The 258,149-nt window shown below is 40.5% G+C and overlaps 5 protein-coding genes across 7 annotated transcripts; 1 reads left to right on the top strand and 4 right to left on the bottom strand.

Annotated features, from left to right (window-relative positions):
* Nucleotides 1-12,614: 12,614 nt before the first annotated feature.
* Nucleotides 12,615-18,881, bottom strand: LOC135480619 (zinc finger protein 34-like). Of its 2 annotated transcripts, XM_064760505.1 has the most exons (3): nt 18,836-18,881; nt 14,563-15,588; nt 12,615-14,328 (listed from the first exon to the last, which is right to left on the bottom strand). In XM_064760505.1, the coding sequence occupies exons 2-3, from the start codon at nt 15,499-15,501 to the stop codon at nt 13,225-13,227; spliced, it is 2,043 nt and encodes a 680-aa protein (XP_064616575.1). In that variant the 5' UTR covers nt 15,502-15,588; nt 18,836-18,881; the 3' UTR covers nt 12,615-13,224. The 2 variants fall into 2 exon arrangements, with proteins under 2 accessions (XP_064616575.1, XP_064616576.1); XM_064760506.1 differs by lacking the exon at nt 18,836-18,881 and having other exon boundaries at nt 14,563-15,653.
* A 24,975-nt stretch (nt 18,882-43,856) lies between these two features.
* Nucleotides 43,857-82,318, top strand: LOC135480442 (orphan steroid hormone receptor 2-like). The gene is made up of 6 exons (XM_064760275.1): nt 43,857-44,019; nt 57,239-58,440; nt 59,953-60,101; nt 75,691-75,752; nt 76,207-77,056; nt 81,299-82,318. The coding sequence occupies exons 2-6, from the start codon at nt 57,278-57,280 to the stop codon at nt 81,496-81,498; spliced, it is 2,424 nt and encodes an 807-aa protein (XP_064616345.1). The 5' UTR covers nt 43,857-44,019; nt 57,239-57,277; the 3' UTR covers nt 81,499-82,318.
* A 16,359-nt stretch (nt 82,319-98,677) lies between these two features.
* Nucleotides 98,678-120,925, bottom strand: LOC135480315 (nonsense-mediated mRNA decay factor SMG7-like). The gene is made up of 23 exons (XM_064760129.1): nt 120,830-120,925; nt 118,898-118,929; nt 117,745-117,862; nt 117,089-117,149; nt 116,736-116,807; nt 116,333-116,411; nt 115,488-115,580; nt 113,423-113,494; nt 112,538-112,691; nt 112,184-112,266; nt 111,491-111,721; nt 110,718-110,865; nt 109,920-110,011; nt 109,042-109,108; nt 108,322-108,518; nt 107,210-107,271; nt 106,399-106,470; nt 104,670-105,995; nt 102,700-102,765; nt 102,299-102,342; nt 101,936-102,066; nt 101,187-101,392; nt 98,678-100,679 (listed from the first exon to the last, which is right to left on the bottom strand). The coding sequence occupies exons 1-23, from the start codon at nt 120,853-120,855 to the stop codon at nt 100,596-100,598; spliced, it is 3,516 nt and encodes a 1,171-aa protein (XP_064616199.1). The 5' UTR covers nt 120,856-120,925; the 3' UTR covers nt 98,678-100,595.
* Nucleotides 120,926-140,489: 19,564 nt separating this feature from the next.
* LOC135480441 (uncharacterized) lies at nt 140,490-148,838 on the bottom strand. Its single transcript, XM_064760274.1, has 3 exons — nt 148,792-148,838; nt 145,187-146,505; nt 140,490-145,078 (listed from the first exon to the last, which is right to left on the bottom strand). Exons 1-3 carry the CDS (start codon nt 148,836-148,838, stop codon nt 140,589-140,591), a joined length of 5,856 nt encoding a protein of 1,951 aa, XP_064616344.1. The 3' UTR covers nt 140,490-140,588.
* An 81,587-nt stretch (nt 148,839-230,425) lies between these two features.
* Nucleotides 230,426-247,436, bottom strand: LOC135480111 (retinoic acid receptor RXR-like). Of its 2 annotated transcripts, none has more exons than XM_064759869.1 (7): nt 247,345-247,436; nt 240,264-240,666; nt 239,875-240,032; nt 237,100-237,260; nt 236,178-236,304; nt 235,361-235,585; nt 230,426-234,315 (listed from the first exon to the last, which is right to left on the bottom strand). In XM_064759869.1, the coding sequence occupies exons 1-7, from the start codon at nt 247,361-247,363 to the stop codon at nt 234,062-234,064; spliced, it is 1,347 nt and encodes a 448-aa protein (XP_064615939.1). In that variant the 5' UTR covers nt 247,364-247,436; the 3' UTR covers nt 230,426-234,061. The 2 variants fall into 2 exon arrangements, with proteins under 2 accessions (XP_064615939.1, XP_064615940.1); XM_064759870.1 differs by having other exon boundaries at nt 237,100-237,248.
* Nucleotides 247,437-258,149: the final 10,713 nt, after the last annotated feature.

Here is a 258,149-nt window from a genome sequence, read left to right as displayed (position 1 = left end):
GTTTATGGCTCGTTTCTGGTACACTACATCCATTTAACCACCGTACACCACGGTGCATGCATTGTTTTTCACCCGTGAGCCATGTCCAGATAAGTACACAGTTATGTTTATAGTGATATTAAAACTCAGGAAGGGCGATGATTGGATTGAAGTTTATTCAATACTGTTTAGCATGTGCCCTGGGTAAACCATCGAACCTTTGGCAAGTAACTAACTAACTTTTCTCACATGCGACGTACATATTTAACACCGAAATCACGCTAAATGCATATACCATGATGGAGAGTCAAATGATCTTAAACGAGCCTTATGTAAGACTACCGAAGCAGCTGAACAGGCTCTGAATACTGATTTCACTCAGTCGCCAAGAACATACCTTGCGGCTTTCCAGCATCACTGAAAAACTGTTGACTGATTCTTTTTGAATGATTCCGTCCTATTCGTACTTTATATACTTCCTTAGTTCTGTGTTAAACGTTGTTATGGGAATTGACCTCGCTGATGGCTGGTATACGCAATGTTCACCGATTATTTCCAACAAGGCATCAATAAAAGTGCTCAGAACAGAATCTTGAAAATTTCTCTGCAGAGGCTGGTACTGAACCAATATCTTGTGGTTCTAAGGATTCAAAGACATACATTATAACCTTACGGACTAACATGGTCCACATGGCACTTCAAAGAATATATAACGGGGGATCAATTCAATATGGCTTCTTGGTACATTTCACACTGGCTAGGGTTTTATTCCTACGACTGATATCAAAGCTTCAGTTGCAGCTTGTTATTTTTCCTTTCCTCATTCCGTTGACCCGATTTCATCATTGATCCGATATAACGGGGCATCTCCACTCGCTAGTTAACCCACACGTCGATCAAACTGAAAAATATCCACACCAATGTCCTAGCGAAATAACCAGGCTTAATTAATACAGACCGCCTCAGTGTCCATTTTAACGGCGCGTGGACACAAGGACAGCTTGGGATAAGTCAGAAGAAGTCGTGTCCAAAGATAAGAACTGCTAATGATTTTCCAGAAACCTCGAAAGATATTTACTTCGATGCTTAGAAGCAGATAACAAATATGGCTGCCCAGTTGACACGTACTAATACATGGATACAAACGCAAAGTGGTTGATGCTAAGATGAGAAATCCAAGCATACGTACACATGCCTGTACTCCCCCGATGCTGCAGGAATAGAGGCAGTGATCGATTAACTCGCTAACACATCTGCCAGAAGAGCAAGTACTTAGAATGTAAGCACATATATACTTACGTATCTTCACATGACCACTCTACAGCTAGTCTTCGCTTAGATTAATGCCAAGAACCGTTTACATACGTGGTACATCCAATGGTTTATCTATGCCACACTGCGCTGTGCTCCTTGCTTACATCACAGCGTTTTTAAAAAGCGTATTATGTTGAATGCAAAAATACTCGGTCATGGTTTCCAAACAGACTTCAGAAAAAGCCGTGTTCAGTAAATTCAAACATATGTAGGTTTACTCACGCATTCTTATTGGACGGTTGTAGAACGAGCCTTCATCCCACAGAATCATGTCATGAAACATTTATATTCTCAGCATTTCCCAGCCGCTATCTACGCCATTCTGCCGGCTTAAGCCTCACTGGTTGCTGCTGGTCGATGAGCTCGAAACAAAGATTATACTGTCGAGGTTTCCGTCAGTGGCCCGATGTACTGCTCGTAACCCCCAGGTACCCTCCTTAGCTGCCTCTAACTGTCAGTATCCCCGACCCACGCACTGGCCTATAATACTCCGTAGCCCCGGCGGATGGGAATTCTCTGCAAAGCTTCGGTTGTAAGCAACGCTGTCGTAGGCTCAGTTCGCCCAACCACAAACACGATCCGCGCTATTTTCACAGGGAGAAAAAAATCAATACTCCCTCTCAGTGTATGTAGATATCACTGGGAAATGTGAAACAAAAACATATTCACTGGCTAGATCCTAAGCGAACACATCACTATAGCAAGTGAAGACGAAGGAGTTTGATTGGCATTGACTGGAATCTGTGAAAACACCCGTTGATTATACATCAGATCCTCATGGAAGCCAGAAACAGCAGCTACTACCAATACATCGAAGAAGCACCAAGAGCCATCCAGCTAGTTAACGCAGACTGGACTCAGATATCATGCGGTGCCATCTTGCATGTTTTGTGAACAGCGTGTCGTCGAATACTTTCGACGCAAAAGGGGAATTCCCTACCGGTGGGATATTTTTACGTGGTTTGGTTTTTTTAGGTCTGTTACAGTGACATGATCTTACTTAATATAGAATTCCGTAAATATCGACAAAACGAAAACGAAATGAGAAGGTTTTTGAGACCTTAGACATTGCAGTGTGCATCAAATATGTCGTTTTTTTGTGATTTATAAAACTTCTTTTCATCGTCTCCTCGGTTTTCTTCATCTTGGTGTTAATACAGAACATGGACACCCACGCCAAACCTTTAGAATCGACCCTTCAGCCATCTGAATGCCAAATGTGTGCAGATTTACTGAATGTAAAAATTGATTTTAAAGGCATATTTATACAAGTGATCCAGCCCAAAATGAACAAGATAAGTTTTTGTAAAAGATATTCGTCATACCCCCTATGCAATATGGCGTCCGTTGGTGACAGAGTCGCTCTTTTACAGCTTTAGCTTAATCATTCGGTTCGTGACACTCGGTTATGTGGTACTGGCTTTTGATGGCGCCGATCCCAGCAGCTGCCGAAGAGCTCTTCCATGCGGTAATCCGTTTACACTAGACAGCCTGGGACATTGGTATGGAGTTTTTTGGTGGCAACGTGTTGATTCCGTGCTGGCATCGCATCGCCTCGGATCTCCTTTCGAGAATATCGACTTTGCAGCTAACCATCGCTTAAAAAGCTACCAATAATGGCGAGGATAACCAGGGCTATAAAATTTGCTCTGAGAAGCCTTGTAACAAATTGCCGTCTGTAAATGGCTGCTGCAAACGCAATGTTGAAGCCTAGCTTTGAGATCTGCATGGAATCGCATATATGTCATAAAGACATCGCCTTAGGAGATCAGTTCGTGACCAAGGAGGTTGCAGGTACAAAATCCAGCTCAAGCTATAGTTTCGCTGCGGCTGAAGTCTAAAGTTTTGTATAACCGTGGTCTTGGAAGTGAAAGATTCCACAGTACTGCATTAAAAAGACTATACCGCATAGTTCTGGCACAGAATTTAACAGCGCAAAGCTCAGTAGAACTTTTGCTATTATTAAAAAAACCCCACATAATTACCTTTCACAAAATATCTGGACCGCGTGTCCACGTATTACCGTTTAAAAAGACCCTAAATTTTATAAATTGGGGTTGCATTACAACTATTCAAACTTTAGAATTATTTTAGCAACGTAAATAGTATAGGCAAGCGTTTAAGGATATGTACGACACCCTGGTAGCCTTTTGCGCAGCGTGATGTTCGCTGAACACCGCTTGTCCTGTACAATTATATATGGTAATTTTCCCATAGGTCGAGGGCTTTTTCTAGCCACAAGAACTCAGATATCTCTCTACCCATAAAACTTACCGTATAGGTAAAAAAATCTGAAGTATGGTGTAAAGCAAACAATCTACTAAATAAATAGACAGTGTATACTCTAGCACTCTAGACCACCTGGCCAGAGTCGCAATACTTATAACCGTTCATCACAAAAACAGACACATAGCGTATTTTAGGTCAATGAAATTAAGTGAAATGATGATTTTTTTGTGTTTTATGCACTCTATATATATAATGGCAATAAAAGACCATTAAAATGCAGGGCCAATCGGTTCCAGCTTAGTTTCTAATTGCGGACAAATTGAAGTCATACCTCTTGTATACATCACTGGTATAGATAAAGCTGCTACTTCATCATGCTGGATTTATTGTCTCGTTTTTCTTACCGTGGCGCGTTTCCAAACCGGACAAATTGGACAATAGCAGGAGGAGATTTGTTCATTGCGGGCCACCGTAATACCTTTCACCCTAATACTAGTGTACCATTTACAGGGCCATCAATTCAGGCTTGCTTTAGACAGTGATGGGTTATAAACCAAATCTGAGTTAGCCTTTACCCCTGGAGAGTTCTCTCAAGGGACAGAACCCTTCCCAGACAAGCAGATCCAGGTGCCAAGGCGATCACTCCTATCAGCGGTAACCTGTATAGCTACAGTAGCTACTAGGGAACTTTTATTGATGTCTGTCAGTTAATGGACTTCACAGCGAGTGAGACCGTCGGTATGTCCACAGAATAATCATTTGAGAAACCATGTAGTATTCCAGGAAACCATAGAAGTGGAAAAGATGATATCTGGATTTATTTACATAAAAAATGGAATGTTTCACATATTCTCCATAAGAGCTTCTGAAGGCAAAAATTTGGCTAGATGCGACAATGGCAGCCATGGTCGACTGGCGACGAGAACGACATATGATCAGGACGTCATTTATGCAAGAATAGCTGCGCCTGAAAGTCTTGTATTACATGGTAAGTGACTTTAAAATGAGGTCACGTTTTGCTGTTAGGTTGCAAAAAGTTATCATGGGGTACCATGTCCGACATTGCCAAGGAATCGTTAAGAAATGCTACTGTGGTTACAACCGAAGATAAGGTTAGCTTAAGAAGAGCCGTGTTGGAGGGTGGTCCTGGGGAACACTGTGTTAATGGATCGTTGAGGGAAATGGTCCACTGATTTCTCTCGGGAACAGGGCAGTTGTAGAGGTCTAGGATATTTGGAGAGAGAGAGTGAAAGAGAGGCGTCATTGGCTAATACGGTCGGAGAATATATCTGGAAAAATAGGGACGATATATCTAACAACTATGGAGGACAATACACCTGACAAATATGGAGGGACAATATACCTGGCAAATATGGAGGGTTAATAAACCTGACAAATACGGAAGGACAATATATCCCGGCAAACAGGGACAATACATCTGACAAATATGGAAGTACCATATGTCTGGCAATTTGGAGGGACCATATACCCGGGAAAATATGGAAGGACAATATACCTGGTAAATATGGTAGGACAATATACCTGATAAATATGGGATGGACAATATACCTGGCAAAAATGGAGACAATATATTTGACAAATACGTTAATGGCCCTGTTAAAAACTAGGTGTTAAACTTCACCATTGCTATTACAATGTTTTACATACATCTTGAATCAACTACATAGGTAAATCACCTCTTCTTCAGGTCGCAATGGACCCTAATGGACACAGTTTCAAATGTTTTCTCACCGAGTTCATCCCCTTCTCATTTATTATTACAAATTGGTTTGATTGGTTTTCTATCCAGCATAAGGACACAAGCAGCCGTGTGTGGGGGGGGGGGGGGGGGAGAGAGAGGATGGAGGGGTGCACCTGAAAACCCATCAACTTTTAAACAGGAACACATTCAAACACGCGTTTCCATTCATGATGGGTTACCTCGTCACATATGTTGGATGGCCAATTTTAAAAAATGTCTGATAACGACAGCACGTCCATGTGTCCATCTTCTGGTAGGAGAAAGAAGAAGTTCGAGAATGGGAATCGAGAGTGATCACCTTTCAGCGACATCCAGAGCGAAGTGGATTTTCTTTCCTTCTTCATTTCACCGACAGCACCCAATATTTCTCTGACAGTAATGAGTTGCATAACGACACGCCATCTTCCACTGACTTCCTATAGCAGAGGGTAGCCAAGGGCAATACTCCGTGGAGAATATAGGCTGGTCGTTGGCCTTGTGATTATTGAACCAGAAATGGCCCATTATGGTTGGCGATTGGTAAACGAAGGTCTTTTTCGACGCCTGGATGTCAAAGCGTAGAATGTATTGGTAAAAAAAATGAGAAAAAAAAGGCTCAAAAGTCCATCACCATGTTCTTGGCCTCGGTAGATTGATTGGGCGTGTATTGACTATACAGTACAGGATCTTGGTCGGGATGAAAGCCGAGTCCTTTAGGGTAAGGCGATGAGGACACAGATCGTGGAGAATGTGAGGTGAGAAGAGCCTGTGGCACGGACCACGTGCTGGATGCCTGCCCAGGGCCTCAGATTCAATTAGGGCCGACTGATTACTAGGTTGATTGGTCGCCTCTCAGAGCCCTGTGGACAATGCCAGGGTTCTCCCGACGGTGTACAACGATAAACAGTTAACTGAGAAGGAAATATCTTCTCTTAGCCCTCAACTGTAAATGACTTTTACGGCCGCTCACTCAAAGCAATAGTCTCCTCTCATAAATTTATTTGTTTATTTGATTGAAGTTTCACGTCGTATTCAAGGATATTTCACTTATATGAGTGCGATGAGCATTATGGGTGAGTATTAGTGCAGTGGAAATCCACGACCATCCACAGGTTAATGCCAGACCTTCCCAGGTACGATCCACTCATAAAACTAGCCTCCATCGCACAACCTGAAAACAAGTGTGCATCAAAGGTACCTAAAACTACAACACAGTCGAAATGATGTATCAACCGCACCCAAGGCCTCATCATATAATTTACATCGTATTTAAGTCACATAAACAAAGTCTGGAGTCCTCCGGGTAAATTTTCCTGCGCAATAGCGACACTAGTCCAAGTTGCATTGGCCATTGTTTTCTTGTAATACAGGAGTAAAACGTTTTCCGGTTTAGCAGCTAATCTTGTAAGCATAGACAAGGATAGACACGATTTATACTTCAGACTAGAAAGGTTGCCCACTGAGATATATTGGCATCCATTTATATCTGAAATACTGATCGTTCAATGTCCAATTAGGATCCTTTGCTCGCATCCAGGCCTCGTTGGTTTTGTATTAAATATAAGCCAAGTTTAAATTTTATCACCAGTATCATCCGAATACAAAGTAAATGTCACTTTAGCCTGGACTAAATATAGTCCCGGCCTTAAGTCCTAATACACCTTTGAACAAGGGGGCCTATGTTTGTCACATAGCTGATGACAGCATCCACAATCATTACAAGGAATACAAAATATAGATTGAAGACCGGACACCCAACCATTTAGCAAAAAGACCTGTATGATAGTATGGTGACATTATGCTCGACCGTCCTTGCGCATAATGTAGTCATGCGCAGTAGTGACTGTGACAAAGTGGTTAAGGCATATGTCTTTCATTCGCTAGGTGGATCCACTACCATTCTTGGACAGGAAATTTTCACGACTCCCCAGCTTCCGTTGTTCTCATGCAGGTTCTTGGTGGACAACCCTGTGTTCAAAGAGTAAACCACCCGCTCTGGAAACTGTGTGGAAAATTTTTTCACGTGCATACGACCAGTGTCTGGATGGCCATTAGTGAGAGTTCCAGTCAGAAACATAACTTTCTTCGGACTTATAGTCGGCCCGGACTATCTTAGCCGTATATCAGTGGTCAAGTCGGTAGTGTACAGTAGATCTAGTATATTCCTTTGAATTGGGCTAACTGGCTCTACACAGAGGGAGGTAAATTTGGTAAATGATGGAACAAAAGTGACCTCTATATACTTGATTTCAATATACAATTGTGATGAAGAGAGATGAAGAATAATCATTGCTGGTATTTCTGTTCGGTAGGTAGAGGCGCTGCTGTTCTGTCATTTACAAGGTAGATAGCCGATGCCTTGACATACACACGTGCAAGGACACACACATAACGGGGTTCAACATTTTAACGCCGATCTTGTTTTCATGGTAAAGGAAGACAAGACCCGCTGTCGGAACACCTTGTTAAGTACGAATTAATTACGGAACGTTCCCTTAATCATAAACAAAGATATTTTCAATTCTTATATGGTTTACGAATCTAGTGGAAAGTTGTCTTTGTAGTCTAGAGCTTTTGGCCGCAAGGCGTTAGAGGGTATAAAATGATGCTACTTAGTTTTACCTGGAAACTTAAGCATGGTCAAGAATTTGAGGGTAATTACCGTGCACCGAAACGCGCTTGCCAATCAAAGCTTTCATCCAATCAGACTATGTAAAAGCCTTATCGTGTACGTCAAGGAGGAAGGCGAGACGCTAAGTTAAAGCTGATCAGTCTACAACCATTTCAGCGGTGCAGCTGTGTGTTGGGCAGTATGCAACTAAACCTGAGGTCTGATCGAAAAGTACAAATCTTTTTTCAACTGTGGGAAATGCGCATTAACATTGTCCGATACAACACTTTGATTTCTACGTCCCGTGGGTGAAAAAATCAGTTTGTATGGGCAAGTTTCACGTAATAGGCAGCAAACTTACAGCTCCCTTGTGTGGACCTGGCAAACAGAATAGAACTGTAGAGAACACAAGCTTGACGTCAAAGGCGGCAAACTTAGAGCTCTCCCATGAGGATCCGGTCAATTGAGCTTCAGCCCTCTAGGCGACAAACCTAGAGCTCCCCTGTGTGTGCCTGGCCAACAGAACAGAACCGCATCCCTCAAGACAAGCTTGGCGTCAAAGGCGGCAAACCTAGAGCTCTCCCATATGGGCCCGGTGAATAGAGCCCCAGTAAACAGAATAGAGCCTCAGCCCTCAAGGCAAGCTTGGCGTTAAAGGCGACAAACCTAGATGCCTGTTGAACAGAACAGAACCGCAGCCCTCTAGGCAAGCTTGGCGTCAAACGCAACAAACCTTGAGATCTCCCATGCGGGCTTGTTGATCAGAATAGAACCTCGGCTCTCTAGACAAGCTTGGCGTCAAAGATGGGAACCCTAGAGCTCTCCCATGGGCGTGCGTTTAACTGAATAGAACCTCGGCCCTCTAGGCAAGCATCAAAAGGCGACAGACCTCGGGCTCTCCTCTGAGGGCCCGTACAACAGAATAGGACCTGTCCTCTAGGCAAGCCTGGCGTAATAGACTACCAACCTGGGGTGCCCAGTGAAGAGAATAGAGCATCAGCAAGCTTGATGTAATAGTAAAGAGATTTAGCGCTCTCCCATGAGGGTCCGGTGAACAGCATAGGACCTGGGCCCTCTAAGCAAGCTTAACGAAATAGGCGACAAACCTGGAGCTCTTCAATGTGGGCCCAGAATAGGACCGCAGCCCTCAGGCTAGATTAACTTAAAGGGTGACTAACCTTAATGTAGAGCTCTCCCATGTGGGAACAGTACAGAATAATTAAAACCCAAAGCATAATTTTGCCCTTCATGCATCCTTTCAATGCATGTGCTCCGACTGATTGTTGACTCTGTATTTCGATTTGAGTGAGTGAGTGAGTGCTTGGGGTTTAATGTCGTACTCAACACTTTTTCAGTCATATGACGACGAAGGAATCATTAGGGTGCATGTATGTGTAATGTGCCTCCTTGTTGCAGGACGGATTTCCACCGCTCTTTTATTTAGTGCTGCTTCACTGAGACGACTTACCGAAGGCAAGTAAGCCGCCCCGCCCGAGCCATTATACTGATACGGGTCAACCAGTCGTTGCACTATCCCCTTCATGCTGAACGCCAAGCGAGGAAGTTACAACTTCCTCTTTTAAAGTCTTAGGTGTGACTCGATCAAGGATTGATCCTGGATCTACCGGTCCCGATTTCGATTTGACAGTGTATAGCTGTATTCTTAATAGATATCTTCAAGATCTGTTCATTAGGAGTTGGTTTTAATATCCTAATATTTGTTGTGATTCTGGACGTTATCGTTTCTGTGTCGATCAAAATAGTCATTTCCTGCTTCTATTTATTTATTTATTTATTTATTTATTTGATTGCCGTTTTACGCCGTTCTCCAGAATATTTCATTTATAGGAGGGCTGCTAGCATTATGTTGGGAGGATTTCCAGGTTTGAACAAGTTGTCAGAGTGAAACCTTCATCATTTGATGTATTCATTCGATCCAATTTCCAGAAAGTCGCTTGTCTGGACAATTTCCAACCACTATCTACAATATAAGTTATCGTCATCAGACACACCATTTAACACGTAAATATACAATTTCTGTGGTGGGCTTTATTAACTATGGTGTCAATCGTATCTTCATAGTGCAAGGGAGGTAACTTTTAGAACTGGAGCCTCTGGAATTATTTATTTATTCATGTTTGACTGGTGTTCAACGCCGACTCAAGTTTCCGGTTTTTACTTGGCCACAGACCCCCATTAGTTTTCCATAAGCGACAATGTTAACGTTTAGCGCTGTAGCTCAGTCCCAAACATTCCGAGGCCAATAAGCTTTGGTGCATACCTGGCCCAGCCTGTGAGAAAGAAGCTGTAAAAATCTTGACATAGGTTGACCGTCAAAATCTGGACCTTTCCATGCCGGCAGCTGGGAGGGGTGCCTAGCAACGCCAAGGGGACGTCACTCGCAGCCTCATCACCACCTGTCTCCTTGTGTCCTCTCGCCCAGAATTTCAAACTTTCACCATTAAAACTCATACCTGCCCAAAGCTTAGACAATTTCCATCATTTTGATACCAAGCATGCACCTGTACACCAAAAACGGCAGGCTGGCAGCAAAAAAAGACTTTATACCCTGAAATACACAGAACTACAATCGTCCCTACCGAAAAACGGAAGTTGTAATGGGGGTCTGTGTCCACTTATATGGGCGACAGAAACCGGGAACATCCACAACAATCATTAGTGTATTATAAACCTGTGTACAACCTCGAGTATTATAAAAATGCTATTCCTGAATGACCGCCTTGTTCCATCTAACGAATGTACAATTGAAATTTAACAGAATATCAAACCCGATTAGAGTACATGTATTTATATTCCCGGAAGGGACATCCCGGAGATGTCCCTTTCATAAAGCGAAACTTGAACGTCTTCCACTATTTTTGCTCCTGTATACCTAGAATCTGTCTCGAAACGAATTCCCAGGTTTTTTTTATCCTAGCGAGACTGGAATTAGCTATCTATGACGTCACCTGTTGAGTGTACCTGGCGGCAGACTGAACATAGGCTAGGACAGGAACTCTCTTGGTTTTGATGGATTTAAAGTTATTATTACGTTTTTCAGAAGCCCTTTCGGTAATACAGTGCTTCAACAGGTTATAATCTGTATAACTAGGACCAACAGATAACCCTCAATACTAACCCTTTAAGATGCGATTGATTTCCAACACGTAACGGATTGAGGAATTCAACTTTAATTTATTTCATTGGTGTTTTACGCCGTACTCAAGAATATTTCACTTGTACGTCGGCGGCCAACCTTATTGTGGAAGGAAAATTGGGCAGAGCTCGGATTTCAATTCCAATGCTGTGTACTCAAGTATATTTCACCTACACATCGGTCGTCAATTTCAAAGGTGACGAGGAAGCCAGAACGAAGCAGGATAAACCACCGGATAAACTTTTGGGAGGAAGATAAACTTTTCCACATTCGACCGAGAGATTTCAACGAATAATCAAGTTCACAATGGATTTGTCAAGGAAGGGTTAAAATTTTTGGCGTCTCATTAGCCAGAAATTCGAACATTAAATTGTAATCTTAAACGTGCCTATGCTTATTAAATACAAAACATTGAATGATGTTAACAGTTATATATTGCCATCTATTGTTATCATTAACTAAACGATACAAAAACATCACTTATCTAAAATCTTTTACAGTATAAGTCAATACAGTATAAGCTTTTGTGAATGTATCAAGTTCAAGGATTATACATATTAGTCCTGATTGGCCCTTATTAAATGCCCATGAACAATTAAGTCTACAGACATATGTAAGTATTCATACAATCACTGTACCATAACAAACAACAAGCACCACATCTACATATTTAAATATTTCATTTTTCTATATTCAAGTACAGTACGTGCTGGCTTCCTCTCCGGCTGTACGTGGGAAGGTCAGACACCAACCTGCGGATGGGCATGGGTTTCCCCCGGGGTCTGCCCGGTTTCCTCCCACCATAATGCTGGCCGCCGTCGTATAAGTGAAATATTCTTGAGTAGGGTGTAAACCAACAATCAAATAATAAATAAAGTAAATATATGTATGTATACATCCTATTATTGAATTTGTTGAGTTTGAGCGCCACATATACATCTATATAATGCAATGAATAGGAAATCGTAATCGTGCGTTCCTTCCATACCTTGTTCGCCAAGGTATCTCGAGTCACGAACTGTCATCCACCAGAAACGACAGTTTACCCTCCATTTCAGAAGAGGTCAATCTTCCGGACCTGCGTATATACAAAATGTCTCGCGCTCTTCGCCAAGCTAAGGGCACGACCGAAATCCATCTTTTTATACTGTTCAAATATACAGACAGTGCTCAAAATACATTTGATAAGTATGAACACACGAAATGATGTTAGTCCAATGTACATGGTTCACAATTCCTCCATCTAGTAGAGATGGACGCCAAAGCAATTTGAACATTTAAATTAAATTTGAAAATTAAATTTGAAATTTAACCTAAACTTTTTTTGTTTAAACATTTTTTAAACAGAAAACAAATAAGAAATTAAGAATGTCTGAAACGAGCTAATTACGATTTTCTAGAGCATACAATAGTTAATATCTATCTATCTATATGAAGCATGCTATTTTCTAATCAGCATATGAAAAATGAGTTTTACAGGACATTTCAACATACATGTATGTGCATGTGTATATGAAAAGCACATATCGTGAGGCAAAAACTATTGCCACGAATATTGCAATAAATTATTATGAGAAAATCTATGTGCATAATAATTGTACACATACATCTCTATAAATGCTTCAGATCTCCTGAGAAATTGTCTCTAAGAATTTTTCCATGCAATCAATATTGTGTCAAAAGACAGAATTGGTCCAATGATATACCTTCAAGGTGAACTTCATAACACCTTTAGATGAAATAATACATTCGGGTCAGCAGAAATCAATTAACTTAATGAAGCATACCGAAGCCTGTCTTAAAGTACTTTTGACCCGCAATTACGCTTCATCAGAAATTACACAAACACATATACACTTCCTAAACATAAATTCTACACATCCTTTTCTAAGGTTATCCACATGGCTCGAATTATATATGTCGTTTAGAGAAGTCTAAATACGTAAAGGTCAAAACCAACAATCGTGTTTTCATACTCCGTTCTTACGGCTGAGCCTGTTTCACAACAAAGTGTTTTAAAAAGAGAAGTAAATATCCCTGCATTTGAAATCAATTACACATTCTTCGGTTTTCTCCCATAGTTCCACTGGGTTACACGTGCCATAGAAGGATCTTTTCGAGAAAATGTGCCATATGAAAGGTCTGACGTGGCACGTGGGTCCAAGGCCACACACATCCAAATCGTCCGCCTACTCAGCTTAAACTCTCGGACACATTTTCCAGCTTTTCTTCGGGCGTGTCGTTATGCCTCTGAAGATGTTTTTTGAGCGAGCTGCGGTAGTAGAGACCCTTGCCGCATACTGAGCACGTGAAAGGAGCTTCTCCCGAGTGGGTTCGCATGTGTCCCTTGAGGGAGAAGTTGTCGCAGAAGCTTCTCTCACATACGTTACAGAAGAACTGATTGCTGGGCCCGTGAGACTTCATGTGTTTGTGAAGCGAACTCGCGTAGGCGAAAACTTTTCCGCAGACTCTGCATGCGAATGGATCCTCTTCGAAATGCGTCCGTGTGTGATGCTGGAGAGTTTTCTTGTGCGAGAAGCACTTGTTGCAAACCCTACATACGTGAGGCTTTTCCCCACTGTGTGTAATCATGTGGGACTTGAGGTTGCTTTGAGCTGCAAAAGGTTTGAAGCACACCGGGCATTTGAAGGGTTTGTCTCCTGTGTGAATGCGAATGTGCGTGCTGAGATAGCGAAGCCTGGCAAAACTCTTGGGGCACCGTGGGCACTTGTGGGGCCTTTCACCCGTGTGAGAGCGAATGTGGATTTTCAGGCTGTTCTTCTGAGCGAATCGTTTACTGCAGTGTGGACACGGGTGCGGTTTGTACCCGCTATGAGTCCGCCGATGGCGCACCAAGGTCCCGCTCTCGGAAAACGTTCGGTGGCACTCGGGACATTCGTAAGGCTTTTCGCCTGTGTGGGTTCGCATGTGTTTTTGCAGTGAACTGTTTTGAGTGAAGCAATTGCCGCACTCGGTGCACATGAACGGCTTTATTCCTGCGTGCGTCTTCAGATGTTTCGTTAGACGACAGTTCAGGGGAAACGTCTTGGGGCAAAGAGAGCAACAAAACACGGTCTGTTTACCCCTATACCGCTTCTGCTTTGGTTTGATTTCCGGTGCGGCCTGTATGCCTAACCCGCCTCCTTCCATGACCAAACCTCGTGTGATGACATTTTTATACACAGCCGATCCTTCACCTGGTTTCCCACTTAACAGCTTCCGTTTCTTCTTTTTGCGCTGACCAAGATCTGCTTTGGAATCTCCGGAGGTAGACTTCGCAAGACTATTTTCTTCAGTCTAAAGTACAATGGAAATAAAAAATATAGTTACCAGTAGAAATAGTTGAAACTACCAGATTTCCCAAAATACTACTAGATAATGAGAAGCCCGAAAACACCATTAATAAATATTACGATCAATCCAATTAGATTTACAACATGCATGCAATACTTGAAAATAAGAAGGAAACATTAGATAGGGTATCCTGCACCGACAAACAACACCGTAATAAACAAGTTGGATTATGCTTACCATAGGAAGATTTCCATTTTCTGTATTGGTGTGTCCAGAATCCACATCCGCCATCTTGCTGGGACGTTCATGTCTCGTGGACACAGTGCCCTCTCTTCCTTCTGTCAACTCTACATGTACATCTTTCGTCTTTGAACACAGGTCAACCGGTAAATCGGCACAAACTACTTCACTAGCTTCTGCTTTAGCATGAAGCAAAGAAGATAAAACAGGATTCCTCCTTGTTCCAGGACTCTTGCTTTTCCCTACACTAGCTGACAATTGCTCTTCATTTAAATCCAATTTTAAACCTTGTGAAGGACCTTGGTTTGAGCTTCCTAACGAAAGAGCATTGTCTTTAGAACACTTTACCCCTTTTTTCCTAACTAAACCCTTGGCCTTGCGACTCCTTCTTTTTGGATTAACTTTACTACTTGTTTCTTTAAAAGAATGTTGACATCCCACTTCTGACACTGGATTAATAAGGCCATCAATACTTTGACTCTCTGAATGTGACAAGTCAAGTGTTTGGTATGAAAACTGATCTGAATCGGATTGTGAATTTGGGGTTTCCTCTTGCAATCCATGGTGTTCTACTAAACTTGTACTGGTCTTAAAGGAATGTGGAACTTTTGAATGCTTGGTTTCAGGGTCAGATGAAGCAGAGTCCTGGGATTCACACTCAAACAATGTTGATTTTAAATTCTGACTCTTTGATAATGCAAAGTTCACCACCACTGGCTCAGTTCTGGGCTTGTCGTTCATCTTCAAACTGGGTTGGACCATGTTGATTGGCTGTTCTTCTGGGAGGAATGTAGGCCGAAAACCATGTTCACGTGGAGGGGACCCACTGCCACTTATATAATCCGGCAGCTGACCATGGTAAGAAGTACCAGACATCAATTCTTCTTCTTCATTGGTCAACTTTCCAGCCATGGCATTTAGATATGGTTTCTCCATAGGTTAACCCCCTGATTCCTTGAAGAAACTGGTTAAGCAAAACATGTATTCTTGCTTCGCAGCATGATTCACTTCTGTTTCTAGCCCCTTACAAAGAAACAAAAAGTTGAGGGTCAGGCATCATCAATTTTGCTTTGTGTTTTACTAGCAATCAGATAGAAAACAATTCAAAAATGGAATAAAAATGAAAATGAACACTTTTCTTTTGTTCGATCTTAATATTAGGTTTCTAAAAATGTAAATATGTCTGTGGCAGAAAAAATTCCTTGAACAAAAATTAGAGGTTTTGATTTAATTTTTATACCCTGTAAAAACAACAATTTATATAGTTGTGGCCTGAAGTATTTAAAGTTCTCAAATACATGTACTCTGATTTTGTTCATGCACATTTTGCTATAAAATCACCAGAATTTGTAACAGCTCTTCAAATAGCAGATATGGCCAAATTAGTCAGTTCAAGACCAAACAAACATTTCTACTTCCTTGAAATTCAGGCTTACCCAAAGTTTGCTTGTATTTTCAATTCAAATCATGTCATGGCTTGGACAGAGTCATGCCTGCCAAGTCTATTAGAAGAGCCCATATACAGCCTAAAAAGCAGTCTGATGTCTCAGTCTATCACTTTAATGAAATGGTCTGACAAAAATGGGGCAAATAAAACTATCTGTCTTTTGATGCAAAACACAATAGAAACAAAATTCCCACAAGAAAACAAGCATGTGTTTTTAGTTGAATAGCTCCGGTTATCGGGTAATCAAGTTTCCGGCAGTAACACTTTTGAAATGACTGGAATTGATCAATAAAGGTATTTGTATATGCTCCCCCCCCCCCCAGTTTCCAAAAATGTCTTTTGTTGGTTATGGAGCTTGTTTCCTTACTGTGTTCAAATCTTTCACACTGTTGTTCTATGTTGAAGACTTATGCTGAAGCAATGCAGCACCTGCTTCACTGATCAACGAGTGTATTACTCTCTACTTTTGAATACTCCTTGCTCTGCCATATCTCAGTTTGATTTAAAGATCCAAAAAGGCCAAATACCAAGACTGTATAGGTATGAACTACATACAGAACTACACCATTAGTACACTAATATGTACCCCAAATTTTTCACGAAGTTGTTAATGCAGACGTGTACATACTTTCAAATGCAATGAATAAAAGCTTCAGACACGGCAAATTCCTTCAGAAGCTTGGTTAACATGCAATTATTCAATAAAAACAATATTATCTTGATTTGACTTGTAGTTAATATCCAGGATCTATATCTGTTCTGATATTATATATGTTAGTCGTGTCCGCAGGTAACAAACTTCATATAATGCATTTCACTTATATACACACTAGTCAGATTTGTCTCCCAACAACAGCTGTGTTATGGAGGGGAGATGTATGATCCCAAAACTGAAAAATACACTTTATAGTGTCAACATTATAACTCCAATAATGCTATCAGCATCATTCACATCTTTGATCAAGTGACTTCAAATCTGGTGACTTAAATTAATTACAGGTATTACAAGTACATCTTAAATAGTATTAAGATTAATTTTACAAGCACCCATTTAAAAAATAAACTCTCATTTTACAATACTCTCATTTTAACCAAGCATAAGAGTAACTGTCTAAGTTGTAAACAGCATGACTCTCATTCACTGGACAAGTCTAAAACATGGCGGGATTTTCAATGTGCCTCGATTCAGTGGATCTTGGAGAAAATGACGATTTTTAAAACCGTTTCCCAGTGGATCTTGGAGAAAATGACGATTTTTAAAACTGTTTCTCTCTCTTACAAAAACTTTAAAAAATATTTAAAAAAATAGAATTCCACACAGTTTGCATAGCTCTTTCATTTACAGTATAGTTTGTATAAATGTGTTCTTTTCTTTTAACTTCAGTTATTTAAATAACAATATCGATAATATACAGAATTTCTTCACAGCTCAGCAAAGTGATCATGAACTTAAAAACACTTCACAACGAAAGCTACAAATTACAATTTCTCAACAAATAAGTATCATGACATGTTTACTGGCTTTAAACACAGTGTTAACCTGCCTGCATGTGTGCTTGTAAACTTTAAACTGCCACCAAGTCTTTATCTCTTTCAGGTGTTTAGTACAAGGGGAATTCAATGGATATGTGCTTTTTTGCCCATGGCTATCTCCACTTAGTTGCAGAATGTAACTCTTAAATCAAGCAACATGAAATTTTGGAGAGTTGCTGAGAGAAACTGCTTCTAATGTGTCGGATCAAAGGTAAACAGCATTTACTGCATCTTCACACGTGCATTAAAACTTCCCTAGCATAAATCAAGGCCAACCGAGTGGTCCCCATGTTCAACTAACCTGTTGTGAGTCTTGCCGAACCAAAAATGATCGATGACGTGATTGATGTGAACGCAGAAAAAAATAAGGTAGTTCAAGGCAGATAATACCTATTGTAATCAGTATAGTAACACAAGGCAAGTCTAGCAGTTCACTGACCTGGTTCACTCAACCTTTTCTCAGATGGTGCTAATTGCTTCAGTTTCGTTTGGTCTCACATGTGATCAAAACGGTGACAGAGGGCTTACAGCCAAAGTGAAGTTATGTCTGAAAATGTATTTATTTTGTGAATTTGTGCAGTTGTCATGGATTGTTTTTGGTTAAGCGAGACTTAGATGAAAAAGTTAACTGATTATGGGGACCACTTGCTTGACATCCATTTATGCTAGGGAAGTTTTAATGTGAGTGTGAAGATGCAGTAAATGTTGTTTAGCATCAATCTGACACATCAAAAGCAGTTTCTCTCCGTAACTGTGTTGCTCGATTTAAGAGTCACATTCCGCAACTCATCTCTGCTCAGTTAATTTAACTACTTATGATTGCATGAAGTAGTTCAACCATTCACTGATTCAGTCAAGTCCTCCAAGCCCTTGGATTTATTTACAAGTGACAAGTGTAACTAAGCTTCATTAAGTGGATGTGACAATTTTGAGCATTGACAGATCACAGACACGGCCTTCATCATCACATACTGTGTAAATAACACTGCTTTAACTGACCAAATCAGAATACAGAAAATGACAGCAATAAATGTATGACTTTCACGACAGTTCATTAGAGATAACAGACAAATACAGCGGCAAGAAATGGATATTCCAACGGTCTGTCGGTCAATATTATGCTACCGGTACCAAGTTGTTGTTGTAATTCGGACTTCCGGGGAAAGGAATTCCACTCATTTCTTGACTAAAATATCCATAAACAGACATCGAAAAAGTGATACACCAATCCGTATATTGATAACCATTCCCATGCATCAAAAAGCAGAATAAACCACGAATTTTACTTACGTTATTCAAGAAAATAAATCAAACTGTGTTTGTCTCGCACCTTACTATCGCGCAGCGACAGCATTGAGTATACGGTTCCATTAAAACAGACGAGTTATAACAAATAAAACGGACACGGACTAGAGTCTTGGCGCGAATACACGGTACTTAATTTATTTAACACTTTCAGATTTCCTTGGAATGTATCTTAAAAAGCAAACAGGTTGTACAAAACGAAATGTCAATCGAGCATTACGTACAAAATCAGAAGGAAAAAAACGCCGGTTGTCAAAGTTACATACATTACGTTTATGTACAGAAGGTAATTTTGCCAATGGAAAAAATGTACCTCGGGTAGGCTGTTACAGACTGCCGATACCATTGTATGCCTTTCAGTCTTAAGTTATCACAATTTACATGAACATAGCAATAGCTATGAACGGTAAAATAGTTACAAAGTTACTGCTAGCAAGACTGCAGAAAACGGCTTTATTGCAAGGGAGATAACCGAACGTTTTTTCTCAACAAGCACGTTCTCTGAAGTTTTCGCGTTTTAAAAGTTATGTAATATCGTACTCCTTACAATGCATATGCCGCTCTCCACGCTGGCTTTACATCGTTGCCACCGATAGACAACCTTGACCTTTGGTGCCTGCGAGACTCACGTTGGCTTGTTTAAGCTTATAGCCTCACCACTTGTGTCCTCGCGCCGGACTATTTAATCAACATTGATCAATAAAATTGTCTCAGGTTAGGGTTATAATTATTTTGCCCATACTTTAGATAAAGCGAATGCATGTGAATAAAGTATTGTTAAAAACAAAGGTTTAGCGGAACTTCCTGTCTCATCACTGACCCCAGCGACCTCGGCGTTGCTCAAGATTTCTGCAGGTGCCTCTCACCAATGCGGTTCAACTCCAGCTCATGCTGGTTCCATCCCCGGCCGTATGCCTGTCATCAACCTGCGGATGGATGTGGGAATCAAATAAATAAATAAATAAATAGATTTATAAACACACCACCCAGTCACATTACACTGACACAGGGCCAGCTAGTCTTGTTTTCTTGCTCTAAGCTTTTCGCAGATAAATGACAAGCTTTCAGTGCTGAGCGCCAAATGAGGTAGCATGCAACAAGTGCCATTTTTAACGTCTTTGGTATGACCCAACTCGGCTTTAATCCCAGGTTTCCTGACTGCGAGGCGGACGCCGTAACCATTGGGCCACTGAAGCGGTTCTTACGGATGAAATTCTCATGAGTAATTACGATGTTGAAGTACCGACATTTTATACATAGTATACAAAGAGATCTGTACCTGTGGTTATTCTGTATTAAAACAATTTTATCATGGAACATGTATATGGTCTCAGCTATCGTAAACGTATACAAAGAGGCCTGTTACAGTGGTTATTATGCATCAAACCAAACAATTTTATCATGATAGGTGTATGGTTTCAACTGGTATAATAGAGAATAGCATCTAGTATTCAGTTAAGATGACCTACATTCTAGGGACTAAACCACAATATTACGGTAACAAAATATACTCATGTATTGAGAACATAATAATATCAGCTGTCAAATGAATGAATCAACATCAGTCAAACAGATAGCTGAAGTTGCTATTAATGCTTTATCGGAGCTAAGTACAGGTGACCTAACTTCCGAACGATTCTTGCCAGCTTGCACGGGATAGCACTGAAAATACACTATATGACAAGACCATAGCGAGAATAAATGTTGACTGCGGTTAATAGAAGCCATTTCTGAAATAAATAGCCTGGTGCTAAGTTTACAACTTAATAGGTATTTTGAAATGAAAATATACTAATTTGTTTAATGCATAAGGGACCAGCTGTTAAATTTAAATTTCAAAAATGGTCATGTTTATCTCAAAAGTGGAACTTATTCCAAAAATGTTTTTATTTCAGCAGTGGCAAAATTTTCAAATGTGGCCAATTTGTTTTTCAAAAGAGGCCAATTTATATTTCAGAACTGATATAATTACGTCCAAGTTCTGCCCTGAAGTTTGATCAAATAGCTTTATCAATTGGTTTGATCCCTGTTGAAGGCAGTATAAATAGACCTGATCAAGAATTTTTTATTGACGTAAACATAAGCATGCTTTACAGAAACCCGAGTGATAAGTTGTTAACCACAACACCAGGGTCGTCCTCCACTTATTGTAAGCATAGTCTCACGAACAGTGAGATCGCGGCGAAATCTACTAATTAACTGCTCAAGGCCGGAGTTGAATCCGCATCTGGTGTATTATTTGTACGCACAATAGGCGCTTGCATAGTACACCAGGAGAGACCAAGGACTGTATATTCATCGTACTGAATTAGGTCGCCTAATTGGACGTATTAACAGTTGCGATCAAAGCGCATCTGAAATACATATACATATTTGAATGCTGATTTCCCTCATTCACCTCGAGCGGCCCCCGATGGGAGACATCGTTGATGGAGTGTCCGCTTCGTGGGCGGGAGATCCAGGGTCAATCCTGGGTTGGCTTACACCCAGACTTCAAAAGAGCATTAAGGGAAAGTGCAACGACCTGTTGACCCATATGAGAATAATGGCTTGCCTTCGGCATTAGATAAAAGAGCGGTGTTCTACAACAAGGAGGCGCATTAAATGCATTCTAAGGAATCCTTCTTCGTCATATGACTGAAAAATTGTTAAGTACGACGTTACACCCCACGCACTCACTCATCCATTCCTTGTGTCTTTCCACTGAAAACTGTTAACCGCATGATTTCGTCCTGATTTAGTATTTTATATACTTTCTTAGATCTTTGGTGATTTGAGTTAAACGTCGATTTGAGAATTAGCCTTGAGATTATTGTCCTGGAACACCCATCTTGGTTAACGGCTGGTAACATAAGACTTAAGTTATAAATTTGGAGTGGTTAAAAAGCCAAACCCAGAAAACGAATGAACTCGAATTGTGGTCGGTGCAGTAAAGAACAAATGCAGTGTACAATTTTTGAACTTCCTATAGCTAAACAACTTTGTTGTGTTTGTGTTTGAATTCTGGCTTAAGCCTTAAGACATCTGATAAACTGTCCTCTGCCAATATGGCGCGTATGCCTGTGCATCACATGCGGTAAAGTTTGTTAATCACTTGCCCAAGGTCTGTGGTTTGTGCCGGGTATTCCGAATTCCTCCTCTCCGTCATTGTATATATGAAAACAATAATCAAATGAAAGTAAATAAATTCTTTAAAATACTTAAAAGACAACACACGACAACAGAAAAAAAATGACTGTGGCCGTTTAGACCTGTATCCACCATCCGAAATAACTCAAATCATATTTTTTTGTTGTCTTGAGTTGAGATTTAAGCTCTTATGTAGAGATGCAGCGTGCGTGGACATGCAGCCTGGTAAGTATAAAGCAAGACTTGCCTTAAAGGAGAAGAAAACAAGAAAATGATGTCAAAATGGTGGTCTCAAATACCCACGATACAGAAATTATTTTGAAGTGTCTTTTTCTCTTTAAAGAATGTTCGAAAAAAATATTGAAGACCACATGTACACCTAACATTTAGCACTCTGTCCTCTGAACTTTATGTAATTCTTGTATTTTCTCCACCTTTAAGATTTAAGCTGGTATGGCTATAACCATTCACAGTCAATTATTCAGCAGCGAGTCTCCCACCTCTCCACCTCCCCGTCCACCCAAGTGTTTTCATCAACTCTCTGGTTCCACATGGCCGAGAACAATCCACCCAACATTTTCCTGTCTCTAAGGTCATGACGTTGAATGTTTGACGTCATCGTCTTACATAGTTATTTCAATACTACAGCTGTTATATATACACACCACCGAGACACTGAAATACCTCACAGTCTTTGTTTTGTAAACACTGATGTTGACACAACAGTTTGAGCCAGACAACACATTTGCACCTGTCAAACTCTACTGTAAATAACACAGGAGCGTCAATCCACCCCATTAGGACCTGTCACTTACCACAGGGTGTGCTGCAAAATGCTTTATATGGGAGCGTCACACCATTACGATGTTTTGTGTTTTGAAAGAAGACACCATAAGCAGAACACGAATGCGAAGGAGAACTACATGCGGAAGCATCCAAAATAACACATTATATGTAACGACCATCCATTTTTTACAAGCCTAAAATTGTAAACCGCTCAGTAGTACTATACGTGGGCACTATACATGCAATCAATGCCATATATTTATATCCCATACTCCTTACTGCACTGGTGCCCCCCTCTACTGAACTTAATGATGCCAGAAATATAGTTGGTGGCAAACAGCTTCCCAATGCGAGATCGTACAAATTTATGAGGTGCATGCACGTGATTGCCTTTCAATCGCCACATCAAAAGCTAGGCCTACGTGGGATCAAACTCATTCTTGGGTGGTAAATTTCCAAGATTCCCCTGGCTTTTTTTTCTTTTCTTGCTCTCCGGGAAATACGTTGTCGGTGTTTTTTTTTACGTGGTCCGTTATGAAATTCGTCGCCGGAGACCACTTGCCTGCCGCTCACGTGGAAGAGTTTGTAAGTAACTCACCAAAGGTCGTTACTTTATTTCCTAGTTTCATCAACCAATAAAACTGAATGTCATTGAATAAATGAACAATTCTGGTATGTGGCATGATAAACAACAATGAACCAATCAATCCAAGCTCTAATGTCACTCTCCACGCACAGGGCCCCCATACAGGCTTTCAGGACGGGGGACGTGACGGGGCGCCATTGTATGTAGGCCTATGTTTGCTTGCTTTTTCACGTCTCGCTTAATTTTTCAGATATATGAGGAGTCATTCAGTGTGTGTCTTCTTGTGACAGGACGAGTCCATGCCAACTACTTGCTGCCGCCACTGATGTATCATGTCGAAGACACCATACACGACACCCCACCCGATCACATTATACAGACAAAGGGCCAACCAATTGTTTCCTTGCTCTAATCTCTGAATGTTGAGCACCAAGCGAAGCAGCAACAAGTACGAAGTCATTGGTACGACGAAACGGAACTGAGTTATATATACACACGAAAAGTTAAATGAGTCATCTGAAATATGTACACGAACACATGAGTTTAAGACTTTCTAGTCTTAAGGGTCTCCTGATGTCAGAAATATGTAAACTTGTTTTCAGCCATTTTTTAATAAAATTTAACAACTTTTGCACGTTCTAGCCCATGCCATTGTCTTACGAGATAATACCACACAATTAAAAAGTGATTTAATCAGCGCATAGTCTTAATATGGTATTAATTTGGTCCGTATATTCTATGTAATTTGAGAATTATTTTTGAGGCTGTTGTGCTGTGTAGAATACGAACAAAGATAGAGTCAAATGCAGATAGGCACATTTTCTGACAAATGCCACATCAGTAGATGCTTAACTAGGACAGTCGAACATATTTCTGGATGAGGTTACTTAAAATAACACACATACAGAGCCAGCGTACTGACGCATACATTCAGAGTGACATCGTGACTGGTACCGTAGGCTACTATATGCCGACTGGATTATATGTGTGACCTGAATAGACACCAGTCTCCGGCGTTATGTGTAAGGTGTATATGTGCTTTGGGCAAGCTGAATAATCACACACTGTACTTCGGTAAATCATGGCAGCAAACGAAACAGCTACGCCTTCCTAAAAGGTTCCGTGTGCTCAGAGAGAAGCACGGCAGGTGGGTTTATCTCAATGCATTCACAGTTACTGTGGTCTCTGTCATGCTGTCGTACTGCAAGTCTTGTCCATGGGCGGTCACTCGTATTATAGGCTGTTTTTAACAAGTCAGTACCTGTCCACTCTAGTTTATCACCGTGAATATCCGTCACAATAGTTCAAGTGAAAGTTTTTCTATCCACCGTTTGTAACGAATGCATGAAGTTACCTGAACGAAGGCCGATATCTGCGCTTTTGATAAAACGTCATAGGACAATAATCCAGGGTAGGACTTGTATGTCGGTACACTGACTGCATGGGTGCTTCAATGGGACCTGTTCGTTGACAGAAAATGACGTAACATTATTATGGAAAATGAAGACGGAGTTGAGACGTCGAGTAACCTTCGCCTTGTACCTAGCAGGCTTTGTAATGAACGTGGTCGGGTTCGTAGCACCCTTTTGGCTGAAGGCCAACTTTACCGGCTACGGCCACAGCCAAGGTTTATGGAGATGGTGCATTTTGTGGCCAGTGTTTTCTACCTGTTCGAAAATGTCAACTCAGCAAGGTAAGGTCAACAAACAATCGGGGCATTGTAAACACTAGGTTGATGTGAAGTGACAGGGTGACTCCAATTCAATGAAGCATCACGTCTTCACAATGTGTCGGCGACCAACAAATGCACCAACCTTCTGTTTACAACTCCCAAAAACCCCGAAAATACATGAAAGAGAAAGCTTGGGATATATACATGTATAAGAAGTTCATGTAATACGAAATCCTGCTTGTCATGCAGAGTAACATGTTAACAGGAGTCATGTTATTTCAGTATCCATCTTAAATATGCAAACCTTGACCTGTCTAAAGCGTGATTTCGCCTTACATGAATTGCAAGCGAAAAGTTTGCTATAGCGATTTTTAATTCTAAAAACAAAACAAAAAAAAACAAAAACCGGAAAGCTGAGGCTGGTGAACATTGTTTATCGTTGGCCCTTTATGCGCCATGTGGATAGCAAATTATTCAGTGAACTGATGCCATAGCCTCTGCCACGCACGCTGTGTATGTAACAAGTCCAGCTTTACAACTCAGCAAAAAGGTACTAATAGTGGAGTGGTCGCCTTGTGAACGAATCCCTGGAGCGAAACAGTTTTGTATACTGGCACAATGTAAATGCTGGCCTTTTTGAATTTCCGAATTTCCTCAGTGGTGAGGCAAGGTCTAAACAAGCCAATGTGATTCGGACGGGCTCCAAAGGTCATGCTTAATTTTCTGCAGGGGCCTCCGTGGCTCAGTTGGTTAGTGCGCTAGCGCAGCCCAATGACCCAGGAGTCTCTCACCAGTCGGGTCGCTGTGAGTTCAAGTCCATCTCATGCTGGCTTCCTCTTCGGCCGTACGTGGGAAGGTCTATCAATAACCTGCGGATGGTCGTGGGTGTCCCCCGGGCTCTGCCCAGTTTCCACCCACCATAATGCTGACCGCCGTCGTATAAGTAAAATATTCTTGAGTACGGCGTAAAACACCAATCAAATAAATAAATAAATAATTTTCTGTAGTGACATTGATGAAAAGAGAGGATAGAGAGCGGCTCAATCGCTGTAGAGAATGCCTAGATCAGTGGCCAGTTAGCCGCATAGGTGAATACCTCGTCAGTCAGAACAGGTAAGGTGATGGCAAATGGTATTTGCTCAGCCAACTGCTGCGGTTAGTGCGTACCTGACTAAGGATAACACAGATGACCCAGACCAACATTAGCCAGGTGCAAACATGTGCGTTACAGACATCTCACAGACAGTGCAGAGATTAGATATAGGACTGCATCTTTCCTTTTTCAAAAAGAAGAGTGACAGCTGCAGACATTGGGCGGATCCAATTCAGTCCAATCCAGTCCAATCCTAAACGAGGTTATATTTCAATTGGAGGGACATATATATTTCACACAGCGCATGTGCCGCTCTGCGCTTGATTTACAAGAAATTTAACTTAATTTAATTCTTACCTCATCACAGTGACCTCAGTGTTGTGTAAGATTTCTGTACAAAATTTGCCAACGGTAGTAGTGATGTAAAGCCAACGCAAAAGGAGTATATTGGCAGGATGGGAAGGTTCACCGCCTGGAGCAGAAATATCAGCAGTGTGTGGTGGCAGTGGTTATTTTAAAAAAGAAATTTCGTTAGCTTTCACTCTTTAGTTCTCCGTTATCAGAAAATAAAAAAGGATAGCTGCATTGAATGATACAGGCAAGTCCAGGTTATGTGTGTTTCCTAAGTTGAATTTATTATTCAAACGTGACGGAGGCTTCCAGATTCAACCCAGGAAAACCTATATCCACTGTCAGCCAATCAGCGTCGATTCTGCATCCCTGTATCTAGGCATAGATATAGACTAGTATACGGAACTCTCCATTTGTGAACCCTGTGAACAGCTTCAGATTTAATCCTACTCACATGCCCATTGATCAACTTTGCTCCAATATCTCAAAATGGCTACCGGAGCCCTTAAAGATATCAGAACAAAGCTGCATGTAGGTAAGAGGTGGTAAAGACTTTCAGATCAGGGGTTGGCAAGATTTTGCTGTTTTGGCAGCGTGTTTGCCAGCTTGGTGAGATTATGGTGATTGCCTTTTTCTTCTGTTTTCAGAATGGTTTAAATGGCTGCAAGCATTGGAGAGCCTGAGTTTCGCCCTGTCCCTAGTCTCGGCTGTGTTTCTTACGTGTTTCCGATGTTTCAGTCTCTGTAAGAGACGAAAAGTTCTCCTTCTGGCGGTGGTTTTCTGTTTTGCATCAGGTGAGAATTCAAAATCCATCCTTAACTCTGGCATCCATAGTTCTTCACTAGTTGATGGTTGTCTTCGTAATCGGTCTGCATTTTTATTTATTTATTTGATTGCATGTTGTTTAACGCCATACTAAAAATTTTTTAATTCATAAATCATAGGTTGTGCCCGTTGTAAACCTAAACAAGCGACCATTGGCAAGCTACTCACAATCCATACTCCTTACAGTGCATGCGTCATTGTCAACCTTTCGCTTTTCATCACTGCCACCACTGGACACAAGCTTGACTTTTGGAGCCTGTCAGCCGCACGTGTGTCTGTTTAGGCTTAGTTTCATCACGTGTGTTCTGCCGCCGAACTTTTGAATCAGCATTCACCAAAAAAATTGTTTTAGATTTTGGTTAGAATTCTGTTGCACAAACTCTACATAATAAGAATGCACGTGTATAGCCTAAAGTATTGTAAGAGGCAAGGGTTGGGACGGATTGTTTGTGTTTTCTGACCTCACTTCTTTGTCCCATTACCGTGACCCCAGTGACCTTGGTGTTGTTTTTTCGTACAAAGTTTACTAGTGATGGCAGGGATGTAAAGCGAAATGTGGAGAGCGACGCATGCGCTTTAAGGAGTATGCTGACAATCTTTCCCATGTATGACGCACAGATATGCACACCATGCATACTGATGGAAGACGCTCAAAGAATGTCAAACTGAGCAAACGGTTGTCGGTCCAACAAGCAGTGACAGTGGATGGAATCTACACATTTTCTGTCCATGCAAGGCCTGGTTTAAATCTGCAAACCATGCTTCCTACAACTAACGAAATCCAATTTCCTTGACCACTCGGCCACTCGGCCACGGCCTATATATAATTCGTCGGTTATTATCTTAAGTTTGTAAAATTTGCCATCGGCCTCATCAGAAATCCCCTCCATTCGGGCACTTTCCCCAAAATTGCCCAAGTCTATGATTTTTTCGTTACCATACTGAAAAAAAAACGCCTGAATTACGCCTTTACCTAGATAGCGTCATTTATAGGAAAATCAGTGATGCGAAATTTGATTGATGATGACTTGTGAAAGTGAATCAATATCTGTAAGCACGATATCATATGGTGAAAATGTACAGAAATGAATAAATAAATAAATGCCATTTTGTTTTATTTTTCAGTGTTGTGTGCGGCATGTGGCCTCATTGTGTTTACAGTCGCCATGTTTTTGGCAGACGACATTCTGTTCACCGTTGGTAGTATGTCGATTTCGTTTTTCACGCGAGATCACGTGGGGTGGGCTTTTTATCTAACCTGTTTGGGTTCGTCTTTTATGTTTGCATCAGGACTCTTGTTTTATGATTTAGTTAAACGTTGGAACTTTACTAATTGTTATGATGTGATGTAACAAGTCTTATACACTTGTCATTTATATAACACTGTAATTGATTTGGGAAGTCAACTGGGTAGACAATTAAGAAGAAAATACTTCCTTTAAAAATAATACATGTGACTGGGTTTGGCATAGACAAGCGATTATTTTTACTTACCATTTTTGTGTTATTTATTTGCATGGTTAAAATTTGAGAAAATATATATTTAGAAAATGCATTTTTTTTTTAAGTAAAAGTTACTGAGTACCTTACTTTCAAGAATCTCGGAGTGGTATAATTCAATTTCCAGCACAAACAACTAAGCTATATCCAGAAAAATGTATAATCCCTAATAACTATGTGTGTGTGTGTGTGTGTTTGTGTGTGTGTGTGTGTGTGTGTGTGTGTTTGTGTGTTTGTGTGTGTGTGTGTGTGTGTGTGTGTGTGTGTGTGTGTTTGTGTGTGTGTGTGTGTGTTTGTGTGTTTGTGTGTGTGTGTGTGTGTGTGTGTGCGTGCGCGTGCGCGTGCGCGCGCTTGTGTTTTTATGTAGTTCCCAACAATTTTTCCGCCACGAGGACGCATTCGGTATACCCCATAACGATAGTACTGTTACTCTTCATAAATGATCATTTATTAGTGGAAGTGATCGGGTTGAGAAAAAGGTCAACTTGTAAAAGACATTGAGGTGATAATGTGGTGATAATGTGAGATGACTTTCTCTATGCGCGTTGCATAATATGGGATGTGTTAATTAGTATGGCTAGAATTCAGATTAAATTATTGGGTAATTTTCATGATAAGACCAAGGGAAAACGTGAGTTAAGAAGCACAAAAAAATTCTTGCGTGTGGGTCGCATAAATAGCTTTAAAGTAGGGTGTTGCCTCAGGCCCCATGCAGCGGTCTGGAAATTAAGTACCATGCAGTTAACGGGGATGTCCATTAAACAGCTCTGTTGGTAAGAGTGTCCAAATTTGGGACGCTAACCTGGTGCAGCTAAGACACTAACTTCAACTGAGTTTGAGATCATTTCCTAAAATTTCCGTCCATTGACAGCACAAAATAGAGACGTAATTGTGAGACTTAAAATATGCCATAAAAATGAAAAACAAACAAAAATACAAAAATTCTTAGATGATTGAAAGTTGATTTAGGCATACTCAGTTTCTTTACGCATTTCGTTGTCACTTTATTTGTGACTTAAATCACGGTATAAAAACATTTCATGTGCTTTAATATCATCTATACGCCTGATATTATTCCCAGCTGTACGCCAAACAAGAAAACAAGGTATAGAAAGTTGCCCAAGCAAGGGGAAAGTAAAGGGGAGGTAATCAGACTTTCATTCAGGTAGTAACATGCCGCAGTAGCGTCCCTTATATCCAGAAGCGAACTGTCTATTAATTTGACTAACAATTTACCGGAAAACTGCAGTTGTTAAAGAGGGAGAAGCTGGGCTTAAACTCACCGATACTGCAAGATTTTGCCGTGGGTCTGATTCTTATCACATGACATGCATGTCGTGGAGAGCCGAACTGTATATTCCTTATTCAGTCATTTTCATACACTCCAAAAAATAATATGTTGAATTTAACAGAAATCCTGTTTTCAGACTGATGAATCTATTCTGCTGTAGCAGGGAATTACTCTGATAAATACAACACATATGTTCCATTTCAACGTAAAAAATGTATATTAAGCTAACAGAAAGTTCTGTTAAATCTTATAATAACAGAATACATCATAGCATCACTCAGGCAACAGACTTTCTGTTAAAATTAACTGATTAATTTTTTTAGCCATACAATCACACATTCGAGAAGCATCAATACGTCCTGGAATATCCTGATGATGAGAGGATCGCCCACGTATGACCTGGTGTGTCATCACTAAATGAGCATATGTTGTTTATCTTATTGTTACTGACATTCTGACTCACCCGTTGTACAACTTGGCTGAAAAAGACTGCGCATTAAGTTGATCAAAATGAGATTTAAAAAAAATTCAAGTACACACTTTTGGCACCCTATATTTACCTGTCCTTTCCGAACAAATAATAAAGGATAAATTGATTTACAGAATGATTGTTATTTAAAGCTTTATGCAACGGTTGGGGAATTTTTATGGAAGGAGGGGAAAAAAAGTAGAGGTCGGGATAAACCATCGACCTTTGGTACGTTAGTGACGAATTTGTCAGGCCTGGCAATTTCATTATGGGCCTTAAGCAGAGCTTCTGGTGCACTAAAATATCCTCGGTTGTTAATCTCATAAATCTGTATGCTGACTTAATGTAATAATTTGTCTGCTGTATCCAACAGAATAATCTCGAACAAGATCATAATAATCTGTTGTAATGACAGAATAGAGACAAGCGTCAAGATAGACTGTCTGTTCAATATGACAGATTATTTTTTGTCTGTGAAAGTAAAAATAAACCCGTTACCATGGTAGTGATTACTGATCGGTTTGATTTTTTTTCTTTCTTTCTTTTTTCTTTTTAGGGCATGGTTGGAGGGGGGGGGGGGGTTAGGGAGGTGTAATTTTCTTTTTCAGAAAACGACACTTGTGGTTATCGCTCTGTTCATAATCTCTCTCTCGCCTTACATCACTGTCATCATCAAGACGTAGCTGCCCTTTTGAACCAGGAATACGCCTGATGTTGTCTGCTAATCCTCACACGTTCCCGTAGTCCTCTACCGGTGTAATCGCTGATCATGGCCAAGAAAAGGCCTCGGTTGTATAATCACGCTGTGAATAATTTATATAACTCACATGTAACAAAACACACATGCGGCTTCATTAAGGCTGAGACCCAGGGTCAATCCTGGGTCAAGTCACACCTAAGACTTTAAAAGAGGAAGTTGCAGCTTCCTCGCTTGGCGTTCAGCATGAAGGGGATAGTGCAACGACTAGTTGACCCATATCAGAATAATGGCTCGGGTGGGGCTGTCCCCATGCCTTCGGCACTACATAAAAAGAGCGGTGTCCTGCAACAAGGAGGCGCATTACATGCAGTCTAAGGAGTCCTTAAATTGTTAAGTACGACGTTAAACCCCAAGCACTCACTCATTTAGGCTGTATTTATTTGGTATGGTTTGTCGGAATTGCAAAGCGTTATCAAGGCTATTTCACTTATATGACCGCGATAGGTGGTTACGACGCTGGTCTTTTTAATTACCAGTATTTACTTATTTGATTGGTGTTTTATGCTGTACTCAAGAACACTTCACTTATACGACGGGTGTGTGGAAACCGGGCAGGGCCCGGGGGAAATCCACAATTTCAGCATGATTTCAGAGGTAGCCAGCATGAGCTGGACTTGAACTCAGAGCTGCCACATAGATGAGAGGCTCCTGAATCATTGTGCTTCGCTGGTGTGGCCACCTGGCCACCTGGACCCCTTGCTATGGTACACACAAGGTGTGGTTTTATTGGTTCACTCCCAGTCTAGGATAGGTTATCCTCGAAAAGATCGGAGATACAAGACTATCAACGAAAAAGGATAAGAAGTCGCCGGGTGTGATTGAGGAAGTGTGATTCTGGGTCGATTTTCCTCCTGATTCTGTCCGCCGCAAACCCGTTTTGGAATTGTCTTTATTAACCTAAAGGTGGATGTGGCCGACAACTATCAGATCATCTAATATCGCCGCAATCTACGTTAAATTTAAATGAACTATCCACCAGTAACACGGGAACTGTGTCATTAAGCTATTTATTTATTTATTTATTTGCTGGCTTCCTCTCCGGCCGTACGTGAGAAGGATTGTCAACAAACTGCAAAATTTATTTATTTTATTGCTGTTTTACGTCGTACTGGAGAATATTTCTCTTATACAACGGCTGCCAGTGTTATGGTGGGAGGAAAATGGGCAGAACCCACGACCATCCGCAGGCTGCTGGAAGACTTTACCACGTCCGACCGGTGAGTGAAAACCAAGCAAAAGGTAAACGAAAGTTTTACCTTCATAGAGTCTTGACAACAGTGGGATCTTTTGTCAGGAGGAAATCAGGCTCAACCTTGAGAAATGCACCCCCTTCAAAGCCGACAAACCTTGGAGGTGCAACAGAACTGGCGGCTTCTGGATTTGAATACACAGCCTCATTCCGACTGGTCACTGGTCATATTAGTCTGACCAATACCACGCTTAAAGAAAGTGTTTTTATATTTTCATGGTCTTATTTCCACGGATCATTATTGCTGCAGTGAGATGTCACATGCAAATGGGAAGTTCCGTATGCTCTGAAATTAAACTAAATATTAGTTTTCTTTATATAATATTAATATTCTTTGGCGATGGAGGGAGGCGTACTCGAAAATTTTTCGCCGTATACGATGGCAGTCGTTTGTATGGGTGCATGAAGAAACTGGATTGCCTGACGTAAACCACCTATGTTCCTTTTGTAATTCAGTGACGAATAAATTTTCTCGCGGCTGGCGTATAAAGATGGACTTCAAACAAACGGAAGACTGTAAAAACGGCCAAAAATGAGCATCTTAGTACAGAGGTGGGAACGGGGGATGCACAAAACTGTACTCCACCGGAAGTTTCATGGAAAACGTTGTAACTGGCTGGTTAAAATATTGATTGATTGATTGATTGGTTGACTGGGGTTAAGCATCGTTTAACCTGAGTGATAGTGCGCCACAATCGTTTGTGTTTAACACCCTGCATGCACAAGAATGTTTAACACACACACACACACACACAAACACACACACACACACACACACACACACACACACACACACACACACACACACACTATCTAGATCTATCTATCTATCTAGATAGATAGATAGATAGAAAGTTTCCCAGTGCTTCAGTTCTGCGTGGTTGAAGGCAAGAAATCGCCTGGACCAACGAAGCTCATGCACTATAACTCCGCGAAAATTCACTGTCGGAAGCTGGGTTCGAACAAACACCTAAACGACTCAACTCTTCACCGCGCGGACAAGCACGGACCCCTTCTTACTACTGAATGGAGATCTATATCAGTTTAAAGCAAGTTGGTGATGTGTTGTTATAGTATATATTATAAGCCGAACAAGATGTCAGTCAGGGTCTTTGAAAGGTGGTACTATTTCACTGACATTCTAAAAGCAACGGCAAGATTCTATAAGCTGCTTTCGATTTATTGGAATTACTTATTTGGTTGATGTCTTACGCCATATTCAAGAATATTACACTCCTTATGGTGGAAGGAAACCGGCCCGAGTCCGGGTGAAACCCACGACCAATCGCAGGTTGCTGAAGACCTTCCCGGAGAAACCAGCATGGGGTTCCTGGCTCAATGCGCTGAGCTAGCACGCTAACAACGAGATCACGTGGCCCACAGCGCGGCCCACAGCTGCTTTTGACACTTTCATGATGGTGAGGGACTGATAATCAGTCAGTCACACCATTCACGTTTAAATTCACCTAAATTATTTTAACTTGACGATGGTTTGTAAGCATGTAACAAAAGCACTTACAGACCTCCACTTTTCAAATAGACATGTGCCGGAGTGTAGTTTCAAGCCTTAAAATCGCAGGCATGCAACTAACGTGCTAATGCGCATGCTTCATGTGTATATACCTTTATGTATAATGAACGGTGAAGAATAACATAATTTTCGATCAACATGGCATGATGAACATGGCATGATGAACATGTTTTCACTGAAATTTACCCTACAAGCCACCATAACACCAAGCATGCAAGAGAGGCGCAACAAAGCTCATGCATTACAACGCCGCGAAAATTCACTGTCGTAAGCTGGGTTCGAACAAACACCAAAACGACTCAACTCTTCACCGCGCGGACAAGCACGGACCCCTTCTTACTACTGAATGAAGATCTGTATCAGTTTAAAGCAAGTTGGTGACGTGTTGTTATAGTATATTTTATCAGCCGAAGAAGATGTCAGTCAGGTTCTTTAAACAAGACCTACATACAAAATAACGTTACTAAATGCTCTATTTTAGTTGCATTTCTAATGTGATTAAAATGATAGGCTTATTAAACATATTCAGGAATCGACGCCATAACACTTTCAATGTGCAAGCTGGAGTCAGTATGAGATATTCACACAATACCATAGAAATAACCCATAATGATTTGTTATTCGATGTTTTGTAAAAAAACTGCATATGTAGTACATAATTATAGGTATTTGGTTACGTCCCACCATAATGCTGGCCGCCGTCGTATAAGTGAAATGTTCTTGAGTATGGCGTAAAACACTAAATAAACAAATAAATAGTTGTAGGTTTTCACTACACTATCGTATACCGGCTAAAATTATGGTGACTTATATGTTGCCATGGTAATGATAATAAGCTGAACTTACGGTAGCCTTGCACAGCTGGAGACTGAATGGTTAAACTGTAATGGTACTTACACACGAGCGTTGCGCGTGATATATGCAGACACTGAAAGGCAGCGATGTTAATTTTTTAGTTAAATGTGAAAAAAAAAAAAAACTCGGAATGAGAGCATTTGACGAAACAGTCATGCAATTGATTAACTTGCATTTAAATGAAAACACTTCTGGCGTACATTCAAGTCATGACAATTATTCTAAGGATGAAGCAAAGGCAACCAGACGCGACAGGCGAGCTTGGCTGCTATGGCAGCCCCCCTCTGACAACTTAAGCTGATACATCATCGCGGACCAAAATATTTATTTATTTATTTATTTATTTATTTATTTATTTATTTATGTATGTATTTGTGGAAAAGAGTTTATGGTTGTAGGCCAAGCAATCTCCCTCCGTTTATTGGTAAACGAATAAAGTAATGGTAAACGATATCAATGTGTTATTAAGGAGCCGAGGTGGGTGTTCAATCCGAGGTGGTAGCTCAGGGCGGGGTAGTTGTTCAGGCCGTGGTAGTTGTTCAGGCCAAGGTGGTTGTGCAGGCCGAGGTGGTTGTTCCGGCCAAGATAGTTGCCTAGGCTAGATAGTTGTTGAGGTTGTTGTTCAGGTGTGTGTTGTTCAACAGGCCGACGTGGTTGTTCAGGCCGATGCGATTCAACAGGCCGAGGTGGTTGTTCAGGTTGAAATAATTATTCAGGCTGAGGTGGTTGTTCAGATGGAGGTGCATGGTTCAACAGGCCAAGACGCTTGCTCAGGCGGCGAGATAATTGTTCAGGCTGAGGTGGTTGTTCAGATGGAGGTGCATGGTTCAACAGGCCAAGACGCTTGCTCAGGCGGCGAGATAATTGTTCAGACTGAGGTGGTTGTTCAGATGGAGGTGCATGGTTCAACAGGCCAAGACGCTTGCTCAGGCGGCGAGATAATTGTTCAGACTGAGATGATACAACAGATCGATATGCGATTTTACATCACACTGCACCGTGAGGTGCGGCAAGTGTCATTATGACCTGATACGATGGTGGCCAGCATATTGTGAGTGAAAGAAACCGGGCTGTCCGGAGTAAGCCACCGACCACTAAAACCTGGCAGACGACACTTTCCGCGCGTGACATGTCATATTGGTGGAATGCAACCTTAATGTAATGTAATTTCTGCATATAGTCGTATTCATATGGAAACAGGTATGGGTCTGCCAAAAGAGGCGCACAATTGGTACCCATTGGAATACCTTTGCACTGTTGGTAAATGGTATCTCCGAATTTCACACAGATGTTATTAATGAGAAATTCAAGTAATTCAATAAATAATGTAACATCCCATGAGTGGTAACCTTTATAAAGAGTAGAACTAAAGAAAGCCTTATTGCTTCTGACGTTAATGTAACGGTGGCTTGTTTTAGTAAATACCGAGACAATTAACGAAGATATTCTGTCTGAGGATTCGTAGTATAGAGAGTAGAGAAATTCCATGTGGATACGTCTTTGTACGGTGTGTGCATATGAGCATCGTGTTCTTCTGTAAGACCTTTGGAGTTGTTAAGAATCCACATGCAGTTGACACCTGAATTTTTTGTTATGGCACAACAATACTTATTCCGAAATGACTTTACTTCTTGTAACGCTCTCGTAAGTAGGGTTTACAAGAGTTTGGTGGTACAGCTTCTTGAACCTGCAATAAATCGAGCCTTGTATGGGGATTTATGCATTTTAGGAATCCAGTAAAGTTGTGGTATTTCTGTGTGACGGGTAGGTATATTTATGCGCCTTTCTTTAAGAAAGGTTTTGTGTTTGTTAAATAGTTCCTCCAGAGTACATGTAGTAGCAGAATACGTGGATGTCGTTGTAGATGCACATAGCTCTTGAACAAGAATTTGATAATAATAATTCTTGCAAATAAAGATGACATTATTAGGAGCCTCGACTGTACATGCTATCCTTGATATTTAGAAATGAAGCGTACTGGAACGCCTATACTACTTGCTTGAGTCTATGTATGTTCAAATTCTCTATGCACTATTCGATGGACTAAATTTACCTAACGCCATTAAAAGGGGGATAGACAAGTCCTTGTGAATTTGAACTTTAATTATCGTTTAAATAAGTTTAGAGAATGATTCATTAGCAACTACGTTGAAAAGAGAAGGGGATTTTAATCATGGGAAGAGGTGCTGAGTCCACCCTAACAACGCAGTTACATGATTCGAAAAGAACGGTTTGCGATGATTGGGTGTTGTCAGATTGGATCATATACTGGATTATATTTCTCTCAGTTAATATTACGACGGTATGATCAATATTATTCCAGGATAATAACGCGGAATTACTTCAAGACGGCTTTTATGACGTAAGGCTTTTGTAGTTTGAAGCCATTACAGGTAACGTGACCAGGTTCCATGTGTGCGAATGTAACGTTACAGGTAATGTGGAAGCTAAGCTGGGAACGTGACCAAAGGATTTCAAAGCTATGATTTTACAAATGCATGCAGTGACCAACGCTCCGTTCTCGCGGATCAGCCGTTTGACCTTCTAACAGCCATACGCTGTGATGAAACATTTCCCCCTCCCAGGGCCACATACAGTGAGCAAAATGAGTTCAGCCGTTTGGCCCTCCTAAAGTCATATACTGTGAACAAATGTTCCGCTCTCAAAGTTCAGCCGTTTGGCCCTCCTAAAGTCATATACAATGAGTAAATTTTCCGCTCTCAGGATTCAGCCGTTTTGGCTCTCCTACAGTCATATACAGTGAGCAAATGTTCCGCTCTCAGGATTCAGCCGTTTTGGCTCTCCTACAGTCATATACAGTGAGCAAATGTTCCGCTCTCAGGATTCAGCCGTTTTGGCTCTCCTACAGTTATATATAGTGAACAAATGTTCCGCTCTCAGGATTCAGCCGTTTGGCCCTCCTATAGTCATATGCAGTGAACAAATGTTCCACTCTCAGGATTCAGCCGTTTGGCCCTCCTATAATCATATACAGCGAGCAGATGTTCCACTCTCAGGATTCAGCCGTTTGGCCCTCCTATAGTCATATACAGTGAGCAAATGTTCCACTCTCAGGATTCAGCCGTTTGGCCCTCCTATAGTCATATACAGTGAGAAGATGTTCCACTCTCAGGATTCAGCCGTTTGGCCCTCCTATAGTCATATACAGTGAGCAAATGTTCCACTCTCAGGATTCAGCCGTTTGGCCCTCCTATAGTCATATACAGTGAGAAGATGTTCCGCTCTCAGGATTCAGCCAATTGTCCCCCGTATGACCACCGTCGTATAAGTGAAATCAATTCACTGGAAAATAGTTAGCCAACATAAGCTAAGAAATTACGATGTGACAACTAATAAAAAAAGACGCACTGCGACATATGATTCAAGTTTTCAGTTATTTTTTAAACCTTTTTTCAAGAACTTTTGAAACCTGCAGTTATTACATGCAGATCGCCACTTTGTCAGGTGGAAATGATCTTATAAAGAAAATTATGTTGATAAACTGGTGTTTTCGTAACCCATATTTTTTCCCTATCTTTGGGAAACTAAAACCAAGCTTCTAGAGTAAAAATATTTCAGTATAGACCTCAGATTTCGTCTTCTGTTTACTAAGGTAGGTCATGCCTTCCCATGGCTAAATGATTAAGAGGTGATCGAGGTGTTACACGGGGTGTTTATTGGTGCATGGAAGTGGTAGGCCCGACTGACCTGTCCACTTCAAGTTCATACACATGTATCAGGTGTGGATATGTTTGTGCACAAAATAAAAATCTTTCTGTCTGACCCTCTGGACACTCCCCAACCCTCCTCCCCCCTCCTGAATGAATATGTATTTAAAGCTGATACATTAATCCTTCAACCGTACGTGGGAAGGTCTGTCAGCAGTGTGCGGATGGTCGTGGGTTTTTCCCGTGCTCTTTCTTCCCACCATAATGCTGGCCGCCGTTGCACAGTATAAGTGAAATATTCCTGAGTACGGAGTAAAAGACCAATGAAATAAATAAATAAATAAATAAGTAATTCTTCAACCTTTTCGCATTTGTGCAAGGTGTTTCTTCAAGCATAACCTGAAGACATTATTCTCTGTTGACTGGTCAAATTGAAGCCCGAGCACTGGCTAATCCAACAAATGTTGTTTTGTTTCCAAAATCAAATTAAAATATGTACAAATGGCACTGAAATTTGCTCCTTCATTTGCGAAAACAGGAGAGATTCCAAGGTCATTACGCTGCGCTAGCGCGCCAACCAACTGAGCCACGGAGGCCCCCTGTGTCACTAGTAAACATCCCGTTACAAATATAGATGGTCATATCTGTCACTTGTAAACATCCAGTTACAAATATAGATGGTCATATCTGTCACTAGTAAACATCCAGTTACAAATATAGATGGTCATATGTCTCACTTATTATAGCCAAGCAGATTCTCTATCAATCAGCTACCTTAATTCTTCTCATTTTGGGGACACCTGGTCTGCTCTTTTTAACCAATATACATGTAATTGTAGCAGGAATATTTACTTTCTTTTTTTCTAACATGGTTTATCCATCTAATGAACAACATATTCATATCATTACTTGTGAAAAAAAACTGGGAGAGAAATGTTATTGTTTGCTTTCAGCACTACCAATATCTGTCGTAAACATCAAAAGACTTCGAGTAGATCAGGTGCGGCTATCTTTATTTGACCAACTTTCCCTTCTGTTATGATCATTATTACTCTCTTCTAGAGAAATGCCAGTACCAAAATTATTATAATTTTGGTACTGGTTTTTCTTTTTAGCTTGTGGAACCGGGGTTTCGCTGACAAGATGGCAAAAGCGCTGACTCGCCGCGAATACGATGCTGGTCCTTGACCAATGAGGTCGCGTGTTCGAATCCGAAGTCAGCGGGTTTGGTAGCTACCTGGTTTGAATTGGTCGTTTATTCGGAGCACTCCGGGCTCCTTCACCTCTTGAATCTTATTGTCGTCGTGTAAGTGAACAATTCTTGAGCATGGCGTTAAACACCAATCAATAGAGCAGTTTCCAGCTGGAACTCTTTTGTCAGCAAAGTCAAAAATAGTCCTACTTTGTCATGTGACTCATAAAAAAATGTTAAGCAACCTTTGTTGACATTAATTTGCTGATCACCTGTCTTACCCTTTTCGAGAGGCACAAATGACACTTTTTTCCATGAGAAACTTCTCAAGTTCACAAACGTTCGGATTCTCATGACAAGGGTCAAATGATCTGGCCATATGACTCAGTTTTCCGGGTCGAATTAGCTCAGTTGTTGTCTCAAGCTTTGTCTCTGTGTGCATGTACGTAAGGTTATCAAATATGGCTCAGTTCACGCCTTATAACAATGGACAACACTAGACCACATATAACTATGCATCGATAAAGTACTCAACATAAAGACAAAAAAGCATACGGTCCTAACTTGGTATTTTCGTGATCGTGCATATAATCCAGATATCGAAGGTAAGTAAAATCCTGCTCATTGAGAAGATCGAATGAACCGCCAGGTTATACCAATCTGGCGAGAGCTATCTCTATAGCCCGAAAACGTAGCTGTTTCCGCTGACATCACACGAGCCCTGTTTTCCCTGTTCGCCATATTGGCGTGTGGTACAAGTGACGTGAAACCGTGTTTCTTGTTAACACGCTGCTATGGTTTTACTCTCTGTGCTATACGTCTTTAATAACATCGTAAGAATTTTATATTAGTAGTTGATTTGAAGAGTTAGCAAGCACTTCAGAAATATATGCTGGTGGTCGTATGTTTCCACTCAGCATCTATCCAACTAGAAAAGGTCAAAATTATTTGCCCCTTTCCTTTAGGAAAATAATTTCTGCGTCATTACATTATATGAATAAAGTTTCTTTCCACTGGCGAATAATTGTGCTTTATATTGATTTGTATGAGTATAATTTCTAGAGAGTCGTTAGTAATCTTCGCCAAGATGTCAATACTCTGCATGCCAATTTTAAGTGAATTAATGGCCGCATAACAACACGTGAAAACAAGGCATTTTGTTCCGGTTACAAATAACATAAAGGTCTAACAAATGAATCGCTATTGCCATCATAACCTTATAGACCCCAAATACAGTTTCTGTTGATATAATTCCATTTCCCAAAGGATGCCTATAATATCACGTTAATCAACAGCCAGCGACATTGCATGCTCGATCTTGTACTTTGCTCACTATTGTGGACATCAGCTTATTCGTCTATCGACCAATATACACAAAAGAACGTCTAGAGGCCCGTTCTACAAAGCGCTAGGGGCGTTTGCCATGGTGACGTATGTCTTCACTATGTTTGGACAAAGAAATTGCGCCATGCGCAGTCTGCGACTGCTTCGTTGAACAGGTATATTGATAATAATTCGCATAGAAAGAACAATAATTGCATCCTGTATAGATTGAACTACATATTTTTCTTCGATTCCCTTTTCAACTAATGGACGGGAGAAGAGTTATCAAGGCCTAAAGGAACTTTTCAAGCAGTTCCTGTAATGTTTTCAGCTGGACTTAAAAATACATAGTTCCAAAGGGCTACATTTATATATCTGAACGTCCTCAGAAGCCGACATTCTCGAATGCCTTGTGTATTTTCAGTCTAGTTTCGGTTTTCTGCGAGATGTGTTTGACCGATGTTTTCTTCATTGTTTCCAGTATGATATTATAGCGATAAAAATTATCATCTGGATCCAAAGACCGCTCAGCCAATGAAACTACGGATCTTCTACATGTTTTTCTGTCATTCTTAACTTCTATCACTTTCTCTCTCTTTACTGCATGCCTAGGCTTAAACAAACGGGAATTTTCCTGAAAACGATTATAGGACTTGGAAGGGTGGAAATGATAGCCACCAATTCAACACAATTATAGCCTTTCAATGCAATGGTATATACTATCCCGAAGCTTGACACAATGTGGTCGGCAACAGCGCGTTTCATAATAGTGTTAAAATACTTTGTTTTAATTATTTTGTATTATTTTATTATTTATTATTTATTTATTTATTACGGGACATCTTTCTTTTTTTTTTGGTATATATTTTGGTAAATGTATTTTTTTAAAATAATTTTCCTCTTTGAGTTTCGACGAATTTATCGCTGCGACTGCTAGTCCGTTGACGGACAAGGTTGACGGTCGCGTGTTCGAATCCAGCTCTCGCTGTTTCAAGTGCGGTTTTAAGTCAAGGAGATTTGTCAAGTATCTGGCGAACTTCGGCGGTTTACTCCGGGCACTCCGATTTCTTCCATCCATAATCCTGACCGCCGTGATGTCAGTGCAAAATTTTTACACACACTGCCTTGAACACCATTCAATCAAATAAATAAATAAATCAACATTTTGCTTGGGATAAAAAAAAATCCACGGTGGTTGAATAAGATCAACAAAGAATCCAGACATTCGCCTCCTTTTTTTCAGTCAAAACAAAATGAAAACAAACCAATAAAATGCCAGTAAAGGTACATGTAGGTTTGGATACATTACTTTGAATGGTCTTTCCATTTTAGCTTATGCCAATACTCCAGCCTCTAGGACAGAACCGTGTATGCCCACTCCCCGTGCAAGTAGGCCTATTAGATGTGTTGGGTCTGTATTTCGCGATTGTGGTGAACTGTGCTTTGTGCTTGAGGTGCGCTGTACGTGTCTTAGCCTCCATACACTTCATAACAGAGGTGCTGTGTCGGTTCTTGGAGACTGAGGTGCACTGTCTCCGCGGCGGAGGTTCAGTGAGGAGCCTTCGTGGCCGATCGAGGTGGTTAGCGTGCCAACGAGGACCAATGACCCAGACCCTATCACCAAAGCAGTTGCTGTAAGTTCAAGTCCAGGTCACAGCATGTGCTGGCTTCTTCTCCACATAGGCGCGGGAAGGTCTGTCAGCAACCTGCGAATAGTCCTGCGTTTCCTCTCACCATAACGCTGGCCGCGGTCGTGTAAGTGAAATATTCTTGAGTACGGCGTAAAACTCCAAATAAATGAATACTGAGGTGCAGTGTTGTAGGCCTATGTATGTACATCGCGAATGATGAAAGTACAAAGGTTTGATTCGCCAAAAATTTGCGAGTAGGCTATTTGAGGTGTAATATTAATCAAAAACTCAAACACGCTGTAAATACATACGTCAACACGGCATGAATGTATGCTTAGACCAGTACACGTACTTAATAAAACTGAACACGGTTTTATATCGGTAGGCACATGTTTGTCTAATCTGCCTGGTATAATGGTTCTAAAACACACTGTTTGATTTTATCACGGTCCTCTTGTGGAGCTTCGATTTCAACCCGCATCTTCCATCTGACATATGTAGGAGTCACACGTGGCCGAGGCGATATAGGCTTGTCTATATTTAGTTATTGTTCTGTGAACCCTGGTTGGTTAAGACGAACATGTAAATAACTGGTATGTATGTCCTACTTTCTCGCTCACCTGCTGTGTATTTCTCCGCTAGTCACGTTGTGTGGAGAGTCTGTGCACGTTTTTGACACAACATAGTTCTTCACTCAAAAATGGCACACTTTCTGCAAAATTTAACTGAAACTTGCCATCTTTTCGCCGACTTTCATGTCATATGGCACTTTTTTAAAGATTCTGTCGGATGATTAATTTGTGTTTCGCAGATAATTGTTTTACCTACCGCACAGTACCAATAGCCGGTCTGTCAAGGTCGCGGATGTGCAAGGTAGGTGGAGGCGTGAGCTGCCTGTTGACATTTCACTTGACGGTCGCGTGTAATTTCAAACTATTAATACCAAAGCAACAGTAAAAAAAAGTCCCAATCAGAGTTGCAGAAATCCTTAATAATCGTGGCGAGAGGAGAATCTGTCATAGAAGCTATGTCGATTGCTGCAGGCTGAGCTCTGAGAAGCCGGTGCCAAACGAAGGTGTCAGAACCTAGACTCAAATGTATTATAGTTGATTTCTTGTTTTGGAAAGCACGGACTGTCAATGACACAGGTGAAAGTCCATGCAGTTGTTAGCAATGGAATCGCTGAGCTGACCCTCTGATGAATCCAGAGAAGAAGACTGTCTTTCCCCAGTGAAATCGTGTTTTCCCGCACGGTACGGTAAGTGATTAAAATATTAGAGGGCCTAAAACTAAAAGAGGGCCTACCTAACGGCCTAATGAGTAATGACGGCCTGTCAGTTCAGAAAGTATAAGAACGGGGCAAATCGATATAAAACCACTTCCTGTATGCGTACATTGACTTAGCCTGTCTATACATACCTTATATGTTAAAATTGGACCATTATTTGCCGAGAAGTCGCCAAATGTCTAAAGACGGATTAAGCAGGAATAATGTGGCAATTCCATATCGGATTTCAGGTATAATGTTAAAAATTAAATAATAGGCATGTATAGCATTCAATACCCATCAAACAGTAAATTGTAAAACAATTTAAGAGCACTAGGCCATAGTCTGCAGTTTGCACATTTGATACACTGTATGCACATGTGTATTACATAGAAATTATTTCGATGCCATGCACTGACTCATGATAATTAACACCATGACAAGTGGGAAGGCATGTCAGCAACCTGCAGATGGTCGTGGGTTACCCCCAGGCACTGCCCGGTTTCCTCCCACCATAATGCTGGTCACCGTCGTATAAGTGAAATATACTGAGTACGGGCTAAAATATCAATCAAATAAATAAATAGATAAACAATGAGAAGTTGAAAGACCCTGCCGCTTTGAGAAGATACCCCTAAAGAAATTTAAGAATGTTTTTATTGTATTATCAGAAAAAACAAAATTAAAAGGTTGAATAAATAAGAGTGCAGCCTACTCTGTTTCTTTGACACATTCAGAATATTTTGAAGAGGAAATTCTATATTTTTGTGCTGCAGATATGATAGAACACTAATCGTTTTTTTTTTGGTAAAAAATATCTTTTTATTTTATCTTAAAGTCTGGATAGACAGACTAAACTGAAAATAATGTGAGGCGCAAAACAGATTGACTTGCATTTACAAATTATGTTTTTGTTTGAATAGTTAAACAGCATATCATGGAACTATTAGTGGCTCCATAAAAATCTCTGGGAAGTTTAGGCCTTTGTATTTAAGAATGAAGTCAAAGTCTGGTATACGATTAACATTTTTGTTTTGAACATTATTAAAATACATGTCTTCCCTATCACTCCTGCATTTATAGAGGTGCCTTCCACCATTTATTATAAGGGGCTCACTGAGGGTTAGCATGCCAGCACGGCGCATTGACCCAGGAGCATCACACCAATGCAGTCACTGTAAGTTCAAGCCGAGCTCATGCTGGTTCCTTCTCCCGTTGTACGTTGGAAGGTCTGCCAACAGCTCCCTTAAAACTGGATGACATTTTGTATATACGGAAAAATTCTTGAGTACTGCACAGAAACAGTCATCAACATGCACACATTTAGCTGACACTAAAAAATGCAAAATATAATGTTGAGTATCCACCCTTTTCTTATCCGATCTTGATGTTTTTCAAGGCTTTTCAGTTTTTCAAGGCTTTTCAGGGCTTTCTGATCATTTTTGTTCCCTCCTCCAACATTGAAACAAGGTTTATTCTGCCCATAAAACGATAGTTTAAATTTGTGTGGCCTGATGATACTGTATTATTCGAAGTATGCTATTTATCATGAAACCTGTACCAGGCTTCATCTGTGAAACAGAAAGCGAAACTCCATCAAACATGTGTTCAGGCATCACATGTCAGTTTTCGTGTTGAATATGTTAATCAGGTCATCATGCTTGTTCCCCACTTTTGTTTTGCTGATGAAAAAAAATGAAGTGTCACATGAAATGTCAGCCTTGTATTCAATATACAGTTTTGAAACTCTGGTTTAAATACTCCACCTATGCAAATGATGAAAGGTGTGACATGTATTTTACTCCGAAAGATGCTGTCACCTGTGGGCTAGACAGCCTAGCTGTTCTTCAAAATAGGAGCGAGCAAAGTCAGAGCGGTGACGGCAGTGAGATAGTTGGCAAATGGTGCACGTAATTGGTGAAATACTAGCTCGTGTCAATTTACATCTGGATTTTACTCCGCATTACTGCACTGTTCATGTAACAAGCTTACAAGCCCCATAGCAACATGGCTTAAGTAAAATTAGGTAAAAAAAAATGCAATGATGTAAAACGCACACCATTGTACAGCATGGGTAAAAACCATCCATGCAGTTAATATTTTTATATAAAAACAAAAAACTGAAATAAAAATAATTCCATTTACAGAGTGTGACCTGACCTAAATCATTATGTCTTAGAGTTATGGTTTACAATTAAGACTTTGAGTCTGCACTAAAACTGTAACTTAAATTAACTTAAGAATCTTTATTTCATTACTAAAACTTGTCTTAGATTTTTGTAACAAATTGAAAATTTATTTAAATTCAAAATTACATACATATATTTTGGTATGTGAAAATTTTTAGGAGCATTTGATGCCGATATTTTTTTCTGAATGGATCAAACTTTGATAATCTCTGAACTGGTCCTATTTATTGGATAAATCAGTAAAAATGACACAAAATTTTTCACTTTTAAAGGTGAAATGTGATATACAACAAGTTAAGAGAATGTCTAAAACAGCTTTGTGATCATGTCATGGGGCTAGATGAGTAAAACCAGGCGTGTTCTATTGATGGAATCAGAATGTTTGGTAAGCTGTCAGCAGAAAAAATTCAACAAATTTGATTTTATCTCATTGGCACAAGTGTTTAAAAGAAAGCAATCTATTTTATCACTGCTACAGACTGTGTGAAAGGAGGGAAAGCTGAGAGCTGGGTGGTTGAGACTCAGGCTTATGAAAGGCTTGTGAAAGCCTCAGTGGTTGAGACTCAGGCCTGTGAAAGCCTGGGTGGTTGAGACTCAGGCTTGTGGAAGCCTGGGTGGTTGAGACACAGGCTTGTAAAAGCCCGGGTGGTTGAGACTCGGGCTTGATGTTTTATGAGCACACATACATGTGAACCAATTTCTGTGACATAATAGAGGAAAGAACAAAAGAGTTCATAGTGTTGGACAGTTCTTTTACAGGCGAGAGGGAGTGTTACAAATTCCTGATTGCATCACTGTGGTCCTTTTGGGGGTTTGAACCACAGCCTGTAGGCTTATAGCCTGTGCTTCTTGATCTGCCTCTAATGGGAAATGGCCTTAGACAAGGCTGAATCTATTATGTCAGTGCTTTCTATCTTGCAGCATTATATAACTTTATTTTAGTGTTACTATTTATTAATGTTTTGTTTTTGCTGCATTATTATTATTTAGAGCAACCTCCAGCCTGCAATTGTGCTGTTATTACGGACCCTTTCTGGGTATCTAACAAACCTTAAGCAATACCTAATGAACCTCTCCAGGTGCCTAACAGTAAACCTCCCTAGGTGCCTAACAATAAACCTCTCCAGGTACCTGACCATTAAATGTTGCCATAGTAATATCATTCATCGATAATTGTCCAGACATTTTCCCAGTACAGCTGCACATGGGGAGTCTGTTACTGTTACCTGATTTCACTGGACTCCAAGGTTTTTGTGCCAGTGATTTAATGAACAGGTGTTTTCAGAATGAGAATATAGGGCCTATGTGTAATACACAGGTTAAACCAAAACAGCAGGTGTTCGAGTGTTTCATCATGATACATCAATAGAAATATGATATCTGTTGTCACACGTGACAGAAAAATGCTGTTAGAAAATGGGGTGAAATGGGAACTGGTTTTAGGGCTTGTTATTTGCAGTATGCGACTATATGTTTCCTCTACAATGCTCGGGATATTTGAGAGGATGTCAACACATTTTCTGTTGTATTGTGCTCATAATTATAATAAACATCACTGTGTTTTGTATAAAATGTACAGGCACACTAACAAAAAAGGATCCGGGTACATGCAAGTACACTAACCAAAGATGACCAGGGTACATATGGGTACACTAACCAAAGATGACCAGGGTACATACAGGTACACTAACCAAAAACGATCAGGGTACATACCAGTACACTAACCAAAGATGACCAGGGTTCATACAGGTACACTAACCGAAGATGACCAGGGTATATACAGGTACACTAACCAAAGATGACCAGGGTACATACAGGTACACTTACCAAAGATGACCAGGGTACATACAGGTACACTAACCAAAGATGATCAAGGTACATACAGGTACACTAAAAAAAACAATCAGGGTACAAGCAGGTACACTAACCAAAAAATGAAAAAAATGACTAGGGATGAATGGCAAAAAATTACAGGCTAGATTTAGAAACACTACCCAAAACACAAGCAGGTAAAGACCAAAAAAATGAGCAGGGTACGTAAAGGTTAGCAAATCAAATAAGACTGTAATAATAATACTGGCAGGCTCCTGACAGACACAGACAGGAACAATCAGGTTGGCTAATTCAAAAAAAGGGTACGAGAAGGGCACATACAGTTACCTTAACCAATCAAGGGCATTAATTTTCATCGCCACACATTAAAAAGTGCAGAGGTAAACATATTTTTCTGACATGTGCAGCACATTTGAGATAAGATGCATATCCTGGTTCAAAAAATAAACAGGAAAACCATGAAGACAGACAGACAAAAGTGTATGCAGTTCATGTTTCTGAACTAACATTTCTCAATCCATGAAACATCCAAACTGGAACAGTTTCATTACCATTTTCATTTTCATTACATATACCCTGTAATCCCATTAAAATTTGAAGTTTTTTTATTGTGAAAACCTGCATGTGCATACGGTTAGGTTTATGTCGTCAGAATACTTGCCACTGTCGTAAGTGGCTTCTGCTATTAATGAGCGTAAGTTAGCACGTGGTATGGTGATCTCTGCATCTGTATCACCAACCACACGTGACTGCCTTCGCATGCGTATAGCCTACAGGTATTTGTGGGCTTTTCCTTTTTTCTGTTTTTTTTTTCTTCTCCCATATCTTTTTTTTTTGTGTGTTCATGTTTCTCAGTAACCATGTCACATTTAATTCTTCAAGTGGCTGTACACAAATTGCTAGCTGAAATTAGCTGAGTCACTTTACATGTTGAACCAGGAAAAGTTTAGCTGAGAAAGAGATAGATTTATGTTGGGGGAGGGGAGTAGTAATCGTAACAACAGCAATGTAACTATAAGTCCGGTTGTACAGCTATTGGCCTGCTGATGAGGCACGTGATCATCAGGAGCGTGAGTGCCGGCTACAATGTACCTGGACATCCCCGCAGTGCTTAGCACTGCCTGGCATGTGTTTGACACACTGACCTCAATCCATATTAAATAGGATATTTTTTCGCTCTGCCGGACTACTTCTAGGATGATACTATTATAACGGCCGGGAAGGGTTTGGAGTTGTTTGTTAAAGGTTTGGCAAAATACTTCAATTTCTAATTTGCTTTTACCTTGCTTTGTCGCTTGACATCTGTCTTACATATTTATACATACATGTAGGTGCATATGAGTGTTGTAATCGCAGGGCTGTTATCGAAAACATATTATCTGTGACAATATAGGTTCATTAGTTTGTTTTTTTTAGGGGAGGTTTGTGTGTTGTTTTGGCTTTCTGTTTACGTATGTTGATTATGGAGATAAATTATGAAAATGAAGTGTAGAATTTCATACTCAAAACTTGAGGATGAGATCTGCAACTGAAACTTTTTATATAAACCTCATTTGGCATACAGTATCTTTATCCACAATCTTTCACCTGCCACCCATATAAATTGATCACGATTCAGAGCTCTAGAGATCAGGTGCTGGATTTGAACTCGCGATCCTGACCTCAACTCAGGTGTTGTCTGTGTCAGGTAGACCGCCTTAGACAGCTAGCTCATCCAATGAGCACTTTTCATTACAGTCTGCTAATGTACATGTATTTATTTATTTGATGATTGCAGTATGAATTGATTGATCTTTCCCACATGTGAGATATATAGAAATGATTCAGTGAGTGCCATGGAGTATTTATTTTCACCAGATAATGCCTAGGAACAGTGAGAGCACAGAAGGTGGATAGGTATTCTATCACTAAATGAGGTGTTAATTTTTCAGAGAATAAACACCGAGACAATTATAGTCTCGTTTCAGAATTTGCTTATGAAGAAAAATCTTTAATTAACTTTAATTATAACAAAGAATATTGTAACACCTTACAGGTAGCTCCAGAAATAACACTGTGAGTTAGTTCTTGTTTTAGTCTGAAACATATATGAAACAAATAATGGAAATATAAGCTTTTTAAGGACCAGATAAATACTTTCAGCTCTTTAATTATATAATCACCAAAAGTATATACGACGTTAAACCCCAAGCACTCACTCACCCAAAAGTATAAAACTGTGTGCAAATTTAAATGTTAGAGCATCATTCTCTCTACATTAATTTTTATACTTGATTGAACAGGTGAAACCACTGAGCTGCAGGACTCAGGTTTCTGTGTGATTCACATGGACGCCAGCTTGGTCGCTGCAGTTTCCATGGTAACGGAGTTACATGTTGAATAGTGTCTTGTTAGAAAATGTGTCAGGAGGCAAGTGTTGCTGAGCGACAATTAAATGTGTCCACGTGTCTTGTAGTTGACAGAAAATTTGTGCGACTTCACAATGAACCCATTAATCCATTAGTCCTTTTGTACTGAATGATAAGCTGCGTAGTGGTGAGGCACGTAGTACACCGGTACTTAACTGTTGATTGTGTTATAAAAGACAACAGATAATGTTGTAAATATATAGGACATTAGGTCAGTTAATAACAGCATTATAAAATCCTTCAGCCAGCCCCACTATAACACCCCACCCCACAGATGCCTTCTTCCTATCTTTCTCCCCCAACTCCCACCGACATCTGTTTTATATCGCTGACCAAAGAGCTACATGTATGTATCAATGACTGTGTAATATATACATGTAGTGAAATACTCTTAAAATATACATACGTTACAAACACCCATTTGAACTGAAATGTAAATTCAACGTCAGAAGAATATTCTGGCCAAAATACATCTTTATAGTAATAACAAATGTTTCATGCTTGTGTGAATGTTCTTATTTTTTGCATGATCTTTACATAAAAATTTTGAAAGTGCAACTTCTCGTGCAATTTTTGCATATTTTTTTAGAGACAAATCTACATTGGTTGGGTTGGCCAAATTCAGGGCTTCACAAAAAGTATAATTTTATCAATCCACACAAAATAATACCCTGAGAAATTTTACTTAAATAAACACCTTTCAAACACGCGGAAATGTGGAAGAATTTACAGTGTTTGTACATACAGATGAAAGAGCCAGATCTTCAAGATGGTTTAGTGCTGAATGAAATTCAGGGTTTGGAATAAGCTATCAGATTCTATGTATTTATTGATTTGATGATCATTGTGTAACATCAACACACTGACACGGCATTGGGCCCCAGCAGGGGTAATTACACCATAGATAAGTTTTTATTTTATAAATTTTCCCACCCGTCAGATTTCATGTATTACTATGTTCATGTTGTTGGATCAATCAAAGTTACATGTATATTTTTCGCACAAAAATACATCAATTTTTTAAATTTTATTTTATTATACTTTCATCTCATTTCAAATTAACTGATTTCATTCGTCAGCATTTTTCTTCTGTGTTCGTGTCCGCTATCTACACTCTAGCTGTACGCATGTAAGTGCATGCGCAGCAGTTTTCTGCCAAGTTGTCATGTCGCATATAATGCATGAAGCTATATTGTTGTGTAATTGTTTTGCATTTAAATATATATATATGTGTGTTTTTGTTCAGATTTAATGTTAGGGCTGTAGCCCCTGGCTTTTGAAATTTAGGTCAAAATTATGCACCCCACGTGCGTGTAACATTTGCCTGGAAATGTTTTGGTTACAACTTTGATCCATGCATTTCAAAATGTATAGCTATTAGTTTGTTTTTCCAGGAAAACAAAAGAATCAGAGCATTACTTTGGATTTGTGGTTTAAGTGCATTGTGGATTCAGAGACCTACCAGAGTAGCTGTTAAAGTAATACTATTTTCAGGTTTCCTATTAAAACTAAATAACATGGCACAAAAACATGACAATTGGCAGCCACCTAATACTGGCTGATCTCCCAGGAGTAAACTGACAATTGGCAGCCACCTAATACTGGTTGATCTCCCAGGAGTAAACTGACAATTGGCAGCCACCTAATACTGGCTGATCTCCCAGGAGTAAACTGACAATTGGCAGCCACCTAATACTGGCTGATCTCCCAGGAGTAAACTGACAATTGGCAGCCACCTAATACTGGCTGATCTCCCAGGTGTAAACTGACAATTGGCAGCCACCTAATACTGGTTGATCTCCCAGGTGTAAACTGACAATTGGCAGCCACCTAATACTGGCTGATCTCCCAGGTGTAAACTGACAATTGGCAGCCACCTAATACTGGCTGATCTCCCAGGTGTAAACTGACAATTGGCAGCCACCTAATACTGGTTGATCTCCCAGGAGTAAACTGACAATTGGCAGCCACCTAATACTGGCTGATCTCCCAGGAGTAAACTGACAATTGGCAGCCACCTAATACTGGTTGATCTCCCAGGAGTAAACTGACAATTGGCAGCCACCTAATACTGGTTGATCTCCCAGGAGTAAACTGACAATTGGCAGCCACCTAATACTGGTTGATCTCCCAGGAGTAAACTGACAATTGGCAGCCACCTAATACTGGCTGATCTTCCAGGAGTAAACTGACAATTGGCAGCCACCTAATACTGGCTGATCTCCCAGGAGTAAACTGACAATTGGCAGCCCCCTAATACTGGCTGATCTCCCAGGAGTAAACTGACAATTGGCAGCCACCTACTAAATACCCGCAGCATGTTAGAAATAGACAGCCATTGTATATAGTAGAGGCTTCAGTCCTTCAACTTCTACTATTACAACTCGGCCTCTGTGGTTATGTGCACTGTGGTAGTTCATAAAAGTGAATGTGCAGTGAAATGTCCTTAAAGTATGTTCCACATTAAGGTAAGGTGTAGCCACTATCAATCAGGAGCTGGAGTGATGGGGAAAATCCTCTTATATCATATGGACCTCTTGACAATTTTGCCGCAGTAATTATTTCAAGTCTCAAGTTATTCTGATCCGTCAGTTTTATGTTTATTTCATTAGTATGTTGAACTCAAGCCGTTGCAAACATTCAACAATTCAGTTTATAAGACAACACTAAATGATAGTATAAGCAAGCTGTTTGCTATGCTTGCCGCAAGATTAATACAAGAGGAAGTTGCAAGGCACATGCTGTGTCACCAAAACTTGATTCTAGGACTTGCCCTCATTGGTGAAATTTCCAGGATGTCAGGGATAGTGCCCATTCTGGATGGGGCACACAAGGTGGACACACCCAGTATTATAGGTTTGCAAACTTTCAATTTCACCCTCTTTGTTTGCTTTGTTGTTTTTGTGAACTTTTTTTTTTGATTCTCTCCTGAAGTTTATGCATTGTAAATATAAATGCTTCCGTTAAATGTACGATTAATTTATCAAGTTCTCAGAAGTATTCATTTGTGGATAAAATATTCTAAATGCTCTTTGAGATAAAAAAAAATTGCATGTTTAAACTGTATGTTTGCTGAAGTAAAAGATCATGCAGTTTTGAAATGAAAACATTGAAAATGTAATTGGACTTGTATATGATTATTACCTTTGTGAACTTGACTTCTTCTGTCTTCTTAGATTGCTTTACAGTCATCTTTGAGTGCATATAGCGATTTGTTTTTTTCAACGTCAGTAAAGGTTTGTGATTTCCTGATTCACCTTGGCAAGATGCCAGCTGCCTGCTTTGCATATCGAGCTCTCCACCTAACTTTATGTCTGCAGTCTATAGCTTATCATCCACGTATCACGAAAAATAAAATTCTGCTGCCGATTAAGAGCAAACTTCTCCTCTGGCCAGGAATTACTACTCGACTGCAGAAGATCATGCGCCCTGCATTTGAACTTTTGTCTTTGAATTCCTGTTTCGGAAGCAAAACAAAAGGGAACATTCTGAAGCTGAGATGCGAAATCCCAGCCCTTTGCCATAGGCTGTTACCCTTGAATGTAGGTCATCAGTTTGTGGCTACGACCACATTACCAGACCAGGGTGGACCCCGGTGTTGTTTTTCTGGGGTCGCTAATCAGAAATCCCCTGAATTTGCCCAATGTTTGCCCCCAAAACCCCCCCTCCCCTCTCTGACCCAGTTTGCTCTAGGAATAGCTGACCTGAAAACCCACTTTGTTTGTGTTTTCGCCGAGCTTTGTTAAATTGTTTGCGAGAGACCTTAAGCATACAAAGCTCTTGTTTCCTTTTTCCGCTGTCTGATAGCCGCTGAGGGGACGGGAGTTATGGAAAGGAGGGTGGGGGGAGAGAATTCGAAGGGGTATTGTTAATCTAAGATGTGGCGTGAGACCAATACACTGTGTTTCGACTGGTCAGATAGAGTCAGTCATCAGTCAAGGCTGGACTTAGTTTAAGGTCAGTTGTGTGGAAACCTCTAACTGTCATGGCCAACGATACCTAACTTAGCTGGAAGTTTTCAATCTGGGTTTGGATAATACTACTTGTTCACTCGATCATTACCGGGCTCTCTTCTCAGGATTTTGTGTATACTACCATTCAGGTAAAGTCTGTAGACATGTTTTGTTTTTGTGTAGATACAGTTGTATGATTTTTTTTTTAAATAGTGCCTCACCCGGGATGAGGGAACTTTCTGCTGCAAAAAATGATTACAGTAAAGATAGGCTCACTCATATTTTATTAATCTCTCTTATATGTTTGAATTTTAATCCTCTTTATTATTGATTAGCATACCATCAAATGTTCATTTTCATCCATGAGATAAGTTATAATATCTGATTCTAATTGTAGAAAGGTGTTTTGGTATTTGTTTAGAAGGTAATATGATATCTTAGTATGACCTTTATTGGCCTGTAAAATGCATTGGGATGAAATTTTAGATCAAACAAAGTATTTTAAATTTATTGATGTTATAAGGAACTCATTGTGATAAGGAATCTGGAGACAGTATCTCAGCAGTATCTCATTATTAATTCATTAATGTTTAAAGAGATAACTTGCAAGAAATATGTGAATGGTGTAGTTGTTATATGTCCAAAGAAAGGAGTTTCTGAGAAATTAAAAAGTCAAGAGCTCTAGTGAGTGCATTAAGTTGAAAAAAGCTGATGTGGCATCACTGGTCAGAAGAAAGTCAGAAAAGACCAGTTGAGAATTTAAAAATACAAAAATCAAAGACTTTCCTTTGACAGAGTTTAAAGGTACACATATATTTATGGATGTATGCTGACATGTTAATATTGGCTTGTTGTTGTTTGTCTGTAGTTACATATGTTTGTCACAAGGTACAAGTTCAATTCTGGCCTTGGTCAGGTCATTTTCGCACCACATCACACCATGCTCTCAGTGACGGTTGGACCTTGGTGTCAAAAAGTAGTTGATGTTCAATACCCATTTGTATAGTCTTACATTCATTAAACATCGGAAATCTTCCTTTCCACAATATCATGTGCATACCTGCACTTGACAGGCAGGAAAGCTGGCCACTAACTTATCAAAGGTCATTGGTTTACTCCAGGCTCTCCAGTTTTCTCCATCCATAAATCTGACAGTCATCATACAGTTCAATATGTTTGATATGTTCAGGTCTTTGGGGCTGGAACTGGGCTAATTAGTGCTGAACTCCTAGTAAATAAACTTCACAGGTAAATCAGGTTATTTAGGCTTTTGTTCTAAGATGCTCAATTTGGTGAAACAAGCAGACTCTAAGATGTCTGTATTAGGAGTATTTCAGTCAGAAGCACAACCCGATAAAATCAGAGGGGCCTCTGTGGCTCAGTTGGTTAGTGTGCTAGCACAGCGTATTGACCCAGGAGCCTCTCAGCAATGCGATCGCTGTGTGTTCAAGTCCAGCTCTTGAGTACGGCGTAAAACACCAATCAAATAAATAAAGAAATAATAAAGTTGGCAGTATTGTTTACCCTATTTTTTTCTTCTAAAATTTGGGACACTTGGTCTGCTCATTGTAGCCAATATATACGTAATTCTGGCAGGGTTTCTTTTTTTCTCTCACATGGTTAGACCATCTAATGAACAACACGCTCAGATCTTCTGCTGGTAAACAAATGGAATATTCTCCTTTCAACACTACTAATATTTGTCCCAGACTTTAGAAGAATTAGGATAATGTAATTGTAGTGTTTATGTTGATTGTTAAAATCGTTTTATACCAGCTGTGTAAAGCTGATCCCTGTACAAATGGATCATCATTAATTCTTCCCTAGAGGAAAAAAATAAGGTTCTTTGTATTAAAGTGGAGATGTGGAGAAAACTTGAGAAAAAATCAAGAAACTGTTAAATTAAAAATTTAATCAGGTCATAAGCATAGTGATATAAATTTTTGTATCAAATCGTATGAGCTTAGTTAGTTAACAAGTTTTTGAGAAAACCTGTTGGCATCCATGGCCAGATTGCTGACACAGTCATGGACAAGATAATTTGCCTTTCTGACAGTAAGAGGTCAGTGATGCTTGTGCAGACCTTAGCACAGTCTAACCTTCATTGAGTATCACTTATCTGCCACCAAGGTGGTGTTCATATCTGTACATCGTATCTGGGAAAGTTTGTTGGTAACTTGTCAATTGTAGGTGGTTTACCACAGGTTTCCTTTACCCTTAAAACCGACCACCATGAAAAGACAACAATCAAATACATATAGATAGAAACACGTACCTCTGCTCTTCATGTAGTATAAGACAAGAAAGCTTTTTTTTTAATATCGAAGTAAGGAGTATACTGCAGTGTGATGTGGCCAAACATACTAAAGAATAAAAAAGGCCCTCAACTTTCTTCTTTAGGCTATGGTTTTTCCTAGGCCCCAGCGATTATTCCAGAAATTAAGTTGTTATGGTGACGTCATTGGTGATAGCTGACAAAATTAACTTCGTTGAGGGAGAATCCAAATCATGCTCTTCTCGTAGTCCCAGTATGTTCATCAGTGAAGTCATTTTTTAATATTTCCAATCATTAATGGCAATTATGCATAAAATAGAGAGGTTAATAAAAATATATATGATACGCCTCAGCTTTTTCTTTAAAACCATACTCTTTATTTTTTATAGTAACTTTTCACGTATCCTTGAACGTGTAATGTACCACAGATGTAAATAAACCAATCCATTCACAGAAAACAAAAGACACCTGATTAGCAAGTTGAAAATAGGAATGGATTTCACTTTATAATTCTGATACCATACTTAAAATCTTAATTCTGCTTTTTTCCAGTTGTCCTATGTCCCAGTGTTGTAGTGTCCTGTAAGCAAGATGCGAGACTACGGAAATCTTGACCTGGGAAACTCTAGTCTCTTTTGGGATTTCAAATTGAAGCGCCGACGGGTGAAGGATCTCCTGTCGAGCGATGGCGAGTCGGTCACCAGCGGATACAGTCAGACCTCCTCCAAAGACCTCGATTCCGACATGGTCAAGCAGGACTTCGACAAAAATGGGGATTCGGACTATTACCATCGGTCAGTCAGCCCCGCCCCTTCCTGGCAAGACAACAACATGGAGACACAGAGCTCAGTATCTGCGGAAACGGCGTCTCCAAGCCCCAGGCTGCACAAGGACAATGGTGACGAAGAGAAGAGGAAGTTTGAGCAGTTCACGAGGAAAGTGAAAGGCGAAACGCCGCCGACAGAGTCACCACACCCCGGTCTTCTTGGTTACACGTGCTTGGGGTTGCCGTCCGGAATGGTCCTGGCCCAGACGGGCTATCTCACCCCACCCCAGTACCTGACTCAGAACAGAGGCATGGGGGGCATGCCCATGATTGCTGTCATGCCCAATATGGTCACCCAGGGGCAGACATGCTATGGAATTGACCCCAATGGCCTCCCTCATTTCAGCGGGAATACCGAGCCAGGACTGATCCCTCTGGGCATGCACGGACTTTCGTACGGCAATCATTGCCTGCAGCAGTTGGGGCATCCGGAGATGAAGCACAGCTCCGCGGACAGTGGGTATGGGAGCCCCAGGCCTAAGAAACATGGCCTGACACACTGCTTAGACCCCTTGGGGCGTCCAGTGGTCGTGGAGCGCAGGGCAATGAGCGAACGCTGCGTGTCCCCAGTCACGAGTACTTCCAGCATGGGGTCTCTGTACAGCTACCAGTCCGAGAAAAGTCTGGGGCAAGACGACAACAAATCTGCGGGCTCTTTCTCCTCCAAGAGCAAAGTGGAACGCGATGAAAAGTTCATAAATCACTACACGGATGGGACGTTCACGGTGCGCTCTGGCTTCGCTGCACCAACACTGGCGTCTGCATTGAGCCAGCTGAATCGCAGGAACGGCGAAAAGGACTCGTCTTCATCGGGAAAACTGAACTCGGCAATGTCGGAATCGGACTCTGAAACCGATGAGCCGATGATATGTGCTATATGCCTGGACAAAGCTACAGGGCTACACTATGGAATTATAACCTGTGAAGGGTAAGTATCTGGAGGGAACTTAACATTGTCCAGCTGAAAAATTGACCCAGGGCAAGTTAAGAATATGTTCATTAGGTGCAACCTGTCCGTCCCAGTAAGAAAGCACTGAAGTGAATAATTCTTGTGTGTGTGCCTTTAAAAGAGGTCATTCTTGGATACGGTGTTTAGCGACAGCAAAAACCAATTCCACTGTTGGATTAATAATAGCTGGTATATTACATGCAAATGGCAGTATTGATGATTAATGCATCGGGTTTATATCGTCATAATCGTTCAGGTATTGGTCAGTCAAAATTCCATTATATGCTAGAATGATAGCATTGTTACCAGATGACTTTGACTGCCTTTGCTGTTGGAACCAACAGTCTCTGGGTGTGTAGCATCATCAAACAATTCCTGTTAATTTGTATTCACAAAATGTCCATGTACATGTAGGTGATGAAGTAACGTTTAGCTTTCACCAAATTGATTATGTCTGGACATTTAACAAATAATTATGGTTTCACTCCACTATTGTTGATCTTGTAACCATATCATGGCCACTGCATTGATCTTGTAACCATATCATGGCCACTTTGATGATATTATAGCAATATCATAGCCACTGCGTCGATCTTGAGGCCATATTATGGCAACTTTGATGATATTATAGCAATATCATAGCCACTGCATCGATCTGGTGGTCGTATTATGGTTATTTGGTTGATGTTGTAACCAGATCATGACAACTGTATGAACATATAATAATTAATCTCCGTAATATTTCTGGTTGCAATTTTGTGGCAAGAACAGTGCTTGATCAGTATTTAGATGACAATAAAATACTAGTCGAGCCGGTATCACCGGTATCAGTATACATTGAAGTGATGGGGTGTCATGTCTGCTGTCAAGCCAGTGTCATGTCTGGTGTGATGCTTCACTGAAGAAGCGCTGTAAAGATGATATGAAACCAAGACAGTCAGTGCCATCGGCATATACAAGATAACTAAGGTAATGGTTGAATGTGATTTTGAGCAAGCCAATTTATTTGTATATTTGATTGGTATATATGCCTTTGACCGTCTTTGGGGTGGGGATAGGGGATAGCAGGGTTGGAATTTACCAAGCAGGGTACGAGTAAAATTGTCAGGTCCACGACAAATCTACCGACTTCTGACTGAAGCCAAACCAGTGAGGGCTGGATTTGAACCTTCAACTTCATCAGTCTTCAAACAGATGGGACCTAATATTTAGCTCGACTAGCAAAGGCTAGCTGTTTAATTCAACCTACATGTGATCATTTTTAAATAAGACTTTATGAGCCTTATAGGTTGTTGGGTGTTGCTAGAGCATCAGTAGAGCTCTTTTATTTAAGGTATAGGTTGTATAAATGTGTTCTTTACTTTTAAATATGAGACTCCTGTATGACTTAAAAATTCACTTACTGGTATGTCAAGTTTTAAGTTGGAAAAAAATTCAGGTAGTGTTTGGCCTTTCATGTTCTCTAATTGCTTTTTTTTCATGTTGTTTCAGGTGTAAGGGTTTTTTCAAACGGACAGTTCAGAACAAGCGCGTTTACACATGCGTGGGAAATGGTCAGTGTGAAATTAACAAGGCCCAGAGGAATCGCTGTCAGTACTGCAGATTTAAGAAGTGTCTTCAGATGGGAATGGTTCTGGCAGGTGAGCAGATGATATCTTAAGCCTTTGTTTGGGATGTGTAGTGTTTGACCACGTGGTTCAAATTGTGGTGGATTTGTCATGATGTAAACTCTGGTATATTAGTTATATCTCCTTTATCCCTTAAGACGAGTGTAGGTCGACCATGCAACTGGAAGCAACTAGGTCTTTGGTGACGGAAAGCAACTGGGTTTTTGGTGACGGGAAGCATCTGGGTTTTTGGTGACGGAAAAGGAACTGGGTTTTTGGTGACGGGAAGCAACTGAGGTTTTTGGTGACGGGAAGCAACTGACGTTTTGGTGACTGGAAGCAACTAGGTTTTTGGTGACTGGAAGCAGATCGGAGCACATGATTGCGTGCCGGTTTATGTAATATCTGCACGGGCTTGCAATCACTAAATTTGAACATGTTCTGCTTTTCTGAGATTCAAAGCATCCAGTTATATCCAGTTTCATCAATCTCACATTGTCCCACAATTGCAAGATTTCGTCAAACTTTTTGACATTAGTGTTATGCTCAGGTCAACTTTGTCATTGAGTCCAACATTGAGTTGGCCCCATTTGCTAAGGATGGCAACTCAATCTATGGCCAGCTTTAAACCTCACATATAACCGTTTTAGTAACATATCAAGTATTGACCTAAAACACAGGTTTTATGACCTCAGGTACATGTACATATACAAAAGATACATTGTGATTTCATGAAAATATTTTATGCGGTGTTTGAAATATATTGCATGAATGGATAAGGATACTATAAAAACTTTGTTTCCACTTTTAGTCCTTCTTTAACATTTGGCCAGAGATGATAGATTCCCCCGTCAGACATCTATACCATGTGTTAAAAATTAGAATGGCTTGTACAATGAATAATGTAAGGTTGCAGTGAATATTTTTGAATGAAAAATACAGATAAGGTAATTATTCATATCATTGTGCATACATGTGCAAGTAGGTGAGTATTCTTGTGCAAAGAAGTGAGATTCTTCAGTATATTCTAAACGACAATCAAAACCAGAAAAAAAGTTTAAATTAATTAAATTGTTTTTTTATAATGCCATCAAAGTTGGTTTGCTGGTATTTGCATGCAGATACAATAATCAACACACCCCCCCCCCCCCCTCAACCACACACACACATAAAATATTAAAATAAATTTCTTTCTTAATTCCAGCAAAGTTGATTTTATGTGATCTATATGCAAACAAGAACGCTTGGATCCTTCCATGGTGATGGGCTCAACATTTTGTTTGACTTCATCCCAAGGCATACACTGGGTATGGGCATTGCTAGGTGAAGGTCAGCTAATGGTCAGTGTCATCAGACCTGGACAGCGGTCATCTGTTAGCCACTGATGATCCATTAGACAGTGTTTGTCTTTGGGGGGGAAATCCTCTGTCTACTTCAAACACCCCTATTTGTCAAACATGCCAAACAAAGCTCATACATACAGCTGACAGGACATAACACAATCAGACTTCTAACACTGCAGCCCAGCACCACCATCACCCCTCCTCCCTTTCCTTAAAACTCTCTGACCACCTGGGGCTGTGTTTGTCCTGATGGGCTGGGAGCCACATGCTGTCTTAAGGTCGGCTCCAGGACAAGTTGCTGCTGCGCAGCTCACTTTATTGATCACAAACAATTGCCGGAAACCTCTCCATCAGTAAGGTCTTTCTATATCATCATCACCACCGTCATCACCATCATCACAATATTTCTCTGTTTATTACCACATTTTTCATTAAATCAGGAAGTATCATCAGGGGGCCTAGGGGAGGAGAGGTTTTTTTCTTTCAGCATTGATATGAAATATCAAAAACATACGTTGTGTTTAATTTTAAGGATCTTAAGAGAGTTTTTTTGTTGAGAATGACACAGCTTCTATTTACCGTAAATGAGAGTCTGTCAGTCCCAAAATTTGTCTCAAAATCATTTTATGCACTTTTTCCATCCCAGCTCATCATATCAAAATGGAACCTAATTGGTACATCTTTGAAATTGTAGCTAATGAAACACTTCATCATTAAATAACATACATGTCAAATAAATTACGAACTGACCAAATGAATATTAATTAGTACTGCATGTATGGCATGACAGCACTTGTGTTTATGTTCGTTTTCTTTTGAACTCATTTACATGTTTATGGGAGAGCAGAACAGTGTGTTATAATTATCAGGTCAGCTGTTTCCTGTTTTGAGTGTATGCGTAGGCCGAAACTCATTTTTATACATGATTCTCTCGGAGCTTTAGTGAGCCTATGAAGAATAACTCACAGCAGTTACGATGGTTTCTTTTATAACTTCCCAGGACACTTCTCCTAAGCTAATCTTTTCTCCTCTTGTAATGTCTGTGTATTTGGTATTCACCAGTTTTTATTGGAAGCAGTGTTTTGAAAATAATACCGAAAAAATGTTTCACTGTTTTGATTGATTGAAGTATTCTGAAAATAGGGGTTAATTATTGAATTAGCTAGATATTTGACTGTTACATAGCCTATAAATAATTAGTGCGTGTAATATTGTTCAGTTTGACTACAAAACAATTTAACAATTTTTACAGACAGTGAATAATATCTGTATGAAAAACGTGCTGATAATTCCATCCATGAACGCGAACAGTTACATTTGAACACTGAGCAGTTAGCAAAGGAGGCCTGATACCTACCCAGAAAGAAGTTTTTGGAGACTCGCCTACATCATGCGAATCGAAAATCATGGATTTTTAGCATGTTTCACTAGTCACCATATTTGTCATCAAGATAATTAGCTGTCACCGTGGCGATATGAGATCAAGCCTGCAATTAATCAGTTGTAATGAGCACCTTGTGTTAGGCATTTATGCTGTTTGTGTTTACCTGATACGTGGTGGTTGCCTTGAGAGAGTCTGTATACCTCAATCTAGCCCTACATATTCTCTCCCCCCCTGAAAGGAGGAGAAACACGTGTGGCAGAATCTCGTGTTTAACCTGGATAAAAACCTGCTTGTATCATGGCATCAGGAACGGGTCAATAATCGTACCTATATACGGGCGTACTAATGACCCTCTGCGCAGTTCAAATTATGATGTTTACTGCCATCAGCTTGATAGCCTGGCTAGCCTGATTTGATATCAAGAAAATATTTTCAACGTTAAGATGATGTATGGAATCGTGACTGATTACTGGAATGTATATGTTTTACATCCAGGATGCGTGTGGTGTATAGTTTGTTTTTTTCTTCCACTTTAAAGCACACTGATTGTTTCCTGGGTGTAAGGAAATATAATAAAAAAAAAAAGAACAGCCACACATATTTATTTTTTTTTAACATTCGAGAATTTGAAGTGCTAAAAGCCTGTGTACGTCACTATGCATGTTGAAAATACAGGATGGAAAACGGGAAGGTGGGGTGTAATACATTACAGGGTCTATTTCCTCTGAGAGTACATCAGTGTTTGAAGCTATGATTGATATTTAAGGTGCAGCCATTTTATTTTTTTGCATGATTACATTGGTTTTATATGAAATACATAGGAGTGTTGATGAGAAAGTAGCTAGAAATCCATGTACAGCATCCGGCCGTATTGTGATTACTGGTGCCCAAGATCATGCTGAGCCTAGATGAAGAAGTCTTACGACCCATTGTGGGTTGGAAAGGTCAGTTAGCCAACACGTGCTCTGTTGTCACATGCTCTCACTCCACACGTCTGACATTGATTCTGCCAATGCTGCTGGCAGCAGCTAGCTAGGGACTCTACCAGTCCGTGTAGAGTAGCCTGCATGATGGACGCTGTGTCTTAAACCCCGTCAATTAGAGAGAGGGCTCAGATGGTCGTTAACCCTGCCTGCCATGACTTATGCGTGTGACGTCTGACGCAGGTGGGCTTGCTGTGGATATGCAATGCCCTGACACTATAGCCCTGGAGATCTTGTCACTGAGAGCTGCGTCTACATATAGAGAAATGTGTACCCGAGATCAACCTCTCACCTACCACCCCCTCCCACCCGTACACATCACCCACTAAGTGGTAGATAACAGAGCCTAATTATGATTATTCAACCCTCAGGGTCTTTAATAATGCGATATACATGTAGATATTATTAACTCTTCTACCTTAGAATGACACCACCATTTCCAAATGTGGCACTTTTCTTGAGTTTCTTGGCACATTTTGGGCACTGAGACATGGTCAACTTATCAAAACATGCTCGTTTTCGTTGCTGAGATAAACAAGACATGAGTTCAATCCCAGTCTTAGATGATTCCCCTGCCCTGGGGACAAGACACAGAAAGCAATGTTTTCTGATGTGTGGTTTTACATGAAGTGCCTGTGCCATGGAGACTATGACAGCTTGCTTTTCACCAATATAGCAAATCATAGTCACATGTGGGAGAGTTGTCCAAGTCACTTGCCAAAGGTCAGTGGTTTATTCTGGATAAGCTTATATCCTCCACCCATAGAACTGGCTGTGGATTCATACAAAGTGAAACATTCCTGGTGCTAAACAACAAGGGAACAAATAAAATAAGTCATTTTTTTTTCTTTGATTGAAATTCAAAAGATCAGAAGTCATTGAAAGACCTCCTGCAGTAAGTCTTTCTCAAAATCGGGCTCCAGTGGTATTGTCACATATTTTGATTGTGGAAGAAATGGGCATTAAATTTATTGCTAAGGAAATGATTGCTTGAAAGAAAATATGATATAGCAAATGATGGTGGGATGCACTATGGTGGACAAACTGGAAACATGATGCTTTATGACTCATACTTCACACTCGTATGGCTAACAGTGAAAACAGGGTTTGGGTGACATTAGCAGAAACAGTTTCATTCTTGCCTACTATAATTAACATGGTAGCGCTATCTTGTTGGTGCACTGTCGCAAAGATAAAAGGTTATGCTTTTTGAACTTAATGCGGGGAACTGTATTGATTGATTTACATTGGTCTAGTGTTGTCTTTTGTTTTAAAATTCAGTCTGTACATCAGTAGTTGTCTGAAGTTTTCTGCCTCAGGTTTTGCTTCAGACATGCAGAAACCAGCCCTCATTGCATGAATATGTAATTTACGTGTGTGAAAATTATTCATAAAGAGATACAAAAACATACGCATAATCAGGTGCAAAAACATACACATAATCAGGTGCAGAAACACCTGGATAATAATGGATTTGTTGATGGGAAATTGCAGGAAAGGGAGGGGGAGGGGGGGTGTAATGACGAGGTCATTAGCAGATGGGAATTTTGCAAACACCTGTTTTTATTGCTACTTGACAGTGTGACAACCGTTATAAACAGAATAAGTTGAACCAGTGTTTTATAATAAAAGGTGTAGTTTTTGCCTAGATGTTAATTTCATGCACACTTTCTTAGTAATCTGTGATAGTAGTTTCCAGTTAGTTAATATTCTGTCTTCTTGTTTTTGACATTTAAACCACTTAGCATGCGGTGTGGGACATATAATGGCATATAAATCAGTCATTTAACAGCCAAAGCTCTGCCAAAGAAATGCAATACAGTTGACACCAACATAGCTGCTTGATTCTTTTGAGAAATTCCTTTTTCATTTGAAATACGTCTTACAATTTGTTTTTTTCATGACGAGAATTAGTATTTTGTGATAGTTGTCCTTCATTTGAAGCCCTTTATGGATGTATGTAATTTATCTATTGTCCTGATCACGGTGTGAAAGCTTTTGTCCGCCATGAACTATTATACCCTTTCAGCTCCATTCATTAAGCCATTCAATGTACCATCTTGAACTGCAGTGTAGTTGTGACGTAAGAGGAATGTAAATTGGCAGTTGACATTTAATGCTCAACGAATGAATTGCAATACAAATTGGCTTAATGTACCTTGTTCTTTTTGGAGAAACATCATATTCATTTGAAATGCTGTAACTTTCTTGTTTTCTTAACACAGTTAATGTGCAATCAAAAACATGTGAACAAAATCTTTCTCTTGCTAAATTATCATGGCAGTGTCATTATTACCTTCAGCTTCTTACATTAGCTCCCATGATTGAGCTGTACAGGAGCTTGTGGATGGAGAAAAAATGAGTTTGTCTAGAAACACGGAAAGAAGATACGAGAATGGAAGAGTATAAAAAGAGTCAGAGCTGACAGTGAGAATGTGTTATATTACTGCCTTTGGCTTGTATTTTTTCTGGAGCTGGCAAGGGATTGTTGTTTAGCATGTCAGAATTTCCCCCACATACAATCTGGGTCAGTAGTGTAACGCTAAAACGCTGTTGTTTTTGCGGGAGGTGAAATCCGAAAGCAAACATCAGGGCCGATTCTGCCGTATGTGGAAGAATGTGGCAAGTGCCTGCGTCGTGTTGTTGGTCGCTGCTAAACCATCAGAGTCTGGTCTTCCTGTTTGGGAACAGGGCTGTCCTGCGAAGGAAGTTGGCCGAGGAGCTTGGAGAGGCAATACCCTAGATCAACAAAGCCTCAATGGAAAGAGCTATAACCACAATGCAAACTGTTTGGTAAAAATGTCAATAGCATCGTGCAACAACACCAGAAAAATGTCCGCTACGCAGTAACAGCGGCTGCAAACTCCAAAGCTGAATACAAAGTGGATCACTTTTGTTTTATTTTTTTTTTTTATGTTCTCTTTTTTTTTTTACCTTTGACATTTTTAAACATCTGTCAAAGGTGAAAAAAAAAGTGTGCCGTTGGGGTTCAGAAAATCACTTCCTCATTGTCGTCATGAAAGCATGACTAATCGGTAGTTTATCGGGATGTTGTCTTCCAGTAAACTGAAGAAAACCTGTGGTTTTTCTCTCGATTCTTGCATTTAAACACTGCAACAACAATATTTTCACATCGATTTTGGATTTATTTTGAGATTTTATACAAACTTTGCAAGCTGTTTTGTGGTGTCAGATTGCATACATGTTTCTCATGGATGATACACGGTATCACAAGGATATTGATGTACAAGATGTTGATGTAATTTAACCTCTTGGGCTTCCTCCCTCCCATAATGCCGGCTTCCTTTACACTCGAGTAAAATATACTTGAGAACAGCGTAAAACACCAATCAAATAAATAAATCTTTTGTTATCTGTTGTTTACAAATGCATCAAATGTTCCAGAACACAAACATTATAGTGTCCTCACCATACAGTTAGCAAATAGAGCCTTGGTTTGGAACAGAGACCAAAGTTAATTTAAAACCATAAAAAAAAATGTAAACTCTTAATTACCCTAAGTCTTTGATAACAAATACATGCGATTTAGAAGGTTCATTTATCAGTTTAGTGTGCAGTCACAAAAACCACCCTGGACTTGTCACCTATAAACTGGGAAACCGTCATAGAAGTGGACAATTCTTGAGCCCAGCAATTAAAAAAAGGGTCAACAAATAAATCACAATCAATCATTTATTCACAATTTTTTTTTTCTTGTTCCCTATTTTATACTGGCTATTCAGTTTTATTCTGCAGACTTTTTACACTTGATTTTATTAGGAACATGTACCTTAGAGTATTATCTTTTTTAGGTAGGTGAATTGAGTATAAAGATAAAATAGAACATTTTGTCTGCTGCAGTCTAAAGTGAAACAAATGAGAGCTGTGTAAACCAGTAGCTAACCCTTAAGTAAATTTGGCTTGAGTTCAAATCCAGCTTTCATTTGACTCCGCTATAACATCATTTTTCAAGATTATTGTTTTTTGATATCAAAAATGGCTTTAAAAACTGGAAGAAATATTCAGTTGCTATCATTGGGAAGTCATCATTGGGAATAATAACGACTACATTTACTGTCCTACTCAAAGTGAAGAAAAAAAATAAATACACAAATACTGCTCATTTTGGTGGGGATGATCTCATGCTATGATCTTACTTTGCAAAGGGATTCAACATCAATCAAAGATAAAAAAAAATAAATAAATAAGAACTCTTACAAAACATGAGTCAAGCAGGCTGAATTGATAAAAACTGAGTTGTTTTGAAAATTGGACCATAACTTAAATATTGATGAATAGCAAGGTTTAATAAGGATAATACATGTAATCTAATTGGTTGTCATGGTAACACTGTTACGGAAATGTAATATAGGCAGATTTTTGTGCTTGGCTGAAAATAAAATTGAGAGTACTAAAGCTTGTGAGATATATGAGGAAAACAGTCAAGAGTGGAGCAAGTGACTCATGACTATTGAACATTTTATAGTCCATTGACCTTCTCAAGGACAAACAGGTTAATGTTGCAAAATTGCTAAATGTCTGCTAGCTTTTATTTTGACAGGTTAGTCATCTCTAAAAGTGTGTGAATAAAATCTGCTCTACATTTCATGTTATCCATTAAAACTGTGTGTCAGGAGTTCTAAGGAGGGTAGGTGACACCTATTTGCTGACAGAGTACTCGGCACAAATAGAAGCTGTGTAACCTTACATTGATGTAGATGAAATCTCAGCCATTTTGGGGCTCAGAGAGGTGGGATTAAATGTTTTTAAAGAGTTTAATTTGCTTGACAGAAAGTACGTGTAATTAAAGACTGCTGGAATTTGCAGCATTGTGAAAAGGTAGGGGAAGGGTGGCAACTAGACTCGATAGCACCAGCACATCAGCCTTTAACTTCTTAGAAACAAAGAATTCTTCAAGCACCAGTATTAATCATACCTTGCCCATTATCGCTTCTGAGAAGATCATTTTCAAAAAAATAACTCCTGGGTTTAATAACTATTGTTGTTGTTGTGTATTCACAGGGATTTGTACCCTATTCTATACGTGAGGACAATCAGTGTTAAATTAATTAAAGTTGACAGGCAGTTGATGCTACCCAACATTGTAGTGTCATGAAAGCAGCATTGTGCTCTCAGGATCAGGCATAAAGTGAATGTCACAATCTTAGGATCAGGCATGAAGTTAATGTCACAATCTTGGGATCAGGCATAAAGGTAATGTCACATTCTTGGGATTAAGCATAAAGCGAAAGTCACAATCTTGGGATTAGGCATAAAGTGAGTGTTACAATCTTGGAATTAGACATGAAGTGAATGTCACAATCTTGAGATCAGGCATGAAGTGGATGTCACAATCTTGAGATCAGGATTAAAGCGAATTTCACAATCTTGGGATTAGGATTAAAGTGAATGTTACACTCTTGGGACTAGGCATACAGTGAATGTTACAATCTTGGGATTAGGCATAAAGTGAATGTCACAATCTTGGGATTAGGCATAAAGTGAATGTCACAATCTTGGGATTAGGCATAAAGCGAATGTCACAATCTTGGGATTAGGCATAAAGGGAGTGTCACAGTCTTGGAATTACACATGCAGTGAATGTCACAATCTTGGGTTCAGTCATAAAGTGGATGTCACAATCTTGGGATCAGTCATAAAGTGAATGTCACAATCTTGGGATCAGGATTAAAGTGGATGTCACAATCTTGGGATCAGTCATAAAGTGAATGTCACAATCTTGGGATCAGGATTAAAGTGAATGTTACACTCTTGGGATTAGGCATAAAGTGAATGTCACAATCTTGGGATCAGGCATAAAGCGAATGTTACAGTAAAGAATGTCATAGTCTTGGGATCAGGCATAAATTGGATGTCAGAATCTTGGGATCAGGACTAAAGTGGATGTCAGAATCTTGGGATCAGGACTAAAGTGGATGTCAGAATCTTGGGATCAGGACTAAAGTGGATGTCAGAATCTTGGGATCAGGCAAAAGCGAATGTCACAATCTTGGGATCAGGTGTAAAATGAATGTCACAATCTTGGGATTAGGCATAAAGTGAATGTCACAATCTTGGGATTAGGCATAAAGTGAGTGTCACAATCTTGAGATCAAGCATGAAGTGGATGTCACAATCTTGGGATCAGGATTAAAGCGAATTTCACAATCTTGGGATTAGGCATAAAGTGAGTGTCACAATCTTGAGATCAGGCATGAAGTGGATGTCACAATCTTGGGATCAGGATTAAGCGAATTTCACAGTCTTGGGATTAGGCATAAAGTGAATGTCACAATCTTGGGATTAGGCATAAAGCGAATGTTACAGTAAAGAATGTCATAGTCTTGGAATCCGGATTAAAGTGAATGTTACGGTCTTGGATCAGGATTAAAAGTGAATGTCACAATCTTGGGATCAGGCATACAGTGAATGTTACAATCTTGGGATTAGGCATAAAGCGAGTGTCACAGTCTTGAATTAGACATGCAGTGAATGCCACATGCTTGGGATCAGTCATAAAGTGAATGTCACAATCTTGGATCAGGATTAAAGTGAATGTTACAATCTTGGGATCAGGGTTAAAGTGGATGTCACAATCTTGGGATCAGGATTAAAGTGAATGGCACAATCTTGGGATCAGGCATAAAGCGAATGTCACAATCTTGGGATTAGGCATGAAGTGAATGTCACAATCTTGGGATTAGGCATAAAGCGAATGTTACAATAAAGAATGTCACAATCTTGGATCAGGCATGAAGTGAATGTTACAATCTTGGGTTCAGGATTAAAGTGAACGTCACAATCTTGGGATCAGGATTAAAGTGAACGTCACAATTTTGGGATCAGGCATATAAGCGAATGTCACAATCTTGGGATTAGGCATGAAGTGAATGTCACAATCTTGGAATCCGGATTAAAGTGAATGTTACGGTCTTGGGATCAGGATTAAAGTGAATGTCACAATCTTGGGATCAGCATAAAGTGAATGTTACAATCTTGGGATTAGGCGTGAGGTGAATGTCACAATCTTGGAATCCGGATTAAAGTGAATGTCACAATGGATCAGGATTAAAGTGAATGTCACAATCTTGGATTAGGCATAAAGTGAATGTCACAATCATGGGATCAGACATAAAGTGAATGTCACAATCATGGGATCACACATAGAGTGAATGTCACAATCATGGGATCACACATAAAGGTAATGTCAGAATCTTGGGATTAGGCATAAAGTGAACGTAAGAATCTTGGGATTAGGCATAAAGTGAATGTCACAGTCTTGGCATAAGGCATAAAGCAAATGTTACAATAAAGAATGTCACAATCTTGGGATTAGGTATAAGGTGGATGTCAGAATCTTGGGAACAGGATTAAGGTGGATGTCAGAATCTTGGGAACAGGATTAAGGTGAATGTCACAATCTTGGGATCAGGCATAAAGTGAGTGTCATAATCTTGGGAACAGGATTAAGGTGGATGTCAGAATCTTGGGAACAGGATTAAGGTGAATGTCACAATCTTGGAATCAGGCATAAAGTGAGTGTCATAATCTTGGGATCAGGATTAAAGTGGATGTCAGACACTTGGGATCCAGGTATAAAGGTGGATGCCAGAATCTTAGGATCAGGCACAAAGTGAGTGTCACAGTCTTGGGATTAGGCATAAAGTGAATGTCACAATGTGGCAATAGAGACCTTTAGTTATAAGTTCAACGTGTAACTTCAAACTAGAATAGGTGATCTAATTCTGGTGTGAAGTTACCAGTCTCAATTCTTGCTTCCCTTTGATTGTTTATTTACAATGGTGCAGCGAAGAGTTATCTCCCCTGCCTGCCCCCAGCTTCCCCACTTAGTACAGTTCAACCCACTGTATTGCATAAGGTAAATGCAAGAAAATATTATGCAATTAGCCGCCCTATTCATTTAACTGAATTTATCGATAAATATTGAGTTGTCTTTCTTTTTCGGTAAAAATAAATGTCCGGTTCACTGAAATTGCCGTCTTCTTGATTGCCATTATGCCCACTTTTCTGATTTGGGTTTTCATTTTTTGAAATTGACACAAAAAGTCACGTTTGTATTTATATAATCTGAACACCTGTGACTCCGTAATACAAAAAAAATCATAGCTACTGCCGTCTGAGATTTTCCTTCTTCAATCTTGCCTTGGCCTTGATCTTTTCAGTGAGCGTGAGGTCCAAAGAGCTCTAACACAAGTAGCGTGGGACATTGTTGTATCGTGGTACTTGTTGCTTACCAACCCACAGAAACACGATCTAAAACGAAGTGATATTTTTGCTTCTCTACCTCGTTCGTCAACTACCAGTGTATTCATTCCAAACAGAAAGCTCGGTTAAAAAGTATTTTTTTGTTTGCTGAAGCGATCCAAAAGCCGGAAAGCGAGTGTGGCTAATCAAGGGAGTGAACTCCATGGTATAGCAGCAAAGTGAAATATCTGTATATAGGAGCCCTGAACAGCTGAAAATTGTATCAGTAAGAAGGAATTTGATCGAAAGAATTTAAAAGAGACTATTTACAACCTCATGTGCGTTTATAATAATCTTTATATTTTTTTTAACTTTCAAGACCCAAAAAAAAAAAAGAAAGAATGACAAAATGAGTCAAGAAAATTGATAAGCTTAGCCACAGTGTGGGCACAAGAAATCCCCATGTCTCCTGACAAATTTTATTTTGGAACAAAAAAAACAGGTTTGTCCAGTAGTTACATTTGTTGCATTGCACCCACTTTACAGTTACAAGATACGGACAGGACTTCAAGGCAGGTGGTGAGTACTTGCCACATATACAATAGTTCTCTGCTTTGCCACCAGATATCTCTGTCATTGTCACTCAATGACAATTGGGCTTTATTTTAATCAATTGAATAGTTGATAGATTAGTTTCATGGAGTAAATTTCCAGCAAGAAATGGAGGAACAGATTTTTTTGCCTGATCGCAAAAAGGGTACATACCAGATTTCCTAAAAGCTGAAACTAGATTTTCAGGGGACATTGCCTTCTGGTGTGGTTTGGCAGACAGTTTAGCAACCACTTGTTTAGTAATTTTGACCCCCCAGGAAAATTATATTATGTGTCTGTGCCGAGTCAGCCGGAGTTACAGAGATATGTGATTTATATCCATGAAATAAAATTAGAGTTTTAAGGGCCATAATAGCTTGTTTTGTGAATGATTTGTCAGATAATTATAAATATATTGGAATTGGACCAGCCATTGGCAGACATTTCATCAGAAGATCCAGGTGCGGTTCCGTCCAAATATTCTGTATTCACCCTCTTCCAAGGACAAAATAAGGGTGGGTGGGGGGGGGGTTCCAATTGTATTTCCTCCTCCAATAGTTGTGACAGTGGATGACCTGGGAGATGTTACAGCTTGTGGACGGCTGTTTCGTCATTTATACACCAGTTTCGTCCATGTTAAATATCCGTCCTGGCTTGTCCATAAGGTTATTTTCAGCGACAATGCTGTTCAACTCTTGGAAATATTTGTGCAAAGATTCCTGTGATGCCTGCTGTACCCTTAGCATTGACAACTTCTGAGGCTTTTTCAATGTTGAAGTTGGACCATTTTGCCATAAAATCATAATACCAGTTATCACTTAATGGTTTACTGCCAAAGCAGTCACTGTGAGTTCAAGTCCAGCTCATGCTGGCTTCCTCTCCGGCCATACGTGGGAAGGTCTTCCAGCAACCTGCAGATGGTCGTGGGTTTTGCCCGGGATCTGCCCAGTTTCCTTCTACCATAATGCTGGCCACTGTTGTATAAGTGAAATATTCTTGAGTATGGCGTAAAACACCAGTCAAATAAATAAAACAAAATAATGGTTTACTGGTGATTTTATTTTTGTAACTAACTGCAAACTCGGCCGCAAGATTTTCTACATTAGCTCTTTGAATACCCATAACCATTGCTTAGACTTCCTGGTTATTGATTTGCATAAGTAAACCGCCACCAGAGGGCGTATTCCGCAAGACACAAGGGAAATAGGGAATGCCAAGATACGATGAAAGCTGCGATACGAGGAGGTGCGAGTACAAATTATGAACTGATGTGTAATAGCTACTCTCTAATACTCAATCAACAACCTACCCACAAACAGAGGGTTTGATTCTTTTATTTTCTGCTTTTGTGACTTCATTTCTCTACGTAGGGTATTCATTTCAGGTTTGACAAGCCACAGGGTCTGCTCGACATCCCATTGGGTCTCGGATTTTAAATCTGTGGTTGTCACCTAACCCGTCTCCTAAGTGGTTGAATTGCATTATGGTTGTTATGACCAGATGCTCGGTTGGGGTTTTATCTACTGGTCCGAGTGTACCCCTTACTGTTGATTTCAAAAAGCAGGCGGGTGTCCAGCTTACCAGCTAATGTGTGTAGTTAAGCGGATTGTCCATTAAAGCGATTTGCAATTAGCCAGTCGTGAAAACAGTGTGTTGAAAATATGATTTGGTTTTGTGATACTGTTTGCTATGAAATAAAGGACATTCCTTAAAACTAATATGCAGGTAATACGCAGGTTTTCGAGATATGACGCTACGACAAACAGAGTAACGTCCCTTTGTGATATGACGTCGTCGCTTTACGGCACGGTAGGGCCAAATCTGGCTATTTTAACATGGGGTGGTACAATCTATATAGGAATATAGAGAACTGATTAAAAAGGATCAGACTGATCTTCTGAATTGTGTTTTTGGGGTGGATTTGCATTTTCAATATTGCACCAAAAATGATGTTCTATCAATGCTTTTGATCTAAACACCATCACTGCCATGTTAAAAGATAGGCAAGTAGCCCTAATGTGGCGACGTCATTTTTTCACCGAGACATCATTCTGCTGTCGTAATGGCGTAACTTGAAAACTACGTAATGGATATGACTGTAAACTTCATGCAACATGAATTAGCCTATAGCTAAGGGAAAAACTAACAAGGTTACATGGTTTGTGGATGGATGAGATCATTTTTTGTGACTTAAAATCCCGGTGAGGTTTTTTACATTGATGATTTGGACATTTTTTAAACATTTTGACCCCTGATTTCACTATTACAAGGACAGTGTATTTTATTACTGGTTGATAGAACAACCACAGAAGGATATGCCCCACATGTTCACAGACAACAAAATACATAGAAACTGCTTGTTTTTGGATCAGTTAAGGCTTTTGTTTGGAAGATGTGTTTTCATGGCAGTTGAAAAAATCTATGGTAATTTGCTACATTCTTGTCTTCTGTGAAAATGAATGGCCAGAACAAACTTTTTCTTAATTAGATATGGGACTGTTATTATCATTTGGTCTTTTCAGGACATACCCTGTTAGGCTATATTGACTTACATATAAACTGCTAGCAGTATTGGGCAAACTGAAGTCCAGATCACTTCATTGGCTTAGTATTTCAAACATCCGCTTCAATGTCGGGAGAAAATAAGATCAAACCAGCATCCGCTTCATTGTGAGGGAGAAATAGGGATCAAACCAGCATTGAACCATACCAAAGACAAATAGTACTTGTTTCTGCATCGCTTGGCCACTCAGGCCTGAGAGGTTAGAACAAGAAACAGGACTGGTTGGCCCAGTGTCAAGTATAATGGGAATGGGTAGGGGTGTCATGTCCGGTGTCTTTGGTGTGATTCTTCCAGTGGTGTCAGCACGTCGGCATGGAGTAAGGATGAACCTCACCCTTCAGAAAGAAGACACAATATCTGTGCACAAATACATAGAACAGCATACAAAGAAACTAAAAATATTTGGTCAGAAAAGTTCACATTTATTTCTGAAGATATTCTAGACATTATAAAGTGATGACAAACTAGCATGAAAAGTAAAACATTAATTTGTTAATTGTTAGTCAGCTAGCTTAGCGTCTAGTTAACTACAAAATCTTTTTTTTTTTTGTAGCTGTACGTGAAGATAGAATGCCAGGTGGAAGGAACTCTGGGGCAGTGTACAACCTTTACAAGGTGAGTAATTAATGATGTTAACAGACTATAATGTACTCGTGAATGTGGTTTAATTTCTTCACATCACACTTCAAATCTGATTTTGGGGGGGGGGGGGGGGGGTGGAGGGGGGGATCCGGATGAGTGGTAAGGCACCAATATGGTGTGGTTCACACATGGGGAAAATCAGTTGAACTTGCTAAAGGTCAGTGGTTTGATTTAGATAATCAGGGTTTCCTCCACCTAGAAAGTTGATTGACATTGCAAAAGTGTCAGAGCAGCTAAGGTAATAATAACATGTCAGAGAGAGAGGAGAATAGCTGGGTTTTGTTCACAGTTCTGTGGGCCATAGTAAAACTAATGTTTTATGGTGTTCTCTTATCATTCATACAGTTTGTTGCATGTATAAACGCAATCTATGAAGTAAATTGTGAAACTTTTGAGATAAACAGTCCTTTTGCCACTTCCAATTTAGGTGAAGTACAAGAAACACAAACGAAAGAATCAGGGTGCAAAGATTTACAAGCAGAAGGTTGCTCAGATTCGAATGGGCCACGGATTGAATGTTCAGACCAATGTAATCACAGACTCCCCCAAGGCTTACCTTAACATGTGTGCAGGCGAGGATCCACCCTTTTCTGGGGCGTTCTCAGTACCTAAAACACTCCCTGGTATGCAGCAGAACTTTTCTTGTCTGCAGTCAAAAGTTGGCGAGTGGTCACCCGTGCGACGCAGTTCTCCAAGCTCTTCAGGAAGCAGAACGTCTCCTGTTCCGTCAGAGGCTCCGCATGAAGTCGCACCGTCCCTGCCAAACTGGGAGAGGGACTATTTTGTGCGGACTCTGATGCAATGCGACTCGCTCTTAGACATCGCAGTGATTTACAACATTGATAGATTGACCAACAACAGTCAGGCATCTGTCTCGCAAATGCTGTATGAAATCGGCGACGATATTGTCAGTCGATTGGTGACTTGGACCCAACAGCTGCCATTTTACTCAGAAATTCCAGTGGAGGCGCATTCAAAGTTATTGACGAGTAAGTGGCATGAGTTGCTGTTGTTGATCATGACTGCGTATAAGCCAGTGTGTGCCGGCGAGGATTCGACGCAGCTGGACTCTCTCGATATCATGGTTCAGAAGAACATCATGAAACTTCAGCACTATCTCAAATCCGTGTTCAACAAGAACTACTCGTCTGAGCAGATGGACGAGGGGATGCTGAGCCTGATGGAAAGGGTGACTCGCATTACTGCAGACTTCACCCAGATGGCACTATCAAAGGAGGAGCTAGTCTGTCTACAAGTCATCTTACTCTTGGACAACAGTAAGTTCATAACAGACACTTCCTTTATAACATTAACCGTCGTTGTTCAGGTAATGCAGCTCATAATATAAAATTTAGTCCATAACATTAAATTTCTTTAATTTCATCCCCCAAAAAATAATAATGAAAAAGTAAATAATTTTGCATCAAGAAACTTAGAAGATACAAATTTAGTGCAGACTGTGTTAAAGGGAGATAACTTGTCTTAATAACTAGTGTTACTTTTGATAATACCTTATATTGGAACAATAAGTCTTTAGTCGGAAAAGGCTAAAATCTAAGGCAAATTTTCTTCTTGGGAAACTTCTTCAATTTATGATATTACTTGAACATGGAAAAGCAAACTTTAGCTCAGTCCTCATTAAGGGGAGATAATTCAGCGTATAGGTATGTTATTGGAGCAGTCGCACTGTGAAGGTATAATATATGTAGACAACAGAATGATTAAAACCCAACTTGATGTATAACAAAGAGTGCCAAGAGAGCACCATATCTCTTGATCTAACTTAAATAATAATACAAAGAGATAAAAAAGATTAAACTTTAACTTTAGAGGTTGAAACTGTAAAACAGTATGCTAGAAACATGTACTCTACAACAGCTGCTACACGTACTTGGTGAAGTTACAGGCCTGTGTATGATGGAATCATTCTGTTCTTTTTTGTACATGTGGCTTCGGTATTAATTATTTCATTTTCTTTCTGTCAAATTGATGCCTTTTTTATTACCTACCCCGGATTTGTGATATTGCTAAAGTACAAGGCAAATGTTATGTTTTATATTTATTCTCATTTGTTATCTTTTCTGTGACACAATCTTTCAACCATAAAATCTTTGCCAAGGCATTAAATTTTGTTAAAATAGACCTATTTGTTTAATTAATCAGAGGTCAAAAAAAAAATGTTAAAGCTACTGACACCAATAAACAAATAGATAAATAAATGAAGCTATGTGTTTGACACTAAGATTCTCTTCCCCATCATATTTATTGTCTTCTAATCCCATCATATTTATTGTCTTCTCTTCCCCATCATATTTATTGTCAAGCACGTGTGATCTTAAATAGAATTTGTTCTGTTATCGAAATTATAATTTTATGCTTATTACCTATTTTTGAATGTTTAGAAAAAAGGTGTTTGCCATTCCTTCAAAGGAATATGCAACCATGGCTTCCCTCAGGTTTCATTAGGTTTCCTCCATCCATTAACCAGTTTCCTCCATCCGTAATATACATGTACAGGAAACCATCCAATGATTGAGTACAAAAGTATGTAAGACATTAAATGTATTTTTAAAAAGTGATAAAAAATCAATTGTGTTTTTACTAGGAAAATGTTTTTTAGGAATAACTTACAGAATATTACCACCTAAACCACCAATCAAATTTGACTGAAACATTTACAAACATGCCCAGTGTGACAAAATGTATGAACAGATCATGTTGGATTGTTGTAAACTTGTAGAGTTGTTGCTCTGTTCAAAACTGAGGTTTGAAATCCATTTGGAGATGGGGCTGGGCTTGCTTTTAACTGAATATGTGTTGAAGTTCATACTCATGGTCAAATGCAGCCGTCAATGTTATAACGAATCAATAATCAAGGTTTTAATACAATATCATCATAATGACTCCACCCAAATAAGTAAAATAAATAAATAAATAAATTATATCTCACTACTATTGTTTCATCATATAAGCAGTTGCTTTTTTATTCATACAAAAACGATGAAGGTTTCAAATTAAAATGAATACCAGATTTTTGATTTTGATCGCACATATGGATGAAATTATCAAGGGTCATTTTCATGTTGATAGCTAGTTTTTAGTCAAGAACAGATGCTATATATGTGTGTGTTTTAATAACAGTGGAGGAATTTGTTGAAAGAGAACAGACCAAGTAGTGACCGATCTTTGTAACCTTAACTATAACGTTTCTGTCAGGATTGAGTGTGTTCAAGGAATCATATTCACAATTTGGAATAATTCCAAAACATTCGGGACATGCCAGTTAGAGAAATTTTCTGAGCGTATATGAAGTTAGCGAAGCTGAAAATTGACAGAGAATAATTGAAATAAGTCAAATTATTAAGAAATTATGTTTAAATCGTTAAGAAATTACGCTTAATTTCATAATCTGGGGTCACTTTCACTAAAGTTTGTAAATCAGTTTTTCGTTACTTTTGTAGGTGATGCCGCCTTATGGCACTATAACCTAGACAATGTCTTTTACAAAAAAAGGATATCAGAAATGTGAAGTTTTGTGAAAGTGGCTCCTGTTCTCCTGTTTTGTACTACTAGATTTTTATTCTATTCCTATTTGTAAAGTACACGTACGATTTCATTTGTATTAGCTGTTGTTATGGGCCAGGTATCAGCAATAGGTTTTGGCAATGCTTGCTGAAGTTTCATGGCATTTTAGTTTGTTCGAGTTTGCTGGATATATGCATGTATGGCTGTGAAGATAGAACTACGTTCTAAAGTGACAGGTAAATGTAGCTTATGCAGCCACATACTTACACGTAGGGCTATATCATGTAGCCACCTTTAGGCTAAAGCTTTCTTGTTTCGTAAACTTCTAAAATTTAAATCACAACAGATAATGTCCAGTGTGATGTAATTAATTATGTAAAACATAATGTAATGTAATAAATTTGAGTCGTGAGACAGCTATGCTGCAGGGTTAGTTCCCTTGGCTTGTACATGTATGAGCATTATGCAGAAGTGGTGTAGGATATGGATGTACAGTTGGGTGTACTAGCTTGCTTGTATTGGTTTGATGAAGCAGGTGTTTTTTGCACAGGTGATGGAAAACCTGGACAAATTTGGATGAAGGATATGTTGTAGAGATTTCTTCACATATTGTCCGTCTGTATGGTTTCATTTGAATATCAATTTTTTAATTAAATGTTATCTTTAAGGTAATATGAAGGGATTTCTATTAGAGCTATCCTTACAGATAATGAGGGTTGGAACTATGGTATTTAAATTTCTTTCCACTTTTCTATGCAATTGTATCTGGGCAGTTTTTGAACAATCTAATAGCATATGTACATGTACAGTTGGATACCCATGGCTAAGACACCTTTTGTAGTTTCATATCTCCCCTAATTTTTCGTAAATTGTTATCCCAACCAAGGCCTATTTTATAGTTCAGTACCCCCCCCCCCCCCCGGCCAAGGCATATTTTATAGGTCAATATCCCTGACCAAGGTCTACATGTATTTTATAGCTCAAATGTCCCCGACCAAGGTCTACGTGTATTTTATAGCTCAAATGTCCCCGATCAAGGTCTACATGTATTTTATAGCTCAAATGTCCCCGACCAAGGTCTACATGTATTTTATAGCTCAAATGTCCCCGACCAAGGTCTACATGTATTTTATAGCTCAAATGTCCCCGACCAAGGTCTACATGTATTTTATAGCTCAAATGTCCCCGACCAAGGTCTACGTGTATTTTATAGCTCAAATGTCCCCGACCAAGGTCTACGTGTATTTTATAGCTCAAATGTCCCCGACCAAGGTCTACATGTATTTTATAGCTCAAATGTCCCCGACCAAGGTCTACGTGTATTTTATAGCTCAAATGTCCCCGACCAAGGTCTACGTGTATTTTATAGCTCAAATGTCCCCGATCAAGGTCTACGTGTATTTTATAGCTTAAATGTCCCCGATCAAGGTCTACGTGTATTTTATAGCTTAAATGTCCCCGACCAAGGTCTACATGTATTTTATAGCTTAAATGTCCCCGATCAAGGTCTACATGTATTTTATAGCTCAAATGTCCCTGACCAAGGTCTACATGTATTTTATAGCTCAATTTACCTGTTTTATGGCTCACTTTCCCTGGCCAAGGCCTGTTTTATAGCTCAAATTCCCTGGCAAGGACTATTGTATAGCTCAGTGAGGGTACTTGTCTGAGTCCAGCTGTTTCATCAGCAGCTTTAAGGGAATTCAGAGAGTTGTACTGGTGGGGTGATTTACTCTGAGCACCAAGGCTTTGTTCACCAAGAAACCATACTGACCTTTATATGATTAAAAGATTTCTTTTAGGGCGGCTTGAAACACAAATCCAGTAATAAAATGAGTAAATGAATACAGAGTAGAAACACCAAATATATAACTGTATAAATTGCATAAAAAATGGTGAAGAAATTAGAAATAAATAACTTGTGCCCTATAGGTCACCAGACATTTACTTTTATACTTAAACTTTAACATTGTTGGTTTTTTCTTCAATTTCAGCTGACTTTTCCCTCGGAAAGAAGATCGAAGACGTCCAGGAGCGTTACACTTCCGCTCTTCACGGTCTAATCCAATCAAAATTCCCCAATCAACCGAACAGGTTCAAAGAGCTTCTGGAGAAAGTTCCAGAGATTCAGATGTCATCAAAATTATTGCTCAAAAGCAAAATGATCTTTATCCCTTTTCTACTTAATCCTTGAGATTAAGGGATTATAATCAGCTTGTTTGCTTCCATTTAAGAATTTGTAAGAATTTCCAGTAGCATTCAGCTTGTAATTTGTGAGCAGCTGATCGATTGATAGCTTTTTTTTTATTTTTATTTTTTTTTAAACTCTAGTGCTTTGAAACACAAAGTGCTATAGCTCGTCTGCCATTGACTGCATTCCACCTTGATCTCCCAGGGCAACAAAGTGACAAGAACAAAAAATGCCTTCATCTCATCTACTGAGAACACATTCCTGTGTCACCACTGTACTCGAGGGACATGATTGGAGAAAACTGCTCAAGTTCATCAATCAGTGAGAATACCCATTTGATGATCACCTTCAGTACAAGTGATTTGATTGGACTAAAACTCATGAAGCTCCAGCCAATGAGAGGACAGACTTTTATTGACTGAAAACAGCGGTTGTGATTTCCTAGTCGTGTACAGTTACATGTATTTTATATGTTGTTGATCTGTTGATTTTCTTGAAGAGAAAGAAAAAAGTATTTATTGAAAATTTAAGGAAGAGAGAATAGTGGTTGGTTATGATAGATGTCCAGTTGTAGATATTTTTTATTGAGCAAGACTTGATCTGTGCAGATCAGATTGTTCTTATAATATGCTGATATAGCCATTGTGTGATGTTTTTTAGACGCTCTTTGGCTTCATTTCAGTTTTTTGACGGATGTCAATATCATTTTAGTCAACAGAATCTCCAGTGGCAAGAAAAAAATGTAGGCTAATGCCGGGCATTTTTCTGCACTCTTCTTGTTGCAGGCTTTGGTACATCACCAATGGCAATCAAGGCTTGTGAAACTACGCTTTGTTACTGGTGTTGTTGCTGAACATTATCCCGTTGCTCTCTTCGTAAGAAGGGCTATTACTAGTTCTCATCCTCCATCCTGATGCATCAGTAATGGAGACACATGTTGGGCATTAAAACCAGTCTGGTATATGCTGCCTTCTGTCAGGCATTATTTACGGGATCTCCCAAGTATTTAGTGCTTGAATCATTCCCAGTAATCATGGTTTTGTCGAGTGATGATTTGTCCATATTGGACAGCCGTCCAGACGCTAACAAAATGTCTAACCCATGATTGTTTTTGTTAAGTATATTTTCAGTCCTGTTAAATATAATTCTGTTATTTGCATGGTATTGAGTAGAAAACTGTTTCCATGTTGTTTGGTGAAGATGGTTGCATTGTAATTAACAATGAAATTTTGTTGAAATATTTCTAGACACGTTTGGAATGTAAAAATGCAAGGTTAGGTGAATTCAATAACCAAAATGACAAGTGATGACACCTACAAAGGGGCATGACTCTACATGACTCTACATGACTCTACGATGCATGGTTAGGCAGATTATACCCTAGATCATTTCTCTTGTGCACAGTCAGCTTTCCTCATACATGCTATCCTCAGCCTAGTGTCAGATTCAGTAAGGAGTATTGCGGACGTGGCTTTAAACCGTAATCATTACCAATTTCAGACTGGTTCAGTGTAATTTTTGTGATGCCATCTGAAAGAAGAAGCTTCTCTCTCTAACTGGCTGGAGATTTCCAGAGGTTTGGCCGTATCCACAACAGTTTTTGATTGGTTGGAGGATCCACTTGCTTATTCCACAGCTAGAATGTTTATCAGCCGTAGCTTAGCTGACTGTATTTCACCAAAAGTTTGGCCTGTAAAAATTCACTTTTCAGTAGCGTACACAGGCCTTCAAGAGATACTTTTGATGCCAGAACTTTGGTTTTTCTTGTAGGAGGATGGGTATTGTTTCTGCAGATATATTCATAACACAAACAAAAATTGTAAAATTTGGTTTGCGTTGGGAGAAATAGTTATAGGGGTGTGAACTTTCTAGGGGAAGGTGAGATGCATGTGCCTTAGAATATCAAAGTTATGGACAAATGGAAATAGATACATGTATAAACATATGTGTATATCCCTTTGTTCTCATATATACAGTAATACTTGTTGTAAAATATATGAATATCTTTTTCGTGTCATTTGGCATACTCGATCACTTTCAAAAGTCACTCCTCCGTGCACATTTCTGTTAGCCCATGCTCTGGGCAGTTTCTGTCAAAGTGTATTGCTGTCTTCTACTTCAGTATTCAGATTGTAATACATTTATTTTAATAAAACAGAAACTTTAAAAATGTTTGTTGCCATTAACAAGATTGTCGCTGCTCTGTGCCCCTGGTCATTATCAGTGGATATACTTGGGCACCAGCTCCATTCATCACTTAGTATTAATTGCCACATTTCTCCACCTCTTTGTTGCCAGTCAGCCCAGCTAGTGTTGTCATTTTGCTATAGCTAGTGTAACAGTGCTGTTTTAATTCCATAGTCCTATGGCTAGTATTGCCATTCTACTCCATATCATGTTGCCTGCAGTCTACCAGAGGTAGTATGGCCACTCTGCTCCAGCTAGAAATGTCACTTGGTTCAAGCTAGTGTTGCTGCTGCTTACGTCAGTGTTACCTCTCAACTTCAGCTAGAGTTGCCACTCTGCTCCACCTATTGTTGCCACTCAACTCCAGCTAGTGTTGCCACTCAACTCCAGCTAGTGTTGCCATTCTGTTCAAGACAGTGTTACCACTCAGCTCCAGTTAGTGCTGCCACTCTGCTCCACCTAGTGTTGCAACTCTTCTCCACCTAGTGTTGCCACTCTGCTTCATCTAAGGTTGCCACTCTGCTCCAGACAGTTTTGGCACTCAGTTCCATTTAGTGCTGCAACTCCACCTAATCTTGCCATTCTGCTCCAGACTGTTGCCACTCTACTTCACCTAGTGTTGCCACTGTACTCAACCTAGTGTTGCCAATCTACTCCACCTAGTGTTGCAACTCTTCTCCACCTAGTGTTGCCACTCTGCTCCACCTAATGTTGCCATCTGCTCCAGACAGTTTTGCCACTCTGCTCCAGTTAGTGCTGCCACTCTGCTCCTCCTAATGTTGCCATTCTGCTCCAGACTGTTGCCACTCTACTCCAACTAATGTTGCCACCTGCTCCAGTTTTGCCACTCAACTCCAGTTAGTGTTGCCAGTCTGCTCCTCCTAATGTTGCCATTCCGCTCCAGTCAGTGTTGCCACTCAACTCCAGCTAGTGTTGCCACTCTGCTCCACCTAATGTTGCCACTCAACTCTAGCTAGTTTTGCCATTCTGCTTCAGACAGCGTTGCCACTCAACTCCACATAGTGTTGCCAATCTACTCCAGCCAGTGTTGCCATTATGCTCCAGACAGTGTTGCCTCTCAACTTCAGCCAGAGTTGCCACTCTGCTCCAGCTAGAGATGCCAATTAGTTCATGCTAGTGTTGCCATTCTGCTCAAGACACTTTTGCCACTCAGCTCCAGCTAGTGTCACCTCTCTGCTCCACCTAATATTGCCATTCTGCTCCAGACAGTGTTGCCACTCTGTTCCACCTAATGTTGCCATTCTGCCCCAGACAGTGTTGCCACTCAACTCCAGCTAGTGTTGCCACTCAGCTTCAGCTACTATTGCCAATCTGCTCCACATAATGTTGCCACTCTGCTCCACTTAATGTTGCCACTTTGCTCCAGCCAGTGCTGCCACTCTACTCCAGACAGTGTTGCCACTGTGCTCCACTTAATGTTGCCACTTTGCTCCAGCCGGTGTTGCCACTCAACTCCAGCGAGTGTTGCCACTCAGCTTCAGGTACTATTGCCACTCAGCTCCACTTAATGTTGCCACTTTGCTCCAGCCAGTACTGCCACTCTACTCCAGACAGTGTTGCCACTGTGCTCCACTTAATGTTGCCACTTTGTTCCAACCAGTGTTGCCACTCTACCCCAGGCAGTGTTGCCACTCAACTCCAGCTAGTGTTGCCACTCTGCTCCACATAATGTTGCCACTCTGCTCCACTTAATGTTGCCACTTTGCTCCAGCCAGTGTTGCGATTCTGCTCCAGACAGTGATGCCACTCAACTCTAGACAGTGTTTCCACTCAACTCTAGACAGTGTTGCCACTCTGCTCCACCTAATGTTTCCAATCCTATAGCCAAGTAAAACATGTGCATCAAGTATCCCTAACCTTTTCATCAGAATCAAGGCAATGTCTCATAAAAATACATTTTCTAGTACTGTTTATTTCTTGATATCTTACTTCAGCCTGTCTGTATTCAGAAGCATGTTTTGTCACTGCTGGAAATGGTATACAGTGCTGGAATCTATGGATTGCCTGATATATCATGCATTGTGCGCACTAACTATCCCATAGCAGTGTCTCTAGATCCATGAAATTTAGCTAAACATGGGTTGAAGGTGAAAGGTTCCGTTTGTACATCGTAGAATCATATAATTTAGTGGATGGCAGTTTAATGCCATGCATAAGAATTGTTCATTTATAACCTGGCAGTCATTTTCATCGCTTGAGAAAGCCTGGAGTGGCCGGTATAAACCAGCTCCCATTGGCAAGTCACTGACAAACTTACTCATGACTAATGTACAAATATGCATGCGATATTGCCCTCTTTGTAGCAGTTCAGAGTTGGTTCAATTTCTAACTTACACTAACCACTGACGCTTTCTCTGTTCGCATGTTACTGTTGTTGATGATAACACTCCTAAAATTTGTAATTTGTCAATTTAGAATCATTTTAACATTATAATAGAACTGGTACAAGTCCAATATTTACCCTAATATTTTTAAGTTTTGGGACAGATGTTAGTAGTGTTGAAAGTAGAATATTACATTTTTTTACCAGCCTTCTGGAAAAGTAAAAATATGAGTGTGTTGGTCATGAGATGGTCTAACCATGTGAGAAAGAAAGAAACTCAGTATTCCTCCTAGATTACATACGTATTGGCTGGAATGAGCAGACCAGGTGTCCCAAAAATCAGAAGAAATAGGGTACTGAAAAGCAATAGTTTTACAAAAAATTTTATTTGATTAGCGAATATGGATTTTTGCCAAAAAACTTCAGTAATATTGGGAAATTGTTCCCGCATTGCACAGTTGCCGCTCTTGCCACCCTGTTCACTCATGTTGCCCTGCCCACTTATGTTTGCTTTTGTGGTGTCATTATGCAGATCTGCAGTACAAGTCTTGTACACAGACTCTAGAGCACCTCATATCAGGAAACTTCTGCAGCCAAATGTCAAAGAACATAAAGAGTTATGTGGAATTTGAAAAAATTTCATTCACAGAGTTGTCTGTTAGTGGGCTTAATGCTTTACTTAGAAAAATGAAAAGTTTTGCATAAAAGCTTCCATTTTATATACGGTACGTACCTTAAATACTTGACGTAAACTGTAGATTTTTGCTAGGGGTTTGTCCATTAATACCACTTTGAAACGTCTGCAACATCTGCTTCATTTAAAGATCTCAAATAAGGTTTCGCATGGAGCGTTCTAGTTTACATACTGACTGCATGCAGTATTCTGTATTATACATATGACTTTATGCAGGACTTATAATTATAACTGACACATTTTGAACGAAAAATTGCTTTAAAGCAACTCCCCTTATGACTCACTTGTGGTTTCAGTCAGCTGCAAGATATTATATAGTTGTAAATATTTTATGATTTTTGTGGACCTATGTGAAACCTCAGAACATTTCATTGTATTGTTTTGAAAATCTGTTATTTGTTTGGAGGAGAAAAAAAAAACATTGGATAAAAAACAAAAAACATTGTGGAAATATATAGAAGGTATGAGCTTTGACCCAGTTGTTGCAGTTGACCTTTGACCTAATTGTTAATATACCTAACAAATAACCCAGTTGATGAATTTCTGATCGATCTCACCCACAAGTTATATTGTTAGGAAAGGGGCCTTTGTGACATAGTGCCTTACAGAGGTGCTACAAGTACACATGTCAGTTATTGTTTTATGTAACATATAGTTTTAAAAATGGTATCGTAGCAGGTACTCATTTGTCACAAATCTTAAGTGCAGCAACATGAATGAAGGCGTATCGTGTATAAAGAATATTGCATGGGAATTCCATTGTTTCACTCCGTGCACCATATTTTTTAAGAAATGTAACTAATTTGATTTGACATTGTATCCATGCAAATTATCATTATCTCAACATTTACATGAATACCTCAGTCATGCGCCAGCGACATCTGTGACCACACCCACCCACTCACTGTGACCACACCCACCCACTCACCCATACAGTGGTGTTGTCAATGTATTCGTTGACCACACCCATCCATACAAAAGGTTTAATTAATTGTCACGCCTACTTACATGAAGGCCTCATGGATGTACTCAGTGAACGTTCCCACATGTACAGATAGAAGGATTCTTCTTCTCATTCACCACACCCACTTGCATTAGGCTGGCTATTCATTAACCGAACCCACCTACTGAGGTGATTAAAATTTACTCCCATATGTACGCAGGTCACATCAGTCTACCCTTTGACCACAGCCACCCATACAAGGGTCCCATCAATATATGCACTGAGCCCATCAACCCACTCAGAAGTCCTATCATTCTACACACTGAGCATGCTCACCCATTTAGTTTCCATCAGTCTACTCACCCACACAGTTTTCTAACAGACCACACCCACACAGGCAGAGATGTCATCAATCTTCTCGCAGGTCACACCTACTCATACAGAGGTCTGATCAATCTAATCACTGATTACATCCATCCGTACAGAGGTCCCATCGATCTACTCACAGATCATGCCCACCCATACAGGGATCCCATCAGGCAACTCAGAGATCATACCCACCCATACAGGGATCCCATCAGTCTACACATAGATCATGCCCACACATACAGGGATCCCATCAGTCAACTCACAGATCATGCCCACCCATACAGGGACCCTGTCAGTCTACTCACAGATCATGCCCACTAATACAGGGATCCCATCAGTCAACTCACAGATCTTGCCCACCCATACAGGGATCCCATCAGTCAACTCACAGATCATGCCCACCCATACAGGGATCCCATCAGTCTACTCTCAGATCATGCCCACCCATGCAGGGATCCCATCAGTCTACTCACAGATCATACCCACCCATACAGGGATTCCATCAGTCTACACACTGACTACACCCACCCATAAAGAGGTCCCATCAATCTGCCCACTGAACACACCCACCCATGCTGAGGTTCAGTTTACTCACTGACATCACCCACACACAGTTCCCATCAATATATTCACTGAACCTACCCTCCCGCACAGAGGTCCCATCAATCTACTCACTGACCACACCCACCCATACCAAGCTCCCATCAATCTACTCACTAAACACACCCACACCATGCCAAGGTCCACTTTACTAACTGACCACACTCACCCATGCTGAGGTCCACCTTACTAACTGACCACACCCACCCATGCCGAGGTCTACTTTACTAATGACCACACCCACCCATACCGAGCTCCCATCAATCTATTTACTAAATACACCCACCCCATGCCGAGGTCCACTTTACTAACTGACCACACCCACCCCATGCCGAGGCCCACTTTACTAACTGACCACACCAACCCATGCCTAGGTCCACCTTACTAACTGACCACACCCAACCATGCCGAGGTCCACTTTACTAACTGACCGCTCCCACCCATACAGGGGTCCTATCAATATACTCACTGACCACTGTGATATCTAGTAAGATATGAAGCACTTGGCCAAAGCTGGCTCTGTCTGCTTCCTTCTACTTACTTCATCTGGAAAGAAGTGTCCACTTTCGATTTTTGTTCTATTATCATAAAATTTAAGAAAGTTAGTGTTTAAGGCTCATCCCGATTTAAAGAGCGTAAAGGAAAGAAAAAAAAATGGCTTGTGTGATACACAATAACTTTTAAAATTCTGTGACGTTATCATTTAGGTTGTCAGTACAAACTTCCCAACCTGACCTCTATCGTATAAGAGAGGAAAGCACTAATCAAAAATATATAAATCAGTCAAAATTTCTGGGTCAGTGCTATAGGTAGTTCTATGAAGTTATTCGTACAGATTTTTTGTTAATTATTTAAGGGATGTTCTTTACATGAATATAGTTTGTTTTAACAACAGATGTTGAAATGCATTTAATACGTTATGTAAGGTACTATAAAATTAACCATTTTTCTCTCAGGTGAAACTGTGGAGAACGTAGTGCGACATCAAAGATTCTTTATGCGTGATCATAAATGCATTAAGACATCAGAGTATTATGACGTGCTCAGTTACTGAGCACACACACTTTCCAGGAAACATTCTGTATATTCGTACATAGATGTAATTATTTTTATCGGCACATGTTGTTTCTCCGTTTACAAAATGTCTATTTTTAAAAAAGATTGTTATCCAACCGTGCTGATGTTTGTAAAATGCTACTATTGTAAATGTTAATGTGCATTTGAAGACCCTATTTTCCTGATTTTTACCTGATAATTTTTTTGTGCCGAAAGCAGTTTAAAAAAAAAGAATGGATGAATTTAGCCCAGTAGATTTTGGAAGGTATATTTCCAAACATAAGTGACTTTTTTTTTCTTTCTGTTGTTTAATTTTTTTTTTCGCAATTGATGGAATTTATTGTACAAGTAAATGTTTTGGATTAATTGTATTTTTTTTCCCAGTTTACACGGTACTGACTGAAGATTTATCTTTGGTCTTTTTGTTTATGTTCTATCTTTTTTGGTGAATTCCTTTTGTTTAAATTACAGAATTAAGGTCATTATGTAAATAGTTAATACCTGTTAACTTAAGAAAAGAGAAATCAGTATGAATAGAGTCTTTTAATTGCCTGCTAAGTGTAAATAATTTTCTCTTGCAATTAACAAACCCGAGTGACAAAGGGCAGATTTCTCAAAGCAGATTTTCATCATTTGGTTGAAAGAAATGTTCAATTTCAGGAAAGTATTCTGTAAACCTTCTTGCAAAATTATGGGTGAATATAACCGGTAGTTTTTGTGATTGTTTTGCACTGTTCTTGATTTCGTGCTAACTTTCTCTAGTATTATTTATTGTCTGCTTTATTTCTCTCATCCAACTTTGTTGTACAAACTCATTAGTCCTACTCTATAAACCACCTCCTGTCTTCAAGTAGACATACACACTTATATATACAGTGAAGTCTACATTTTATTTTCTTGATATACATTAACTAAATTTTCAACATACTAAATTATTTCATTTTTCAGATATCCATTGACTTCCTCATGATCTAACCTAAGTTTTGTTTTGATTACTTTTGGTTTAACACACCAAACTATCAGTCAACACGTCACCATTTTGGGAACATCTCTTATTTATTACGTTTTTTTTTTAGTATTATAATTTTTTGTTTTGTTTTTTACATTTATTTTTTTTCTTACAGTTCATGCTTTTCAGTTATCCTCTCTTTCTTTGAATTATGACTTTGATAGATGCTCATTGTTATCATGTTTGTTGTTGTTGTTCTTGTTGTTAAATGTATGTACGAAATAAATGATTATTGTTGCACTACATAAGACTCATAGTTTGAGTTAATTACATTACCAGTACCTCAGTCGAGGTAACCACGTAATTGGCACATAAGTACAATTGATGAGTAGGCCTAAGGTACACGACTCCTAATCACGTAATTTGTACATAAGTACAATTAATGAGTAGGCCTAAGGTACACGACTCCTAACCATGTAATTTGTACATAAGTACAATTGATGAGTAGGCCTAAACTACACGAGTCCTAATCACGTAATTTGTACATAAGTACAATTAATGAGTGGGCCTAAGGTACGCAACTCCTAACCACGTAATTGGCACGTAAGCACAACCAATGAGTAGGCCTACGGTACACGACTCCTAACCACGTAATTTCCACATAAGTACAATCAATGAGTAGGCTTAAGGTACACGACTCCTAATCACGTAATTTGTACATAAGTACAATTAATGAGTGGGCCTAAGGTACGCAACTCCTAACCACGTAATTGGCACGTAAGCACAACCAATGAGCAGGCCTAAAGTACACGACTCCTAACCACGTAATTTCCACATAAGTACAATTAATGAGTAGGCCTAAGGTACACGACTCCTAACCACGTAAGTTGCACATAAGCACAATTAATGAGTAGGCCTAAAGTACACGACTCCTAACCACGTAATTTCCACATAAGTACAATTAATGAGTAGGCCTAAGGTACACGACTCCTAACCATGTAATTTGTACATAAGTACAATCAATGAGTAGGCCTAAGGTACACGACTCCTAACCACGTAATTTGCACATAAGTACAATTTAAAATATGTTGTTAGACATCCATTGAACATCACTTGTATTCCACCGATGGGTTGTGTAAGTTGGCCAATAACTTGCTAAAGATCGATGATTTACTCGAGGTACTTTAGTTTCCTCCAACGATAAAAGTAACTCATGGAAGTGGAAAATTCGTGAGTTTTGGTTAAACGACAATCAATCAATCAACAATCAATTTGTTGAAAACATCGGTGTTTTCAACAAAAACCGCTACCTAGTGATGCGAGACTCGAATCTATACCTTAAAAAGATCAGGGCCCGGGACGAAAATGTCCCAACTGTTTATACACTGAGGAAGTTTCTTGACATTTTAGCGGAGCAACATTTAATTTATTAATGATGGGTCGTTTACGCATCATATCATTGCAAATTATTAGCAAATGGGTAAATGGTCAAAAGTTCACCAAAAACAAGAAAGCACGACTCAGTGCTCAAAGTCAGTGAACTGGTACTGCTAATGAAAATCCTGAAAAATCATGCAGTTCTGTCTGAAACCCTCCTGGAAAATCATGGAATTCTATCTGAAAGCTCCTGGAAAGTCATGGAATTCTACCTGAAAGGCTCCTGAAAAGTCATGGAATTATATCTGAGAGGCTCCTGGAAATTCATGGAATTCTATCTGAAAGGATCCTGGGCAGTCATGGAATTCTATCTGAAAGGATCATGAACAGTCATGGAATTCTATCTGAAAGGATCCTGGAAAATCATAGAATTTATCAATCATCATGCATGCTGTGTATAAACAGGACCCTTGTAATGTAATTTGACTATTCTCGTCAATTAAATCTATAACTTTTTTTTAAAATTACGAAAACGTTTTGGCTTTTAATTTACATTAGGAAGGTTGTTAACGATAAAGGCCTGTTTAGAATGATGTGGTGGAGCTGTGGCCTTTTATGCAGAGCCTAGCCAAGTTTTCCTGTTGTTTTACGCTGTACTATAGAACATTTTACTTACAGACAGGTTTTTTGGAATTGAGGAAACATTAGACAGTCACCATACAGAGACGTCCCTCACTAATCCCCTAATACCTTATTGATACTATCAACAACAACAAAAATCTGGAAAATTTAACAGAAAGTCTCTTCTTTGAGTGAAGCTAGAAGCTGACTACTGTGTCAAATATAGCACAAATATTCTCTTAAAGCTTGTATTAGACTATCAGGATATTGTGTTGAATGTGACACTGTTTTGTGTTTTAATAAGAGTACCTTCTAGGATCACTCATGGCCAACAACTTGTTATTTATTTATTTATTTATTTGATTGGCGTTTTATGTCGTGCTCAAGAATATTTCACTAATACGATGGTGGTCAGCATTATGATGGGAGGAAACCGCACTGAGCCCACGACCATCCGCAGGTTGCTGCCGACAGATCTTCCCCCGTATGATCGGAGAGGAAGCCAGTCTGGCACGCTAAGCACCTTGGCCATAGAGTCCCCTACTTTCTGTTAAAATAACGCATTTTTAGCGTATAACCACCAGAAGCATAAAGCACCAGCCAACTGGAGATGGATCCTAAAACCAAATCATCTATTGTGGTAGGCTAGTCATCTTTCTAGCCATTTCTAACACATTTCGGCTATGACGATCTTGATATTTTGGCCTGGCAATACTGTGACCTGCCATTTGGTTCCTGCATAGCACTGGATTTAGTCTAGGTTATATTCCTTCATTCTGCCCAACTACATGTACGTAGTGAAGGGAAAGGAACGTGCATGAAACCAGCCGATTCCACAAAGCCCTTTCTGACTTAAGTCAAAATTTAAAAACTCTCTTCGATGCTTGGTTTTTGGTACTGAATGTTGAAATTTTGACACATTTGTCGTAACATAGCATTAATGGTACAACATTTTTAATTTCTAAAACCCCAAAATAAGCTTTGAGATCGTATTTCAAATTTTGATTGAAGTCAGAAATGGCTTCGTAGAATCTGGCCTGGCTGCTATGTAGGGGGATTCGGGTGAACATTGTCGGCAATCTATAGACGGGTTGACTGGGCTATTCTATAGTCATCTTCCCAAAAAAATCTTAGTCATGGATGTAATCTTTACCGGGACACACGTATGCAAAATGACGTAAAACTTCGCTCATGCCAAAATTGCACACTTTCCCTAATTCGAAGAGTTCTGTTGATCTTACAAACTTTAAGGTGCTTTTGAGGTTTACTTCACTCAAAAAATTCATCTATTAACTTTAATAGAAAGTCAGTTACCTGAGTGATGCTAAAATGTATGCTGCTCGTGCAGCAGATTATTCTGTTAAATGTAACACATAAAGGCCTATTTTATTAATTCAACTTATAGATTCTATCAGTCTAACAGGATGTTATATTGAATATGACAGAATATGGTGATATAATAACAGAATACATTCTAGCATCACTCAGACAACAGACTTTCTTGCTAAAATTAAGATTGATTTCTTGAGTGTTGGAATGTAAGATGATCATACCCTGTTAGAGAAATGTAAGTTTTAGCAGCAAACGTATTACTTCGTGACCTTTATCTGCCTTTAAAACGTACAACTTTTTGTCGATATTTAACCAAAATGTGCATCTTAATTTCAATGCAGCAATACGATTTCTCGCTACAATTCAAGCCTGTGTGGACATTCGCAAAGCCATTGAAAATACATTAAAAACATGATTTTACCAGGTACACAAATTAATATAGGCCTAACGGTACAAGTACAGCAACGCCTATCTGGACCTTGATGTCGACGAATCTCAAATCACCCAACATGGCACGAAGGCAATAAGAAGGGTGAACCACTTACAGGTTGCTCAGAAAATACAAGTACATGAACTATCACTTACATGCTGATAGCAACCTGTTTTGGTTTGCTTTTTGGAATTAACGGAAGGAAGTTATTTTTTGTCTCATTGAGTGGTTTCAGAATGTGATTGGTCTGCTGGATATATCAGGCTTATGGATAAGAAGTTGTTTGTTTGAATGTGGCGATTCCATATCAAATCTGGATGCCGTCATCAATAAATGAAGAAGCTGTTATCCATAAACAGTTTGTTGTGAACCGGTACATGTATTTGGTCACCTGTTTAACCCACTTCTAAACTGCCACTCACAAAAGTTATTCATTTATTTGATTGGTGTTTTACGCCGTACTCAAGAATATTTCACTTATATGACGGCGGCTATCATTATGGTGGGAGGTAACCAGACTGGTAAACCCACAATCATTCACACGTTGCTAGAGATCGCACTGCATGGTGAGAGGCAAACGAGTCACCGTGTTGCAGACTGGCCGCTAAGTAACGGTCCCACAGAAGCTACAGGGTGTAGCAGATTTGTACATACCTGTAAGGGGTAACAAAAGAAAAAAGGAAACACAAAGGTAAATGCAGGATAAATCTGATTCACTTCAATGTGAGGATAACTGAACAGATTTTCAATAAAGTTTCACAACCAGAAATCTGAAATGTCATTCAGTAATCACGAAATCACCAAGAAAAGCTCACTGAGCCATGACCCCTGCGATAAAGTGGAGGTTCATATCAGAGTCTGACGTAGCCGACACGCGTTACCAATGCGTTTCTTTTTAGGCAGAGTAGTTGTTCCCCTATGCTTATTAAGATTAACAAATATGTGTGTTTAACATAGCTTTGTGTCAGATGTTTCCTTGCATTATGTGTCAAAAGTTAAATAGTCCAGTGTAAGGAGCAGCTGTGTGTTTGTTCAGTTGGGTTTAGTGTCAGAAGCGAAATGTTCGGGTGTTTATAGAGCAGATTAACACTGCTGTTTGTTTGTTCCCTTGGGTTTTGTGTGCTTAATCCCCTGGGTTTGGTGTCCTAAGTCGAATATTTCGGTGTATGGAGCAGATTAACATGCCTGTTTGTTTGTTCACTTGGGTTTTGTGTGCTTAATCCATTGGTTTGGGGTCCTAAGTCGAATATTTCGGTGTATAGAGCAGATTAACACTGCTGTTTGTTTGTTCCCTTGGGTTTTGTGTGTTTAATCCCCTGGGTTTGGTGTCATAAGTGAAATATTTCGGTGTATAGAGCAGATTAACACTGCTGTTTGTTTGTTCCCTTGGGTTTTGTGTGCTTAATCCCCTGGGTTTGGTGTCAGAAGTGGAATATTTCGGTGTATAGAGCAGATTAACACTGCTGTTTGTTTGTTCCCTTGGGTTTTGTGTGCTTAATCCCCTGGGTTTGGTGTCATAAGTGAAATATTTCGGTGTATAGAGCAGATTAACACTGCTGTTTGTTTGTTCCCTTGGGTTTTGTGTGCTTAATCCCCTAGGTTTGGTGTCATAAGTGGAATATTTCGGTGTATAGAGCAGATTAACACTGCTGTTTGTTTGTTCCCTTGGGTTTTGTGTGCTTAATCCCCTGGGTTTGGTGTCAGAAGTGGAATATTTTGGTGTATAGAGCAGATTAACACTGCTGTTTGTTTGTTCCCTTGGGTTTTGTGTGCTTAATCCCCTGGGTTTGGTGTCAGAAGTGGAATATTTCGGTGTATAGAGCAGATTAACACTGCTGTTTGTTTGTTCCCTTGGGTTTTGTGTGCTTAATCCCCTGGGTTTGGTGTCAGAAGTGGAATATTTCGGTGTATAGAGCAGATTAACACTGCTGTTTGTTTGTTCCCTTGGGTTTTGTGTGCTTAATCCCAAGCCATTGTCCACATCACTTCACACACAAGCAGATAACCAGAGAGCAAAGGGATATTGTCGCAGTTGAAAACACACAAGATCATTGGCTATTGTTTCATGAACAAAAGATCACACATTACTTTGTTAGTGTGATGTTGCCTTGCTTGAGCTGGTTATTGTTTTACATCAGATATTGCGGAATAAGACTGCGCACTGACCAATGGAAACCAAGAATCGCTGTATGAGGAATAAAGTGATGACTGTCATTGTAAAAAGATTTGACTTCAGCTTTCCATGACTGAGTAATGAAAACAAAACACAAGGCTGTTAATAATTTGATAAGGAGTGGTATTTGTCACTGCAAACAGCTACATCCATCACACAATCTCCGCTCTTCCCATATTTACACCAGGAATACACACAGTTTGGTACAGCAGAAGAAATATACAGGTTCATGATATATACATGTCTCCAGTACACAATGGAGCTGAAACAGGGTGTCCCAAAGGCTACAAACAGAGTGTTTCCCCCTTGACCTCTAGATGGCGCCACCTCTATTATGGACAGGAACTGTATAAAAGCCAGTCCCATGATTGTTCATTCAGTTTTTCCCTATAAAGTGAGCTTTAAATACATATGTTACATGCACATGCCTTTTTTTTTCTTCAAATACAAGCCCAAAAACCGAGAACATGCTCAGTAGTTTGCAGTAAATAGAATTCACAAAGGTAATAAAAAAAAAACTACCATACTAAATAATTATTCAATCTTATTTTAACAAAAATGATTTTTGAGAAATGACCGAATTGGAACACATATGCGTCAAGAAGTTTCAAAGACACGCTGGATCTGGTTCGCCCAGGGAGGCCACATTTGGTGGGAATCCACTAGCTCTGGAATGGGTTAGCCATCTTAAGCTTTACCTTCCACATTCTGGAAACTGGTAAACCTGGTATTTGTCAGAATGATCTAGACCTCGACCAACCCTAGTCTAAGTGCAAAGGGAGATAACCCTGGGAAACCAATGTCTAACTGAGGAATAACACCAGAACTACCTACATGTAGCATAAATAATTGTTTTCTTAATCTTTTACATGGAACTCTCACATTCAAAATTGATGACTTGAAAGGAAAAGATTGAAAACTGTTTTCAATTTATCTGGCTGAACATGCAAGTGGTCTATATTGAAGTCCAAAAAAATCATGGACTTATATGCATTGAGTTGTTAGTTAAAGCAGTGTTGCAAATAAATTAGTAGCTTTGAATTCAAATTTTTAAATGTATTTAATTTTGTATCAGTTTAAAAAAAAAACAGTATTTAATGGTATGTTTGGTGAACGGGTAATATAAGTAATTTAGTTGAATGCCGGTACAAAATTTTAGGCCAAACAAAGTACTTTCTTTTTTCTTTACATTCTTGCTGTCTATCCCCTGAAAGTCTTGATAAGTGCCTTGGGGAGACTAGGTGATGAATCGTGTGGAAGAGACATACATGTACAGAACACCTTTTCCTGTGTGTTTGTGTGCCACACAAATTAGACTGATAGCATATCACTCATGAAAACTGTCCAGTAATGTAACATTAAACTAAACTTCATACACCCAACAGCCCTAAAGTATTACAATGTTCCTGGCCAGCACTCCTCATCCCTTCCCTCCCATGTCCTGGTGTGTCTTCCCGTCCACTTCCTACCCAGGACAATTCCACTATGCATGACTTACCATACCCCACCCTCATGTATGGTCCTACCCCACTCCGTCAGGCTCCTACCCCTCAACTATTCCATCCCGAGACCTCCCCTTATCCTACATATCACCATGCCAGCATTTATAGTCCTACTTCATCTTCTACAGCCCATACTCCCCGGCCCCTACTCCCCACCTGTGCCTTCTCTGCCCATACCATGTGCTCCCAATTCACACTTAACAAATCTCCACCATACCAGGTTTATCGCATCCTTGTCTCACTTCTACTCTCCAATCCCTACCTCATGCCAACACTCACTAACCATGCCTAACTGTCACCAGTGCTGACATCGGGAGAGGCAGAACCAACAAACGGTCCTGGAACTTTCCACATAGCTCTTCAGCTATCAAACTTACACTCAGAACCAGATAAATAGAGTAAAGTCTCCCAAAACTACTATACAAATGTTTGTAATGTCAGAACCAACATTCACAGGTTATTATATAGAACAGCACTCTAAAGGCCATGTACCCTGGCCACTGGCACAGACAAACCCATTATCAACATATAATGTCAGGATCTGGTAGAAAAGGATAGAACTCAGTCATGGGATTCATCTTTTATCCTCCCTTTTTATGTTTTTTTTTTTTTTTTTTGGCCTATTAAAAGCTGTTCTCATTCGCCTTTCTCACTCAGGGGAGACAGCTCATGCTGTCAAGTCATGCAAAATGACTTCACAGTGCATGTAAAATGGTCAGAATCTTTTCACTGTAGCATGTCTTACAAAACACTTATGGCTTGTAAGGTGCAACTTGAAGAGTATACAGTTCAACTGTGCTCACAGTAAAATTTATATATAATTTATTCATATATAATATTTCTTGACTCGTACTACAGATCCCACTGTACCAATGGAGAATGACGTTCCTGGAGGAGGGGAGATAACCATGTCAAGGTACATGCCAAAATACATGGACACATGAATAAGTTGGTGGTCTTGCTGTCTTTTCTTTCCACTCATGAATTCTGATAAACAATACTCTACATATTATCATAAAATTGCTAAACAACATCCCAACATACAGCACTGATAAAATTGTCTCCCTTTTTTCCCCATGAAGTTATCACAAGCAAACTGACAACAATTTTGAATCCAGTCAGCACAACTGTCCAAGTTCAACCTTTATGTATTGTTTACAATTTCAGTTATGTTACACATTTTCACATATTACTTTTTGCATTCATCTTAACATTTGATAATGCCATCATTATAGGTGCTGGCCTTCATTTTCATTTGGCTTCCTATAATCAAGCCTTTAATAGCCACGACACACCTTGTACTCCTGTGTAATATGCTCATTTTTCACACAATAATAATAACATACACCAACCTTTCAACCACTTCCAGAAGTCAGAAAAAAGTACAGTGCCTAATCCATGTATCTAAAAGAGGTACAGTGCCTTATCCAGGTGTCCACAACAGGTACAAAGCCTAATCCACGAGTTCAAAACAGGTTGACTGTCCTATTCAGGTGCCCAAAACAGTCTCTCTTTTTCTTAAGTTCCTTCAGCATAAAAAAATGACATCTGCATGAATAATCAGGCTGCTAGTGAAGTGCTTGTGTACCTATATGAAGAAAAAAATTTTAAAACAAAAAGCAAAAAGATAGAGTAAAGCTGGATATCCTTCTGAACTCCCCATGACACTTTCTTTGATTCCACCCACCGGTGTGCATTACATACACAAGTAAAGTAGAAAAATGGAGAGAAAATCCATTTCTAAGCCCTAGTCACACCTGGCGAACTGCGCATACTTTCTGCTCCACCTAACAACAACATCTCCTTCTTTTAATATAATCCCATTTCCTGCAGCTTTCTCCAATGAAACCACAGGTACAGTTGTATGATCTGCCAAATGTACAGTCATAACAGTGTACAGTGTCAAAACAATTCACAGGTAATTTGTCGAGTCAGCATCTGGTTGTGATGTGCAAATCTTCCAATACTTGCACGACTGAATTCGCTGAAAAGTTGTCTCTTAGAATGACATAAGTACCTTTATACATGAACCATCAGGCCATACTGCGACCTGCTCCAGGTAGCTGGTGGCTTAAAAAATAAGGATAGTTTATACTGACCTATCAACACCATCACCAATTCCTCAATGAACAGATATAGCTCTTGTCATAATCCCTGTACATCCCAGTTTATGAAAAGAGTTTTCCCCCTTGTCAGACAGAACCAAGGGGGCGCTCTTCGCACTCATTTCAGCTTTTTTTTTTCTATCATCTCACCACATGGGTATATCTGGTTCCTTTCTACTATTCAAGGAATCTAAAATGGCAGTTAATACATCATTTCACGCACAAGACAGATTTTTCTTGCTTCCGGGTTGCTGACGATCCTTGCCATTCACTGGCTGTGTATTAGATATCACATCGACTTGGCTTCTGAAACTCGTCTTACGATGATTATTCAATGATGTGTGATCATTGCAGGTGTTTGTCACCGCAGTAACCGTGACCTCTGACCTCATCCTCAAAAGGACATTTCTGTGATAGTTCAGTGTGGGTCATTTTGCCGATGTTGGCGCTGTTGTTCCAGCAGACGCTGGAGCGGTGAAGGGCCAGGTGAGGACCATAGTGACTGTAACAAAATAGTGAGGCTCATTTCAAAATCAACATTTATCACCATGGTGTTAAACACCAAACAAAAAAAATTCCGTACCAGACTGAGCCATCAGAATAATAGCTATGTCAAAGTCCATAACAACTAACATGACCAAAACGAAATTTTCACAAATCAGCTTGACCTGTAACTCGTTATAGTGAAGCCATATGCCAATTGTTAATTCAATACGTCGCCTTGTTTGAAAAGTGCAGAAACAGTATTTTTGTTTTCCGTAATCTATATGGACATAAACAAAAAAAGAAATGGAAGAAGATTTGACACTAAGTTTTGCATTCTGAAATCGATTTCCTCTTAAAGAACTCATTCATATACAAATTTTACATTTATAACAGTAAATCTGAGAGAATCAGTTCAACGTTACCAAAGTTACAGAGCTACATAGTTTCAGTGGTGCTCCATAATTACAGTGGTGCTGCATAGTTACAGTTTTGCTACACAGTTTACACAGTGGTGCAGACTTACATGGACCTGCATGTTGCTGTTCATGACCTGGCTGGTGTGGTCAGGACCAGGTCCCTGTAGACCCCAGTGATTATCACCGGTCCCAAACCCAAGTCCCAGGTTAAACCCAGAGCCCAGGGTTGCCTCCCCTGGCAGGAGTTCGGACAATGGGTCAGGAGAATTCCTCATGCTGCTGGCCTGAGACGAGAATGGAGAGGATCCTAAACCTGCACACAAAAAAAAAGTTCAACAAATTTATTTGATTAGTTTTTATTTGAGTGGTGTTCAATGCTGTACTTAAGAATATTTCACCTATACAACTGCAGTCAGTTTAATGTGTATGCAAAACTAAAACAGACAAGATTAAACCGTCATCATTCACTCTCCATCTATCACTTCTGTGGTGGTCTGTTTTAGGAAGAGTGGAGTAAGTAAGACTCCAAGGAGTAAACCACTGGGTTCTGGCAAGTAACTTATGAACTTTGGCACAAATGACACACATACTTTCACCTGTACAGTGAGCTCATCATGTACACATGTGTCATACTGCCGGCAGAAAAACCTATTACAGTGATTTTCCATGAACTGCAAATAGGATAAACCACCACAGGAGAAGATTATCAAGGCTTAATGAAAAAAAAAACACATTGCTGTCTTTGTTGTTGTTGTTCCAGCAGATGTTGAAGAGTTGAAGGATCAGGTTAGGGCCCCATAACACAGCAAAAGTGAAAGTAACCTCCTTTCTGAAAGTGAAAGTATTATGTTCTTACTTTTAGAGTCTCCAGCCGATGATATCTGCACAGACCAAGGCGTACTGCTGAACAGCGAATAAGTCCCCTGCTGAGCGTTCTCAGGTCCTACTAGGTCTCCCCCTCCTTCTCCCTTGAACATATTACGAGGGCTGCAGGAAAGAGATGACATGAAACATGAACCACAAGGAATACACATTAAGTATGTCTCTAAAGAATATGATATATAAATAAAATTAATTTACGTATTTTACTTACTTATTTGAACTGTTTTCCCACAGTATTTAAGAATACTTATTTTTTCAAAGCACCTTTATCCTTTCTGATGGAAGACAATAAAACTAAAATCTACAAAGTGTTCCAACGACAAAGTAACCCACTCACCCATCTGTAACCTGAGGACCGTCTGACTTGTTTAACATCATGGACTGGAAAACAAGAAACAGACAAATGGCAATAGTGGTTATCTCAACAAAAATATTCCCATGTTTTCACACTAAAAAACTCCGGGCCAAAGCATGTGCTAACTGGATTCACTCCACAGTTCATGCAAGAACTAAATTTCCCAGTTTTTATTCACAAATGACACCTATTTAGTGTTAAATGCCTGTTTGACAAAAGAGGTAAGGTTCATAAGAGAGCTCCTAAAACAAGCAAAGTGGATATCAAATTATATCAGATCAATGTCTGTCAAGGTATAGCTCCACATTCAGCAGAAACTCAGGCTTAACCCTAAGACAATAATAACTGTATATCTGTATGTATTGTGATTTCAAAGTATTTACATCAGAGGTGGCGTCCATGTGGTTTAGTCTGGAGGGGGAAGGACCCTGAGGAGTGTTTCTGGAGTGCTGAAAATACAAGAAAATGTCCATCAGTAAAACAATGGCACAAACCCCAGAAGATCCATGTCACTCCATAATTTTGTCAACACGAACCTGCTTAAACAGTGTAATGGATAGATTGGTTTGATTCATGGGTTTAGCCAGGGTGGAACATGGGAGGGATAGGGAAATAGGAGAAAACTGGAAATGAGACAGCCTGATTGTTTAATGCCACATGCAGGATTTTTTCACTAATATGACAGTGGTCATTTTCATGGGCAGAGAAAGTAGAATGCCTCAGGTATTTATTTACTTATTTGACTGGCGTTTTACGCCGTATTCAAGAATATTTCACTCATATGACAGTGGCCAGTATTATGGTGGGAGGAAATCGGGCAGAGCCCAGGGGAAACCCACGACCATCCACAGGTTGCTGGCAGACCTTCCCACTTACGGCCGGAGAAATGTCTGGGGTAAGCCACCAACCTTAATACAGTGTTATGGAAATAAGATATACAGCAAACTTATTTATACCATGTATGAAACACATTCATGCTGTGGCATGGAAAATGAGTGAAGAAAAAATCACTCTTGTTAATCTTTATGCTAGTGGACTGGATACAGTGGTTCTCTGGTTGTACATGCCAAACGATACTTCAATTACAGAAGAGTTTTAAGTTAGCACCCATTAATAGGCCATCGTATGGATCCTTGACGATTCATTTCTTTGCCGTATTAATGATAAATGTCATACTCGAAACTTCACTTATACAATGGTGGTCAGGCATTAAGTGGAAGAAACCAAGGTCAGTGGGTGAGGTAAACCAAGGTCAGTGGGTGAGGTAAACCAAGGGCGATGGATGAGGTAAACCAAGGCCGGTGGGTGAGGTAAACCAAGATCAGTGGATGAGGTAAACCAAGGGCAGTGGGTGAGATAAACTAAGGGCAGTGGACGAGGTAAACCAAGATCAGTGGGTGAGGGAAACCAAGGTCAGTGGGTGAGGTAAACCAAGGTCAGTGGACAAGGTAAACCAAGGTCAGTGGACAAGGTAAACCAACCTCAGTGGGTGAGCTAAACCAAGGTCAGTGGACAAGGTAAACCAACCTCAGTGGGTGAGCTAAACCAAGGTCAGTGGACAAGGTAAACCAAGGTCAGTGGGTGAGGTAAACCAAGGGCAGTGGGTGAGGTAAACCAAGGTCGGTGGGTGAGGTAAAAAAAGATCAGTGGATGAGGTAAACCAAGGGCAGTGGGTGAGGTAAACTAAGGGCAGTGGACGAGGTAAACCAAGGTCAGTGGATGAGGTAAACCAGGGTCAGTGGGTGAGGTAAACCAACGTCAGTTTGTGAGGTAAACCTCCACCTGGGAGCCCTTTTAAAGAAGAAAGTTAAGGCCAACATTAAAAATATGATCATTAGAGCTAACCATATCTAAAGTAATCTAGGGGAATTTTATGTTTTCTTTCTTCTATCTATGTTAATTTCTTTAAAATCCCTATCTCTGTCACAGACCAGAATGAAAAAAATATTTATTCTGATTGGGTTGGTTTACCCCCGAACAGAATTTTGTTTTGAGGGCCTAACGCTACCATGTGCAAATTATACATATCTACAGCATTATACTGATGCTGAATGTTTCGAAAGACAAGCCTTAGATACCAGAGAAACCTTCTTAGTTAAGACTGCAGTTGAAGCAGTAAGAGCGATATTCAACCCTGTGACCTCACTGGCCAGAAGCTGACTCACTGAAGCAAGAACAGCCATTCAACCATTCAGCCAATGAACCAGCGGGGGCTCTCCTTGAAAATAATGACTGTGATCTTGAAATGTCTATGATATGCGTGGCTATTCTACCGCACATATCATCGCTTCCAGTATTAACAGAAAGGGCAATGCCTGGAATCAAGACAGACCAAATCCACAGACAAACATACCTGTACGGAAAGCTTAGCAATGCCCGCCATCATTTCTCTCTCATCACCTGGACCATGGAGCCCAGCGCCCCCTGGTGGGGTTCCTATAGGATGCGGAGAGCCAACATTAGCCGAGTGTTGATTAGCCATGGGACCAGCAGCTTGGGAGAATGGGAATGGGAAGTTGGTCGGGTAGTTTTTAAGGAACATGGCCGGGTTCATCACATCATTCGGGGTGAACTTCCCGGGCATCTGTCTGTCTGTTCCCTGTGACGGTCCCAGCCCCGGCAAAACCTGCGACCCCTGACCCCTGAACTGCAGGGATGGGTGCTGCTGGCGAGCCGAGGCGAAGCGCTGGTGCATAAACATGTGCCCGGGGAAGGATGCCTGCGAGGACTGCTGTTGTTGTTGGCGGGGAACTGACCCACGCTGTAGCGCGTGCCCTTGTTGCGGAGACGACTGGGGCGACCCTAGTTGTGGGTGCTGTTGCCGTGGGTGAATCTGCCGTGGACCAAGCTGCTGATGAGGAGGAGGAGGTTGTTGCTGGAGAAGTGGGGAGGTCTGCTGCTGATGCTGTTGTTGCTGGCGTTGCTGCTGCTGCTGCTGTTGCTGTTGTTGTTGATGAAGCGTTGCCATCGCATTGAGCAGCTGTTGCTGACTTGCCATCATTGCAGCATGGGAGGCGGGGCTGTCTGGTGGAAGACTCTGCCCGGGTGGGGGGGGCGCCTGTGGCGATGCACCCATTTTCTGAAGGGCCTCAAACTGCTTTTGCATCAGCATCTGTCTCTGAGTCATAGTGAGACTGTTTGGGTTGCCTTGGGGACCTGACATGCCCTCAGACTGATAGTTTCCCTGTTGGGGGCCTGTCTGGTTCTGACTTGGCCAGGCAGACATGTTTGACTGATGTTGTTGTTGTTGTTGCTTTTGCTGTTGTTGCTGCTCCTGCATTTTCAGCTGTTGTTGTTGTTGCTGCTGCAGGGCCTGCAACTGCTGCTGCTGTTGTTGCATCTTGAGCTGTTTCATCTGCTGCTGATGCTGCATCTGGCGGTACTGCGCCCCCAGGGGCTTGTTAAGGTCACTGTGCCTGGACTGGTACTGCTTACTGTCCTTCCCAGACTGCCCTGGCGGTTTTTCGATAGATTGTTTCTGTGATTGGGGAGATAACTGCTGAGCCGGGAGCTGGAAAGTCACGCGTGCGGTTGTTGTGGAGGGAGACGTAGCCTGCTGGGAGGTGCCAGAACTGTGTCCCCCTGAAGTTTTCATGAACTGCGGGTCTTTCATCGGCGTCCCAAGAAGGTATTTTGTAGGCGATAGTCCATCACTCTTACCATCTTTTGAGGTCTTTGTCTGCAACATAACATATAGTTTTTCCATGAGAATATTTCTGGAACAAAAGGAATAAGAGTTACGATACTACAAGATGTGGTGTGAATGGGCTGTGTAGCTACAGTTGCAATGCCAAACTGTAATAAGAACTGACAAATCCTATCATAACAAAACCTGTCATTATAACTATCACAGCCATTTTCTTCCCAGACATCTGAACTTTCATTTCTGGACTATCCAAACCTTACAGGTGAAAAGGAAATTTGTATTTTAATAGCAGTGGCAGTGGATGCCTGTATTACAAATTTTAAATATATTTGGCTTCAATGCATAAGAATTCAATGATTTTTAACAAATTGTATCTTTCAATCATTGAACATTAAGCTTTGGAAAAGTTTGACGAATCAGAAAGCTTGTTACAAACCTGTTGACAGCTTTCGTTGGCTGGAGATCTCTCGGGAGAGGTTTCGTTTCCTTTCTGTTTTTGAATGATGGCCTAAAATTAGATTTCCATTGTTACTATTATAATTTCCTTGATCCCTATTTTCTTAAACTTGACCCTAGTATGAATTGTTTGTGTAATAAACAGAACCTGACATCAAAGGGACACCTTGAAATACTTGGTTTCTAGAAATCTTTGCAAATACAAAGTGCTGTGCTATAATGTATTGGATTTATTTATTTATTTGATTGGTGTTTTATCTTGTACTCAGGAGTACTTCACTTATTCAACGTCGGCCAGCATTATGTTGGGAGGAAACAGAGTAGAGCCTGGGGGAACTCACAACCATCCACAGGCGGCTGACAGACCTTTCCATATGCGGCCGAAGAGGAAATCAGCTTGATCTGGGTTTGAACTCAAGGCGACCGCAAGGTGACATCTCCACAGAACAAAGAATGTGATACATCTTCAAGTATTCTGAAGAAGTGAGGCCAGTGATGTGTTTAAATTCATTCGATGAGCTCTGTTGTAAAACGTATGTAAAATTCATACGAGAGCTTCCTACAACATAATTTAAATAAGAGCTCTGGTTCACACTGCTTGACTGTGTTGACTTTAATTGATTTGTTGTATGTGTAAGTTACTGCTGTTAATCCACTTCGATAAAATTCAGGAAATTGTTTCCATGTCACTGATCAAAAACTTTAGGTACAGACTCTTTGATAAACCTATGAAAAACATTCTTGAACTGATCAGGGAACAAAACTGACATTGTTCACATCTTCTAACGTACCTGGATAGCCACATTCTGGCGAACGGTCTTCCTCTCTGGGGTGTTACTCTGCTCTGTGTTCACTGCAGGGAGAGTAAAATAGGGCTTCAATAACATATGCAGCATGAATATTTATTTTATCTATTTGATTGTTCTTTAATACCATACTATGATGGCAGTCAGTTTTATGACTGGACCACAGCTGCCTTCCTAAACCATCAACCTTTGTTAAGTTACTGGCCCATTTTCCCATGTGTTCCCAGCATGAATATGGTGCATGCAACTGAACACATAAGAAGTTGTAAATTTCAAACTGTCATTAAAAATGTCACATTCAATTCTTCAAAAAAAAAACTACATCCTACTTGCTGAATGATACTGTATTGCAAATATGACTGCATTAACAGTTTCCAACAATTTTGCATATAAATCTTGTAAAGGTTTTAATAAAAGTAAGCACAGCGCAGCATGAAAACGGACTCACAACCAAATAACAAGCACAGTTCCATATTTCCTGAAGTTGTAGATGATCAAACACAAGTTGAATACTGAGATCCTTTGGACCAGGACCAGTAATCACAAATGCACAGCATTCCGCAACAACTGTCGATAAAAGTCATATGTCTATATGCACGATGTCCATAAAGCTAGGCATACACGGGAGCTCAAGACGCAACTCAACTGATTGTACACAGCTGGTACCAGACGCCGGAACCATGTATGGCTTTACAACTCAATTGATTGTACACAGCTGGTACCAGACGCCGGAACCATATATGGTTTTACAACTCAACTGATTGTACACAGCTGGTACCAGACGCTGGAACCATATATGGTTTTACAACTCAACTGATTGAACAGAGCTGGTACCAGACGCCATAACCATATATGGTTTTACAACTCAACTGATTGTACAGAGTTGGTACCAGACGCCTGAACCATGCATGGCTTTAAACCCCAACTGCATACACATGACATGTCTGATGTCCCTTTTTCTCTATTTCTCCAACAGAAAAGTTAACCGCCGACAATGAAAGGTGGATTGAGCCGAGTTGTGTCTTAATTTCCTGTGTGTGCCAGTTTTATGGTGTGAGGAGACTGAAGAACTCAGTCATAACAGGTACGTATTTTACCTGGTACGACCTTGACCATGGGCGTGGCAGAGCTGAAGTGGACACGCCCCGGCTTCTCCTCCTTTACATTCAGCAAGTTCAGGCTAGGAAACTGTTCCGCGATCCATTTCCCATGATTGACCAATCGCTGACAGCGAATGGTAGCCATGACCTCAGGCGATCTGTCTTCAAGGACACTCTGACTGAAGCTCAGGCCGCTGTGAAAAAACGAGGGCGGCAGAGGGTGAAGAAACAAGGGAGACAGAGTCACACTCAGTCTTAATTTCAAAATTGCCAACATGGTGATTAACCTTTGAAATTTTCACTCTTTTACAAGGAAACTTGAATACTGGCTTTCAAATCTATGTTCAGGGACAGTGCCACAAAATAAGACTAAGTCTGACTAAAGTCCACAACAGATCCTGAGCCCTAGTGTCCTAGACCTCGAGTTATGGCTGGGTTTTCAGACAGGGCCTTCTTCCAACAAGGGTCTGTAGTTGGAAGTTGACTGTAACTAAAATATCAACATAGGTCTTCAAGAAATGAAGTTACGGTGGTTAAAGTCAAGTTAACCTACGATCAATTTGTTGACTCAGATCACCAATATTAAATTCACTAGTCCTCATGAATCAACACCCTCAATATTTGCCATAAATACAAATCCTATTGGGTGACAGGTGATCTCAAACGCCAGTGATCGCCCAGCAGTGGGTATGAAATCCTGCACAAATCTCCACTTACCTGTGAGCCTTCTCTATTGGTTGGAAAGACCTCAACTCAAAATCCTCAGGAAGAGCTATTTCAGCATCTAAAATAAGGGGTAATTCAATTTCATCAAACTTAATGACTGTTATCAGTACAACAAAAAAAGAAAATCTAACCATCAAATATAATCCTTTATTCGCTTTAAACATTACTTCTGAGTTTATTTGTGGGATGTCATGACAGTGACACCCTTTATGAGTTAGTTCTCAATATCAACTCTATCACAACACTGCCTCCCAACCGTAAAAGAACATGTTTCAAGGACTTAATATTCTATGCTTTCTGTCACTTTCAAGGGCCATTCAATTTTAGCACATACCTTCATGTACACATTAATGAATACTATTTAGGTAGCTTATTTATTCAGAACATACACCTCTCCCCATTACAACGATGCTGTTAGGGGACAAATCTGCTTACTGCGTTATATTAAACAAAGCGCGCTGTGTGACGTTTGTTAGGTACTGACAGCCGTGACACATATAACATAGAAATAAAAACATAGTGTCATGCTGGATGTTAACAGTAAACCATATCAGAATATCAGCTTTTATTTAATAATTACATGATAATCAAGCTTGGGAGTTCAAAGAAGTAACAAAACCTGAAATTTTAAAAGGTATGTACAGATGTGTTTTACAATGAGGGAGAGATGTAACACAATATGTTATTTACATTGAAAAAACTCAAGTATTTTCAAGGACTTATGCCAAAGTAAAAAAAAAAAGAGAAAATGGCACAAGAAAAGTCCATGTCAACAAGTGTGATATTACACCATGTGACATCTGTGGACAACATCCTGACATTTCACCTTTTGTTAAGTATTATAGACAGGTAATAAAGACATCACTCACCTGGCTTCTTGTTGTTGGTCTGAGAGTCTATCAAACTGGGCACAGCTGCTGGCTGAATGATGTTGAACAGCTTAGCCAGGTGAGGCCACACCCTGAGACAAACAGATTTTTATACCCATGTACTTATATAATAATCATCAATGCCAATTTGTCACTTATACCACCGCCATCAATTTAATAGATGGACCAAACCTGTGACCTGTTTAGGCGTCTGACTGCGGGCATGCTGAGTGGAAACCTGGAGGGGTAAGATGGATCAGTTGGGTGTATGTACATATACTATGTCTTTTTGTGGCAGTGCTGCCGTCACTGAAGTTTCATGCCAAACACACTGGACATGACACCCCACCCAGTCACATTCTACTGACACATTAAACTCACAATAGACCAACCAGTTCTGTGTCCTTGCCCTGACCTCTCTAAGCGCCAAGAGAGACAGCAAGAAGTACCATTTTTAAAGTCTTTGGTGTGACCCAACCCGGGTTTGATCCCGGCTCTCCCAATTTCGAGGTTGACGCTTTAACCCTTAGGCCACCGAAGGCAGCAAGCCTCAGCACTACATGTGAACAGGCCGGAAAAATACAGGCATATTGTTTCTCAGTTAATCATGGATAAAACAATGTTCAAGTGTAAAACAAGTTAACACAGAACTTGTAGAAACCCAAGAGTTATACTCTGATTTTATACAAATGACCACAACTAACCTGAACAAAGCTACATGTTATGAATGCAGTTATCACATAGTTTTACTGTTCTAGTCTTTTGTAAAGCAACTACCAACAGTAGAAAAGCACTCACGGGGACTGTTTTAACACAGGTTTGCTGAAGTTTTCTTTGTCAAGCCTCAACCAGTCTATGATGATCCGGATTGCTGGCATCGTGAAGAAATTTCTCGCCTTCTGTTCTTGTTTGGGGGTATACATGACTAGTACTTCCAGAGTGTTCACTGTCAAAACATTTATTTAATTACTGCCTAATGCCATGCTAAACAAATTTTCACTCATGCGATGACGGCCAGTTGTCAGAAGTGCGTTAGGTAAACCACAGGCTTTTGACCAGCTACTGACCAGCTTTCCTACATGTGACAAACAGGTATGCATGCACTGGCCAACCCTAAGGACCCTCAATACCACTGTGTTGTGTTGTAAACCTACATTACCAGGGTGTTCAATCTGCTAGTAGAAAAGCATTTGGAAAGACCAGTATAAATACAGCCTCCCTCATTTTTTTTAATTAACTACTGCATGCATATCTGAGGTGTATGAGTAAATGGCCGTGTCTGAATTCAGATCGTATTTTAGACCACTGAAACTGTCTTAATGTTCAATGTTCCATTTGACACTTGTGCACTCACATAACAGGCTGCTACCATAACTGTCCACGACTTGGATTTTGACGGCATTACTACGAAGTTAGGATCATCCCAACGTTATGAAAATTACCAACATATAGTTATAACTACAGCTGTCTTTACATTCCACACTGACCTGCTGTAATAAAGAATAAACTGCATTTGCAAAATACATTTTAAAATAGTCAACCCCCAGCTATCACCTCATTACTATAAATACCTGTAAAATTGAAGACAATTTCAAACGACCTTCCCTCGTCTTCACTCAACATATCCTTCTTGTTGGGGCTATTATCAGGGGATCCGTCAGTCTGTCGGGTCACGTGGTGCATGGCAAACAGGTTGATGGCCAGCATCTGTACCAGGACATGCCAGGAGAAGCTCTGTGAGGTCACATGAGCGGGCATGCTTACCAGCAGCTTCTCAGACAGCTCTGCAGCACGTGTCAGTTCTGCAACAGGTAAGTCAATCATTTACTTAACCTAATGCATCTTCAAGATTTGTTCACAATGCTACAATTTATTTATTTCAGTTACTGGGGCTTTACACCATGATCACAAATAATTCATTTATTTTATTTATTTACTTTTCACTTGTTCGGCGCTTTACACTGTACCAAAAAATATTTCACCTATGATGGGATCCAGGGTGATTTGTGCTGCACTAGGATACTAACCTATAGGCCATGCAGCCACCATATGCCATTTATATGCTGGCAGCACAGTTTATGGGTTGAGGACAAACATGTAAGATAAGATACATGTAAGTACTTCACTTAAAGTTGATTTTCAGACCTATATAATATAAGGTCGCTAGGAGCTATAATCACAAACTAACCTGGAAAAGTTACTCTTAATTTCCAGGCTTTTCCAGGTTTCCAATGCCACAGACAAAACGTGTTAATAGTACTTACCCACACACAGATGGATGAAAGCATGGAACTGTAGAAAGGCTGTCAAAAACTCTGTCATGGATAACTTGGACTTGAACTCAGTTCTAAGAGGAAATGCAATTATGAAGTTAGCATAAATCTTTGTATAAATCTTTATACAACTCAAAATTAAACAATTCTCCATTTCCTTAAATCTCAAGAAGTAATATAACATGCAAGCAGTATTAAATGTTGGCTTCATGACTGTAAAAGTGTCGTTCAGCCACAATCTTTCATTCATGACCCAAACCCCTAAAATTCCATCAAGTATTTGTTAATGCTCTTCTGTGTAAACTGAAAAAATGGTCCTCATAACTCAAGTACTTAAAGAGTTACCTTTCCCTGGAAATCTTTGAGAAGAATTTTTCGAGGTTTGTGGCTGTTGCTGGGAATGGGTGACGAACAGACAAACTCCGGATGTAGTAAAATATGGTGGACAGCTTGTTACCCCTGGCAACCTCCAAAATGGCCAGCTGGTTGTAGGGCTGGCCTGAAACAGTTCAGTACAGTGTTAGCTGATATTTATGGAATTACTGATTTATTTATTTATTTGATTGGTGTTTTACGCCATACTCAGGAATATTTCACTTATATGACAGTGTCCAGCATTATGGTGGGAGGAATCCAGGCAGAGCCCGGGGGAAACCCACGACCCTAAGCATGTTGCTAGAATACCTTTGCATTTATTGTAGATAAAGAGAGTCAAGGCTTAGTTCGATTGACATTAAAGAAAAGAAAATACACAAAATATAAAAACAAAAAAAAAACAAAAAACCCCAAAAACCACAGCTGACGAGCCCTGGATCTGTGCATGTAACTTCATAAGCGTGGAAAAGCCATACTAAGGACTCAAGTGGGAATCCCCTTTATGATCGATTTTTTTCATTGTTGCCTAACACCATGCTCAAGAATTTTTCACTTACAGGATGGAAGCCAGTTTATGGGTGGAGAAAACTAGAGTGCCCATACTGGCAAACTTTTAAACATGTGACATTTCATACTGATGATCTCCACTGAACTTCATATATGATGACACCAAATAATATTGTCAACTGTTTCTTGACACATAGCCTCCAAGAATGATAGACGCAGGAGAATTTGGAAGATTCCCCATGCTAGTATAATACTGGGCCTACATCTCTGGTGACAAGGCATTTGAAAAGCAAGATGCTCTAACCAGTTAACCCTCGGTGCATGATGAAAATTCAAAGTAGTACATACCATTGACAGGGATAAGATGGGCAGCGTGCCAGTAATATGACTGGGCCTGGTCTACCTGTTGTCTGTACCGGGCTTGAACAGGAGAAAGCAAAAAGTGAGTGACACACAAACATGGTGCCAGAGGGATTACAGCTTTGTATACGCAACAATCAGGAAAGTCAATCTTGCTAACTGAGTCGGTTGGTTTAGAAACCAAAAAGCTGACAGCAACAGGCTCAGTCCATAAAATGGGAACCCAGTTAACATAAGCTTAAACTGGATGCGTTTCATCCTCCTATGATCCTGTACACCAACTTTGCAATCCATGTATGACACGGTAGGATCTCTGCTGAGTTCACATTGGTCTCTTTTCAGGCTGTTGATATCAGAGATAGCAGACAGAGTTACCTGCTCTATCCTTCCCAATGCTCCCAGGTGAACTGTGCTATGCTTACATACGTCCCCTGGATGGACTAGACAATATTGACAGATGTCACACCTGTGATATCCTTACCTATATCCCGCCGGGTGGATTAGACAATATTGACACACCTGTGCTATCCTTACCTATACCTCCCAGATGGACTAGACAATACTGGCAGATGTCACACCTGTGCTATCCCTACCTACATTACCCTGATGGACAGGATAATATTGACAGATGTCACACCTGTGCTATCCTTAACTATATCCCCCAGGTAGACCAGACAATAGTGACACACCTGTGCTATCCTTACCTACATCTCCCTGATGTACTAGACAATAATGACATATTTCACACCTGTGCTATCCTTACCTACATCTCCCAGACAATAATGACATATTTCACACCTGTGCTATCCTTACCTATGTCACCAGGTGGACTAAACAGATGTCACACCTGTGCTATTTTTACCTATGTCCCCCAGATGCACTGGACAGATGTCACATTTGTGCTATCCTTACCTATGTCCCCCAGATGCACTGGACAGCTGTCACACTTGTGCTGTCCTTACCTATGTCACCACGTGAGCTAAACAGATGTCACACCGGTGCTATCTTTACCTACTTTACTCAGATGGATAGGACAATACTGACTGATGTCACACCTGAGCTATCCTTATGTATGTCCCCCAGATGCACTTGAGAGATGTGCTAACCTTACCTATATCCCCTAGATCGACTAGACAATATTGACAGATGTCACACCTGTTCTATCCATACCTATATCCACCAGATGGACTAGAATATACTGACAGATGTCACACCTGTACTATCCTTACCTACATCTCCCAGTAGGAGTAGACAATACCGACAGATGTCACACCTGTGATATCCTTACCTATGTCACCAGGTGGACTAAAAAGATGTCACACCTGAGCTATCCATACCTATATCCACCAGATGGACTAGAATATACTGACAGATGTCACACCTGTACTATCATTACCTACATCTCCCAGTAGGACTAGACAATACTGTCACCTAGTGACACCTGTGCTATCCTTACCTATGTCACCAGGTGGACTAAACAGATGTCACACTTTGCAATCATTACCTATGTCCCCTGATGCACCGGACAAATGTCACACTTGTGCTACAGCCCCTAGATCGACTAGACAACATTGACAGATGTCACACCTGTACTATATTTACCTATGTCCCCCAGATGGACAGGATAATATTGACAGATGTCACACCTAAGCTATCCTTACCTATGCCACCGAGTGCACTAAACAGATGTCACACCTGTGCTATCCTTACCTATGTCCTCCAGATGCACTGGACAGATGTCACACTTGTACTATCCTTACCTACATCCCCTAGATGGACTAGAATATACTGACAGATGTCACGCCTAAGCTATCCTTAACTATGTCCCCAGATGGAGTAGATAATATTGACATATGTCACACCTGTGCTATCCTTACCTATATCCCCCAGATGGAATAGAATATACTGACAGATGCCACGCCTAAGCTATCCTTAACTATGTCCCCAGATGGACTAGATAATATTGACAGATGTCACACCAGTGCTATCCTTACCTATATCCCCCAGGTGGACTAGATAATATTGACAGACGTCACACCAGTGCTATCCTTACCGATATCCCCCAGGTGGACTAGGCAATACTGACAGATGTATAGACAGGAGCTCTTCTTTGGAGGGTTGATCTTCATCTTTGATGGACTCCATTCTGTGGTAGACAAACAGCTCTGTTAAGCCATGAATACAGGAGGTGCTTCAAACATGGAATAAGTTGTGGTCGATGTATCTTACATCTCAGCCAGAGCCCCATATTCAAGAATGCAATGAGAGTCAGGTTTAGGAGTGGAGGAAACTTTATCACACAGCCTAAGGAAACAACCACACCTTGCTAGCTACCCGGCAAACCTCTCCACTTTAGGACACAGGTGAAGCAACTAAAACTGGACTCAAACACAACGCCTCAATTGTCAGGGGTTCGTCCTCGGCATCAAGAGTTGCTACCAAAATACACTCATTGTGAATACGTCAATACATCAAATAAAGCATCAATAAGTTTTAGTTTCTTTCTTGCATAGTAGGCAAAACTTTGCTAGTAAATTAAGATAATGTAGCACTACCTTTATGCACCATTTGTATTGGTTTTATTAATTAACAACATACAACTAATCTATTTATTTCACTGGAGTTCACGTTCCTACTCAAGAATATTTCACTTATACCATGACATTCAGCAGTATGGTGGTAGGAAACCAAGCAGAGGCTGAGGAAAACTCACAACTATCCACAGTCTGCTGACAGGTCTTCCCACATGACCGGAAAGGAAGCCAGCATGAGTCCGTGGACTTGAGCTTACAGTGACTGCATTGGTAAGAGGCTCCTGATGTCATTGTGCAGCGCTAGCATGCTAACCCCTCTGCCACAGTGGTTTGATCAATTTTCAAAACCGTTTGAACCACCTACCTTTCATTATCCCATATGTTGAAGACTTCCTTCTAAAAGGCAAGTCAAGCTTAAACGTTGAGCATATCAGCTGCAAAAGCTGAAACAGAAAGTAATCAGGTGACCAAGCTGTACTAAGAATCGAAAGACAGCTTAATACAAATAATTCTGTTACTATATGTCAAGGTCTTGAGTGTTACCCTATATTCAAAGATAATTTTCGTTGCCATTTAGGCAGCCTTGCATATGAAAACACAAGTAATATTGTCAATACAGTAAAGCCTTAAGTTTTACCCTAATATTTTTAATATGCACTGCAATTTATTCATGAATTTAATTTTATTTATTTATATATTTCTTATATGTAATTTACATCAGAAGATATACATCACAGCATGATCTTCTGCATACTCCAACATCATACCTGCAAATACACCCCACTTGCCATCTCCAGAAAAAGGTTCAAAGTGGCTTGAATTTCAGTCCTCTTTGGGTTCTAAATGGGAAACAAGAAACGACTATTTAATACATGTCACGCAAACATGTCACGTGATCCATGTATCTAGGATGGTATTAGAAACAGAGACAAAACCGCACTGGTTTATCAGGGTTCCAGCTATGCGAAGCGTTTGCCACAATCTGCTGGTGGGTAGCACATTCGACACAACTGTACTATTGCCACAGAGAGATAAGTTTGACTAGGTTTAAGACAGCGACTGATGACCTGGAAGACCTGGGACATTTTCCTCTGAACGAACTCAGTAACATTTGCCGTACCTGCTTGTCTTTAGCCTGGGCCTGAAGTATGTTGATCTGATTCTTAAAGGCATGATTCCATCTGAAAAAAAGCCAACTAACAGGATTCAAACTTTGCTTCTTTATCATCCATGTTATTTAATTGGACTCACTAAATAAACACGCATCTTACAGAAGCACACAAAATGTAAAATCCTAATCACCTGTCTGCAACAACTTGCTCCACAAAAAGTATTAAAATGTAGTAACAAGCATTTATTTCAAGTTGCCTACTTACAGCCACTTTCTAACTTTTTTGTCCGGAGCAAGTTTCCATGACAGACCCCTTAAAGCTCTTGTTCAACTTTTTGGTCTAGAGTACATTTTGTTTACCAGCTATTAATAGCTCTTGATTAACTCTGTTTTCCAGAGCAAGATTTCTTGAGAGGTCATTTTACAACCCTTGTGTAAGTTTTTCTGTACTGAAATAGTGAATTTGTCTCCATTATTGGATACAGCTGTTGGTAAACTATTACTTTAATGGTAAATATTACTTTAATTTCCTTTATAACACGCAACTACAGCTTTTGTTCAACTTTTATACAGGCTAAATACAGCTGTATGTTCCTTTTACCAGCTACTTATAGCTCCTGGTCAACTTTTATGTGTAGCGTGAGGTTTCTGGACAGGCTACTTACAGTTCTTGTTCCACTTTCTTGTCCAGAGCATACTCCAGGTCAATGAGCAGTACTTTCTTGTAGAGATCTTCCAGTCGTTGTCGCGATACACACACTTCTGATACATTTTTACTGTTGTCTGAAACCAACAAAGAACATTTGTTATCCAGCACTACAGAAATTACAATCCATTTATGGAAACTTCTCAGTTATAAAAGAAGCAAACCAAGATTAAAACTTTCAAAATCCATAACAAACAAGGCAATAATTAAATATAATACATTTTGCCATGAAAATGTACATGAAAATCTCCTTTTAAAAATGAACAACTGTTTACCCTGGCCACAGTGGTTTACTCCACCAATCACACTCACATCATTTTACCTTCAGTTAAAAATCTTCAGTGTGGTATTAAACATTAACATTCAGATTTAAACATCAATAGTTAGATATAAACACAAATACTTAGATTTAAACATTAACATTCAGATTTAAACATCAATAGTTAGATATAAACACAAATACTTAGATTTAAACGTCAATATTTAGATTTAAAGGTCAATAGTTAGATATAAACACAAATACTTAGATTTAAACATCAATACTTAGATTTAAACATCAATAGTTAGATATAAACACAAATACTTAGATTTAAACATCAATATTTAGATTTAAAGGTCAATAGTCAGATATAAACACAAATACTTAGATTTAAACATCAATATTTAGATTTAAACGTCAATAGTTAGATATAAACACAAATACTTAGATTTAAACATCAATACTTAGATTTAAACATCAATAGTAAGATATAAACACAAATACTTAGATTTAAACATTAATATTTAGATTTAAACATCAATAGTTAGATCCAGGCTTGCTTGAAAGAGACACGCGTACGCAAAACTACAGCTCAATACATAAAATAGTTCAATTTATACCTTCACATGGATTCTCATTTTATTGAAGTTTTACTCCATACTCAAGAATTAACATTCTAATATTTACACAAAACAGAAGTGAAGATCAAGTATTTGGCAATTTACTTCATACAGGCCAGCTGAAAATGAATAAATCAATGCCGCCAGTGGGAAACAGAGTTGAAGCTCAAGGGCCACTTGCAGTTTAATAAGCACTCTTCAACGCTCAGTCAATACATTTGTAACATTCTCACCTGAAACTGTAGCCTTCAATGCCTCAGCTTGTCTGAAAAAATAAACTAGATCTGTTACAAACATCTAATTGGTATCTACCATTTGCTATCATGTATGTATACTAACAAACAGTATGTGTGAAAAGTATTTAAAAAAAAAAACAAGAACATCGTAACTACGTGTATTTTATCACAGCTGGCCATTTTTACACAGCATGCTGACTTCCAATGACCAAAACTCAACGCCCGCAACATACGGCTGGAAGGACCGAATTCAATATCTACTGAATATGGTTGCAGTGAACAAACTCAATGCTAACCGCATATGGCAAAAATGATCAAAACTCATTCAATGCTGACTTCATATGATTCCAAATCAGTTCATATGATTCCACAGTCAAAGATGACCTTACATGGTTGCAATGATTACACTCAGTACTGACTTTATATGGTTTAAATTATTAAATCCAATGCCGACCTGATAATGATTACAATAACCAAACTTAACCCTGACTTCATATGGTTGTAATGATCAAACTCAGCACTAAATATATTTAACTGTCAAAGACTGTTGGTCACTGCTGTGTGATACATGAAAATTTTACAGTCTATCCTGCCCAATACTGGTTTTAAAAAAAACATACCAGTAAATATCTGGCAAAGGTGTCACTGTAAAGTGCATGTATCGTCAGACAAATTCCTGGGAAATGAGTACAATTTAGCCTGAAAATGCCTTCATTGACACTTTTTTTACATGTTTCAGCAAATCTGAGCGATGTAAAGAACCTGACTGCTGCTTGTGGAGTATTCCACAGGCATCAGAGGACATGATGTACCTCATGGTATCCCGATGTTCTAGGAGCTGAACTAGCTAAGATGGTATGGCATAACACAGGCCAGTATAACTCCCTAATGCACCAATCCCTAATAGTGTCTGAAAATGTATTTATATTGTGAATCTGTGCAGTTGTCATGGATTGTTTTTGGTTTGGCAAGACTCAGAACATGTTAGCTGATTATGGGGACCACTCGGTTGACATCAATTTACCCTAGGGAAGTTTCAATATGTGTGTGAAGATCCAGTAAATCTTGTCTACCTTTGATCCAACATATTTGAAGTAGTTTGTGTCCGTAGCTCTCCCAAAACTTCATGTTGCTCGATTTAAGAGTCACATTGCGCAACTACACAAAGTAATAAAAACTGAATGTGAAATGAATTGCTGCTCCTAGAACTGACACAAAAGTGATATCACACCACATAAGCATTATGCAGTGCTAACAGTGATGTGCAACCTGGAGAAAAGATGGACATAAGTAAATGTCCTGTTCAGTTGCTTGGACATCAAAACAAAGAAACAATCAGCTGACAACTTGGTGCATTATCCTACAATTTGGCTGAACTTTTGGACCACAGCCACTTCATGGTCACGATTAATATCCTGAGAGCAAACTGTGGTTATTGACAAGCTTGTTATCCTTTTAACATTGCATACTGCATACGAGACCCATAACACTGTCGACTCCAGTCAGAAGTACAAAAACAGTCATAATACAAAGAAGTAAGTATTGCTGTTTCCCCAAACATTACTTGAAAATATGAAACTTTTGTTTTGACGCTTTTAAAGGAATACTCATAAAGTGTATGATTAAGTGTGACATAACATTTTGACACTTGGAATTGCATTTTTTTTAGCCACCAAAAAACGACGATCTTTCTGTGAGAAAGTCAACAGTAAAAGTTTAACATGGTCATAAAAAGAGAAAGCGTATTCACTGCTCGTTATGTTCTTAGTTACAAACGTGCTGATTGTGTAAGTTTTCAAAATAAGGTTTCGATCACAAAACTGAAAGAATATTACGAAGTATTTGGTACTTTTCCCACATAATCTCTGATAATAGCCTTGTTTGCAAACTGAACATGGCCATGTCAGGGTAAAATGAAATCTTATTTACCGTAAAACCTGAGCGGCTGTGCTCATATTATGGGAATTTGCCGACTTTTCACCCAAGGATTGGCGTTGGCCTCATCCATAGGCGGCCATATTTGTTTCGCTGACAAAAACTTCCGGCTTCTCCGTCACTACTTCCGGTCCTGTTTGACTCGTACTTTGCACTTCTAAAGCTGGAAGCATTAAACTTCCCAACGATGTTACAGTATACTGATACATACATGTATGTCGGTACTACACGGTTAACGGGTAAATGAACAAATACAGCTTAATGTGATACGAAGAAAAAATCACAACTAAAAGTATACCAATCCAGCTCTGGCAAAACTTATTTTTAATTTAATCATGACACATATATCCAAATTGACCATAGCCGGGATTTAATTTCGCAACTTTAGTGACCAAAAGCTAACTATATTCATGCAACTATGTATGTATGTGTGTTTGGAGTTTTATGTGGAACTTAGCAATCTTTCAATTCGACAATCACGGGTCAACAGGTGTGTGTATAAATAATGTGTTCTGTGGCTGCGCGAGAGTCCATGCCGTCTGACAGTGCTGCCGCCACTGAACTATCATGCGGAAGGCACCAGACATGACACCCCACCCTTTCACATTATACCTACACCGGGCCAACCAGTCCTGTTTCCTTGCTACAACCCATTAATGCTGAGCGCTAAGCAAGGCACCGTTTTTCAGTCTTTGGTATGACCCGATTTTGATGCGGACGCCCTAATCATTAGGCCATCGAAGCGGTCCATACAACTACAGCTTGTGTCCCACAAAAAATATGTAGGTCTATGACGCTTTACGAAACTTATTAACCAGCGAAAGTTAATAAACTCCAGTGTAGGTCTATATGAAGCCTCGATCATGGCGGTGCCAATTACGTGACTACCACGTACTGGTTCAATACGTGTAAATAGCTCAACTAAAAGCCGGTTGACCTAGCCACGCCCGATTTATTCGACCTGGCGAATGACATATAGCACGTTCGAACCGCTTGTTCGGATGCAACCTAAGTAAGGTAAGGATGTAAGGGTATATTATTATTAGGGATCCCGTTCTCCCGAACGGGATCCCTATTGTTATCGTTCTGTTTTTTCTTATTATTATTTTTTTTTCACCGACTTTGTTAGCAAGGAAACTTTTTCACCTTTTAACATAGAGATCTCAAATTTTGCACACAAATTCTGGCGGAGATTTTCCAGGGATAAATTCTCCACTTTTTATTCATGTCACGTGGTTCGGCCGCCATATTGGATTTTGTGTAAAACTTTTAAAAATCTTCTTCTCAAGAACCACTGAACCGATCGTTTTCAAATTTGACATGCAGCTAGTAGGTTACGAGTTCTTTAAAGTTTGCGAAAATGGTTTACTTCCGGTCAAAACTCTGGAAGTTCGCCATTGGTCGAATTTGTGACGTCATAAAAAGTTCTCAAAGTTCAAATGTTCTGAACGTATTCTAATGTATCTTGAGCTGTTCATTCCGAATCTGCTTGTATTTTTTGCAAATCTGTGTAACTTTTTGAGATATAAGCAAAAAACTCAAAAAAGTTACGTAAATTCAATGACCTGTAACTCGAGAACTATGGGAGCTAAAAATGTGCAACCTACACGAAATTGTAGCCCAAGACATGCTCTTTCGAGCACTCGTCAATGGATTTGAGCTCTGATCAATACTTTTTTCGCTACAAGCGTTTAAATCACAACACCGTTTTTTGTTTAGAAAAAGATGGGAATCCCATTGCTTTAACATGGAGTTAGATGGGGACTGGACTGGGTTTGTAGTATTTGACCTGATGCTTTCGGCTACACTGTTCGTGATCTCCCGAAACGGTTGTAGGATGACATTGATTCCAGTTCCCATCTAACTCCAGTACTCTATTAGATGGCGAAGAGATCTAACTACAACAGCAAACGACGTGGACCTGTAAAAGTTAGCTTTGTTTTGCGCAGACCTCGTGCTCTTTACTATACGTTAAACAGGCCAGGGTGATTGACAGATATGGACATGTGCCGTGGTCTAAGTGCTGACTTTCTAACGATGGCCGAGCTATCAGTGGAGCTGTGAGTCTGTGCATGGCAGGTCGTGGTTTGAGATGTGAATGTACAAACTTGCTGTTACACTGGTCGTGTTTTTGCCTTATTTCTTACAAATAGCGGACTAAGTCTGCCAAGGAACGACCGTTATTCACTGGGCATAGCGTAGCATCCTTAAGGTCGCCGATCTATTCGAGGGAATGCAAATGACCGGCCGACTGCCTCAGTGACAAACGGTGTAAGGTCGCATGGAAACTTTAAAAGCCGTGTATGTGGAACATGTGTCCTTCGAACACAGAACATAAAGGGGAAAACGTCATCGATCCGATCCGGGATCCCGGCCTAGGATCTGCTATTCGCAGATCCATTCTAGTATTATTAGGGATCCCGTTCTCCCGAACGGGATCCCTTTTGTTATTGTTCTGTTTTTTCTTATTAGGGATCCCGTTCTCCCGAACGGGATCCCTATTGTTATTGTTCTGTTTTTTCTTATTAGGGATCCCGTTCTCCCGAACGGGATCCCTTTTGTTATTGTTCTGTTTTTTCTTATTATTATTATTATTATTATTAGGGATCCCGTTCTTCCCGAACGGGATCCCTATTGTTATTGTTCTGTTTTTTCTTATTATTATTATTAGGGATCCCGTTCTCCCGAACGGGATCCCTATTGTAATCGTTCTGTTTTTTCTTATTATTATTATTATTATTATTATTATTATTATTTTTTTTTCACCGACTTTGTTCGCATGGAAACTTTTTTACCGTTTAACATACAGGTCTGAAATTTTGCACACATATTCTGGCGGTGAATACCTCGGGACAAATTCTCCACTTTTTTGCCATGTCACGTGGTTCGGACGCCATATTGGATTTTGTGTAAAATCTTTAAAAATCTTCTTCTCCAGAACAACTGAACCGATCGATTTCAAATTTGACATGCTGCTAGTAACTTACGAGTTCTTTAAATTTTGCGAAAATGGTTTACTTCCGATCAAAATTATGGAAGTTCACTATTGGTCGAATTTATGACTTCACAAAAAGTTCTCAAAGTTCAAATGTTCTGAACGTATTCTGGTGTATCTTGAGCTGCTGATTCTGAATCTGCTTGTATTTTTTGCATATCTGTGTAACTTTTTGAGATATAAGCAAAAAACTCAAAAAAGTGACGTAACTTCAATGACCTGTAACTCGAGATCTGTGGGAGCTAGAAATGTGCAACCTGCACGAAATTGTAGCCCAAGACATGCTCTTTCGAGCATTCGTCAATGGATTTGAGCTCCGATCAATAGTTTTTTCGCTACAAGCGTTTAAATGACAACACTGTTTTTTGTTTAGAAAAAGGTGCTAATCCTATTGCTTTAACATGGAGTTAGATGGGGACTGCACTGGGTTTCTAGTATTTGACCTGATGCTTTCGGCTACACTGTCCGTGATCTCCCGAAACGGTTGTGGGATGACATTGATTCCAGTTCCCATCCAACTCCAGTACTCTATTAGATGGCGTAGAGATCTAACTACAACAGCAAACGACATGGACCTGTAAAAGTTAGCTTTGTTTTGCGCAGACCTCGTGCTCTTTACTATACGTTAAACAATCCAGGGTGATTAACAAATATGGATATGTGAACTGGTCCAAGTGCTGACTTTCTAACGATGGCCGAGCTATGAGTGGAGCAGTTAGTCTGTGCATGGCATGTCGTGGATTGAGATGTGAATGTACAAACTTGCTGTTACACTGGTCGTGTTTTTGCCTTATTTCTTACAATTAGCGGGCTAAGTCTGCCAAGGAACGACCGTTTTTCACTGGGCATAGCGTAACATCATTAAGGTCGCCAATCTATTCGAGGGAATGCAAATGACCGGCCGACTGCCTCAATGGCGAAAGGTGTAAGGTCGCATGGAAACTTTGAAAGCCGTGTATGTGAAACATGTGTCCTTCGAACACAGAACATGAAGGGGAAAACTTCATCGATCCGATCCGGGATCCCGGCCTAGGATCTGCTATTCGCAGATCCATTCTAGTTAGGGATCCCGTTCTTCCCGAACGGGATCCCTATTGTTATTGTTCTGTTTTTTCTTATTATTATTAGGGATCCCGTTCTTCCCGAACGGGATCCCTATTGTTATTGTTCGGTTTTTAGGGATCCCGTTCTTCCCGAACGGGATCCCTATTGTTATTGTTCTGTTTTTTCTTATTATTATTAGGGATCCCGTTCTCCCGAACGGGATCCCTTTTGTTATTGTTCTGTTTTTTCTTATTATTATTATTATTATTATTATTATTTTTTTTTTTTCGATTTTGTTAGCAGCAGAACTCCAACACCGTTCAACATAGAAGTTCAAAATTTTCCACACATAATCTAGCGAAAATTTTCTAGGGGTATATTTTTTTTTTTTTGGCTATGTCACGTGGTTCGGCCGCCATATTGGATTTTATGTATAATCTTTAAAAATCTTCTTCTCCAGAACCACTGAACCGATCATTGTCAAATTTAACATGCAACTAGTAGGTCATGAGGTCTTTAAAGTTTGCGAAAATGGTTCACTTCCGATAAAAACTCTAGAAGCTCGCCATTGGTCGAATTTATGACGTCACAAAAAGTTCTCAAAGTTCATTTGTTCTGAACGAATTCTGATGTATCTTGAGCTCCTAATTCCGAATCTGGTTGTATTTTTTGCATATCTGTGTAACTTTTTGAGATATGAGCAAAAAACTAGAAAAATTACGTAATTTCAATGGCGTTTTAATCGAGAACTATGGCAGCTAGAAATGTGCAAATTGCATGAAAATGTAGTTCAAGACACGCTCTTTCGATCATTCGTCAACGGATTTGAGCTCCGATTAAAAGTTTTCTCGCTAGAAGCGTTTAAAAAACAACACCGTTTTTGTTTAGAAAAAGATGGGAATCCTATTGCTTTAACATGGAGTTAGATGGGGAATGGACTGGATTTGTATTATTTGACCTGATGCTTTCGGCTACACTGTCCGTGATCTCCCGAAACCGTTGTAGGATGACATTCACCTATACAGTACTATATTAGATGGCGTAGAGATCTAACTACAACAGTAAACGGCATGCAACTGTGAAAGTTAGCTTTGTTTTGCGTAGACCTCGTCCTCTTTACTACACGTTAAAGAGGCCAGGGTAATTGACAGATATGGACATGTGCCGTGGCCCAAGTGCGGGCTTTCTATTGATGGCCGAGCTATCATGAGAGCCGTGAGTCTGTGCATGGCGTGTCGTGGATTGAGATGTCAATGTACAAACTTGCTGTTACACTGGTCGTGTTTTTGCGTTATTTCTTACAAATAGCGGGCTAAGTGTGCCAAGGGACGACCGTTTTTCACTAGGCATAGCCTAACTTCATTAAGTTCGCCGATCTATTCACGGGAATGCAAATGACCGGCCGACTGCCTCAGTGACAAACGGTGTAAGGTCGCATGGAAACTTTGAAAGCCGTGTATGTGGAACATGTGTCCTTCGAACACAGAAAATGAAGGGGAAAACCTCATCGATCCGATCCGGGATCCCGGCCTAGGATCTGCTATTCGCAGATCCATTCTAGTTATTATTATTATTATTATTTTTTTTTTTCGATTTTGTTAGCAGCAGAACTCAAACACCGTTCAACATAGAAGTTTAAAATTTTGCACACACAATCTAGAGGAAATTTTCTAGAGGTATATTTTTTTTTTTTTTGCTATGTCACGTGGTTCGGCCGCCATATTGGATTATGAGTAAAATCTTTAAAAATCTTCTTCTCCAGAACCACTGAACCGATCGTTCTCAAATTTGACATGCAACTAGTAGGTCAGGAGTTCTTCAAAGTTTGCGAAAATGGTTCACTTCCGGTCAAAACTCTGGAAGCTCGCCATTGGTCGAATTTGTGACGTCACAAAAAGTTCTCAAAGTTCATATGTTCTGAACGTATTCTGGTGTATCTTGAGCTGCTGATTCCGAATCTGGTTGTATTTTTTGCATATCTGTATAACTTTTTGAGATATCAGCCAAAAAATCAATAAAGTTACGTAATTTCAATGACCTGTAATTCGAGAACTAGGACAGCTAGAAACGTGCAACCTGCACGAAATTGTAGCCCAAGACATGCTCTTTCGAGCATTCGTCAACGGATTTCAGCTCCGATCAATAGTTTTTTCGCTACAAGCGTTTAAATCACAACACCGTTTTTTGTTTAGAAAAAGGTGGGAATCCTATTGCTTTAACATGGAGTTAGATGGGGACTGGACTGGGTTTATAGTATTTGACCTGATGCTTTCGGCCACACTGTCCGTGATCTCCCGAAACAGTTGTAGGATGACATTGATTCCAGTTCCCATCTATCTCCAGTACTCTATTAAAAGGCGTAGAGATCTAACTACAACAGCAAATGACATGGACCTGTAAAAGTTAACTTTGTTTTGCGCAGACCTCGCCCTCTTTACTATACGTTAAACAGTCCAGGGTGATTAACAGATATGGACATGTGAACTGGTCCAAGTGCTGACTTTCCAACGATGGCCGAGCTATCAGTGGAGCAGTGAGTCTGTGCATGGCATGTCGTGGATTGAGATGTGAATGTACAAACAGGCTGTTACACTGGTCGTGTTTTTGCCTGATTTCTTACAATTAGCGGGCTAAATCTGCCAAGGAACGACTGTTTTTCACTGGGCATAGCGTAGCATCATTAAGGTCGCCGATCTATATGAGGGAATGCAAATGACCGGCCGACTGCATCAGTGACAAACGGTGTAAGGTCGCAAGGTAACTTTGAAAGCCGTGTTTGTGGAACATGTATCCTTCGAACAAAGATCATAAAGGGAAAAACGTCATCGATCCGATCCGGGATCCCGGCCTAGGATCTGCTATTCGCAGATCCATTCTAGTTTCTTATTATTATTATTATTTTTTTTTCACCGACTTTGTTAGCAGCAGAACTTTAACACCGTTCAACATAGAGGTCTGAAATTTTATACACATAATCTGGCGGAGATTTTCCAGGGGTATATTTTTGATTTTTTTCTTATGTCACGTGGTTCGGCCGCCATATTGGATTATGTGTAAAATCTTTAAAAATCTTCTTCTCCAGAACCACTGAACCGATCGGTTTCAAATTTGACATGCAGCTAGTAAGTCACGAGTTCTTTAAAGTTTGAGAAAATGGTTCACTTCCGGTCAAAAGTCTGGAAGTTCGCTATTGGTCGAAATTTTGACGTCACAAAAAGTTCTAAAAGTTCAATTGTTCTCAACGTATTCTGATGTATCTTGAGCTGCTAATTCCGAATCTGGTTGTATTTTTTGCATATTCGTGTAACTTTTTGAGATATAAGCAAAAAACTCCAAAAAGTTACGTAACTTCAATGACCTGTAACTCGAGAACTATGACAGCTAGAAACGTGCAACCTGCACGAAATTGTAGCCCAAGACATGCTCTTTCGATCATTCGTCAACAGATTTGAGCTCTGATCAAAAGTTTTCTCGCGAGAGGCGTTTAAATGAGAACACCGTTTTTTGTTTAGAAAATTATGGGAATCCCATTGCTTTAACATGGAATTAGATGGGGACTGGACTGGGCTTGTAGTATTTGACCTGATGCTTTCGGCTACACTGTCCGTGATCTCCTAAAACGGTTGTAGGATGACATTCAGCTATACAGTACTCTATTAGATGGCGTAGAATTCTAACTACAACAACAAACGACGTGGACCTGTGAAAGTTAGCTTGTTTTGCGCAAACCTTGTCTTCTTTACTATATGCTAACCAGGCTAGGGTGATTGACAGACATCGACATGTGCGGTGGTCCGGATCTTGACTTTCTCACAACGGCAGAGATATCAGTAGAGCAGTGAGTCTGTGCATGGCATGTCGTGGATTGAGACGTCGAAGTACAAACCTGTGTTACACTCGCCGTGTTTTTTGCATTATTTCTTATATAAAGCGGGCCAAGTCTGCCAAACAATGACCGTTTTTCACTCGGCATAGCGCAACATCATAAAGCTCGCCGATCTATTGGCGGGAATGCGAATGACCGGCCGACTGTCTCAGTGACAAACGGTGTAAGGCCGCATGGAAACTTTGAAAGCCGTGTGGCTAGTTATGTGTTGATTTTCTCCCAATAACTTATGCTCTCATATGAAAGACATTAGCGTAAAGAAAATGAATATGTAAATTTGAAGTGAGAATTGCGACTGCCTTGGGGACTTAGTGACATATACAATGGAGTGGATGGTAGGGGGGATGCTGGCGAAATTTTATCCCACTTGACCTAATTACACAAAGATTTAAACGCTAACCGTCTCCCGGCTGCGTTTTGTGACGTCTGTCAGTCATGTCAGGGTTCGATCCCAGCTTAGCCAATTTGTCAGGAGATGAAAATGTTGTCAATTTCAAGTTTTTAAGGTGGTTGGTAGGTGTAGTTCGATGTTTTGACGACGAATTTGGTGGTTTTCCTTTCTCCGACGCACGGTTTTGTCGCCATTTGCCATCTATTGCGAGGAAACCGTAACAGCCGTAAAGCTGAAAATCACCGAGTGCAAAGCGCTAAATACGTACACTATGTGTGCCGAAAATCTTTGATCTGTGTCAACAACCACAGGACATGCAGGGGAAAATGTCATCGATCCGATCCGGGATCCCGGCCTAGGATCTGCTATTCGCAGATCCATTCTAGTTATTATTATTATTATTATTTTTTTTTTTCGATTTTGTTAGCAGCAGAACTCAAACACCGATCAACATAGAAGTTCAAAATTTTGCACACAGAATCTACGGGAAATTTTCTAGGGGTATATTTTTTCTTTTTTTGCTATGTCACGTGGTTCGGCCGCCATATTGGATTTTGTGTAAAACTTTTAAAAATCTTCTTCTCCAGAACCACTGAACCGATCGTTTTCAAATTTGACATGCAGCTAGTAGGTCACGAGTTCTATAAAGTTTGCGAAAATGGTTCACTTCCGGTCAAAACTCTGGAAGCTCGCCATTGGTCGAAATTGTGACGTCACAAAAAGTTCTCAAAGTTCAATTGTTCTCAACGTATTCTGGTGTATCTTGAGCTGCTGATTCCGAATCTGGTTGTATTTTTTGCATATCTGTGTAACTTTTTGAGATATAAACAGAAAACTCAAGAAAGTTACGTAACTTCAATCACCTGTAACTCGAGAACTATGACAGCTAGAAATGTGCAACCTGCACGAAATTGTAGAACAAGACATGCTCTTTCGATCATTCGTGAATGGATTTGAGCTCCGATCAATAGTTTTTTCGCTAGAAGCGTTTAAATGACAACACCGTTTTTTGTTTAGAAAAAGGTGGGAATCCCATTGCTTTAACATGGAGTTAGATGGGGACTGGACTGGGTTTATAGTATTTGACCTGATGCTTTCGGCTACACTGTCCGTGATCTCCCGAAACGATTGTACGATCATATTCAGCTATACAGTACTCTATTAGATGGCGTAGAATTTTATCTACAACAGCAAACGACGTGGACCTGTAAGAGTTAGCTTTGTTTTGCGCAAACCTTTTCTTCTTTACTATATGCTAACCAGGCCAGGGTAATTGACAGACATCGACATGTGCCGTGGTCCAGGTCTTGACTTTGTCACAACGGCTGAGCTATCAGTAGGGCAGCGAGTCTATGCCTGCCAGGTCGTGGATTGAGACGTCGAAGTACAAATCTGTGTCATACTCGCGGTGTTTTTGCATTATTTCTTACATAAAGCGGGCCAAGTCTGCCAAGCAATGACCGTGTTTCACTTGCATAGGGCAACATCATAAAGCTCGCCGATCTATTGGCGGGAATGCGAATGACTGGCCGACTGCCTCAGTGACAAACGGTGTAAGGTCGCATGGAAACTTTGAAAGCCGTGTATCTGGTTGTGTGTTGATTTTCGACCAATAACTTATTCTCTCATATGAAAGACATAAGCGTAAAGAAAATGAATATGTAAATTTGAAGTGAGAATTGCTTGGGGACTTAGTGACAAATACAATGGAGTGGGTGGTAGCGGGGATGGTGGCGAAATTTCTCCCACTTGACCTACTTACACAAGGATTTAAACGCTAACCGTCTCCCGGCTGCGCGGTGTGAAGTCTGTCAGTCATGTCAGTGTTCGATCTCAGCTTAGCCAATTTGCCAGGCGATGAAAATGTTGTCAATTTCAGGGTTTTAAGTAGGCTGCTAGGTGTAGTTCGATGTTCTAACGACGAATCTGGTGGTTTTTCCTTTCTCCCATGCACGGTTTTGTCGCTATTTGCCATGAAAATGCGAAAAAGTGCAATTTTTGCCCATGTTTGGAGGTCACGGGACTTAAAACTGCTGCAGCTGTGGAGCTGAAAATGACTGAGTGCAAAGGGCTATAAGTGTACTGTCCGCATGCGGTAAATCATTGATGTGCGTCGATAGATGTGGGAGTTGCAGTGCTTGAAAATTTGTCCAAAAGCCGATTTGCTGTATTTAGCACTTTGACGTCCCCATGTTATATGATGCATTTTAAATGCATTTGCGACTAAGATGAACACACGAACATTGTAAGCATGCTACCCGACGTAGTTTGGCGTCCTAATCATGAATCTGGACTTATTCGGTTCCGGCAACGTATAGTTTTGCCGCAAATTGAAATCAAAACGCGAAAAAGCGCAATGTCCAACATATTTGGAACTTTGGTGAGAGAAAATCGTTACAGCTGTGAAGATGAAATTCACCGAGTGCAAAGTGCTACACATGTACTCTATGTGTAGTAAAATCTTTGATCTGTGTGAACAAACACAGGACATGCAAGTTTTTAAAGAAATGTCCAAAGGCAGATTAACGACATTCCGCACATTTACATTTACAAGCTATGTAGTGTAATACAATGTATGGATGACTGCCAAGAGTATGTCTCATATCTATGTTCTCCTAATTGTCTGGCTTGCACTGCAGTAGCGATTGGCTTAACCAGTGTATCTTGTGTACGTATTTTTAAAAGTTAGTTTTGTTTTGCGCAGACCTTGTCTTTACTATACGTTAAGCAGGTCACGGTGATTGACAGACATCGAGATGTGCCATGGTGCAGGTGTTGGGTTTGTGAAAACGGCCGAGTTATCGGTAGAGCAGTCAGTATGTGCATGGCAGGTCGTGGATCGAGACCTGGAAGTATAAACGATGTTATACGATCAGTGCATATTGGATCGGCAGGGTGAATGCCGTCAAAGTTCTGCCGCTACTGAAATACCATACCGAAGACACCAGACACCTCAGCCAGTCATATTATAAACCGACATCTGGCTGACGAGTCCTGTCTCCCTACTCGGAACCCTTAGCGCTGGGCGCCATTCGTGGCAGCAACAAGTACCATTTTAATGCCAATGGTATCTCTGGACCTCGAGGCGTACACTCTAACCAACAAACCACTGGGGCGGTCCATATATGTTTGATAATGTGGGCACAAATTGAAAGTACATGTATTGTTTGTACATACTTTAATTAACCTGACTGCACAAGCCTATGTCACTGTGCTGTACAGGAATCGAAATATTTTCCATTATATATGTATGTTAATGCCAGTGAAGAAAGTAAACTGTTTAATTGGTGGGGATTGTTGAAAATATACAGCAAATGAATAACACAAAAGTGAAAAGTACATTTTCTTTATTCAGGTAAAGTTACATATATATCAGAATTAGTGCCGAAAAGGGGGACCAGTGAACGGTTAGAAAATCGACAGAATTGGAATAGATAAATGACCATTCGAAAATTTGAGACGACCCCGTAAGTGAAGCCGCATTTGAGCGGTTGCGTGACTCGCTCAGAGGGAAAGCCAGGAATGCATGTCCGCAAAACTGCAGAGTTTCCATGGTCGAAACAATCACTGATCAAGAGTTCTGCCCTTTGGACCTACTTTGACAAAACACAATGTAACATGTACCAAGCGAAAATTTCAGACCGATTCAGAATTAAACATCGTTTGGCCGTTCAAACTCCCATCGGCCTTGTCGGCTAGCCGGTTGTACCAATCTTACATACATAAGCTAAATGAAATTGACGCTTACTGGGGCTCGACGGAAAAGAACTCTTCACAGTACATGATAAAAATGAAAATGCTTCGAACTGTATATTCGCTCAACAACGACCTTTCCCTTGGTTTACATTTTCTGTTACAAAACTTAATTCATCCTACAAGGTCGTCTCACACAACAACAAAATATAACACCAAATATTATAATCACGGTCCAATATACCGTACAAAGCATACGTGATTGATTTGCTACTATATATCCGATATAAGCCGTCTTCTGTATCATCCTGGAAATATGTTGGCTTACCGTTATATTTGGATGAAGTGTACATTTCACTTATGAATCGACCGTGCATTGAATTTGGTTAAAAAAATACAAGTCCAAACCATTCTGTTCACAAAAATGTAAGTGGATTGTCACCCGATCCGTACATCAATGAAAATGCATATGGCTACTTAAAAACCCAGTTCCATACTGTTCAAAAGGGTATTCAAAGGCAACATAACTTATGGATCAAAACGTATTTAACCATTTCTCAGTGTTAACCACTTCAGCACTAATCCGAAAATCACTGTTATCAGAAATTATTAATGTCATTGCATTTTATTTTACTGTACGTTAAATGATCACATACCAAACTGACACAAAAAGTGGGTGGCAAGCAAGGTGAAAGGGGTCAACCAGAGTTGAACGACTTGGTTGCCCGCCGGAGCGACTAAAAAAAAGTCACATTTTCCAGCCCTGTCATTGTATTTACAAAAATCAGAGATGCCCATACTTTGGGGTATGTCTTTATTTACTTATTTGATTGGTGGTACGCCGTACCACGGAATATTTCACTTGTACGACGGCGGCCAGCATCATGGTGGGAGGAAACCGGGCTGTAGGGACCTTCTGCAGGTTGTTGACAGACCTTTGCACTTACGGCCAGAGACGAAGCCAGCATGAGCTGGAGTTGAACTCACAGCGATTTGAGATATGTAAGGCGAATATATATCACCACAATTTTGAATCACAGTTTCAGTTTCGCAAACATGATGGTGTTACGGTACAGTTAGTGAAGTATGTATAGACAGGTCATTTAGATGTTACCACCAATAAATGTTACCACCATAAAGGGTTTGTTACATGCAGCTCAGATCCGGAGTGGTCAATACCTGAATTAGAAATAGCGAGAGTTTTTTGAAGCTATTACAGGCCATCATTTAATTCAATCTCGATGTTGTTTCTTCAACTTTCCAGCCAGCCGACAGCTTCTGTGATTTGGCGATTTTCTTTATTTGCCATACGAATCATGCCTCTCTGCACACCCAACTTTTTATCATCCTTCTCGGCAGATCTAACTTACATATCATAGACTTGTGAAGTTGTCATAAAAAGAAACCACATGCGCAAATTCTTCGCAGTATTAGTGTTCTGGAGGAGGTAACATTTGTTTAGATGGATGTGTTGCTCCCCATCGCCCACAGTGATGCTGACTTAAGATGACATATACGACTTTCGAGTTCTTTGCTGCCATTTTGTTTCATTTTTTTGCGGGATATACTGGTCCATTCCATAAAGTCCTGAGCTGCCAGTGTCTATCCGAAGATAAACGCGGAGTGGTATGGGTAAGAGGAGAGCACCTGAAAATACAGTCATATTTTAACATTAACACGAAACCAGTGAAAACAATTCAAGCAAATCATGTCATTTTAAGACATTTTCAGTCGGTTTGCACTAGCTTTATGAAAAAGCGATTCCTTGAAGTGATCTTAACGCCCACAATATTCTAGTCATAAGACTGTTACACCTGTACCTTGAAATATCTACCCTACCTTTGTATATGTGTTATTTTAGCTAATATATATTTTCTCCCGTCTTTTAAATTACATCTAATTGGTTAATGGAAACTGGTTTTGAGACATTCATTCATGATTCATGAAAGTTCAAGATCATAAATTCATTCACAAGTTTGAGAATTTTGACCAAAATTTATCCAGTAGTTTTACAGGAATAGTGGCAAGTCAGTGATAATTTCCTCACTTGTATTATACAGCGAAGGACTGCAGGAGGTCCATCTTGCCACCAAGGTCCCAAGAAATTAATCACTGAAGTGCCTGTTGTAAACAAAATGTGGAAATTCCGTCATTAATTTCTTTCTTTCTATCCAACGTTTTAAATAGGTTGGCAGTAGGAATAAATTTAGGAAACATAGGCTTATTTTCAACACAATAATCAGCACAGATTAATTAATCAATCTAAAATTATTACATAAGCTGAACTCTTATCAACTCTAATATTAAAAACTACGAGCTAAAGAGATAATAAATAAAGCCCCGTCAGAGGCATGTGTTTACACCTAATGACTAGTGAGCTTAATATGTTATAGTCCGAGCATAACACTGTAAGTGTAAATTAGCATGTCAAATACCAAAAAGGAAGATGTCACAAACATTACAAACTCCATACACCAAACACTTACATTATCTAGAAGACAACTGAGGATACAATCTGAGCTGCATCGATAAGCACTGGATTTCTGGGATTGCACTTCACAGCAAGCTGTAGTTGCAGTTATCAGAGCAATTCTTTTCACCCACCAGCTCCATTGCCAACAATTACTAAGATTTTCACAACCAAAGCTTGTTTAAAAGAACAAATCCAGCACATTAATCACAACTATGAATATTACATGATTAAGCTATGTACAAAAGTTTCTTCGCATGTTAACGGTTTTGAAGTGTTTTTTTGAGGACGAGTGAATGAGCATGTGATTTGTTTTCGAAGTAATGTTTAAAACATTATTTCAGTCATAGGACAAAGAGACCTCCCAATATCTTTAGGGGGCTGACTAATTGAGTGACATGGGTTCATATAAATCATAATATTTTCCTACAAAGATACTTACCTTTAGTTTTAGCACAATGGCCTGCACTGCTTGGGTTTCAGGCAGTATGAAAGCCGATACTGCCTTAGGTTCAATATGGCCAAGCAGTAAAATAGCTGGTACTGCTTTAGTTTCAAAATAGTTAGGCAGTACAATTTCCGGTACTGCTTTACTTTCACTGCAGCCAGGCAGTACGATAGCCGGTACTGCTTTCAGTTTCAATATAGCCAGACAGTACGATAGCCGGTACTGCTTTACTTGTAGCATAGTAAGGCAGTGTGATAGCCGGCACTGCTTTACTTGTAGCAAGGTCAGGCAGTACGATAGCCGGCACTGCTTTACTTTGAGTATAGCCATGCAGTACGATAGCCGGTACTGCTTTAGTTTGAGTATAGCCAGGCAGTACGATAGCCCGTACTGTTTTAGTTTCAGTTTACCCAGGCAGTATGATAGCCAGTACTGCTTTAGTTTCAATATGGCCAGGCAGTACAATAGCCGATACTGTTTCAGTTTCAGTATAGCTAGACAGTACGATAGCCGGTACTGCTTTAGTTTCAGTATAGTCAGGCAGTACGATAGCCGGTACTGCTTTAGCTTCAGTATAGTCAGGCAGTACGATAGCCGGTACTGCTTTAGCTTCAGTAAAGTCAGGCAGTACGATAGCCGGTACTGCTTTAGTTTCAGTAAGTCCAGGCAGTACGATAGCGAACACTGCTTTAGTTTAAGTATAGCCAGGCAGTATGATAGCCAGTACTGCTTTAGTTTCAGTTTGGCCAAGCAGTATGAAAACCGGTACTGCTTTAGTTTCAGTATAGCCAAGCAGTACGATAGCTGGTACTGTTTCAGTTTCAGTGAAGTCAGGCAGTACGATAGCCGGTACTGTTTCAGTTTCAGTGAAGTCAGGCAGTACGATAGCCGGTACTGCTTTAGTTTCAGTATAGCCAGGCATTACTATAGACGGTACTGCTTTACTTTCAGTATAGCCAGGCAGTACGACAGCCGGTACTGCTTTAGTTTCAGTACAGCCAGGCAGTACGATAGCCGGTAATGCTTTCGTTTCAGAATAGCCAGGCAGTACGATGGCCGGTACTGCATTAGTTTCAGTATAGCCAAGCAGTATGATAACCGGTACTGCTTTAAATTCAGTATAGCCAAGCAGTACGATAGCCGGTACTGTTTCAGTTTCAGTGAAATCAGGCAGTACGATAGCCAGTACTGCATTAGTTTCAGTACAGCCAAGCAGTATGATAACCGGTACTGCTTTAGTTTCAGTATAGCCAAGCAGTACGATAGCCGGAACTGTTTCAGTTTCAGTGAAATGAGGTAGTAGGATAGCTAGTGCTGCTTTAGTTTCAGTATAGCCAAGCAGCATGATAACCGGTACTGCTTTAGTTTCAGTATAGCCAAGCAGTACGATAGCCAGTGCTGCTTTAGTTTCAGTACAGCAAGGCAGTACGATAGCCGGTACTGCTTTACTTTGAGTATAGCCAGGCAGTACGATAGCCGGTACTGCTTTAGGTTGAGTATAGCCAGGCAGTACGACAGCCGGTACTGCTTTAGTTTCAGTATAGCCAGGCAGAGCGATAGCTGGTACTGCCTTAGTTTCAGTATAGCCAGGCAGTACGATAGCCGGTACTGCTTTAGTTTCAGGATAGTCAGGCAGTATGATAGCCGGTATTGCTTTAGTTTCAGTATAGCCAGGCAGTACGATAGCCGGTACTGCTTTAGTTTCAGTATAGACAGGCAGTACGATAGCCGGTACTGCTTTAGTTTCAGTAAAGCCAGGCAGTACAATAGCCGGTACTGCTTTAGTTTCAGTATAGCCAGGCAGTACGATAGTCGGTACTGCTTTAGTATAGCCAGACAGTACAATAGCCGGTACAGTTTCAGTATAGCCAGGCAGTACAATAGCCGGTACTGTTTCAGTTTCAGTATAGCCAGGCAGTACGATAGCCGGTACTGCTTTAGTTTCAGTATAGCCAGACAGTACAATAGCCGGTACTGTTTCAGTACAGCCAGACAGTACAATAGCCGGTACTCTTTTAGTTCCAGTATAGTCAGACAGTACAATAGCCGGTACTGTTTCAGTAAAGCCAGATAGTACATTAGCCGGTACTGCTTTACTTTTAGTATAGCCAGGCAGTACGATAGCCGGTACTGTTTCAGTTAAGTCAGGCAGTACAATAGCCGGTACTGCTTTAGTTTCAGTATAGCCAGGCAGTACGATAGCCGGTACTGCTTTAGTTTCAGTATAGCCAGGCAGTACAATAGCCGGTACTGTATCAGTTTCAATATAGCCAGGTAGTATGATAGTCGGTATAGTTTCAGTTTCAGTATAGCCAGGCAGTACGATAGCCGGTACTGCTTTAGTTTCAGTATAGCCAGACAGTACAATAGCCGGTACTGTTTCAGTACAGCCAGACAGTACAATAGCCGGTACTCTTTTAGTTTCAGTATAGCCAGACAGTACAATAGCCGGTACTGTTTCAGTAAAGCCAGATAGTACATTAGCCGGTACTGCTTTACTTTTAGTATAGCCAGGCAGTACGATAGCCGGTACTGTTTCAGTATAGCCAGGCAGTACAATAGCCGGTACTGCTTTAGTTTCAGTATAGCCAGGCAGTACGATAGCCGGTACTGCTTTAGTTTCAGTATAGCCAGGCAGTACAATAGCCGGTACTGTATCAGTTTCAATATAGCCAGGTAGTATGATAGTCGGTATAGTTTCAGTTTCAGTATAGCCAGGCAGTACAATAGCCGGTACTGTTTCAGTTTCAGTATAGCCAGGCAGTACGATAGCCGGTACTGCTTTAGTTTCAGTATAGCCAGGCAGTACGATAGCCGGTACTGTTTCAGTTTCAATAAAGCCAGGTAGTACGATAGCCGGTACTGTTTCAGTTTCAGTAAATTCAGGCAGTACGATAGCCGGTACTCTTTGATTTTCAGTAAAGCCAGGTAGTACGATAGCCGGTACTGTTTCAGTTTCAATAAAGCCAGATAGTATGATAGTCGGTACAGTTTCAATTTCAGTATAGCCAGGCAGTACGATAGCCGGTACTGCTTTAGTTTCAGTATAGCCAGACAGTACAATAGCTGTTACTGTTTCAGTTTCAATAAAGCCAGGTAGTAGGATAGCCGGTACTGTTTCAGTTTCAGTAAATTCAGGGAGTACGATAGCCGGTACTGTTTCAGTTTCAGTAAAGCCAGGCAGTGTGATAGCCGGTACTGTTTCAGTTTCAGTAAAGCCAGACAGTACAAGAGCCAGTACTGCTTTAGTTTCAGTAAAGCCAGGCAGTACAATAGCCGGTACTGGTTTAGTTTCAGTAAATCCAGGCAATACGATAGCTGGTATTGTTTCAGTCTCAGTAAAACCAGGCAGTACAATAGCCGGTACTGTTTGAGTTTCAGTGAAGCGAGGCAGTATGATAGCTGTGTACTGCTTTATTGTGAGTACAGCGTGGAAGGACAGTATTCAAACTATTGCTTTACTTGTAGTATAGCCATAAGTTGGACAGCCATATATCACTTTAGCATCAGAATACAGTTGCAGCATAGCCATTACTGTTTTGTTACAGAATACAATATTCATAAAGTATGTAGCCTTTATGCAATATGGAGTTTCTGAATTTTCAGGTCAACCCGTAAGCCAGTTGTCAGTATATAACAAGTCATCATTAAGGTCCATATGACACCTATCATCTACCTGCTCTTCTCATAATGTGGACATAATGGCATCGTGGTAGCTAAAATAAGTCGGAATGACTTTGACTGTTTTCAAATGGACATGTCTGACATAAACATGATCAATCAGTGTCCCGTTTTCTGTGGTTGGTTCTTTCACAAGCTGCTGAAAATGGTAAGAGGCAAACAGTTTTGAAATGACATTCGACTTCAATATGTTCTCATTGAAATCTCCAACTACTGCACAACCATATGGAAGATTCACCAGTTTTTTCAGTAGTTTATCTAGATTTTGTATGAAAATAGGAAGACTATAAGACAATGGCCTGTAAATGACAATGACGGCAAAGTTTGGATCATTGAAGTAAAATGCCATACTCTCCAAGTTAGGAATAGCGAGATCCAACATTTCACATTTTATATCAGATTTGTGAAAAATGCCAACCCCTCCATGTGCTTGTTGTTGTAACTCCTTGAACAATGGATTGCTTTGATCGTAGCTTTGAATTCTTGTCTTATGGTTGAATGTGAATCCCTCTAGGTATCGTCCTTGTCTTGACTCATCAGAAGATAGCCAAGTTTCTGTAATACAGATTGCATGTGATGTTGTAAATCTTTTGTCCCCTTTGATGTCATGAATATGAGATCTTAATCCTTGTATATTATGAAGAATAAACTTGAATTCCACCAAACTAGCTTCTTGGTCATTGTTGTCTTCAGATATGAAAGGCGACATAGACAAGAGTGCTTCAGTAATACTATCATTACAATAAATAACAGACTCTTTAAAATCCTGAATGGTCAAACCCTCCAGTGATCTCACACGACTTAACGCCACATAAGCTTGGCCTGCAGCAAATATTTTGTCCAGGGAAACAACTGCTCTGTCAAGAGTGACACCTTGGAGCTTGTGTACAGTACAAGCATAACTTAACTTCAGCGGAAACTGTCTTCTGATTCCACCACGTGCACTCACTCTATCTTCTACCCGGTGAATTGGTGTACTGCTGGATGGTACACAATCAGGGATTTGACTCTCTCTCCTCGTCTTAGTACCAACTCTGTCACTGTCAAATACAACATAAATCACATTTGGTACATCTTCACCTCTTGCTGGACATGGAATATGTGAGACTGTGCCAAAGACTCCATTCACAAGACCATCGGAAACATCAATGTTTTTTCATAAGTAACACTCGAGCTCCTACTGTTAAAGACAGTTTTCTGGGCAAATTAGAATACATCGTACTTATGAACTGATTGTCTCTTTTCTGAAGTTTTCCAGTCCTTTGATCCTTCTCAAAGTCTTCAGCATCAAAAGAAATAATTTCCTCTTCACTTTGAGACAATTTAGAGAGATTGAATTCTGTAACTTGTTGATTTGTTGCAAATATATGAATATCACCTTCTTCTTCTCCGGTCTCGCGCTCAGTCAACATACAAATATCCGAAGCTGTGATTCTCTCAGTCTTTTTACGGATACGAAGACGGTTTAACATATTTGCAAAGCTTTGATCTTTTTGTCTCATCACTTTAGTTAGTTCCACTATTTTGAACTCAGACCAGAGATTAAATCCAATGTCATCTTTGTATAAAGGTTTCCCTTTCACTGGTGGCAATTGATAGAAATCTCCAACAGCAATCACAGACACTTTTCCAAATGGAGAGTAATCTTTACACTGCTTGATCTGCCGTAACCTTCCATGGATGTAAGCAAGTAACTTATGATCTACCATAGAGATTTCATCTATAATTAAAATTTGAAGGCTGCTATACTTTGAACGTAACGTGCTTAGTTTTTCTTCTCCCAATGGCTGATAGGGTAATTTTACATCTACAGGAATACCAAACGTACTGTGAATGGTTGAAGCACCAATGTTAAAAGCTGCAACACCTGTCGGAGCTGTTATTAAAATCGATGTGTCATCTGGCTTTGACAAACACCGTGCTAAAAGCCTGTTGGCTTCAAAATGCAAAGATCTAATCAAATGGGTTTTGCCAGTTCCTGCACCCCCCGTGATGAAAAGATAGAAAGGTTCTGTGTCCAGATCATTGAGTTTTTCTAAACACCACTTTCGAACTTTGTAGAAGACCTCCAGTTGTTGTTCATTCAGTGATCGCAGAAGATCTTTTGCTTCATTCCCGAATAGATCTCCCCGTTGAGGCTCAACAGTGTAATCGGACTTCTGATTCTGTACTAAATCTGGTATGTCTTTTGCCTCACAAGGGACCTCGTCAAGCTCTTCAATTTCTTCAAAACAAGAAATCCTTTCTGCTTCAGTTTCAGGATACATCTGTGCCCATGCATCTTCTAAGTGACCACCCATTTCAAGGATTTCCTCTGCTCTGGCGATTTGATCAGCATCTGTTTCAAATGATGCCTTGTTTCGGTTAACTATGTCCTTGACAAGCTCAACTCTAGTGTTACACAGCAAACTTACCGCACCGGTCTCAAAAAAGTATTCAAATGAATTAAAGCCATCAGGTTTCAGCTGTGAGTCTGTTCTGTATGGTAAAAACAATTGTAAAATGCTCTGGAAATATTTCTCTGATTGATTCTCTGGTGAAAACCTTGGATATCTTACCACAGCTGGTTTGGTTTGTGTTCTTCTACGAATGTATCCCATGTTACTCCTCAGTTTATGTACCAATCCCTCATTTTGAGCTTTCCTAGAAATTTTCTCTGACTTGGGCAGAACTCGGAATTCGGAACAAAATGTTGCCAAGCACATAACTTCAAATTCATCACCATCTGGTCTGTTCTTGTAACGGTCAATTATGCTTGTCATCCACATATCATCTACATTTAAATCACCACCACTGAGCTTGTTTTGGATCACATTCAGGGGCAGACTCATCTTTATGGCGTCACCAACAGGAATAAACTGAACAAATCTTGAACATTCCTTTAAGTGCAGGTTACAGACTCGAAACACAGCCTCTTGAGCACTTACTTCCCTACTCTGAAGATACACTGCTCCAAGTTTCTTCAATGCCTGTTTAGTGTCTTCATTGCCATTCAAAGTTTCCTTTCTTGCCTGTTCCAGAAGAAGACCCATTTCTCTTTCTGACTTAGAAATATATGATATAATGTATACAATGCAAGAGTAAGCATCGAGCACAAACTGAATATCCATATTCCCATTCCATGCGCGCAGAAGGTCAGGACTGTACTGATTCAACCATACATCATCCACGCCCCGTCTGAGCACAACACTAGCCCGCTTTGACAGCATTGTGTATGCTTCCTGGAACTGATCTTGGTTAATTCCAACAGTAGTGAACAAATCCTCTGTGTTTCCAAAAGCATGTTCTTGATTTGAGAGAGCCTTCCACAATGCTTCAAGGATTTCCTTAGCTTCTTCACAATTCATCTCCCTTTCTATCGATGCTTCATTACAATCATTGTTGTGAACATCTGAAGAGTTTGGCCTAGAGATGAATGTGCACATACTTGGTGGTCTGGGAAAGTTAAACCTGCAGTTCGTACCTTTTTTCCGACAGCTCTTTGAATGAAGGCTACTATGCTTCTGTACAGAGGACACGATCTCTTGCAGCACTTCATCATCTGATGGTGGCATTTCACACGTCACATACTTGTCAATGAAGGCGGTCACCTCTTCATCTGAGTTATGGTCAAGTTTGGGAGCGTTTTCAACCCAAAATAAGCAATGAGTATGTGGTGATCCACGGTGTTGAAACTCTACCCTGTAGAAGTAGTCTATTATCTTCCCAACAGGGTTTGCAGGGGACAGCAGAAATTCCTTCAAAAAGCACTGAAATCGATGTTCAAACATCCGTGCTGCCATAACAGGGTTCTCTCTGATCAATTCACATTTAGCTGACCAGTCCATATCAGTAATGTCAATATCACTGCCTTCTTCCACCAGCAGTGCTTGAATAAACTCAGACCATCTCATATCTGCAGCAGAAAATGAACAAAACCATGTCGGAATGCCAAGTTGTCTCAGCATAGCAAATAAATCCTTCTGTGCAGATTGCCAGTATGCTGGAGTTCCTCGGATTGGCTTTAAGAACTTGAATCCAGAGTCAGTCTTTAGGATTTCTCTCAAGGAGTCATAATCGGTGAGTTTATTTATCGTAATGTTTTGTTCAGTCTCTGGTTGACGACTTTTCCTCAGTGCAATAGAGACAGTTGAAAGTACCTGCTGAATTTCTGAGAGATACTGAGCATAAAAGATGTACTCAGTACTTTTGGCAAATCTGGAGTCTGCATGCATCAGCCTGGTGTTTAGATAGCGTGAAATAGTTATTTTCTTTTCTCTGTTGTCGTGGTATGTCGGTGATCCTTTAGGGAACAAGACAGGGAATGCCTTTGCTTCATTTTCTTCATTCATCAGAAGTCTAATTGGATCATTGCCTTCACTCGGTGCTAAACAAAGTACATTATCTGCGAACTGATCAAGTATTTCTTGTCCTATGTCAACTGGTTGCAGACAACTGTCTATCATCAGCCCCTGATCTCCTGTATGGCTTGAGTCGAGGTATTCAACATCATTTCCCGTATCAGTCTTTCCGCCCTCATTACTGCTAGGTTGTTCACTGTTGCATAAATCTGGTAGACTATCATTATCACTCTCTTTGTCGTTTCCTGCTGATGACAAGTTGTTAACCCAATTGTTGTTGAAATTAACATCTTGATAGTGTGGGTTATTTTCTTTCAAATATTCAAGTGCCTTTTCAATTCGTGCAGTGTTTACAAACTGATACCTATAATGCCCTTTATATGATAATTTCCGCTTGAGTTTTACCCTTATCAGCTGATCATCAGACTCTGGTCTTGGGAGAGAAGAAATTGTTGTGTCAATGTTGGATGGCACACAAACAACTGGACCATGGACACTTCTCTGACCACCTCTAGGAAGGGCTGCCACCTTAGCAAAAGGAATATGTTTTGCTATTAAATGTTGCTCTAGTTGGTTCAAACAAGACAATTCATATGGCACACATTCTACCTGTAGACTGTTAACAGATGCCTCAGCTGGTAAAATGCCTGATCTGATCTTCCTATGGCATGTGTAACAAATCCAGAGTTTGGAATACGGAGATAGATAAATAATACAGGGAACATTGCAATCTGAAGAGCATGTGTGGACGTATCTTGTTGATATACATTTGGCAGCAAGTTTTCCAGCCAGTTGACCTATTTGTGAGTAAGATTCCTGTTTACATATAACAACCTGTCCTCTGAAAAAGCGTCGATGACAAACTGTACATACGTGGTGTGGTGCGTCACTTATTAAGTTTTGAAAAACAGATGTTACTCTATCAATACAAGAAAGGTCTGCTATTCTCTGTCGTCTGCGTTCCAACTGTCTATTTATTACATCTTTCCTGTATGACTTTGATTCTGAATACTTTTTTTTCAGCTGTGATTGCTTGTTTTTCCTAAACTCATCATCCATATACTTTCTCTTGCTGTACGCTTTCACCTTCTGTTTGTGTCTGGCGTCCATCATATATTTTGCCTTGCTGTACGTTTTCACCTTCTCTTTGTGCCTGGTGTCCATCATATATTTTGCCTTGCTGTACGTTTTCACCTTCTCTTTGTGCCTGGTGTCCATCATATATTTTGCCTTGCTGTATGTTTTCACCATCTCTTTGTGTCTGGTGTCCATCATATATTTTGCCTGGCTGTACGATTTCACCATCTCTCTGTGTCTGGTGTCCGTCATATATTTTGCCTGGCTGTATGCTTTCACCTTCTGTTTATGTCTAGTGTCTGACAAATACTTCTGTTTGCTATACGCTTTCACCTTCTGCTTATGCCTGGTGTCTGACAAATACCTCTCCTTGCTGTACGCTTTGACCTTCTGTTTATGTTTGGTGTCTGACAAATATCTCTCCTTGCTGTACGCTTTGACCTTCTGTTTATGTTTGGTGTCCGACAAATATTTGGCCTTGCTGTACGCCTTAATCCTATTTTGGTACAATTCATCACTACTGTATCTCTGCTTGCCTTGTCGGATTGCCGATTCCCTGTAGTCTGGTTTGGCATATTTCTCTTTATAAGCTGCCAAAATATGTCTCCTGTATGACACATTTGCACCATATGTGTTTGGGTCTTTCTTGGTGTCTTGTAGTCCCGCGTATGGCTTCTTTATCACATCTGTACAGTCATGCACTGTTATGAGCCTTTTCTGCTGGATATGTTCACGATGTAGCTTCTTCTTCAACTCTTTTCCAAAGAACCATTTGTTCCCGTTGTCTTTTCGTGAACCAACTGCATCACCTTTGACAATGTTGTCATCTTCCTCACATTTCACATGTGTTATGCTTTTTATTCCTCCAGTACTATGGTTACTACACAGTAAACAATTTCCAGCACAAAGATCTAATGACTGATTTTTTACACAAATAACCACATCATAGTGACAACTTGAAACATGATGTAAATAAATAGCCCTGGTTGAATTATTCATCTGCTCCCGAGCTTGAGACTTGGAAAACAACAACCATGATTCACTGTAGGTGTAGATGTCAGTCTGGAGCATGTCTGACGCTGCGAGAATTTCTACTTCAGTGGCCCATGTATGTAAATACTTCATCTGCGATGACTGTAAATAGCTTTCTACAGTGACATGTCCATCTCGAAGGTATGGGGAGAAGAGCCTTGAGTTTTCCCGAAGATGTTTTACTGTTAATAGTCGCAGTCGTCTATGGTTCTCCTCTGTGCCAGATATTGCAAAAGACAATGCTCTAAAAAAACAGTTCCCATCCATTTTAATCTTCTTTGTCCTGCATGGTTCACCAAGGAAGGAGCATGATCCAAGACCATCAAGTTCTGGTAATTTCTGCAATTCTAGCTTCGTACACATTAGACTTTGGTCTTCATCTGTCAGTGGGTTAAATGATAAAGATGTCCATGTAGTCTGTACATGCATGACATCACCAGAATCAGCATGATCCTCATGAGTAACTACATCAACGCCAGTAATCTCAAACTGTTCATACTCACCAGTGTTAAGTGAAATAGCCAGACGACTACAGTGTTGAAATACCCCTTCTAGACCTGTGTATCGGATGCTTACAGCAGTCCCATCAACAACTTGTACACCTTCTACATTCCTGGAATGAGAATCAACAACATATAAGTACTGGTCTCGTTTAATGATAGCAAATGTAGAAGAGTTGAAGGTTATAAGGCAAGAAGTAAACACAGATAGTGTTCTCTCAAGAGCATCTCTCAGTGGCATGAAAATATCAGATTGCAGATCTGCATGAACAGTACCAAGTACATAACCTGTCAAAGATTCACCTGCCCTTATACCGAATGTACCATTGTGCATGTCCATCACATCTGGAATGTCTGAAATGAGCAAATGGGTCTCACCAGCAGGAAGATTAGGTTTAACATTAGAGTACAATTCATCACCAGAAATCAATACAGCATCAAGATCATTACTAGTCCACATAGAAACTGGCTTTACTTTATCATACAGAATAGCTGAGCAACTATTAGCCACACATTGTGCTCCACTGTTTGGCATAAATTGTGGATGTCCTTGATGAAAATGTCCACAAACTGTACTTATCTCTGTAAAACCAACAGTCCCAGACTCGTCACTGTCATTGTTTTTTGATACGTTTCCATCCCCTTTTGTCTCCTTAAAAAGTAAGATATACAATCAAGAAATGAACATCAGCCATCCATGCTATTATTGTGTACATAATTTGCTGTGCGCATGAGCTGCCCCATTATTTGAGGCTTTGGGCACACAGTCTGATCTGAGGACTTTACTTGTATTGCTTGTGAGTAACAAAGCCTACCAGTTTATTCAAAACATCAAGTACAGCTAATACAGACAGTCCCAAATACAACTGTAAAGCAAAGAAAAAGTGAAGTTTGGCAATATTTAATTACCTTAACACAGAAGAAGGTGTTGTCATTTCATTTTTGTAAAAAAAAAAAAAAAAAGTGCAGACAACTTTCAATACACATCACCATTACGTGGCAGCCTTTGTTAAACTAGTAATGCAATACCATATGGCACACACACTTATGTGCGTCTGTTGCGAGCTATGCTGCGCGTTATACTAAATTTATTTATTTATCTGATTGGTGTCTTACAACGTACTCAAGAATATTTCACTTATACGACTGCGGTGAGCATTATGGTGGGTGGAACCTGCAGGAAACCCACGACCATCCGCAGTGTACTAAATCCTAGCACGCTGCTGTTGCTTATGGTTTCCATGTTAAAAACTACGTTTATGCATTATAATTGGCATTAACCAATAAACTATCCAGGAAAGTACTCAGATGGGTAAAAATTTTATGGAGAAAACGATACAGGTAATGCTGATGATGTCAAATTGTCAATTCCACGCCGTACTTAATCAAGGTAATGGATTGTCATAAATACGTTTCTCGAGTCATTACATCTGTAGAATTCTGGTCACAGACAGAATAAGATCAGTCAAATTTCATCCCTTCTGAACTTCAAAGTGCTGACAAGTTCATATGTGAGTCATGTTTCCTGAAGTCCAGGATTTCATGGATGTGTCCATTTTAGAGATAACATGTTATCTTCCAGAGTTCATTACGAATGATTAATTCGAGTCAAATTATAGCTTTTTACAAACTTTACTGCTTTTTTAAAACGGTAAACAGTACAAAAATGGGGGTGGCATTTCTGAGAAGTCATAATTTTGCTTATTCAGGAAGAATAGCTGAAGTTTGATTTGATTAGCCATTACCGATTGTTTGTAGCAAATCTAAGGCATAGTCTCTTGACAGAGAAACTATGACAACCAGCAATTAATTTGCAATCTGTGACCATAACCAATCTGTGACCATGACCAATCAAGTACATCTTAAAGAGTACAGAAAAAAACAAATCTCTGCAAAGAAACACTATCTTATAATATCCCACATTAGAAAATATCACCATTTATTACAGGTGTGCTGCATAACTTACTGGGAGAAAACTCCGTCTAACTATTGTATCATTACAGTGAGAGCCCACAGGAAAACAGTTCCAGTGTACATGTATAAGGGATATCTTGGTCCAATTAGGTGCATCTGATGATTCCCACCCCCCTCTCCCCCCACACCCAACCACCCGCATTGTACTAAGCATAGAACAGCAGTTAAAAACCATGCAAGCCCTATCCAATGTCATTTGTAAACTCCTGCTTCCCCATCATTATGCAGTCAGTACAAGAGTTGAACATTCCTGAACTTTAGCTCCATTTTTCCCTTAAACATAAAAATGTCCCTTTTATTAGTGTTAAATACACCCTTTTTCTGCAGACTGTCAAATATAATCACTAATAAGAATACAGTTCATGTACCAATGCTTGTAAAAACTAAACAGACATGATATTATGCACATAATATATTGAGCCCACCTTACCTTATGGAATCTTGTTTTTCTCCAGTACTTTTTCCGTGGCATGTTGCACTGCAAATGAAAACAAGAGTTCAGGTGAACTCAATATACGCCTATAACAAACATTAATGAACCTCCTTGTTGCAGGACATTAAACAACATTAAACTAGTAACAATAAACTAGTAACAATAATCCATACGCTAACATGCATGTAGAATACCCACCCTTTATAATACATTCATGAGACAAGCCCATATAAACACCAAACTATACCTAATAATCTAAACAGAACAAGCAAAACAACTGTCTTTGTAGCAAGGACACGAGACCATACTTAATAGCAAACCATTATAGGTGAAAATGGCTAAACGGTAACCATGGATAAACACAAACTTGAATCGACTGTCATTACACATCACTGTCCCTCTATCTATGCCTCCACTAAAAACTGCACTAGCAAAACCAAATGAGCTATCTCCTTGACAGTAAACCCTACCAAGCTGATGGCATTATGTAGGAAAATAAATACCAGATAAACATGGCAACCACAGAAATCGAACAAAGTGATGTTCCTGCAATGAAAAGGCACAACTAATCGATCAGTTCATTCTAATTGGCACTTCCATTCAAGATATTGCCCTGAAATGTAACCCATCATCTACCGAAATAGCGTGTGAATGTTTGTTGCTCTAAGCTAAGGTTGTCCAAAAAGACGGGGAAAAAACGGGAGGCCTGGGTTTGAGTTCGCATACACTACCACTGTGGTTTTGATGACCCCTACCCACTCTATCTATCAATACCCGTATGTCTATTAGAAGACCAGCAAATCACTTTTGATAATAATTCAAGCTACTAAGAACATTCACTGTAACTTACAGTCAAGTCTAACCGCAGGCCCTTGTCTCAAAATAGTTGTTAGTATGTAACGGCTGGTCTTTCTGAATTTTGAGAAAAACCAATAGAGGGTATTAGTAAATGACTGTAAGGGCTATTTTGAGACGAATGCATGTGGTGTAATGTACGCCTGTTGTTGTTGCACCACACGCACGGCATACCAGTCAGTATCAGCAGTACCGTAGCGTTTTAAGTGCATCGGTAATACACATGAATTCTACCCCAACAGCAAAATTCCAAATAAGTGAGAACATGTAAGAGTAACTTACACTATGCTCTGTCAATCCAATTAAACAGCAAACTCTGTTAAGGTCGTCCACTTGCAAAACAAATAGCGATACACAAAATCTTTCACCAGCTAGCTGAAAACAAGCAGAAAGAGGGATTGGCCGACGTTCATTGGTCACATATAATGATGTCATGCGCTAAAAATAGACTGACACTTCGCAGTTGCCATGTAGGCCGGAAAAGCAAATGCAAACCAAATCCCCCCCCGCCCCCCACCTCTTCCTCCGCAGTTGCCACCAAACATCCACACAGAGTTGAGAGCGCACCAGTAGGGAATGCATTATATGAGCTACACAATCACAATGAGGTTAAGTGACAATTTCAAATGAATGATCAAGTTCCAAAGGCAGTGTTCAGAGAAATATTACCAGAAGTGCATTAATCTCATACAGTGAACAAATGTACCTGATCGCCTTTTAGCGAAGCATGCTTGACATAGTGCCTGAACGCTGATTTTCATATTTGTTATGTGTATGTAGGCCTATAACTGCCCTGATATTAGCCTAATGACATAAATGTGCCAGTGAAAAAATGATAAAATAGACTTAAACGAAGTCGTGCGTGTTGGTTCTTTTAGGAAAATTAATATGTGTTGCCTATCAAAATATACAATGTAATTAGCGATGCAGGCATTATTTATTATGCAATTAATTACATATTTATTTAACATTTTAACATACTTCTAACAAGGAAAGTCATACAACAAACATTGTATGAATAAGAGCGACTTGAATTGGGCAGCCTCCACCCCCCCCCCCCCCCCCCCCTCTCCATTCGATCTCTGGATAGCACAGTTGGTAGAGCGTCCGCTTTCGGAGCGGTAGGCCTATATCCAGGATCAATCCTGGGTCGAGTCACACCTAAGACTTTAAAAGAGGAAGTTGTAACTTCCTCGTTTGACGTTCAGCATGAAGCGGATAGTGCAACAACTGGTTGATCCGCATCAGTAATATGTCTCGGACAAGCGGGGTAAGCGGGGCGGCTTACTTGCCTTCGGTAAGTCTAGATAAAAGAGCGGTGGAAAATCGTCCTGCAACAAGATGTTCATTAAATACACCCTAAGGATTCCTTCGTCGTCACATGACTGAAAAACTGTTGAGCACAACGTTAAACCCCAAGCACTCACTCTTCATTCAATGTAGCGGAATATGACTCAATGTAGCGAAATATGACTCCATGCATTAATACACACCCCTCCCTACGTATTCTTTGACTCTGTGTGTTTTCACTAGACACGTCTCGATTCCTCAGCATGCAGGACACTTCCTTTGTCTCTCTATCCCTTATAGACACAGTATCACTTCAGCATGTGAGTTCATGTCAGTTTACCTGCTGTGTGAAACCCCTTTTCTTGCAGGGAGAAGTGTGTATAACACATAGGGGGTCGTGCTTATCCCACCATCTATCACAGCGCAATGTGATTACAATCACACACGCAATGAGCGTTATATTGGCAGGGGTTATTTTGTTATTTCCGTTCGAAACCCTTTTCTTGCAGGGGCAAGTGTATGTAACACACAGGGGATCGTGCTTATCTGACCATCTATCAGAGGATAATGTGATTACAGTCACAGACGCACTGAGCCTCATATTAGCAGGGGTTATTTTGTTCTTTCCATTTTGCTCTTGATATTACCGGCAAAATTGGCATCGGGTCATACACACAATTTATATTCCTACAAGAATGTAAACTTTTAAAAAAGCTTCGTGCGGTTTCCACCGGAACACAGTAACCTTCTATATAAGTTGTACTTTCAGATAATGCTATTAAAGTAAATCTTTCTATTAACTTTTTACAAAGAAATTTTTCTACTTACTGTGTTTTATAATAGACAACACAACAATTCAACTTTTGCCTGCCCACTTGAACCACCTGTCCGAATTTAATGAAACTTGGCTTGTGTGTTCAGTTGTGGATACTAAACCATATCTGCTTATCAAAGTCGGATAATCAGAGAGAATGGTCGATCTCGATTTATCGACAGTCTGATCCGCTAACGAACTGACATTTTACGCATTTATAAGCTAAACGTTAGCCAAAATCATTTTATATAAAATTATGCTATCAAGCACAAACAGTTGAAAAGAGTCAGTAACATAAATTACTTAGAGTTTAATATGTCTGTATAAATGTCTGAGAAATACACTTGATTATTATTTTTTTTTTGATTGGTGTTTTACGCCGTACTCAAGAATATTTCACTTATACGACGGCGGCCAGCATTATGGTGGGTAGAAACCGGGCACAGCCCGGGAGAAACCCACGATCATCCGCAGGTTGCTGGCAGACCTTCCCACTTACGGCCGGAGAGGAAGCCAGCATGAGCTGGACTTGAACTCACAGCGACCGCATTGGTGAGAGGCTCCTGGGTCATTACGCTGCGCTAGTGCGCTAACCGACTGAGCCACGGAGGCCCAAGAAATACACTTGAGTATGATTAATGATGCTGTAAACTGCATGGATGGTTGCCTAGCCCCATTGTCAAGAGGAAGGAGGGGGCCGGCTAGACTGTGCATGGCAGGCCGTGGATTGATACGTAAAAGTATAAACTTTCTGTGATAAGGACCGTGTATTATTGGGTGCGGAAAACGTCATCGATCCGATCCGGGATCCCGGCCTAGGATCTGCTATTCGCAGATCCATTCTAGTTATTATTAGGGATCCCGTTCTCCCGAACGGGATCCCTTTTGTTATTGTTCTGTTTTTTCTTATTATTATTATTATTATTATTATTATTTTTTTTTTTCGATTTTGTTAGCAGCAGAACTCAAACACCGTTCAAGACAGAAATTCAAAATTTTGCACACATCATCTTGAGGAGATTTTCTAGGGGTATATTTTTTTTTTTTTGGCTATGTCACGTGGTTCGGCCGCCATATTGGATTTTGTGTAAAATCTTTAAAAATCTTCTTCTCCAGAACCACTGAACCGATCGTTTTCAAATTTGACATGCAGCTAGTAGGTCACAAGTTCTTTAAAGTTTGCGAAAATGGTTCACTTCCGGTCAAAACTCTGGAAGTTCGCTATTGGTCGAATTTGTGACGTCACAAAAAGTTCTCAAAGTTCAATTGTTCTGAACGTATTCTGGTGTATCTTGAGCTGCTGATTCCGAATCTGCTTGCATTTTTTTTGTATCTGTGTAAGTTTTTACGATATGAGCAAAAAACTCAAAAAAGTTACGTAACTTCAATGACCTGTAACTCGAGAACTATGACAGCTAGAAATGTGCAACCTGCACGAAATTGTAGCCCAAGACATGCTCTTTCGATCATTCGTCAACGGATTTGAGCTCCGATCAATAGTTTTTTCGCTAGAAGCGTTTCAATCACAACACCGTTTTTTGTTCAGAAAAAGACGGGAATCCTATTGCTTTAACATGGAGTTAGATGGGGACTGGACTGGGTTTGTAGTATTTGACCTGATGCTTTCGGCTACACTGTCCGTGATCTCCTGAAACCGTTGTACGATGACATTGATTCCATTTCCCATCTAACTCCAGTACTTTATTAGATGGCGTAGAGATCTAACTACAACAGCAAACGACGTGGACCTCTGAAAGTTAGCTTTGTTTTGCGCTGACCTCGTGCTCTTTACAATACGTTAAACAGGCCAGGGTGATTGATAGATATGGACATGTGCCCTGGTCCAAGTGCTGACTTTCTAACGATGGCCGAGCAATCAGTAGAGCAGTGAGTCTGTGCATGGCAGGTCGTGGATTGAGATGTGAATGTACAAACTTGCTGTTACACTGGTCGTGTTTTTGCCTTATTTCTTACAAAAAGCGGGCTAAGTGTGCCAAGAAACGACCGTTTTTCACTGGGCATAACGTAGCATCTTTAAGGTCGCCGATCTATTCGCTGAAATGCTAATGACCGGCCGACTGCCTCAGTGACAAACGGTGTAAGATCGCATGGAAACTTTGAAAGCCGTGTATGTGGAACATGTGTCCTTCGAACACAGAACATGAAGGGGAAAACGTCATCGATCCGATCCGGGATCCCGGCCTAGGATCTGCTATTCGCAGATCCATTCTAGTTATTAGGGATCCCGTTCTCCCGAACGGGATCCCTATTGTTTTCGTTCTGTTTTTTCTTATTATTATTATTATTATTATTATTATTTTTTTTTCACCGACTTTGTGAGCAGCAGAACTCAAACACCGTTCAACATAGAGGTCTCAAATTTTGTACACACAATCTGGCGGTAATTTTCCAGGGGTATATTTTTTGTTTTTTTCTTAAGTCACGTTGTTCGGCCGCCATATTGGATTTTGTGTAAAATCTTTAAAAATCTTCTTCTCCAGAACCACTGAACCGATCGGTTTTAAATTTGACATGCAGCTAGTAGGTCACGAGTTCTTTAAAGTTTGCGAAAATGGTTCACTTCCGGTCAAAATTCTGGAAGCTCGCTATTGGTCGAATTTGTGACGTCACAAAAAGTTCTCAAAGTTCAAATGTTCTGAACGTATTCTGATGTATCTTGAGCTGCTGATTCTGAATCTGCTTGTATTTTTTTTGTATCTGCAAACCTTTTTGAGATATAAGCAAAAAACTCATAAAAGTGACGTAACTTCAATGACCTGTAACTCGAGAACTATGGCAGCTAGAAATGTGCAACCTGCACGAAATTGTAGCCCAAGACATGCTCTTTCGAGCATTCGTCAATGGATTTGAGCTCCGATCAATAGTTTTCTCGCTACAAGCGTTTAAATGACAACACCGTTTTTTGTTTAGAAAAGATTGGAATCCTATTGATTTAACATGGAGTTAGATGGGGACTGGACTGGGTTTATAGTATTTGACCTGATGCTTTCGGCTACACTGTCCGTGATCTCCCGAAACGGTTGTACGATGACATTGATTCCATTTCACATCTAACTCCAGTATTCTATTAGATGGCGTAGAGATCTAACTACAACAGCAAACGACGTGGACCTGTAAAAGTTAGCTTTGTTTTGCGTAGACCTTGTCCTCTTTACTATACGTTAAACAGACCAGGGAGATTGACAGATATGGATATGTGCCCTGGTCCAAGTGCTGACTTTCTAACGATGGCCGAGCTATCAGTGGAGCAGTGAGTCCGTGCATGGCAGGTCGTGGATTGAGATGTCAATGTACAAACTTGCTGTTACACTGGTCGTGTTTTTGCATTATTTCTTACAATTAGCGGGCTAAATCTACCAAGAAACGGCCGTTTTTCACCGGGCATAGCGTGGCATCATTAGGGTCGCCGATCTATTCGAGGGAATACAAATGACCGGCCGACTGCCTCAGTGACAAACGGTGTAAGGTCGCATGGAAACTTTGAAAGCCGTGTATGTGGAACATGTGTCCTTCGAACACAGAACATGAAGGGGAAAACGTCATCGATCCGATCCGGGATCCCGGCCTAGGATCTGCTATTCGCAGATCCATTCTAGTTATTATTATTATTATTATTATTATTTTTTTTTTTTCACCGACATTGTTCGCATGGAAACTTTTTTACCGTTCAACATACAGGTCTGAAATTTTGCACACATATTCTGGCGGTGAATACCTCGGGACAAATTCTCAACTTTTTTGCTATGTCACGTGGTTCGGCCGCCATATTGGATTTTGTGTAAAATCTTTAAAAATCTTCTTCTCAAGAACCACTGAACCGATCGATTTGAAAGTTGGCATGCAGCTAGTAAGTCACGAGTTCTTTAAAGTTTGCGAAAATGGTTCACTTCCGGTCAAAATTCTAGAAGTTCGCCATTGGTCGAATTTGTGACGTCACAAAAAGTTCTCAAAGTTCAATTGTTCTGAACACATTCTGGTGTATCTTGAGCTGCTGATTCTGAATCTGCTTGTGTTTTTTGTATATCTGTGTAACTTTTTGAGATATAAGCAAAAAAGTAAAAAAATAGACGTAAGTTCAATGACCTGTAACTCGAGAACTATGACAGCTAGAAATGTGCAACCTGCACGAAATTGTAGCCCAAGACATGCTCTTTCGAGCATTCGTCAACAGATTTGAGCTCCGATCAATAGTTTTTTCGCCACAAGCGTTTAAATCACAACACCGTTTTTTGTTTAGAAAAAGATGGGAATCCTATTGCTTTAACATGGAGTTAGATGGGGACTGGACTGGGTTTGTAGTATTTGACCTGATGTTTCGGCCACACTGTCCGTGATCTCCCGAAACGGTTGTGGGATGACATTGATTCCAGTTCCCATCTATCTCCAGTACTCTATTAGATGGCGTAGAGATCTAACTTCAACAGCAAACGACGTGGACCTGTAAAAGTTAGCTTTGTTTTGCGCACACCTCGTCCTCTTTACTATACGTTAAACAGGCCAGGGTGATTGACAGATATGGACATGTGCCCTGGTATAAGTGCTGACTTTCTAACGGTGGCCGAGCTATCAGTGGAGCTGTAAATCTGTGCATGGCAGGTCGTGGATTGAGATGTGAATGTACAAACTTGCTGTTACACTGGTCGTGTTTTTGCCTTATTTCTTACAAATAGCGGGCTAAGTCTGCCAAGGGACGACCGTTTTTTACTGGGCATAGCGTAGAATCATCAAGGTCGCTGATCTATTCGAGGGAATGCATATGACCGGCCGACTGCCTCAGTGACAAACGGTGTAAGGTCGCATGGAAACTTTGAAAGCCGTGTATATGGAACATGTGTCCTTCGAACACAGAACATGAAGGGGAAAACGTCATCGATCCGATCCGGGATCCCGGCCTAGGATCTGCTATTCGCAGATCCATTCTAGTTATTATTATTATTATTTTTTTTTTTTTTCGATTTTGTTAGCAGCAGAACTCCAACACCGATCAACATAGAAGTTTAAAATTTTGCACACACAATTTAGCGGAAATTTTCTAGGGGTATATTTTTTTTTTTTTTGCTATGTCACGTGGTTCGGCCGCCATATTGGATTTTGTGTAAAACATTTAAAAATCTTCTTCTCCAGAACCACTAAACTGATCGTTCTCAAATTTAACATGCCGCTAGTAGGTCACGAGTTCTTTAAAGTTTGCGAAAATAGTTTACTTCCGGTCAAAACTCTGGAAGCTCGCCATTGGTCGAATTTGTGACGTCACAAAAAGTTCTCAAAGTTCAATTGTTCTCAACGTATTCTGATGTATCTTGAGCTGCTGATTCCGAATCTGGTTGTATTTTTTCAATATCTGTGTAACTTTTAGAGATATCAGCCAAAAAATCAATAAAGTTACGTAATTTCAATGACCTGTAACTCGAGAACTATGACAGCTATAAATGTGCAACCTGCACGAAATTGTAGCCCAAGACATGCTCTTTTGATCAGTCTCCAACGGATTTGAGCTCCGATTAATAGTTTTTTCGCTACAAGCGTTTAAATCACAACACCGTTTTTTGTTTAGAAAAAGGTGGGAATCCTATTGCTTTAACATGGAGTTAGATGGGGACTGGACTGGGTTTGTAGTATTTGACCTGATGCTTTCGGCTACACTGTCCGTGATCTCCCGAAACGCTTGTGGGGTGACATTGATTCCAGTTCCCATCTATCTCCAGTACTCTATTAGATGGCGTAGAGATCTAACTTCAACAGCAAACAACGAGGACCTGTAAAAGTTAGCTTTGTTTTGCGCAGACCTCGTCCCCTTTACTATACGTTAAACAGACCAGGGTGATTGACAGATATGGACATGTGCCCTGGTATAACTGCTGACTTTCTAACGGTGGCCGAGCTATCAGTGGAGCTGTGAGTCTGTGCATGGCAGGTCGTAGATTGAGATGTGAATGTACAAACTTGCTGTTACACTGGTCGTGTTTTTGCCTTATTTCTTACAAATAGCGGGCTAAGTCTGCCAAGGGACGACCGTTTTTCACTGGGCATAGCGTAGAATCATCAAGGTCGCTGATCTATTCGAGGGAATGCAAATGATCGGCCGACTGCCTCAGTGACAAAGGGTGTAAGGTCGCATGGAAACTTTGAAACCCGTGTATATGGAACATGTGTCCTTCGAACACAGAACATGAAGGGGAAAACGTCATCGATCAGATCCGGGATCCCGGCCTAGGATCTGCTATTCGCAGATCCATTCTAGTTATTATTATTATTATTATTTTTTTTTTTCGATTTTGTTAGCAGCAGAACTCCAACACCGATCAACATAGAAGTTTAAAATTTTGCAAACAAAATCTAGAGGAAATTTTCTAGGGGTATATTTTTTTTTTTTTGCTATGTCACGTGGTTCGGCCGCCATATTGGATTTTGTGTAAAATCTTTAAAAATCTTCTTCTCCAGAACCACTGAACCGATCGTTCTCAAATTTGACATGCAACTAGTAGGTCAGGAGTTCTTCAAAGTTTGCGAAAATGGTTCACTTCCGGTCAAAACTCTGGAAGCTCGCCATTGGTCGAATTTGTGACGTCACAAAAAGTTCTCAAAGTTCATATGTTCTGAACGTATTCTGATGTATCTTGAGCTGCTGATTCCGAATCTGCTTGTATTTTTTCAATATCTGTGTAACGTTTTGAGATATCAGCCAAAAAATCAATAAAGTTACGTAATTTCAATGACCTGTAACTCGAGAACTAGGACAGCTAGAAATGTGCAACCTGCACGAAATTGTAGCCCAAGACATGCTCGTTCGAGCATTCGTCAACGGATTTGAGCTCCGATCAATAGTTTTTTCGCTACAAGCGTTTAAATGACAACACCGTTTTTTGTTTAGAAAAAGGTGGGAATCCCATTGCTTTAACATGGAGTTAGATGGGGACTGGACTGGGTTTATAGTATTTGACCTGATGGTTTCGGCCACACTGTCCGTGATCTCCCGAAACAGTTGTAGGATGACATTGATTCCAGTTCCCATCTATCTCCAGTACTCTATTAGAAGGCGTAGAGATCTAACTACAACAGCAAATGACATGGACCTGTAAAAGTTAACTTTGTTTTGCGCAGACCTCGTCCTCTTTACTATACGTTAAACAGTCCAGGGTGATTAACAGATATGGACATCTGAACTGGTAAAAGTGCTGACTTTCCAACGATGGCCGAGCTATCAGTGGAGCAGTTAGTCTGTGCATGGCATGTCGTGGATTGAGATGTAAATGTACAAACAGGCTGTTACACTGGTCGTGTTTTTGCCTTATTTCTTACAATTAGCGGGCTAAGTCTCCCAAGGAACGACCGTTTCTCACTGGGCATATCGTAGCATCATTAAGGTCGTCGATCTATTCGAGGGAATGCAAATGACCGGCCGACTGCATCAGTGACAAACGGTGTAAGGTCGCAAGGTAACTTTGAAAGCCGTGTTTGTGGAACATGTATCCTTCGAACAAAAATCATGAAGGGGAAAACGTCATCGATCCGATCCGGGATCCCGGCCTAGGATCTGCTATTCGCAGATCCATTCTAGTTATTATTATTATTATTTTTTTTTTTTTTCGATTTTCTTAGCAGCAGAACTCCAACACCGATTAACATAGAAGTTTAAAATTTTGCACACACGATCTAAAGGAAATTTTCTAGGGGTATATTTTTTTTTTTTTTGCTATGTCACGTGGTTCGGCCGCCATATTGGATTTTGAGTAAAATCTTTAAAAATCTTCTTCTCCAGAACCACTGAACCGATCGTTCTCAAATTTGACATGCAACTAGTAGGTCAGGAGTTCTTCAAAGTTTGCGAAAATGGTTCACTTCCGGTCAAAACTCTGGAAGCTCGCCATTGGTCGAATTTGTGACGTCACAAAAAGTTCTCATAGTTCATATGTTCTGAACGTATTCTGATGTATCTTGAGCTGCTGATTCCGAATCTGGTTGTATTTTTTGCATATCTGTGTAACTTTTTGAGATATCAGCCAAAAAATCAATAAAGTTACGTAATTTCAATGACCTGTAACTCGAGAACTAGGACAGCTAGAAACGTGCAACCTGCAGGAAATTGTAGCCCAAGACATGCTCTTTCGAGCATTCGTCAACGGATTTCAGCTCCGATCAATAGTTTTTTCGCTACAAGCGTTTAAATGACAACACCGTTTTTTTGTTTAGAAAAAGGTGGGATTCCTATTGCTTTAACATGGAGTTAGATGGGGACAAAACTGGGTTTGTAGTATTTGGCCTGATGCTTTCGGCTACACTGTCCGTGATCTCCCGAAACGGTTGTAGGATGACATTGATTCCAGTTCCCATCTAACTCCAGTACTCTATTAGATGGCGTAGAGATCTAACTACAACAGCAAACGACATGGACCTGTAAAAGTTAGCTTTGTTTTGCGCAGACCTCGTGCTCTTTACTATACGTTAAACAATCCAGGGTGATTAACAAATATGGATATGTGAACTGGTCCAAGTGCTGACTTTCTAACGATGGCCGAGCTATGAGTGGAGCAGTTAGTCTGTGCATGGCATGTCGTGGATTGAGATGTGAATGTACAAACTTGCTGTTACACTGGTCGTGTTTTTGCGTTATTTCTTACAAATAGCGGGCGAAGTCTGCCAAGGGACGACCGTTTTTCACTGGGCATAGCGTAGAATCATCAAGGTCGCTGATCTATTCAAGGGAATGCAAATGACCGGCCGACTGCGTCAGTGACAAACGGTGTCAGGTCGCATGGAAACTTCGAAAGCCGTGTATATGGAACATGTGTCCTTCGAACACAGAACATGAAGGGGAAAACGTCATCGATCAGATCCGGGATCCCGGCCTAGGATCTGCTATTCGCAGATCCATTCTAGTTATTATTATTATTATTATTTTTTTTTCACCGACATTGTTCGCATGGAAACTTTTTTACTGTTCAACATACAGGTTCCAAATTTTGCACACATATTCTAGCGGTGAATATCTCGGGACAAATTCTCCACTTTTTTGTTATGTCACGTGGTTCGGCCGCCATATTGGATTTTGTGTAAAACTTTTAAAAATCTTCTTCTCCAGAACCACTGAACCGATCGTTCTCAAATTTAATATGCAGCTAGTAGGTTACGAGTTCTTTAAAGTTTCCGAAAATGGTTCACTTCCGGTTAAAACTCTGGAAGCTCGCCATTGGTCGAATTTGTGACGTCACAAAAAGTTCTTAAAATTCAATTGTTCTGAACGTATTCCGATGTATCTTGAGCTGCACATTTCCAATCTGGTTGTATTTTTTGCATATCTGAGTAACTTTTTGAGATATTAACAAAAAACTCAAAAAAGTGACGTAACTTCAATGACCTGTAACTCGAGATCTGTGGGAGCTAGAAATGTGCAACCTGCACGAAATTGTAGCCCAAGACCTGCTCTTTCGAGCATTCGTCAACGGATTTGAGCTCCGATCAATACTTTTTTCGCTACAAGCGTTTAAATGACAACACCGTTTTTTGTTCAGAAAAACATGGGAATCCTATTGCTTTAACATGGAGTTAGATGGGGACTGGACTGGGTTTGTAGTATTGGACCTGATGCTTTCGGCTACACTGTCCGTGATCTCCCGAAACGGTTGTAGGATGACATTGATTCCAGTTCCCATCTAACTCCAGTACTCTGTTAGATTGCGTAGAGATCTAACTACAACTGAAAACGACGTGGACCTGTAAAAGTTAGCTTTGTTTTGCGCAGGCCTCGTTCTCTTAAACAGGCCAGGGTGATTGACAGATATGGACATATGCCTTGGTCCAAGTGTTGACTTTCTAACGATGGCCGAGCTATCAGTGGAGCTGTGAGTCTGTACAAACTTCGTGTTACACTGGTCGTGTTTTTGCTTTATTTCTTACAAATAGCGGGCTAAGTCTGCCAAGGAACGACCGTTTTTCACTGGGCATAGCGTAGCATCATCAAGGTCGCCGATCTATTCGAAGAAATGCAAATGACCTCCCGACTGCCTCAGTGACAAACGGTGTAACATCGCATGGAAACTTTGAAAGCGGTTTATGTGGAACATGTGTCCTTCGAACACAGATCATTAAGGGGAAAACGTCATCGATCCGATCCGGGATCCCGGCCTAGGATCTGCTATTCGCAGATCCATTCTAGTTAGGGATCCCGTTCTCCCGAACGGGATCCCTTTTGTTATTGTTCTGTTTTTTCTTATTATTAGGGATCCCGTTCTCCCGAACGGGATCCCTATTGTAATCGTTCTGTTTTTTAGGGATCCCGTTCTCCCGAACGGGATCCCTATTGTAATCGTTCTGTTTTTTCTTATTATTATTATTATTATTATTATTATTATTATTTTTTTTTCACCGACATTGTTCGCATGGAAACTTTTTTGCAGTTTAACATACAGGTCTGAAATTTTGCACACATATTCTGGCGGAGAATACCTCGGGACAAATTCTCCACTTTTTTGCCATGTCACGTGGTTCGGCCGCCATATTGGATTTTGTGTAAAATCTTTAAAAATCTTCTTCTCCAGAACCACTGAACCGATCGGTTTCAAATTTGACATGCAGCTAGTAAGTTACGAGTTCTTTAAAGTTTGCGAAAATGGTTCACTTCCGGTCAAAATTCTGGAAGTTCGCCATTGGTCGAATTTATGACGTCACAAAAAGTTCTTAAAGTTCAAACGTTCTGAACGCATTCTGGTGTATCTTGAGCTGCTGATTCTGAATCTGTTTGTATTTTTTGCATATCTGTGTAACTTTTTGAGATATTAGCAAAAAACTCAAAAAAGTGACGTAACTTCAATGACCTGTAACTCGAGAGTTGTGGGAGCTAGAAATGTGCAACCTGCACGAATTTGTAGAACAAGACATGCTCTTTCGAGCATTCGTCAACAGATTTGAGCTCCGATCAATAGTTTTTTCGCTACAAGCGTTTAAATGACAACACCGTTTTTTGTTTAGAAAAAGGTGGTAATCCTATTGCTTTAACATGGAGTTAGATGGGGACAAAACTGGGTTTGTAGTATTTGACCTGATGCTTTCGGCTACACTGTCCGTGATCTCCCGAAACGGTTGTAGGATGACATTGATTCCAGTTCCCATCTAACTCCAGTACTCTATTAGATGGTGTAGAGATCTAACTACAACAGCAAACGACGTGGACCTGTAAAGGTTAGCTTTGTTTTGCGCAGGCCTCGTGCTCTTTACTATACATTAAACAGGCCAGGGTGACTGACAGATATGGACATGTGCCGCGGTCCAAGTGTTGACTTTCTAACGATTGTCGAGCTATCAGAGGAGCTGTGAGTCTGTACAAACTTCCTGTTACACTGGTCGTGTTTTAGCGTTATTTCTTACAAATAGCGGGCTATGTCTGCCAAAGAACGACCGTTTTTCACTGGGCATAGCGTAGCATCATCAAGGTCGCTGATATATTCGAGGGAATGCAAATGACCGGCCGACTGCCTCAGTGACAAACGGTGTAAGGTCGCATGGAAACTTTGAAAGCGGTGTATGTGGAACATGTGTCCTTCGAACACAGATCATGAAGGGGAAAACGTCATCGATCCGATCCGGGATCCCGGCCTAGGATCTGCTGTTCGCAGATCCATTCTAGTTAGGGATCCCGTTCTCCCGAACGGGATCCCTATTGTAATCGTTCTGTTTTTTCTTATTATTATTATTATTTTTTTTTTTTCACCGAGTTTGTTCGCATGGAAACTTTTTTACCGTTCAACATACAGGTCTGAAATTTTGCACACATGTTCTGGCGGTGAATATCTCGGGACAAATTCTCCACATTTTTGCTATGTCACGTGGTTCGGACGCCATATTGGATTTTGTGTAAAATCTTTAAAAATCTTCTTCTCCAGAACCACTAAACCGATCGTTTTCAAATTTGACATGCAGCTAGTAGGTCACGAGTTCTTTAAAGTTTGCGAAAATGGTTCACTTCCGGTCAAAACTCTGGAAGTTCGCTATTGGTCGAATTTGTGACGTCACAAAAAGTTCTCAAAGTTCAATTGTTCTTAACGTATTCTGATGTATCTTGAGCTGCTAATTCTGAATCTGCTTGTATTTTTTGCATATCTGTGTAACTTTTTGAGATATTAGCAAAAAACTCAAAAAAGTGACGTAAATTCAATGACCTGTAACTCGAGAACTATGACAGCTAGAAATGTGCAACCTGCACGAAATTGTAGCCCAAGACATGCTCTTTCGAGCACTCGTCAATGGATTTGAGCTGCGATCGATAGATTTTTCGCTACAAGCGTTTAAATGACAACACCGTTTTTTGTTTGGAAAAAGGTGGAAATCCCATTGCTTTAACATGGAGTTAGATGGGGACTGGACTGGGTTTGTAGTATTTGACCTGATGCTTTCGGCTACACTGTCCGTGATTTCCCGAAACGGTTGTAGGATGACATTGATTCCAGTTCCCATCTAACTCCAGTACTCTATTAGAAGGCGTAGAGATCTAACTACAACAGCAAATGACATGGACCTGTAAAAGTTAGCTTTGTTTTGCGCAGACCCCGTGCTCTTTACTATACGTTAAACAGTTCAGGGTGATTGACAGATATGGACATGTGCCGTGGCCCAAGTGCTGACTTTCTAACGATGGCCAAGCTATCAGTGGAGCTGTGAGTCTGTACAAACTTTGTGTTGCACTAGTCGTGTTTTTGCATTATTTCTTACAATTAATGGGCTAAGTCTGCCAAGGAACGACCGTTTATCACTGGGCATAGCCTAGCATCATCAAGGTCGCCGATCTATTCGAGGGATTGCAAATGACCGGCCGACTGCCTCAGTGACAAACGGTGTAAGGTCGCATAGAAACTTTGAAAGCCGTGTATGTGGAACATGGGTCCTTCGAACACAGATCATGAAGGGGAAAACGTCATCGATCAGATCCGGGATCCCGGCCTAGGATCTGCTATTCGCAGATCCATTCTAGTTCTTATTATTATTAGGGATCCCGTTCTTCCGGAACGGGATCCCTATTGTAATCGTTCTGTTTTTTCTTATTATTATTATTATTATTTTTTTTTCACCGACTTTGTTAGCAAGGAAACTTTTTTACTGTTCAACATAGAGGTCTGAAATTTTGCACACGAATTCTGGCGGAGATTTTCCAGGGATAAATTCTCCATTTTTTTTTCATGTCACGTGGTTCGGCCGCCATATTGGATTTTGTGTAAAACTTTTAAAAATCTTCTTCTCAAGAACCACTGAACCGATCGATTTTAAATTTCACATGTAGCTAGTAGGTCACGAGTTCTTTAAAGTTTGCGAAAATGGTTTACTTCCGGTCAAAACTCTGGAAGCTCGCTATTGGTCGAATTTATGACGTCACAAAAAGTTCTTAAAGTTCAAATGTTCTTAACGCATTCTGATGTATCTTGAGCTGCTGATTCTGAATCTGGTTGTATTTTTTGCATATCTGTGTAATTTTTTGAGATATAAGCAAAAAACTCAAAAAAGTGACGTAATTTCAATGGCGTTTTAATCGAGAACAATAGAAGCTAGAAATGTGCAATCTGCACCAAATTGTAGCCCAAGACATGCTCTTTCGATCAATCGTCAATGGATAAGAGCTGCGATCAATAGTTTTTTCGCTACAAGCGTTTAAATCACAACACCGTTTTTTGTTTAGAAAAAAGTGGGAATCCTATTGCTTTAACATGTAGTTAGATGGGGACTGGGCTGGGTTTATAGTATTTGACCTGATGCCTTCGGCTACACTATCCGTGATCTCCCGAAACGGTTGTAGGATGACACTCAGATATACAGTACTCTATTAGATGGCGTAGAGATCTAACTACAACAGTAAACGACGTGGACCTGTAAAAGTAAGCTTTGTTTTGCGCAGACCTCGTGCTCTTTACTATACGTTAAACAGGCCAGGGTGATTAACAGATATGGACATGTGCCCTGGTCCAAGTGCTGACTTTCTAACGATGGCCGAGCTATCAGTGGAGCAGTGAGTCTGTGCATGGCAGGTCGTGGATTGAGATGTGAATGTACAAACTTGCTGTAACACTGGTCGTGTTTTTGCCTTATTTCTTACAATTAGCGGTCTAAGTCTGCCAAGAAACGACCGTTTTTCACTGGGCATAGCGTAGCATCATTAAGGTCGCTGATCTATTCGAGAGAATGCAAATGACCAGCCGACTGCCTCAGTGACAAACGGTGTAAGGTCGCATGGAAACTTTGAAAGCCGTGTATGTGGAACATGTGTCCTTCGAACACAGAACATAAAGGGGAAAACGTCATCGCTCCGATCCGGGATCCCGGCCTAGGATCTGCTATTCGCAGATCCATTCTAGTTAGGGATCCCGTTCTCCCGAACGGGATCCCTATTGTTATTGTTCTGTTTTTTCTTATTAGGGATCCCGTTCTTCCGGAACGGGATCCCTATTGTAATCGTTCTGTTTTTAGGGATCCCGTTCTTCCGGAACGGGATCCCTATTGTTATCGTTCTGTTTTTAGGGATCCCGTTCTCCCGAACGGGATCCCTATTGTTATCGTTCTGTTTTTTCTTATTATTATTTTTTTTTCACCGACTTTGTTAGCAAGGAAACTTTTTCACCTTTCAACATAGAGATCTCAAATTTTGCACACAAATTTTGGCGGATATTTTCCAGGGATAAATTCTCCATTTTTTTTTCATGTCACGTGGTTCGGCCGCCATATTGGATTTTGTGTAAAACTTTTAAAAATCTTCTTCTCAAGAACCACTGAACCGATCGTTTTCAAATTTGACATGCAGCTAGTAGGTTACAAGTTCTTTAAAGTTTGCGAAAATGGTTCACTTCCGGTCAAAACTCTGGAAGTTCGCCATTGGTCGAATTTGTGACGTCACAAAAAGTTCTCAAAGTTCAAATGTTCTGAACGCATTCTGATGTACCTTAAGCTGTTCATTCCGAATCTGCTTGTATTTTTTCCATATCTGTGTAACTTTTTGAGATATTAGCAAAAAACTCAAAAAACTTACGTAAGTTCAATGACCTGTAACTCGAGAACTATGGCAGCTAGAAATGTGCAACCTGCACGAAATTGTAGAACAAGACATGCTCTTTCGATCAATCGTCAACGGATTTGAGCTCCGATCAAGAATTTTTTCGCTACAAGCGTTTCAATCACAACACCGTTTTTTGTTTAGAAAAAGATGGGAATCCCATTGCTTTAACATGGAGTTAGATGGGGACTGGACTGGGTTTGTAGTATTTGACCTGATGCTTTCGGCTACACTGTCCGTGATTTCACGAAACGATAGTAGGATGACATTGATTCCAGTTCCCATCTAACTCCAGTACTCTATTAGATGGCGTAGAGATCTAACTACAACAGCAAACGACGTGGACCTGTAAAAGTTAGCTTTGTTTTGCGCAGACCTCGTCCTCTTTACTATACGTTAAACAGACCAGGGTGATTGACAGATATGGACATGTGCCCTTGTCCAAGTGCTGACTTTCTAACGATGGCCGAGCTATCAGTGGAGCTGTGAGTTTGTGCATGGCAGGTCGTGGATTGAGATGTGAAGGTACAAACTTGCTGTTACACTGGCCATGTTTTTGCCTTATTTCTTACAAATAGTGGGCTAAGTCTGCCAAGGGACGACCGTTTTTCACTGGGCATAGCGTAGAATCATCAAGGTCGCCGATCTATTCGAGGGAATGCATATGACCGGCCGACTGCCTCAGTGACAAACGGTGTAAGGTCGCATGGAAACATTGAAAGCCGTGTATATGGAACATGTGTCCTTCGAACACAGAACATGAAGGGGAAAACGTCATCGATCAGATCCGGGATCCCGGCCTAGGATCTGCTATTCGCAGATCCATTCTAGTTATTATTATTATTATTATTATTTTTTTTTTTTTCGATTTTGTTAGCAGCAGAACTCAAACACCGTTCAACATAGAAGTTCAAAATTTTGCACACATAATCTAGCGGAAATTTTCTAGGGGTATATTTTTTTTTTTTGGCTATGTCACGTGGTTCGGCCGCCATATTGGATTTTGTGTATAATCTTTAAAAATCTTCTTCTCCAGAACCACTGAAGCGATCATTGTCAAATTTAACATCCAACTAGTAGGTCATGAGTTCTTTAAAGTTTGCGAAAATGGTTCACTTCCGATCAAAACTCTAGAAGCTCGCCATTGGTCGAATTTATGACGTCACAAAAAGTTCTTAAAGTTCATTTGTTCTGAACGAATTCTGATGTATCTTGAGCTGCTGATTTCGAATCTGGTTGTATTTTTTGCATATCTGTGTAACTTTTTGAGATATGAGCAAAAAACTAAAAAAATTACGTAATTTCAATGGCGTTTTAATCGAGAACTATGGCAGTTAGAAATGTGCAAATTGCATGAAAATGTAGTTCAAGACACGCTCTTTCGATCATTCGTCAACGGATTTGAGCTCCGATTAAAAGTTTTCTCGCTAGAAGCGTTTAAAAAACAACACCGTTTTAGTTTAGAAAAAGATGGGAATCCTATTGCTTTAACATGGAGTTAGATGGGGAATGGACTGGATTTGTAGTATTTGACCTGATGCTTTCGGCTACACTGTCCGTGATCTCCCGAAACCGTTGTAGGATGACATTCAGCTATACAGTACTATATTAGATGGCGTAGAGATCTAACTACAACAGTAAACGGCATGCAACTGTGAAAGTTAGCTTTGTTTTGCGTAGACCTCGTCCTCTTTACTACACGTTAAACAGGCCAGGGTAATTGACAGATATGGACATGTGCCGTGGCCCAAGTGCGGGCTTTCTATTGATGGCCGAGCTATCATGAGAGCCGTGAGTCTGTGCATGGCGTGTCGTGGATTGAGATGTGAATGTACAAACTTGCTGTTACACTGGTCGTGTTTTTGCGTTATTTCTTACAAATAGCGGGCTAAGTCTCCCAAGGAACGACCGTTTTTCACTGGGCATAGCCTAACTTCATTAAGTTCGCCGATCTATTCGAGGGAATGCAAATGACCGGCCGACTGCCTCAGTGACAAACGGTGTAAGGTCGCATGGAAACTTTGAAAGCCGTGTATGTGGAACATGTGTCCTTCGAACACAGAACATGAAGGGGAAAACGTCATCGATCCGATCCGGGATCCCGGCCTAGGATCTGCTATTCACAGATCCATTCTAGTTATTATTATTATTATTTTTTTTTCACCGACTTTGTTCGCATGGAAACTTTTTTACCGTTCAACATACAGGTCTGAAATTTTGCACACATATTCTGGCGGTGAATACCTCGGGACAAATTCTCAACTTTTTTGCTATGTCACGTGGTTCGGCCGCCATATTGGATTTTGTGTAAAATCTTTAAAAATCTTCTTCTCAAGAACCACTGAACCGATCGGTTTCAAACTTGACATGCAACTAGTAAGTCACGAGTTCTTTAAAGTTTGCGAAAATGGTTCACTTCCGGTCAAAACTCTGGAAGCTCGCCATTGGTCGAATTTGTGACGTCACAAAAAGTTCTCAAAGTTCAATTGTTCTGAACGTATTCTGATGTATCTTGAGCTGCTGATTCTGAATCTGCTTGTGTTTTTGGCATATCTGTGTAACTTTTTGAGATATGAGCAAAAAAGTCAAAAAAGTGACGTAAATTCAATGACCTGTAACTCGAGAACTATGACAGCTAGAAATGTGCAACCTGCAGGAAATTGTAGCCCAAGACATGCTCTTTCGAGCATTCGTCAACAGATTTCAGCTCCGATCAATAGTTTTTTCGCTACAAGCGTTTAAATGACAACACCGTTTTTTGTTTAGAAAAAGATGGGAATCCCATTGCTTTAACATGGAGTTAGATGGGGACTGGACTGGGTTTGTAGTATTTGACCTGATGCTTTCGGCCACACTGTCCGTGATCTCCCGAAACGGTTGTGGGATGACATTGATTCCAGTTCCCATCTGTCTCCAGTACTCTATTAGATGGGGTAGAGATCTAACTTCAACAGCAAACGACGTGGACCTGTAAAAGTTAGCTTTGTTTTGCGCAAACCTCGTCCTCTTTACTATACGTTAAACAGACCAGGGTGATTGACAGATATGGACATGTGCCCTGGTATAACTGCTGACTTTCTAACGGTGGCCGAGCTATGAGTGGAGCTGTGAGTCTGTGCATGGCATGTCGTAGATTGAGATGTGAATGTACAAACTTGCTGTTACACTGGTCGTGTTTTTGCCTTATTTCTTACAAATAGCGGGCTAAGTCTGGCAAGGGACGACCGTTTTTCACTGGGCATAGCGTAGAATCATCAAGGTCGCTGATCTATTCGAGGGAATGCATATGACCGGCCGACTGCCTCAGTGACAAACGGTGTAAGGTCGCATGGAAACTTTGAAAGCCGTGTATATGCAACATGTGTCCTTTGAACACAGAACATGAAGGGGAAAACGTCATCGATCAGATCCGGGATCCCGGCCTAGGATCTGCTATTCGCAGATCCATTCTAGTTAGGGATCCCGTTCTTCCCGAACGGGATCCCTATTGTTATTGTTCTGTTTTTTCTTATTATTAGGGATCCCGTTCTCCCGAACGGGATCCCTATTGTAATCGTTCTGTTTTTTCTTATTATTATTATTATTATTATTATTATTTTTTTTTCACCGACTTTGTTAGCAAGGAAACTTTTTTACTGTTCAACATAGAGGTCTCAAATTTTGCACACATATTCTGGCGGAGATTTTCCAGGGATAAATTCTCAATTTTTTTTTCATGTCACGTGGTTCGGCCGCCATATTGGATTTTGTGTAAAATCTTTAAAAATCTTCTTCTCCAGAACCACTGAACCGATCGCTTTCAAATTTGACATGCAGCTAGTAGGTTACGAGTTCTTTAAAGTTTGCGAAAATAGTGCACTTCCGGTCAAAATTCTGGAAGCTCGCCATTGGTCGAATTTGTGACGTCACAAAAAGTTCTCAAAGTTCAATTGTTCTGAACGTACTCTGATGTATCTTGAGCTGCTAATTCTGAATCTTGTTGTATTTTTTGCATATCTTTGTAACTTTTTGAGATATTAGCAAAAAACTCAAAAAAATTACGTAATTTCAATGACCTGTAACTCGAGAACTATGGCAGCTAGAAATGTGCAACCTGCACGAAATTGTAGAACAACACATGCTCTTTCGATCATTCGTCAACAGATTTGAGCTCCGATCAATAGTTTTTTCGCTAGAAGCGTTTAAATGACAACACCGTTTTTTGTTCAGAAAAAGATGGGAATCCTATTGCTTTAACATGGAGTTAGATGGGGACTGGACTGGGTTTGTAGTATTTGACCTGATGCTTTCGGCTACACTGTCCGTGATCTCCCGAAACGGTTGTAGGATGACATTGATTCCAGTTCCCATCTAACTCCAGTACTCTATTAGAAGGCGTAGAGATCTAACTACAACAGCAAACGACATGGACCTGTAAAAGATAGTTTTGGTTTGCGCAAACCTCGTCCTCTTTACTATACGTTAAACAGGCCAGGGTGATTGGCAGATATGGACATGGTCCAAGTGCTGACTTTCTAACGATGGCCGAGCTATCAGTGGAACAGTTAGTCTGTGCATGGCATGTCGTGGATTGAGATGTGAATGTACAAACTTGCTGTTACACTGGTCGTGTTTTTGCCTTATTTCTTACAATTAGCGGGCTAAGTCTGCCAAGGAACGACCGTTTTTCACTGGGCATAGCGTAGCATCATTAAGGTCGCCAATCTATTCGAGGGAATGCAAATGACCGGCCGACTGCCTCAATGGCGAAAGGTGTAAGGTCGCATGGAAAGTTTGAAAGCCGTGTATGTGAAACATGTATCCTTCGAACACAGAACATGAAGGGGAAAACTTCATCGATCCGATCCGGGATCCCGGCCTAGGATCTGCTATTCGCAGATCCATTCTAGTTATTAGGGATCCCGTTCTCTCGAACGGGATCCCTATTGTAATCGTTCTGTTTTTTCTTATTATTATTATTATTATTATTATTATTTTTTTTTCACCGACATTGTTAGCAAGGAAACTTTTTCACCGTTCAACATAGAGATCTCAAATTTTGCACACAAATTCTGGCGGAGATTTTCCAGGGATAAATTCTCCATTTTTTTTTCATGTCACGTGGTTCGGCCGCCATATTGGATTTTGTGTAAAACTTTTAAAAATCTTCTTCTCCAGAACCACTGAACCAATCGTTTTCAAATTCGACATGCAGCTAGTAGGTCACGAGTTCTTTAAAGTTTGCGAAAATGGTTCACTTCCGGTCAAAACTCTGGAAGCTCGCTATTGGTCGAATTTGTGACGTCACAAAAAGTTCTCAAAGTTCAAATGTTCTGAACGTATTCTGATGTATCTTGAGCTGCTGATTCCGAATCTGGTTGTATTTTTTGCATATCTGTGTAACTTTTTGAGATATAAGCAAAAAACTCAAAAAAGTTACGCAATTTCAATGACCTGTAACTCGAGAACTATGGCAGCTAAAAATCTGCAACCTGCACAAAATTGTAGCCCAAGACATGCTCTTTCGAGCATTCGTCAATGGATTTGAGCTTTGATCAATAGTTTTTTTGCTACAAGCGTTTAAATCAAAACACCGTTTTTTGTTTAGAAAAAGGTGGGAATCCTATTGCTTTAACATGGAGTTAGATGGGGACTGGACTGGGTTTGTAGTATTTGACCTGATGCTTTCGGCTACACTGTCCGTGATCTCCCGAAACCGTTGTACGATGACATTGATTCCAGTTCCCATCTAACTCCAGTAATCTATTAGATGGCGAAGAGATCTAACTACAACAGCAATCGACGTGGACCTGTAAAAGTTAGCTTTGTTTTGCGCAGACCTCGCCCTCTTTATTATACGTTAAACAGGCCAGGGTGATTGACAGATATGGACATGTGCCGTGGCCCAAGTGCGGGCTTTCTATTGATGGCCGAGCTATCATGAGAGCCGTGAGTCTGTGCATGGCGTGTCGTGGATTGAGATGTGAATGTACAAACTTGCTGTTACACTGGTCGTGTTTTTGCCTTATTTCTTACAAATAGCGGGCTAAGTCTGCCAAGGAACGACCGTTTTTCACTAGGCATAGCCTAACTTCATTAAGTTCGCCGATCTATTCACGGGAATGCAAATGACCGGCCGACTGCCTCAGTGACAAACGGTGTAAGGTCGCATGGAAACTTTGAAAGCCGTGTATGTGGAACATGTGTTCTTCGAACACAGAACATGAAGGGGAAAACGTCATCGATCCGATCCGGGATCCCGGCCTAGGATCTGCTATTCGCAGATCCATTCTAGTTATTATTATTATTATTATTATTTTTTTTTTTCGATTTTGTTAGCAGCAGAACTCAAACACCGTTCAACATAGAAGTTTAAAATTTTGCACACACAATCTAGAGGAAATTTTCTAGGGGTATATTTTTTTTTTTTTTGCTATGTCACGTGGTTCGGCCGCCATATTGGATTTTGAGTAAAATCTTTAAAAATCTTCTTCTCCAGAACCACTGAACCGATCGTTCTCAAATTTGACATGCAACTAGTAGGTCAGGAGTTCTTCAAAGTTTGCGAAAATGGTTCACTTCCGGTCAAAACTCTGGAAGCTCGCCATTGGTCGAATTTGTGACGTCACAAAAAGTTCTCAAAGTTCATATGTTCTGAACGTATTCTGGTGTATCTTGAGCTGCTGATTCCGAATCTGGTTGTATTTTTTGCATATCTGTATAACTTTTTGAGATATCAGCCAAAAAATCAATAAAGTTACGTAATTTCAATGACCTGTAATTCGAGAACTAGGACAGCTAGAAACGTGCAACCTGCACGAAATTGTAGCCCAAGACATGCTCTTTCGAGCATTCGTCAACGGATTTCAGCTCCGATCAATAGTTTTTTCGCTACAAGCGTTTAAATGACAACACCGTTTTTTGTTTAGAAAAAGGTGGGAATCCTATTGCTTTAACATGGAGTTAGATGGGGACTGGACTGGGTTTATAGTATTTGACCTGATGCTTTCGGCCACACTGTCCGTGATCTCCCGAAACAGTTGTAGGATGACATTGATTCCAGTTCCCATCTATCTCCAGTACTCTATTAAAAGGCGTAGAGATCTAACTACAACAGCAAATGACATGGACCTGTAAAAGTTAACTTTGTTTTGCGCAGACCTCGCCCTCTTTACTATACGTTAAACAGTCCAGGGTGATTAACAGATATGGACATGTGAACTGGTCCAAGTGCTGACTTTCCAACGATGGCCGAGCTATCAGTGGAGCAGTGAGTCTGTGCATGGCATGTCGTGGATTGAGATGTGAATGTACAAACAGGCTGTTACACTGGTCGTGTTTTTGCCTGATTTCTTACAATTAGCGGGCTAAATCTGCCAAGGAACGACTGTTTTTCACTGGGCATAGCGTAGCATCATTAAGGTCGCCGATCTATATGAGGGAATGCAAATGACCGGCCGACTGCATCAGTGACAAACGGTGTAAGGTCGCAAGGTAACTTTGAAAGCCGTGTTTGTGGAACATGTATCCTTCGAACAAAGATCATAAAGGGAAAAACGTCATCGATCCGATCCGGGATCCCGGCCTAGGATCTGCTATTCGCAGATCCATTCTAGTTATTATTATTATTATTATTATTTTTTTTTTTCGATTTTGTTAGCAGCAGAACTCAAACACCGTTCAAGACAGAAATTCAAAATTTTGCACACATCATCTTGAGGAGATTTTCTAGGGGTATATTTTTTTTTTTTTGGCTATGTCACGTGGTTCGGCCGCCATATTGGATTTTGTGTAAAATCTTTAAAAATCTTCTTCTCAAGAACCACTGAACCGATCGTTTTCAAATTTGACATGCAGCTAGTAGGTCACAAGTTCTTTAAAGTTTGCGAAAATGGTTCACTTCCGGTCAAAACTCTGGAAGTTCGCTATTGGTCGAATTTATGACGTCACAAAAAGTTCTCAAAGTTCAATTGTTCTGAACGTATTCTGGTGTATCTTGAGCTGCTGATTCCGAATCTGCTTGCATTTTTTTTGTATCTGTGTAAGTTTTTACGATATGAGCAAAAAACTCAAAAAAGTTACGTAACTTCAATGACCTGTAACTCGAGAACTATGACAGCTAGAAATGTGCAACCTGCACGAAATTGTAGCCCAAGACATGCTCTTTCGATCATTCGTCAACGGATTTGAGCTCCGATCAATAGTTTTTTCGCTACAAGCGTTTCAATCACAACACCGTTTTTTGTTCAGAAAAAGACGGGAATCCTATTGCTTTAACATGGAGTTAGATGGGGACTGGACTGGGTTTGTAGTATTTGACCTGATGCTTTCGGCTACACTGTCCGTGATCTCCCGAAACCGTTGTACGATGACATTGATTCCATTTCCCATCTAACTCCAGTACTTTATTAGATGGCGTAGAGATCTAACTACAACAGCAAACGACGTGGACCTCTGAAAGTTAGCTTTGTTTTGCGCTGACCTCGTGCTCTTTACAATACGTTAAACAGGCCAGGGTGATTGATAGATATGGACATGTGCCCTGGTCCAAGTGCTGACTTTCTAACGATGGCCGAGCAATCAGTAGAGCAGTGAGTCTGTGCATGGCAGGTCGTGGATTGAGATGTGAATGTACAAACTTGCTGTTACACTGGTCGTGTTTTTGCCTTATTTCTTACAAAAAGCGGGCTAAGTGTGCCAAGAAACGACTGTTTTTCACTGGGCATAACGTAGCATCTTTAAGGTCGCCGATCTATTCGCTGAAATGCTAATGACCGGCCGACTGCCTCAGTGACAAACGGTGTAAGATCGCATGGAAACTTTGAAAGCCGTGTATGTGGAACATGTGTCCTTCGAACACAGAACATGAAGGGGAAAACGTCATCGATCCGATCCGGGATCCCGGCCTAGGATCTGCTATTCGCAGATCCATTCTAGTTATTGTTATTATTATTATTTTTTTTTTTCGATTTTGTTAGCAGCAGAACTCAAACACCGTTCAAGACAGAAATTCAAAATTTTGCACACATAATCTTGAGGAGATTTTCTAGGGGTATATTTTTTTTTTTTGGCTATGTCACGTGGTTCGGCCGCCATATTGGATTTTGTGTAAAATCTTTAAAAATCTTCTTCTCAAGAACCACTGAACCGATCGTTTTCAAATTCGACATGCAGCTAGTAGGTCACAAGTTCTTTAAAGTTTGCGAAAATGGTTTACTTCCGGTCAAAACTCTGGAAGTTCGCCATTGGTCGAATTTATGACGTCACAAAAAGTTCTCAAAGTTCAATTGTTCTGAACGCATTCTGGTGTATCTTGAGCTGCTCATTCCGAATCTGCTTGCATTTTTTGAATATCTGTGTAAGTTTTTACGATATGAGCAAAAAACTCAAAAAAGTTACGTAACTTCAATGACCTGTAACTCGAGAACTATGACAGCTAGAAATGTGCAACCTGCACGAAATTGTAGCCCAAGACATGCTCTTTCGAGCATTCGTCAACGGATTTGAGCTCCGATCAATAGATTTTTCGCTAGAAGCGTTTCAATCACAACACCGTTTTTTGTTCAGAAAAAGACGGGAATCCTATTGCTTTAACATGGAGTTAGATGGGGACTGGACTGGGTTTGTAGTATTTGACCTGATGCTTTCGGCTACACTGTCCGTGATCTCCCGAAACCGTTGTACGATGACATTGATTCCATTTCCCATCTAACTCCAGTACTCTATTAGATGGCGTAGAGATCTAACTACAACAGCAAACGAGGTGGACCTCTGAAAGTTAGCTTTGTTTTGCGCTGACCTCGTGCTCTTTACAATACGTTAAACAGGCCAGGGTGATTGATAGATATGGACATGTGCCCTGGTCCAAGTGCTGACTTTCTAACGATGGCCGAGCAATCAGTAGAGCAGTGAGTCTGTGCATGGCAGGTCGTGGATTGAGATGTGAATGTACAAACTTGCTGTTACACTGGGCATGTTTTTGCCTTATTTCTTACAAAAACCGGGCTAAGTGTGCCAAGAAACGACCGTTTTTCACTGGGCATAACGTAGCATCTTTAAGGTCGCCGATCTATTCGCTGAAATGCAAATGACCGGCCGACTGCCTCAGTGACAAACGGTGTAAGATCGCATGGAAACTTTGAAAGCCGTGTATGTGGAACATGTGTCCTTCGAACACAGAACATGAAGGGGAAAACGTCATCGATCAGATCCGGGATCCCGGCCTAGGATCTGCTTTTCGCAGATCCATTCTAGTTTCTTATTATTATTATTATTTTTTTTTCACCGACATTGTTAGCAGCAGAACTTTAACACCGTTCAATATAGAGGTCTCAAATTTTGTACACATAATCTGGCGGTGATTTTCCAGGGGTTTATTTTTTATTTTTTTCTTATGTCACGTGGTTCGGCCGCCATATTGGATTTTGTGTAAAACTTTTAAAAATCTTCTTCTCCAGAACCACTGAACCGATCGTTTTCAAATTTGACATGCAGCTAGTAAGTCACGAGTTCTTTAAAGTTTGCGAAAATGGTTCACTTCCGGTCAAAACTCTGGAAGTTCGCCATTGGTCGAATTTGTGACGTCACAAAAAGTTCTCAAAGTTCAATTGTTCTGAACGTATTCTGATGTATCTTGAGCTGCTGATTCCGAATCTGGTTGTATTTTTTGCATATCTGTGTAACTTTTTGAGATATAAGCAAAAAACTCAAAAAAGTTACGTAACTTCAATGACCTGTAACTCGAGAACTATGACAGCTAGAAATGTGCAACCTGCACGAAATTGTAGCCCAAGACATGCTCTTTCGATCAATCATCAACAGATTTGAGCTCCGATCAACAGTTTTTTCGCTAGAAGCGATTAAATCCCCAAACCGTTTTTTGTTTAGAAAAAGATGGGAATCCCATTGCTTTAACATGGAGTTAGATGGGGACTGGTCTGGGTTTGTAGTATTTGACCTGATGCTTTCGGCTACACTGTCCGTGATCTCCCGAAACGGTTGTAGGATGACATTGATTCCAGTTCCCATCTAACTCCAGTACTCTATTAGATGGCGTAGAGATCTAACTTCAACAGCAAACGACGTGGACCTATAAAAGTTAGCTTTGTTTTGCGCAGACCTCGTGCTCTTTACTATACGTTAAACAGGCCAGGGTGATTGACAGATATGGACATGTGCCCTGCTCCAAGTGCTGACTTTCCAACGATCGCCGAGCTATCAGTGGAGCAGTGAGTCTGTGCATGGCAGGTCGTGGATTGAGATGTCAATGTACAAACTTGCTGTTACACTCGTCGTGTTTTTGCATTTTTTCTTACTAGTAGCGGGCTAAGCCTGCCAAGGAACGACTGTTTTTCACTGGGCATAGCGTAGCATCATCAAGGTCGTCGATCTATTCGAGGGAATGCAAATGACCGCCCGACTGCCTCAGTGACAAACGGTGTAAGGTCGCATGGAAACTTTGAAAGCCGTGTATGTGGAACATGTGTCCTTCAAACACAGAACATGAAGGGGAAAACGTCATCGATCCGATCCGGGATCCCGGCCTAGGATCTGCTATTCGCAGATCCATTCTAGTTAGGGATCCCGTTCTTCCGGAACGGGATCCCTATTGTAATCGTTCTGTTTTTAGGGATCCCGTTCTCCTGAACGGGATCCCTATTGTAATCGTTCTGTTTTTTCTTATTAGGGATCCCGTTCTCCCGAACGGGATCCCTATTGTAATCGTTCTGTTTTTTCTTATTATTATTATTATTATTTTTTTTTCACCGACTTTGTTCGCATGGAAACTTTTTTACCGTTCAACATACAGGTCTGAAATTTTGCACACATAATCTGGCGGTAAATATCTCGGGACAAATTCTCCACTTTTTTGCTATGTCACGTGGTTCGGACGCCATATTGGATTTTGTGTAAAACTTTTAAAAATCTTCTTCTCCAGAACCACTGAACCGATCGTTTTCAAATTTGACATGCAGCTAGTAGGTCACGAGTTCTTTAAAGTTTGCGAAAATGGTTCACTTCCGATCAAAATTCTGGAAGCTCGCTATTGGTCGAATTTGTGACGTCACAAAAAGTTCTCATAGTTCAATTGTTCCGAACGTATTCTGATGTATCTTGAGCTGCTCATTACGAATCTGTATGTATTTTTTGCATATCTGTGTAACTTTTTGAGATATCAGCAAAAAACTCAAAAAAGTCACGTAACTTCAATGACCTGTAACTTAAGAACTATGACAGCTAGAAATGTGCAACCTGCACGAAATTGTAGCCCAAGACTTGCTCTTTCGAGCATCCGTCAACAGATTTGAGCTCCGATCAATAGTTTTCTCGCTACAAGCGTTTAAATGACAACACCGTTTTTTGTTTAGAAAAAGGTGGGAATCCTATTGCTTTAACATGGAGTTAGATGGGGACTGGACTGCGTTTGTAGTATTTGACCTGATGCTTTCGGCTACACTGTCCGTGATCTCCCGAAACGGTTATAGGATGACATTGATTCCAGTTCCCATCTAACTCCAGTACTCTATTAGATGGCGTAGAGATCTAACTACAACAGCAAACGACGTGGACCTGTAAAAGTTAGCTTTGTTTTGCGCAGACCTCGTCCTCTTTGCTATACGTTAAACAGACCAGGGTGATTGACAGATATGGCCATGTGCCTTGGTCCAAGTGCTGACTTTCTAACGATGGCCGAGCTATCAGTGGAGCAGTGAGTCTGTGCATGGCAGGTCGTGGATTGAGATGTGAATGTGCAAATTTGCTGTTACACTGGTCGTGTTTTTGTGTTATTTCTTGGAAAAAGCGGGTTAAGTCTGCCAAAGAACGACCGTTTTTCACTGGGCATAGCGTAGCATCATTAAGGTCGCCGATCTATTCGAGGGAATGGAAATGACCGGCCGACTGCCTCAGTGACAAACGGTGTAAGGTCGCAAGGTAACTTTGAAAGCCGTGTATGTGGAACATGAGTCCTTTGAACACAGAACATGAAGATGAAGACGTCATCGATCCGATCCGGGATCCCGGCCTAGGATCTGCTATTCGCAGATCCATTCTAGTTAGGGATCCCGTTCTTCCGGAACGGGATCCCTATTGTAATCGTTCTGTTTTTTCTTATTATTATTATTTTTTTTTCACAGAGATTGTTAGCAAGGGAAACTTTTTCACCGTTCAACATACAGGTCCCAAATTTTGCACACATAATCTGCGGTGAATATCTCGGGACAAATTCTCCATTTTTTTGCTATGTCACGTGGTTCGGCCGCCATATTGGATTTTGTGTAAAATCTTTAAAAATCTTCTTCTCCAGAACCACTAAACCGATCGTTTTAAAATTTGACATGCAGCTAGTAGATTACGAGTTCTTCAAAGTTTGCGAAAATGGTTCACTTTCGATCAAAACTCTGGAAGTTCGTCATTGGTCGAATTTGTGACGTCACAAAAAGTTCTCAAAGTTCAAATGTTCTGAATGTATTCTGATGTATCTTGACCTGCTTGATTCCGAATCTGGTTGTATTTTTTGTATATCTGTGTAACTTTTTGAGATATGAGCAAAAAACTAAAAAAATTACGTAATTTTAGTGGCGTTTTAATCGAGAACTATGGCAGCTAGAAATGTGCAACCTGCACGAAAATGTAGTTCAAGACACGCTCTTTCGATCATTGGTCAATGGATTTTAGCTCCGATCAATAGTTTTCTCGCTACAAGCGTTTAAAAAACAACACCGTTTTTGTTTAGAAAAAGATGGGGAATCCTATTGCTTTAACATTGAGTTAGATGGGGAAGGGACTGGATTTGTAGTATTTGGCCTGATGCTTTCGCCTACACTGTCCGTGATCTCACGAAACGGTTGTAGGATGACATTCAGCTATACAGTACTATATTAGATGGCGTAGAGATCTAACTACAACAGTAAACGGCATGCAACTGTGAAAGTTAGCTTTGTTTTGCGTAGACCTCGTCCTCTTTACTACACGTTAAACAGGCCAGGGTAATTGACAGATATGGACATGTGCCGTGGCCCAAGTGCGGGCTTTCTATTGATGGCCGAGCTATCATGAGAGCCGTGAGTCTGTGCATGGCGTGTCGTGGATTGAGATGTGAATGTACAAACTTGCTGTTACACTGGTCGTGTTTTTGCGTTATTTCTTACAAATAGCGGGCTAAGGTCTGCCAAGGAACGACCGTTTTTTCACTAGGCATAGCCTAACTTCATTAAGTTCGCCGATCTATTCACGGGAATGCAAATGACCGGCCGACTGCCTCAGTGACAAACGGTGTAAGGTCGCATGGAAACTTTGAAAGCCGTGTATATGGAACATGTGTCCTTCGAACACAGACCATGAAGGGGGAAAACGTCATCGATCAGATCCGGGATCCCGGCCTAGGATCTGCTATTCGCAGATCCATTCTAGTTATTATTATTATTATTTTTTTTTTCACCGACTTTGTTCGCATGGAAACTTTTTTACCGTTCAACATACAGGTCTCAAATTTTGCACACATATTCTGGCGGTGAATATCTCGGACAAATTCTCCATTTTTTTGCTATGTCACGTGGTTCGGACGCCATATTGGATTTTGTGAAAAACATTTTAAAATCTTCTTCTCTAGAACCACATAAACCGATCATTTTCAAATTTGACATGCAGCTAGTAAGTTACGAGTTCTTTAAAGTTTGTGAAAATGGTTCACTTCCGATCAAAATTCTGGAAGTTCGCCATTGGTCGAATTTGTGACGTCACAAAAAGTTCTCAAAGTTCAATTGTTCTCAACGTATTCTGGTGTATCTTGAGCTGCTGATTCTGAATCTGCTTGTATATTTTGCATATCTGTGTAACTTTTGAGATATTAGCAAAAAACTCAAAAAAGTGACGTAACTTCAATGACCTGTAACTCGAGATCTGTGGGAGCTAGAAATGTGCAACCTGCACGAAATTGTAGCCAAGACATGCTCTTTCGAGCATTCGTCAACGGATTTGAGCTCCGATCAATAGTTTTTTTCGCTACAAAGCGTTTAAATGACAACACCGTTTTTTGTTTAGAAAAAGGTTGCTAATCCTATTGCTTTAACATGGAGTTAGATGGGGACTGAACTGGGTTTGTAGTATTTGACCTGATGCTTTCGGCTACACTGTCCGTGATCTCCCGAAACGGTTGTAGGATGGCATTGATTCCAGTTTCCCATCTAACTCCAGTACTCTATTAGATGGCGTAGACATCTAACTACAAACAGCAAACGACGTGGACCTGTAAAAGTTAGCTTTGTTTTGCGCAGACCTCGTCCTCTTTACTATACGTTAAACAAGCCAGGGTGATTGACAGATATGGACATGTGCCCTGGTATAAGTGCTGACTTTCTAACGATGGCCGAGCTATCAGTGGAGCAGTGAGTCTGTGCATGGCATGTCGTGGATTGAGATGTGAATGTACAAACTTGCCGTTACACTGGTCGTGTTTTTGCCTTATTTCTTACTAATAGCGGGTTAAGCCTGCCAAGGGACGACTGTTTTTCACTGGGCATAGCGTAGCATCATCAAGGTCGCCGATCTATTCGAGGGAATGCAAATGACCGGCCGACTGCCTCAATGACAAACGGTGTAAGGTTGCATGGAATCTTTGAAAGCCGTGCATGTGGAACATGTGTCCTTCGAACACAGAACGTGAAGATGAAAACGTCATCGATCCGATCCGGGATCCCGGCCTAGGATCTGCTATTCGCAGATCCATTCTAGTTATTATTATTATTATTATTTTTTTTTCACCGACATTGTTCGCATGGAAACTTTTTACCATTCAACATACAGGTCTGAAATTTTGCACTCATATTCTGGCGGTGAATATCTCGGGACAAATTCTCCACTTTTTTGCTATGTCACGTGGTTCGGCCGCCATATTGGATTTTGTGTAAAACTTTCAAAAATCTTCTTCTCAAGAACCACTGAACCGATCGGTTTCAAATTTGACATGCAGCTAGTAAGTTACGAGTTCTTTAAAGTTTGCGAAAATAGTTCACTTCCGGTCAAAATTCTGGAAGCTCGCTATTGGTCGAATTTGTGAAGTCACAAAAAGTTCTCAAAGTTCATTCGTTCTGAACGTATTCTGATGTATCTTGAGCTGCTGATTCTGAATCTGCTTGAATTTTTTTGGTATCTGCAAAACTTTTGAGATTTTGGCAAAAAACTCAAAAAACTTACGTAATTTCAATGACCTGTAACTCGAGAACTATAACAGCTAGAGGTGAGCAACCTGCACGAAATTGTAGCCCAAGACATGCTCTTTCGAGCATTCTTCAATGGATTTGAGCTCCCATCAATAGTTTTTTCGCTACAAGCGTTTAAATGACAACACCGTTTTTTGTTTAGAAAAAGGTGGGAATCTCATTGGTTTAACATGGAGTTAGATGGGGACTGGACTGGGTTGTAGTATTTGACCTGATGCTTTCGGCTACACTGTCCGTGATCTCCCGAATACGTTATAGGATGACATTGATTCCAGTTCCCATCTAACTCCAGTACTCTATTAGATGGCGAAGAGATCTAACTACAACAGCAAACGACGTGGACCTGTAAAAGGTAGCTTTGTTTTGCGCAGACCTTGTCCTCTTTACTATACGTTAAACAGGCCAGTGTGATTGACATATAAGGACATATGCCCTGGTCCAAGTGCTGACTTTCTAACGATGGCCGAGCTATCAGTGGAGCAGTGAGTGTGCATGGCAGGTCGTGAATTGAGATGTGAATGTACAAACTTGCTGTTACACTGGTCGTGTTTTTGCCTTATTTCTTACAATTAGCGGGCTAAGTCTGCCAAAGAACGACCGTTTTTTCACTGGGCATAGCGTAGCATCATCAAGGTCGCCGATCTATTCCAAGGAATGGAAATGACCGGCCGACTGCCTCAGTGACAAACGGTGGAAGGTCGCATGGAAACTTTGAAAGCCGTGTATGTGGAACATGTGTCCTTCGAACTCAGAACATGAAGGGGGAAAACGTCATCGATCAGAACAGGGATCCCGGCCTAGGATCTGCTATTCGCAGATCCATTCTAGTTATTATTATTTTTTTTTCACCGACATTGTTCGCATGGAAACTTTTTTACCGTTCAACATACAGGTCTGAAATTTTGCACACATATTTTGGCGGTGAATACCTCGGGACAAATTCTCAACTTTTTTTGCTATGTCACGTGGTTCGGCCGCCATATTGGATTTTGTGTAAAATCTTTAAAAATCTTCTTCTCAAGAACCACTGAACCGATCAGTTTGAAAGTTGACATGCAGCTAGTAAGTCACGAGTTCTTTAAAGTTTGCGAAAATGGTTCACTTCCGGTCAAAATTCTGGAAGTTCGCTATTGGTCGAATTTGTGACGTCACAAAAAGTTCTCAAAGTTCAAAGGTTCTGAACACATTCTGGTGTATCTTGAGCTGCTGATTCTGAATCTGCTTGTGTTTTTTGTATATCTGTGTAACTTTTTTGCGATATAAGCAAAAAAGTAAAAAAATAGACGTAAGTTCAATGACCTGTAACTCGAGAACTATGACAGCTAGAAATGTGCAACCTGCACGACATTGTAGCCCAAGACATGCTCTTTCGAGCAATCGTCAACAGATTTGAGCTCCGATCAATAGTTTTTTCGCTACAAGCGTTTAAATCACAACACCGTTTTTTTGTTTAGAAAAAGATGGGAATCCTATTGCTTTAACATGGAGTTAGATGGGGACTGGACTGGGTTTGTAGTATTTGACCTGATGTTTCGGCCACACTGTCCGTGATCTCCCGAAACGGTTGTGGGATGACATTGATTCCAGTTCCCATCTATCTCCAGTACTCTATTAGATGGCGTAGAGATCTAACTTCAACAGCAAACGACGTGGACCTGTAAAAGTTAGCTTTGTTTTGCGCACACCTCGTCCTCTTTACTATACGTTAAACAGGCCAGGGTGATTGACAGATATGGACATGTGCCCTGGTATAAGTGCTGACTTTCTAACGGTGGCCGAGCTATCAGTGGAGCTGTGAATCTGTGCATGGCAGGTCGTAGATTGAGATGTGAATGTACAAACTTGCTGTTACACTGGTCGTGTTTTTGCCTTATTTCTTACAAATAGCGGGCTAAGTCTGCCAAGGGACGACCGTTTTTCACTGGGCATAGCGTAGAATCATCAAGGTCGCTGATCTATTCGAGGGAATGCATATGACCGGGCCGACTGCCTCAGTGACAAACGGTGTAAGGTCGCATGGAAACTTTGAAAGCCGTGTATATGGAACATGTGTCCTTCGAACACAGAACATGAAGGGGAAAACGTCATCGATCAGATCCGGGATCCCGGCCTAGGATCTGCTATTCGCAGATCCATTCTAGTTATTATTATTATTAGGGATCCCGTTCTTCCGGAACGGGATCCCTATTGTTATTGTTCTGTTTTTTTCTTTATTAATATTATTATTAGGGATCCCGTTCTCCCGAACGGGATCCCTATTGTAATCGTTCTGTTTTTTCTTATTAGGGATCCCGTTCTCCCGGAACGGGATCCCTATTGTTTTCGTTCTGTTTTTTTCTTATTATTATTATTATTATTATTATTATTATTATTATTTTTTTTTCACCGACTTTGTTCGCATGGAAACTTTTTCACCGTTCAACATAGAGGTCTCAAATTTTGCACACATATTCTGGCGGTGAATATCTCGGGACAAAATTCTCCACTTTTTTGTTATGTCACGTGGTTCGGCCGCCATGTTGGATTTTGTGTAAAATCTTTAAAAATCTTCTTCTCCAGAACCACTGAACCGATCGTTTTCAAATTGACATGCAGCTAGTAGGTCACGAGTTCTTTAAAGTTTGCGAAATGGTTCACTTCCGGTCAAAATTCTGGAAGCTCGCTATTGGTCGAATTTGTGACGTCACAAAAAGTTCACAAAGTTCAATTGTTCTCAACGTATTCTGATGTATCTTCAGCTGCTCATTCTGAATCTGCTTGAATTTTTTTTGTATCTGCAAAACTTTTTGAGATATAAGCAAAAAACTCAAAAAAGTGACGTAACTTTAATGACCTGTAACTCGAGAACTATGGAAGCTAGAAATGTGCAGCCTGCACGAAATTGTAGTCCAAGACATGCTCTTTCGAGCATTCGTCAATGGATTTGAGCTCCGATCAATAGTTTTCACGCTAGAAGCGTTTAAATGTCAACACCGATTTTTGTTTAGAAAAGATTGGAATCCTATTGATTTAACATGGAGTTAGATGGGGACTGGACTGGGTTTATAGTATTTGACCTGATGCTTTCGGCTACACTGTCCGTGATCTCCCGAAACGGTTGTAGGATGACATTGATTCCATTTCACATCTAACTCCAGTATTCTATTAGATGGCGTAGAGATCTAACTACAACAGCAAACGACGTGGACCTGTAAAAGTTAGCTTTGTTTTGCGTTGACCTTATCCTCTTTACTATACGTTAAACAGGCCAGGGTGATTGACAGATATGGACATGTGCCCTGCTCCAAGTGCTGACTTTCTAACGATGGCCGAGCTATCAGTGGAGCAGTGAGTCTGTGCATGGCAGGTCGTGGATTGAGATGTCAATGTACAAACTTGCTGTTACACTGGTCGTGTTTTTGCATTATTTCTTACTAATAGCGGGTTAAGCCTGCCAAGGGACGACTGTTTTTCACTGGGCATAGCGTAGCATCATCAAGGTCGCCGATCTATTCGAGGGAATGCAAATGACCAGCCGACTGCCTTAATGACAAACAGTGTAAGGTTGCATGGAATCTTTGAAAGCCGTGTATGTGGAACATGTGTCCTTCGAACACAGAACGTGAAGATGAAAACGTCATCGATCCGATCCGGGATCCCGGCCTAGGATCTGCTATTCGCAGATCCATTCTAGTTATTATTATTATTATTATTTTTTTTTCACCGACTTTGTTCGCATGGAAACTTTTTTACCGTTTAACATACAGGTCTGAAATTTTGCACACATATTCTGGCGGTGAATACCTCGGGACAAATTCTCCACTTTTTTGCCATGTCACGTGGTTCGGACGCCATATTGGATTTTGTGTAAAACTTTTAAAAATCTTCTTCTCCAGAACCACTGAACCGATCGGTTTCAAATTTGACATGCTGCTAGTAAGTTACGAGTTCTTTAAAGTTTGCGAAAATGGTTCACTTCCGGTCAAAATTCTGGAAGTTCGCCATTGGTCGAATTTATGACGTCACAAAAAGTTCTCAAAGTTCATTTGTTCTGAACGTATTCTGGTGTATCTTGAGCTGCTGATTCTGAATCTGCTTGTATTTTTTGCATGTCTGTGTAACTTTTTGAGATTTTAGCAAAAAACTCAAAAAAGTGACGTAACTTCAATGACCTGTAACTCGAGATCTGTGGAAGCTAGAAATGTGCAACCTGCACGAAATTGTAGCCCCAAGACATGCTCTTTCGAGCATTCGTCAACAGATTTCAGCTCCGATCAATAGTTTTTTCGCTACAAGCGTTTAAATGACAACACCGTTTTTTGTTTAGAAAAAGGTGCTAATCCTATTGCTTTAACATAGAGTTAGATGGGGACTGGACTGGGTTTGTAGTATTTGACCTGATGCTTTCGGCTACACTGTCCGTGATCTCCCGAAACGGTTGTAGGATGACATTGATTCCAGTTCCCATCTAACTCCAGTACTCTATTAGATGGCGTAGAGATCTAACTACAACAGCAAACGACATGGACCTGTAAAAGTTAGCTTTGTTTTGCGCAGACCTCGTGCTCTTTACTATACGTTAAACAATCCAGGGTGATTAACAAATATGGATATGTGAACTGGTCCAAGTGCTGACTTTCTAACGATGGCCGAGCTATGAGTGGAGCAGTGAGTCTGTGCATGGCATGTCGTGGATTGAGATGTGAATGTACAAACTGGCTGTTACACTGGTCTTGTTTTTGCCTTATTTCTTACAATTAGCGGGCTAAGTCTGCCAAGGAACGACCGTTTTTCACTGGGCATAGCGTAGCATCATTAAGGTCGCCAATCTATTCGAGGGAATGCAAATGACCGGCCGACTGCCTCAATGGCGAAAGGTGTAAGGTCGCATGGAAACTTTGAAAGCCGTGTATGTGAAACATGGGTCCTTCGAACACAGAACATGAAGGGGAAAACTTCATCGATCCGATCCGGGATCCCGGCCTAGGATCTGCTATTCGCAGATCCATTCTAGTTATTATTATTATTATTATTTTTTTTTTTCGATTTTGTTAGCAGCAGAACTCAAACACCGTTCAACACAGAAGTTTAAAATTTTGCACACATAATTTGGCGGAAATTTTCTAGGGGTATATTTTTTTTTTTTCGCTATGTCACGTGATTCGGACGCCATATTGGATTTTGTGTAAAATCTTTAAAAATCTTCTTCTCCAGAACCACTGAACCGATCGTTTTCAAACTCGACATGCAGCTAGTAGGTTACGAATTCTTCAAAGTTTGCGAAAATGGTTCACTTGCGGTCAAAACTCTGGAAGCTCGCCATTGGTCGAATTTGTGACGTCACAAAAAGTTCTGAAAGTTCAATTGTTCTGAACGTATTCTGATGTATCTTGAGCTGCTGATTCCGAATCTGCCTGTACTTTTTACATATCTGTTTAACTTTTTGAGATATCAGCCAAAAAATCAATAAAGTTACGTAACTTCAATGACATGTAACTCGAGAACTAGGACAGCTAGAAATGTGCAACTGCACAAAATTGTAGCCCAAGACATGCTCTTTCGAGCATTCGTCAATGGATTTCAGCTCCGATCAATATTTTTTTCGCTACAAGCGTTTAAATCACAACACCGTTTTTTGTTTAGAAAAAGGTGGAATCCAATTGCTTTAACATGGAGTTAGATGGGGACTGGACTGGGTTTATAGTATTTGACCTGATGCTTTCGGCCACACTGTCCGTGATCTCCCGAAACAGTTGTAGGATGACATTGATTCCAGTTCCCATCTATCTCCAGTACTCTATTAGAAGGCGTAGAGATCTAACTACAACAGCAAATGACATGGACCTGTAAAAGTTAACTTTGTTTTGCGCAAGCCTCGCCCTCTTTACTATACGTTAAACAGTCCAGGGTGATTAACAGATATGGACATGTGCCCTGGTCCAAGTGCTGACTTTCCAACGATGTTGTTTTTACCTGATTTCTTACAATTAGCGGGTTAAGTCTGCCAAGGAACGACCGTTTTTCACTGGGCATATCGTAGCATCATTAAGGTCGCCGATCTATATGAAAGAATGCAATGACCGGCCGACTGCCTCAGTGACAAACGGTGTAAGGTCGCAAGGTAACCTTTGAAAGCCGTGTTTGTGGAACATGTGTCCTTCGAACAAAGATCATGAAGGGGAAAACGTCATCGATCCGATCCGGGATCCCGGCCTAGGATCTGCTATTCGCAGATCCATTCTAGTTATTATTATTATTATTATTATTATTTTTTTTTTTCGATTTTGTTAGCAGCAGAACTCCAACACCGTTCAACATAGAAGTTTAAAATTTTGCACACACAATCTAGAGGAAATTTTCTAGGGGTATATTTTTTTTTTTTTGCTATGTCACGTGGTTCGGCCGCCATATTGGATTTTGAGTAAAATCTTTAAAAATCTTCTCTCCAGAACCACTAAACCGATCGTTCTCAAATTTGACATGCAACTAGTAGGTCACGAGTTCTTCAAAGTTTGCGAAAATGGTTCACTTCCGGTCAAAACTCTGGAAGCTCGCCATTGGTCGAATTTGTGACGTCACAAAAAGTTCTCAAAGTTCATATGTTCTGAACGTATTCTGATGTATCTTGAGCTGCTGATTCCGAAATCTGGTTGTATTTTTTGCATATCTGTGTAACTTTTGAGATATCAGCCAAAAAATCAATAAAGTTACGTAAATTCAATGACCTGTAACTCGAGAACTAAGACAGCTAGAAACGTGCAACCTGCACGAAATTGTAGCCCAAGACATGCTCTTTCGAGCATTCGTCAACGGATTTGAGCTCCGATCATAGTTTTTTTCGCTACAAGCGTTTAAATCACAACACCGTTTTTTGTTTAGAAAAAGGTGGGAATCCTATTGCTTTAACATGGAGTTAGATGGGGACTGGACTGGGTTTATAGTATTTGACCTGATGCTTTCGGCCACACTGTCCGTGATCTCCCGAAACAGTTGTAGGATGACATTGATTCCAGTTCCCATCTATCTCCAATACTCTATTAGAAGGCGTAGAGATCTAACTACAACAGCAAATGACATGGACCTGTAAAAGTTAACTTTGTTTTGCGAAGACGTCGCCCTCTTTACTATACGTTAAACAGTCCAGGGTGATTAACAGATATGGACATGTGAACTGGTCCAAGTGCTGACTTTTCAACGATGGCCGAGCTATCACTGGAGCAGTGAGTCTGTGCATCGCATTCGTGGATTGAGATGTGAATGTACAAACTTGCTGTTACACTGGTCGTGTTTTTGCCTGATTTCTTACAATTAGCGGGCTAACTCTGACAAGGAACGACCGTTTTTCACTGGGCATAGCGTAGCATCATTAAGGTCGCCGATCTATTCGAGGGAATGCAAATGACCGGCCGACTGCCTCAGTGACAAACGGTTTAAGGTCGCATGGAATCTTTGAAAGCCGTGTATGTGGAACATGTGTCCTTCGAACACAGAACATGAAGGGGAAAACGTCATCGATCAGATCCGGGATCCCGGCCTAGGATCTGCTATTCGCAGATCCATTCTAGTTATTATTATTATTATTATTTTTTTTTCACCGACTTTGTTCGCATGGAAACTTTTTTACCGTTCAACGTACAGGTCTGAAATTTTGCACACATATTCTGGCGGTAAATACCTCGGGACAAATTCTCAACTTTTTTGCTATGTCACGTGGTTCGGCCGCCATATTGGATTTTGTGTAAAATCTTTAAAAATCTTCTTCTCAAGAACCACTGAACCGATCGGTTTGAAAGTTGACATGCAGCTAGTAAGTCACGAGTTCTTTAAAGTTTGCGAAAATGGTTCACTTCCGGTCAAAATTCTGGAAGCTCGCCATTGGTCGAATTTGTGACGTCACAAAAAGTTCTCAAAGTTCAATTGTTCTGAACGCATTCTGGTGTATCTTGAGCTGCTGATTCTGAATCTGCTTGTGTTTTTGGCATATCTGTGTAACTTTTTGAGATATAAGCAAAAAAGTAAAAAAAGTGACGTAAGTTCAATGACCTGTAACTCGAGAACTATGGCAGCTAGAAATGTGCAACCTGCACGACATTGTAGCCCAAGACATGCTCTTTCGAGCATTCGTCAACAGATTTCAGCTCCGATCAATAGTTTTTTCGCTACAAGCGTTTAAATCACAACACCGTTTTTTGTTTAGAAAAAGATGGGAATCCCATTGCTTTAACATGGAGTTAGATGGGGACTGGACTGGGTTTGTAGTATTTGACCTGATGTTTCGGCCACACTGTCCGTGATCTCCCGAAACGGTTGTGGGATGACATTGATTCCAGTTCCCATCTATCTCCAGTACTCTATTAGATGGCGTAGAGATCTAACTTCAACAGCAAACGACGTGGACCTGTAAAAGTTACCTTTGTTTTGCGCACACCTCGTCCTCTTTACTATACGTTAAACAGGCCAGGGTGATTGACAGATATGGACATGTGCCCTGGTATAAGTGCTGACTTTCTAACGGTGGCCGAGCTATCAGTGGAGCTGTGAATCTGTGCATGGCAGGTCGTAGATTGAGATGTGAATGTACAAACTTGCTGTTACACTGGTCGTGGTTTTGCCTTATTTCTTACAAATAGCGGGCTAAGTCTGCCAAGGGACGACCGTTTTTCACTGGGCATAGCGTAGAATCATCAAGGTCGCCGATCTATTCGAGGGAATGCAAATGACCGGTCGAATGCCTCAGTGACAAACGGTGTAAGGTCGCATGGAAACTTTGAAAGCCGTGTATATGGAACATGTGTCCTTCGAACACAGAACATGAAGGGGAAAACGTCATCGATCAGATCCGGGATCCCGGCCTAGGATCTGCTATTCGCAGATCCATTCTAGTTTCTTATTATTATTATTATTTTTTTTTCACCGACTTTGTTAGCAAGGAAACTTTTTTACTGTTCAACATACAGGTCTGAAATTTTGCACACAAATTCTGGCGGAGATTTTCCAGGGATAAATTCTCCATTTTTTTTTCATGTCACGTGGTTCGGCCGCCATATTGGATTTTGTGTAAAACTTTTAAAAATCTTCTTCTCCAGAACCAATGAACCGATCGATTTTAAATTTCACATGTAGCTAGTAGGTCACGAGTTCTTTAAAGTTTGCGAAAATGGTTCACTTCCGGTCAAAACTCTGAAGGTTCGCTATTGGTCGAATTTATGACGTCACAAAAAGTTCTTAAAGTTCAAATGTTCTTAACGCATTCTGATGTATCTTGAGCTGCTGATTCTGAATCTGGTTATATTTTTTGCATATCTGTGTAATTTTTTGAGATATTAGCAAAAAACTGAAAAAAGTTACGTAATTTCAATTGCCTTTTAAACGAGAACTATGGCAGCTAGAAATGTGCAACCTGCACGAAATTGTAGCCCAAGACATGCTCTTTCGAGCACTCGTCAATGGATTTGAGCTGCGATCGATAGGTTTTTCGCTACAAGCGTTTAAATCACAACACCGTTTTTTGTTTAGAAAAAGACGGGAAACCTATTGCTTTAACATGGAGTTAGATGGGGACTGGACGGTTTTGTAGTATTTGACCTGATGCTTTCGGCTACACTGTCCGTGATCTCCCGTAACGCTTGTGGGGTGACACTGATTCCAGTTCCCATCTATCTCCAGTACTCTATTAGATGGCGTAGAGATCTAACTTCAACAGCAAACATCGTGGACCTGTAAAAGTTAGCTTTGTTTTGCGCAGACCTCGTCCTCTTTACTATACGTTAAACAGACCAGGGTGATTGACAGATATGGACATGTGCCCTGGTATAACTGCTGACTTTCTAACGGTGGCCGAGCTATCAGTGGAGCTGTGAGTCTGTGCATGGCAGGTCGTAGATTGAGATGTGAATGTACAAACTTGCTGTTACACTGGTCGTGTTTTTGCCTTATTTCTTACAAATAGCGGGCTAAGTCTGCCAAGGGACGACCGTTTTTCACTGGGCATAGCGTAGAATCATCAAGGTCGCTGATCTATTCGAGGGAATGCAACTGTAAAAGATAGCTTTGTTTTGCGCAGGCCTCGTTCTCTTAAACAGGCCAGGGTGATTGACAGATATGGACATGTGCCTTGGTCCAAGTGCTGACTTTCTAACGATGGCCGAGCTATCAGTGGAGCTGTGAGTCTGTACAAACTTCGTGTTACACTGGTCGTGTTTTTGCGTTATTTCTTACAAATAGCGGGCTAAGTCTGCCAAGGAATGACCGTTTTTCACTGGGCATAGCGTAGCATCATCAAGGTCGCCGATCTATTCGAAGAAATGCAAATGACCCCCCGACTGCCTCAGTGACAAACGGTGTAATGTCGCATGGAAACTTTGAAAGCGGCGTATGTGGAACATGTGTCCTTCGAACACAGATCATTAAGGGGAAAACGTCATCGATCCGATCCGGGATCCCGGCCTAGGATCTGCTATTCGCAGATCCATTCTAGTTAGGGATCCCGTTCTTCCGAACGGGATCCCTATTGTAATCGTTCTGTTTTTAGGGATCCCGTTCTCCCGAACGGGATCCCTATTGTAATCGTTCTGTTTTTTCTTATTATTATTATTATTATTTTTTTTTCACCGACATTGTTCGCATGGAAACTTTTTTACCGTTCAACATACAGGTCTGAAATTTTGCACACACAATCTGGCGGTGAATATCTCGGGACAAATTCTCCACTTTTTTGCTATGTCACGTGGTTCGGCCGCCATATTGGATTTTGTGTAAAATCTTTAAAAATCTTCTTCTCAAGAACCACTGAACCGATCGTTTTCAGGCTTGACATACAGCTAGTAAGTCACGAGTTCTTTAAAGTTTGCGAAAATGGTTCACTTCCGGTCAAAATTCTGGAAGTTCGCCATTGGTCGAATTTGTGACGTCACAAAAAGTTTCCAAAGTTCATTTGTTCTGAACGTATTCTGGTGTATCTTGAGCTGCTGATTCTGAATCTGCTTGTGTTTTTTGCATATCTGTGTAACTTTTTGAGATATTAGCAAAAAACCTAAAAAAGTTACGTAATTTGAATGACCTGTAACTCGAGAACTATGACAGTTAGAAATGTGCAACCTGCACGAAATTGTAGCCCAAGACATGCTCTTTCGAGCACTCGTCAATGGATTTGAGCTGCGATCGATAGATTTTTCGCTACAAGCGTTTAAATGACAACACCGTTTTTTGTTTAGAAAAAGGTGGGAATCCCATTGCTTTAACATGGAGTTAGATGGGGACTGGACTGGGTTTGTAGTATTTGACCTGATGCTTTCGGCTACACTGTCCGTGATTTCCCGAAACGGTTGTAGGATGACATTGATTCCAGTTCCCATCTATCTCCAGTACTCTATTAGAAGGCGTAGAGATCTAACTACAACAGCAAATGACATGGACCTGTAAAAGTTAGCTTTGTTTTGCGCAGACCTCGTGCTCTTTACTATACGTTAAACAGTTCAGGGTGATTGACAGATATGGACATGTGCCGTGGTCCAAGTGCTGACTTTCTAACGCTGGCCAAGCTATCAGTGGAGCTGTGAGTCTGTACAAACTTTGTGTTGCACTAGTCGTGTTTTTGCATTATTTCTTACAATTAATGGGCTAAGTCTGCCAAGGAACGACCGTTTTTCACTGGGCATAGCGTAGCATCATCAAGGTCGCCGATCTATTCGAGGGATTGGAAATGACCGGCCGACTGCCTCAGTGACAAACGGTGTAAGGTCGCATAGAAACTTTGAAAGCCGTGTATGTGGAACATGGGTCCTTCGAACACAGATCACGAAGGGGAAAACGTCATCGATCCGATCCGGGATCCCGGCCTAGGATCTGCTATTCGCAGATCCATTCTAGTTAGGGATCCCGTTCTCCCGAACGGGATCCCTATTGTAATCGTTCTGTTTTTTCTTATTATTAGGGATCCCGTTCTCCCGAACGGGATCCCTATTGTAATCGTTCTGTTTTTTCTTATTATTAGGGATCCCGTTCTCCCGAACGGGATCCCTATTGTAATCGTTCTGTTTTTTCTTATTATTATTATTATTATTTTTTTTTCACCGACTTTGTTCGCATGGAAACTTTTTTACTGTTCAACATACAGGTCTCAAATTTTGTACACATATTCTGGCGGTGAATATCTCGGGACAAATTCTCCACTTTTTTGCTATGTCACGTGGTTCGGCCGCCATATTGGATTTTGTGTAAAACTTTTCAAAATCTTCTTCTCCAGAACCACTGAACCGATCGATTTCAAATTTAACATGCAGCTAGTAGGTTACGAGTTCTATAAAGTTTGCGAAAATGGTTCACTTCCGGTCAAAATTCTGGAAGTTCGCCATTGGTCGAATTTGTGACGTCACAAAAAGTTCTCAAAGTTCAATTGTTCTCAACGTATTCTGATGTATCTTGAGCTGCTGATTCTGAATCTGCATGTATTTTTTGGATATCTGTGTAACTTGTTGAGATAAAAGCCAAAAACTCAAAAAAGTTACGTAAGTTCAATGACCTGTAACTCGAGAACTATGACAGCTAGAAACGTGCAACCTGCACGAAATTGTAGCCCAAGACATGCTCTTTCGAGCAGTCGTCAACGGATTTGAGCTCCGATCAATAGTTTTTTCGCTAGAAGCGTTTAAATCTCCAAAGCGTTTTTCGTTTAGAAAAAGATGGGAATCCCATTGCTTTAACATGGAGTTAGATGGGGACTGGTCTGGGTTTGTATTTGACCTGATGCTTTCGGCTACACTGTCCGTGATCTCCCGAAACGGTTGTGGGATGACATTGATTCCAGTTCCCATCTAACTCCAGTACTCTATTAGATGGCGAAGAGATCTAACTACAACAGCAAACAACGTGGACCTATAAAAGTTAGCTTTGTTTTGCGCAGACCTCGTCCTCTTTACTATACGTTAAACAGTGCAGGGTGATTAACAGATATGGACATGTGCCCTGCTCCAAGTGCTGACTTTCCAACGATCGTCGAGCTATCACTGGAGCAGTGAGTCTGTGCATGGCAGGTCGTGGATTGAGATGTCAATGTACAAACCTGCTGTTACACTGGTCGTGTTTTTGTGTTATTTCTTACAATTAGCGGGCTAAGCCTGCCAAGGAACGACCGTTTTTCACTGGGCATATCGTAGCATCATTAAGGTCGCCGATCTATTCGAGGGAATGCAAATGACCGGCCGACTGCATCAGTGACAAACGGTGTAAGGTCGCAAGGTAACTTTGAAAGCCGTGTTTGTGGAACATGTGTCCTTTGAACATAGATCATGAAGGGGAAAACGTCATCGATCCGATCCGGGATCCCGGCCTAGGATCTGCTATTCGCAGATCCATTCTAGTTATTAGGGATCCCGTTCTCCCGAACGGGATCCCTATTGTTTTCGTTCTGTTTTTTCTTATTATTAGGGATCCCGTTCTTCCGGAACGGGATCCCTATTGTAATCGTTCTGTTTTTAGGGATCCCGTTCTCCCGAACGGGATCCCTATTGTAATCGTTCTGTTTTTTCTTATTATTATTATTATTATTATTATTATTATTATTATTTTTTTTTCACCGACTTTGTTAGCAAGGAAACTTTTTCACTGTTCAACATACAGGTTCGAAATTTCGCACACATATTCTGGCGGTCAATATCTCGGGACAAATTCTCCACTTTTTTGCTATGTCACGTGGTTCGGCCGCCATATTGGATTTTGTGTAAAATCTTTAAAAATCTTCTTCTCCAGAACCACTGAACCGATAGTTTTCAAATTTGACATGCAGCTAGTAAGTCACGAGTTCTTTAAAGTTTGCGAAAATGGTTCACTTCCGGTCAAAACTCTGGAAGTTCGCTATTGGTCGAATTTGTGACGTCACAAAAAAATTTCAAAGTTCAATTGTTCTGAACGTATTCTGATGTATCTTGAGCTGCTAATTCTGAATCTGCTTGTATTTTTTGCATATCTGTGTAACTTTTTGAGATATTAGCAAAAAACTCAAAAAAGTTACGTAACTTGAATGACCTGTAACTCGATAACTATGACAGCTAGAAATGTGCAACCTGCACGAAATTGTAGCCCAAGACATGCTCTTTCGAGCATTCGTCAATGGATTTGAGCTGCGATCGATAGATTTTTAGCTACAAGCGTTTAAATGACAACACCGTTTTTTGTTTGGAAAAATGTGGAAATCCCATTGCTTTAACATGGAGTTAGATGGGGACTGGACTGGGTTTGTAGTATTTGACCTGATGCTTTCGGCTACACTGTCCGTGATTTCCCGAAACGGTTGTAGGATGACATTGATTCCAGTTCCCATCTAACTCCAGTACTCTATTAGAAGGCGTAGAGATCTAACTACAACAGCAAATGACATGGACCTGTAAAAGTTAGCTTTGTTTTGCGCAGACCTCGTGCTCTTTACTATACGTTAAACAGTTCAGGGTGATTGACAGATATGGACATGTGCCGTGGTCCAAGTGCTGACTTTCTAACGATGGCCAAGCTATCAGTGGAGCTGTGAGTCTGTACAAACTTTGTGTTGCACTTGTCGTGTTTTTGCATTTTTTCTTACAATTAATGGGCTAAGTCTGCCAAGGAACGACCGTTTTTCACTGGGCATAGCGTAGTATCATCAAGGTCGCCGATCTATTCGAGGGATTGCAAATGACCGGCCGACTGCCTCAGTGACAAACGGTGTAAGGTCGCTTAGAAACTTTGAAAGCCGTGTATGTGGAACATGGGTCCTTCGAACACAGATCATGAAGGGGAAAACGTCATCGATCAGATCCGGGATCCCGGCCTAGGATCTGCTATTCGCAGATCCATTCTAGTTTCTTATTATTATTATTATTTTTTTTTCACCGACTTTGTTAGCAAGGAAACTTTTTTACTGTTCAATATAGAGGTCTCAAATTTTGCACACAAATTCTGGCGGAGATTTTCCAGGGATAAATTCTCAATTTTTTTTTCATGTCACGTGGTTCGGCCGCCATATTGGATTTTGTGTAAAACTTTTAAAAATCTTCTTCTCCAGAACCACTGAACCGATCGATTTTAAATTTAACATGCAGCTAGTAGGTTACGAGTTCTTTAAAGTTTGCGAAAATCGTTCACTTCCGGTCAAAACTCTGGAAGCTCGCTATTGGTCGAATTTGTGACGTCACAAAAAGTTCCTAAAGTTCAAAAGTTCTTAACGCATTCTGTTGTATCTTGATCTGCAGATTCCGAATCTGGTTAATTTTTTTGCATATCTGTGTAACTTTTTGAGATATCAGCAAAAAACTCAAAAAAGTTACGTAATTTCAATGGCGTTTTAATCGAGAACAATAGAAGCTAGAAATGTGCAACCTGCACGAAATTGTAGCCCAAGACATGCTCTTTCGATCATTCGTCAATGGATTTGAGCTCCGATAAATAGTTTTCTCGCTAGAAGCGTTTAAATCACAACACCGTTTTTCGCTTATAAAAAGATGGGAATCCCATTGCTTTAACATGGAGTTAGATGGGAACTGGACTGGGTTTATGGTATTTGACCTGATGCTTTCGGTTACACTGTCCGTGATCTCCCGAAACGGTTGTAGGATGACATTGAATCCAGTTCCCATCTAACTCCAGTACTCTATTAGAAGGCGTAGAGATCTATCTACAACAGCAACATCTATCTACAACTGACATGACTGACGCCTGTCAGTCATATCAGAGTTCGATCCCAGCTTAGCCAATTTGGACGGCGATGAAAATGTTGTCAACTTTAACGTTTTAAGTTGGCTGCTAGGCGTAGTTCGATGTTCTGATCACGAGTGTAGTATTTTTTTTTTCTTCGACGCACGGTTTTGTCGCCAATTGCTATGAAAATGCGAAAAAGTGTAATTTTCGCCCGTGTTTGGAGGTCACGTGACACAAAACTGCTGCAGCTGTGGAGCTGAAAATGACTGAGTGCAAATTGCTATATGGGTGCAGTAGGCGTGCGGAAAATCGTTGAACTGTCATAATAAATGTGGGAGTTGGAGGTCTTGAAAAATTGTCCAAAGGCCGATTGGCTATGTTTGGCACTTTGACGTTCCCATGTTATATGATGCATTTTAAATGCATTTGCGACTAAGATGAACACACGAACATTGTAAGCATGTCACCGGAAGTAGTTTGACGTCCTAATCATCAATTTGGAAATATTTCTTGATGGCGACGTACAGTTTTTCCGCATATTGCCATCAAATAGCGAAATAAGCGCAATTTTTCACCATATTTGGAGGTCTGGTGAGAGATAACCGTTAAAACTATAAAGCTGAAAATCACTGAGTGCAAAGCGTTACACATGTAGTCTATGTGTGCTAAAACTCTTTGATCTGTGTCAACAAACACAGGACATGCACGTTTTCAAAGAATTCCTAAGGCAGGTTTACCACATTCGGCACATTTACATAAACCTGCTGTTACAAGAGCTGTGTATTATTGGTTGGGGAAAACGTCATCGATCCGATCCGGGATCCCGCCCTAGGATCTGCTATTCGCAGATCCATTCTAGTTATTATTATTATTATTATTATTTTTTTTTTTTCACCGACTTTGTGAGCAGCAGAACTTTAACACCGTTCACCATAGAAGTCTCAAATTTTGTACACAAAATCTGGCGGAGATTTTCCAGGGGTATATTTTTTGTTTTTTTCTTATGTCACGTGGTTCGGCCGCCATATTGGATTTAGTATAAAATCTTTAAAAATCTTCTTCTCCAGAACCACTGAACCGATCGTTTTCAAATTTGACATGCAGCTAGTAGGTTACGAGTTCTTTAAAGTTTGCGAAAATGGTTCACTTCCGGTCAAAATTCTGGAAGCTCGCCATTGGTCGAATTTGTGACGTCACAAAAATTTCTCAAAGTTCAAATGTTCTGAACGTATTCTGATGTATCTTGAGCTGCTGATTCCGAATCTGGTTGTATTTTTTCCATATCTGTGTAACTTTTTCAGATATAAGCAAAAAACTCAAAAATCTTACGTAAGTTCAATCACCTGTAACTCGAGAACTATTGAAGCTAGAAATGTGCAACCTGCACGAAATTGTAGAACAAGACATGCTCTTTCGAGCATTTGTCAACGGATTTCAGCTCCGATCAACAGTTTTTTCGCTAGAAGCGTTTAAATGACAACACCGTTTTTTGTTTAGAAAAAGGTGGGAATCCTATTGCTTTAACATGGAGTTAGATGGGGACTTGACTGGGTTTATAGTATTTGACCTGATGCTTTTGGCTACACTGTCCGTGATCTCCCGAAACGGTTGTACAATGACATTGATTCCAGTTCCCATCTAACTCCAGTACTCTATTAGATGGCGTAGAGATCTAACTACAACAGCAAACGACGTGGACCTGTAAAAGTTAGCTTTGTTTTGCGTAGACATCGTCCTCTTTACTATACGTTAAACAGGCCAGGGTGATTGACAGATATGGACATGTGCCGTGGCCCAAGTGCTGACTTTCTAACGATGGCCGAGCTATCAGTGGAGCAGTGAGTCTGTGCATGGCAGGTCGTGAATTGAGATGTGAATGTGCAAATTTGCTGTTACACTGGTCGTGTTTTTGCCTTATTTCTTACAAATAGCGGGCTAAGTCTGCCAAAGAACGACCGTTTTTCACTGGGCATAGTGTAGCATCATCAAGGTCGCTGATCTATTCGAGGGAATGGAAATGACCGGCCGACTGCCTCAGTGACAAACGGTGTAAGGTCGCATGGAAACTTTACAAGCCGTGTATGTGGAACATGTGTCCTTCGAACACAGAAGATGAAGGGGAAAACGTCATCGATCCGATCCGGGATCCCGGCCTAGGATCTGCTATTCGCAGATCCATTCTAGTTATTATTATTATTATTATTATTTTTTTTTCACCGACTTTGTGAGCAGCAGAACTCAAACACCGTTCAACATAGAGGTCTCAAATTTTGTACACAAAATCTGGCGGTGATTTTCCAGGGGTATATTTTTTGTTTTTTTCTTAAGTCACGTGGTTCGGCCGCCATATTGGATTTTGTGTAAAATCTTTAAAAATCTTCTTCTCCAGAACCACTGAACCGATCGTTCTCAAATTTGACATACAGCTAGTAAGTCACGAGTTCTTTAAAGTTTGCGAAAATGGTTTACTTCCGGTCAAAACTCTGGAAGCTCGCCATTGGTCGAATTTATGACGTCACAAAAAGTTCTCAAAGTTCAATTGTTCTGAACGAATTCTGATGTATCTTGAGCTGCTAATTCCGAATATGTATGCATTTTTTACATATCTATGTAACTTTTTGAGATATTAGCAAAAAACTCAAAAAAGTGACGTAACTTCAATGACCTGTAACTCGAGATCTATGGAAGCTAGAAATGTGTAACCTGCACGAAATTGTAGCCCAAGACATGCTCTTTTGAGCATTCGTCAATGGATTTGAGCTCCGATCAATAGTTTTTCCGCTACAAGCGTTTAAATCACAACACCGTTTTTTGTTTAGAAAAAGACGGGAATGCCATTGCTTTAACATGGAGTTAAATGGAGATTGGTCTGGGTTTGTAGTATTTGACCTAATGCTTTCGGCTACACTGTCCGTGATCTCCCGAAACGGTTGTACGATGACATTGATTCCATTTCACATCTAACTCCAGTATTCTATTAGATGGCGTAGAGATCTAACTACAACAGCAAACGAAGTGGACCTGTAAAAGTTAGCTTTGTTTTGCGCAGACCTCGTCCTCTTTACTATACGTTAAACAGACCAGGGTGATTGACAGACATGGACATGTGCCCTGGTATAACTGCTGACTTTCCAACGGTGGCCGAGCTATCAGTGGAGCTGTGAGTCTGTGCACGGCAGGTCGTAGATTGAGATGTGAATGTACAAACTTGCTGTTACACTGGTCGTGTTTTTGCCTTATTTCTTACAAATAGCGGGGTAAGTCTGCCAAGGGACGACCGTTTTTCACTGGGCATAGCGTAGCATCATTAAGGTCGCCGATCTATTCGAGGGAATGCAAATGACCGGCCGACTGCCTCAATGACAAACGGTGTAAGGTCGCATGGAAACTTTGAAAGCCGTGTATGTGGAACATGTGTCCTTTGAACACAGAACATGAAGGGGAAAACGTCATCGATCCGATCCGGGATCCCGGCCTAGGATCTGCTATTCGCAGATCCATTCTAGTTATTATTATTATTATTATTATTTTTTCACCGACTTTGTTAGCAAGGAAACTTTTTTACTGTTCAACATAGAGGTCTGAAATTTTGCACACATATTCTGGCGGAGATTTTCCAGGGATAAATTCTCCATTTTTTTTTCATGTCACGTGGTTCGGCCGCCATATTGGATTTTGTGTAAAATCTTTAAAAATCTTCTTCTCAAGAACCACTGAACCGATCGTTTTCAAATTTGACATGCAGCTAGTAGGTCACGAGTTCTTTAAAGTTTGCGAAAATGGTTCACTTCCGGTCAAAATTCTGGAAGCTCGCCATTGGTCGAATTTGTAACGTCACAAAAAGTTCTCAAAGTTCAATTGTTCTGAACGAATTCTGATGTATCTTGAACTGCTGATTCTGAATCTGCTTGTATTTTTTGCATATCTGTGTAACTTTTTGAGATATGAGCAAAAAACTCAAAAAAGTGACGTAATTTCAATGACCTGTAACTCGAGAACTATGAAAGGTAGAAATAAGCAATCTGCACGAAATTGTAGCCCAAGACATGCTCTTTCGAGCACTCGTCAACAGATTTGAGCTCCGATCAATAGTTTTTTTCCTAAAAGCGTTTAAATGACAACACCGTTTTTTGTGTAGAAAAAGACGGGAATCCTATTGCTTTAACATGGAGTTAGATGGGGACTGGACTGGGTTTGTAGTATTTGACCTGATGCTTTCGGCTACACTGTCCGTGATCTCCCGAAACCGTTGTACGATGACATTGATTCCATTTCCCATCTACCTCCAGTACTCCATTAGATTGCGTAGAGATCTAACTACAACTGAAAACGACATGGACCTGTAAAAGATAGTTTTGGTTTGCGCAGACCTCGTCCTCTTTACTATACGTTAAACAGGCCAGGGTGATTGGCAGATATGAACATGGTCCAAGTGCTGACTTTCTAACGATGGCCTAGCTATCAGTGGAGCAGTGAGTCTGTGCATGGCATGTCGTGGATTGAGATGTGAATGTACAAACATGCTGTTACACTGGTCGTGTTTTTGCGTTATGTCTTACAAATAGCGGTCTAAGTCTGCCAAGGAACGACCGTTTTTTACTGGGCATAGCGTAGCATCATTAAGGTCGCCGATCTATTCGAGGAAATGCAAATGACCGGCCGACTGCCTCAATGACAAACGGTGTAAGGTCGCATGGAATCTTTGAAAGCCGTGTATGTGGAACATGTCTCCTTCGAACACAGAATATGAAGGGGAAAACGTCATCGATCCGATCCGGGATCCCGGCCTAGGATCTGCTATTCGCAGATCCATTCTAGTTATTATTATTATTATTATTATTTTTTTTTCACCGACTTTGTTCGCATGGAAACTTTTTTACTGTTTAACATACAGGTCTGAAATTTTGCACACATATTCTGGCGGTGTATACCTCGGGACAAATTCTCCACTTTTTTGCTATGTCACGTGGTTCGGCCGCCATATTGGATTTTGTGTAAAATCTTTAAAAATCTTCTTCTCCAGAACCACTAAACCGATCGGTTTCAAATTTGACATGCTGCTAGTAAGTTACGAGTTCTTTAAAGTTTGCGAAAATGGTTCACTTCCGTTCAAAATTCTCAAAGTTCGCCATTGGTCGAATTTATGACGTCACAAAAAGTTCTCAAAGTTCAAATGTTCTCAACGTATTCTGGTGTATCTTGAGCTGCTGATTCCGAATCTGGTTGTATTTTTTGCATATCTGTGTAACTTTTTGAGATATTAGCAAAAAACTCAAAAAAGTTACGTAAGTTCAATGACCTGTAACTCGAGATCTGTGGGAGCTAGAAATGTGCAACCTGCACGAAATTGTAGCCCAAGACATGCTCTTTCGAGCATTCGTCAACGGATTTCAGCTCCGATCAATAGTTTTTTCGCTACAAGCGTTTTAATGACAACACCGTTTTTTGTTCAGAAAAAGATGGGAATCCTATTGATTTAACATGGAGTTAGATGGGGACTGGACTGGGTTTGTAGTATTGGACCTGATGCTTTCGGCTACACTGTCCGTGATCTCCCGAAACGGTTGTAGGATGACATTGATTCCAGTTCCCATCTAACTCCAGTACTCCATTAGATTGCGTAGAGATCTAACTACAACTGAAAACGACGTGGACCTGTAAAAGTTAGCTTTGTTTTGCGCAGGCCTCGTTCTCTTATACAGGCCAGGGTGATTGACAGATATGGACATATGCCTTGGTCCAAGTGCTGGCTTTCTAACGATGGCCGAGCTATCAGTGGAGCTGTGAGTCTGTACCAACTTCGTGTTACACTGGTCGTGTTTTTGCGTTATTTCTTACAAATAGCGGGCTAAGTCTGCCAAGGAACGACCGTTTTTCACTGGGCATAGCGTAGCATCATCAAGGTCGCCGATCTATTCGAAGAAATGCAAATGACCGGCCGACTGCCTCAGTGACAAACGGCGTAATGTCGCATGAAAACTTTGAAAGCGGTGTATGTGGAACTTGTGTCCTTCGAACACAGATCATTAAGGGGAAAACGTCATCGATCCGATCCGGGATCCCGGCCTAGGATCTGCTATTCGCAGATCCATTCTAGTTTCTTATTAGGGATCCCGTTCTTCCCGAACGGGATCCCTATTGTTATTGTTCGGTTTTTTCTTATTATTATTATTATTTTTTTTTCACCGACTTTGTTAGCAGCAGAACTTTAACACTGTTCAACATAGAGGTCTCAAATTTTGTACACATAATCTGGCGGAGCTTTTCCAGGGGTATATTTTTTGTTTTTTTCTTATGTCACGTGGTTCAGCCGCCATATTGGATTTTTGTGTAAAACTTTTAAAAATCTTCTTCTCAAGAAACCACTGAACCGATCAGTTTCAAATTTATCATGCAGCTAGTAAGTTACGAGTTCTTCAAAGTTTGAGAAAAATAGTTCACTTCCGGTCAAAACTCTAGAAGCTCGCCATTGGTCGAAATTGTGACGTCACAAAAAGTTCTTAAAGTTCAATTGTTCTGAACGTATTCTGGTGTATCTTGGCTTGCTGATTCTGAATCTGCATGTATTTTTTTGTATATCTGTGTAACTTTTTGAGATATATGCAGAAAAACTCAAAAAAGTTCGTAATTTCAATGACCTGTAACTCGAGAACTATGACAGCTAGGAACGTGCAACCTGCACGAAATTGTAGCCCAAGACATGCTCTTTCGATCATTCGTCAACGGATTTGAGCTCCGATCAATAGTTTTTTCGCTAGAAGCGTTTCAATCACAACACCGTTTTTTGTTTAGAAAAAGATGAGAATCCCATTGCTTTAACATAGAGTTAGATGGGGACTGTCTGGGTTTGTAGTATTTGACCTGATGCTTTCGGCCACACTGTCCGTGATCTCCCGAAACGGTTGTAGGATGACATTGATTCCAGTTCCATCTAACTCCAGTACTCTATTAGATGGCGTAGAGATCTAACTTCAACAGCAAACGACGTGGACCTGTAAAAGTTAGCTTTGTTTTGCGCTGACCTCGTCCTCTTTACAATACGTTAAACAGGCCAGGGTGATTGATAGATATGGACACGTGCCGTGGTCCAAGTGCTGACTTTCTAACGATGGCCGAGCAATCAGTAGAGCAGTGAGTCTGTGCATGGCAGGTCGTGGATTGAGATGTGAATGTACAAACTTGCTGTTACACTGGGTATGTTTTTTGCGTTATTTCTTACAAAAAGCGGGCTAAGTGTGCCAAGGAAAGACCGTTTTTCACTGGGCATAGCGTAGCATCATTAAGGTCGCCGATCTATTCGCTGAAATGCTAATGACCGGCCGACTGCCTCAGTGACAAACGGTGTAAGATCGCATGGAAACTTTGAAAGCCGTGTATGTGGAACATGTGTCCTTCGAACACAGAACATGAAGGGGAAAACGTCATCGATCAGATCCGGGATCCCGGCCTAGGATCTGCTATTCGCAGATCCATTCTAGTTATTATTATTTTATTAGGGATCCCGTTCTCCCGAACGGGATCCCTATTGTAATCGTTCTGTTTTTTTCTTATATTATTATTTTTTTTTCACAGAGTTTGTTAGCAAGGAAACTTTTTCACCGTTCAACATACAGGTCCCAAATTTTGCACACATATTTTGGCGGTGAATATCTCGGGACAAATTCCTCCACTTTTTTGTTATGTCACGTGGTTCGTCCGCCATATTGGATTTTGTGTAAAATCTTTAAAAAATCTTCTTCTCCAGAACCACTGAACCGATCAGTTTCAAACTTGACATGCTGCTAGTAAGTTACGAGTTCTTTAAAGTTTGCGAAAATGGTTCACTTCCGGTCAAAATTCTGGAAGTTCGCCATTGGTCGAATTTATGACGTCACAAAAAGTTCTTAAAGTTCAAATGTTCTGAACGTATTCTGGTGTATCTTGAGCTGCTGATTCTGAATCTGGTTGTATTTTTTGCATATCTGTGTAACTTTCTGAGATATTAGCAAAAAACTCAAAAAAGTTACGTAAGTTCAATGACCTGTAACTCGAGATCTGTGGGAGTTAGAAATGTGCAACCTGCACGAAATTGTAGCCAAAGACATGCTCTTTCGATCATTCGTCAACGGATTTGAGCTCCGAGCAAGAGTTTTTTCGCTACAAGCGTTTAAATGTCAACACCGTTTTTTGTTTAGAAAAAGGTGCTAATCCTATTGCTTTAACATGGAGTTAGATGGGGACAAAACTGGGTTTGTAGTATTTGACCTGATGCTTTCGGCTACACTGTCCGTGATCTCCCGAAACGGTTGTAGGATGACATTGATTCCAGTTCCCATCTAACTCCAGTACTCTATTAGAAGGCGTAGAGATCTAACTACAACAGCAAACGACATGGACCTGTAAAAGTTAGCTTTGTTTTGCGCAGACCTCGTGCTCTTTACTATACGTTAAACAATCCAGGGTGATTAACAAATATGGATATGTGAACTGGTCCAAGTGCTGACTTTCTAACGATGGCCGAGCTATCAGTGGAGCAGTTAGTCTGTGCATGGCATGTCGTGGATTGAGATGTGAATGTACAAACTTGCTGTTACACTGGTCGTGTTTTTGCCTTATTTCTTACAATTAGCGGGCTAAGTCTGCCAAGGAACGACCGTTTTTCACTGGGCATAGCGTAGCATCATTAAGGTCGCCGATCTATTCGAGGGAATGCAAATGACCGGCCGACTGCCTCAATGGCGAAAGGTGTAAGGTCGCATGGAAACTTTGAAAGCCGTGTATATGGAACATGTGTCCTTCGAACACAGAACATGAAGGGGAAAACGTCATCGATCCGATCCGGGATCCCGGCCTAGGATCTGCTGTTCGCAGATCCATTCTAGTTATTATTATTATTATTATTTTTTTTTCACCGACTTTGTTCGCATGGAAACTTTTTTACCGTTCAACATACAGGTCTGAAATTTTGCACAAATATTGTGGCGGTGAATATCTCGGGACAAATTCTCCACTTTTTTGTTATGTCACGTGGTTCGTCCGCCATATTGGATTTTGTGTAAAACTTTTAAAATCTTCTTCTCCAGAACCACTGAACCGATCAGTTTTAAACTTGACATGCTGCTAGTAAGTTACGAGTTCTTTCAAGTTTGCGAAAATGGTTCACTTCCGGTCAAAATTCTGGAAGTTCGCCATTGGTCGAATTTATGACGTCACAAAAAGTTCTTAAAGTTCAAATGTTCTGAACGTATTCTGGTGTATCTTGAGCTGCTGATTCTGAATCTGGTTGTATTTTTTCCATATCTGTGTAACTTTTTGAGATATTAGCAAAAAAGTCAAAAAAGTTACGTAACTTCAATTACCTGTAACTCGAGATCTGTTGGAGCTAGAAATGTGCAACCTGCACGAAATTGTAGCCCAAGACATGCTCTTTCGAGCATTCGTCAACGGATTTGAGCTCCGAGCAAGAGTTTTTTCGCTACAAGCGTTTAAATGACAACACCGTTTTTTTGTTTAGAAAAAGGTGGTAATCCTATTGCTTTAACATGGAGTTAGATGGGGACAAAACTGGGTTTGTAGTATTTGACCTGATGCTTTCGGCTACACTGTCCGTGATCTCCCGAAACGGTTGTAGGATGACATTGATTCCAGTTCCCATCTAACTCCAGTACTCTATTAGAAGGCGTAGAGATCTAACTACAACAGCAAACGACATGGACCTGTAAAAGTTAGCTTTGTTTTGCGCAGACCTCGTGCTCTTTACTATACGTTAAACAATCCAGGGTGATTAACAAATATGGATATGTGAACTGGTCCAAGTGCTGACTTTCCAACGATGGCCGAGCTATGAGTGGAGCAGTTAGTCTGTGCATGGCATGTCGTGGATTGAGATGTGAATGTACAAACTTGCTGTTACACTGGTCGTGTTTTTGCCTTATTTCTTACAATTAGCGGGCTAAGTCTGCCAAGGAACGACCGTTTTTCACTCGGCATAGCGTAGCATCATTAAGGTCGCCGATCTATTCGAGGGAATGCAAATGACCGGCCGACTGCCTCAATGGCGAAAGCTGTAAGGTCGCATGGAAACTTTGAAAGCCGTGTATATGGAACATGTGTCCTTCGAACACAGAACATGAAGGGGAAAACGTCATCGATCCGATCCGGGATCCCGGCCTAGGATCTGCTATTCGCAGATCCATTCTAGTTATTATTAGGGATCCCGTTCTCCCGAACGGGATCCCTATTGTAATCGTTCTGTTTTTTCTTATTAGGGATCCCGTTCTTCCCGAACGGGATCCCTATTGTTATTGTTCTGTTTTTTCTTATTATTAGGGATCCCGTTCTTCCGGAACGGGATCCCTATTGTAATCGTTCTGTTTTTTCTTATTATTATTATTATTTTTTTTTCACCGACTTTGTTAGCAAGGAAACTTTTTTACTGTTCAACATAGAGGTTTGAAATTTTGCACACAAATTTTGGCGGAGATTGTCCAGGGATAAGTTCTCAATTTTTTTTTCATGTCACGTGGTTCGGCCGCCATATTGGATTTTGTGTAAAACTTTTAAAAATCTTCTTCTCCAGAACCACTGAACCGATCGATTTCAAATTTGACATGCAGCTAGTAGGTGACGGGTTCTTAAAAGTTTGCGAAAATGGTTCACTTCCGGTCAAAACTCTGGAAGCTCGCTATTGGTCGAAATTATGACGTCACAAAAAGTTCTCAAAGTTCAATTGTTCTTAACGCATTCTGATGTATCTTGATCTGCTGATTCCGAATCTGGTTATATTTTTTGCATATCTGTGTAACTTTTTGAGATATCAGCAAAAAACTCAAAAAGTTACGTAATTTCAATGGCGTTTTAATCGAGAACAATGACAGCTAGAAATGTGCAACCTGCACGAAATTGTAGCTCAAGACATGCTCTTTCGATCATTCGTCAATGGATTTGAGCTCCGATAAATAGTTTTCTCGCTAGAAGCGTTTAAATGACAACACCGTTTTTCGCTTATAAAAAGATGGGAATCCTATTGCTTTAACATGGAGTTAGATGGGGACTGGACTGGGTTTATAGTATTTGACCTGATGCTTTCGGTTACACTGTCCGTGATCTCCCCAAACGGTTGTAGGATGACATTGAATCCAGTTCCCATCTAACTCCAGTACTCTATGAGATGGCGTAGAGATCTATCTACAACAGCAACATCTATCTACAACTGACATGACTGACGCCTGTCAGTCATATCAGAGTTCGATCCCAGCTTAGCCAATTTGGACAGCGATGAAAATGTTGTCAACTTTAACGTTTTAAGTTGGCTGCTAGGCGTAGTTCGATGTTCTGATTACGAGTGTAGTATTTTTTTTTCTTCGACGCACGGTTTTGTCGCCAATTGCTATGAAAGTGCGAAAAAGTGTAATTTTCGCCCGTGTTTGGAGGTCACGTGACACAAAACTGCTGCAGCTGTGGAGCTGAAAAAGACTGTGTGCAAAGGGCTATATGGGTGCAGTAGGCGTGCGGAAAATCGTTGAACTGTCATAATAAATGTGGGAGTTGGAGGTCTTGAAAAATTGTCCAAAGGCCGATTGGCTATGTTTGGCACTTTTACGTTCCCATGTTATATGATGCATTTTAAATGCATTTGCGACTAAGATGAACACACGAACATTGTAAGCATGTCACCGGAAGTAGTTTGACGTCCTGACCATCAATTTGGAAATATTTCTTGATGGCGACGTACAGTTTTTCCGCATATTGCCATCAAATAGCGAAATAAGCGCAATTTTTCACCATATTTGGAGGTCTGGTGAGAGATAACCGTTACAACTGTAAAGCTGAAAATCACTGAGTGCAAAGCGTTACACATGTAGTCTATGTGTGCTAAAACTCTTTGATCTGTGTCAACAAACACAGGACATGCACGTTTTCAAAGAATTCCTAAGGCAGGTTTACCAAATTCGGCACATTTACATAAACCTGCTGTTACAAGAGCCGTGTATTATTGGTTAAGGAAAACGTCATCGATCCGATCCGGGATCCCGGCCTAGGATCTGCTATTCGCAGATCCATTCTAGTTATTATTATTTTTTTTTTTCACCGACTTTGTTAGCAAGGAAACTTTTACACTGTTCAACATAGAGATTCCAAATTTTGCACACATATTCTGGCGGTGAATATCTCGGGACAAATTCTCCACTTTTTTGCTATGTCACGTGATTCGGCCGCCATATTGGATTTTGTGTAAAACTTTTAAAAATCTTCTTCTCCAGAACCACTAAACCAATCATTCTGAAATTTGACATGCAGCTAGTAGGTCACGAGTGCTTCAAAGTTTGCGAAAATGGTTCACTTCCGGTCAAAACTCTGGAAGCTCGCCATTGGTCGAATTTGTGACGTCACAAAAATTTCTTAAAGTTCATTTGTTCTGAACGTATTCTGATGTATCTTGAGCTGCTGATTCTGAATCTGGTTGTATTTTTTCCATATCTGTGTAACTTTTTGAGAAATGAGCAAAAAACTGAAAAAAGTTACGTAACTTCAATGATCTGTAACTCGAGATCTATGGCAGCTAGAAATGTGCAATCTGCACGAAATTGTAGTCCAAGACATGCTCTTTCGAGCATTCGTCAACAGATTTGAGCTCCGATCAATAGTTTTTTCGCTACAAGCGTTTAAATCAGAACACCGTTTTTTGTTTAGAAAAAGACGGGAATCCCATTGCTTTTAACATGGAGTTAGATGGGGACTGGACTGGGTTTGTAGTATTTAACCTGATGCTTTCGCCTACACTGTCCGTGATCTCACGAAACGGTTGTAGGATGACATTGATTCCAGTTCCCATCTAACTCCAGTAATCTATTAGATGGCGTAGAGATCTAACTACAACAGCAAACGACGTGGACCTGTAAAAGTTAGCTTTGTTTTGCGCAGACCTCGTGCTCTTTACTATACGTTAAACAGGCCAGGGTGATTGACAGATATGGACATGTGCCCTGGTCCAAGTGCTGACTTTCTAACGATGGCCGAGCTATCAGTGGAGCTGTGAGTCTGTGCATGGCATGTCGTGGATTGAGATGTGAATTTACAAACTTGCTGTTACACTGGTCATGTTTTTGCCTTATTTCTTACAAATAGCGGGCTAAGACTGCCAATAAACGACCGTTTTTCATTGGGCATAGCGTAGCATCATCAAGGCCGCCGATCTATTCGAGGGATTGCAAATGACCAGCCGCCTGCCTCGGTGACAAACGGTGTAAGGTCGCATGAAAACTTTGAAAGCCGTGTATGTGGAACATGTGTCCTTCGAACACAGAACATGAAGGGGAAAACGTCATCGATCCGATCCGGGATCCCGGCCTAGGATCTGCTATTCGCAGATCCATTCTAGTTATTATTATTATTATTATTATTTTTTTTTTTCGATTTTGTTAGCAGCAGAACTCAAACACCGTTCAACATAGAAGTTTAAAATTTTGCACACAAAATCTAGAGGAAATTTTCTAGGGGTATATTTTTTTTTTTTTTTGCTATGTCACGTGGTTCGGCCGCCATATTGAATTTTGAGTAAAATCTTTAAAAATCTTCTTCTCCAGAACCACTGAACCGATCGTTCTCAAATTTGACATGCAACTAGTAGGTCAGGAGTTCTTCAAAGTTTGCGAAAATGGTTCACTTCCGGTCAAAACTCTGGAAGCTCGCCATTGGTCGAATTTGTGACGTCACAAAAAGTTCTCAAAGTTCATATGTTCTGAACGTATTCTGGTGTATCTTGAGCTGCTGATTCCGAATCTGGTTGTATTTTTTGCATATCTGTATAACTTTTTGAGATATCAGCCAAAAAATCAATAAAGTTACGTAATTTCAATGACCTGTAATTCGAGAACTAGGACAGCTAGAAACGTGCAACCTGCACGAAATTGTAGCCCAAGACATGCTCTTTCGAGCATTCGTCAACGGATTTCAGCTCCGATCAATAGTTTTTTTCGCTACAAGCGTTTAAATGACAACACCGTTTTTTGTTTAGAAAAAGGTGGGAATCCTATTGCTTTAACATGCAGTTAGATGGGGACTGGACTGGGTTTATAGTATTTGACCTGATGCTTTCGGCCACACTGTCCGTGATCTCCCGAAACAGTTGTAGGATGACATTGATTCCAGTTCCCATCTATCTCCAGTACTCTATTAAAAGGCGTAGAGATCTAACTACAACAGCAAATGACATGGACATGTAAAAGTTAACTTTGTTTTGCGCAGACCTCGCCCTCTTTACTATACGTTAAACAGTCCAGGGTGATTAACAGATATGGACATGTGAACTGGTCCAAGTGCTGACTTTCCAACGATGGCCGAGCTATCAGTGGAGCAGTGAGTCTGTGCATGGCATGTCGTGGATTGAGATGTGAATGTACAAACAGGCTGTTACACTGGTCGTGTTTTTGCCTGATTTCTTACAATTAGCGGGCTAAATCTGCCAAGGAACGACTGTTTTTCACTGGGCATAGCGTAGCATCATTAAGGTCGCCGATCTATATGAGGGAATGCAAATGACCGGCCGACTGCATCAGTGACAAACGGTGTAAGGTCGCAAGGTAACTTTGAAAGCCGTGTTTGTGGAACATGTATCCTTCGAACAAAGATCATAAAGGGAAAAACGTCATCGATCCGATCCGGGATCCCGGCCTAGGATCTGCTATTCGCAGATCCATTCTAGTTATTATTATTATTATTTTTTTTTCACCGAGTTTGTTCGCATGGAAACTTTTTTACCGTTCAAGATACAGGTCTGAAATTTTGCACACATATTCTGGCGGTGAATATCTCGGGACAAATTCTCCACTTTTTTGCTATGTCACGTGGTTCGGACGCCATATTGGATTTTGTGTAAAATCTTTAAAAATCTTCTTCTCCAGAACCACTAAACCGATCGTTTTCAAATTTGACATGCAGCTAGTAGGTCACGAGTTCTTTAAAGTTTGCGAAAATGGTTCACTTCCGGTCAAAACTCTCGAAGTTCGCTATTGGTCGAATTTGTGGCGTCACAAAAAGTTCTTAAAGTTCAATTGTTCTGAACGTATTCTGATGTATCTTGAGCTGGTGATTCTGAATCTGCTTGTATTTTTTGCATATCTGTGTAACTTTTTGAGATATTAGCAAAAAACACAAAAAAGTTACGTAACTTGAATGACCTGTAACTCGAGAACTATGACAGCTAGAAATGTGCAACCTGCACGAAATTGTAGCCCAAGACATGTACTTTTGAGCATTCGTCAACAGATTTGAGCTGCGATCGATAGATTTTTCGCTACAAGCGTTTAAATGACAACACCGTTTTTTGTTTGGAAAAAGGTGGAAATCCCATTGCTTTAACATGGAGTTAGATGGGGACTGGACTGGGTTTGTAGTATTTGACCTGATGCTTTCGGCTACACTGTCCGTGATTTCCCGAAACGGTTGTAGGATGACATTGATTCCAGTTCCCATCTAACTCCAGTACTCTATTAGAAGGCGTAGAGATCTAACTACAACAGCAAATGACATGGACCTGTAAAAGTTAGCTTTGTTTTGCGCAGACCTCGTGGTCTTTACTATACGTTAAACAGTTTAGGGTGATTGACAGATATGGACATGTGGCGTGGTCCAAGTGCTGACTTTCTAACGATGGCCAAGCTATCAGTGGAGCTGTGAGTCTGTACAAACTTTGTGTTGCACTAGTCGTGTTTTTGCATTATTTCTTACAATTAATGGGCTAAGTCTGCCAAGGAACGACCGTTTTTCACTGGGTATAGCGTAGCATCATTAAGGTCGCCGATCTATTCGAGGGATTGCAAATGATCAGCCGACTGCCTCAGTGACAAACGGTGTAAGGTCGCATAGAAACTTTGAAAGCCGTGTATGTGGAACATGGGTCCTTCGAACACAGATCATGAAGGGGAAAACGTCATCGATCAGATCCGGGATCCCGGCCTAGGATCTGCTATTCGCAGATCCATTCTAGTTATTATTATTTTTTTTTTTCGATTTTGTTAGCAGCAGAACTCCAACACCGTTCAACATAGAAGTTCAAAATTTTGCACACATAATCTAGCGGAAATTTTCTAGGGGTATATTTTTTTTTTTTTGGCTATGTCACGTGGTTCGGCCGCCATATTGGATTTTGTGTATAATCTTTAAAAATCTTCTTCTCCAGAACCACTGAACCGATCATTGTCAAATTTAACATGCAACTAGTAGGTCATGAGTTCTTTAAAGTTTGCGAAAATGGTTCACTTCCGATCAAAACTCTGGAAGCTCGCCATTGGTCGAATTTATGACGTCACAAAAAGTTCTCAAAGTTCATTTGTTCTGAACGAATTCTGATGTATCTTGAGCTGCTGATTCCGAATCTGGTTGTATTTTTTGCATATCTGTGTAACTTTTTGAGATATGAGCAAAAAAACTAAAAAAATTACGTAATTTCAATGGCGTTTTAATCGAGAACTATGGCAGCTAGAAATGTGCAAATTGCATGAAAATGTAGTTCAAGACACGCTCTTTCGATCATTCGTCAACGGATTTGAGCCTCCGATCAAAAGTTTTCTCGCTAGAAGCGTTTAAAAAACAACACCGTTTTTGTTTAGAAAAAGATGGGAATCCTATTGCTTTAACATGGAGTTAGATGGGGAATGGACTGGATTTGTAGTATTTGACCTGATGCTTTCGGCTACACTGTCCGTGATCTCCCGAAACCGTTGTAGGATGACATTCAGCTATACAGTACTATATTAGATGGCGTAGAGATCTAACTACAACAGTAAACGGCATGCAACTGTGAAAGTTAGCTTTGTTTTGCGTAGACCTCGTCCTCTTTACTACACGTTAAAGAGGCCAGGGTAATTGACAGATATGGACATGTGCCGTGGCCCAAGTGCGGGCTTTCTATTGATGGCCGAGCTATCATGAGAGCCGTGAGTCTGTGCATGGCGTGTCGTGGATTGAGATGTGAATGTACAAACTTGCTGTTACACTGGTCGTGTTTTTGCGTTATTTCTTACAAATAGCGGGCTAAGTCTGCCAAGGAACGACCGTTTTTTCACTAGGCATAGCCTAACTTCATTAAGTTCGCTGATCTATTCACGGGAATGCAAATGACCGGCCGACTGCCTCAGTGACAAACGGTGTAAGGTCGCATGGAAACTTTGAAAGCCGTGTATGTGGAACATGTGTCCTTCGAACACAGAAGATGAAGGGGAAAACGTCATCGATCCGATCCGGGATCCCGGCCTAGGATCTGCTATTCGCAGATCCATTCTAGTTAGGGATCCCGTTCATCCGGAACGGGATCCCTATTGTAATCGTTCTGTTTTTTCTTATTATTATTATTATTAGGGATCCCGTTCTCCCGAACGGGATCCCTATTGTATTCGTTCTGTTTTTTCTTATTATTAGGGATCCCGTTCTCCCGAACGGGATCCCTATTGTTATCGTTCTGTTTTTTCTTATTATTATTTTTTTTTTCACCGACATTGTTAGCAAGGAAACTTTTTCACCTTTTAACATAGAGATCTCAAATTTTGCACACAAATTCTGGCGGAGATTTTCCAGGGATAAATTCTCCACTTTTTATTCATGTCACGTGGTTCGGCCGCCATATTGGATTTTGTGTAAAACTTTTAAAAATCTTCTTCTCAAGAACCACTGAACCGATCGTTTTCAAATTTGACATGCAGCTAGTAGGTTACGAGTTCTTTAAAGTTTGCGAAAATGGTTTACTTCCGGTCAAAACTCTGGAAGTTCGCCATTGGTCGAATTTGTGACGTCATAAAAAGTTCTCAAAGTTCAAATGTTCTGAACGTATTCTAATGTATCTTGAGCTGTTCATTCCGAATCTGCTTGTATTTTTTGCAAATCTGTGTAACTTTTTGAGATATAAGCAAAAAACTCAAAAAAGTTACGTAAATTCAATGACCTGTAACTCGAGAACTATGGGAGCTAAAAATGTGCAACCTACACGAAATTGTAGCCCAAGACATGCTCTTTCGAGCACTCGTCAATGGATTTGAGCTCTGATCAATACTTTTTTCGCTACAAGCGTTTAAATCACAACACCGTTTTTTGTTTAGAAAAAGATGGGAATCCCATTGCTTTAACATGGAGTTAGATGGGGGACTGGACTGGGTTTGTAGTATTTGACCTGATGCTTTCGGCTACACTGTTCGTGATCTCCCGAAACGGTTGTAGGATGACATTGATTCCAGTTCCCATCTAACTCCAGTACTCTATTAGATGGCGAAGAGATCTAACTACAACAGCAAACGACGTGGACCTGTAAAAGTTAGCTTTGTTTTGCGCAGACCTCGTGCTCTTTACTATACGTTAAACAGGCCAGGGTGATTGACAGATATGGACATGTGCCGTGGTCTAAGTGCTGACTTTCTAACGATGGCCGAGCTATCAGTGGAGCTGTGAGTCTGTGCATGGCAGGTCGTGGTTTGAGATGTGAATGTACAAACTTGCTGTTACACTGGTCGTGTTTTTGCCTTATTTCTTACAAATAGCGGACTAAGTCTGCCAAGGAACGACCGTTATTCACTGGGCATAGCGTAGCATCCTTAAGGTCGCCGATCTATTCGAGGGAATGCAAATGACCGGCCGACTGCCCTCAGTGACAAACGGTGTAAGGTCGCATGGAAACTTTAAAAGCCGTGTATGTGGAACATGTGTCCTTCGAACACAGAACATAAAGGGGAAAACGTCATCGATCCGATCCGGGATCCCGGCCTAGGATCTGCTATTCGCAGATCCATTCTAGTTATTATTATTATTATTATTTTTTTTTCACCGAGTTTGTTCGCATGGAAACTTTTTTACTGTTCAACATACAGGTCCCATATTTTGCACACATATTCTGGCGGTGAATATCTCGGGACAAATTCTCCACTTTTTTGCTATGTCACGTGGTTCGGCCGCCATATTGGATTTTGTGTAAAATCTTTAAAAATCTTCTTCTCCAGAACCACTGAACCGATCGTTTTTAAGTTTGACATGCAGCTAGTAGGTCACGAGTTCTTCAAAGTTTGCGAAAATGGTTCACTTCCGATCAAAATTCTGGAAGTTCGCTATTGGTCGAATTTGTGACGTCACAAAAAGTTCTCAAAGTTCAAATGTTCTGAACGTATTCTGGTGTATCTTGAGCTGCTGATTCCGAATGTGGTTGTATTTTTTGCATATCTGTGTAACTTTTTGAGATATTAGCAAAAAACTCAAAAAAGTGACGTAATTTCAGTGACCTGTATCTCGAGAACCAAAGCAGCTAGAAATGTGCAACCTGTACGAAATTGGAGCCCAAGACATGCTCTTTCGAGCATTCGTCAACAGATTTGAGCTCCGATCAATAGTTTTTTCGCTACAAGCGTTTAAATCACAACACCGTTTTTTGTTTAGAAAAAGGTGGGGAATCCTATTGCTTTAACATGGAGTTAGATGGGGACTGGACTGGGTTTGTAGTATTTGACCTGATGCTTTCGGCTACACTGTCCGTGATCTCCCGAAACGGTTGTAGGATGACATTGATTCCAGTTCCCATCTAACTCCAGTACTCTATTAGATGGCGTAGAGATCTAACTACAACAGCAAACGACGTGGACCTGTAAAAGTTAGCTTTGTTTTGCCGCAGACCTCGTCCTCTTTACTATACGTTAAACAGGCCAGGGTGATTGACAGATATGGACATGTGCTGACTTTCTAACGATCGCCGAGCTATGAGTGGAGCAGTGAGTCTGTGCATGGCATGTCGTGGATTGAGATGTGAATGTACAAACTTGCTGTTACACTGGTCGTGTTTTTGCATTTTTTCTTACTAGTAGCGGGCTAAGCCTGCCAAGGAACGACTGTTTTTCACTGGCATAGCGTAGCATCATCAAGGTCGCCGATCTATTCGAGGGAATGCAAATGACCGCCCGACTGCCTCAGTGACAAACGGTGTAAGGTCGCATGGAAACTTTGAAAGCCGTGTATGTGGAACATGTGTCCTTCAAACACAGAACATGAAGGGGAAAACGTCTCATCGATCCGATCCGGGATCCCGGCCTAGGATCTGCTATTCGCAGATCCATTCTAGTTAGGGATCCCGTTCTCCCGAACGGGATCCCTATTGTAATCGTTCTGTTTTTTAGGGATCCCGTTCTTCCGGAACGGGATCCCTATTGTAATCGTTCTGTTTTTTCTTATTATTATTATTATTATTATTATTATTTTTTTTTCACCGACTTTGTTCGCATGGAAACTTTTTTACCGTTTAACATACAGGTCTGAAATTTTGCACACATATTCTGGCGGTGAATACCTCGGGACAAATTCTCCACTTTTTTGCCATGTCACGTGGTTCGGACGCCATATTGGATTTTGTGTAAAATCTTTAAAAATCTTCTTCTCCAGAACCACTCAACCGATCGGTTTCAAATTTAACATGCTGCTAGTGAGTTACGAGTTCTTTAAAGTTTGCGAAATTGGTTCACTTCCGATCAAAATTCTGGAAGTTCGCCATTGGTCGAATTTGTGACGTCACAAAAAGTTCTCAAAGTTCAAATGTTCTGAACACATTCTGGTGTATCTTGAGCTGCTGATTCTAAATCTGCTTGTATTTTTTGCATATCTGTGTAACTTTTTGAGATATGAGCAAAAAACTCAAAAAAGTGACGTAATTTCAATGACCTGTAACTCGAGATCTGTGGGAGCTAGAAATGTGCAACCTGCACGAAATTGTAGCCCAAGACATGCTCTTTCGAGCATTCGTCAATGGATTTCAGCTCCGATCAATAGTTTTTTCGCTACAAGCGTTTAAATGACAACACCGTTTTTTGTTTAGAAAAAGGTGCTAATCCTATTGCTTTAACATGGAGTTAGATGGGGACAAAACTGGGTTTCTAGTATTTGACCTGATGCTTTCGGCTACACTGTCCGTGATCTCCCGAAACTGTTGTGGGATGACATTGATTCCAGTTCCCATCTAACTCCAGTACTCTATTAGATGGCGTAGAGATCTAACTACAACAGCAAACGACATGGACCTGTAAAAGTTAGCTTTGTTTTGCGCAGACCTCGTGCTCTTTACTATACGTTAAACAATCCAGGGTGATTAACAAATATGGATATGTGAACTGGTCCAAGTGCTGCTTTCTAACGATGGCCGAGCTATTAGTGGAGCAGTTAGTCTGTGCATGGCAGGTCGTGGATTGAGATGTGAATGTAGAAACTTGCTGTTACACTGGTCGTGTTTTTGCCTTATTTCTTACAATTAGCGGGCTAAGTCTGCCAAGGAACGACCGTTTTTCACTGGGCATAGCGTAGCATCATTAAGGTCGCCAATCTATTCGAGGGAATGCAAATGACCGGCCGACTGCCTCAATGGCGAAAGGTGTAAGGTCGCATGGAAACTTTGAAAGCCGTGTATGTGAAACATGTGTCCTTCGAACACAGAACATGAAGGGGAAAACTTCATCGATCCGATCCGGGATCCCGGCCTAGGATCTGCTATTCGCAGATCCATTCTAGTTCTTATTATTATTATTTATTTTTTTTTCACCGACTTTGTTCGCATGGAAACTTTTTTACCGTTCAACATACAGGTCTGAAATTTTGCACACATATTCTGGCGGTGAATATCTCGGGACAAATTCTCCACTTTTTTGCTATGTCACGTGGTTCGGCCGCCATATTGGATTTTGTGTAAAACTTTTAAAAATCTTCTTCTCCAGAACCACTCAATCGATCGATTTCAAATTTGACATGCAACTAGTAGGTCACGAGTTCCTTAAAGTTTGCGAAAATGGTTCACTTCCGGTCAAAACTCTGGAAGTTCGTCATTGGTCGAATTTGTGACGTCACAAAAAGTTCTCAAAGTTCAATTGTTCTGAACGTATTCTGATGTATCTTGAGCTGCTGATTCTGAATCTGGTTGTATTTTTTGCATATCTGTGTAACTTTTTGAGATATTAGCAAAAAACTCAAAAAGTTACGTAATTTCAATGGCGTTTTAATCGAGAACTATGGTAGCTAGAAATGTGCAAATTGCATGAAAATGTAGTTCAAGACAAGCTCTTTCGATCATTCGTCAACGGATTTGAGCTCTGATTAATAATTTTCTCGCTAGAAGCGTTTAAAAAACAACACCGTTTTTGTTTAGAAAAAGATGGGAATCCTATTGCTTTAACATGGAGTTAGATGGGGAATGGACTGGATTTGTATTATTTGGCCTGATGCTTTCGGTTACACTGTCCGTGATCTCCCGAAACGGTTGTAGGATGACATTGATTCCAGTTTCCATCTAACTCCAGTACTCTATTAGATGGCGAAGAGATCTAACTACAACAGCAAACGACGTGGGCCTGTAAAAGTTGGCTTTGTTTTGAGCAGACCGTGTCTTGTTTACTGTACGCTAACTAGGTCAGGGTGATTGACAGATATGGACATGTGCCCTGGTCCAGGTGTGGACTTTCGGACAACGGCCTAGATATCAGTAGAGAAGTGAGTCTGTGCATGGCAGGTCGTGGATTGAGACATAAAAGTACACACTATGAATTTTCTTCTTTCTTTCTTTTCTCTTACCGCTGTCGCGTGTTAGTCATGTCAGAGTTCGATCCCAGGTTTGGCAATTTGTCAGGCGATGAAAATGTTGTCACTTTCAAGATTTTAAGCAGGCTGCTAGGCGTGTTGGATGTTCTGAGGACGAATTTGGTGCTTTTTCCTTTCTCCGACGCACAGTTTTGTCGCCAGTTGCCATGAAAGTGCGAAAAAGTGCAATTTTCGCCTATGTTTGGAGGTGACGTGACACAAGACTGCTGCAGAGGTGGAGCTGAAAATGACTGAGTACAAAGGGCTTTTTGGGTACTCTAGGCGTGCGTACTTCAAATATTGAAGTTGCAGTACTTCAAATATTGTCCAAAGGCCGATTTGCTGTATTTTGCTCTTCGACGTCCCCATGTTATATGATGCATTTTCAATGCATTTGTGACCACGATAAAGGCACGGGCATTGTAAGCATGGTACCCGACGTACTTTGACGTCCTGATCATGAATCTGGACTTATTTCTTTCCGGTGACGTATAGTTTTGCCGCCAATTGCAATCAAAATGCGAAAAAGCTCAATTTTTCAACATATGTGGAAGTCTGGTGAGAGAAAACCGTTACAGCCGTAAACCTAAACATCACTGAGTGGAAAGCGCTACACACGTACTCTATGTGTGCTGAAAATCTTCGATCTGTGTCACCATTCAAAGGACAAATAAGGGAAAACGTCATCGATCCGATCCGGGATCCCGGCCTAGGATCTGCTATTCGCAGATCCATTCTAGTTATTATTATTATTATTATTTTTTTTTCACCGACTTTGTTCGCATGGAAACTTTTTTACCGTTTAACATACAGGTCTGAAATTTTGCACACATATTCTGGCGGTGAATACCTCGGGACAAATTCTCCACTTTTTTGCCATGTCACGTGGTTCGGACGCCATATTGGATTTTGTGTAAAATCTTTAAAAATCTTCTTCTCCAGAACCACTGAACCGATCGTTTTCAAATTTGACATGCTGCTAGTAAGTTACGAGTTCTTTAAAGTTTGCGAAAATGGTTCACTTCCGGTCAAAATTCTGGAAGTTCGCTATTGGTCGAATTTATGACGTCACAAAAAGGTCTCAAAGTTCAAACGTTCTGAACGTATTCTGGTGTATCTTGAGCTGCTGATTCTGAATCTGCTTGTATTTTTTGCATATCTGTGTAACTTTTTGAGATATTAGCAAAAAACTCAAAAAAGTGACGTAACTTCAATGACCTGTAACTCGAGATCTGTGGGAGCTAGAAATGTGCAACCTGCACGAAATTGTAGAACAAGACATGCTCTTTCGAGCATTCGTCAACAGATTTGAGCTCCGATCAATAGTTTTTTCGCTACAAGCGTTTAAATGACAACACCGTTTTTTGTTTAGAAAAAGGTGCTAATCCTATTGCTTTAACATGGAGTTAGATGGGGACAAAACTGGGTTTGTAGTATTTGACCTGATGCTTTCGGCTGCACTGTCCGTGATCTCCCGAAACGGTTGTAGGATGACATTGATTCCAGTTCCCATCTAACTCCAGTACTCTATTAGATGATGTAGAGATCTAACTACAACAGCAAACGACGTGGACCTGTAAAGGTTAGCTTTGTTTTGCGCAGGCCTCGTGCTCTTTACTATACATTAAACAGGCCAGGGTGATTGACAGATATGGACATGTGCTGCGGTCCAAGTGTTGACTTTCTAACGATTGTCGAGCTATCAGTGGAGCTGTGAGTCTGTACAAACCTCCTGTTACACTGGTCGTGTTTTAGCGTTATTTCTTACAAATAGCGGGCTATGTCTGCCAAAGAACGACCGTTTTTCACTGGGCATAGCGTAGCATCATTAAGGTCGCTGATATATTCGAGGGAATGCAAATGACCGGCCGACTGCCTCAGTGACAAACGGTGTAAGGTCGCATGAAAACTTTGAAAGCGGTGTATGTGGAACATGTGTCCTTCGAACACAGATCATGAAGGGGAAAACGTCATCGATCCGATCCGGGATCCCGGCCTAGGATCTGCTGTTCGCAGATCCATTCTAGTTTCTTATTATTATTATTTTTTTTTCACCGACCTTGTTAGCAAGGAAACTTTTTTACTCTTCAACATACAGGTCTCAAATTTTGCACAGAAATTTTGGCGGTGATTTTCCAGGGATAAATTCTCCATTTTTTTTTCATGTCACGTGGTTCGGCCGCCATATTGGATTTTGTGTAAAATCTTTAAAAATCTTCTTCTCCAGAACCACTCAACCGAGCGGTTTCAAATTTGACATGCAGCTAGTAAGTCACGAGTTCTTTTAAGTTTGAGAAAATGGTTTACTTCCGGTCAAAACTCTGGATGTTCGCCATTGGTCGAATTTGTGACGTCACAAAAAGTTCTCAAAGTTCAATTGTTCTGAACGTATTCTGATGTATCTTGAGCTGCTGATTCCGAATCTGGTTGTATTTTTTGCATATCTGTGTAACTTTTTGAGATATGAGCAAAAAACTCAAAAAAGTTACGTAACTTCAAGGACCTGTAACTCCAGAAGTAAGGCAGCTAAAAATGTGCAACCTGCACCAAAGTGTAGCCCAAGACATGCTCTTTCGAGCATTCGTCAACAGATTTGAGCTCCGATTAACAGTTTTTTCGCTAGAAGCGTTTAAATGACAACACCGTTTTTTGTTTAGAAAAAGATGGGAATCCTATTGCTTTAACATGGAGTTAGATGGGGACTGGACTGGGTTTGTAGTATTTGACCTGATGCTTTCGGCTACACTGTCCGTGATCTCCAGAAACGGTTGTGCTATGACATTCAGTCCAGTTCCCATCTAACTCCAGTACTCTATTAGATGGCGTAGAGGTCTAACTACAACAGCAAACGACGTGGACATGTAAAAGTTAGCTTTGTTTTGCGCAGACCTTGTCTTCTTTACTATACGCTAACCAGGCCAGGGTGATTGACAGATATGGACATGTGCCGTGGTCCAGGTGTTGACTTTCTGACAACAGCCGAGCTATCAGTAGAGCTGTGAGTTTGTGCATGGCAGGTCGTGGATTGAGACGTGGAAGTTCAAATTTGCTGTTACACGGGCTGTGTTTTTGCATTACTTCTTACATAAAGCCAGCCAAGTCTGCCAAGGAATGACCGTTTTTCACTGGGCATAGCGTCGCATAGGGAATGACCGGCCGACTGCCTCAGTGACAAACGGGTGTAAGGTCGCATGGAGACTTTGAAAGCCGTGTAGCTAGTTATGTGTTGATTTTCGACCAATAACTTATGTTCTCATATGAAAGATGAAAGCATAAAGAAAATTTGTATGTAGACTTGAAGTGAGATTTGCGACTTCCTTGGGGACTACGTGAGATATACAATAGTGTGGGTGGTAGGGGAGATGCTGGCGAAATTTTCTAAGACTTGACCTAATTACACAAGGATTTCAACGCTAACCGTCTTCCGTCTGCGTGGTGTGACGCCTGTCAGTCATGTCAGAGTTCGATCCCAGCTTAGCCAATTTGTCAGGCGATAAAAATGTTGTGAATTTTAAGGTTTCAAGTAGGCTGCTAGGCGTAGTTCGATGTTCTGATGACGAATTTGGTTGTTTTTCCTTTGTCCGACGCACGGTTTTGTCGCCAATTGCCATCAAAGTGCGAAAAAGTGCAATTTTCGCCCATGTTTGGCGGTCACGTGACACAAAATTGCTTCAGCTGTGGAGCTGAAAATCACTGAGTGCAAAGGGCAATATGCGTACTGTAGGCGTGCGTAAAATCATGGAAGTGTGTCAATAATGTGGGAGTTGCAATGCTTCAAATATTGTCCAAAGGCCGATTGGCTATATTTGGCACTTTGACGTCCCCATGTTATATGATGCATTTTAAATGCATTTGCGACTGGGATAAAGGCACGAACAATGTAAGCATGCTACCCGACGTAGTAGTTTGACGTCCTGATCATGAATCTGGACTTATTTCTTTCCGGAGACGCATAGTTTTGCCGTAAATGGCGATAAAAAGGCGAAAAAAGCGCAATTTTTTACCATATTTGGAGATCTATTGCGGAGGAAACCGTAACAGCTGTAAAGCTGAAAATCACCGAGTGCAAAGCACTAAATACGTACACTATGTGTGCCGAAAATCTTTGATCTGGTGTCAATAACCACAGAACATGTAGGGAAAATGTCATCGATCCGATCCGGGATCCCGGCCTAGGATCTGCTATTCGCAGATCCATTCTAGTTTCTTATTATTATTTTTTTTTCACCGACTTTGTTAGCAAGGAAACTTTTTTACTTTTCACCATAGAAGTCTCAAATTTTGCACATACAATCTGGCGGAGATTTTCCAGGGATAAATTCTTCATTTTTATTTCATGTCACGTGGTTCGGCCGCCATATTGGATTTTGTGTAAAACTTTTAAAAATCTTCTTCTCAAGAACCACTGAACGGATCATTTTGTAATTTGACCTGCAGCTAGTAGGTCACGAGTTCTTTAAAGTTTGCGAAAATGGTTCACTTCCGGTCAAAACTCTGGAAGCTCGCCATTGGTCGAATTTGTGACGTCACAAAAAGTTCTCAAAGTTCAAATGTTCTGAACGTATTCTGATGTATCTTGAGCTGCTAATTCCGAATCCGCTTGTATTTTTTGCATATCTGTATAACTTTTTGAGATATAAGCAAAAAACTCAAAAAAGTTACGTAATTTCAATGGCGTTTTAATCGAGAACTATGGCAGCTAGAAATATGCAACCTGCACGACATTGTAGCCCAAGACATGCTCTTTCGAGCATTCGTCAACAGATTTCAGCTCCGGTTAATATTTTTCTCGCTAGAAGCGTTTAAATGACAACACCGTTTTTTGTTTAGAAAAAGATGGGAATCCTATTGCTTTAACATGGAGTTAAACGGGAACTGGACTGGGTTTGTAGTATATAACCTGATGCTTTCGGCTACACTGTCCGTGAACTCCCGAAACGGTTGTAGAATGACATTCAGCTATACAGTACTCTATTAGATGGCGTGGAATTCTAACTACAGGAGCAAACGACGTGGACCTGGAAAAGTTAGCTTTGTTTTGCGCACGCCTTGTCCTCTTTATTATACGCTAACCAGGCCATGGTGATTGACAGATATGGACATGTGCCGTGGTCCAGGTGTTGACTTTCTGACAACGGCCTAGCTATTAGTAGAGCTGTGAGTCTGTGCATGGCAGGTCGCGGATTGAGACATAAAAGTACAAACTTTGATTTTTTTTTTCTTTCTTTTCTCTTACTGCTGACGCCTGTTAGTTATGTCAGAGTTCGATCCCAGCTTAGCGAATTTGTCAGGCGATGAAAATGTTGTCAACTTCAAGGTTTTAAGTACTCTGCTAGACGAAGTTTGTTGTTCTGATGACGAATTTGGTGGTTTTTCCTTTCTCTGACGCACGGTTTTGTCGCCAGTTACCATAAAAGTCCATAAAAGTGCAATTTTCGCCCATGTTTGGAGGTCACGTGACACAAAATTGCTGCAGCTGTGGAGCTGAAAATGCCTGAGTACAAAGGGCTTTTTGGGTACTCTAGGCGTGCGGAAAATCATTAAAGTGTGTCAATAAATGTGGGAGTTGCAGTACTTCAAATATTGTCCAAAGGCCGATTTGCTGTATTTTGCTCTTCGACGTCCCCATGTTATATGATGCATTTTCAATGCATTTGTGACCACGATAAAGGCACGGGCATTGTAAGCATGGCACCCGACGTACTTTGACGTCCTGATCATGAATCTGGACTTATTTCTTGATGGCGACGTATAGTTTTGCCGCCAATTGCAATCAAAATGCGAAAAAGCTCAATTTTTCACCATATGTGGAGGTCTGGTGAGAGAAAACCGTTACAGCCGTAAACCTAAACATCACTGAGTGGAAAGCGCTACACACGTACTCTATGTGTGCTGAAAATCTTCCATCTGTGTCACCATTCAAAGGACATAAAAGGGAAAACGTCATCGATCCGATCCGGGATCCCGGCCTAGGATCTGCTATTCGCAGATCCATTCTAGTTATTATTATTATTATATTGTTGCCATGGAGACATTAAAGGCACATTGCCATATCTTCCGCAAAAAAGAGATTTAAGTTTACTGTACAAAAAAAGACTCGTACAATTAACAAACATCGGGTGGACCAGAAGAAAGCAGCTAAAGCTAACCGTCTTAAAGAGATATAGCGGGGATTTTACACCAAGAAATCCATATTCGATATTCAAATCAAATTTTGTGTATAAACCAAGAATATAGTTCAAAGTATTGCCTTTCAGACTTGTACACCTTTAACTGTTTGTATAGTGTTAAATGATTCTAAACTTTGAAAAATTTCAGTGCGATCGCGCTTAATAAAGTTTTGGAAATTTGGTGCTGGTATTTTGTGAAAGGTAATTATTTGAGGTATTCTACAATAACAGCAAAGATTCGATTACATTTATGCTGATCGATTTTTTGCCAACAATATCTAAAACACGCCATTGTTCAAAATTGCTTAAACGTAAAACTTTGACATTTCAAAGGCATTATTGAAGAAATATTTGGTACCAGTACCTTAATTTCATGGAAAGTTCAGCATCATATCAGTAAAATAGTATGCATCCAGGCACAAATTTAAAACTGCATGCATACTTGAAATGTTAATTGTCAAGCCTGTATATATATATATATATATATATATATATATATATATATATATATATATATATATATATAGTTGCAGAGTGGGTAACTCTCATCCACAAACAGCCCACAAATGTGTCGGGTTGATGGTAAGGAATATTTATTGCACATTAATTCCTCCCTAAAAAGGGATACCAACCGCATTTTCATGCAAATTAACCATAACTTCTTGGGTGAGCCAAATCAAAAAATAGTCCGTTGCAAGAACACTAAATGACAAAAAAAAAAAAGCACGCATTCAGGGTTTACTCTACTGCGGCCGCCATTTCGATAACTCACTTACTGCTATGGTACTCCTATTGGCTCGGGATATGTGATTATTTTTCATGAACAGACTGATTGCCATATGGACCGCTTGGGTCCCGCGAATCTCACAACAGGTTAGTTAAATGCAGTGATCACACGGTTGACGTCGGTTTATGCTAGGGAAGGTTTAATGCGCGGGTAAATGTTCATTGCTGTCAGCCCGACACGTGTGAGGCTGTTTTAACTCTCGCAACTGTGTCGCTCGATAAGAGTTACCCCACTACGCGCAAGTAATATATGGACAGTGGTATAGCGTCTGGGATGTGTCCTTGTGCATCCTGTGACATCTTGCATGTACTCTTAAATGCAATGCACCCAAGTACATAGGTATGATTAATGTCAGCTGTCAAGCCATGGATCCTTTATACTGCGAAGAACAGAGCCGTTTGTGTAAACGGAATTAAGCGAGGCCAGGACGAGAATTTCCAGTCTGTAACCTCGCTTTAATGAAAGTTGAGATTTTTTTTGTGTGTACATGTATATAGACTTATGTCTAACTCGAGTCCAGTCGGTGTTAATCAATTATACGCGATGCAGACGTGAAGGGAATTTAATACATGTGTGAGAGCTATAGTTGAGGCTAACGCCAATAAAAAACATACTTACCAAGCGTATATAAGCCATGCAACCAGACGAAAAATATGTGCCCATATATACATCATGTAGCTGGCCTGCAGTGTAATATCTCGGCTAATGTAAAACAGATTTTATATATATATATATGTGTGTGTGTGTGTGTTAAGTCGGTGTACAGTACAAAAACGTTAAATCCGTTAGAAGAGAGACGACGGGTTGTATTTTCGTCGATCTAACGAATTATTCCGTTCAAGCTAAAGAATTAATCCATATTCACGAACAGTTTAAGTCATTAAATGTACCTTAAATTTATTCGTATAAGTGATGCCAGAATGTGCGAGTGATGCCAGAATGTGTGAGTGATGGCACAATGTCTTAGTGATGCTAAAATGTCTGAGTGATGCCAGAATGTCTGAGTGATGCCAGAATGTCTGAGTGAAGCTAAAATGTCCGAATGATGCCAGAATGTCTGAGTGATGCTTGAATGTCTGAGTGATGCCAGAATGTCTGAGTGATGCTAAAATGAGTGATGCCAGAATGTCTGAGTGATGCCAGAATGTCTGAGTGATGCTAAAATGTCCGAATAATGTCAGAATGTCTGACTGATGCTTGGATGTCTGAGTGATGCCAGAATGTCTTGAGTGATGCCAGAATGTCTGACTGATGCCACTCTGTCTGAGTGATGCTTGAATAACTGAGTGATGCCGGAATGTCTGAGTGATGCTAAAATGTCCGAATGATGCCAGAATGTCTGACTGATGCCACTATGTCTGAGTGATGCTAAAATGTCCGAATGATGTCAGAATGTCTGACTGATGCTTGGATGTCTGAGTGATGCCAGAATGTCTGAGTGATGCTAAAATGTCTGAATGATGCCAGAATGTGTGAGTGATGGCAGAATGTCTGAGAGATGCTAAAATGTCTGATTGATGGCAGAATGTCTGAGTGATGCTAAAATGTCCGAATGATGCCAGAATGTCTGACTGATGCCACTATGTCTGAGTGATGCTAAAATGTCCGAATGATGTCAGAATGTCTGACTGATGTTTGGATGTCTGAGTGATGCCAGAATGTCTTGAGTGATGCCAGAATGTCTGAGTGATGCTAAAATGTCTGAATGATGCCAGAATGTGTGAGTGATGGCAGAATGTCTGAGAGATGCTAAAATGTCTGATTGATGCCAGAATGTCTGAGTGATGCTAAAATGTCCGAATGATGCCAGAATGTCTGACTGATGCCACTATGTCTGAGTGATGCCAGAATGCCTGAGTGATGCCAGAATGTCTGAGTGATGCCAGAATGCGCGAGTGATGCCAGAATGCGCGAGTGATGCCAGAATGTCTGAGTGATGCCAGAATGTCTGAGTGATGCCAGGATGTCTGAATGATGCCAGAATGTCTGAGTGATACTAAAATGTCTGAGTGATGTTAGAATGTATCTATCTGTTATTATAACACAGTATTTTGTCATTCAACTGAATATTTTGATAGTCTAATAGAATCTTCACGTTGAAATAATACAATATGTGTATTACATTTAAAAGAGTAATCTGCTGCAATAGAAAAATACATTCGGACATCACTGAGACAACAGCCTTTATGTCTATTTCCCTTTAAACCAGTGTTTGCTTAGCCTTTGCATTTGTCAAAAAAGAAAAAAGGTTTAACAGCAGTTTTTGCTAGTGGACATGTTTATTTAATACACATGTACAATGATTCATAGACCGAAAGAGCATCACCTAACGACCACTCTCGGACCGAATTTTTGTTCATGTGTCGTTTGTTATCCCATTTCAACAATACTTTCAGAAAATTGCAAAACTTGGGTTTAAATGAGTATGTTTTCGGAGAACAGCAGTTTAAAAGGTAAACTTATAAAAAGCCCGGACTATAAAGCAGAAAATACATCAAACCAGTGTGCTGCTATCACCAGCCATTTAACACGCTAAGATGTGAGCTGGTGTCCGACAGACACTCAAATTTCAGCATTCAAATAAATACATACATGTATTTTTTGCAAAGGGAGACAAGTCCTGATATCATATTAATGAATACTGTTCCTGTTCAACTATATAGAGGGCTCTGCTGTGCCATGGATAGCAGAGCTTGTCTCCCTTTGGAGAGTTCTAACGAAATCCACCAGTCACAGGAATTTAACATAAGAAAAACACATTAACACCTTCATGCAACACAAGTCGACTTAGCAATTCGGTATTTTCAACTACAAACAAATATGAACTTGTCATACACAATGTTTCTATGTGGCTGTTATGTACAACAAAAACAACATGGGTGAGATTAACAGTATCTAACCATTCAATTTACCAGCCATAATTTAATTTGTTTCACTATCAAGACAGTTGTGTCGTTAATTTTTTTTTCTTCGATACATCATTTTTTGTTACTACACAACCTGTAAATTCAAAAATGTACAATTTTTGTCTATTCCAGCATTGCAAATAGCACATGATCTTCATAAAATTTATACTGAAAACGTAACCCTGGAACCGGACAACACTGCTTATCACTGACACAGACAGAGGTTATTCGAACAGTGCTTAAAATCTGCTGCTTAAAATCAGACAGACTCAGTGCAAGAGACATTCAACACAATATTGTTTGCTGCAAGCTTATCCCCCCTCGCTTCTTTCGCTCAATGTTAAAACTTTTGTGGGATATGACGCGCAATGAACCAGAACATGATGTTTCATCTGAAGTCATTCTTATTATGGTAAATGTAATGGTACTTAGCGCGGTTAAACTCTATGGAATATAAAGGGCACTCCAGAATACTTAGAGCACTAGCGTCTGCGTCTTGCCCCTGTGGTTGCTATTCACTGAGGTTATTTTTTGCAGTTTTGGCAACACTCACTAGAAGTTACAATACAGAAGTTACACCCCCAGAACAATCCTGGGAGCAGTGACTTCTAGTGAATATTTCAAGATGCCTTTTCAAGCAATTCCATCGTGATTTCAACCTACCAGATATTGATAGCATAAGTTAAAAGACCATAAGAACATCTATAAATAGTACTATTTACAATCAAGATTGTAAGAGATATAATCAATTAAAAACGTGAGTACTTCTACAATAGCATATAATGAATTGGGAGAATAATAACAGTGCCCAATGGCTAAAAAGTGCCTGTTTTCCGTGTGAATGCGAGTGTGTGTGTGTGAGTGAGCGAGAGTGTGTGTGTGTGTGTGTGTGTGTCAAAAACACGCTAACAAATGACCCTAAAATATATACACCGGGTGCTGGCTTATCGTGGAACCATGGGGCTCATGAATGAGGGATCGTTTCCATCATGGACGCAACCAAAATACACAGAAAATATAACAATCATATGGAGACTGTCTGGGCACAGCCAGCAGTTTGGACACATCTCCATGTGACCATGGTCACAACATTTTCCATTGAACAATAACATATAGCACTATTAATGGGGGTGCCATGGCTAAACAAATGAAGCTGGATCCACGGGGTAACTTTCTTGGGTACCCACTGGTAAGCTAGGAAACTGGGTAACAGACGCTGGGATGATTGTATGTGTGTGTATGTGTTTATATATGGTATCCACAGTACAGGTCTCCACAGTACCATGGCATGACATAACAGGAGGTATGTACATATGAGTCAAAGCCCTGTCCAGGCCGAGCACAGGCCGCCACAAGCAGAAGTCATGTTTCTCTGGTTACATGGTGCTTTGGTCGAAACTAGGCGAATCTGTGGAAAACAATGACCATGCGAGAACTACAGCAACTAATATCATCACAATGTTTTGACTTGAATGGTTTCCCTAGTAGGTAGTAGCCCTTTTATCCAGCTCTCATGATGCCCAATCAATGAATCTGGTTTACACCATATGATATAAACTGGATCACATCAGTACATACTGCTATTTACATAAGCCAAGGAATTTCTTTCAGTGTTGTTACCACATCAATCAGCATGATTTGGTCATTGACGGTTTGATTGTGAAGGCGTCTGGCAGCCTGATGTCACAACTTAAGTGTGTGATTGAGTTACCACTGACAAACACTGAGGGTGTTACGGCAGTCGGGTTGATTGCGTGACTGTGGTTTCAACTGTAAGTTGTAACGATGTCCAGACTCAACCAGGGCTTTCAGGGTGTTTTCTTTACACGGCACTATCCCTATAAAGACACGTACCAAAAATTCCACGAGAAGCAGATCATATGCACAATGTGATCTCCTGAATTTGATATTGCTACGATCAGCAGTGTTGACCATTTCACCGACCATTCCCTGAAGCCTTCAGTCCACAGAGAACAGGCCTGCTTGGTTTTAACATTGTTTGAAACTCCGCCATTTTATGGTATCAATAATACTAGACCTTTCCAGAATAACTTTAGGCACTTCAACTCAAACTCTGAATGGAGTTAAATTTTCAAAATTCTGAACAAAAAGTTTGAAACCAGTCATTAGGCAACAGATTTACATGCAAAGACAAGAAAATCGCACTTTCAAAATAATTTTAGAATAAAACCAATTGGATCTTGTTGTTATCAAACCGACAGTTTCCTTTGAAGTCAATAAGTTTGTCTCGCTTACTAGTTTTTCGGCATCAAAACCAGCCACACATCGCTTTAACTGGTGAGAATGTAAACTACAACAGTTGGTAAATGTGCAGATAAGGCAAATGAGTATGTAAACTACATGTAAGTGCATGGAATATCCAACATTGGTCACCGATGAAACAAGTTGTAGAAGGAGCAATCGATGCTGCTGTAAGGTTACAGAAGAAGACCTGTCACCATGGTAACCAGAGTTCTAGGCCTCTGAATGCTGCACACATTTAGCATGATGAGAGAGCAGGTATTCACCAGTTTGGCGTCCAGACTGGCACAAAATGACAACCCTGATATTCGTGTACCCTAAAACGGAAACTTGGATGATTTACAGGTACTAAAATCTTTTCTGCCAATACGTATGAGAGGTTCTCTCAAGTGACATTGTTAAGAGGGCAAAAAATGTGATCAAATAGCTGTCAAAAGAAGCCACATGTAATATTTCACAATCCCTCACACCCTTTATAAACTTAAAACCCTAAAGAATACTGTCAGTTGATAAAAGTTGTTTTTTGATTTTTTAAAAGCTGAAGCTCCTTCAAATAGAAGACAGTCCTCTATGAAGCTGAACACTGCTGAGATATTGATCATGATGTTGCAATAAGTGTGCCGAGACCAGGATACCACAGAATCTAATCGCCCCTGTACGTAATGGATCAAGCCCCTGTCTGTCCCTGGGTGTTCAGGTGAGACCCTCTTCTCCGTGGGGTCGCCGTGTTAGGTCCCCGTGCTCTGAGTCTCTAACATCTCCATAAGGAACGTGTCAATGGGAGTGTCTCCAATCAGCTTGAAGAAAAACAAATGTTCGAGACACTTCAGCCCGATGCTACGTAGGGCGGGAAGACGTAGCAGCAGTTTGGCAAATCGGCCTGGCTCATCAGGGTACTGACTCTTACAGTACTCCTCCAAGGAGGCGTACACTTTCTCCCTCAGCCCTTCCACTTCTTGCACTGCTGATAAACCCTTAGCATCTGAAGAACAACAAATTTTCAAATCTTATATCTGGACTCAAAACAATATTTCTACAACATTTATCATTACCCACAGAACACTCGTTTCTCTTTAAGTGATGGAAAAACTATTAGAAGTTACATGTATATTTAGTTGGGTGCTTTTCACATAATTTATCAATCACTTAGGCTTGCAAATGAATAAAGTTAAAAGTTGTATGACCAGGCATCATCAAACTGAAAACGTCCATGTCTTTTGTTCAGTGTTGTACACATGATGCAGCACTTCAAGTTATTTCAAGATTTAGTTTGCACATAAGTTCTTTTACTGAGATCACCAATTAAACAAAAACAAAAATCGGCTTTCCCAAGGTGGATCTGATCAGACAAAGTAGTAAAAGTATCTCATCAGGAATCCTTTGACCTGGCAGACTACATTTATCAACACTACATTCTTAATAGACAATAGTCAGACCTCGCTCTCCATAAATGTAAGTTATTGCATGTTATTTCAATCTGCCTCAGTAAATGGTAAGGTCACAAGATGCAGACATACGTAGGCCAAACACGATAGCACCAGTCCGCTCTGGAACGGGCAAAAAGTCCCATTTCAGGACCGAAACAGAGACCACTACAAGACGCCCATTTAAAGTCAAAATCTGCAATATATATTTATTTATTTGATTGGTGTTTTATGCTGTGCTTAAGAATATTTCACTTATACGACGGCGGCCAGCATTATGGTGGGAGGAAACCGGGCAGAGCCCAGGGGAAACCCACGACCATCCGCAGGTTGCTGACAGACCTTCCCACTTACAGCCGGAGAGGAAGCCAGCATGAGCTAGACTTGAACTCACAGCCACCGCATTGGTGAGAGGCTTCTGGGTCATTACGCTGCACTAGCGCGCTAACCGACTGAGCCACGGAGGCCCCACACTATATATTTAAGCATTCTGTTGGTTTTAATTTTTGTCAGGCAATGTTATTCTTGGTGTTCCAAAAACCATGTCAAGGGCATTTCAGAAAAGCTTTAACCTCAAAAACCAGGAGGGTAGTTGGCACTGACCTGGGTTGAACAAGACAATTGCACGCAGACAGCCCAATTCTGTCTTGTCCATCTTCATCTCCCTCATCTTGGCCACGAGTTCCGTCAGAACCCGGTCAAATATGGTGCCCACGCCCGCCTGATGGGCACTGCTGCGGTGAACGTGCAGTCCAGTGGCTAACAGAATACCGTCCTTCACAGCGATGGACCGGTGCGAGAAGGCGGCAATCAGCAGTTCATTCCACCCTAAGAAACACAGCAATATCGTCAACTTTACTATATCATATAGTGTTCAAAAGATATGTACTGAGGAAACAGATCTATAGAAAATGCTCCTTGGACCTAGACTCCCGGTGGTCTTCTTGAAATTGTGCACATATTAGAATTAAATGCTGTTGTAGCAAAAAAAAAAAAAAATAAATATATTGTATTCACCACACAGCTGATGTGTTGCCACAATACCCTGTCCCACACCAGGTAGACACATAAGGAAGACCTTCCATGTGTTACAACACACACCAAAAAAAACCTTCATTTAAACCAAAAAACTTATGTGCTGGCATCAAAAGCATCAGTTTAATGACTTTGTGATTTGAAAGTTCCTAATTACATGCCAACTTTTACGCAAAATATAGCAAATTGAGGAATAAGACTTCTGGAATAATACAGTACAAAAAGGGTACTCATTAATTAAGGAAGGCTCATGAAAGTGGGACAACACATCCTTTCACAACAGACATCACTTTATTCAATATTAAAAGACAAAAAAGAAAGAAAAAAAACAACTAGTCAACCAATTTGGGATTTGAACTGCTGCCCACTAACTGCTGACACTCACCTGCCCTCAGTAAAATGACCTGGTCATCTAGCAGGAGCTCAGTGAAGTGTGGGATCAGCTTGGCCCATTCCACCAGGGTCAGCAGCTGCTTGTCTGCAGCCTGGCAGATGTTTGTCACTGGATCTTTCTGGAAAAACAGAAACTTTCACTTAACATAACATTCACACAGGGTCGTTTTGAACACAAGAATCGCACATATCATTTAAGAACAAACCCAACAGCAACAGCTAAGGATATAACCTTTCATAACCTTTAAAAAAAAAAAAAAAAAAAAAAAAAAAAAGAATGGAACAGGCTTTATCTGCACCCCCCCCCCCTTTTTTTGCAATGCTTTTATTGAACCAGTCTGATTCACACACACACACTTCTTGGTATCCATGCACCTTGAATGATCTCAGTTCCATTTATTTACATTCAACTTGGGGATATTTTATATGAGAAAAACCAATATTAAGCAAATTCATAACTGTCCAAACTGAGCTCCAATCTGATTTTTTTCCCCATTCTAGAAACACAACATCTATCACATGGGACGTCCTGAATCTCTCAGGTTTTCATGAACATTGCCACTCTTTTTCAAGTACATCACAGATCAATAGTTTTCATCCGAACCATGTCATGAGATACAGATTCACTGTACCCGTTGAAGTGTTTTTAGTGCTGGAGAATCACAGAAGAGTAATCAAGAGTAAACCACCAACCTTTGTCAGGCACCTGACAAACTTCCTGACATTGCCAAAATCAACAGGTGCTTGGAAATGTGTATGTCAAATTAAATTCCAAGATGGGGAAACCAGTTTAATAAATACAACAGCAAAGTCAACTCTACAATACCACTCCCACTAATGGGAGCAAAGCAGAGGGCAATGATGCAACTGGTCAGTTGTTGTTGTTGTTGTGTAATGTTGATTGGTGTATGTACCTGTGTATCAATGTATGTATCTGTTTTGGGTTCCACGGCTAGCTCCGCCTCCAGTACCCTCTCTGTGGGCATGTCATTGTTGGCACTACTTGTGCTCTCTACCTCGCCTTCCATTTTCTCTTTTGTGCGCTGTCGTTCCTCCTGTACAGCTGCAAAAATAACTGAACATTAAGCAACAAATGCTATATTGAGTTGAACTGGACATGTGAAGGACGAACAGACAGACAGACAAGCATCAGCAAGCAGAGTAAACAGTGCAAAGTGGCTGGTAAATGTACAGTTATTATTTCAGCTTACATATATGGCTGGCAGCAGGACACTTAAATGAAAAGAAAAAAAAATTATCCCAAACCATAACAAATTTCCACTCCACAACAAAAGCTGTAGACACAGAGAATGGTAATTGTTGCCTTAACCGAAAATGCTCCAGCACCAGATTAAAAATGTTTCACAAAGCAGCCATGGAATAGCATTTAACAAAATCGTAAAAAGCAAAAATGGGCAAAATGCTAACTGACCAGGTTACAGGCAACTGGCAATTTAATATATATGTATATATGTATGTGTGTGTGTGTATATATATATATATATATATATATATATATATATATATATATATATACATACATATATAAATATATATATATATATAACGGGTGATATGTTAGAATAGAAAAAATGGCTTCATTCACTTACATTCAAAAAGGAAGTGTCCACTGTTTTAGGACTCACCCGCAGGCTTCCTTTTTTACTGCAGTTATCACAGCCTTTACAAGTCATTATTTCTTTTCAACACATTACCTGTTCACATGTATTTAACACTCATTTTTGTTGCTCCTTTTGCATTTTCAAACTGATACCTATTCACCCCTTTATTTTCATTACACTTCTCTTGCGTCAATCGCTCCATGGAAAAGTCCACTTTACAGAACTATAGGGACCATATGTCAAGAACCAATGAGAATACCGCATTGTATGTGATGTGTTCACGATGGTTGTTGGGTGAGTTTCAGACATTCCTAAAGTAAGTCTTCGTGTGAAGATTTCAGTCGGGAGCGTTGAGATGTGGAAATAAAACTAAGAACAGACCGACAGACAGCAATGACGAACGGGGATATTTAGCTAACAAGGTGACAAGCGCTACGCAAAAAGCTACAACAGTCAGCAGTAGTAAATGAACTCGGCAAACTGTCTACACGTACGCCGGTATATTACGCAGGAACTTACGAACTAGAGACTCGCGGCTAGCTCCACTGCTTTTGCCGTCAAAGATAACATGTAGCCGGGATGAAGGCCTGCAGACCTAGATATTTCCAAAACTTACTTGCCCTAGTCACCACACATTTGTGCACTCAATTTTGATGAAAATTTAAAATAAATAAATTCCCATGTGTATGTTGAATTTTGCTGGTGCTTTTTGTTGTTTATACTTCGTAGTTGCTAAGTGTACATAGATCTGTCAGGGAATGTTAGTAATTTGCCCTCAAGTCAACCATGTTGACCTACATAGAGATTGCACGGCTTTGTGTTGACAATGTCATACAGTTTGTTTTCATACATTTAAGCTGTATGGAGTACCAACCCGTCCTCCCTGCGGTTGGAACAACCCTGCAGAATGCTATGAGGCTACACTTCGATGACAGTGTTGGGTCGCGCTAAAACATTTACTGCATATAGCGTCCAATATAGGCAGTTGACGTCTCTATTCCCTGTATAGTACGCATTTCGTGGTTGTGTTAGAATGTGTATTTAAATACCAAATCAACTTCTTTCATTCTCAGTGATAAAGGCATTCATTATGAAGTCCATGGCCAGTAATAAACTGTACAGACGAAGTTTGAAGTTCCAGCATTGTTTGTATGACCTGTCAATGACAGCAGCAGCCCGATTAGACCACCTGTTATTTTGAATTTTACCCGTGGTATTTCACGGGAGCTTAACGACAGATACTTGTCAGTCAGGTCTTTATCGCTGAAACACATCTGCATGCTGATTTGTTCAATTATTAATGGGACTGTGAACAGACAACACTGTTCCCCGTATAATGCATTCACCAATGCAGTGTAACAAACAGCTGGAGCAGCTGTCGTTCGCTTGCCAGTTTGGCAAGAATATGCTTTGAGACAGTTTCAGAATTTACTGGTTTGTAAACAACTGTGATACTTGATACTTTTCTTCATTTTAATTCATGGATATGGATATGTTGTATGGAATTAATCAAGCCTGCATCAACTGGGCTACTTTCATCTCCCAAAGTATGTGCACTGCAGTCCCATGGCGATGTTTGTCTCGCCATCGGTCAAGGCGAGAAAACAATCACCCACCCCACCATTGCTACACTGTTTTAAAGTTCGATCATGCGAAGAAAAAGTCGCAAATTTCACGGTCTGGCACACAGCTATGTCTTGATGTTAGCCGGTTGAAAAGGGCAATGAATTACGGTATGTTTAGCAGGTAAAGCCACAAAAAACAAAAAACTATTCTACCAAAAACATGCCTTAGTTGCAAAAGATACCACTACTACTTGTTGCTTAATACTCCTGTTAAAGACATGTAAAGCTTCCTTAATATGTGTATAAAAAACATGTTATTTACTAAACCACAGCTATGCCCACAACAAAGCCAGGTAGATCTAATTTTTAGCATATTAAGGCAAGATGTCCGGTTATGCCTTGACTAAATGGGAAAATTGGGAAGGGTATGATTCTGTCCAAATTATTTTGTGTTCATGTTTCATATAATTCTTAAATCTGAACGATATGGAAATGTACAAACCTTCTCTCTTCATCCCCATTGACAAGCACTTCATGTAGCGACAATACTGACATCGATTCCTCTGGCGTTTGTCGATCACACAGTTCTTGTCGTCCCTACATGCGTATGTCAAGTCCTTCCTCACGGTTCTCTTGAAAAACCCTTTACAACCTTCACAACTAGGAACAGAAAAGAGGATGAGATGTCAGCAAATGATTCCTATAGTAACAGCCACCTAAATGTCAAAAAAGCAAACCATCCAATGGAAACCTTCAAACTTAATGTATTTGATCACGGAATATTCTTAATTTTCTCCTAAATTACTGAGTTTAAGCCAATACTTCAAATAAGATATTATATAAATTGAGTTTTGTACAGGCATACATTTTACCAAATGACCTGTGACTTACCTGTAGACACCGTAGTGTTTACCGGATGCCCGGTCACCACAAATGGCACAGATGTGTTTGTTGGACATGGAGTGGGGCATGTGGGCACTGGGAGGAGAGGCGATTGATGAACCTGGGGAGGCTAGGTTGGCCAAACCGGGAGAGTTCATACTGGAGGATGGGGAGTGAAGGGTGGGCGAGGCCAGGGACATGGACTGTTGAGTGGAAGTGGGCTGCATCCCTGGGAAGGGAGCATGGCCAAAGGTGAAGTACGGCCCCTGGGTACTGGTGGGTGAATGGTGGAGTTGTGAAATGTCCGGTTTGATGTCGGGAGGGGACCCCATGGAGGCCATGTGCCCCATGGAACCCACACTGGGCATTGGGCTGTTATCCATGCCCAGAGAGCTGTCCATAGACCCAGCACCTACAAAACAATGAAGAGTACAATTTGACATTGGGCAATCAGAAGAGCGATGTCATCTATAACAAGAATCTACTAGCATAGTGCCTGCAATTCGGGCTCTCTCCACAACAAAGTTATTTTTCAACCTATCCCCATTGCTATCAACACAGCAAATTGCTTGATTTCTGGATTTAACAGCTGGGACTGCAGGAAAACTGTAATTTAAACCATTTTTACAGACCAAGAAGAAGCTTCTTTTTGTACTGTCATAGCTAGACCACATGTGTACATGCATGCTTTCTGGTAAAATATACACATACAAAACACAAGCGAGCCTTACTGTACAACATACTGTACATGTACATGTGCTCTAGGGCAAGGTGTACAGAAATGCATCTCATGGTCAATAGAAAAAACATGACCTCTTGCCTACATGTACTTGTTTTAGTCTGACATTAAAATATCTGAGTCCATAATGTGGAGTGCACGCTATGGAGAATGCATTCCATAATGTGGAGTGGCAAATATTTAGTTAGGCTTTTTCAGAAGAATGCTACACCCTGCCCATAAAATCTGTGCCCTGCGTCATTCATGTCTGGCACAATGTTAATTGATACAGACAGGCATTAGATACTGCTACCCTGTCCAATGTCCATTTTTTTTTTTTTTTTTTTTTGGGGAGAAATATACCTTTGCACCTTGACCATTTCCATTTCATGCTATGGGTCAGAGTGGGTATAGCCGACATCCAAGGCATATATACTGTACAGTGTACATTACACATATATAAATTTAGACTAAAATTCAATCTTGGTTATTTGGGAATGAAAAAGGTTGATTTACCATCACCTAGATCTCTGTCTAGTTAATCCGCATCCTATATAAAACCAAAACACATTTATACATTGTTGTTTTGCGCTGTAGTCAAGAGTATCGTTCTTGTAGGAATGCTAGGAGTTTTATTACTGGTGGAGACAACCAACCAGTGACATAAATTATCATAATACAGTATCAATACAATATAACACAATCTTCAACATCAATCAGCTGACAGAAAATGAATAACGCATTTGACATGTTTACATGAAATACACATCACAATTTACACATAATAAAGCTCCATTAAAATAATGATTAATGATCACAGTTTTAACAGGCCTCTATCTGAAAAAAGGCTTGCTTCATCATTTCACATCAGAAATCTTAAAGGAGAAGAAAATTTAGATATCAAACAAATACCATTGAAAAGAGTATGCGTTTCCCTGCAGGTGCACGCCATAAAAAGAATCTAATATGTACCTCAAGTTGATAAATTATAAATAAAGTTAGCACCAAAATCCGCTGTGGGCCACTCCCTATTGCCTAAGAACTAGTCCTGAAGTCTTCTGTGTTAGGAGAATTGCTGTCGGAAGCCTGTCGGAAGTGTGGTTCATAGATTTCTGGTACAGCTCTTCTTCCCAGAAGGTACAGTAGTTTGTTTTCCGCTTGACGATCGAGAAACCAGAATGTTGGATGTACGTTCTACGTTTACACAAACAAGCCGGCAGTTTTAACGACTCTCATAGGCTGCGAGGCAACACAACCCCAGCATAAATTACAGTGTGTTAAAGACGGAGGACGCGATGGACTCAGCGATTTATGCCAGCTTTGCCGTTTTCAAGCTTTACAAGGAAAAATGGCAAAATTATGCAGCAGGCACCAACAGATTGAAAACAATGTGCTTTTTCCAGCCTATAGTGTCATTTATTGAAGTTTTCTTCTTTCAGATTCAAAATTTGACCTTGCCTGATTTTTCAAACAAAATGAAAACAAGTAATGGAATGTCAACCTACAAATGTCACATAACTAATGAACGCTGATGATTTTTTTTTTTTTAATATCCTGTGCTGAACTGCCACCAGTGCTTAGTTGATTTAATACTAGCTACACGTAGATTGTTTAGGTTGTTTTTTATTTCCTCCTTTTGGTGGCATATACATATATACAGTATTAAGACAACCTCTGAGCATCCGAGGGCTTTACACATGTACATGCAAGTCTATAAATATTGGGGGCTGACACTACAGCTAAGTCCAGCAAGTACCAAACAGTGACGGCAAAATACTTTTGCCAGCTGAACAATTAATATGCTATTCAGCCATAGATCCTTCAATCAGCTAACAAAACTACTTCCTGGATCAATAAAAGACACTGAAAATATCATTAAACGTACATGATACATGTCCATATATTGTATCCACAACGCACTCTCAGCCATGTTCCACTACACAAGGGAGCAATACAATGAAATCATCAACCACACATAAACGGCATAGACTGAGATAATATAGTCTTCGGGCCATTTAAAAATCAATACTGGCATTTCATGTTTCTGTTGTTACATGTTCATGTATATATATGTATTAATGCTGAGGAGATTCTTCCCCTCTCCCCCCCCCCCCCCATCATACAAAGCTCACCCAGATACTGGCTTCCAATGTGCCACAGATTTGTTGGTTCTTAGACAGCCATCCACATTGCCTAGGGCTTCTCTTTTGAGGTGATTTTAAAGGTTTTATCAGACATTAAAAGGAAGTTGAAACCCATCATCTTATCACTGAACGTAAACATGGGTACACTTTTCACTCTGCTATATTATCTTACCATGTACACTACAGGATTAAAAAGCTGTGAAAGGCATAGATGTAAAATGCATTTTTCTTGCTCTTTTTTACGTGATTGCTGTTTTTTACTTGATTGCTGTTTCCTGATGGCAGCCAGCATTATGGTTGGAAGAAACTGGGCAGAGCCCGGGAGGGAGACCCTCAATCATCTACAGATTTTTTCTTGCTTTTACATGTAGTACTGTATTCAGTGATAATGAAAGCATCAGTTGGGTTTTAAATTGGGCACAACTATACATAATTATATCATACAAATCTTCTAATTTGTCTTTCTTTTTTTTTCTGATTTTCATGCAATGAAATCCACTCTTTTTCTTTTATTTTTAATTTCTTAATTTACAGTGTTATCAAAAATGATAAAAACGTATGTTCCTTGCGGTCATGATTATGAGAGTTTTCTGCTCTAAATCAATAATGGCCATCCAATAAATCTATGACATAAGAAATTCTTATAATAATTACTCTCCTTAAATCTTAACTGAACATACAAAGTAAGCCTTAAATAAGTCCATGGCCGCTGCGAACTCATGTCCACATTACGCTGGCTTCTTCTCCAGCTGTACATGGTAAGGTCTGTCATCAACCTGCGAACGTCACCACAATGCTGGCCATTGTCATGTAAGTAAAATATTTTTGAGTACAGCGTAGAACACCAATCAAATGAATAAATGAATAAATCTCACACATCATCATGTTAACAAAAACTGGCATAGGGCTATCTACAGATATTTTGAGCACCCTGTTTTTCACAAATATTTTGATTATAGCTTGTCTTGATTTTGCTTTGTTTCGGGTTTCAAAACATTAGACACAAATCTCGACAAAATCACAATCATATACTTCTGCAATTTTGAATGACTCTAAAATACACAATGGTGAGGGACGGTGCCCAGAATTCCACATGTACAGGATGTACACGACATCGCACATATTATCCTTCAAATTTATTCATCTGACTGGCCTTCATGCCACAAAAGAAAGAATTTTCCATTAAAAAATATTATGGTGGCTAGGTTTATCATTAGAGGAAACTGAAATGACCTTGGGAATCATCTGCCCTTACCAGTTACCGGACAATCCTCTTGACTTGAAGGCACAGGTAAATACATGTGCTACAGCACAGGGAGGGCCATGCACATGTAGCTTTGAACACAGAGCTGATGCTGGTGTACGAATGTCATGACAAGTGATCAATGGAAATAAATTTCATGAAACTGCATACTACTGAAAAAAAAAAAATGCAGCATCATGAACTCTGACATGTTTTTCAACCTGATATTTTCACCTGTTTAGCATATGTCGCAATTGTGCCTGTCAATGCAAACTGGGTCATTTAACAACCAGATCTCCCTTAGGGACTACATGTACTTCATAACCTATATTTTGATTATATGTTTCTTTCAAGCCTGGATAAGGACAATGTCCTGCACCAAATATTTTCATAGGGGCCAACTGTCTGGTAAAGGGCAAAACTGCCATATAAACCATACTGTAATTTTTTTAAAACTGGGAATAGATTTCAGAATGGAAAGATTCACCATTATGTCCCACATCCACATGAAACTTATACCCAGGCTTGGATTTATTTGATTTTTGTTAAATGCCAATTTTTCACACATACACACACAATGGCAGTCCGTTTACAGGAGGAGGAAAGTAGAGTGCCCTGGCTAAACAACAACAGATCTCTGGCAAGTTGCTGATGAACTTTCCTGCACATGACATTAACACAGATACGCATAAACAGCCACATGAGCATCTTTGGAAATTTCTTGTCATAAAGGCCCCATAATTTGGCATAACCAGCGACGGATATCTTGCAAACTCCCTGTCTAAGGCTGAGTTTGAAGCCATACTTCATGTGCCTTAACATCTAGACCATATCCCACTGCCAAACTACATGTATGTATGTATAACACAACACATTTAGTCAGACGTCCTGATTAAGTAAGCTAGACACAGTCCCCCATTACAAATTCTGTTTTTCAGAAGGGACGAATGTAATTCTGTGTATTTTAGGAGGTAAAGTCTTTTTTTTGCTGCCAGCCTGCCGTTTTTGGTGTACAGGTGCATGCTTGGTAACAAAATGCTGGAAATTGTTTTGGACAGGTATGAGTTTTACTGATGAAAGTTTGAAATTCTGGGTGAGAGGACACAAGGAAATAGGTGGTGACGAGGCTGCAAGTGACGTCCCCTTTGCGTTGCGAGGCACTCCTACCAGCTGCTGGCATAGAAAGGTCCAGATTTTGACGGTCAACCTATGTCAAGATTTTAAGGGCTTCTTTCTCACAGGCTGGATCAGGTATGCAAAAAAGCTTATTGGCCGGAATGTTTGAGGCTGAGCTACAGCGCTATACGTTAACATTGTCGCTGATGGAAAATTAATGGGGGTCTATGGCCAGCAACTGTATTCTACTCAAATCGAACGGGCAGCTGAGTGGCAGAGATCTGGTTTGTGGGTGCAGGTATGTGTGATAGCCCCACAGGCAACCAATGTTCGTCACCAGGTACTTGAATCTGATAAATGGTCCAGGTGCAATGCTGCAGTCAAACATGCAGGTATGGGGGCTGGATTGGGACATACGGCCTCATCTGATTGTCCATGGTGCACATCATCTGACCTGCTGCAGTCTAAACTACCTATCAAGTGCGTCTACAAAGCCTTAAGTAAGCAGACACTTATGTTCCTTATCTTTTCGTCTGTCTATTTATCGTAAGCACAAAGTCAATCTGTTATTCCCTAGGCTGCATGGGTCCATGATACCTTGGTGATGCTTATAGCAGCTGTACTAACAGCTTCGAAATACTTGACACTGGCAAGTAACTACATCAGTTTATTTAGGAAATAAGACTTTAATTTTAGATACTGTCACGTGTCAACGTTACATGAGATTTCTGTGTTGTATTATTTGCGGCTCATACATTTTTGAAAGGATTTCGTTAGTTTGTTGTGAAACACTCTGGTTTCAAACTTCCATCAGACAGCCTGTTGGGTCCGTAGCCAGTTGCTTATACCACTTCACCGCTTGAGTTGTTGTGCTAGAACGTGGCTTTTAGACACCTTTAAGACAGATGAACATGGTCAGGGTTGAATGAGTATGTGCATGTGTCACATGCTTTTGTCATGTCAACTACATCTGAAAAGGGTCTCATCCATATTTGGCCAGCCTCATTAAGGGAAGCATGAATGAATGGACGTAAATAGTGACTCGAAAGGTACTCATAAATATCACCCCAGTGTTTACAGCTTCCCAAAACATCCTAGAATTCAGAGTATTTTCCAAAAAGCAGACAGCTTGCAGTGTCAAAAATTGGAGTTCATGTCAAAGTGACTGATCTTCAGTCTGCAAAATGAACTTGCATGTCCAAATAAGATGCTCACAACAAGCCAGACATCTGTAAGATGCCTCAGCAAATCTAATACCGTCTACTTTGCATGCATAAATGCAATAGAAGAATACCAGATTTAAGTGATTTTAACTAAAGAAGTGTCTTTCAAACCTGCAATTCCTGGGCTCCTAACAGGCAGATGTAGGCCGAACTACCCTTGAAAAATGCTTCCTCGTCAAAACAATACGTCAGCATAAACTGGTTTCGTGTAACCCTTGCACGAGCTGTTACGACACGCACACTGGTGTTATGTAATGATCTTGTTCGGCTCACGGTCTGGCCGCCATGACAGAGGGTCCCGCAAGTTCAGAGCTTCATTTTGCCAACAAGTTAAAACGCCTAAAAACCCTACCAAACGGCCATTTATGACAATATTCAAAACTTAACTAACGAGCATGTGCAAAAAAATTAGTCAGTGGAAGCCTTAAGCAGTCATCAAGCGGTGTTTTTGTCGACTACATCAGCTAAAAGTTCAATGAACTTGGCGCTGGGGTGATCTCAGTACGAAATTCACACACTAGAAAAATGGCGGCGTGTTGTCGGCGGCTTGCCTGTTTCTCGCTTCTTGCCGCCGATCAAACTCCAGCCTTGCATCGTTTCAGATCGAGATGCCATGTCGACAGAAGGCCTGTCAGGCTTTACTTACCTATGTCTGAATGCTCCATCAGCGGAAACCCGCTAGGATCTGCGTCAGTTTATGGAAATCACAATCTCGACACGAAATTTTCCAACACCATGCAAAGGCAGGGCGCTGCGAACCTGCGAACTTCTCCCTTGACCTCGTTCTTGTTGGCCTAGTTTACCCTACTCCCATGAACAGCTATTTCCCATGATTCCATAGTAAATACTTTAACGGTTGTGGTCAACAACTGTTTTGTATTCACTAAGCACGCCGCGCGCTGTTTTTTGCATCCCCAGAAGCAGATCTACAGCTTCAGAGTTATCTTTGAAATGATCGGGATTAAGCTGAGAAAAAGATATGCATTGTTGTTTCTTCTGATTTATAAACTTTACAGAGGGAAAAGGCTTATTTAAAACATGCCAGGTATTTGCTACGGCTGTAACGACAGACACGAGGCCTCAAAAAATGTAATACTTTAAATATTGCAAATCTCAGAGGTGAGACACCTATGATATGATACATAGGGCCTATATATTCCAGTTTATTGTAGAAAATGGGAATAAAATACACCTAAATATTAAATCACAACGTGTTGTCCAATGCGTACGTCTGGTGTCGAAGTTGTTAAAGCTTAATTGATAGTGTAGGCCTATACAGGGCTTACACATAGGTCTAGGCCTATTTACATGTATACACTATCTATGTACATTGTATAGACTATATATGTGCATGTATAGGCTATAATATATATGTTCATGTATAGACTATATATGTACATGTGTAGGCTATATGCGTACATGTATAGGCCATTATCGTTGTAGGCGTCTGTAGACCTAGGCCTACGTGTACATTACCTCTACAGGTATGAATTTAAATAATAACTGATGGTGGTTCCGGTGTAATACCAACTTACACCCTAATAACTTATGTTACCTTCCGCTGATGTGACCTTAATTAATAAAAGAATAGAACACCTCGGGATGAATTAGATAATTTTTTTTTTTTTTTTTTAAGTACATTTTGATTCTCAGTTTCTTACCTCCCCTCCCACTTGAAGAGGAAAAGTACATTGAAATTGTAAGTACCTTAAATTTCACTGAAACTGTAATGTTGTCAACCTAGGCACTCATGGTTTCTTTGATTAGGGAGATTAACTGATTAAGGGAGATTACCTGCCGCGAATGGACATGCCTCTAGTAAATGTTTATTGCCGCCTGCCTGTGTTAATTTTACCACTGCTAGCGCAAACCTCTTCTCATGCTGATGGCAGTGTGGGGTCTCGTGTACTTGTCAATAAAACACAACTGCTTTAATCAGCCCTTCTGAGGTGTCATCAATGGAGGAATTTATAAACTCATACATTAAAGAAGGTTTTCCTCAGAACTGTCCAAGACAAAACACTAACTTAAGTTTTCATGGAGCAATATGTTTTGTTCTAATTTTACATAAGTAGGCTCAACTATCCACATTTTCAAAAGAGGCGGGACAGTTCTTAATTAGAATTAATTTGAAATCGAATTAATGGCGAATTTGTCATTCATCTCCCTTTCTGCTTTTGAGCCAGTCATGTTGTTGAATTCCTTTTCTCGCCTATAAGTCAATATATTGCTTTGAAATCCAGCACACGCAGAACTATACATTTAAACTGAACAATAGTTCCATAGATTTTTTACATCTTTACTAGTTTTAAAGATACGAGTGAAAAAATATCAAAGTTTCCAAAACTTTTGAAATTGATTAAAGTTTAGATGATCACTCAGAAAAATCGAAGATGAATATTACAAATCTGTGGGGCAGGTTTAAAGTTTAAATAGTGCACTATGCAACTAAAATCTTGAAAATTGGCGAAAAAAAGCATTTTGGAGAACAACTCTGGTTCTTTTTTTTTTGGCAATTTTCTCTTTATTTTTGCAAATATGATAAATTTTTGAAATCAGCAGTCTTTCAGCTTTCAGAAATATGTATAAACTGACGGCCAAAAGAAACTTTACAAAGAGTTCAAATCCATTTATTTTGCCAAAGCAAAAAACAGGATGACTGAAGTTTAATATATTGAAAAGACCAATGACTTTTGGATATTGAAAGCCTTGAGGAAGAACAGACAAAGCAGCCCTCAAATCATTTTACAAGTGAATAAACTAAGCAGGGGTAGAAAAATAGCCATTCCATCTTGGTTAACAATGGGCAGAGTATACAAAAAGTTGATTATTTTTAAAATCAGTCAATATCAAAACCAATCAATATCGCGTGTAGCCACCCCTTGCTTCAATGCATGCAAAAACTCTCCGACGCATAGAAAAGCCAGTCGCCCGATGAGATGAAGTGGGATTCGTTGACATTCATCTGGGAGAGCGAACGCCAGTTCTTGTCGGTTTGCTGCAAGGTGTGGCCGTTGTCTTACTCGACGACCCATAATATCCCAAAGGTGTTTAATGGGAGACATATCTGGGGAACGTGCAGGCCACGGCAAGACGTTGACGTTGTTGGCGTCCAGGAAGTTCTGCATTACTAGAACTGTATGGGGCCTGGTGTTGTCATGCTGCTACAGGACACCACGTGGCTGCTGTTGAAGGAATGGCAAGGCAACAGCACGTATAATTTCATGGACGTAACGTTGAGCTGTTAGGTTCCCGTAGATGAAGACCAGTGGTGTCCGTTCCTCTCCACAAATCCCACCCCACACCATCACGCTGCCGCCACCAAACAGTGCCACCTCCTGGACGCATGATGCAGCCGGCCGTTCGCCTCATCGACGGTAACCTCGCTGTCTGCCATCCGCTCGGAACAGGTAGAAGCGGCTTTCATCCGTGAAAACAACAAGTTGCCAATCACGTCGCTGCCAACGGCATACAATTCGAGCGATGATGTGTGGCTGTCAACAACTGCCCTCTGAATAGCGATAGACCCTAATTCCGTGGACCATGAGTCCCCTTGACACGGTCTGCCGACTGAACCTGTAACCTAGGACTTTGATTGACGATGGCGCGTCACTGTCAGGAAGCGGTTCCTCTTGTATAAGGTGCGCAGCCGTCTTCTCTGGCCGTAGTTACCCTAGGCCTGCCTGCTCATGGCCTGTCCCATGTCTGCCCTGTCTGTCTGTAACGTTGCATCAAGTTTGACAAAGTTACACGAGAGCAGCCGAAGGTCCTTGCAATGTGGGCATGGGTGGCTCCCATGGATACCATGCCAAAGGCCCTCTCGCGTTGTTCTGGAGTCAATAGAGGCATTACTTTGGTGGTTTGTAGTCAGCGTGCACACTGTGTGTAATGTTTTTATACACTTCTTACATGTGCAGTTGCGGCCATCCATGGGTCACGTGATTTTTCAACTTTCTTCGTTGTCTCAAAGCAAATTCGTGTGGGCGTACATGACGCTTGTCATAAGTAAATAAGCTTTTTTATTCGCCATTATGTTGTATGGTATATTTTTTTGTATGTAGCCCTGCCCTGGGGAACAGTGGAACTATCCCTATTCAAGACTGACTAAAGTCCTAACCACGAGTTGCACGTTATACGTACGTGAGCCTCGCATATTCAGTCCCCACTACTTAATCGTACAATACCTGTTTCCCATGCCCTCAAGTGACAGCTAACATCGTGTGTATAATTACAGACTATTAACTCATGCTCTTGAGACATTTGTAACGAATATCTCACTTCACCGGTTGTGTTTGCCCACGGGGGGAATAAATAAACCTATATATAAATTTACACCCCCATGAATTGCTGAAGACTACACATATATTGTCACAATTAAATGGTCATATACATTCGCCGCAGAGGGGCGTGTCTTCATGGCACGTCAGTGTAACTGCCTGTTCTGATATTTATTGATTAGATTCGTGTTTTACGCCGTACTCAAGAATATATCATTTGTAGCACCGCCGCCAGTATATTATGGCAGGTGGAACCTGGAAAAGACCGGGGGAAATCCACGGCCATGTGCGGGATGCTGGCAAGGCCTTCCCGCGTACGGAAAGGTCGCCAACATGAGTTGGACTTGAACTCACAGCGACCGCATTGGTGAGAAGCTCCCTTGTCAATATGCTTTATTCGCACGCTTATCATTAGGCCACGGAGCTGCCACACCACCCCTCCCACCCCCACTCCACCCCGCCAGTTTGATGTGATATATTCTCCTTCATCCCATACATTAATTATGATTATAATCATTACTAATTATAATTATTACTTGTGTAATATTAAGTTATATATTTGTGACATATATAAGAAAACTAATGATGTATATGGTGCAAGTCCAAACAATTGCCTCTCACAAATATCAGCCGGGTTACAGCACGAGTTAAGACAAAACACATTAAGCAGGTCGCATTATGACTTTTTCGATCTTAAGAATCGTTTTAAGACTACTGGTATGTATAAATAATACAGATACGAATCTAGTATTTACTGAAATACAATTCTTGATAAATACAGAAAATTTGACTTGATTAGCAAATATATAGATTTTTTGTCCAGCATCTCGGGAATAGTCCTTTTAGCGTCGATTCAGTAAATCTAAATAAATAAATGCTACCCTGAATACATTCTACATAAAACGACTACACACATGAATCATTGGGCATTGGAACGGCGTTTATAGCGTTTTTAACCGGTTTAGTGGGTGTTTATTGACCACATATATAGGGCAAGTTCTTGTTGACATACTGTAAACGCCTGACCTTTTAAGCAGAGGACATTTTACAAGCTGCAGATGTAGGCTTATACACACTCGGCTCCCTTTGACATTTCTCCACTGGTATGGCATGTTCACCAAAGGGCACGGATTGAGTGGATTTACATATACACATCCACGCATGCACAGGGTAATCTGGAATCTACATTTGTCGCATAGTGTAAATGCATATGAATATACATACAAAAATGCTTGCAGATCTCTCAAACGGTTATACTCTGTATGATGAATTCATCACGTGCACTGCGGTTATCAAGCTTCTTACCCCATTCAGGCAACAGAAATGGATCTGAAATGGTTCTACAGTAAAAACGGCACAGATTTGTATATATGTGCGTATACAACGGCATCTAATGCAGAATTGTGTACGTATATACAGCTATACTGATAGATGTTCCCGCAAGGGGAATATACGCCCTTTTGTGTGCATATGAGAACAACTGACAGAATTGAGTATTTTTGTACGCTTCAAAGAATTGTGTAATCACCCTGGTTTTTGTCTATTGCGCATAAAAGGCTGAGATGACGTTCACAGAGGCCATCGCCGGAATAATAAAACTGACGGATTTATGTTATTCTCGAATATGCAGGCTTACATTGTATGTATATAGACCTGGACTTACGTAAAAGAGTGCCAGGGTATATGGTCTATTTATATCTGATAAGCGTTGGTATCACCTGTCCATGCATACATACAGACCCAAATGGCATCCAAACTGCATATGAGATTGCACATAATTTACTGTAATTCTTCAACCTTTTCGCACGTTTACATCATGTTTATTCGAGCATATTCTGAAGGCATTATTCCATGTAGACCGGTAAAATTATACTTTTTTTGTGAAGCCCTGAAACTGGCCAATCCAATCAATGTAGTTTAGTCTCCAAAATCAAATGTAACGTGCATAAATTGAACTGGAAAGTCACTCTTTCATATTCGAAAAGGTTGAAGAAGTAGGGTAGTCTGAAACTGTTTTGACGTTGGGTATGGCAAAATTTTGTTCGGTCAAAAGATTGCCCCAAACTAATGGAGCACGCTGTGACGTAGGTTTGGGTATTTTGGGTACATCCTTCTGTCAAACATAGCGTAAGAACAATCTCGGACTACACATAAATGGGGTTTCTGCTCCATGCGCATATTTGTCTTTCTGACAACCCCACTTGACTGAAGTAAAACCGACCTCTACCTGTATTCGAAATTCAAACATATGGTGTCCGCCCACTTTCGAAAAAAACAAATTGTTCTATTACGGTTTTTATATGGTTCAGGGAGGTTGCTCAATCGTTCTAGGCTATATCAAAACAAGGTACAACAGATCCCGTTCGAGTTTTGTGTTGTTCCACCCAATTTCGATTCAGTTATGGCCGTTCTGTTGCAGACATTTACATAGGGGACATGCATATCGGAAAAGCAATAGAAAATACAGACACTTTAATCCTGAATATTCAACTATGCGGTGTTTAACGATGTAGGCCTACTGAACCAATTTTTACTGACTTGAATTGGCCCCCCTGAAGAATGCAATTAGAGATTGACAAGTGTTAATTAGGTTGTGATTATTTTAGTTTATATTCAAAGGTATCACTGATTATAAGAACAGGATGAGTCACTGGAGTCAGTTATTTCATGTAACAGGTGAGTGAAAAGAGCTAATGATTCATAGGAACAGGTGAGTGAGAGAAACCAGATTACAACGAATGGATGAGTGTGAGGAACCAGTGATTCCTAGGCAGAGGTGAGTGAGAAGAACCAGTGATTCCAAGGTACAGATGAGTGAGAGGAACTAGTGATTCAAAGGTACAGGTGAGTGAGAGGAACCAGTGATTCCAAGGCACAGGTGAGTGAGAGGAACCAGTGATTCCAAGGTATAGGTGAGTCAGGGGAACCAGTGATTCCAAGGTACAGGTGAGTGAGAGGAACCAGTGATTCAAAGGTACAGGTGAGTGAGAGGAATTAGTGATTCAAAGGTACAGGTGAGTGAGAGGAACCAGTGCTTACAAGGTACAGGTGAGTGAGAGGAAATAGTGATTCAAAGGTGCAGGTGAGTGGGAGGAACCAGTGATTCCAAGGTACAGGTGAGTGGGAGGAACCAGTGATTCAAAGGTACAGGTGAGTGAGAGGAATTAGTGATTCAAAGGCACAGGTGAGTGATGGGAACCAGTGCTTACAAGGTACAGGTGAGTGAGAGGAACTAGCGATTCAAAGGTACAGGTGAGTGGGAGGAACCAGTGATTCCAAGGTACAGGTGAGTGGGAGGAAGCAGTGATTCAAAGGTACAGGTGAGTGAAAGGAACCAGTGATTCCAAGGTATAGGTGAGTGAGAGAAACCAGTGATTCCAAGGTACTGGCGAGTGAGAGGAACCAGTGATTCCAAGGTACAGGTGAGTGAGAGGAATTAGTGATTCAAAGGTACAGGTGAGTGAGAGGAATTAGTGATTCAAAGGCACAGGTGAGTGGGGGGAACCAGTGCTTACAAGGTACATTGAGTCAGGGGAACCAGTGATTCCAAGGTACAGGTGAGTGAGAGGAACTAGTGATTCAAAGGTACAGGTGAGTGGGAGGAACCAGTGATTCCAAGGTACAGGTGAGTGGGAGGAACCAGTGATTCAAAGGTACAGGTGAGTGAGAGGAACCAGTGATTCCAAGGTATAGGTGAGTGAGAGGAACCAGTGATTCAAAGGTACTGGTGAGTGAGAGGAACCAGTGATTCCAAGGTATAGGTGAGTCAGGGGAACCAGTGATTCCAAGGTACTGGTGAGTGAGAGGAACCAGTGATTCCAAGGTACAGGCGAGTGAAGGGAATCAGTGATTCCAAGGTACAGGTGAGTGGGAGGAACCAGTGATTCAAAGGTACAGGTGAGTGGGAGGAACCAGTGATTCAAAGGTACAGGTGAGTGAGAGGAATTAGTGATTCAAAGGCACAGGTGAGTGATGGGAACCAGTGCTTACAAGGTACAGGTGAGTGAGAGGAACTAGTGATTCAAAGGTACAGGTGAGTGGGAGGAACCAGTGATTCCAAGGTATAGGTGAGTCAGGGGAACCAGTGCTTCCAAGGCACAGGTGAGAGAGAGGAACCAGTGATTCCAAGGTACTGGCGAGTGGGAGGAACCAGTGATTCCAAGGTACAGGTGAGTGAGAGGAATTAGTGATTCAAAGGCACAGGTGAGTGAGGGGAACCAGTGCTTACAAGGTACAGGTGAGTCAGGGGAACCAGTGATTCCAAGGTACAGGCGAGTGAAGGGAATCAGTGATTCAAAAGAACAGGTGAGTGAGAAGAACCAGTGATTCCAAGGTACTGGCGAATGAGAGGAACTAGTGATTCCAAGGAACAGGTGAGTGAGAGGAATTAGTGATTCAAAGGTACAGGTGAGTGAGAGGAACAAGTTCTTACAGATACAGGTGAATCAGGGGAACTAGTGATTCCAAGGTATAGGTGAGTCAGGGGAACCAGTGATTCCAAGGTACAGGTGAGTGAGAGGAATTAGTGATTCAAAGGTACAGGTGAGTGAGAGGAACCAGTGCTTACAAGGTACAGGTGAGTCAGGGGAACCAGTGATTCCAAGGTATAGGTGAGTCGGGGGAACCAGTGATTCCAAGGTATAGGTGAGTCGGGGGAACCAGTGATTCCAAGGTACAGGTGAGTCGGGGGAACCAGTGATTCCAAGGTACAGGTGAGTGGGAGGAACCAGTGATTCCAAGGTACTGGCGAGTGAGAGGAACCAGTGATTCCAAGGTAAAGGTGAGTGAGAGGAATTAGTGATTCAAAGGTACAGGTGAGTGAGAGGAACCAGTGCTTACAAGGTACAAGTGAGTGAGAGGAACCAGTGCTTACAAGGTACAGGTGAGTCAGGGGAACCAGTGATTCCAAGGTACAGGTGAGTGAAGGGAATCAGTGATTCCAAGGTACAGGTGAGTGAGAGGAACCAGTGATTCCAAGGTACAGGTGAGTGAGAGGAACCAGTGATTCCAAGGCACAGGTGAGTGAGAGGAACCAGTGATTCCAAGGCACAGGTGAGTGAGAGGAACCAGTGATTCCAAGGCACAGGTGAGTGAGAGGAACCAGTGATTCCAAGGCACAGGTGAGTGAGAGGAACCAGTGATTCCAAGGAACTAATGACAGAGAGAGAGAAACCACTAATTCCAAGGAGCTGATGAGTGAGAAAGAAACCAGTGATTTCAAGGAAATGGGGAATAAGTGATTCCAAGGAGCAGGTGTGGTAGAGGATTCAGTGATTCGGTGAACTGGAGGGACAGGGGAACTAGGCAGCTCCAAGGAGCATGAGTCAGAGAAACCAGTGTTAGGAGACTTCAAGGAACAGGTGAGTGACAGGAACCAGTGATTCCAAAGCAACTTAGCAGAACAGGTGAGTAAAAGAAACCAGTGATTCCAAGGCGAATTAATGATTCCAAGGAACAGGCCCAGAGATCATAAAGTTGTCTTAATTTTGTCTTATAAGTTGTCTTATTATTCCTGAACTTTTGTCAATTTTTTCATGGAAGTATGAGGAAACTCTTGAAAATTCTCAATTTTAGCACAGTCAATTGTTTTGAACTTAAGATTAAACGTTTCACTTAAGTCTAAGATAGCTTGATAATACTGGGGCGAGGCAAGTGAGAGGAATCAGTAGTTCCATGGAACACGTAAGTTAAAGGAATTCCTGTGTCTTCTCAATTTTCTTACCAATTTACCTAGCCAGTGTGTATGAAACTGTCAGAGAATGGTTTTGTGCTTTTAGGTAGCACTGTAAACCCTCATCATATCAACAGCCAATCGGTATGCACAATACTAATACAATAACGAGATACATGAGCTAACTTCTCTACGTCCATTTGTACATATGTGTGTGGTACAGAGGCCCAAGATCACCAGAAGCACACTTGTATCATTTCACTACCATTCACCTAACCTTCCTTAGCTGAATGCTTAGAGATATGGTGACCACCCAAAGGAAGCATTCCTTCAGCAGACTAGTCACACTACCTGCTGGCTCTTGGATTGCTACTGTTTTGCCTGTACACAACTGTCGTTCTTGCTTGCGTGTGCGTGTGCGTGTGCGTGTGTGTGTACTGTGTATTCTTGTGGCAGAGAGAGTCCATGTCTCCAAAGTGCTGCTGCCACTGAAGTATAATGCCGAACAAACTACACATCACACCCGTTCAAATTATACTGACACTGGGTCAACCAGTCCTGTTTCCTTGCTCTAACCACTAACTGCTGAGCACCAAGCAAGGCAGCAAAAAAAATCATTTTCTGTCTCTGATCTGACCAGATCCAGGATTGATCCTGGGTCTCCCGACTTCGAGGTTGACGTTCTAACCATCAGCCCACCAAGCATTCACCATGTGATAGATGTATATGATATATCAGTGATGCACAGTTTTGCACTCAACAAAGTCATCTTCAACATTTACCAGATCACCTGGTACAGCAGGTACATGTGCACTGAGCAAGCGTACATACCAGCCTTTATCCCATGATGTGAAAGAAATATTTCATGAAGCATAATCATACTTGAAGATTTTAATGTTAAGAATTATCAAGAACAGTGGACATACTCAACTCTCATTAATTTAGACCCTTATATATATGTATATATGAGATGCTAAATAAATAATTTAAAATTAAGCCAATAAATTTACAGCTGAAAGTGTCTTCTAATATCACATTATCAAGACACTGCTTTACTCCAGATGGTAGAAGATAAAGGAAGAAAAAAAAAACATGAAATAAAAAAATAATGCATAGATTAGAGCTAAAATGAACATGAAAAAAACCTCCCAAAAAACAAAAACAAAAATGAAAGAGAGGCAAACAAATTGATGAGCGAGAGAGAAATCTTTGATTCCAAGGAAATGAGGAAATTGTACCGGTAAGGAATAACTGTGTTTATAATCACTGTTATCCCGAATCATAGATACTTTAAAACATGCATCTACCCTCAAATGTACGCATCCCATTATTTCCTTAATTTATACATAGAGACATGTACCACAAAATGTGACTTAAAAACAGGGCCACCAAACCTTTTAACATATTTTATATGCAATAAATATCCCAGCACAAATAATTTTGTTTGGCGACACAGACATGCACGTATAGAAAATGAACAAAACCCACATTGTTCATGTACAT

This window comes from Liolophura sinensis, chromosome 13 (assembly GCF_032854445.1).
Source record: "Liolophura sinensis isolate JHLJ2023 chromosome 13, CUHK_Ljap_v2, whole genome shotgun sequence".
Taxonomy (NCBI): Eukaryota; Metazoa; Mollusca; class Polyplacophora; order Chitonida; family Chitonidae; genus Liolophura; species Liolophura sinensis.
The sequence above is the reverse complement of the archived record's forward strand: the minus strand, read 5'-3'. Positions and strand labels throughout refer to the sequence as shown.

Bases quoted from the DNA above. Each gene is read 5' to 3' on its own strand.
- LOC135480111 (XM_064759869.1), bottom strand. The intron at 236,305-237,099 runs GTACATACACCA...CTGTTTTTCCAG, and splicing joins ATACATACATTGATACACAG to AAAGATCCAGTGACAAACAT. The intron at 235,586-236,177 runs GTGAGTGTCAGC...TGTGTTTCTTAG, and splicing joins GGTCATTTTACTGAGGGCAG to GGTGGAATGAACTGCTGATT.
- LOC135480442 (XM_064760275.1), top strand. From the start codon at position 57,278: ATGCGAGACTACGGAAATCTTGACCTGGGAAACTCTAGTCTCTTTTGG. The intron at 60,102-75,690 runs GTGAGCAGATGA...TTTTTTTTGTAG, and splicing joins GATGGGAATGGTTCTGGCAG to CTGTACGTGAAGATAGAATG. The intron at 77,057-81,298 runs GTAAGTTCATAA...CTTCAATTTCAG, and splicing joins CATCTTACTCTTGGACAACA to CTGACTTTTCCCTCGGAAAG.
- LOC135480619 (XM_064760505.1), bottom strand. From the start codon at position 15,501: ATGGAGAAACCATATCTAAATGCCATGGCTGGAAAGTTGACCAATGAA. The intron at 14,329-14,562 runs GTAAGCATAATC...ATTGTACTTTAG, and splicing joins AAAATGGAAATCTTCCTATG to ACTGAAGAAAATAGTCTTGC.
- LOC135480315 (XM_064760129.1), bottom strand. From the start codon at position 120,855: ATGAGCACAGCCGCTCAGGTTTTACG. The intron at 110,012-110,717 runs GTGAGTGCTTTT...TGTTTGTCTCAG, and splicing joins CCTGTGTTAAAACAGTCCCC to GGTGTGGCCTCACCTGGCTA. The intron at 109,109-109,919 runs GTGAGTGATGTC...CCCTTATTTTAG, and splicing joins GACCAACAACAAGAAGCCAG to ATGCTGAAATAGCTCTTCCT.
- LOC135480441 (XM_064760274.1), bottom strand. From the start codon at position 148,838: ATGCCACGGAAAAAGTACTGGAGAAAAACAAGATTCCATAAGGTAAG. The intron at 146,506-148,791 runs GTGGGCTCAATA...TTCTCATTCCAG, and splicing joins ACAAGATTCCATAAGGTAAG to GAATGTAGAAGGTGTACAAG. The intron at 145,079-145,186 runs CGTATAGCAAAC...AGATGGTGAAAT, and splicing joins GCATAAGCAGAAGGTGAAAG to CGTACAGCCAGGCAAAATAT.